The sequence below is a fragment of the Eleginops maclovinus genome, chromosome 1, assembly GCF_036324505.1.
Source record: "Eleginops maclovinus isolate JMC-PN-2008 ecotype Puerto Natales chromosome 1, JC_Emac_rtc_rv5, whole genome shotgun sequence".
NCBI classification, from domain to species: domain Eukaryota; kingdom Metazoa; phylum Chordata; class Actinopteri; order Perciformes; family Eleginopidae; genus Eleginops; species Eleginops maclovinus.
In genome coordinates, this window is record NC_086349.1 from 19751963 (window position 1) to 20040320 (window position 288358).

General features: G+C 40.7%; 1 protein-coding gene across 1 annotated transcript; it reads right to left on the reverse strand.

The window, feature by feature from the left end:
• Positions 1-13300: 13300 nt before the first annotated feature.
• LOC134867645 (cadherin-4-like) lies at positions 13301-216347 on the reverse strand. Its single transcript, XM_063888371.1, has 17 exons — positions 215958-216347; positions 214589-214700; positions 124309-124332; positions 77607-77833; positions 69828-70025; positions 49818-49973; positions 45541-45685; positions 43272-43444; positions 40207-40344; positions 34472-34657; positions 31005-31261; positions 26519-26661; positions 21271-21510; positions 20479-20715; positions 19209-19348; positions 18834-18998; positions 13301-17428 (listed from the first exon to the last, which is right to left on the reverse strand). The coding sequence occupies exons 1-17, from the start codon at positions 216186-216188 to the stop codon at positions 17222-17224; spliced, it is 2979 nt and encodes a 992-aa protein (XP_063744441.1). The 5' UTR covers positions 216189-216347; the 3' UTR covers positions 13301-17221.
• Between the last annotated feature and the right edge of the window lie 72011 nt (positions 216348-288358).

A 288358-nucleotide genomic window follows, 5' to 3' on the forward strand; every position in this document is an offset into this window, starting at 1 on the left:
GGTCCTCTGCATTTAACCCATCCTAGTAGTAGGAGCAGTAGGCAGCTATTGTGTAGCGCCCGGGGAACAATGGGGAGGGGGTATTGGAGGTGTCCGGTGCCTTGCTCAAGGGCACCACAGCAGGGCCTAGGAGGTGAACTGGGACTTCTCCAAGTAGCAGTCCACTTTGCATATTTCAAGTCTGTTCGGGGACTTGAACCGGCAACCCTACAATTCCCAGTCTAAGCCCCTACTGACTGAGCTACTGCTGGACAATTGATCAACCAAGGTGACAGCCACCCACCTGATCACCTGAATCTCCTCCTAAAGCACCATTGTGATTTTTAAAAACCAATCACTCCGCAGAGGGGCGTGGTCAGCAGCGGTTTGTTTGCAAAGTTACAGACACAGAATCAGCCCTTTTGAAACAGGACTGAAACAGAGGGGTTTATCGCATGCTGCAATGATCTGTCTGGTATTTTGAGCCAAACACTTCAGAGACATGTTTTGTATATTTCTCAGATCTATATTGTTGAAAAATAGCAGACCATTAAGCTAAAAAAGAAGTAAGAAATTCAGAGAACTTGTTATATTGCAAAACTAATATGCAAACTAATTGCAGTGAATAAGATCAATGTGTGGGACTTATAGTAACAGTTCGTCTTCATTAGAATTATACTTCACAGTAGGAGCCAAACAATCTCTCTTCATCCCTTACACAGTAAGTGCTCTTTCAGCACATAAATTCATGCAATGCCTCTTGGCTTTATACCTAGATGACAAAACGGGCCTAAATCATTGGGTCCTTTGTCTTATCTTGTTCACAAAAATGACTTAGCCTATTCTAGGCAGTAAAAATAATATTTATGAGTTCTGGGATGAGTAGATGAAGCTGTCCATGGTACAATAGTTACAGAAACCCATTGTCATTATTCACTGCTGCTGTGACATTTTATGGATATGAGATATTTTAAAGTGATCTACTGCGCAGTATGAAGGCCTTTTGAGCTCCTTGGCAATAGAGTTACATTGATGGGAAGATACTGTGCAGCACATATTCAATCAAGTTCCTTATAAAACAACGTGGACAGGATTTTCCAGGAGAGGAATACTTAAATACATTTACTCCAGTTACTGAAAGAAAGTATTTTTTAATTTGACTGATCAAAATGTCTGAGATCTGTCATTGAGGCCATAAAGGCTGAGTTGACTGACTATACTATGCTGTAAAGAGGAACAAGCAGAGACATTAAACCTGAAGCCAACTGAGGACACATTCCTGATGCGTAAGGCTCACACAGAGCCCACAGAGTTTTGCTTTGTTACCTGGGTTTTGTTTGTTTTTCTGGTTAACTCCAGTGAAGCTACACAAAGGCAGGCTGTTTTATATTTGTATATTTGATAATCATATGTGTGCATAGGCTGTCTATTTGGCAGGTCTCTGGTCAGTGGATTTTGTGTTCGTCTACCAAACGAGCAGAGCATAGGGGCTCCACAGGAGGGCACTGTTACCCCACCTTAGACCCAATCACATTCAATCTGACCGAACATGTGTCATCCATCATCAAAGCTTGAATGACCTGGGTGCAAACGTCGTATATCTTTTATCACCATATGCTAGATCTTGGAAAAGAACAGAATCCTGTTAATTAATGGTGTTATTCTCTTGAAACACTTTTCGTTACTTTCTCAGTGGAGCATCTGCTTCATGATTTTATGGTTTACATTTACTCTATGATATTCTTTCAGAGGATATTTTACACAAAACACACACTCCCAAACACCCACACACAGACAGATGGACATATCCTTTCAGGATCACACTAAATCACTTTCTCACATTTCTCCAGATTTGGTGGATTTGAGGCTTAGAGAGTTGTTTGTTCTGCTTCCTCTGCAGACAAGGTATCTCATGCCTGTAGATGCCCAAACCGTTGTCTTCGTTGTCGTGATATCCAGGCATAGGCAGACTTCTAAGTCTGCGCCAATAAGAGTTGTCAGGCTATATTTGCTTATGTTACTCTGGGACACTAAACTCAATTCCACTGTCTTGTTTGATTTTGCATAATGAGAAGCTGCTGGCTGCTCACAGGATAATGTCGTTGAGTGACAGCTATGAAGATGAGTGAATACATTTCATACATTTTAATGTATTGTAGTGCAGTACAGACCTGCCAAAACTTGACGAACCAGACTTCATTGAACCCTGATATCACTTGCATAGTCTTGCATGTGGTTTGAATATGGCGCTCCGGTGATTATAAACTAAGCATTTTTGGAGAAATAGGAACATTTGAAACATAAATTATTGTTTTTGACCATGAATAAAGGGAATGTTAGGCTACTCTCCTGCTACGAACAGATAATAAGCAACAGTAAAACTAATAAAATCTGTTTGTCATTTGGAAAGGTTCCATAATAGTCCCTCACTGACAGCCTAAGTTTAGAAAAGTATATTTATGTCATAAGCTACCGAAATAAGTGATGTCTCAAAGTAAAGCACAGCTGAAAGTGAAAGTTTAGAGTCATTGATTTATTTATTTAAAGTTATGGAACTTCAAATTGGAACTTGGCTTAAAAAAACATGAAATGTGTTTAATAAATAGAAATAAATCAGTCAAACAATGATTTGTGTGTAGAAATACAATATATAACCATGTCAGCAGAAGGAACCGATACATAGCATGTAATCATTATTTAATTCAAGCACATAAAGTAATCCTATCGCCACACATAACATACAATAATTGATGAGATATTTCAGTCAGGACTCAATTGGTGGACATACTAATCAAATACCAGACCAACGTTGTGTGCTTATTTAATAATTCTGGAAAACCAGTTGTTGATGTGTGTCATAAAATAAAGATAAAGATTATTGGGAAACGTTTAATAATAATAATTAGAAATGTAATATAAACATCTGAAAATAGAAGACAAAACAGAACTAAAAGAGTGACGATATAAAAATTGATTATGAAGATAAAAATATGTAAACTATCTGACAGACAAAACACTATTGAAGGGCTAAATTACAGCTAACACATATAACAGTGTGATTATTTACATTTAGTGTGCAAGAATGGAAATAAAAAATACAAGTTTCTGCCATTGGACCACTTCATCATCCTCAACCGAGTTTGTAGGCTATTATGATGTTTTCTTCCCTTCTCGCTGTGCTCTACTCAGCAGCGTTTTTACAGACCATAATCCAAAATAATATGCCAAACCCTGCTCCTCTGTTAAACTGTTGGCTGACAAACTAACCATGATAATCAGAAAAGATGGATTTATATCCCCAAAAACAGCCGTGCAGATAAAAAAACATGCTGTATACCTGTTGAGCAGAAACTCTGCATGAGATTAAACATTTCAGGTCCAAAGTCTGTGTTTGTTTTTCTTTCTTACATTTCTCTGTCAGAGGATTTCAGCTGGCGCACTGGAGGTTTTGGCCTTACATCGGTTAGACGCTCTGTATTTTGAACTTTGCTCCCATCTCTTGGGGGAAATGTTGCTGGTGGAGCCCTGACGGTTTATAAGCTATGGATGGAGCTCGAGTTATAGGAGAGGCTGATGATGATGTTGAAAGCAGAAAAATATAATGTATTTTGGTATGTTCTTGATCAAATGTTCTGTTCTTCATATTTAAATTCAACAATGTTTCTTTTAATTGTAAATACCAACATAAGAAATCATTAAGTGGACTAAACAGGATGTTGTCTTTCTTTACAATGGGAATGCACATGATCTTAAAAAGATGCTTTAGGTTCAAATTAAATTGGAATCATAATGAATTAATTTAAGCTCTTTTGTGTCCTTGCAGCGAATAAATGACTCATGGCCCCTAAAATGAGATGACATTGGACTGAGTTCATAGTAAAGAAAGGCCAGCAATTACTCAGTAAAATGTAACTTAATATGCATGCGATTAAGACTAACTGACAAGAAGACGAAAGTTTGATAATATCTAAAATAAAGTTTGGATGCTGATGCCCTGAAAATGAATAGATGGATGTCAAGATTAAATATTATCTCAGTACATCAGAAATGCCAGTTTAATTTCCAAGTTTATAAATTACTAGGAAAAAAAGTATGTCTCGGCACTCTGTAGCTGTCAGATCGGAAAGGTTTGGTCCACGATTATAATGACAAACATTCAAGCTTTTAAATACTTGCACAGTTTGCTACTTTTCACCCAGCAGTGTGTGTGTGTGTGTGTGTGTGTGTGTGTGTGTGTGTGTGTGTGTGTGTGTGTGTGTGTGTGTGTGTGTGTGTGTGTGTGTGTGTGTGTGAGAGGACTTCAAGCTAATTTATTTAGTTTTCTTGCGATCTGAAAAATGATCTAAGAAAACAGAGAGAAAGGTGAAATTGACAATAAGCATAATTACCAGCTTTGATTTGTGTATCTACTATATTTCCAATGCTGCAACAACAAATCATTCTTTACTGCATGAATTAAATCATTCTGTTAAGATTTTGTTGGTGTTGATGTATTTTTTCAGGGCAAGGTAGGTTGGAAACAGCTGGTTGTTTCCACAGATGATTGACTGGTTGGAATGGTTTTACTGGCTTGTAATTGCTAGACTGACAATTGCGCAGTGACTTGGCAGCCAGGCGGCAGGTTTTCAAATCGTATTTTTCTCTAAAAGGTCAGGGTAAGCCCATGCTGTAAAAGGAAAACTTCATGGCATTAAATCAATCTACGGCTAGACAGCCTCTCATCGCTAACAATAACATTATAATTCTGAGTGATCACCATCACCCCATAATGCAGTTTTCTTGTGTATTTCATGCCATTACTCCGCTCGTCGAGGCAGGCCTGGTTATCCAGTGGTTTCTGGAACATATCATATGATGCAGCAAGAAAATGTGTCCAATGATAACTTAAAATGATGCAGATGGCAGTAAATAGCAATGGCTTTGTCTTCTTTGAAGTATGCCACAGTAAACACGCTGGAGTTTTCTGTACTTTCACAGTGCTTTTTACTGTATGTTAGATATGTATTTCCATTACTCAGCTCATTCTGAATGCTGAGGCACAGGAGAGAGAAGGTCCCTGAGGGCTAAGAAGCAACCTCCGCCTACATCCTCTGTGCATAATTGAACAAATTAGCTATGAACAGCTGTTACCTGTTAAAATGACCTGCTTTCATTTTAACGCCACGGACAAGAGGTCTGATAGCATCTGCATGCTACAGCTGTCAGCCATTCTGATTAGCTCACTGATTCCTGCTTTCAATATATCATGACAAACATAATTACCTCCACATCTCTTTTTATGGATTCTACAAATGGCCAGGCACACAGAGCATGCCAAGTGTCCATCAATTACAGCCAGGGTATGCTCGTAGCGGTCCACTTGGCAGCCTGGACTACCTTCCTTTAAGAAAAAGAAGGTCTTTAATGTTACTGTAAGTGAAGGCCTAATGGTGTTTCACTTTAATAAAAATAAGAATGAAAAAAGATAATAGAGTGTGATCATTGTCGAAGTATATGAACCACGAGGCTTAACCTTGCAGCCTCTCTGCACGGTCTCATTGTTGTTTCAACCTCCTGCAGCCCTGTGAAGTGGAGAGGGAACGCTGGCTGTGACATTGTCTCTCCACTAATCAGACAGATTGAGTTTGAAAATAATGACCGAGGGAATAGTGACCATTAAAAAAAAGTTTTAGCATTCATATGCTAGATGTAAATGGGCAGTAAAAGAACAGTTTAACAGGCCTATTGCCATAAAAGTGACCATATAGAGCTGACCTGTTGAGCGATTTTCAACATAAGTACACCATGCGGGCGGACAGAGAAAAAATGGAAATAAAGGAAGAAATTTGAAGTATTTTGCCACGTCATAAATTGGCTTCTCTATTCAAGCATTATACAGTACCTGTTTTTTAAGATAGACAAACACAAAACTAACAATTGATATAATGACAAGAAGACAACATGTTTATGTTATAAATAGATCAAATGACGATGTGTTGCATGTTGTCACAAATCGAATTGAATTCCTTTATTGTACAGGTCCAACAAAATGAAAAAGCAATCCTGTCGGTGTATAACAAGCAATATATGTATCCATACAATTTAAGATGTATATAATACATACAATAAATGCAGTTCAAATCACAAAGTTTAAAAACAGTTAGTGAAGACTCTCAACACTTACCCTTCGCTTTACGTAGCCACATTCTTTTGAACTTCACTACCTCGGTTCACCTCCCTCATTAGCGTCAATTCCAGCCACAGTAGGCAGCTGTTTTCAGTGAAAAGACTTTAATAAACCCACTGTCCACTACCTGCCAGGGACTTAACTGCAGACACAAAGCAAAAGTAAAAGTAAAATGAGTGTGAATATGCTGTGTATCAGGTACCTATTTGGTATGAACTTATTGCCCTAAAATCTTATGACAACCTGTCCTTTTAGCACCGCCTAAACAGTTATTGTTAAATAAGTAAGAGATGCTTTTAGCAGTGATGTTCTGTTTAGGTTTGTAGTTTACTCATTAGCTGACAAAGATGTAGACACATATCTTTTGAACAAAACTAGCTGTTGATGTTTTAAACGTGTTTGAACTTGGTCGAGCAAATGTTATGTTTTCCACAGGTTTTATTATAAATTGCGTTGCTAAGAAACAGCAAACACTGCAACAGGAAATTCATTTGGCCACATTTAGAGAGCTGGAAATGAGGCTTCATACACATGACATAAGAAGGGAGTCAAGTAAGGGTTTTATTTTTTAACAAGTTGGTTTTTAGTTTTTTATATTCAAGCCCTCAGATTTAAGATTAGATTAATAACAAAACAAATCTTTGAATTTGGGGTTTAAACAGACTTGATGATGATGATTTAATTCTTAGACTATCTGTTGCAGCCACTGCACCATGCAGTGAATCACCACATGCTGCTTGTTAACAGGACAGCTTTTCCATTGACATTTTAGCTCTGTTGAAATCCTAATTTAGCAATGTTCTCTATAAAAACGGAATAAAACTAAAGGTAAAAAAGAAGCTCATTTAGAAATCAGTGCAATCAGTCCAGGCAGCAGGAGGAGCAGGATGATATGAACCTTACTCGTTCTCTTTCAGTACAGCAGGTCAATGAACCAGCAGTGGACTGCATCCCCTCCTCATTGATTGACCTGTCGGAGCACGTCTATGCACACTCAGACAGTATAAGCCCCGCTGTTACACACTGCTCACACATGAACTCACAATTTTCTCTTCTCAAACTACAAGAAAACTGAGGATAAAGGGAAACCTGGTCCTGCCCTCCCACCAGCCAGACCACAGGCTTGACAGGAGCAATCAGGATGGATTAACTCAGGTAACGGTCACATGATTATCAGTAATTGCCCCATGCTGAATCTTGAACCCTGTGTGTGATTACATGTTGGTAGTGTACATGTGATTCTGATCCACTCTTATTTTCCCAGCTTTAGGTTTTGTAGGTTGCCAGTTTTCCTGAATGCATTTTAAAATGTACTTACTGTTGCATATATAATGTAAGACTTGTCTAATATCTTGTCTTATATTAAGGGAACAGTTTGACAGTTGGGGAAAAATGCCTGTTTACTTTCTTGTCAAGAAATAGATGAGAAGATCAATACCATTTTCTTAACAGGGAGACACAAAAGTGGTCTCAATCTTCTTATCAAACTCTCAAGAAAGTGAATAATGATATTTCCCAAAGTCAAACTATTCTTTTCACAGACAAGAACTACAAATAGAACCGCTTCTCACGTGCACTCAATGAGACAACAAACAGAAGCCTGGATGACGATCATTAAACACACAAAGCATCGTCGCAAATTAAATCTCCCTCTGGTTGGATTTCATTTTGGCTACAGTGCTCAAGTTGTGATAATGCAGACCCCGAACACAAAACTAACACATAAACACACACAAACTGCACTCTGACTGTTGCCAGGAGAGGTAATATCATCATGTAATGCACTTGTGGGGGAGATGAAGAGCTGTGTCCCTTTGTGCACTTGACCAGAGCCCCCCATGATGTGAATGTCACTGACATCACCAGGCTCTGCATTTTGTAAAGGCTTATTATGTGTCTGCTGAAGGAACGGATCAGCATTTTACAAACCGTAGACTCTGTAAAAGCACTAATTAATCTTTCCTTTTCATGAAATTCAGTTTTTTTCTAAAAGCTATGTAGCCGGAAGTAATCTGAGTTCATTCATGTGTTCTTGTTCAGTAAATTGGCACAAACATTATTGGAAAAAAACAAATTCACTCCTCAGAAGTGAATGTTAATTACGTTGTATTCTTTGAAATATTTTGACTTGATAGATGGAACAAATTGCATGTAGAAAGAGATCAAACTTTCCCTGCGACACTGTTACATACAGTATGATGATGAGTTTATGAGACCATTTACTCTGCAAAAACAAGTCAAACTTCTCTGACTCATCTATTTATATGCACTTCATTTATCTCTGCTCTATCCATCAACTATTTAGTCTCTGATGATGTGCCTTTAATTGAAATTGATTCTAAAGTTGTTATTTATTGTAACACAAGAAAGACATACAATGTGTTTTTGTTGTTGTTGTGATATCTGCAATGGGGAGAGAAGTAGATCCTGTACATGGGTAAAGGTAACAGCAGTCAAAGGTACAATAACTCAATAACAAGGAGAATTTAAATGTAAGATTCAAGTAAAGAAAGCAAAATGTTCTTGAAGTAATTTAAATTAAAGAGTGCTCATTCTGCTGGAAAAGTGTTGTAGGTAGACTGAAATTTTAATCTGCAAATGTATGACGAGCTATACAATAAATAAAGTTAGATTTTGAGTCATGTTGAATAATGCAGTCACTTGTTTCATACTATACTCATGTATAGTAAACAGTACGACAGTTCTTAAGCTCTTATATGCCGACATGCATAAAACGTTTTTGGGTAATGTAATTGTCCTTTCCGTCTGTGTTGGCCCTGAAGAGATATGGAAAATCCATAGCTCTAATTGTGTGCTGAAATGTTTTCTAAAACGGTTAACATGGCAAAGATTGGGCGTTTTAATATAAAAAACATTGTTACTTTGAAGTTACAACCTTTATTTCTCCAACTCATCCGCCTCATATTAGCTTCAGGTTATCTACAATGCATTTAAAACAGGACAGGGAATGTAGATTTTGTCCGTTTCTTTCACTTGAGGGTTCAGTTTGTGGCCATTTTGGAGAAGAGAAAAATATTGCAGCCACCAATAACTCTATGCATGTGTGTGTATTGTTTCAATAAAGAGGAGCACGTAGAGTACAATACGTACAGTATATGAGGTAAATGTAGAAATGACATTTCAACAATGGATATCCATTTGCAGATGTTTCCATGAGCCTGGATAATAAACTATCTTTTATCACTGATTGGACATTGTACTGTATTTGGATAAGCTTGGTGGTTGTTCTCAGTGTGTAGCCTACCTCTTCTGATGTTGCGATATAACATTAGCCAGGTATAAATATATATACATTTCCCCTGAGGGAGCTCTGTAGACACAGTCAGACCAGTCATCCATCTATCCACACCATTTCCTCATATTCTCCATCAGTGACTTTCATTTCATCTATGATGGCCAGAGGGAATGGCCCAAGTCTGATTGGATATCTATCTAATGGCTGTGGACTGCAGGACCGCCTCTGGCCCAGACATAGCACATAGTGTGAAATAGCGATGGCAGGGGCGGTCTGTGTTCTGAGTCCTATTCAAGTAATGCATTTATGTTCTGAATGATCCAAAGTGCCCCGCTCTGTGTAATAAGAATAAACAAATAGCTGTACCGCATTGCCTTTATTGTCTAACATCAATGTTGATTTATTCCCAGTCGTAGTGGGCTATTGTATGCAGATTGCCTGATGCCCCTGAAGTGAACTCCTCATCTAATCCTCTCAGAGAGTAACTGCACTGTAAGGGGTGGGGGGGAGAGTTCTCAAGAGAAATGAGAGGAGGGTTCAAACAGTCATGAGGACCACAAAACCATGCAGGAAAACAATCCTGGAAGTTACACTTGGCTTTCCACAGGTCACATAAAAAAAAAAGATAAAAAAAGAGATTTGATTCACACAGAGCTTTCTAAGGAACCACGGTTTGGATGGCAGCGGAAGGTAGAAAGGGTGTTATGATATGATGAGAGTCGTTTCAAAGAGGCACAAAGGCATCTAAAAGCTGAGATTGGAAGCGATAATGTTTCCCCCCGGGTCAGTAAGACCACACCCCGGAGAGAACCGATGCAGCTGACCACATTATGGCTGGTGAGGGACAGAGATAAAGGAGTGAAGCTCTGGGCCCATAGTACTGCCTGAAATCAGATTTAGATTCCATTCTTACATCCAAATCATATTACGCTCCAGAGCTATTCGGAGAGTAGCTATCTATCACTCACATACACACACACTGTCAACATGATCCGACCATCTGTCAGTACTTACCTACACAAAGCTGCAAGACGCAGCCCTGACGGAGCTCCTGCATTAGCTGATGCTTTAACATCCTCTCTGGTGGAGAAAACAGATACTGAACTCTGAATTGTTGCATCAACACATTCAAATACAGTATATTAACAAGCATCTTTTACATTCTTCGGATAAAATCTTTTCATAATGCAACCCACATTCAGACGATTCATTTCATATTAAACGCCGGCCAAAAAGTGAACTGACATGTTTGATTTATGAGATCTGAGCGTGAGAGTAAACGTTTTGCTTTTATGACTAAAACCTGAAATATTAAACTGAAAATACAGCATTGGGAATTGGAGAAGTAAAATAAGCAGGCTGAGAAACCCCATGAAAGAAAGAAAAATGTTCCTATTGTTTTGCTGGGTGTGAAATGTCTTACATTCAAATCCCTTTTGTACCCTCTTGCTCGGTTCTATTTTCTTCATTTCCACACAAGATAAGGTCTCTAGAGTTTACAGTCTCCAGTTTGGGGACTAAATTAATGGAGTATCTATCTTCATTTGGCCTGTTTTATGATGCTACTAAGCTCTTTTAACTAAATTTCATGATGGTTTGTGTAATCACTGCAGCCTCTAAGTTTCCAAGTTGGAAATGTAAAACTGTTCTGTCCAAGAGATATCTATTCCAAATCTATGGTTTGTACAAATGAGACATCTGTTGATAACCAATCTTTTTCTACCTCACCCCCCCCCCCCCCCCCCTCTCTCTCTCTCTCTCTCTCTCTCTCTCTCTCTCTCTCTCTCTCTCTCTCTCTCTCTCTCTCTCTCTCTCTGACTGCTCAAGTTGTACATATGTACTGCTGTGTTTATGACTGTTAAAGGTCAATTGCTGATTGGTGCACTGCGCGACCACATAATCAGGGAGGATGATTTGAGATGCCTCAGAAATTAGACATCATTTGGCTTGCTGAATAATGTGCAGTATTTCATCGGGTGAAGCCGACTGCTGGGACTTTGTAATCATATTTCATAGAATAGTATGTCTAAAAAACAGTCATAGTTGGTCTAAATAAAAGTTATATGAAGTATGTCAAAAATGTAAAAAAAGTACAGTACCTTTTTCACAGTTTGGTATTCCATTAACAATGTAATTCTTAGGATCTCAGTTGTTGTATTTATAGTTTTCCAGTTGTGTTTTGAAATGCATCTTGTTTTGTCACTTTCTGTCTTTAGTTTCCCTCCTGTCTGATTGTCTGATCCTGCTCACCTGTTGCCCCTGTTTCACCTCCCCTTCCCAGCTGTGTCTTGTCTTGTGTTTACCCTCCTCTGTATTTAGTCTTGTCTTGCCTTTGTGTTCTTTGTCGCGTCGTCGTTGGTTGCTGTTTCCCCGTGATGTCTTGGATCTCCTTTTTTCAGCCCTCCCTTTTCCACCGGTTTGCCTTTGTTTTCATTTGATACTTTTCCTGTGTTCCTAGCTTTTGCATTTTTGTTATTAGCTTTTTATAAATAAAAGCACGCCCTTTGTTATACGTTTGTACCCCTGCCTCCTCTATTGCTTCTGCGCCTGGGTCCTTTCCCCCAATCCTGACAGTAATGTGTTAATACAGCTTTTCAAAAAGTCATAGTAGAGTACGTCATTAAAATGTAATCAAAAGTCATGGTTAAGTATACCTTAAAATGTCATTTAAAAAAAGCTTATACTTTAGTAAAACATGCTATAAAAAAGTAAAGAAAATAACAACCATAATATTGGGCTATTAAAACGTAAAAGTATAAGAAAGATCCTTGAACAGTATACCGAAAGTTGTGATACTATGGTATATCCTATAAAAGTCACACTGTGCTACACCATAACCATATCTTAATATAGGGAAAAATATCCCGGTATAGAATGTTTTAGTTAGTTAAATATCATACCTTAATGTTAAATAATACATTTTTAAATAATGGTAAAACATGAAATGATAATATCATATTATAGTAAGTAAAGAAACATCTATAAAGTGGGAAAAATAAATAAATAAAAAGCACATCTGTGTATTTTCATACACAGTGGTTTTCTCTGGGAAAGACTTCATTATTCCCCTTGGAAGACGGCCATGACAGGCACAGTTGACAAATGAACAGCCTTAAATGTGTTGATTATTTTTAGCTTATGTTTGTTCATGACTGGCGCTGAAAGTAATTTGGAATATGAAACTCAATTATCCACATACGTATTATAACGGCGCAAATAGAAGCTAATCAGAATTTTAAAATCTTTGAATATAACATTGTGAAAATGTTTCCTGGTCTTCATTACTGTGTCTGTGTATGCAGAGCAAGAAACACCACTTTATTCTTCAATAAGCACTCTGTCACATGACATGGGCATTAAGGAATTTGTCCTGATGAGAACAATGCCAGCTTCAAGTCAGCACAGCAGTGTGACGCTTTCTACATGCATATATGTACTTACGTCACTTTTGCTACTATTCAAGTCCAAACTTGAAGTACTGATCATGTTTACTTAAACTGTATGCAGCTTCATCCCTTTCTACCGTGAGTCTGGTCCTCAGCTGATGTGTTCTTATAGCTTAATCCAGTTAAAATATTCCCTTCAAAACAGCAACTGTTAATCTTTATACCATACAGGGCCTTTCATAATGCTCCAAGTAGGCTTAGGTTTCTGAAGACACAAGGAACACTTCCCAACCGTTTTCTTTATTTTGATGTTTTTGCATGAAACTTATGAATGGTAGATTAACCAAAACCAACAATATGTTTTTATGAAAAGTGAAATTATGATTTAACACAGGGCAAAGTTCTCCGACTGACAGGGACACTTGTGCAGTTCATTTCATAATCTCTGGTCAAAATAACCTCTTCCAGAATAATATGAGTGTTTGCGTTTGACACAAAGGACAGGAGGCAGTGTTCTTATAAGGAGGGGACATTTTATTTATAACACATGGTGCTGACAGGGGGTCTCCAGCTCAGCTTCTACTGTATATTACAAGGTTGATCTGCAAGGCTGCGCATTTACTGTACGGTATTTGGAAACCAAGATTGCAGTGGCACTATAAACACACGCTCAAAACAACAGACTCTTTCCCTATTTTTTTCTTTCTTTTTCATTTTCTTACAAAATGGTACAAACAACAATACAAAATATTTGTGCTGTTGACAATTTACAAAAAAAGTAGTTTAACTCGATAACTGTGCAATCATTTTTTCAGCTTTTTTTTTTCTCGATTTGAAACTCTGTGAGTATGGTACACCAGAATCCCTTCTGGGCTGCAGCCTCGGTCATGCGGGCTGCAACAGATTTTAAAATGTTGTATGGTTACTGTGATAGAACTCATCTGTCCATTATAAAAAGACACATGCAAAAAGCTCCAATTGTACAGGTACAGTTTGCCTAACTTGGTCTGTTTAGCTTGAAGCAAATACTACATTATGTACACTTGGACTTGAGCAGTATTGGGAGAACTCGTATGAAACACTGCTACCTGTCTGTATGTGTAGTTCTGGTTTGAGCAGAGCAGACGTCTTGCTTCTGCAGGAGCCTCCCTTCATGTGTCCTCGGTCAGGCAGTGTCCCAGTGAGAACAAGTGTCCTTTAACTAACCCCAGTCAGAGGCAGAAGAGCCAACATGGACACAGCCAGAAAACAGCAGTGCAATAGTTCTTCCGTCCACCTATCGTTTGCTAATTCCCCCGAAACTTAAGCAAAAGAACGTCAATAATACAAGAGGACCGAGTCTGTAACAAGTAATGATCAATCTTCCTTCATTTCTCCACATCAAACAGAGGTCAAATGTGACCGCCTGATGATTCACTGCCACTTGTCAATGGGAGTCTTTGATAACATTCAGCATCATAATGGCATTGTGTCACCTATGTTTGTATGTATGACACAGTTACAAAAGCTACCTTGTGTAAAGTGTGTGGGTGTGTGGGCCGCCTCCTGCTTCGTTGGCCCTGAACCCCATATTTACGTCCTTTAGAAAGCACGAGCATTTCATCAAGCCCGCCTTTATTCTGTGAACACTGGATGGCCTTCAGCAATGTTGGAGCTCTGAAACTGACTTATAACGTTGCTGAAAGAGCTCATGTAGTATTGAACACTCACATATATACAGTAAGGCCTAGAGGAGTGAGTGTGTGCTATTATAGCCTGTACAAGTTGGTCTGAAGTGGTGAAGCTAAACTGGAACAGCGATGCAGGTATGGCTGAAAGCTCATACAGAACCGCACAGATTCTCTTAAATGCACATGGCTTTTTGTGGTGAAGTATGCCAAGAATTCATTTAAAACAAAATTTGGAAATCAAATGCAAAGACAACAGATAAATCAGGTGACCAAATGTATAAAAATGTTCTGTATATACAACATTTATATGTCGGAAATAATCACAAATAGCAGAAAGTAACAGCTGTGTTTATTTTGTAGAGATATTCTATAGGCTGAGGAGCAATCGCAAAGATGAGCTTATCCAGCAGCAGGCTGTGGAAACCACTCTGTCTCTTGTGTCTTCTGTGTTTCCAGCTATCCTGAACACCGCCGCTGTTGATGTCTACACCTTAAGGTGCAATTTGAACCCATTTATGAATTCATCTAAATCAAGACATTTATACCCTGTTAATCTCTTTAATTACACTTTGACCTTTGTTCCCTTCTTCATAGTCAAATCTCATCCTTATTTAATTCTGGTGTGAACTCTAATGGTATTATGAATATTTGCATGAACATCTTGTCAAGGGAATTCCTTTCCACCTACCTTGAACATAAAGTAACATTTTGTTTTACCATTTGGGAAAGATTGTATTTATCTACAGCCATTCATAGGAGCCAGGAGCAGGTAACACATACAAATCAGCCTAAAGAGCCTCTTCTGAAGCACATCGTCATTACTGAGACTTCATTCAAGCGTTCATCAGATTCATAATTAATAGAAGACCCGGTCAATCAGCTGAAACACCTTTCATCGAACACTCACACGATAAGGAATGATTTAACCTTTCTATCATCAGCAGCATCTCCCTGGTCCGTTCTTCCGAATGTTTTGCATATTTAAATAATTTAATACAAAGACTAAAGTGCTTTCTTTTCAGTTCTCTGTATGCAATTCTGGGGGGTCTGAAATGGGATTACAAACGCCCATGGGTAGTGCTGCATTTTCAATTTTAAAGTCACAACCACACTGTCTTTTTGAGCTGTTACTGAAGCTTGAGTTTTGCGTGCATGCTTTCATAATATGCACAACTTCGTAACAGACTTTTCCTTCCTCTAACTTCTTTTGAAAACCTCTTGAACTTGGAGCCAAAAAATTCAAGAGAAAGTTTCCGATGAATGAAACGCTGCCTGAACGGATACAGATTGTGAGCGCTAATTCCCTGGCTGAGGCTCAATTTTCTCAGTTTCTGCGACATGGACCAACACCAAAGTCTGTATATTAAAAGTTTTCTGAAAAAACAACAGTGAATCAACAAAAGAGAAAAGAAATGAAAGAGAGAAAGGGATCTCAGAATGGGGCTCGTACAAGCTCACGATTCTTCATGTAATGCTTTCAGAGCTGTTTGGAGTCACATTGTTTGTCTTTTCCCCTCATGTTTGTACAGTTTAAATAGTTTTCTTTGACACATTTACCACACAACAACTGGTGCCATGTTAATTACCTTTGGGCAAAGGGACAAACATGCAAAACTTGAATGATCTTGAAGGCAAACTCTCTTTAAATAACCCTCATTCATATACAACAACATTAGAGAGGTAACACACGTGACATGTCAATCTTCAAAGTTCAGTTACAAGCCTTATCGAGTTTTGTGCAAATACTGAGCGCTCAAAACAAACACAGCTGCTATTGAAGCCACGATAAACAAAGACAAGCAATGCATTTCTTCTCTAAGACAGTCCCATGAAGTATTTCTGTGATTTCGGGAATCACATTCAAGTTGGCTTTGATCTAGGAGCACAGATATGCCTCACTTGAAGAGTTAATGAATCGTCCAAAAACTGACAGACACACTGTAGGCCTACGTGCAGCACGTCTACATAAAGCGCCCTCAGAGGCCTGTCAACTCTCCTCTGAAACTGACACTGACACCTCCTGCAGCTACCACAGCGCTGCAGGACGATGAGAATGACAAGGGAAGGTCCGCGTTAAAGGGTCAGGGGTCATATGGGGGCATGTGAGCCCAGAAAATGGCAACCAATCCTGAGTTAGCGGGAGTCTGCTAGAATATGCGCACCACTGAAGGCACTTTTTAAACAACAGTGCTTCTGTTCTAAGTAATTCAAGTTCAAGAAAGAATAAACCAGGACCCTCCGTGCACAAAGGACTTTCATATCTGTGTTCTTCTTTTTTCCCCCCTCAGACAAAGCACGCAGCTCAACCTAAAGCTTCTGCAGAGCGGCAGGCGGGGGCTGACTGAGGGAGAAGTGAAAACCCTCAGGAGTACAGAGCCGCCCGAATCAAAGGGGAGTGGGGACAAATAAAGCCGCACAAACTAAAGAGAAAACAAAATCTGACTACCCAAAACTAAAAATCTATATCTGGCACAAAACCTTTGAAGAAAAGAAAGCACAAGCATTTGAAAATACAAACTACGCAGATCCTGCAAGTCAGAGCTCCTGCTGCAGGCTGAGAGCAGGAGACGGTTTAGAAGAGCCCGGAAACTGAGTCCTGACACCGGTCCTCTGTGGTTGGTAATCTGGATTGGTTGGTTGGATGTCATTGTTAACTCGTGTTCAGTAAGGGTGTAATAGCTCCATGTGTTGTAGAGACAGAGCATGGCAGGCCAGCTGACGGGACGAGGGTGTGTGTGTGCGTGTGTGTTTGATATGTGACTTTTTAATCATCGTCGCCTCCTCCGTACATGTCGGCCAGCTTCTTGAAGCGAGGGCCCCAGTCGTTTAGGTAGTCATAGTCCTGGTCCCCCGTGCTGGAGGAGTTGAGGGAGCTGACGGAGCCGGCGGTGGAGCCGCTGCCCTCGTAGTCGAACACCAGCAGGGAGTCGTAGGGAGGAGCTGTGGGGTCGTTGTCCGCTGCTCGCAGACCCTACACATGAAGAAGAGGAGGGAGGGAAAGGGTCAATACTCACAGAAAATTATATAAAAAAGGTTGAAAAACATAATCAGTGATTTAGTATCAAAGTGATGAAGTAGACGCTGAGATATCCTGAAACCCCAGAGTGGGTCAAGCTGAGTATATAGTAGAGGTATAAAGTAACATGATATGGAAACACTGAAATACCTCATTCTATAAAATATGGACATGAAAACCCTTTGGAAACATAATATCAAAGCTGTATTTGTATTTCCTAGTGTACTTTTAGTACTTTAAATTAGTACTAAATCTCATCTTATCTCCCACCAGCGTGACCTTTCTGTCTCAATATTTTAATTCTCAAATAAAATATTCAACAAGATACTCCTCTTTAACTTTAGATAAATAGTTAAATCACAACAGGCTTCATAAGGGCAGGTCTCAGCTCAGAACACTTAAATTATTACAGCCTGTATTATATAAAGTATTCTCTTTGAGGTCAGGAATCTCTTTTTGAAGGCCTGGATACAGCAGAGGAAATAAAACAGATATGAGACACACAGCCACTCACATATGAGCATTAAAATAGCATCAGGAACAATCACAATAATCACGTTGAAAATTAATTCTGTACCACATGTAGGGTCTGTGTAATTTGGGTGTCGCAAGTATAGAAAAACATAAAGACCAGGATGCTTGTTCAAACCCAATTCAATTCAATAGGTTGTTCCTCTTTATGAATGCGATGTTAAGAGACCTGTTTTCTGTCGGTGCGCAAACCTCTTCATGTTTTTTGGGATGACAAATGAGAGTTATTGTCCTGAAGGTTAGGCAGGTGGACTTCATCCATTTCACAGAAATTCACAGAGATGCTGCGGCTGGAAACCTAAAAAGCATCAACCCCCAGGGGTACAGTGCGTGGCAGGAACACCATGTGTTTGCTGTGTTTGTGTTTTACCAGACTGCTGGAGCGAGATCAGGTGAGTACGTGTGTGAGCGGGAGGGAGAGAGAGAGAAATATATTTATAAATATATACAGAGTCAAGGCTGGATGGATCAAAGCTGAACAGCTGCCAACACCTCTCGAGTGTGAACGTGTTGTCACGAGTCTGTCAATCAGCATTTTCTCGCATCACTGTGCCAATGTTGCAGTAGTGTGTGTGTGTGTGTGTGTGTGTGTGTGTGCGTGTGTGTGTGTGTGAATAAAGCCTGTGCCATGAGAACAGCAGTAAAGTAAAACAAAACTCTAAAGCTGTCCCCGTCACCATACTGGAGTTTACATATTGAACGGCGTCCAGAAATGAGTAATCAAATTAAATGTCAGATCGATGGAAAGTGGAAGTGAGGGGCCAGCTCACTGTGGGAGAGCAAAATGCTGGTTGGGCTGTGTGTCTGTTGTGTGTGAGTGCGAATTCACCTCGTGGATGAAGTCCCCGATGTCTCCAGGGTGCGGCACGACAGGTCTGATTGGGTACTGGGACTCGGGGATGATGGGACGTTCATCCACCCTGCGGACGCCGGGCGGCTTGCTGATGATGTGCTCCAAGGAGTCAGGCTGCTGCAGCTGGCTCAGGTCATAGTCCTACACACACACACACACACACACACACACACACACACACACACACACACACACACACACACACACACACACACACACACACACACACACACACACACACACACACACACACACACACACACACACACACACACACACACAGATGTAGGTTTGCATGAAGGTCAACAAAGTAAGCTTGTGTGTATGGATGTGTGTCTCCAAGGATCTTACCTGGTCCTCCTCTCCTCCCCCCTCTTCATCGTATTTTAGGATGTTGTCCCTGACATCGTCTTCAGGGTCAATAAGCAGCTGCTTGGTGTGCCTCTCCTTCTCTCTGCGCTTGATCCACACCACAAACAACAGCACCATGCCTGCGACGACACACACACAAACATGATAAACCTTAAAGCTACACTGCAATACGAGAACACACTACCAGGAAACACTAAACGTCTCATAAATAAAATAAGAGTCTGCAGCGAAGAGTCTGTGAAGCTGGATCTAGGCGCAGTGGTCTGAGCTAAATGCGTGAGCAGGCTAACATGCTAACAATGACAATGCTAACATGCTGATCTTAGGCAGGTATAAAGTTCACCATGTTCAGCATTTTAATTTAGCATGTTCGCAATATATCCCAATTTAATATTTGTTGAGATATTTCTCTTAAAAAGTACAACATTTTGAGCCCCTGCATATAAAGTCCGACAGAAAATGTTGCTTCTTGTGGCTTGATAGGGAAATTCAGAGTATTACTTAGGTCAGAGTTGGGCAAGAAGACCTCTGTTAAAAACTATTTTCCCACTAACAGTCAATGTTGTTTCATTTGAACTGCTACAATGACCTTTCCATAATGAAATCTCACCTAAATTTAACATAACATCATCATTTCAAAACCATCTTAACGGTTTTGTTTTGGCTGACTATAACATTTCCTAGAATAATTAATGAAAAATCTCTTCCTTGAGACAAAAATGTAAAACTTGACTAAACTTTCAAATAAATAGATGTGAATCACTTCTAAAACTTAGTGGTAGTATAAATAATGAAGGACAGATCATTCACACTGTACGCAATATAACATCGACCACTTTAAATATGCTATAGAACCCTAAAGCAGCGGCTCAGTTTGTCAACAGGACTTGTCTTTATGTATGAATAGTTTAGCCCTTAGCATCAGAGTGTGCCAGCGGCATGAATCACTGCCATAACAGATAACATCAGATATTTGCCCAACCAGGAAAAGAAGACAGAAACCTGCTTTTCAGGAGACGCTGGAGAGGATTTCATCAGTGGAGGCATTAATCCATTATACAAACTACTGTTCAGGTACTGTATCGCAGCCTGCTGAATGTTTAATGGCTGAACCCTGGGACTGCACTTTTTTTGGCCGAATCAAATCACAAGCAGACTTAACTTTTTGCTTAGTGTATATGTGTGTGTGACATGTCTGGAAGTACTGAGGTGTCAGAGGGTGGATGGGATGTGAACAGCTGATACTCACTGAGCAGTATAATGATGCAGATAAGGATGGAGATGATGGCTCCCGTTCCCAGGCCAGCGGCCGCCACGGCACCAAGGGTGGTGCAGTCTCCGTGTTCATCACAGGGACACACCTTCACCTTGATGACCGACCGGTTGGACCGCGGAGGGTTCCCCGAGTCCGACACGATCACAGGGACCTCATACACCCCCGGCTCTAAATATATCTGGTACCGCAGGCCTAGACGGGCGTAGTCACCTGTGTAGCATGAAGAAGAAAGAGAAAACATACAAGATGTAACTAATCATCACATTTTATATTAGGAAACTACAAAATAACTATCAAATTCAAATAGTTACTTCTGATTACTATGTGTACCATCATTAAAAAGCTTAAACTGATATAAAACAAAACAAAAATGTTGATTTCAAATTGCAATTTCGTGTAAATCATCAATTTGGACAAGAGTACTATACAAAAAAATCAATTGTAATTTAATGTATATAATAATATATGAAACATGATCATAACACAATATGTTATATAAATAACTAAAAGTTGATCATATTGATTAATCGCCCATACTCTCACCATATTGAATCACTTTAATGTACAGTAAAAGTACACATGAGCAAGAAGGAGCTTTATAAGAGGCATCTGATGAGATTTTGGTAAAAATCAGTTTAAAAACTAATGGATAAAGATTAGTATTAAATGTTTGGACTAATTCTACACTAGGTTTTATACATTTGCACTGTAAAATTGATTATAAACATGTCCTCTACTGCCGGGTTCGACGCCCTGACTCCTTACCGCTGATCCGAGAAATGGTCCAGTTGCGTCGGATGCTGGCGGGGAAGTTGGGCAGCTCGAAGACAAAGGGTCCAGCGTTCGGTTCTGTGTCGGCGTCAGCAGCAGTGATGTTGACACCGTGGACGTTCTTGTTCACCCGCTCACAGATCTGAGACTCCCTGGGTATGAGTGCTGGGGGGTTGTCATTAATATCTATCAGATAGATCTGCAGAGTGCCCGTGCCGCTGGCTGCAGGAGAGCCTGGGAGCAGAGAAGAGAACATAGCATCAAGAGGGGAGGAGCAGAATACGAAAGAAGACGTGTGAAGTGAGAGGGATGTTTTAAAGGGTAGAGGGACAGGACATGAAGGAAGACAGAGGGGTGATAGGTAATGAAATAAAGAAAACGAGATAATGAAAGAAAGAGAAGAGGTGAAAGGAAATCTGTCTTTCCATAATGGTGAGGTTGGAGGGAGGGAAGCTGTAGACCTGGAGGACAATTTCTGCCCTTGACAGAACTACTTTTGACATTTGTGCTTTGCAGCTCCTCTTTTAGCTCCGGAGCAAAATCCAAACCATCAAAGTCGATCCAGAAGCAGGCACGGCACATCTACTCGCCTAGAGACTGCTTAGGTACAATAATGATGACTGTAACACAATCAAACAAGTGCTTGTCTGTGTGTATTTACACAAAACGAGGAGAGCCAGCTTAGATTCTGCAGATAAAAGCAGGCTGCCTGAAATATTTTACGTTGTATTTCTGAGAGGTGAAAAGGGCATTCTCATTGTGGTGCACGCAGTCACATCATTGCACACACTGTATGCCTATGAGCTAATGTGTGTGTCTCCATTGCATGATCACACACAAAAAATGAGTCCCTGCTTACACATAATAAATCACTCCTTAAAAAGATGTACTCAGTATGAACGCAGTTGCGCCTTTTCCACATTGCAGAGTATATCAGCCTATGTAGCCTATGCTATTTATTTAGCTACCATAGACAATACACATTTATTAACTCCATTATTCTGAGATGGTTTGTCAGATTTAGCCAAAGGGGATTTTACCTACTCTCCTTTAGGTCATTTAAAGGGTGTGAAGCCACTGTTTTATACCTGCAGGATATGGCCATTTTTATATGAATAGCTCAATTCAGAACCAAATATGTTCCAACGGAGATCTTGATCAGCCTGAAGGATGTTCTTTTCCCAATGATGACCAACTCGCTGTACATTATCCCGCTTATTAAATGGCCAGATACTAAACAAACTAACGACTGAACTCGCAATATTAATTGAAATTATTTTATTGACTCTTAAAAATGATCAGATTTCTTCCGCTAAGAACAGCGCACCAACGGCTGGAACTGGGACAACAACAACTTTACGGCAGCACTGATGGAGGTTTTCTGTAACTGTTCAAGTGTGTTTACAGTTTCTGATCCACTAACAAGTCCTTAAACGCGGCAGTGCCCATACCGTGTTCCTGTTAGTGTTTACTTCCTGCCTGTCTTCTACTGGTGATTTATCTGACGTCCAGCGCTCCGTCTTTCAACCTCTTTTCCTTTCGCTTTCTTGATCCTCCTTAACAACGGTCATTACAGTCCTTGACAGCGGTCTGTACTACTGGATTAACAACGTGTCACATGTTCTGAATTGACCAATCAAATCGAGTATTCAACTAAAGCGTGTAATAAATCTGCTCCACAAGTTTCACTATAATGTTGTTAAACATGCTGATGTGGCAGCTATTACCGCTGTGATGTTCTCTTTTATCATCTCATTTACACCAGTGTTGCACGTTCAATGTTGTGAGTCTGCGAACATTTTTTTAGACAATTGGAGTATTTTAGTCCGATGCTACTGCAGGCAGCCTTAGCAGGTGCTGCATTACTACAGCATTGTCAGCCTCGGACTGTAATAACATGCACTAACGCACACAGACACACACCTCATCTGCAGACACAATCCTCAAGCCCTTTGCATTGATTGAACAGAGCAACAGACCATCAACAACAAAATGTATAGAGAATTGGGGGTGAATAATAGACATTTGGAGAATCAGAGCGAGATGGGGATAAAAATGCATGAATGTGTGTGGGTGGTACGAAAATGTGCACAGAGAAACGTAAAGAAAAAAAGGGCTTAGCAGTATAAAGCTCAGAGCTGTTTATTGAGTGTGTGTCAGGGGGTGACGACCCTTAGCTGCCTCCAATTACGAGTCATTTCCCCGCCATGCCCCACTGGCTGAGCCATTGGATGGAATCAAGCGACCCAAGGGCCCATCTTTGGGAAGAGATAAGGGGCGATGTAATTTACAAAGATGTATGCAAAGCTGACAGATCTGCCAATTAAACATGGCAACAGAGCAAGACATTTGCCACAGGAGTGAGACACAGTTAAAGACGGGCCGTAAGTGAGACCGCCGGCAGTTTAAATTCCTTCTGACTCGTCATAAAACCAATATTATTGCAGATCACTACATCAAGTTCAACTGATTGAAGACATTTGGAGTAATCAGTAATTTACAGTATGTGGCATTGGAGCTCTAGCAGAGTTTCATTAATAATTTCAGCTGGTTTCCAGGAAAAAAAAACATTAGGAAAAAGCAGTCTACATCAACAGCCCACGGACCAGATGGTTTCAAGGTTTATAATCATAAATGTATAATATAATCATCTTATTTAAACTTATAGTTAGTTTTAAGCTGGACAATTCTCATAAAAAAGGTAATAGCAGCTGCCAAAGGATGTATAGCTATAGCACTTATCCAGAAGAAAGCACTCCTGGCACTTGCTTCACGGTAGCACTACACCTATTTGAGTTACAGTGTAATGTTAGGAGGAGGTGCTTGGCTAACCCTGGTTAAAATACTTCATATTTTTAATAACCTACCAAAAGTGCAGATTATATACTGAGGAAAACTATACGTTGCCAAAAATTTAAAAAAAATGCTGATTTACCCCTGCCCTATTACGGTTTTGTCCCAACCCTAGCAGATTTTTTTTTTTTAATTACCTTTGTTTAGTCTGCATATGTGCAAAAACAGCTGCACCGTGGTAGCATCTACAATAACACAATAAACACATATAGTTTGCTCAGACACACACACACACACACACACACACACACACACACACACACACACACACACACACACACACACACACACACACACACACACACACACACACACACACACACACACACACACACACACACACACACACACACACACACACACACAGGCTTTTTCCTTCAGCAGCTTTGTTAATCCCAGCCATGTATGGGGGACATGTGGAAGCAGCTTGCTACAGCTGATAGGAGAATTATGTGGGTTTTAACCAGCTAAATAAATAATTATGTTTGTGTAAATTCCTCAAAAGGATTTGTATTAACTCCTTTTTTTGATGGCGGCTCAGAGATGTGAGGGAGAGTGGAAAGACTTGTAGCCAGCCTACCATATATTCTTTGAAAAACACATAGACAATACCATAGCTATCTGAAAATGAAGAGTGTGTGGCAAAAGGGTGTGAGGAAGGCCTTATATGTCGGGGGTTGACATAAAAATATGGTTGCAAAGCAGCGTACTTCTCAACCTGATTTCATGTCGCGTCCTATCCTTAAACGTCTCATAGTTCTTCTTACCATAATCCCTCTCAGGCTATGACAGCTGGCACTCCAGCAACACCTACAAAGTAACACTGATGTGGCCTATACACACATACACAAACAAGCACACACAGGCTTGGTCTCCTGTTTTGGATTTATTTTATACCATTACATGTCATTTAGATGATGCTTTTATCCAAAATAACTTTATACATACACTTCAAAACCCTAAACAGGCCTATGGGACCTATTTGGAGTTCAAGATCTTGCCTAAGGACACTTGCTCATGTGGACTGCAGGGACTGGGGATTGAACCCCTGACCCTCTGATTGGTAGATGCCCATTTACCTCGTGAGTTGCACTCGACCACAGTTCCAATTTTAGCCAAACATATGCCGCTCTAAACTGTGCACTTTACAGAGGTCAAGTTGAGAAAAATCTTCTCTATGGAAATAGGTAACATTAAAATAAAAAGGGAGTCTAGGAAATAACAGGGAGAGAAATTAGATGTTTGTGAAGTTCAAACAGCAGGAGTGTGTCAACCTCTAATCCCGCTGCCTCTTCCTTCCCATCAACACTGCAGGTAACATGTCATGGCGTTGGAAATTGTCAATCACAGCCAAAAAAAAGCACAGGTACACACATGCAAACAAACACACACTAATGCTCACGTCAGTGTGTTGAGAGCATTCTTCACACATGCTCACACCTATAAATACAGCAATGTTTCAAAGCCAGCTCAACTTAAAGTAAACACCCCGGTGCCCTGCACGTCACTGATAAGGCAATTTGGAGAAGGGAGGAAAAAAAAGCTTTCCCTTCCAAGAACTCACTTCCACTAGAGAAAAAGGGAACTAATTGTGTTGCTGTGATGGAGTTTGTGCTCACTTAAACATGGGTTTAAACTTTGAGGCACAACAAATATATATGCCACAATGTGAAGCGAAAAGGATTGGGCAGTAATTGACAGAAAATAAGAAGGAGGAGCGAACCGGGAGTGTGACTGCTTTGTGTGAATTCTGGATTTCTTTAACAGTGGCTGCAGTGCACATGAATGCTGTTCATCTTCCACCTCTAAATCCACAAATGTCTTTATTTTCCAATAACAGTAAGCCATATTTTTTCATGTATGTATTATCAAGCTTTTAACTCCAGCTGCACTGGCAATAGCAGTAATTGCCTTTCTCAAGGTCGTTGAGTCCATTTTCACTTATTCCACCCTCATGTCTGCAGCTGGTTTTGTAGCTTCAATCGGTGACTTACCAGTCAGGAGCCCTGAGTCTATGACCCATACATAATAAAGTCAAAGTTAAAGTGCTTTAAAATGACTGAGAGCTCATTTCTAAGTGCTTTTTAGATGTTATTTACTCCATTTAGGTGTTAATTATACTTTCATTCCAGGCAATGCTTTTACGAATCGTAATGTTTTTGAAAATGACTAAGAATTGCCAGCTCTGTGATCCAGCACGCTAATACTAAATGTTGAAAACTAAACCAACCACAGAGAAATAATTGGTATTATATCTGCAGACTAGCAAAGGCAACATGATATAAATCAAAAACAGTAATCGCTGGAGTGTGTCAATATGTTTTTGCTTTTTTAGCAATGGGAATCAGAACAGCAGGAATAAAATGTGGGCATTACAAGAGGCTCTTACCATTGTCTGTTGCCAGGAATGTTGCTTCATATATGTTGTTATTCACATAGATAGACTCCCGGTCAAGCATGGCTGTGGTTACGACCTGACCGTTGGTTCTGTTGATGGACAACCAGTCAGCAGGGTCATTCAGCTTGGAATACCTACAGAAACACAAAGGACAATTAATGGAGAAGTAAGCGCTAGTGTTTACCAGCAGATTGAAAATGTTGTCTTGCGCCTGTGCATATAAAGATTGCCTGCACATAAGCACACTCAGAAAATCACAACAACCTGACCTTCACAGTTTAATTCTTCATTGACTTCTCCTCCCGAGCCTGCAGCCTACAGTCAATTTCACCTCATTTTTCACTCCTGTGTACCAGGCATTTAAGTCAATTACCTCCCTAGTTAAGCACCGCTGCCACCGCCTGTGTGTGTGAGGTGCATGTATATATTTTAGCAAATGTTTGCTTTTGCTGGGTAGGGCTTAACTGCATGGCAGGGTTACATACATGCATGTTTCAGTGTGTGTGTATGTTTGCAAATGTCAGTGTGTGTGTTTGGCGATGCTGTGCAGAGACAGGTGGAGATGAGACGATAGGGTCTTGGTGCTGATCGTGAGACAGTAAAGTGGATGTGGTAGCAGGTGGCGACATCCCCCAGGATAAAGGGCAAGGAAGAAACAGGGGATCATCTCCAGGATTGAACCCCAATCTCGCTCTGATCTAACTGTCCTTGTTTCTCAGGCGTTTGATGCTTCGGCTTGTTGTACACTTTCAATTCTATCAGATCTATCTCGGCCCACGCCGCCTCACCTCATCTTGCTTTGCTTTAGTATTCATACATTTTCTTATCCCTGTCTATATCTTCTCGTCCTTGTCTCATCTCCCTCTGTGATGCAGAGTTCATCATCTGCCACCTCTGTTGCCTGCAATCTCACTTTCCATGTGTGGAACATCGTTTGTGGACATGTGACACTATGGCCTTACAAAATAGGATTCTACCTGAATCAAATTTCATTTCACTGAATATCATGTTATGTGACCAACACTTCCAGCATTTAAATCCCTCCAAAATGAAATGGACTTGACCTTAACCTTGCCTTTTACATTTATTGAATTGTAGTGTGCTTACAGTCAGTGTGTAGCCCACTTGTTTATTCATGCTCGATTAAATACTGCATAAGCATTTCGACTTAGACAGAGGAGAGTGAGAGCCCATAGGATTGGGTGGTGGTAAAAAGGGGGGGGTGGACAGAGAGCATTATCTCTCTCCTGCAGTTAAGGATGTGGGATTTTCCCAGCAGGCCGTGGGCATGATCCCAGGCGTAGCGCAGTGCGGGGAAGGGGATCACAGAGATGACATTCCCACACTCTAGATGGATTCACACAGGCAAGCCAAACCCACCGCCACTAACTGGCGGACTGTGAAATCCCCACCAGGACAACAGTGAGTCCACCTCAGTGGGAGGTTAGGATGAGAGAGTGAGGAATGTGATCAGAAATGGGTAGGAAGGGAAAGAGAGAGAGGGGGGGGACATTCGGAAGTAGCAGCCTGTCTGTATGATCTGGTTTTAATGTCCTCATTAGGACTGACTTGATACCTACTGCTATTCTGTGTCCAAATGCATCTCTATTGGCTCTGCCATGCCAAACTGACTCTCTGTCTGGCCTGAAAATAAAATCTTTCTAATGCAGAGCAGACAAACTGTTGCAATTGTCACTGAGCGGAAATGTAAGTGACCAAACAACAAGAATTGTGTTGAAAAAATTATTTAAAGAATTTAATAGATTAACAGTTAGACATTTTGGTGAATTCACTTTCGTTCTAACAGTTCAATGATGAGATCATCGACTCACATATATTGTGCTAAACAAAAAGCCGAGTCAACTGACATTTAGCATAGGGTTTTGTTGCCAGGAAACCCCCCAGAATATTTTTTCCTGCATTTCCCAAAATGCATTACTATTCCTTTAAACACATTCACTGCATAGTCAACCCACTGCATTGTTAGTTTGTTCCTAAGGTAAACTCCAGAAGAGTTAAGGTCAGAAAGTCCTTTATTTACTTGCTAAGTTCTTTCTGGTAGCTCTCAGTAAACAATGGGGCTCCTCTGGTCATTAGAATGATGATAATGACAAAGTGTTTTTGTTTACATGTCTCAACTGTCAACAATTTCACTGTGGGCAATTGGCACTCCCCATCACTAACTTTTTTAATAAGGTGCTATGCCAATATTTTGTCTTCTTGGAAAGGAAAACAGTCCTTGTTTACTCTAGTGCTATTTTGGATTTAAAATCCGTTTTTAATGTTATATTTTGGGGAAAAGTTTAATCATCTTTTCCTGTGGCTTATTTCCAATGCTTTCCATAGCTTTCCCCTACCCGAAGGTTTCTCTCATTTGGGATTTGGTCGGTGTGTGTGTATAACGGGATGTGTGATTAGGCCTGGCAGGTTGGTGATCTTAGGAAGCAGCAGGGAGAGACATGACATTTATTTTTCAAACCCCCGACCCTGAGGATGAAAAATGCATGTCTGAAGCTTAGCCAAGGAGGTTTGGGTAATCATTTATGCCAGTGTCTCCAGTCCCACGTCCCGACCTTACTGGTGGGGTGTCTGACAGGTGATGCATGATGTGTCACTCTGCTTCTCCCTCCCCTGCGTCTGTCCACATCGCATCCAAACTAATCCCAACAGGATGCTGTCAGTCTGTCCCTCCTTTGATGAGCATCCCTCAAGTTCAAACCTTGACACGAAGTCAGCTCCCCATCCTCGGCTACTTTACGCCTCCTTCTCCTACTTTCAACTTGCCTCCTTTTAAATCTTCTCCTTCCATCTCCACCATCCATTACAAAGACATACAGCTCTTTGCCATATATGCAGAGTTGATGCCATTAATTAAAGGTAACACAAACTGCATAAAAGTCTCCCCCATGCAAGCAGACATGTCAGCTCACTCTTTGACTGATGGGGTTTTTGAGGTATGCACACGGAGAGAAGGGTGTTGAAGGGTGATGCAAACATTGTAGAGGGTTTTAGCTGATTGGCAAGAATGAGCCCCTGAATCTCCTTTTCTTCAGAATAATGAAAATTCAAGAGACGGAGGGAACAGCTTTCATTAGTGTCCTTACATAACAGTCTAGAGTAGATACCTATTATGGGACTGGTGTAAAGCGGGCGGATTGATAGTGATCCTATCCAGATGGATTCAAACGAATGAGGTGGTGGATTTGCCATCTCTACAGTGCTGCTTCCTCTCATGGAGCACAGAGCAGAGGAAAAGGGGTTTGTGTTAAAGAGACCGTGACTGACCACTACTTAACTTATTTCGATGATGCAGTTTTGTACGGGTCATGGAAAAACAGGGAGGAAACCAAAGAGAATTCAACAGGGAGAGAAAAGAGAGAGGGAGAGAGAGAGAGAGAGAGAGAGAGAGAAAAAGGGACCAGCTGGTGACTTTGGCGTCTCCCTCAATTATAATGTACACCCAATTTACTCTCATTTGCTGTGAAATTAACTGGGAAATTTGTTTAGATCTTTTCCCCAGAGAAAATGGGAAGGAAGAGGCTGCTGGAGTGTGAGGGTTGGACGGAGGAGGTATTCATGCCACAGCCGTGTTATTACTTCGATAGCTGCACTATACTGTTCCAGCTCCACCAACACACTCACTATAATCTACAAGGACATTCTTCATGTGACAATGAGAACAAACACAATTCATCTAAAGCCTTCTCTTTGCAACATCAATACAGAGCAAAGTGTACTTAATAGATTATCTGTAAGTTTGAAAGGCCGTAATGCAGTTAGTGCTACAGTCACGTTGACAGCAGGACTGAGGAGAGGCCTTCTGGTCATTTAGAGGTTGGTTTACATTTAAAATCCAGAGTGGCTTAGCGCAGAGAAAGAACACTGCAGGTGGACATAATGCTGTGTCAGGCGTTTGGGCTCGAGCCAGCTGCTCTCTTTATTCTCCTCCTTCCCTCCTCCCTCCCTCCCTCCCTACCTCCCTCTATCTCTCTTGCTGCTTCTGTGTGTGTGTGTGTGTGTGTATGTGTGCACCTGCATGTATGTGCTCAGGGAAATCTACAGAATGCACACACTTCTGATTACTCCAGAGGCTATTGCTCCCTATTAACCTCATCCTGCTTACTAAGAGTTCTCCAGTGGCTCATAAACTTCGCACAGTAAGACTTAGGGAGATGAGTGATGCCAAAATATAGTCCCATAGTTGAACTTTGACCCCTACCTACTGACCTGGAACCTATCCAAACTTCTTTTTAGCCTGCTGTTAGCGCATATGGTGGGATTTCTGCCAGGATTTTACTAACAATGCAGCAAACCAGACTTCACAGGCATTACTTTTCTGGGTCTAGAGACTCAGAAAAGTAAAATAACTAAATTACTTTTAACCAGAAGTCATTTAAGCTAACGGCCTACAATTAAAATGCCAGAATTAGCCCAATTACGACTACAATTGTATAGGTCTATTGTATTCAATCTGTACCTGATTGTCTGCTGCATCTGCAGTCGGTCGGGATCGGAGGCAGAGAAGGTGGTGAGGCTGGTGCCTGCAGGGACGCCCTCCTCGAAGCGGATGTGTTTTGGATTTGTGGGGAAGTAAGGGGGCTCGTTGACGTCCTGCACAGATATGGTGACCCCAGCTGTGGACTGGAGCGAGGACTGGATGCCACTGGCTAGGTGCGCCTGGTTGGACACCACCACCGTCAGCATGAAGGCACGGTTCATCTCAAAGTCTACTGGCTGCAGGAAGGAAGTAACGAGAAGACAATGTGTGAGCCAGAGAAAGTTGAACTGATTAATTACAAAACAGTTTTTTCTTGCTAAACAGGTAGTTTGTAGATAATGAAATCTTGTTTTGGGGATAAAATGAAACCCTGTGTATTTCAAATTGCCTTTAATCGGATAGGACAGTGGAGAGTGACAGGAAAGTGGGAGAGAGAGTCGGGGTGGGATCCCGAAAGGACCACGGGTCGGGAATCAAACCCGGATCGCCGGCGTACGGTGCAGGTGCCCCAGTCAGTTGCACCACGGCCGGGGCCACAAAGTTCTACTTTTAATACAATCCAGCAGAACCATGTGACTGGGTAGAGCCTCACAAGTTATTACTAAAGTTAATTGCCATTTTGAAAATCTAAATTACATCTTTACGGTAAGTATTGCACTGTTGATATTGTCCTGGTCTGTATTTATCATGTTCACTCCATTCATGTTCCTGTATATGGTTCTATCTTTATTTTTCAAAGGGGAAATGAGGAGTTGTGATTATTTAAAAATGAATATATTCACAGTTGAAACTGCCGTCTTCATGAATGATTCAGAGGTAAAGAAAAGAGGTTCAAAATCTCTTTCTCAGTCTGTGAATATGACTAACATTAGAGGTATCATTACCATTATTACTTTTTATGAGCAAACCATGTCAAGTATTCCAGCATATATTAAGCTCATTATAGAGTAAAAACCCTTGTCACCATTTCTCTTTTGTGGCTGGGAAAATTGCGTTGCACCTTGCTGATGATGAAGGACATAATAATAAATGAGCAGATGCCGTGTCAAGTGTTCCCATGATAAATTGGAGCCATATTCTCTCTAAACTACTCACCAAAACACACACACACACACACACACACCCTGCGAAGTGGCAGCAGGGCTTAGTCTATTCATAGGGTGCTGTCATGACTGCCTTTTGAGTGTGTGTGTGTGTGTGTGTGTGTGTGTGTGTGTGTGTGTGTGTGTGTGTGTGTCACACAGTGTGTATATGTGTACTCTACAGGGGTTTTACTGGCTGAGCCTAAACCAGAGTGACAGTTCCGTGCTCTCCTAATGAAGACAACACGATCAGGTTCAAATGACAACAACAACAACAAGCAAGGAAATAAAAAAGAGAACACATATCGAGCTTGTAGGTCCTGCTGGCACATTTTTAAATAGGCGGGTGATGATTACTGCCGCCAGGCTTGTGTCTGTGCTGTTTGATGGTGATGTTAATGATTTCGAGCACATCTGTATGTTGCATTGCCTGAGTGTTATCAGTGGACAGGTTGGCAGCACAGCTCTGGTATAAAAAGACAGTCTTAATCAGACAGCTTTGTTGACAAGTTCAGTGGAGTGGATGTGTGTGTGTGTGTGCTATTTTGTGTTACACTTTGTATGTATATGCAAGGATATATAAGTAAATGGAAGCACACAGGTGTGTATTTGTGTAAGGCCTTTGGTGCACTTGGAACCTATTAACAGGCACAGCACGTTCAAGGATCTTTGATCTACAACCAGTGGTATTCATAGCACAGGGTGGTCTAGAGTGTAGCTGTAGGCTAACTAAAACACGCATGCACACTCCGACACACACACCCTAAGGGAAGCCAGGGGGGTGAGAGGTCAATAACACGGCTTCCATCTTTTGCGCATGAGGCGTCACATCTTACATCTCCTCTGTATCGCTTCGCTCACTCCTGTCTTTCCCTCTTACTTAATTTGTTTCACCGGACTCCAACATCCAACCCCCTCGTCTGCTCACCTCTGCCCCCCTCCGACCCCCGTGATCTGTGCTCTCTGCATATCTCAATCTTCGGAAATCTGTCTTTGCCTCACTTCTCTCCTCCTCTCCACTTCCCCTCTCATCCCTCGTGTTTATCATAAGCTGCGATTTACATATCTTAATGAGTCATTCGAACCAAGCAGCTCTGTTTGTGTATTTTTGTGCGCGCTTGTTTGTCTAGTGGCTCTATTACAGTGCGCAAAAAATGAGAACGCGTCTCATAATATCCCCAGAGAGCAGTATAAATGTGTGACATGTTATGGCAAGGACCTCAGCCCTTGTTTACAGACAAGCCTCGTGGGATATTGCCACATACGTAGGTGTCAGTGATTCGATGCGTCTGTACTAGCAGCCGCAGATGGCTTTGAGAAATAGGAACACAGAGGTAGCGCCTTCTTACGGCTTCTTGACTTTACCGATATTGAGTCTGATGTGAACCATCGGCTCCCTTTTCACAGAGCAAACCAAAGCCCTTGTTTACTTGTTAAGACAGTCTATTTCTTCCCAGGGGGTGTCCTGTCTCTTATTTTATGATTTCCTGATAACCTCCCATGGGTGTCGATGGAAGCTCACGGCTACCCGGCTGCCTGCTGAATTTAACATCAGGGAGTGAGAGGAATGGATTATAAAAGGCAGTCATCTAGAGATAATGAAGAGAAGCAAAATGCCAATGCTCATTGCTCACGTTGCTGAGGGAATTACAAGGTGATGTTATTGCTTTTTTATAAACATTATTGTAGGAAGTGAGATGTGATTTGCAGGAGTCAGATGCACAAAGAGAATACCCCTGGGTCCTCAGGATCATGCGCATAAAATAATAAAAAGTATTTCTACAAAACATATGCAACATGATAAACACATTTACAGCAAACCACTCGTGGTTGAACAGAAATACTCATATTTAAAAATATTCAACAGGACGTACTGTACATGTAAACACAGAATATCAGCTGAATATCAAATGGATTTTCATGCCGTTGCTTATTTCCTATATCTTTTTATAAACGGGTTAAAACTTTCCAGACAACCTCCGTCTGAGAGGTCGAGCAGCAAATTGTTACAAGACATGGTTTTGTTGTCGCTGTCATTTACCACAGCAGCTAGAACATTATGAGTGTATAAAACCGTTGCCTTGTAATTGAGAAATCAATAGCTAATTTGCTACAGTGGTCTCGCTAGCCATTGTGTTTAAGTCTGTGTGTGAGTGTATGAAGGGCGCAGCAGCTTCTAATCCCTCGTATGGTCATAAGGGGGCACACTGTCTGAAAGGGAAGAGACTTCGGCCTGTCCCCATTTTACTCTGTAGTCCATTAGTATTGCCTTTGATTTAATCCATAGGGGAACTAAAAGTCAGCAGAGACAAAAAGACGACAACGTTTCGGAGAAGAGCATGCTGTTATAGGCTGGCGACTTACCTTCACCACGGTGACCATGCCGTCGTTGCTGACGGGGTCGGTGCGGATAGTGAAGTGCCCGTTTGGGTCTCCACTGATGATCCTGTAGATCGCGTTCCAGTTAGGGGAGTGCGGTTGGTCAGCATCTATCACCGTCAGATTAGCCACCACAAGATCCACTCGGTTCTCCGGGACCTCACCGGAAAACTACAGAAAGGAGAGTCAAATTATACCATGTTTTCTGTTGCTTTGAAATATCATTATTGTGACTGTAGGTCAGGTCCTTTGGGATCCATTGAGCCATTTGAGTGTGGCAATTTCTACTAAAGTGCTTATCTTTCATTTACATTTTTCATTTCCCTTTACAGTCCTTCTTTTAGGGTTTTCAGGTAGAGTAAGTTTAATGACCACGCTTTACCACAGCTTGAGTAGTAACCAGGCCGTAAACACAGTTTCACACCAGCAAGCACATGCACACAGGGGCGTTGTTCCAGTTTCTGCGTTTTCTGCATTCCCAGTGCCCATCCTTGACGAGCTATAATATTTCATTCCTTTGAAAGCCAGAGTGAAGAAGGAGAGAATAGATGAACAGAACGAAACCAGCAGTGGGGAGGGTTAAAACATCAGTTTGAGTGTATATGAGTGGCTTTTAGTTGTTTCTCTGCTGTACAAACACATGTGCTTTGTCCTGATAAGCCTGATGAGGAGTGAGCCGCTGTCTGTCATATGGCTGTTATGGTGGGGATTGATCAAAGCTGTACAGGCTCAGGGGATAAAGCCCACAAAGAAGAACAAACAACAGCAAATACTGCACCGTTACGCTGCAAAAAAACATCTCAACCGCAGCCACACCTACACAGACAACCCATCAACTCTTGAGCAATTAAGTGTGGTCAGCAGGTGAGCATGTTGACATGGTGTTCACCTCATCTGGAGGTAACGGGCGTGTAGCATCATGCAGTTGCCTTGTCACCGTGGGTAACAGGCGTGGAAGAGCCGCTGAGCAGCTTATGTGAGTGTAGGATATCAAAGAGCAAAGCCCCAGACCAAACACTCAAACAGACCATAATACCCTGCCTGGCAACCCTCGCATCACCCAGCGAACAGCCAACAACAGCGGGCAGATTAGGGGGCTGCGTCAGGAGAGCTGTTCAGAGACTCAATGACATTCTTAAGACAACAGACATGTCCGGGTGGTCGTGATGCAATGACTGCATTTGATAAGTAGGCATGCTGTCGTATGTATGTGCCACAGTGAGTGTGAGTGTGTGTTTGAGCGGTTTATTACCGTGGTTTGGTTCAGGGACTCCCTGATGCCAATTCAATAGAATAAAACTTCAGAGATGGCTCTTGAGCTCCTAAGGGCCCTTGAGCATCTTGTTTCTCAGCACACAGTAACAAGTGAGGACGAGAGTTAACCAGATCTGATGGAAGAATTTAAAGGGTCCACCACAGCTGTTAACATCAATACCCCAGTTCAAGATGTCTTCCCTCATTATCTCTTTATAGGGAGGGTGGTGCTCCTTTTAGGCATCTACAGCTACAGTAGTAAAAGTATTACTTATTTTTCCCTTAGGAAATCTTGTGTGTGAGGCATGGCAGTTTTTTAATCTCCCAGACATAAAATTATATTATCAGGACAATCACTTAGCAAATTAATTTCAGGCAGTTTGCTTTCAATGGCGAACCTTACAAGACTGTGTAAATACCCAGCTTTAGGAGGTATACGAAGTCAAGTGTGTCAAGTGCCCTCCAAACACTCAACATAAATCTGTGATTTACTTCCTTTCCAACATACCAGAAAAAATAAAAAAGGTTGTGAAAGGCAGTTGATGTAAACATTTTCAAGGAGACAATTTTATATCTCTACTGTGTTATTAGGGTGCATTTAAGAGTTAGCTTTCACATGAAAAATTAAAGTGAAAACACATTCAATAATAGGTTCTTCAACTCCTCCATTATGTTCACTTTGATTGAATGGTTGTTCTATTTCTTTAAGACTCCAGCTTTTCTGTTTATGACTCTGACCTCAGTTCGTGTTCTTGTCAATAAAGGTTTGTAATTAAGCATTTGTGATTTTGAACAGATTCTTATCCCTCTTCTAAAACCCTTTTGATTATTTAGTATCTGAAGATAATATTTTTTGTATTTATCTGTAGTGTGGTTTCTTTCAGCAGTAAGATGTGACATGTACAATAAGTATTTCATTACATACACAATACATTTCCTCTTATCAGGTATGTTTTTTGTAGATGACACTGTTTCTTGTCCCCAACAGCTGGACTACAGGAAGGTGGAGAAAGCTCTTTGATTGTGATTGGCACGGAGCACAGTTGGCTTTCTCACAGCACTTGACAAAATACCTCTTGCCAACACTCTCACCCGTCTGTCACTATTTTGGCAGTGGGGAAAGACTAAAGGACGCAAGGGGAGGGAAGGGGAGAGAAAGGAGAAGTGACAGGGGACTTCATCATAGGAACTTTGTGAGAATGGTAGAGGGTTACTGCAGTAAATCCAGCATATAGAGACACCCTGATACAAAAACCTCCTATACCATTTGAGATACAGCCGTCACAGTACTGTTTCAGTAAATAAACAAAAGAGATAAATATATATTCTGTCAATTCATAGCATCCATCTGCATCACAGGGATAATGCAACGCATGTATGCAGCTCAAAATAAGCATCCAAAACCTTCCCATCAGTACACATACACCACCCTTTGCCGCCTTGAAAAATAGGGCAGCCTCTGATAGGCGTGATAAAATATTAATCATCAACATTAAAGACGAATTCCCCAAACTTTGTATTTCTGGGACACGTTGGAAGATCTATGGGGTTTATTGCAAACACTAAATATTTGCATAATGGCCTGCATTCTCAACAAAATGGCTTTTATGTTATCCCCCCACTAAAATGTGTGATTTATGGAGGGAGTGGGTAAAAGTGCTCTGCTCATCACTGCTCCAGACCTCCACTAAAGTTTATCATCAATATCCATGATAGTATTAACTTCCCTCTGTGGCGATGATGGAAATGCACTTAAACACGGTGGAATACAGTTAGAGAATATCAATCTATAACTAGCCACTATCATCAATAAGCAGCCATCAGTGGAGAATGTTAAATCAGAGAGGGATGCCGAGTCAGGAAAGGACTTTGATTTACAACAGGGCATGTCTATGCTTTTTCACTGCCTCTGTAGAAAATAGCTCCTGTGACCGAATAATCCTTCATTCTTCCTCCTCTTCCCATCATTCTCTCATCACTTTTTCCTCTCTTCATTTTTCGTCAGTGTCTACAAGGTGGTCCGCTCATCAACCCCTCGTCCCTCTTTGTTCTCTTTTTGCTAACCATTTCCTTTGTGTGCCTTCCTCTGCCCTCTCTCTGTACATTTCCTGCTGTGTGTGATGTAGCAGCTCTGTGATGAGCTACACGGTTGACACATGCTTACCACCAGTGCTAACTCATCATCATAAGGGTTTTGATAGCCCCCAGGGCAAATGCTAATGCTAACTCCTCTGCTACCACCTCAAAGAGCAGAGACAACTGTAGTGCTGATACCCCCTGAGCAGCTACCCCTGCAGTTGCAGAGCTAAGCACCTTATCCACCCAGCATCCCCATGCTCTCATCACTACTGATAGCAAAGCACACACTCTGAATAATTCTGACCGCTTAAGCCAAACTGACACCTAGAAGAATTTTCCCTCATAACTTGGAACTTAAAGGCAGACACGCTGACTCCACTGTTGACCACATTTCTGAACAGATGCATGTCTCTGCCACCTCAAATAAAAATATGCCTCGAGAACTTCATTACATGGAAATAATTGCTAAAAATTTGAGAAAAAAAGCTACAACCGTGGCTGTTTCACATGCACATCTAAACACATGTCATCTCCGAATCTACCACAATTAAGATGTTTATAAGAGAGACTGCATAAAAAAGTCAACTTTTTAAAGACACCTAAATCTCCTGCTTCACTTGTTAACTTACTGATGATGTTGCTGAATGTTTCACCACATTGTACATTACTTCGGACTTTTAATTTTACTTGGCTCTCAATAATGACCTGCTGTAATGTAATCATCGTTTTAAATATCATATCAACAACCTTTAACGATTTGCCGGGTCTAATTTTTCTCGCTGATGAAAGTCAATAATATGGATTAGTTTTCCTTGAATGTGTGTGTGTGTGTGTGTGTGTGAGTTTGCATCCTCTACAAGGAAATAAGTTAAGTACCCTTTGCACTCCACAATCATCCTTCCTGGCCCTTGCGTGAAACTTCCTATGTAACAACATTACAGTGGTTAAGTTATTTCCTTTTTCTTTCCTTCATTCTGTCCCTCTCTCCTTTTCGTCCTCTCTTTTTCTTCAACATATGTCACTCTCTATCCTTAATTATATAGATATATTTCTATTAAAACGTTTTAACACTGGAGTTGTAACACTAACACTTTGATCTACTATCTTAATAGTGATTAGTAGATCAAACTGTATTTAAAGGTCCCCTCTTATGCAAAATGCACTTTTTGATGTCTTTTAGAAATGAATATGTGTCCCCGGCAGTGACGTGCGGTGAGGGGAGGCAGGTGAGGCCGTGCCTCACCTGTCATCATGAAAAGTAAAATGAAGAAATAAATGTAATGATCATATTTATCCAGTTGTTTGTATTATAAAGTTATTTTCCTTTTAATTTCACCAGTTTTACATTATTTTGATCCAAAATCGCTGAATTTTCATATTCACGTTCAAACACTGAGAACGGCTGCTCGGTGAGGCACCAACCTGCTGACATGCTATACAGTGAGACTGTAACTGCTGTCTGTATGTCGCTATTAAAATGTTCAAACACTCTGGCTATATTAACTAATTTCCATACTTTAGCTGGTGTATATAATATACAGTGTTTTTTGTCAACTGTATGTCTGTAACGTGTCTCTTGTGCTGAGCAAAACCGCTGCGAAGAGAGACTAGGTGAGGCACGCAGTTCTCCTGCTTCATGGCAGGGGGTGCTAGTGAGTCCAGTTCAAATCTGATTGTGATGACGTCAGTGCCTCACCAGCCATGAACTTCACCGCACGTCACTGGTCCTCGGAGTGTAAGGAGATTCACAAATTGTCAGAAAATACAACCCTCTCTCTTTTCCTCCATAGCCACATCTCTAAAAACGGGGGTACAAACGAGCTGTTCCAGATTTGCTGCCGATATGACATCATATCCGAAATGTGGGCTGGCTTTACATTGAACTCCTGGCAACGTCCCACCCACGTGTTGTTGTATATATAATACATATAATGTCACTGTTCTAGCGATAAACTCTGAGAAGTGTTTCAGAAATAATGCTTGATGTGGTTTGGAACATAATATGGGGTTTTAATCACGGCAGCGTTTACTGAGTATCTCCGTTAGAAGCTTCTCTGTTCAGACAGAGAGATCATGACGCTCCAAAGGGGCGTGGCCAGCTCAGCTCAGCTCATTATTGTTATAATTTTTCTGACATGTATATACTTCATCTGCACTACTTTTAGACTGGTCTAGCAACATAACCTGCACTATTTTACTCTAATTTATCCTACTCTGTTTAATTTTTGCAGTATTCTTTTATCAAAAGTTGTTATTTTGTCTTATGTCCTATTTATAATATGTTGCATTGCAGGAGGAGCTCAGGAGATATGATTTTCATTGTTATAACTACACTGTAGGTACTGTGCACATGATAATAAAAACCCTTGAACCTTGTAGAAACTCACAGTTCTTGAGGTCAGCATGGGAGGGTTGTCGTTGATGTCGGTGACAGTGATGATGGCAGTGGCTGTGTTGGAGAGGCCGAAGTTTAGATTTCCCTCCATGTCTGTGGCTTGCACGATGATGGTATACTGGGACACTTTCTGTAATAGACAGAAACAGATAAAGAATGCGCAGTTATTCATGTGAAAGAAATAAAACGTCATCGACTCTACAGCAACAACCACAGAGTGTGAATCCCTGAGGGAAAATAAGCTGCGCTTGTGTTCTGTTCTATAGTAGCGGTCCATGCTCTTATTTGAAACACAGAATCACAGTGGTGATGTCTTCCATTCGACTGCTTTAAAACTTCCACAGCGGAACGTATCCAGACTTCACACCATCTGAAGGCTGCACTGCGGAGCCTCCCCATGGGTATGTCATCAAAGACATTTCTTATCCAGTGCCACTGATGGACAGATGTGAAGACAATGATCCAACTGACAGAGATTAATAGACTATCTATAGAGCAATAATACAAGGGAATGATAAATGCCATTTCATCTTTTGAAATGACACTTGAAATATGGTTCTCGTATTTCCATTGGAGTACTCGGGTGAGCTGTCTCTCTATGCCAGCATCCTCTCTCTTCCTCTGTCCCACGGTGCAGTTAATGGGCTGCAGGAAGGATGGAGTCTGGGAGCAGACTGTCTGGATAACGTGTCTCGTCACCGAGATTCCCAATTACAATCCCAGTGTCTCTCTCACCTGCTAATTACCGAGTAAATATCCCAATTAGGCCAGGACGCCACATTAGGAGGATTAGACAGCTCCTCTCAGTTCCTCTCATCTTGATGCTAGACGAGATACTGAACTTCAACCTTGTACACACACTCTCATTAACACCCTTACGTACACACAAGCACACACAGAGACAGACACACACACACACACACACACACACACAGACACACATCTCTCTTTTTCCATATACTGTTCAGAGGCAGTGCTTGGCTGGCTGTCCCATCAGCCAGTGTACGACGTGTACACAACACTCTCACTAATTAGACAAGGGAGTAATTATGTAGAGCTCCTCTGAACCTCTCAGCATTGCAACAACACCGCAGCATACCCAGCTTCCCCTGGAGGACTGAGGTCTGTTACTGTCAACAAGCTCTTAAAAGTCCACTGCAGACCAGGGGAAACCTTTAGAAGAGCTACAGTGTGGGAGTTTATAAAGGAAGAAAACATTTCAAAAGTGAAGAACAGAGGAGGAGATAAGACACAGCAGGGGATGCAGCCAAGGCACAAGGGAGAGGGACGACCAAAAATAGATGCCTGTGTTTTTTCTTCTTCTTTTTTGAAGCACCTAACACCTCAAACACCCTAGCCCAAGAAAAAAAGGGAGATGCAGGAACTTTCAAAGTTTTAAAGGGCCAAAGTGCTGACTAAAAGAAGACCAGGAAAGCACTGCAGTATAGCATCTTTTTGTGATGGTGTACAATACATAAGCTCCATTTTTTTCTTCAAGGTTGGAGACTTCTTATCTCGTCTATAGAGAAAGATGTTGCAGGAAAACTGGAACATGTATTGTTATGCTACAGACCTCCTATTTAAGTGTGCAACAAGAATGTATTCATATAATGTATGTACAACTGTATGTGGGAGACCACGAAATGTAGAGAATCTGATGCATGTACCTATGATCGTCTGTGCACATACAGTACAGTAGGTTGTGTGGTTATGTGGGTCTGTGTGTGGACCCATTTGAATTTGAGAGAAATGCAGATAATCCTTGCATGTTTTTCAAAACAATTGATCAACTAATTTTTTAAAAACCAGTAAAATATATTTCTCCTTACCAGAATATAGATGCAAAATAACGCTTGTGTAAATGAGGTCTATATTTTGTTGGTAAAAGTGAATAGACAGTATTTGCTCCTTGTCGTTAAGCAAGGCCCTTTGCCCAAATGTTCTCCATTTGAGCCGCTCAAGTGCCAACATACAACACTGAAGTTGAACATTTCCAGGTGATCATCTGAGTAGGGTGTGATGAGGGTAATAAAAGTTAAGGGCTTGCGATGACTGATGTCTTTACAGGTCTTCACAAGTATAGTTGTATAAACATGTGTGATTGAGGTATGTGTGTGTGTTTTGTTGGGGCTAGGAGTTTAATCCCACATTAGGGGTGACTGGCTGGATTAGCATTATGATCGACAAACAGAGTAAAAATAAGCAGCTGAGACATTTTTACTCCATGTTCCGCCCGTACCTCTCCCTCCCTCTGGCACCCTCATGTCCCATCCTGCTTCTGCGTATCACCCTATTTCATTGCCAAATTCACACTGACATCCTCCCAACTCATTGTAATACCCCGTCTGCCCAACTCCGTTTTTGTTCCACGGCTCCCTTCAGTATTCTCCCCCCCCCCCCCCCTCAATTGCCTGTGTTTTATCGAGTGTAGATGTGATTATATGGGCTTTTGTGTTTGTCTGACAGGTGTCAAGGGCATTCTATCTCAGATATTTCCACTTTATCTTTACTACACAAAGAGATACACAGGGACAAACACACACACACACACACACACACACACATACACATACACCACAATGTGAGCAGCCCACTGCAGCGTGATGTGTTGTTAATAGGTCTGTCACCGGTGACAGTTTGGGAGGATGATTGTCTTGGAGATTTCTTTGCAGAGTTGTCACTGGCACATCCATGTCATGAGAATAAACACATTTGGAGCTTGTCACAACTTTTATAGCTCCATAAACAAGGTGACCGAAGAAGAAGGCAATTTACTGTAACAAAATAGATTTCAAAAAAGGTGTGTGATGACAAATGGCTAGTCAACATTTTAAAGTCACATCTCAGAGTGTCGCCAGAGTAAACAATGCTTTTAGGAACTGTGCTCCATACATAAAGATAAAGGTGTATCAGCTAGCCAGCTATAGATTATTCACACCGTGTTGACACTACTGGATTGTCATTATATGTTATGACTGCTTTGCAAGATCTGCATGATTTTATTCATGTGGTACATAAAAAATGAATTGAGAATACTGTGAGAATAAGGAAACCAACCTCTCGATCGAGGCCAGCTGCCACGGTCACGATATCTCCAGTCTCACTGTTGATAGTGAACATGTTCGGGATGGGGCTGTGCGGCGTCTGGGACAGGATTCGATAGCGCACCATTCCGTTAGCCGTGGTGTTGTCGTCATGGTCGAACGCTGACACGTGCATCACATACGTTCCTGATGAAGAAAAAAACATCCAACCATTCAGCGAGCAAGACGAATCAATACACCCAGGCTTTCTGCTGATGCGACCTTACTTATTAGTCTGGTGTGAACACTAGTGTCTTATGTTAGCTAACTTCAGACATTTTTGTGTGCCTTTATTAAATCAGTTTGCTGCCTTCTAGACTCATCACTTATGTCCTGTTCAGGTTCACAGGTAAACATTTCCTAATACACAAAGGGAAAATTAGCAACTGATAGTCACTAGTTGCCATAGTGGCTTCTGTTGTTTAATTTTGTGCTTTGATTGTATAGTTTAAAATAAAAAAAACTCTTCTGTGTACAAATTAATCAACCATCCAACAAACAGATGTTATGACAGATACAGTATTGGTTATAATCACACGCATATTGGTTCACAAATACACAAACATGGCGAAGAAACCACCTGGATGACACATAACAGTTTAATAACACTTGCTGTAATGTGAAAGCATCTTCACAGATTTATGTCAGGGGAGAAATGTTGCACACCTGTTCTATGAATAATAAAGACACTACAAGCACAAATATATAATATGCACATATATAATTATGACCTGTTTTTATGGCATCATATATCCTATATTGCATTGACTGGATACATTGAAAAGGTTACAAATATGTAAATACATATCATCTTTACTGACAAAAATGGATGGCACTCTGTCCTCAAAGTATATTTTGATGACAGATTTTGCTATTCACAATATTCCGTTACTATTCGCATAACATGTATAGTAAACACTTGCTTATTATTCACTGTGATTACAAGCACAGGTAAGCACAGAGGTATAGTATTCTGTGTCAGCGGAAAGAATGAGCCACTATCCGTCCATGAATGCACCACTTGTTTGCTGCCTCCACACACTCATAACTCTGTGGGATCTCAGCCTGTCACCCAATCTCTCCCGCTCCCTCTCTCTCGCAGCCGATTCTAATTGCCAGAGATAGTGATATCATGCCAGTGACAGCCCCTGTCCGAGGATAATTGTAACCGCAGCTCCCATTTCAAACTTCATTACATTTCAAAGCAACATTTGTCAATGACTCGGCCACAGGGAGCACTCTAAAGGCCTCTCAGCGAGACGAGAAAAAAAAAGCCAGCATGAACAGGGGGAGGGAGAGTGGAAGAGAGGAATAGAGGACAGACTCCATATTTGGTTTGATTCCAAGAGGAGTGACTCCAGCCCTCCACCCTTTGTTTTTTTTCTTCTAGAGATCGAGGGATAGAGAGAAAGAGATGAAGAATCACAATGTGTCACACATCGCTGGGGTAATTTCATTAAGCTGCACTCTTAGGGGGTTTAATGTGGACCCTTTGTTCGGGCGTCCTAAGCTGTGCCTGACAGGATTAGGTCCCCATAATGACTCTTTAATTTGCAAACTAATTCAAGTCTGTAATTGGCCTTGCATTGAAACCACTGGAGCTCTGAACTCTAAAACTCTCCTTTTTTATGATTATTGTTCAGCTGAATGTCATGCATGCCACAGAGACTTGTCTGCTGTGTGGGGCGAGGCTGAGATGAGGGAACAGCAGCAGTGATAAAAGAAAGAAAGACAAAGAAAAAGGAAATGAGAACCTGGACACCTCTTGAGATCACCTCTGGTGCAATAAACTCTGGCTCATCAGGCTCACACACACACGCACACACACTGAGAGCTCATCCCTGGGATTCTTCCGCTCTGAGGTGAGACATAAAATGACCCAGTGGTGCAACAGCGTGGTACATTTAATCCTCAATCTCCTCTCCAGCCTGAGCACCCTCTTTGGTTTATGGCCACTGCTGCAGATGGCTCAGTGTAAAGCCACTGTGGGGGAAAGATTCACTGTCAGTCTGCTAAATCAAGGTGTTTGGACAATTCTCTGTTGGGTCAAAGATTCACTGGAGTAGTCATTCTTTTAAATGCACACATCTCTCCAGACATACTCGTCGCTCTTCTCCAGTCAACCAGTATCCAAACACGTCACGCCTCCACACATTTCTTTAATCTTTTCTAATAAACACTTCTTGAGTTGGTCCTGCTTCATATTTTACTCATTATTTAATCTCTCACACATGCTTCATTACCTGGTTTAGAGCCTTCATCCACAGAGCCATTGTACACCTGGTTTTTGAACTCGGGTCTGTTGTCATTCATGTCGATGACGAAGATGTACAGATCGATGGGGTTCTCAACCTGGTTCCCATTCATGTCTACAGCATGGGCTCGCAGCTGGGAGACAGGAAGACACAGAAAATCAGAATGTATTAAAACCATTGTAGAATTGGGAAGTAATGAACTGATAAATAATGTATGAAGATGAGTGCTTGTGTAGTTTCATAAAGCAATACACTTGTGAAATGTAAACATTAATCATGGGATAACCAAGGGATTTATCCATCGAACAACATGTATTAATATCCTCTTACTCATTACACCATATTTTGGTTTCTGACACTTTTACAGTTCTAGTTTGTCAGGCCTGACATAGAATTCTGTTGGCATCACTCTTAGAGGAATAAATGCTCGGTCCATCACTTCTTGTGTTTAATGGAAAGAGATTACGAAAATGTTATCTTTTACACAAGAAATCATACATTTCTGCGATTAAAACGGTATGTTTTTAGAATACTTTAGTCTGGTTTAGTTAAGTTAAACTCTCTTTTGTAACCTTAACATCTATGGTTAGAATTGGTAATCCTCAAACTAAATCTTTGAATAGTTGTTTGCATGTTTGAATATCATTTTTTCATTTTGTTTACTTGTGGGATAGATGCTCTCTTCGCCTCAGTGTATTCCCAAATGTTTCTATTCAAAGGAATGGACAGGAGAAAGCGAAAAGCAAAATAAATACAACACAAACACACTTTAAAGTTTTCTTATGCTTCAAGGTGACTACTTTTCCAGAACCTCTAAAGCCGAATAAAAAAACACAATCACTGAATTTTGTATTCGACTCTACTAAAAAATACACAGTCAGAAGAGTTACTCTATACATGTTTCTTGCAAATAGGTAGCCTTTGCGATCATGTTCTTTCTCCACACTTCTTATCTCTTTTACATCTAGTCCCAGGAAGTGTTTTATCTTGGCACAAAACCAAACAAGAAACATCTTATTTTATTGGAAGTGAGCAATGCTATAAAGGCAAGGCTTCTGTTGTAGGATCACTGTGCATCCCAGGAAAACATTCTGTCAGGTTTTGTTTGAAAGAGAGCTCCACTTCCCACAATCCACAAACTCCGTCAGCCCATCTCAAATTCAACTCTTCTGTGTTTAGATCAATGGACTCGCTCAACTAGGATTTCTCACAAAGTTTGGACATGAGGTTATTACTGGAATCAATACATAGCATGAAATGTGTCTTGACTGCCTTCTCTGGAGGAAAGGAAAAGAACCAAATGGAAATGAGGGCAGAGAAAATAACTGAATTATCAGGGAAATGTTGAGTTTAAATAAATACTTGAGATTTGTCTTCTCACTTCGTACTTGAAGGTCAAACTAGCAGAGAGAAAATACCTTTCAGAATGGCTCTCTGTAAAGCTGTTTTGATTTAGTTTACCTTACCTGGGAATGTTTATATCCCTGACCATGACTTATTCAGTGATATTTCTGTCAGCTGCAAGCACCGGGGATGTTTAGTTTACATGATACAAGGGGGAGAAAAAACCTCATTCAGATACTATCTACATCCAGCTCCTAAAAACATAGGCTGGTAAATATGTATTCAGTAAAAATGTCAGCAATCAATTCCAGGCCCCTTCACCTGACCTTATGGTAGGGATAATCATCTAAAGGAAGGATAATAAGAATGGACAGAATTGGAAGCAGGTAGAAGTTAACTTAATTGTATAAATGTTGCATCATGTTTGGAGAATAATGGGAATGGTGCTCTTTGTGAAACCTGCTACCTGGCCATTGCATAAAGCACTAGAGCCAAATGAGTGAAATAGCCTCCTGGCTTGTTGTGGCAGAAAATAGAATAAACAGCACTCTCCACAGGCTCCTTCTCCTCAGAGAGGGGTGAAGATAGTCCCTACTGCCGCCCATCCTCTCCTCCATCTGCTTCCACTTTGCACTTCCACCAAAATGTCCTCTTAAGGTCTCTCTGAGGTTAATTTCACTCTACTATTTCCACTGCATTGTCTGATCTGTCTTGCACCCAATATCAGCATGCTGCCATCGCTCCCTGCATCTCTCTGTGCTGTAAGAGGCTACGCGCCTTATCTCCTCCCACCCTCATCCCTCCATCCCGCATGCACCTACACCCTAATTCAATAACAGCAAGAGTCAGAGATTACCGCCATGTTTAAAGAAGGCAAAATGCAATTCTGGGTCCACATTAAAGTTATTATCTTGAAAGGCAGGTGGAGAAAACAGACTGCACCAGGCAGTGCTTGGCATTGGGCAAAGAGGCAGCATACTGATAGAGATAACAGCGAACCCGGAAGCTCAAAGGTTTTCCCTTACAGTGCATATTGTTGCATGGCTGGATTTGAATTTCAACTGCTCTTGAAATAAAAAGAACTGGACCGTAACTTTATTCTGCCCTTGCATGAGATATGAGGTAAACAAAAGGAAAAGCACAAAGTCAAATATAACTTTGTGTGAGTTGCTCAGTAAATAAATTATTCCACATCTTTAAAGTTCTCTGAGGTTTGAGAATGTTCATGATTTATACAATAGTTTAATTGCTTTCTTGTAGCTTTAACAGCATCGAGTGTGAGAGGACTTTAATTAATTTAGAAGTGCAGTTCTGTTTACACGTACATCTTGTCTCATCTGGTTTCACCATGACATTTGTATGCAAAACCAACTAAAGCGTTTGCTCTACAACAAACGTGGAGTTTAACTTAAGCAGCCCTTAGCAAGCTTCTGTCTTTCTTAACAAATCACCTCATTGATTTGAGTTTGTCCTGAGTATAAATCTGCTCAGCTCCCACTAAAAGGGTGGGCTTGGCGGCTCACTAGGAGTGTTAGTCAGGACTAGGTTCCCATATGGATGGATAGCAGCAGGTTCCAATACATGCACAAAAAAAAAGGGACAAATTAAAAGTGATATTAAAAAGTGTGGTAGCTCACTACATCAAAGCTCTGTTTCCACCGCAGAAGAAGGAATGGCTTAGGCAGCAAAACAACAAGTTTATACTTTTATGAACTTTAAATGCACTTTGCCTGACTGTTTAATACTTACATGCCTTGAACAGCAAGCAAAGCACAAAGGTGAGAGGAGGTGTTGCTGGAAATTTAACTCAAATGAGGAAGCGCTAAGACAGGTGTCTTGTCCAATTTCTTTTTTGACCAGCACAGCAAAGATAGCCATCGAAGAGTGCTATCCATCTTCTCAAATAAGCAACAAAGCACATTTTCCTAAATGTCAAACTACTCCTTTAACAGAAAGGTGTTTCCTTTCATGTTGTTTTCAGATCTTGCCACTCGCTTATCTATTTTTATGCTTTATTTGCCTACGCTACTGGCACAGCTTTATAACACAGCTATGTTGTTGGCTTTAACAATGAATTAACACATACTCTAACTTTTACCACACAATTAAGAGTGAAAGTAATTCCATTTTTCTTCCAATCATTGCTGCGCACCTACATATTGATTGTTCTTGCAGTGATAAAAGAACAACAACAAACAAACAACTCGTTTTTAATTGCGATTGTGATTTCCTGCTTGATGTAATAATGTAAAGCAACATTGTTATGTATTCTTTATTGATTTTATTAAATCATTTCTAAAGCTCATTTGTTTTTCCTAATGTGATATGTTGAGCAAATTCATGTTGTAATCATGAATGAAAGATGACATTAAATCTAAAACACATTTTTGCCATCTCGTGCATATTTCATGTTGGAAGCTAACACTGCAATAATTACAATTCTACTCCGAGAGGGATTTTATATGCTTTATTTTATAAATATAGTCTTATATAAAAGACTCATCAGCACCAACTTATATTAAGTAAACTGATGTAGGATTATATTAGATTTATTTTCTATAGTATCTTATCTAGTTCTATCTCTTTGGTGTTTGGGTATTATTTTATCCGTATTTATTATTAGATTTTCTTTTCTAAGAATGCTTTTTAATAACATAGAAGTACACTGGTTCAGAGTTAAACCCCTGTGATGTTGGGATGGTTGATATTTTATGTGTTAAAGGAACAATTGGCTGTAAAATTATCTTTGTGGGTTTATTGTAAGGTCTCAGCTGAGACAAACACACACACAAACACACACACACACACACACACACACACACACACACACACACACACACACACACACACACACACACACACACACACACACACACACACACACACACACACACACACACACACACACACAAACTACTCACATGGTAAGAAGAGCGATGTTCTCGATCGAGGGGTTTGGTGACGAACATCTTTCCCAGCACGGGGTCGATATTGAACACCTCATTGGGTGGTTGATCTGCTCCCACCCCAGTGATGCTGTATCGGATGGATATGTCCTTGTCTTGATCTGAACGAATCTGCATCAGAACAAACAAAGAGGAACGGTCAATCAATCAATGGTTTAGCTGAGTCTTATACTGCGTTTCAGCTCCCTTACACAGAGGAAACTGAACTCAAACACACAGTTAGCACAGCCGGCCTCAACATATTGGACAAAAATGTGCTGAGGGGTGTTTATTATTCAAGCACCAGTTTGTGATATGCAGCTCGAGTTTAATAATTTTGTCCTTACACGACCTCAGAAATCTGATATTGCATATTTTTCACTGGAAACATGCTCAGGCCACACAGTCTCCTACTCGCACACACACAGTCATCACAGTTTGGCATTTCTAGGTTCCATATACTCAAGGATTCCATTAGTGCTGCCTCAGGGAGCGCTATGTATTCTGTTTGGCAGAATTGAACAGCTTCAAATAGAAATTAAAATTGCATTTTTTGGGGTAAGGAAAAATGAAATCAACATATATTAACTTTAACTGACAGTCAGGTGGTGATTTATTAAGATTTGCTCGAGCAAGGCTGGGATACAGACAGGTTGTGAACGATAATGGCAATCAGTGAGGAAAGTGCGATTGTAATTCTGTGGTAATTGGGGAAGCAACAACACGCTCCATAGCAATAAACACGTTATAAGAACACAAAAATGGGCAAGAAGTAAAAAATAATCTCAAATCCAAGGGTGCACATAAGAAGATGTTATTGAATAACCGCGGAGATGGTAAGCGCAATGTTCTTTAAGGAATACATTTGTTTACTTCGATTCAGCTTTTCCTTCCAGACAGACAGTGAATAAGTGCACTGTTAGGCCTGTGATTTGGGCTGTGTAATTGGAACTCATCTGGAAGAGTTTTTCAATTTACTGCCCAAATAGAGTCCAAACCTCTAAGCATCCCATCTCTGTCCATTAACTACATGACAGCCCACGAACATCAGCTGGGGTATCAGAGTGACTCAATCATAAACCTACTCCAGTATGCGGGCACATACCACACACACACACACACACACACACACACACACACACACACACACACACACACACACACACACACACACACACACACACACACACACACACACACACACACACACACACACACACACACACACACACACACACACACACACACACACACACACACACACACACACACACACACACACACACACACAGAGCAATGGGCAGCCTTTTTCTCTAATCAATCTCTATTTTACTGCGGAGTGCACCAGAAGAGTAAAGACTGTCCAAAGTCCTCTCCATCTTTCAGCACTCGAGCAACCAATTTAGCCCTACTTTTGACACACTTGGAATTTTGCCTTGTTGAGAAAATAGCTGAGGCAACTAACAAGGACACAGACACATGGTATTAGACAGGTGTCATGCTGACTCTTCCTGCAGGCGGAAGAAGAAAACTGTCATCATCACTACACTGCTATTATGGCTATTTCCCTTCTCCTTATCTTCGACATTATCATAAAATCTCCATTATAAAGATGTGGTTGAGGAGGTGTGTCTTCTTACTCAAACACATGTGATCAGTTATAGACACGTTCCCCCATATGAATGCAAAAGGAGCTGTCACAACATCCTACAAATGCTATTTGTGCATGTCTGTATGTGTGTTTCCTTTGGGGAATAGAAGGAGGAGAACGTCAGAATGCTCAGCACATATCTCAGCGAATTACTGTTGACAGCTATGATAATTAACGAGCTGCAGGCATCGACTGCAATTACTTCAAAGAAACGCTCCCCGTTAAACACAGACAAACTAACAAATATCAGTCAGCAGCTCAGCTGAACTCTCAATGTAGCGCCATTACCCTCCTCTACAGGCAATGCAGAGAGACTGCAACACACTGACTCCATCTACCTCTCCTGTCGCATAAGAAAATACAAGCAATTATTACACATCCCTCTGCCAAACTGTCTCCCCTCTTATTCATCCCCCTTTCTCTCCTCCCCTCTCCTTGTCTCTCCTTTCCTCTGCCCTCCCTTCTGCTTCTCTCTCATCTCCACTCCTCCCCTTTCCTCTCATCTCTCCCCTCCGCTGTTCCCTCTCATCACTCTCTCTCTCTTTCTTTGCTTCAGGTCTCCGTTGGGACAGAAGCCATGCATGAAAAATGAAATTACTTCAAACCGTTGGCCTTGGCAGTGGCTTATAAATCCTCACCAGTTAGGAAGTGATAGCTCTCCATAATTCCATTTGGGTTTTCCCCGCCCCCCTGATTTCCCACCCGTTTTCAAGACGTCCTGCTTGGGGGGGGGGGGGGGGAAGAGTTTCGGCTGCACGTTTTGAGAGTCATTCCAGCCAATTAGCTCTCCCTCCCACAATGTTCGCGTAAACGCTTTTAAAACTGGTGAGGGCCGTGCCAAAACCCTTCACCTCGTCTGTTTATGCCAAACTTAACATACAGTAACTTAACATATGCGGATCACATATTTACATAGGTATGCATTAGGATAATAGCTAGCTGTTGTTGGGTATCAGTCTTCTCTTGTTGTCACAGGATAATAAAATAGGCGATGGCAATTCAATAGTGAGCAGCTCTTGCTAACATTCTGTCATTTAAGCTTCAGAAACAGAGAGTACATGTTGAAAAAAATGAAGAGCTTCTCATAACTGTACTCACTTTTTTTTTTTCTATAATGACAAAGGGGGAACACTGCCTTCCAACACTGCCATCGTACACCTCACAAATTAGCACACAGTCACACAAAAAATGTCTCCATTGGATAATAAATAACAAAGAAATTCATTTTCAAGAGCGCCAATAATTATAAAAAAACGTTTTTCAGTTTTTCCTTTTTTTTTTTCCCCTTCTAATTTTTGGTGGTTTCGATTGTGTGCATGTGTCTTGACAGAGAGAAAGTGGAGAAGAAGCGCTTAAGCAAAAACAAGGATTGATAGTGAGAGAGAAAGAGAGAGAGTCATGACTGTATCATCCGGCATCAGAAACCAGACACTGTCTAAATGACCTATTTGTCGACGGATCAAAGCAATTCCCTTCATTACTGACAACTTGTCTGGTTCTTAAGGAGATCTTATCAGTGAGCTTAGCTCCCTTCTGCCAGGCAAAACTGAATCAAGTGAGAAATTATCATGGCACCGAGTCTTTGGGGAAAACAGAGAAGAGGAGATGAAAAAGGAAGGGAATGAATAACACAGAGGAGCCGTTCCACCACCAGTTACTGGGGTGCAGGGGAATTTATTCTCGCTTAAAAATGCATGTTAACTAATACTTTGAAATGCTTCAAACTACTAATACTTAGATATTTCACAGCAGAGCATGTTGTAGATATACAGAGCGTTTTAAGTTGTTATTAATATGTTGATATTTCAAAAAAATTCAGATATTAGGTGATTTAAAATGCGTGGTCACAAGCTAACTTGGTGCTGGATTTGTACAAAGATATAATGAGAGCTGTTACTGTACATTTAGTGACTTGAAATCAAAATCCCTGTAGAATATTATGCAATCCAATACCACAGAGGTAAATACTTTTAATATTCAATACATCCCGTGAGCATAGGACAGAGTAGAATACTAGCAACAATGCAAGGCTATAGAATCACCATCAATGATCTGTTTATGTTTCGACTCTACTGGCAAGTTTTTTTGAGTGAAACAAGAAACTATATGTTGAACATAGGGGATAATTTAACAGCTGAAAAGATACATCCAGAGTAGTTGGCAGGCACTAAAAGGGCATTAAGGGCATTAAGAAGAGTAAATATTGGAGGATTTACAAATAATCTTGTTTGCTACAAATAAACAAGATCTCTTTAATGTCTTTTTTGTTTAATGGCGCAATGTAACCAGTAAGAGCTCCTTTTTGCGGAGTTAATAAAAAAGTATCCTTTAAAAAGACTGCATCTACCCGCACTGCTTTAACATAACCTGAGATAGCTCGACCTCAGATAGCTCGACCTCAGTTATCCTGGCTGGTCTCGGCTCTATTTTTTTAAAGGTAATTTAGATTAAAACTGGGAAAATGATGGTTCTCTGTGTGTGATTCCTTCCTGAGCATAAGACCATTGCACTTTTTGCTTAACTCACACAAATCTCACAAAGGTACATTATGATACAAGGCACTACGTGTAAACAGAGGGGAGGAACATTGACAGGCTCTAGTGTACTCCGTTCAGAATATCATTTTTCTGTTTCACAGACAATGTCTCTGCCAGTATGCTTATTCTGTTTGCAGGTTTGCTCTCCTAGACCAGAGGATGAAGTCTCTGTTAAGTGATGGTTAACTACTAACCACCTCCTGGTCGTAGGCCAACCAGTCAATTTACAGCTTACATCCATATCTGTCATAATATGTAATGAAGACTATGAACGATTTATTTTTTATGCATTCTTTGGTGCGATAGAAGATCATTTTACCTGACATATTATGTCAATTATAGAGGGTTGTGTGACAAAGACAAATCACTTGAAGCACAATATCGGTAAATCCAACACGCTTGTGATGGTATGCCAGAGGAAAGAAAGCCCCCCCAGTCAGAGGAAGTGAGGAGGGTGGACTCATACAAGAACCTTGGGTTTCCAAATCAAAATATACAGTATACTGGACTGCAGATCTTCTATCAGTCTTTACTATCCGGGGCTGTGTTCTTCACAGTGGTGTGCTGGGTTGGAAGGATTTGAGGCTTGGAGCTCAACAAGCTGTTAAGGAAGTTCAGCTGAATGCTCAGGTTGGAACTGGAAAGCAAGGAGGGAGCGGACAGGAGGAAAAAGGACAAAATCAAAGCCATGGATAACCCTTTTCACCCTCTCTAAAACAAGCTGTGGCAGATTGGCAGGTCGTTGCAGAGAGAAAGATCAAGGACAATGTCAAAACCTGGGAGTTGTTACTCTACATAAGGGTCCAAGAATACAGGATGAAGTTTGCTGTGATGATTATAAAGACTCTTTTTTTAAAATGTGTGATATAGGAGTATTTATAATTGTATCCATGACAGAGAATTCTTACACCATGTATGTTGTTCAACCCAATCCATACAATCACTACAATTTCAAGGTGGACACCCAAGATTAATGTCAGCAATCCAGTACCTAATCGAATGTGAAATATGGTCACAATCCCCCTTCTGTTGCCAAGCTATAGCATTGATTATTGGCCCACAAAGTGTTTTTGTTGAAAGTTAACTATTGATTAATATATTCACATGCAGCTGTTGTAATAAAAGCTTTTTTAGTTGTATTAAATTGTGTATTTAAGAAATAAGATATTAGTGAATTTAAAAGCTGGTCAAGCTACTGGTGTGATTAATTAAAAGTATTAATGAGAGTGTATAACTTACTGTATTTCAGCATCTTGAAATCAAAATTGTAAATATTACAAACCATTACCACAAGGTAAAACTTAATATTCAATAAAATTGTAGCATGGACTAGGCAGTATGAAACTACAACAATGCAAGCTATAGAATCACATCAAGATCTGTTATGTTTGGACTTAGGCACGTTTTTAGTGAAACCACCAAATGATAAGTGACATAGGGATAATTTACATGAAAAGAGAATCCAGGTAGTATGGCAGGCATCTAAAGGCATAGGGCATATTAACAGAGAGTAAAATTGGAGGATTAAAAAATCTGTTTGCTACAATAATCAGATTCTTTAATGTCTTTTATGTTTAATGGACAATGTACCGGGTAAAAAGCTTTTGCGGGTAATAAAAAATCCTTAAAAGATCTGCTCTACCCGACTGCTTAACATAACCTGAGATAGTGATGTAGCTCGACCTGTTCCTGCTGGTCATCGGTCTATTTTATTAATGGTATTTTGATTAAAACTGTGAAAATGATGGTTTCTGTGTGTGAATTCCCCTGAGCATCAAGACCATTGCACTTTGCTTAACTCACACAATGGCACAAGGTACATTATGAACAAGGCATACGTGAAAAGGGTGAGAGAACATTGAAGGCTTAGTGTACTCCAGTAGAAATCATTTTCTGTTCATAGTAGCACTGGTCATCTGCAGTTGTTGATTGTTGCAGTTTGCTCTTAGACAGAGGATGAAGTACTCGTAAGTGATGCTTAACTATAACCCTCCTGGTTGTGGCCACAGCAATTACAGCTTACACCAATGTCAAAATGTATCACAAGACTCGACGATTGTAGCAAAAATTTCGTCGAAACACACGGTGTAGCCTGCATGAATGCAACTGCAGAGGGCTGGGACCAAAGTAACAATACATACATTAACACATAACGGTAAATCCAACACGTTTGACTGGTCACCCATGCTAAGCAGTACAGCCCAGCCCGTCAGAGTTTGCTAGGGGATGGGATGATCCAAGAACTTGGGTTGTCATATTAGATAACAAATAGGGAAACTTTTAGTCTTAAAACTAACCTTGTTCTCGTGTTGTGGGGTGAAGAATGCAGAGTTGATCCAAAACACATACTACGGAAGCATGGGTGAAACATATGCTTGGGCAGGTTTGATCTGCAAGAAGGGCCGGACGGACTGATCCGGGAAAAAGGAAAGAATAATGGGCCATGGTATCGTATTTGAGTGAAACCTCTTCCATACACAAGCTGAGATGAACGTGGCAGGGTCTTTCAGCATGACAAATGATCCCAAACACATCGCCAGCAAACAGGAGTGGCTTCGTAAGAAGAATTACAAGGCATGAGTTGCCTAGCAGTCTAATTAACCATTTATAAATTTGTGATAGGAGTTAAAGTTCCGACGGTTCACCAGTAGGACACCCCATAAAACATCACTCATTTAAGGGGACTCATGATGAATGGCCAAATACCTAATCGATGTGAAATTGTGACAGACTTACAGGAACGTTGGCATCTGTATTGGCCACAAAGGGTATTTACAGAAGTATGGATGAACTTTTGGGATATATTGCCAAATACATTTATTTTTACAAATCGTTTGATATAAATAAGCATTCAGTTTTAAAAATTAAATGTATTTCTGGTATTTTTTTTATCAGCATTCTTTCTATTGTTTGAAGATGCTAACCTTGATACAAACTTACAGGGCAACTCCATCATTTTAAGGGTGCAGTGAAACTTCAAATGTAGTACCTAATATTGTATGTCTTACACAAACAAAAACATACACACACAAACACACAGAGGCCTGTCACGAGAGTGCCAATTAGGTGCTATGTAGAGCGCTGCGGGTACGGAAACGACACTGGTTCACTGAGCAGTAGGACAGCAGAAACACTCACTAGCAGACAGCAAAGTCACAGCATCCCATAAAGAGCTGAAAGCTGGGCCTTTTCACACCTAAAGCCCAACAAAAAGGGATAGCGACTCCCGACCAAAAATGCCGACAGGAACCAACAGAGAGATACGTTTTCAACAGAACAGTAAGCCTAACAGGCAGGTGAGAAATGCAGGTAATGGCAAACAGGTCACAAACAACCTGGTTAACTCTTAAGAGAGAGAGCCTCTACAAGAGAAAGGTTTTTAGGTGCTGTTGCATATCACATGCACACTCCATCTGTGAAACGTACTTTGTGTCATGCACAGAGATAAAAAAGACACCCTGTGTGTTTTGCTGTGAGTCAGCAAAGTGTCTGCATTAAAAGCTTTCCTGTGGCCTTTTTAAAACAGAGGCTTTTGCTCAGGCTTTGATGTTGAGTATCGTATCTCTTCAAAAGGAAGCACAGGATTGATGTTGAGTAGTCGTTCTGAGGTTGGGATTTTCAAAAATTGCACTTACTAAGTTAAACATAAAACAGAAGCTGCGCATCATCTTGTATTTATTGCTGGTGAGGATTCATGAGTCTGCGTGAACAGACGTACGTAATGCATTAAATCCTTCCATATCTGTAAGAACAATGCACTTCCACCAGTATGTTTGATGTGATTGATGTGACTCTAGGGATGACAATGTTTGTCTTTTGGTCGGCCTACTTCGTTTAAGCGTTATTGTTTGCTATGAATCACCCACATTCACGGTCCCTACAGGAAAAATAGGCTGACATTTTCTCTAGAGTTACCACGAGGTGGACATTTGTGGTTGTGCGTAAACATGTCTTACGGCGTTTTGATGTATTAACATTAAGTTTGAATCAGTTTTCAACCAGTTCCTTCCTCTGAAAATAGTTTTTATTTGTCATGTTTTGTGTTTATTGGTAATTAGGAAATACGTGTATCCTTACAAAGATGACCTTATGTTAAACTAATTTAGTGAACATGGCAAACAGTATTTCTGCTGACCAGTAGCATGTTACTCTGCTGAGTCCTACCTGGTTAAATCTCACTTGTGTCTCAATCAGTTCTCTCCTGCTCTCCTCAACCGCCTCTTCTGTGTTTGGATACCCATGAACCCATGACTAACAACACTGGATCAATTGTATGGGAATGTTAAAGTGAATGATCAAAGAGCTGGTTAAAGGCAACTACAAAGCTGTTGTTTTAACTCTCCTGCCGCACAGCTTCGTGCCATGTATTGGCAACCTTATTTCATGGCTTTTCAAAGCAAATTCTACCTGTCTGCACAAACAAAAAAATGTAATTTCCAGATTAAGAAAGGGAAAGAGGGCAAAAAATATGGGTTTTCATTTTTATCTGGCTTGGTTCATGTGAGAGTGACAGAACGAAATGGAGAGATAGTGTGCTTTTGTGTCGTTTGAATGATAGCTAGAAATGTCGCAGGTGAGATTATTAAAATAACTTTCTCCATATTAGTGAAAATAACATGGAGTAATGGAAGTTAAGCAGTGAATGACTTTTCCAATTATTGCACTGTGAAAAGAGGTCTGGTCTTTAATAGTGCCGGCTTACGGCAAATTAGAGGTACTATTCTCCCTGGAGGTAACAATGGAACGACTCGCCCTCCTCATTCCCTTCTTCCAGGCAGTGAGAATGAAAATAAGGCAGCCATTGTAGAGGCAGACAAAGAGTGGCCTCACCCCTTAGCGTTGGATTAGCAGGGTTAAAGTGTGAAGGCTACAATCGCACTTTTACCCCTTCTCTCTCTCTGCGTCACTCTTTTTCATTAGGGGATTGATTAAATTGTGAAATCAGGAGTGTGATGGATGCATGAATGTCTTTTCTACTGGCCCCCCTATAGGCTTTGACAAGGACAATATCAAAGACCCCATGTTACACCCGTTCCCCCCACCCCCTCATCCCTTCATCCCTAGGAAACCCAATCTGGGTAATTAGAGGAAAAAGTGTTGGCGACTTGAAGGAGAGAGAGGGGTGACAGTGGCTTGAAATCTGCTGCTGATGCACTTTCCCCAGCCATTTACTCCAACACACACACACACACACACACACACATACACATAGACACACACACACACACACATAGACACACACACACACACACACACACACACACACACACACACACACACACACACACACACACACACACACACACACACACACACACACACACACACACACACACACACACACACACACACACACACACACACACACACACACACACACACACACACACACACACACACTTTTGTTGTACTGTCCACCTTTCAAACACTACTTTTCTACTTCTTTAGGCCACCCCTTTCTTTCTATTTTTTATTTCAAAATCCATCAGGCAGCATTGAAGGGGGAGAAATGCAGACCAGAGGGAAAATGGAGGGAAGAAAGAGTGAGGAGAGAGCGGGTAAGATGGGGAAAATGAAAGTGGCTGTGAATTGACTGCATCAGCAAAAACCCTGTGGCAGAGCATGAGCCCTTTTGGCTGGAAACCTGAAAACAGGAAGTTAAGACAAGTTGCCAGGACGTGTTTGACAGGACATCCGTTCAGCAGGACGGATCTATATTGTGAGAAAGCGGATAGGGTTTTCCCCCCTAGACCAGACATATGATTGTTGTTGGATACTATGCAACTGGAAATAAGAAAAAGTGCCCACATTGTCTTTTTCCATTTAGTCAGTTACATCATTGCATGGACATATTTCCAATGGAAACCGCTGTAGTGCAGTTTGGATGCAAAATCATATAGTGCACTCCTCCCAGCCAACAGGGGCAAAGACTCAGAGGTATCATGAGGTAAACAGATGTCTAAGGACCCATATGTGAGTGGGAAAGCAAAGGGGGAAAGATGTTCAGGTAGAGGCAGGCAGGAGCAGTATGCGCGTTTGATGTCGACTGGAAGCCTGACAAAATAGGCCGCTCCCTGCCAAGCACAGACTGCAGGAACTGAAGAGGGCCTGGACCTTGCCATGCGCTGCTGCTGCTGCTGCTGGGTGTTTTGAAAATCTGCACATTCGTGTGTACATGCACACAAACACAAACTGGCCTGCTCTTATACACACACACACACACACACACACACACACACACACACACACACACATGGGCGGCCGCACTGCAGCCTCTAAGAGTGTGTCAGAATGTTTCCCAGGATGTTCTGGCTCCTGGTAACCGAGCGAGGGATTATGCTTGGCAAACTGCACCTCAGCAAGAGTCCAGCTGTCATGTTGACAAATGAACCTTGGAAGAGTGAGAAGGTGTGTGTGTGTGTATGTTTGTGAAGCCATGCATCTGTGTCTGTGGATTCATGCCTGTGTATTTTTGCCTGAGCACCGGCACATGCAGGATGACGCACAGATGGCTGATGTACATGTTGTTGTTTTTTTTAAAGCAGATGGCCTGTCATTCCTTGATTGATATGGATCAGAATATGGATCAGTGCCGGTTGAGGTCATTTTCTTTGAATCTTTTTCTATTCTTGGAAGTCATCATGAAAACATTGCTGAAAATGTCCCACCAGCACAGACACTTGGTTTATGGAGGAATCCTCTGTAAAGTGACACTGACTACACAGCAACCACAAATCACCTTTTATAAAGAAGCAATATGCACAGCCTCAGATGAACCATAACGTTGCTCCTTGAATGATGCAGATACACACTTTTATGAAGTGTTGGATGTTCCAGCTTTTATTGAGCGTCAGGAAGACATTTTATTTTTTCTCCTGGAAATAAAGAGCAATACAAATGTGTTGAGCACCATCAGGGAGTATTGGCCAGAAATACCCATAATTGAGAAGAAATGAGAAACCTGCAAAGTTAAAGAATGAGTTATAAAATACCGGCAAGCTTTTATCTAGTGATAAACTGTTTAGCTTTGGAGCTGTTTCATCTTGAGACGTTGTAAAGCATTTCATTGTGCAGTGAGGAATTTTATAACACACATGCACGCTGGTGATATATGCTTGCTTGTACCAGATCTTAATGTGTGTTTGTGTGTGCTCCCTCATGTCTATGTTTGCGTCTGTGGTTATGGGATTTTACCGGAATACAAAAACACCATCACCCCATGACAGTATTTATTATACTTGCATGAAAACATTCTGAGGCCTTTCATTTTAAATTACAAAGTAAATAGGATCAGATTATTCTGGTGCAAGCCACGATTTTGATTCTACCTCCAGGAAAGAAAGAGCCAAAGAGGGGAAAATGGAAAAATACAAGCACATTAAGTGAGATTAGAATTTCACCTCACACGACTTCCATCCAAAAGCGCTTCAATACAATCTCAAGCTCAAAGATTTTTCCCCTTTTCTTGACTTTCATTTTCTCTAAATGCTGTTGCTTTGTGTTGAATCCGATTCATTCTGTCCGTCTTCAAGGCAGACATTACTAGGCAGAGGTGGGAGGAAATTATTACCTGACAGCACAACAGCCATCTTTCTTTTTCATGTCTTTCTGTTACTCGATGGGCATGTCTCCCTGCATGATTTGCCATGTGTCTACTTTCCCGTCCCTCTGTCTGTGTGACTGCCAAACCCTCCGTCAAGCTGTCCTTTCCATTTGACCGACCTTGTCTCGTATCACCAGCAATCACTGGCACCCTCATCACTGGTCCCCACATCCCCGAGTCCCTCTCCGAATATCTTTCCTCCTATTTCACTGCACATTATTTTTTCATGTCTTCAGAGGGAAAAAGAGATTCTTGGCTCTCCTTCATCCTTCTGATCCGCAGGGTCGCAGAGGCCACCCTCTAGGGGACCAGACAAAGGCTGTTTGTTAGTCTGTTATTTATCTCCTTCATAAAGTTCTCCTCATACCCTATTAAAGAGCCCAGAACTCTTGCCCTTGACTTACACATAACTCTTGTTTCTTTTAGTGAGATGATTTACTGTTTAATTTTACACCAACTGAACCCAGGAGGGAGCCCGCCTGGTGCTGCCTGATGTCATATCACAGAACAATGTGTTAGGGAGGATTTGTGAACATGTGTGTGATTATCTCCATGTGTGTGTGCATCTGTGCCTGTCTCGGGGACTAAGTCTGGATTCTTCTTTTTTGTGTGGTGTGCGCAACAAGCCCACAGCTAACAGGGCCATGTACTCTATGCCTGACGAACATGTTTACCGGGAATTTACGCCTCTAATTTAAAAATAATGAGATATTAAACTGTGAAAATTACATTACATTACATTTTAGTCTCACTTCCTTGAACACAAGAGGAAACAGAGGGCAAATGCTCTACAAATATATGAATGAAGTAGCAATCTGTTTAACACGTCAATACCAGGAGATTGTTGGAGACTCCATTTCCTTGGACTGATGAATGTAATTGCATTGATCTCACTAATTTCATTAGAGGAAAGGAAATGGAGTTCATAAGATATTTGTTAAATGTCAAGACAAGACTACAGTATAAATAATGGGGGGTATGGCTCTTAGGGTGGACAGTTTGGCAGAAAAAATGAATCAGATCTGAGCATACAGAAATTCAGCAGAATCCATAAAGCTAACCCTCCCTTCTATTTCATCATTGCCCCCCATCACATCCTTGCGTGAGCTACTAATGTGCACTCAGGTGTTCACCCCTTCTCTTAAAGAACCAAGTCTCACGCTATTCAGAAGATGGTCGAATTGCTTTTATGTTCAAATGTTTCATTAATGATTTGACTTGTCAAAAAAGACAGGAGTGAGCCTGTTCCTCCACCAGAAAGACTCCATTAGCAAGAGTAACAATGTAAAGCACCCTGAACTTCTTCTGCTGTTTAATACTTGCCATCAGCCAGGACTGCTACACAAATTCACCCTTGCTGTCACTTCTACTTCTGAGCAGAGGTCTTTCTTCATTTTTAAATAAATGAATACTCATATCCCAAATACTTTTATTTTACATGCACATGTGCCAAGGATGATGTATTTGAGCCAGAACAGAAAAACAGATATCTGGGATTTTTTAGATAAATGTGTTATTTCACTAGCCAGTGGTGATTTGAGCTCAAAGTAACACATCTCAGTTCAGCAGAGTACAATGAATACAATGTGATAAGCTCTGGGCGTATTCAGTCATAAACCAAAGCACTGAATACATTTGAATATTTTCCTGATGATGCAACAAAAGAGGTTTAAAGACAACCAAAGGATTTACATTACCTCCTGATGGTTCCATATATCAAAACACATGGCAATCCATCACATTTTTGTAGATAGATTAAACGAAGATCAACAAAAAGTCAAACTGCAAGTGGCAATTGCGCAAAAGTCTGGGGGATCAGCAAAGTCAGTAGGCTTCATCCTCCGAGAATCATGAATGGCTCTATTGAGTTACAGAGCAATCGATCTGAAAGTTGTTATATATATCTTTGTCTAGACCAAAATGGTGGACCGTCAAACCAACACTGCTATCCAATAAGCCGATGCACTACCATGGTTTCAAAAAAGAGGATCAGTAAGTATTAAATTGTACCTTGGGCTATACAGTTTGCAGATTGTTTGTGCTTGAAGAAAACTCCCAGCTGGGGTTAAGAAAGGAAATACCTTCTGTGTATTCTTCAAGAGGGGAAACCTAACAAATAGTCAAAAGTTTAATATACCCAAGATGTGCTACTGAGTCAAACAAAAAGCAAATGAGATGCTGACCCGACTGTTGGCACTCTTCCCCCAGAGTGGACCAAGGTTTCTCGCTCCTTTTCCCTTCCTCTCCAAACACAACAGGAGGTCCTCCCATATCTGAAAGCAGTTTATTGTTTCTTTCTTTTCTTCCCGGGCTTGGTAGGGTTTATGAAGTGTGTGTGTAAAGTGAGCCTATGGGTGTTGAAGTTGTACGCCTGCCAAGGAAAGGACCTTAGCAGTGCCCAAGAAAATCAAAAGAACACAAGACAAAACATTGCCCTGAACAAAATATGCTTGAATACATATACAGTAGTTCACATCCTGTACAGTTCATGTCTGACAGGCTTAGTGTTACCACACATTTCAGTGTTTTCACAGCCTGAACTTATTTTTCCCAGAAGAGGAATTCTGTGGATTTCAACATTAGTAAAGTGTTCCATATGGGCAGCAATGTGGTTTCTCAGTGACTGATCTTTGGATCGGACTGTGATCCTCAAATATTCACATCCCTGCTTTCCACCATCCTGCGGTTTCTGGGGCGAACTGGGTTAAAAAAACAACAAGATGGAGTCCTGTTTTTCTGGCATAGCTTTTTCATCTTTTTGTTAAGGGATAAAGAAAAAAAAGCAACCAAACAAAACCCCAAACAATGAACATATACAAAGGCAACAACGCAGCGCATGTGCCTTACTGATCCTTTGTTTGCTGCCTTGGTAGGACAATACATTTCTCTCTTCTTGCGTATGCATGTGTATGTGTGTTTGTGATTGAGTGTGTGTGTGCTTGTGAGTGAACATCTCAGCAGGAGGGAGAGAAAAAGGATGAAGTGGGCAGACTGGAGCAATGCAGTGCTGGTGTTGGCCGGGTGGTGTGTGACTTGAGGGAAAAGGCAGTGAACAGCAAGCAGTTCTTCGGGAAGTCTATCAGACCTAAACACAAACACAGATGTGCCTCTATCCCAGGTCTAGCCCTTTATTCCCGCTCGGTTTCTGTTGCTGTCTTGTCTTCTTTATCATAACCACCCGTCTTTGTCCTTCCTCAAATTCTGAAATGCAATCAGCTCCAGCTCACTTGTACAGTATGTTGCTCATTGTTCATCCTTTCCTTTCACATTTCTTTTCCTTTTTTGTCAGTCTTTGTGGTGTTTTTGTTGTTGCTGTGTCTGTCAGTGAAGCAGAGCAGTCATTAATCACTGGTAAACGTACGCAGAGGAGAAAACAGACACCTCGAGAGGGTAGGGGGGAGGGAATCTCTCATTCTGCTCATAAAACGCTTTTCGCTCCACAGAGAGAGATGCAAACAGTTGTAAACTGGAGCACAGGTGCTGCAGCGGGTACAGTAAACACAAGCAGATGCACTGCAACGCACAACAAATTAGATACAAATAACTGCATTTTGTGTACTGTTTAACATTCAGGCTAAATCTTTTATTAACAGATCCCACAAAAAACTGCTGGTAGAAATTACTTGGCGATAAAATTGCAGGGTATCAAATGAAACCTCTTTCTCTTCATATCAGTCAATAAAGGGCTTTATACAAGCACCCATTTATTTGGCGTATTGCTCTAGCAGCTGCTGTGTCCCTCTATGGACTTGCTGTCGATAAATTGTCATGTGATCATTGAAGGATGTAGCTTCACTTTATCGGAATTTCTGCCTTTCTCAGGCTCAAGGAAACTAGAAAAAGATGACAAAGAAATACATTTGTTGAATAAAACAGTTCTACCAAAGAAATATTATTCAATAAACCAGTTTCATATCCCCTTTTCAAGTCTTCCCTCTTAAATTAATCTCTGTTAGAAAAATATTAAATATTAGAACGGTTAAGAAGTGAAACCCCACAGGTTTCAGGAGCGAGGCTGAACCGACAGAAGGCTGAGGACAAGCCAGGTGATGTAATAGGTTAACAATTTGAAAAATATATATTGAGGATGAAAAGAGGCTAACGCTGAGAGAAATATTCTTTCACCTACTTTTTCTACATGTTAGCCAGTCCCGTGTGAGGAAAACATAACTAGCATTGCTTCAAGTCAAATATTATGCTTGTTAGCCTTAAAGGTATTGTTTGACATCCTGGGAAAGATGCTTATTTGCTGTCTTGTCAAGAGCTAGATGAGAAGATCACCACTGTCATATCTGTCGATTAAATATCAAGCTAAAACCAGGTGACGACTAGCCTAGCCTAGCCTAGCCTAGCTTTGCAAGAAAACAAAGAGAAACAGTTAGCTTGTCTCTGCCAAGGCGACACAGACTCAGCCTAGCTTTCCATATATTATTATTATATCTTATTTGTTTAGCTTTTAGCTGTTTTCAGTCCTAATGCTAGTCTTTGACTACAGCTACATACTTAATGGACAGATATGATAGTGGCATCATTTATCTTATCTAACTCCCAGTAGTTTAGTCAAGAAGCATATTCCCCAAATGTTGCCTTTGAATGATACATGCTAACCAATGTACAGTCTTATTTGTGTAAAAGTCGGATACAGTGTTAAAAAAAACTAATTTTTCTGGTAGTATGATCTTAACCGTGGCCAAAGCAATGTCCCTCCGTTTCTCTCTGCCTCTTTTTCTCTGATTGTCCCAAAATCTAGAATCGGAGAACAGAAGAATAAAACGGCCTTTTACTCGACAAACATTTATTCATACCCCGTCTATCTCTGTGGCTAAATTGTTGTTTGATCAGGGTTTTGTTCATTTTTCTGCTGATGGCTGTTCTAATGGAGGGTTAAGGGAGTTGGGGGGCGGGGGGGGGGTTATGTTGAGTCTTTATTTACCCGAGCAGAATAAAATCGATAACTCTCTGCCGCAGGAGAAGTGTGTGGATCAATGGAAGGTTTCAAAAAGCCTCTGTGAAAAATCAATGTCCCTTACATGCTATTGATGGCTGTTTGGCTGCAGAAGAATGAGAACGACAAAGAACACCTGTTTAACGGGAAGAATTACTCAGCCAATCCTCTGTTTTAGTCTATTTGGTGTTTCTGTTTCCTCAACATGGCTCTCTCTTAAGTTTTGTCTTTATGTAAAAAATATGCACTACTCATACTGTACCTATCTATTGTACAGGCAGAGATGTAAAGAAACATGAAATGTAATTCTTGTACTGCTGGAGTAGATTTAATGCAACATAGTTTTTACTCTAACATGAGTAGATAAAAAAAGAAAACAAATGTCTGTGTTATATTTGGATACATTCATGGTGCAACTCTGATTTATTGACTGTATACAGGCAGGTGGTGTGAGATTTTATTACAACCTGACCATAAATACTTTCATAATCTGTGGTTGAAATGATGTAATATCCACATACGGTATGAGAGGTTCAAAAAAGATAGCAATGTGCCAGTATTCAATCCTTTATCTTCGACTTATGAAGTGACTTGCTACTCAAGGTGGTTTGTCAGATGAGACCTTTGTACTCAAGTTGCTACTTTTCCTTATGGGTACTTTTTGGCTATACTTTCCACCTCTGTTTTAAAGGAAGGAAATCACTACTGCTGTCCAATAACTGAGAACACATAAGGAGAAAATGTTGTGACACTAATACCAGGCTACATTTAGTACAACTCTGCGACTCTAGAGGCTGATAGGGACTAATATAATGCCACAGACTTACATCAGGTGCACAACACAACTTGATGTACAGTGGCAGAGTGTATAGTGCTGGAATAATTAATTCAGTGCTTCTATTAATAAAAAGCAGTCAATAACATCCCATTGAGCTCTGACACAGTCTTGGCTCTAAAGAGAAATGGGGAGTACAGTCCTGCCAAGATTTTCCATATGCATTCAACAATTCCCTGGAGCCATGTCAGGCTGCAGGCTCAGAGGCCGGTCAGTAGGGCTTCTGTCCTGAAAACCCGCCCGATCCTGTGCTGGCCTGATGGAAGTGACAGTGCTGCAGACCTGCGGAGATACAGGTGAGGGCTGCTGTCACCCCGCATGTCCAACTCATGGCAACTTGGTCAGGGCAGGGAGGAAAGCGACGGGATGGAGGGAAAGACCGCTGCCTGCATGTCACTCAGTGCTGCGCTGGATGACAGAACAGCCCATTAGGAGAGGGACTGACTTCACAGGCCATTAGGGAAGGCATCACATAGACACAGCACACGGAGCACTGAGTAATGGCACAGTAGGAGAGCAGGAAGGGAGTTGAGAGACAGCGAGTTCTGTTTCAAAATGTTATGTTTAAAACTTTGCAATAATAACTTAAACATCAGAGAGTGTCAAAATTAAATATCTTTGATTGGATTGTGTTGTTGCTTTCAGCTTTGACTGAGAAATATTTAACAAAAGGCAACATTCTGAAATTCCAACAGAGGACTAAAGAGGTTACCAAAGTGGACTAAACGCATACAAATATAAACTCATTCCCATGCCTACCACCCCACAGAGCTGTCTTCTTGTTAAAATCTCCAGTTCTCAGTACGGCCCCACTTGTCCTCTAGTCATCATTAAAGAGAAAGACGGGAGCCCAACAGAGGCATCAACACGCATCACTTCTCCTCTGCTCTGAACGCTTCACCCTCAGCAATCCACCAGCCCCTGACGGACTTATTTACTGCACAAAGTGGGTTGTGTTTGGCTGCTCAGTATACTTCCACATGTTCCTTTGATAGCCTCTCTCTTTCTCCCTGGCCCATCCCCTCTGACTCTCTGGTTCTGACCAATTCATGGAAGTAACAGAACTGTCTGACCAGTTTATGGCTGGTGAAGCATTACTGAAGGACTCGGATAAAGAGGGTCAGGCTGATGTGACGTACTCTTACTCCAAAACAAAGACCTGCAAGCTCTCCCATCTCTGACTTTATCCTTTTGTTGTTGTGTAGAAATAAAAGGAACATAAAAAAGTTTCCTTCAAGCAGCTCCCCAGGCTTTTCCCTGGGGATTGGATAAAACCCGCAAGAAAAACAAAGAACAGAAACAAAGGGAGAAAAAAGTGCTTATTTTGCACAATTTAAGACCCAAAAGAGATAAACTGTGAGAGTTTTGTAAACAGCGAGGGAAGGCTGATGGTTAGATATCCCAGATAAAGACCGAAGGAGAGAATGAAGCAGTGGTCTTTGGAATGATGTTTTTTGATGAATTACAGCGCGCAGCAGCAGCAGAGTGAATTCGCTCTGAGAGAGACAAACTCCACATTCTGTTGTGACAGAATCTCTGAATTTTAAGCACTCTGCAGTTCCTGCTTTTGCAAAACAACACATTTACACAAACATTTATTTATTCATGTTTCTTTTTCTCAGGCCCGACCTCCAACCTCCAACATGTTGTGTTTATATTTTGTACTTATCAAAACTAGCAGTTTTGCAGAAATCTAATATGCAGTGATGGCAGTCAGTTGTTGTTGTTGCCACATTCATATCGTGAATGCTTAATGAGGAAAGGTTTATTAAATATGAACAAACAGCTGAGGTGTTGCTATTTGTATACTCCTAGTTCTTAGGATATGAAAGCAGTTTATTGTTAATATTGTTATGTCTGATTAATTTTTGTTGAAACCCTTCATTTCCTTGCTGGTGCTTATAGTATAAACTGCTGTCCTGCTCTTCTGGGCCTGGGAATAGCTTTTCATTATTTCTACTTGTATCTCACAGAAGACCCAGAGTTATGGAGTCAGTAAAGATTGTGTGACAAATTGTATTGTTATAAATGAGCTTTTAAAATAGTACTGAACTTCGGGCAACCTTTCTGAAATGGCCTGATAAAGGAAAGAAAAGGGGAGAAATAATCATTCTTTGAACCCAATGAGAGTTTAGCTGCTTAGGTGCTTCAGAGTCTTCCTCGCATCTAAAGGGAACACTTCTCAGGGCCTATCAGAGCTGCTTAAATTGTGTAAAGATTTTGTGGCTATAATTACACCCGTGGAACACAACATAATCATTTGTGAGGACGTGGAGAAGAAACCAGCTATGCTAATGTATTTCTTTTCTTTATCAACGTCCATCACACATCCCCAATCAGCGTTAGCTGTGAAGTGCCCTCAACAAGCTGCAAATTCAGAACAAATCAGTGATGCACATAAAATCTGTCACTTACGCTGACGAGCATCTGAGGGAACGGTCCTCGAGAATTTTCTGCCACGTTGATTGGTGGGATCACCCAGTCCCTCTTCTGTCTCCTTAGACCCTTGGAGCTGTTCCTGCCTGAGCCTGAGAACATGATGACAGGAGGTGGTGCTTGTGACGCCTCCTTCCTCTCTTTTCTCTCCGCAACTTTCCCCTCTTCCTTTATGACCTTTAAGAGAAAACAAGGCTTTATTTAGAAAGGTGAATGTGCTGTAAATATTAACAGGAACTGATGTGATGCCAAAGTCTTTTCCGTCTCAAACCAGAGGTTCTTTTGACAAGAGGAAACTGTGCGTGCATTATATGACTGACATGGACAATGGTTACCCTGTTTGAAGTTTTTAAACAACTTTTAAACTTCCATCTCACTGCCTTCAGAAGGACTTACTCTAAAATACAGGTTAATGTGTCATAGCAATTACTGGAGTGAAGAAAAAAGCAGTCCTCCTTTTATAATCATGGTGCTATCTTTCTTTATCCATATATTGGCTTTCATACATTCTGATGATAAACTCATAATAAATCCATGTCACAAAGATGCCTCAAATAATAACAAAAAAAAAAAAGGATGCTGTAACAAAAGCTGATTTTAAACAATGTATATAATTGAAAGACTGTTTATTGTGTGCAATCACGATGAAAAGGTGAATATCAAACTTGTCGAAGAGTTGAACAAAAGGCATGTATAATTTATGTTTTTAAAAATGTTGAATCTTTTCCAGCAATTATTAAATTCATTACAGAAATAAAATATAAACTACCTTGTAAATTACAAGCTTGATATGTTTGTCAAACATCTAAACTTATTAATTTGTCTCATCAGGCTGGAGCAACACAGAGCTCAGTTTGAATGTGCATGTCTATATGTGCACATATATGTAATAGACCATAAACAAGGGACTTTGTCATTTACACTGGATTTAAAAAGCCTATTAACTCATATTCCCCCATCTTACATTTCTCTTACAGGCTCCCTGCAGGCAGAGAGGAATGACCACCACAAATCTGTCTTTTTGAAAGATGCTCCAATAAGGAACTTGAAAGGAGCCTATTTTCAATCTCCTTGTGAACATTAACTCACCCGTGAGTCAGAAGAGCTACATCAAATGCTGAAGCTATCAGACATATCACCTATCTAAATTAATGTCCTCATGTTGAAATACTGCAAAACACATGACAGTGAACTGCAGACTTTCTGCTTCATTCCAAATGCTTGCAGGGTGGTTAGGCGCAAACACAAGTCATTGAAAATACAGTAAGAAACCTTTAATCGTGTACCTCAGGGCTAGTTAAAGCACCAGAGTGCACATAATAAGATATGTTGCTTCCTAATGCAAGGAAATTACACACATACACATGTCAAGGTTACATAGGCTCCACCGTCTCAAGGCCTACTTTTAACTACCACATTCCTAGTGTCCCGAGGGAAACAGTGGATGTGCTGTACTGTATGAAAGTTATATAAAGGTTATTTTAAATTGCCAATCTGGAGCTTAGTTCTACAGTAAGTTTACCAACATATCTCCGGGTTACAAGCCAGGGAGAACATGTCAAGAATTCAGTCACAGACATCACTGTGAAGCTCCGTATCAGTTGCGCTCTGTGTCTCAATCATGTTCCCCTGAGCTATCCCTTGCTCCTGCACTCCCCCTGCCCTTCTCTCGCAGTGTTAGTGTTGTCTCTGTCTCTCCTTCCAGTCAGTGGGTCTTGACAGCTTGTCTCAATAACAATGATTCCTCCAGCACTGAGCTGCGTTAGGCTGATGGTGCAGCAGCAGCAGGTAAAACAGCAGCGCAGAGCTTCACCTGAAAGAGACGCCTTCCAAAAGGCCCCCAATATATTTCTTTCATCAATTCAACCTTATTTTTTACAGGGTGGCCCAATAATAGGAGCTTACTCCTTTTAATGATTGTAATGAGTACCACGGTCTAATTATAATTAAATGTATCGAAAACTGCATGTTAAATACAACGGAAAAATGGTTTAAAAGGCATCAAAAACACATTATATGGAATGAGGAATTCAGCTATATAGTATATAACCTAACAGTAAGTTTTGTCTGTGTATTAATATGTGAATGTAGTGTTTTTCACTGCTATCTACGTGGGTGCCCGCAGGTAGAAACGCATGTATGTAAGGTGACCATATTAATGGATTTTAATTAACGGTTAGGGAGATGTTTAAGTCAATGTTTTAAATCATGGGTCTGGTTACAGTAACAGCTAGCCTGGAACCAATTAATAATTACAAATACCTGCAAGTAAACTACATTTCATTGTAGGTTTTTAATGAAATACTAGGGAAGTGGGCAAACTGAGGACTCTAGTAGCTGTGGTGTAAGTGTGCAGCCTGACAGCATTGTGCTACACAAAGATGAAATGTGGCGATGCAAGACAGGGTGTGGAGGAACAAAAACTAACAAAAACTAAACAATTGGAAACCTATACAGTATGTACTTGCTGCTGTCAATGGGGGGAGGGTTTCCAGGTAAGAATATAAGGAAAATCTGGGCTTGTGGATTCAGGAGCATAGGAGAAGGGAGTACAATCACCATACATTTACATAATAAGAGTGTTTTTAATACCGACTCCATTTCTTTCATTTCATATTACTCCTGTGCAATATGTAGCCTAACAGTTCTTCCCAAGCATTTGACATTTGAGAATAAAAATGAAAAACAACATAGCTACATTGCTGGAAGATGGCAATGGCTTCTGGCACACATTGAAAGTGTAGGGGTCCTGTACAATGCAGTCTATAAAAAGTGTTTTCTCTTTATCTCTTTCTGTTTGTTCTTGCCTGGTCAACGTCCCTCCGAGGGTTGGCTTGTATCTGCCAGCGGAAACAATGCTTTCAAGCATTGCTTTATTAGATGGACGCCCAGGAGAAAAGCTTTTAAGGCTGCTTTAAAGGAAAATGTGTCAAGCTACCAGGCATATGGTGTGTATGCATTTATGTCGGTGGGTAAGGGTGTGGGGTGTGGAGGGGCTTTAGCCAAGGTGTCATGTTCAGTTTCATCAACCAGGCGCTACATTTTAGACACCATGTACCGTGCAATTCAGGGCACTTTCAGTCTCTGTGCAGAAAGGGAGGTGGTTACACCGGGAAATGCATATGGTATGAAGATGAATGAACGACAGGATTGGCAGCTCCACCTGGACAATAGTGGAGGAAAATTCTAACGTCTAGACAATTTGGAGTCTTAAATGGCTGCATTTTGATCCGTCTAATGAGTTGCTCACATCATCTTTATTCTTTTTTTGTTGCTGTGTAAGTAGTGCACAGAGGGTTTATGTTACATAAACTGCGAGTCTGATCCAAAACAGTGAAGCTGCAGGTTGTATACCAGATTTAAATGCTCGGTAGCTGAGAGGAACTAAAGAGTGATACTTCTCTGTGAGGGTTTCATTACAAAACCACATATGCTAAGTCAGTTGATCCATTGTGAATTTAGAAATCTTGATTATAGCAGCTTTAAATACATTTAGTGAAATAATTTGGTAAAGAAAGTGCAGTAAAGTTGACAAATCAAACTCAAGAATATGCATTTTGGGGTGGCATTGTTTTGTACACTATTACAGAATAAAGTTTAACGCAGCGTACACACTGTTCCGTTGCGTTGATGCGTCTCTACAATTGGGGTTAACGCGACCAACAACCAATCACAATAATCTCCCGCCCCGGACACACATACATTTGGTTTGATTGGCTGTTATGCTACTGGGATATTTGCATACGCGGGATTTGATTGGCTGGCGCTTCCGTCGACGGTTGAAAAGGTGAATGGGAAGGCGCGTCCAGCGTCAACGCAACGGAACCGTGTGGACGGGCCGTAACACACACTTTCAGCCTCAATGATTAGGCTGAATGAAGTGCTCAGGAATACGATATTTTAAAATACATGGTAATAAAACTAAAATAATTCTGTAAAATGAAATAAAGGGCATTATGTGTTTTCATGCTGCTAACATAAAGAATGTTGAAATTGTTTCTTTCTTTTTGATTATGGGTTGAGGGTAAGCAGCAGATCCTCCTGTTAACAGAACAGAAATACTTCATAACAGTAAATAAAACAGTGCAGGAAGGATATACAGTGTAGCTACTTGCTGCTGTGAATGGGGGGGGGGGGACCATCTGGGCTTGTGGATTCAGGAGCATAGGAGAAGGAAGTACAATCACCATACATTTACATAATAGGAGGGTAGGATTTTTAATAGCACCTCCATTGCTTTCATTTCATATTACTTCTGTGCAATACACACTTCTGGCCACTGAGGGAGCTAAGACCCTGAAACAGAACCAAATGTGATCTCACTCATGACCCCGAGCAGCTTGTTCTCATGCTCACGGCCCACAAAGCACCAACACTATCCTCCACCTCCTCTTCTTCTACTCTGTTCACAATCTGTAGAAGAGACCCACTAGCCCTCCAAACACACATGTTACCATATTCCATGTTCACTGTACTGTGTGACAAGTCCACTGAAACATGCACATGATCCTCTGCCTTCAGTCCATATTCAGGAGACCAACCTCTGCCAAGCTCAACATGCCTGTGTGCACAAACTGGGTCTGTCAGCAGAGCGGGGTAAGACAGATGTGAGCCGGTTCTGGACAAATGTATTCTTTTTCTTCACAGAGAGGAAGGCTTAGTGGGGTTGACTGCAGGGGCTGGTTGCCCCACATCCTACCAGTGCAGTGCGGGGTGGCAGAGGTAGGGCCAGACGTGTTTGGGATGGAATGAAGAGGATGAGGAGAAGGGTTGTCAGAAGCAGATGTGGGCCCCCTACCCTCCCCTCACCTAAATAAGTCATGCTCCAAATCCTTTTATCTACACATGGTAACAGGTACTAGTGAGTTCCCAGAGGAGAGATGTAGAGCAAAAAAAACAGAGAAAGAGAATTGGAAAAAGGGCTGTGCACATCACAAAAGGCTTAAACAGGCTTTTTTCTAGCCAGGGTGTAATTCTGATTAAACTCTACAACTCTGATTTACTCGATCTTATTCACACTCACACAGAAAGAAAGAACGTACAGGAAGGTGACGAATTGATTTAAAAAACAAGTTACGCGGAGATGTCTTTGCACCTATTCAAACTGTTATGAAAGATAGAGGATGAGGAGCAAACTAGAGTGATATATCAGAAGGTTTAATGGTAGCTTCACAGGGATGTGTTATTCCCTTGATGCGAGGATGGCGTACACTCTCTGACATGCAACCCTGCACTTAGCTCAGATAAAACCTATATGCTCCAATCACAAGACACTTTATGCGTTCAAACAAAGACACAACCTCACACAGACCCTATAAAGCAATTAAAATGTTACGCAAAATTAGCATAATTCACACTCGATCCGACATAATCTCTTTCAAAAACCAAAAAAAAACCACAAACAAATAACGTTCCCCCCCACACACACGCTTACGCACACTAACGCTATGTGAACAGGAGTCAGTGAGTGTGAAATGGATGCAGCCCCCCAGCTCTGGTGCCATCGGCCTTAGCCAGCTGGCGGTGGTCCCGGCTCTTCCCCTCCACGCCACTGCCTCCCCAAAACCCTGCACGCTTTGATATCAGCCAGCCCCTGGCTACCCAGACATCTGGAAGTTATTATTCAACAGCGCACTCCAAAAAGCGCCATTTCCATAATGAAACATCACATTTTGTTTCTGCGCCCTGCTTTCTGCTCCTGCTCGCCCCGCCATTCATCTTTGTTACAATCCGTAGTGTATTTCTGACCTTTGGCCCTGCCGAGCTCTGTAATTATTTGAATAGCCTGTCATTTGACCTTTAACACATTGTGTTTTAATACTGAAGCTCACACCATACTAACCAGTGAGTCATCTGAAGCTGCAATAGGGTGAGAATGAAGGCCAACATCATCAGAGCCAGAACAACGCACTCGTATTTACACCCACTCACACCGATCCTTTGTTGTCCCATGTCCCATTCTGCAACAACATTTGCTGTTTTTATCATTTGATTGTATCACTGACTTGTGATATGTCTTCTTTGTGTCTTACCATGCACACGAGAAGGAAAATAAAGCTGATTTTAAACTGTTTTCCATAGCTGTCTCAAAATCTAAACAAAAAATATTCAACTATTGGATAAGTTGACACCTTCAATTAATCAAACTAACCTTGCTGATGTCAGTGGGGTTTAGTATTGATTTTCATCTTTTGCTTACACACACACACATCAAAAGTCGGGTTTATTATTGGTAATGATCCTCTCAAGACTCAAAGTGATGGAAGTGTAGCTCAGAATGTATTCTGAAATCCATCTATAATGTTGTCAAAATCTGATTTATTTAGTTAAAATATGATGTACAGTATCTGTGCAAGGGCGTTTGTCTATTTATATTAGCACAGAAATAAAGTGATGTCTTGTGAGAGGGACCTTCTGACCAAGTCAGTCTACGGTCTGCAGTAACTCATCAGCCTGAACTGAAATAAGTAGGTAAAAAAACAATTATTTTTCTTATTAAGTCCTACAACTTGCATCCTAACTTTCTGTAATGAATTTGTGAAAAATAGATTTTATTCAAGAGAGCATAGATTTTCTTGATTGATAAACTAAATGCTCCTTATTATAAACAATCTGAGGCTTCTGTTTTAAGGGATGAGCTGCAAACACTTCTTGTATGAATAAATGAAACCCTATAGAAAGCTGTGATATAGACATTATTCATTGCAATTTTTGGGAATACTTGACCTACATTTGATTGATTTTGCTAACCTATAACTTAACTAATGAGGCAATATACCTCACCCCTGAGTGGCCCAGCCCTGCGTATGTTTTTATTTATGTGGCCCTCAGTGAAAAAAGTGTGAATGTCCCTGTCGTATTTAGTGAACTTGGTACCAAACATTTGCCCATTTACACATCCAGCACCTAAACAGCAACAAAAGCCTGCATTTGGAGTTGTGTTTATGGCCCCCTGGTGAATATAAAAGCAGTAATCATTCTCCTTTATACTGTGTTTTGTATATTCACTGTGTTTCTCAGAGCCTTTTCACTGAAAACAGCTGCTGAAACAGTGATGATACTAAAAAATGATAGGTGCTTTGAGCTTTTTTTTCTAGAATGATGTCAATTGTTTTACACAGTTTTATGCATCAACTAAACTTTAGTATTTTTCTGTGGCCACTAAGTGACAGACGGTTCCTACCAAAAACCCAAACAAGACAGTCATAAGCTGCGTTTGATGTTTTCCGGAACTGACGGGCCCATCTCCTGCATGACATGTCTGTAATTACACTTTGTCAGTGAAAACAGGCTACTGATAATGTTTGTTTGTTTGTTTTTACTAAATGTGACCATCACTTTTTTAGATTTTAATGCTCAGATGTGACCTTGTGATTCTGTAGTCATGGGGACGGTTGAGCTCACACTGCTCAGTGTTCACCTGACCCCTGACAGCTTTTAAATAGAGGAGGAAGAGTTGAGGACCCCTGGGGTATCCAAGGCACAGGATGTTTTCCAAAAACAGCTTATAGCTGAGGGGAATCATGATCTCTCCCTGTGGCACTGTGATTCTATCACGTTCAGCCGTGTGCTTCTGCTACTTCTTATTGCTCCAGTCACACACTCCCTTCCTCCCTCCCTCTCTAAAACCCCAAGGAGTTGTGACCTGATTCTTGGCTGTTGCTATCACCAGACCATGTGAAACTCTGGGATGATAATTGAAATTTAAAGCATGATATTTGCGTGTCTGTGCTTGTGCTCAGTGAGAGTGTAACTCACCTCATTCTCATTTTGTTGAGGTAACGGTGGGTCAATTAGGGCCAGCTGGATCACTGTCTCCCACACATGTGTGGAGGGGCCCCCGGCTGTTAGTTTAAACTGGACTGGTTCGTCCAGGCTGGCTCCCTCTCCCTGTGCAAAGATGGATCCATCGGTCCACACGCCGAAGATTGGATCACTGCTCCGGAAAACCACAGCCTCATTCCCCATGCAGTCATCGAACTTCACTGTGGACAAGACAAATATAAAGATTTATTAAACTGATCATTAAAACATGTATTGTGTCGTAATTTAACAGTTAAATTGCTGTTTTCTCTTACAGACATGGAGCCACACACATACAGTTCACTTGTAGTACACACACACGTCAGAACAGGAAGTAGATTAGAGAGATTGTATCATTGTGTCTGGTTTGACTCTGGTGCATCTCACCATTAGTCTCCATTAGTTATAGGTCAAAACATCACAAGGATAAGACTCTTGAGGATTGTTCTCTAAAGCTGCTTGTGAAAAAAACGGCCATGTGATGTGGTGTGTGTTACTGTGGGGGGGTGAAACATTGATCTTGATAAAGCTTGAATCTGTTTGAAGGTGGACCAAGTGTTTGGGAATTAACTGTTACAATTACAGAGAGGATGATTACAATGATTTGTATTATTTGGCTTAATGATGGCTCAAATAGGATGATCATTTTAGTGTTCACTTCATATTGAATTGTTAATTGCATGAAATGATGAGATGTTTTGTTCATAGCCAATACTCATGCTAGTGCTAATGGGGACCCTAATAAACAATAAGAAGACCTGGTCATAAAACAAATAAAATGTGTCACTTTCTTAAAGAAATCCACAAGGTAAACTAGATAATAAACATAGGGAGTAACCAACAGAAGCATACCGGTAAAGTGATCAGCTTCCTCTGCAAATATATTACTTTAATTTTCATGACTAAAATGAAGAAACCTGTCAAAACTCAATGATTGTTCTTGTGTTGTGGCTTTTTACGATACTATGTTTTTTCATGAGTGACAAAAAATGATGCTTTTAGCTTTAAATCTGAAGGCAAAATGGCTCTATTTCTAGTCTTTTCTCTAGTTATCTCTGGCAGCGCGACTCAGCTCTTAGCCATGGGCTCATCTGAATTCACAGTGATCGCTGCACAGACTGTCCCATCCTGTTCTTTTCTACTCTTTTCGTTCGCACTGAGATAAACTGAAGACATATGAAAACCAAACACTTTGCCCATCACCTCTTCAACTTGCTGTAAAATATATTTTAGTGAGGAAAAAGGTCAGTTAATTGCACCCATTTTCTTTAAATTACAAATTCCACATAGCTGCCACACATTTTCTAAGCTTTCTTTCACACAACCATAGGTTTTCACATCAATGTACAGTTTATGCAAACCTGCCTGAGATACAGCAGATACTCTACCCTCACATTGGTGTAAAGGTTTGTTGTTGTTGTTCGGTAGCACTGTAGTTGAAATTGATTGATCTGAACAATGTGACTACTGTATCTTCATTCAGAATTTCACAGTTTTCTTTTACATCCTCACACCTAATGACCCAGATCCATTTCCATCCTCCTCATTGGCTCATTGTGCTTGTATGAGAACATGAAAAATGTTCAAACTAGAGTTTACACCTTCGTTGTTAGCACAGCCCATTTAATACAGTCTCACTAAACCAGTCACCGCCAATGTTTCTCTGCACCAATAGGGCGTGGCCTTTTTGTACATACAGTATCTGATCAGTATTTATTAAACAAGCCGAGTCAATCGTTTTTACAATACTGCAAAAAACATAAATCACACATTTACTGGAATGGGCTTGTCACTCTGCACAGCATGACAGAATAATATAAGCAGATTTGCTTCTCCAACAGGGTACACAGGTTTTTGTAGTACTTTTTCAATCACATTAAGATAGCACTGTATAGTTCAGTATGGAGCATTGTGCTTTGCCATGGCACTCGTGTGTCTGACCTCTTATGAGACTCTCACGGTGTTCATGAGAAGATGAGTCACAGACAAAGTGTAGCAGGCCATATACTGTTCTCCTTCCTCCCTCACAGCACCCGAAGCCTTTCCTCTCTGGGATTATAATGTCTAGACGACAAATCGTAGAAAACCCTGAGCTGAAGGCCGCATCTCACTGCCGTAACTACAGTTCCTCTCTTCCCACGTCTCCACAACAGCTGAGATAAGGCTTCTATTACAATAAGTAAACTGAGTGTAAATCTGGCTTTTTGTTCTCTCTGGATGTAAATATGCCTGTGATCTTGTCAGTACCCTTCTCTCTAAGGTTTGATGTCCAGACAGCCACACAGAGCTGAGTCAGAAGGGACAGCTCAGCAACACCAGCGCATATAGCAGGTGCTGCACAACTGTCCTGGTCTAGACAGGAAGAGACAGGATGTACGAGATGGATTACATCCAGCCAAAAGGCAGAAAACTCTCGGCTTTCTCTCTTTGTGTAGCTGAACAGTTATTCCCCAAACAAACACTCTCAGAAGCCTTTGTTGCGTCTTTGTGTTTGTCTCATTCTCTTGTATTTTGTCTAAGCTTATCCCATATCTTTTACCATTATTTTTTTGCGGTTTCTCCAAATTTCATTTGGAAGGTGGGGGGTGACAATAACAAACACACCAGTTGGCAAACATGTATCCATGCAAATAGATTTTTGGAAGGCTGCCTGATCATAAAATTAAGTCAAAATCTAATTCAAAGCATGCTTTATTTTATTTCTAAGTCCTCGAATATGTGAAACTGTCTAAGAGTGTGAAAAAACAAAAGCAGCAGGTGGTCTGTTGTCCTTCCTCTCACTGTCTTCAAATTATTTATTCGTCTCTCTCTGAGCTAGGCACGCAGCCACCAGTGTGTTGCTGCAGTCATGGCTGCTAGAGGCCTGTACGCTGAGCCGTCAAACTGAGGGGAACGGTTATGTTCAAACACATAAATAAAACAGTTGCTGCAGGGCTTCGGACATCATGACAGTAAGGTTCTGGGTTAAAAAATGTGTGTGAATAATTGTGTGTCCATGTGACGGCGCTCTGATGGACCCAAAATATGTGTCAGATATTGCATATAGCCAATTTTACATTTCAATTATTTACGTTTTTTGGACTCTTTAGGCATTATTGGTGAAGGCCAGAAATACTGTAGGATCGCCTCAAGCTAAGGTCTCTGTTGTGCTGATTTAATATGCTGCTTACTACTTGTTTGTTGGTAAAAGACAAGGAAAATAAAATCTTTAAGGGGAAATCGGTGAAGGACTAAATTGATGAACCAACAAACAATGAGGTAAGTAGTAGAGTATACTGTAGGTGTATAAGCGTATAATCAGTCCCTGTGTGTATATGTGTGTGTGTGTGTGTGTGTGTGTGTGTGTGTGTGTGTGTGTGTGTGTGTGTGTGTGTGTGTGTGTGTGTGTGTGTGTGTGTGTGTGTGTGTGTGTGGTGTGGTGTGTAGGCATTTATTCACCATGATTGGCTGGGTGTCTCAACAATGACAAGCTGAACTAACTGCACCAATACCCACACACAAATGGAGTGACAAGCTGCGCAAAGAGTACCCAGAGGGTCTTGTTCTTGCACCAATTAAAGAAAAAGAAAAAGACGATGCCAATTTTACTCCTCCATCGACATACACACACTCACAGACACACACACAAAAAATTCCAATAGCTCCTCTTACACTCAGTTGGGTCGATACTGCTATAAGAGAGATTATAAAATCGGCCAACAACAGAGCAATGAAGCCCAACGGCACAGAGCTGCACATTAACACGTCGTCTAAAGCAGTGGCCCAGGTTGTGCATTGATCGGGCAAATAACACAGACACCCCAGTGTGCCAAACAACCAGTCCAGCACTATTGTACTGTCTAGTCAATGTAGTGACACATCAGAAACGATACAAATACTGCCAAGCTATATGTCTCATAGGGAGGGAAAATGTCCATGCTTTCTTTAGGAATGCAGTGGCGCTATAATATCACAGCCCAAACAAAGCCTTTGCATATTCTTCACTTTTCTAATTAAAGTTCCCTTCTCACTAAAACAAGACAAGGACAAGGAGGATGTGAAAAGAGTTGTGACCTTCTTGAAGTGTTCTCTGGACAGCCTGACAGGAAGTAGGTGACAAGTGTTGAAAGGAAGGTGAGAAAGGGATACATTGAGGGGAGAGAGAGAGAGAGCTGAGGAGTGACAGGGAGAAGGTGAGAGAAGAGGGGAGGAAAATGGAAGGGCATGGAGGGAGAGAGATTGATGAAAGGATGGAGAGTGTGTAGAGGTGGCAATCAGAGAGACAGCAAAATGAATGAAAGACCATTAAAAAGGAGAAAGGGAAGAGGTAAAAAATTGGCAGATTGCAGTTGCTAAAGTGGAGATCTCTAGAGGCAGCAGAGTTTATAGCTGCAGTCGTTTAAATTGTTCAAAGTGTGGCAAGTTGAATGCATCAGATGTCACACTGCTCTGCGGAAACAGTAAAGAAAAGACACTCTTAACGGTGCCGATCTCTGCTACAATCAGGCCCATTGAGGACAAGAATGGAGGTAGTAGAATGAGGATGATGGAGATGAAGAGGAGAGGAGAGGAGAGAAATGGGAGTTGAGGTGGAGGAGGGCAGCGGACGGGGGCCTGGCACTGGGAACCTGGCTCGGTGAACTGGCTCTCTCTCACATAGCCACATTGGAATGGATGGGATGCTCAGATGGCTGTTTAAACAGGTTAATTGGGCTGGCCTCCCGAGAGATAGGGACAGATGGATAGAATGAAAGAGGAGGGAAAGAGAGAGCAAAAGAGCGACAAAGGGAGAGCGATGGAGCTCAGAGAGATGGAAACAGAGGGCGGGATGAAGCGATGGATGGTGAGGGACAAGTATGGCTGCTGATCAGAGGCACCATGGGGAGTGTGCAGTCTAATCAGAGTAAAGCGGAGCTCTACAGTGGGCTGGGCCCTCGTGACTTACTAAATGGAGCCAGGTCTACTGTTTACTACCCAACTACTACTATGATGGAGACACACTTGTGATGGAAGGATGTTTAAAGCACTGTTAGACACCACGCAGGGAGCTGGTTCTTTGAAGCCCATCTTTAGGACTGATTCATCCTGCCATGCTTTCCAAAAATGTTTAAAAAGGCATGATGACAGTGACCAGCTCACATTACAAACCCCTCCCCAGGAAAACATGCACGACACATAGCTGTTTCCATCTTTGTATCCTAAAAACAAGGGTTCCGAAGGTAATTCATCTACACAAATAAGCAAACATGCATCAAAGGAAAGCTTTTACGTACATTAGCACACCTTTTTAAACCAGTTTGCATTAATTATCTGACTTTTTTAAGATTTGTACGCATTTTATGTCAATATGCACATGGGACATTCGAAAAATGAACTGCTGTCATTTTTGATAACTACAAAGTCATGACAAATTATATTGTTGTTTTCCTAATGAGTTACCGTGCCTTTGCAATTGTTTGCTGTTGCACTGCTGTACTTCAGTGGAGAGAAAGAATGCAAGTCTTTGTTTGGTTGTGAGGAAATAGAGAATCTGCAAGGTGAAACGTTTGTTTGTATGCATAAGCTAAAAGGAAATTAGGGATTGATAAACATGTGCTATCTCATTTTACTCAGTGTTTTGTTTGATTGAACACGAATACTCTTTACTGCACTGCTCTGCTTTCTCTGGGTGAAAAAAATCCAAAGTGTCAGCATGAGATATTAGGCTGTACATGCAGCTTGGCATCTTTTAACCCCAAAACACCTTTCTGTTGTCTTTCTAGAAAAATCCTGTAATTACTTTTCTTCCACATTCAAATTTAACCAAATGAATGAGAGAAGGCTCAGATACAAGGAAGGGCTTGAGGCAAACACAAAGCTAATAATAGCAGTATGCCTGTGCATGCTTTGCAAATATGTATGCACTCCTGCAAGTGTGGAGGTCATCCGCCTTCTCGAAACGTCTGCGTTTATTCTAAAGATCTCTGTCAGCAACGGTTAAACACCAATTAAAAATATTGTGTGTGGGGAAACACAGTGCGGTTTAAAAACAGTTCATCCGACTTCTTTTTTATTATGGATTTGCTACAATATTTATACGTTGTGTTGCAAAGTCAAATGTTACTGGAAAATGTGTTAGGCATTTTTAATTTGCATGGAGTCAATACTGATATGTGTCCGCCAAAACATAACTTTATTCTGAAGAACCACAAATTGCCAATAAAATGAATTAATTAGCCTACCTGAGCATTTAGAGTGGCTATTCTGAAAGCTGAGGCGATGTTGGATGGCTAATCAAGAGGCTGCAGCTGTAACTGTGTATGAATAGTCTTGGAAGGGGGTCGACTAGTGCTAACAGGCTGGCTGATCTCAGAGCTGCTGGAGACTTGGCATTCACACCGTTGGCCAGAAACAGACTTAATTATTTTTGTCTGTTCACCTACTTTGAGTTCAGTGTGTGTCTGTTGTTCAAACTGCTCTGTAAAACTGACAAATCAACATCAGTACTCGTGTAGAGGAATAAGGCTTGAATGGTCAGCAGATTTTTGACATTTCTCAGGCTGCTAGAAGGTCATGGACACAGAGGGTTGGGTTTTTCTTTTTCTTCACAACAGTAGGAAGGAAGGAACTTTCTCTGAAATTCACTGAATTGACTTGAACACAGATTTCTCTACAGTTTGAACAGGTGCACCATTGAGAATACCCTGACCTTCAGTGTCTTCACCTTCAACTCTAAGGCTCTACAGATCATCAAGACGGGGTTTTCATCCATGGAGGACATCCAAACCCAGCAGTGCAAGAAGAGACCAACCGGATTGCCAGAGTCAATAACAGCTTCATCACACTGGATGAATTAGACAAAAAGAAACTTTTGACCTCATCACTATTTTATGTTTTTAAATTCCCATTGCTTACTTACATGATTGTCTTTCTTACATATGTTAAGTTTCTCTATCATAGTAGCAAACTCTTAAAATACACTCCCCAGCGATATGGAACAATGGTCTACTTTTTGTAGCTTTACACTGCAGGTAAAATCACTGCTGGAACATGTTCAATGTGACCATAAATCATAAAGAACTAAATCAATAGTATAATGTATGATGTAATGTTGCCAATGAGTGGTTTGAGCATACGAGTTAAAAGCTTGAACAAAGGCATGCACAGCAGTCTACAGGCTAATTGTTAGGGGAATGTATGGCTATTCATAATAATTCAAAAATATCTGGAGTAATTGTACGCCTCCCAGTTATTGCATGTACAGTACGGCAGAGTGTATATGCACCAGAAGGTTTTTCTCACAAATCAATAACGCACAAGGACACATGCACTTTCATGCACGTATTCACAGAGGCCAACCACAAAGACCACAAAGACATTGTTTTCGACTAATCAGCATCTCTCTAATCACTGATTAGTATTCCTCTAAACAAGCGCAGAAGTGCTTGATTGGCCTTCATGAATTCTCAGCCCTCTCTCCCAGTAAGGGGAAATGCTGCCTGAGCTGATGTGAGGACTCCAAATAATCAGTGTGCTTTTGCCTGTTTGGTTTAGAAAAGAGAAAAGGAAAATCATATAAGAACACACAACACCTACAAATTCCTCTGACAATGACCAAATGATATCCTCTTGAAACTAGACCAACATGAAAAAACATCAGCCTCACACAAAACTATAGAAATTATTGTAAATGTAAGACATCTCAATAGGTTTAGGATTTTCCAACCTCACTTCTTCTGGACTGCACTGTGTTTGTGGTGAGATATGAAAAATGGGAGACCATAAGACAGCGAGGCAGCAAGAAAAAGCAGAAAATCACAATTAGGAAAGACAATTAGGGCTGGCTTTAGTGGTGATTAGAAGAGAAGGCGGTGGAAGAGAGAGAGGGATCAGGCAGAATAAAGCCTCTCCCAGGAAGAGAAAAGCCCCTTTGTGGAAAAAAAAAGATGACGGAAAAACAGCAGTAAGAAAGTAAGCACAAACTTCCCAAACTTTCTTTACAGCATTGGTCTGTGATGCACAGCAAGTTCAGTTTCTCTAGAGCACACCCTCATCCAAGTAAACACAGACAAAAGCTATTTACACAGGAAACCACAGCACATACCCCTATGTTTTTCTCCTTCCCTCATAGCATTAATTTCGTCTTTAACTCTGCCATTCAGTGGTTGTATGGGAAAAACCTAGAACTTTAAAACTCTCTGGTGGTTGGGGTTTAGTGAGAGCTCTGGATTTATAGCCTTCAAATTCAACGAAGAATTTTAAGATTGAAACCAAGTGAAACACTGTATCTTTCTGAACTGTATCTATAACTTTTCTGCAATGCCTAAAGCCTTGCAATAACATATTGGTTATAGTCCGGTCAAAAGGACTTGTTCATTGAGCTTAGGTCAGCATCTGTGTGTTTGTGTTACACGATGTGGCATCTGCAGGACTGCTCATGGCTCTTGAAGCCGAGAGACAATGCTGGAAGTGGTGTTGATACAGGCTGTAGTAAGGCTGAGGAGGGGTGAGTGCCCATGTGTCTTTGAGAATGTACAGTTTACTCTGAGAGGGACTGCTGTCGTCAGTAATTTGCATCAAGTCAAGCTCTGCAGGATTTGGCTTTGCTTTCATGAATTCTAATGTGCTTACCTGATGCCACCCCTTTTTGTCTGCTCAGCCCACCCCACCTAGATTCAGGAGCTTCTTCTTTAGGACAGCAATCTCTCTTACTTAAATCAACTTCTTCTAGACAGGCTCACAGTCACCACCCAGTCTCTATCTTAACAACTGCATCATTTAAAATTATTTGTCACACTTAAAAATATGAGGAAAATATCAGATGCACTTGTATAAAAAAACCCATCCTAGTAAAGGCCATAAAAACTTGATTTCAGTGTTTGCCTGCAAGCATCAAATATGTTTGTTGTAAAGAAAAAGAAATCATTTTCATATTGTTTTCTCAAGCTTCCCCAAGGAAGCAAACCACACAAAATTGCTTTCCCCAACTGCTGGAGGAAATACAGGCTGTATTTCTCAAATCTAATCAGCGTCTCTCCATCAAAACTTTAAGAAAGGGTTCTGTTTTTCCAATTGCAAGGGGTCAAAGCATAAACCACAGAACTCCCTCTAGACTTGAAACCGAGCAAAAACATACATGTAATTACACAGATCTGTGTGGAGGATAAGGAACAGGTTTTTTCAGAAGTTGGAGGTTATATCATTTCTTTCCCTTAAAAGATAGCCATCAGTCTGTGATTCCTGAAATCCCCAGGCTGATGGGGGACTATAAAGGCTGAACCGTGCAATTAGCGGGTCTAAAGTTTCACAGAGATAGGAACTGAGCTCAAAGTTCAACAAACGGACAAATCAGTGACATGACTCCTGGAAAGAGCAGGAACACCAAACAGAACAGTACTTTTCAATGGAGCTGCAACACTTTGAAGTTATTGATTCACTTTGAAGTTATTGATGTAAAGACTTGAATATGTTTTACTTTGTATTTAAACTTGAAATATTTGTGTATTGTTTTCACACAAAAAAAAAACGTATATTTTGACGCAAGACCAGTAAAGAAGGGTTGGGCAATAACGGAAAATGTTCCAACTCACCACTACACAATGTTTTTCCATTGCTGGCAGATCATTAGATTAAAACTTTTAATTGCCAAATATCACCCCAAAAGTTTATTTATGATATATCTGTTCAAATCCCCAACCCTGCTGTTAACAAACTCTGATGTGTAAAATCTTCGGAGTGATTTGAGATCCTGATACGAATAGACTCTAATTTTGTTGAGACATGATTTTAAAACAGGCGTACATGTTTGTCTTAACTGCCAAGCTTGAGTATAGTGTCGTCAAGCAAGCAAAGAGAGAACATTAGTCACTGATGATTACTAACAAAATCTTCCTGAGGGCATGTGTGTCATTATGTGCTGTGAACATGATGTTTTTCTATTATGGGGCAGATCTGAAACTTCTCGTGGGCTGAACGAGTTGGCCATAACAGAGAAGTGACAGATGGGTCTTAAAACTGTCAGCTAAATGTGTCTTAGGGCTTACAGACAATAACAGGGCATAGCCCGAAGAACGACAGAGCTGAGTGGTTTCAGTGTGTTAGTGTGTCCGCACTGATGTGTGGTTGTGTGTATGGTGTGTGTTTTTGTGCACACACACACATTGAATGGTCCAAATATCTCTCTCGTGGGTGAAAGTGTGAAATACAGGTATGCTTTGCTGCAACTGTTGATAAGGTGCCCACTGATATGACGAGCCTGTCAGGTAACACTGGCAAACACCCTTAAAGCCTCTCTCTGTCAAACACACACAGACACACAGTGTGGTGAGAGGATCCCAGAAGGAGGCTGGCAGAGAAGGGCTCCCAGAGGTACAAACACAGACAGCAGGATAACAGCCCACCCTCGCCCCTACCTCCCAAAAACAAATCCTCCACCAGTCACAAACAAACACATATGGTTTGCGAACAAATGCACTGAATCATTTGTCAGACTGTCTGATCGGCATTAACCTTCATTGTTGCTAATTGTTTTGCACTCAAGCAGGAGAAGGCCCTGAAGCACTTTTGGAGAGGCCATGTGTGTCTCCGTGTCGGCTTCTATGAGGGGGCTGCAAGTGTGCATTTGTATTTGTGTGAGGAGTATATGCATAAATAAGCATGTGCATCAGTGATTATGTGTGCCTGTGGTCAGCTTATGGTATGTTTTGTGTGTATGGGGGAAATAAATTAGTAGTGCTTGCAGGTTGCTCTGACAAGTCCTGTTAATGAGAACATCCTCTAGAGCCTTTTGGGCCGGTGAGAGAGGCCATGATCATCTGTTCAGCCTGGAAGATGGCATGGAGAGAGGGAGGCTTCAGAACAGCAAAAAGCCTGCACAATTAGGCCACACCATCTGCAGGAGAGGTGCTAATGTGAGGTTTAAACTGTGAGCTGAGGCAACGTAACTTTCCTTCAGAAAAAAGAATACCCGCAGGTGATGGAATAAAGTTTTACGGAAACGGCTGGATGTTAACTAAACTGGAACAGCCTTTCACGTTTAGACTGGAAATCTGCAAACTCCGCACTCATAATACAAAAAAAATAAAAACATATGAAACTAAGGAGTTGGAAAGCCCCTCTAGGCAAACATGCTTTAGTGATGTACAGAATTGTAGCAATGTCAAAAATTGCCAAAGGCAAGTTGTCCCAATAGGATGTTTGACAGCTCCATTTGACTGAAACAGAGTCAAAGACATTGTTGCAAATCTTTATTGTTGTATTACAAATGTGTGAAAAATACAACACTTTGAACTTCCGTCTGTCAAAGTACTGTATCAGGTGATTTATGTATTGTGCATTGTATATCTGTGTCAATTGTAGTTAGGGCTAGGTGATACAATGTGGAATTATATCGTAACGTAAGAATATATTGATATCTTGAAACCTTGAACTGATATCTTGGTACAAGATTACATTGTTTTAGTTGATTATTAAAAACACACCATCTCCACTTCCTTAGAAAATCTCATGTGAAATATTTAGAGGAAATATAGAAGATCGTTTTTAGGTTTTATTTAACTCAAATTGGCAAACCTGTAGACTCCATTAACCCAGAATACAATAGCACAGGACAGAATAATGGTGGATAATATTGAATCCAATTGTTAAGTGTTTTTAAACAGAAGTGTGTAGAGTTTTCTTCATGAATCTATTCTATTATTGTTCGACCGTTGCATGCAACAATAATTGTGCATATGGAAATACCGCACTGTACTTCAAACTAACTATGTATTAATCTGATGATTCTGCATGTGTGTATGCATAATTCAGCTTTTTATTTTGTCTATTTTAAATAACGTTTTGAACTAGATGACAAAATATGCAGTACTTTATTTTGTCAATTATTTAATTGACACAGACAACAAAAGTAAAGAAAATTAGGTTTAGCATGTGGATATTTAATAATGACTGTATTTGGTAAATTACCAGAAAACATGCAATATATCAAGTTGTATCTTTTTCGAGATATGACATGACCTATATCACGATTTCACTTGTATCGTTCAGACCTTTCTGTACTGACATGGTTTGAGGTATGTGTGTGATGTGTTTGTGTGCAGACAGTGTGTTCAAACAAACACACAGTCATGACAACTTGCCAATTTGGCTGCAGTTGACTCACCTGCACCTGGCTTAGTGAGGCAAAGCCAACTGGCTCCTTGTGAGTTTTGGAAAATCGCAAACCAAGTAGAGGGGTTTAGAAATGCATGAGGCGCTTCGCTGTGTAGCATTACCATGATTCATCTTCACAAAACTGCAAAAGCTTGTGATAATCGCTTTAGCTAATCCTTGCACGCTTCAGGCAAACATGCATGGAGAGAGTGAAGGGGTGGTTTCTTTAACCCTCGGGGGGAGGACTGCACCGGGTGATGGGGCTGGTGTTGGTGAACATAGTCAGAGTAAGGGGAGTGTGTGTTTCTAATTTACTGTGTGTGTGGGTGTTTGTGTGTGTGTGTGTGTGTGTGTGTGTGTGTGTGTGTGTGTGTGTGTGTGTGTGTGTGTGTGTGTGTGTGTGTGTGTGTGTGTGTGTGTCATAGCATGACACCTATAGCCTCTATATGTACATCCAATCTACAGTATTATACATTTAAAGCATGGAATTGAAATGAAACACGCATTGCATATGTGAAGTAAAGGAAATGAAATGAAATATTGCCACAGGTGCTACGGGTTTGGTGCAATCAGTTTCAGTTCCACAACCACTTCTTTCCCATTGTGTTTGTGTGCTTGAAAAAGGCAAACCTACTGTACAGTATATGTGTAATTGTCTTGGCTCAATATGTGCACGCTAGCATATCTCCAGGCATATCCATCATTATCTATGACTTCTTTGACACTAACATCGCCTCTCATTCTTAGCTCTGCCGGGTTGCAGAGCCTCACCTGTGCTGCTTCTATTCCTAGACTTTGGATGCCTTCAGTGGAGCGGAATCAAAAAAGGTTTACACCCGTACTGACACTTTTCTGAGATTTGGCCTATAGACATGGCCACAGGATCACCTCATTAGCATCAGAAGGGGCTCTGCTCCCTGACAAGTGAGACTTCACTGCACTGCTCTCACAAAATAATGAGAAAATATAACATCTAATGGCTAAATATAGGTAACTATGGTCTCAAGAGACTTGGAGCAGAAACCATGCGATGCAAGAGGTGTCTCGGGCCTTCGGAAGTTTCATTGCAGTGTGGGCGTGAAGAGTGCACAAAGTAAACAAAAGACTTTAAGAGGAGGAAGTGATACTTGAACAGTGTTTGATGAGTGCTCTTAGCCTGTAGCTATAGCGCATTAGGCACAGATGAGCCACAGCCAGCTCCCACACTGCTAATGTGTAACACATTACAACTGCACAATGAGTTATGATTGCCATTAAATAGCAAATGATTCAGACTTCACCGCTGGATTTAAAGGGCTGCGCCTGCTGTGCCCTGTCCTTTCTCATTCCTGCCCACGCTTACTCCTGTGACACTCTGGTGACAATCACTCCACTGGCTCGCTTCACTGACTGTGTCCACTCACAATTGGCAAGCATACCATTTTCGCAAATGCAGATAAAAGACAGTGTGAATCTTTGGAAGTTTCTGTCTATAGACCATCGTTATCTGCGTATGGGAGAAACCTTATGCAGCAAAATTGTATTGAATATGTGAACACAATAAATAGCTGACACGTGACATTAGTTTGACAAACGAGTACATCTCACACACACTCAAACAATCTCTCTTTTGACTTTGCTACTAGGTAAGCTTAACCTCCTTTCTCTCTTGTAACATCCCAATTCATTTTCTATCTCTGTGTCTTTCAGTGCTAGCGGGAGTCCTAATAATGGCATCATGCATTTTGGTAAACCATAAGGGAGCAGTAAATGTGGACTAGTGGGGAGAGAAGGGGAACAAGTGGGGAAGGGTAGAATCAAAGATAAAGAGACCTATCTTTCGATTACGGCTGTTTCTCACCCACATCCATCTCTCCCTCTGGGGCTAGGAGGCTAGCTGTGAAATGAATGAGAAGCAGAGCGTGGGCACACGCTAACGCTAAGATAATGACGCCGTTTTGTCAGCCCTGGCCTAAAGCTCCGTCTCTTGGCAAATAGAAAAGGAGCGAGATGGCAGAACAGTATGATAGAAGAGAGGCTATGGGGGGGGTAAACCAACAGGACTGAGCATGCGTTTCAAGGCGTACGCCGTACACAGGTCAGGAAAGCATTTGATACAGACGTTTGATTCCTACAAACGCAGCCAACAGGCTAACCGAGCTCTCACACTGTCAAGATTGTCATTGGTCAGAAACCTCAACCGCTTCTCTCCATCTACACCACTGCTCAGCAAAGCTGTGAGCAATTACAGTGGAGAAAAGTTTCCTTGTAATGAGAAGTATTTGAGCTACGAGTCAATTCTTGCTAGCCTGAGTGAGCCAGCCTTGACCACTGTGGAGAAAATAAAGAGGAGAAACCTGCATTTGATTATTAGGTTGTGCTAAGAGCTGTGAAAAGTTAACCAAATGACACCATCAACGCAACGATTGGTACTAATTATCACTGCTGTTAAACATCAGACAAACAAACAAACAAACACACTGCAAGCGCTAAATGTGTTCTCCACGGGTTAGATTGAGCCTCATTTATTTGAAGTCCTGCTGGAACTTGATTTGTGGCTGTGAACGGCCATGCTGTGCATCAGATACGCGGCAGATGCTTAGTTACGACCAAACCAGTAAAGACAACACTTAATGGTACAGTCACGCAACCGGGAGGAAGGGGGTTCTAGAAAAAAGATAAGCTGTGAGAAAAATCATAAAGTGCAAAGCTTTGAAAAAAGATAATTAGATCTGTGACAACAGAGCACAATAACAGTGTCAGCAGGGATGGAAATGCCTTCATTGCATGAGACAACAGCACAATGCGCCTGTCTGAACAATTCTTATACATATCACATCCACGACTGAGTCTGATTGCATCACACGAGCTGCTAATGTGAGTAACGATGCAGAGATAGAGAAAAGTTTATCATTTAAATAATCAGTTTTTGGCCAGTTTTCCCTGAGTCCTTGGCCCTATTTCATTTGTCACAACCGATCACTGGATGAACAACAGCACAGTAAGAGACAAAAGTCCTGTCACTGCCTAATTAGGCTGCTCATTAGGAAGCTGGCTGTATAGTCAAACATTCTCCACGCCTGACCATTTGAGTCAAGGCTAAGTCATCTCTCTTGCTCTCGCATGCAAGGCTGAGGGCTGGAGGTCAGTAGGATCCGTCATTATTAGTTCCGTTACATTTTCTCTGACTGGTTTTGATGTAACAACCCAATCCCGGGGTCAGACAGCCTTAATCCCTGTCTGCACGTCTAATCTCCCCTCCTCTAAAGCACAACTCTGCTTTGTCTTGATGCTGTGTAGGACCCTAGCCTGCAGGCTCCTGACATTATAATTAGAAGTGAACCGTGCACTCCGATCATTACACTGAGAGCGCACGTTTTGTGTTGAAAATCAGACATCATTACAAGATACTTTACTTTAAGACATAACGACAATGTCTTTAATGACAGGTGCATCAGGTCTGACGTGAGACAGTGTTTAGGTCATGTCATAGAGGCTCCAGTATTGGCTGCGGTTAAGAAAGGATATGTGGAGGAGGTGGCACTGTCTGCTTCTGCCGGAAGAAGTTTTCTACACTAGCATTTGGCACCTGCCAGCCTGGCAGCCATCTGAATCTCACATAAGCAGCCATCCACATTTCTGCCTTAATAATCAGTATTCCGCTGTACATGAAACCCTTACTCATTATACAAGTCACCTCTTACTTCTTTTTTTTCATCACTCACATTTAACATGTTTTTTTGCAGATCTCTTTTGGTTTCTTGAAAACAGAGTCACTACATTGTCTTTTTAAAACATTTGTATCTCTGGTTCTGCTATAGTACATGACTTGTGCCCTTTATGGATGCATCTACATCTGCTATGCTTCTCCACTGACTTTTTTTAGGGTTTTACTTCAATTTGTCACCGGATTACAGAAAAAAGAAAACAAACAATGAAACAAATTATTAGAAGATCAGGATTGTTTGGACATTGGGAAAAGACAAGGCTCCTAACTATGAGGCAAATAGTAAATACTCAAAGTCTATTTGTTTGTTTTCATCCATTTCCCATCAGAACAAACAAGAGAACTAAAAATAAAAAAATGGCAGACAAGTTTAAATGTAAATACTAACATCATATCTAGTCGAAAAAACTTGCTGAATAGAAAAGTTGTTTGTAAAGGGAGTGAGGAATAAATGAAAACCAAAGCACAAAGAAAACAGTGTGGGCAACTCAAATCCAAAGAATGATTCATTTGGTAGATATCATCTCCTATAGATTCCGAGGAAACTTGGGGCATGTAGGGGAAGCATTTGAGGAGAAAGGTGAGGAAAAACAGCAGGAGGCATGAGTCGAACAGGAGGTGCGGATGCAATTAAAAGGCGGGGTCAGAGGTTAGGGAGGAGTGTTGGTGATTAATACCCAAGACACCACCGACAAGCCCTTAACACACACAGTAACACACAGAAAAATACTCCTTTTCATTGTTTTTTCTTCCCCCTTTTTCCACATTTCAAAGTATTTCTTGTATATCTTGTGCTGCAGTGTTGTGAACTAAATAGTGAGGCTTTTCCTTAGGAAGAAAAATAAATGAATGCTTCTTAAACATATCGATTTAACACTGGGCTCCATTCAGTGCTTGACTGTGGCTTCAAACCACTGTGGTAAGTTATTAGAACATAGCAATATAAGTTAACAATCTATTTCCCACCACAGGCCATTATACATCAAATTACATTAGATAACCAAGTCCCAAGTCGTATTAAATTGGGTTCCACACTTAAATGGTGATATTGAGTAAGAGAATAAAGAACTGTAGAAGCGTAATTTGTGTTTTGCTTGCTTAATCTGTACACTGGAGTTGAGCAGTGGCGGACACTTACAGAGACATAATGAATGTATCTTTGTGCCGTAATAACTGGTGCGAAACAAACTGTCGATACAGAAGAAAGGGTGAGACGTATAGAGAAAATACACACACTTGGGCACGCACAAACAAACTGGGCGCAGAAAGTATAAATGACTTTTAGAAGATCATTGATCTCTCCATTCAGGTGCTTCAAAGCCGGACAGAAGATGGAAACAGCACCTTTGTTCAGGTTGCCGTTAAATGAGGAAGAGAAGTGGGGGAAGAGAGGGACACAGATATTAGCCAAGTAAGCTACTTCCTGTTATAGTCCAGTACATTTGTGTTAGATAGGAGACGATTAGTCCTTGACTTTTTTTCTGTGAAAGTGCTTGAGGGATAAAGAGGTGAGAAGCACCAAATCCAATTGATATGGCTCAAAAGAGGATCAGTGACTGGCCGAATTACCAAAAGAAGATGAGTGATTTGTTCTTAGAGAAAGAAGGTGTGCGTGTGTTTGGCTGAGGATGTTTTTTTATTATGGCCTGTGGGCATTCTATATTTAGTATACAGTGCAGTCACCTCTTGGACCATTCATCCACTCTGCCTCACCAAGTGAAGGAGGATTCTTTCATATAAAGCTGGGAAAAACTATTTGGAACAAAGGGTTCACCTGATCCCAGCACAGTGTAGGCTTCAGAAAAGAAAAAAAAAGAAAATAGGTTTGAAATGTCTTAAAATGATAAAAACAAAATGAAAATAATAACAACACACTGGGCTGGTTAAACACAGGAAGCAGTGACAAAATGTACTTCATGTTAATAGCCTTAACCACAAAAACGTCCTTTTTCCTTGTCCTTTAACATAACGCCAGACATCATAATGAAAATAACACATCAATTAAAAATCAGTTTTCAGGTTGCTACAAATGAGGGTGACTAAGTAAAATGTATTTGTCAGTGCTATCCTACACATAAAAGTGTAATCCCATGGCTGAGCCAACATAGGCTGCCTCCCAATTAATGTTGCTTAGCAGCACTCCAATCTTACGTACCTATTACCACTGAAAAACTTGAAGACAGTCCCAGCGGAGCTCTTTTCTTCGAGTGGAAACACACCTCTTCCCACAAACACAAAGTGTGCTCTATGAATTTCCTGCTGAAAATACTTTGATCATTTTTTTTTTTTTTGCCCAAAGATGATCCTGTTACAGAGAAAGGCAAGACATGACAGCGTTATTTTATCTATATTATTATGGAAAGTGGTCCATTATAGTCAAGTCAACTTTGAAATGGACCGAGAAAACAAGCAAAGGAAGGGTTGGAGAGAAAGGGAAATACAAACATGGAGTAAGTGGAGTGCTGCAGTGGAGGGGGAGATATGTGGTCTGTCAGTGGGTCACTGTGTGGGGATTATAATCATAGGGGGGGAGTGGTGCATCATTATTCAGAGTGTGAAGTCGGCAGAGAGATGCTGAGAGGTAAACCAGATGATGGAGGAGCCTATGATTCCTCTACTCCCCTCTATCGCTGCCCCCAAGTCCACCCCTGTTAAACCCTGAATGTGGAGCTGAGAAACGAGGAGTGCGCAGCAGCAGGCGCAGTGCTACCCATCACTATCGCAACAGGGAACACCGGGGCCACATTTACTTTTAAATCAAATCATGGCAGGGGGTTGAGTGAGCTCATTGGCTTGTGTGTAAGTATCTGTTTGTGTACAGTCAGTGCGCAGGCAACATGGGTGTATGAAATACTATCTATCTATGATTATATATATCTTTTATGAACTATAAAATCATTTAGCCTATAAAATGTAATAAAATAGAAAAAAGCGTTAAGTCCAAGGTGCTGTCTACAAATTGATTTTTTTCCCCTGTATAAACCATGACAAACCTCTATTTTAACCTATAGGGACACATTCAATAAAGCAGTGAAATGCAATATGTTGTCCTAATTGACAAGCTGGAATCATTTTGCATGACAAACTTTGATTCATCATAACACAATACTGATTAATCAATTCATTAATACACTTGGGGCCAGCCATACATATATGTAAGTACATTGCCCTCCTTTTTATCAAGAGGATTGCATGTAAATGTATATTATCTTAACTCTATAGCATATCTACTTTAATATCTTGAAACACAAATGCATATCTGTGATCTAATTCAAGATGTACAACAGATATCTGCTATTTTCTTTCCATTTTCAAAATGATATATAAAGCAGCTTCATATCTTGAAGATGGGGCAACTATCGGCTTTCTATCTTCAAAGGTAAGCAGACGGGCGTTAAGTGAATCAGTCTGTTCTCCTCCATCTATATGATGAGAATAGAGATTAATTGAAGAGATGATGCTCCCATTCATACTTGAATTGTCCTTGCAACAGATCTTAGGAGTCTTAAGGATTACAGGCTACACCAGAACAATTAAGTCTGCCTCCTATCCAGATGCTATCAGAGCTGCACAAAGTAAACAGGAGCAGATAGGACCGGGCCCCAGGAACTGAAATGAATCACAGCCAGTGTGATACAGAGGCTCCTCTCTCTCACAGATAAAACACCACTGCTTCCTCACGCTTACATTCAGCCAGAGAGCTTAATCTCTCCATTTTCAATTGGCTACATGTTTTCTTAAATGGAAAGATCTCCAGGAGATGTAAACTCTGATGAGTTTGGCAGCTCCTGTATGTATTAGAGTGTGCACTATATGTGCAAGCAAGTTTCTGAACTGCTGCTGTGTGCATCCATGCCTGGGTGTGTTTGCATTAGTAAGCATGTGCAAAAAATAAATGGAAATGGGAGATTGTGGGCATGTGTGCTTGAATATCTGCTCCCATCAGTGTGTGTCCTGCTGTCAGTGCGAGTCGGTGTATATGTATGTGAGCTTTTACAGTGTACCCAACTAAGCTATACAAAAGTAGAAAAGGGGAGATTGAGATGACACATGGGCAAACAGACAGAGCTGAGATAGGCTCTGTCAGCCCAGAGGTGGCTATCTGCCGCCTCACAAGCACCTCTCAGCTTTTCCCAGCAGATTAACTGTCTGGCATCCTCAGCGCAGCTCTGAAACTGACAAATGTCACTCCGAATACTATTTTGACTTGTGATTGATTTGTGAGAACTCATCTAGCCTACAAAAGAGAGACTGAAATACAATAACATCAACAATTGTTTCACTTTTAACCGTTTCATTGCAGACTCAGTGCTTTGAAGCATTTGAGAGTTTTACAGGGAGAGAGAAAGAGCGAGCAAGCGAACGAACGAGCGAGCGAGAGACAGCGAGAGAGAGAGAGAGTTTAAGGGATGCAGCTGACAGAGGTCAAATAGGTCAGAGCATTACTGATGTTGTTAGTCAGAATAGGCCACGACACAAGCATTACATATGTTTTATATTTATTCACACATATACATACTAGCCAGATGAGTATTTTGTTAGCCATTATTTTTTGGGGTAGATTTCTTGCATTGAAATATTGCCATCTTTGAGGGAATACGACGGAGTTTCCATCCTAATACACGCGTGATAAATGAGGTAAGGTTGGTATATGATGCAGTTCAGCCTCATTCTGACTCTATTCATACATATCTTTGTCTCCCAACCAGTTTGTATGTGTTTTTCATTTGTAAAGCTAGCTAAACAACAATTCCTGTCGATAATACAATGTCTTTCATAAAGAAGTTCCTGTTTGAGAAGAATACAATATTTTCAAACTAAGATTACAAACACATTGACAGAATCGAAATGTGAGAATATTGGGGAAGAACATTTAAAAGAACAGTTCACATTCTCCCCACAGACATCCGGCTTTAACACAGTTTGAAACGCATCACAATATTGCCCTTGATATCAGCAGCACACAAACCACCGCTTCATGAATAGAGTAATGTTTCATCGCTGTTGTGAAGAGGCACTCTGTGTTATACATGAAGCTGCTGCCTACAGTTGTACAGGGAACAGGATGCAGTTGTAGACCTGTGAACTCTGTCATCCTTTATTGAAGATGACATGTACTTTTAGCACACATCGCTCCCAGGCTTTCTCCCCTGCGCTGTCGGTTTTAAACACACTACTGGGAGCGCTGACTGAAAAACAGAGAGCAGTGCAGCACACATAAAACACATAGGAGTGCATAAAGTAGACTTTGATTCTGGGATATACAACACACTTAGATAGAAATACTGTACTTTCTGTGCACAGAGACAAGCATACGCGCTGATTTAAGTGTCCCCTGGGTCATCCTTTTCTGTACAATAACCCTTGTTAGAGATGCAAAGGCGTTGTAATGACAGCCATAACCATTGGGAAGCAGTTAGTCTTCGTACAACCTCAGCCTCCGAATCTGCTGGGAAGGCCACTTCACACACTCTTTTATTGCCTTCATGACCATTAGTGTCTCCATTTTATCGCTGTCATCGTAACTATTTACCTGACAAACGCAGCCTGAGCATGATTTCTCTTCCCTCCCTTTCTCTCTCTCTCATATGTATGTGCACACACAGATTAAAACTTCCCCCACAGTGACTGTTTGTGTATTGATTACGCTGCTTGTGTTCACACTGATAAGCAAAAATCACCAGCATATTTATGATATTTTGATTAATATTTGGATCAAAGTCATCATCGGGTCCTCAGCTTGCATTACAAATGTTACATTATTGGTTAAAAGGCAATCAAATAAAGGAAAAAAAAAAAGTCTGGGATGCAACCGTTTGAGTAAATGTGATTCCTTCTGATCTCTGTCCTCATGCACAGATTAACTTTCATATTTCTGGAAAAAGCATAGAGCACGCAGTTCACAAGACGTTCAGTACATATAACCCGGAGGAAAGTGTTGCAAACATGTTGCATCAAGGATGCCGTCTCAACACATTTCTATTGCTGTAGCTTTTCCAGCACAGTGTTGATTGAAGATAGTGTGCAGAAGTACAGTTTGGGTCGTATACTGCTGAAATCAATACTGACTGATCCTACTGTGCTGACAGGCCACCGCACATTTCTCTGTGGACTCTTATGCCTGGCCCCTGTCCTGATAAATGCTGAATTCCAGAAACATGACACTGCTGTGATGGACAAGCGTTTGTGTGAGTGTGTATGTGCGAGGGAAGATAGATGTGGAAAGAAGGATCTTCAGGGCTTCTCACATTCATCGAGGGATTGCTCTGTTGGTGTATGGTGGTTAAGTCCAGTCTGGCTGTGTGTCTCGGATATCCAGGATATACCCCCTCTATAGCTCCTTCCCTTCATCGGACCAGATATTACTCCTAGAGACAGCACGCACATCATAATCCACAAAACACCTCTGTTCCCGCCGCTCTTAAGGCACTGGGATTTTCTCTGATGGGGTGCTGTGACTTGTGTGTGTTTGTTTGTGTGTGTAGTTCCAAAATGCAATTACAGAGAGATTAGAGCAGATTATGTGCTGGAAGGAAGTGACAGGTAGACACATCTTGAGGGGCAGGAGAGTGTCTCTTTTGGTATTGAGGTGCAGTAGTGTGATAATATATGTATTTTTAAGATCCTAACAGTTGTTTGTGTCCATCTACTTCCGTTCCTCAATCAATCCATCACTGCATGCCCTTTACTCCATGTCTGTCATAATCATCTATCAGTCTCTTCCCTACAGTTTCCTGTTAAAACCCTTCAACTCTCTATGGAAAAGGGATTCACAATTAAATGACACACATCAGATAATTTAAACACAATCACAAATTGTCAATATTTGTATTTATTATTTTCTGTGATAACTACAGTTGCGACCTGTTAAACCAAACAATCAGAAAGATGCTGAAATGCTCTGTAAAGCTGAGTGAAACCAAAGAACTAAGTGAAATGTCTCGAGCTGCAGGAACCCCTTTCATATTTCATCATAATTTGTACAACTGATGACAAACAAATAATGATTTGTGCAGCTTAGATTTGATACAGCTAATAGTCTTGTGTTTGTTTTCCTTTCATCACAGCAGAGAGGGATACAGCCGGCCCCTCTGCTGTGTACTATCTGCTAACATGGGATGAATAATAAGTGGACTGTCCTAAAGAAGATATAGTGTGTGAAATCCTAATCTGAGAACAGTAAAGACACTGCTCATTGGATGTTCGTAGAAATAAATAGTGTTGAATCGGATTGTTTATGGATTCAGGAGCTGTGTCCTTCAGATTTCACAGCAGCTGACAGCTATATAATGCACTATGCTGTACCGCATACTGTATGCAATTTTTCATGTATACACTCCTTCTCGATTTAAGTCTCCAAGCAAAGTTCTTTGAAATCCTATAGAATCAAATGGCTTTTTCCAGTCCACTCCAGCAAAAAATAAATAAAAAATGTGCACTAATGAGCAACTTGCTGCTGCCTGCCTTTAGTTAGACTGGAGATGTATGCTAATAGGAGGAACCATGCTGCATTTAAAATAATAGATTCCCCATGTCAAAGGTGAGTGTTCTGCTGCAGGCCATCCTCTGCTCTCTCCCAGCAGAAGGATCACCGCTATTTGTTCTTAGAGTGTGAAAGCCTGGGAAATTAAATGATAAACTGTCTTCTGACAAGTTAGCTCTGTATCTAATTTCTGTATCTTACAAGCAACCTTTTGATCTCTACTATAATAAGTGTATGATTTCACAAAAATGTGGTCATCAATGTATCAACTCTGCATGCAAATATTCACGAGAAAAGTGAGAACATGATGTGTTTTCTTTAACCAGACAGACTGATGTGTCACATTACAGCAAATTAAATATTTTTTAAAGCAAGAGTATGGATGCAGTTTGAGAAAATATGTTTAAATATATAATACAATACTATAATGATCGCCTTTTTTAATCAGTGTTTACATTTTTTGGTTATGTATGCACCATAAACACCGGGACACATTCTTCATGTGTGTTAACCTACTTGGCAAAAAACCTGTTCCTGATTCTGATTGATGTTTGGATGCCTCGGATATCCAGTCAAGTTGAAGATGTTTTACGTCATTTTTGTTAATCGTTTTTAGCCATTAATGTTAAATGGTCATAATTATATCCAACAACACTTTGTATTACTTTGGCCACCTAATCAATTCATCTTAGATTTCACATTGGGTGTCGGTGCCAAATGTGACAAAGAATCCCTACCAGCTTTACGAGATATCACGTTCACTAGAATAGGATTGACTTAAGAAAACCCCGAAAAACCTAATAATAAAAACAATACTTTATTTGTTATGATTTGTTTTCGGTTATAAACTATCCCACTGAGGAAAATAATATACATGGGTCGATAGCATCAATGTAATCATTCTTTCTCTTTGCTGCATTTAATCTTGAATATCTGAATCTACACATTTTTAATATAACACTGAAACTGTAATATATAAAGCTCTGAAAACAACCTCACACATTTGTTTCTAGAATATGTATGAAATCTGGTCTACTACAGCCTTTAGTTTTAAAAAAAATATATTGCAATAATCTTACTCACTTTACTCTGCATCTCCCCAACTCAACTTCACAAGATTTTCCTCTGTCAGTAATGGGATTCACTGAGATATCACATCTTCCTTTTTCATTATTTCTTGGGTTTGGTGTTATAAGTTTTCTTTCTATTACATCAATCTGTACGTCATATTTGCACATCTATAATGAAAAGCAAAAATAATGTATACAGAACAACATCTTGTATAGAATGAATAAAGCTTCCTCAGAAGTGATTTAAGAAGAGCTCACTTAAAAGGGATCTTAACTTAAAGGTCACCTATAAGGCAACATCCACTTCTTCATGTCTATTATACATAAATATGTGTCCCCTCTGTGTTCAGAGAATTGGGAAGTTTCTCTTTTTGTCCTGATCCATCAATATAAAAACCTGTCTGAAAATTGGCTGATCAGATTTTGGCCACTTTGTGATGTCACAATGTTTTCTTTGGGTTGTGCAAACATAAGCCAATAACCCAACCATGGTTACGCCCACCCACCTTATAACTGCAGAGGGGGGCGTGGCCAGTAGAAGCTCATTAGCATTTAAAGCTAAAGACACAGAATCAGCACTTTTGGAGCAGGGCTGAAACCGAGGGGTTTATGGCATGGCTTCAAAGAATGATCTGTTTGGTGTGTCGGGTCAAACAATTCAGAAAGATGAGACATGTTTTGTATATATCTGAGACGTTTTGTATATTGTTGAAAAAAAGTATAATAGGGGACCTTTAAATTAAAGCAAAACTAGGACATTTTTAATTCGTAAAAGTGAAAGTAATTATACAACCTTTTAAATTGTGCCTTGCAGAATCAATCAACTCTTTGAGAAAATGCTTCTTTATTCATTTGATAAAGGCATGAGCATAATGTATTTAAATGTCTGCAATTGAAATGAAGCCATTCCAAGCACAATTGTCTGTCCACGGCGTAGCGGTTTGGACAGGCGAAACACTCATTTCCTGTTCGGCTCAGAAAAAGTTGGACAGAGGGCAGATTGAGCAAAGAACCTGTGAACATGATTTTCTCCTATACGTGCTGAAGCACTGTTGATAAAAACTGTCAAGTCTCGAGGAAGAGGTAAAATTAACGAACACAACTCACTTCTCCTCATTCCTCATGCCATGTCTTTGAAGAGAAGGCTTTGTTCAGCTGTGTTATTACATTATTAGCCGACAGACAATTTGTTTGACAGTGCTTCTGGAGAGAACTGTGATGTGCAGTACACATCGCCTCTTTTCCTTTTCCCTGGTTTCAATTAACAGTTTTCTGCTCTCCAAAACAGTCAGTTCAATTTTTTTTCATCTATTTTTTCAGTAAGTCAAGGACAGGCTATTAGGAATCCGCAGAGGCGGCACGTTCACTCACACGTTAATTGCTTGGAAGAGGAAAAAGTATGAAATGTAAGAAATAGTAGAAAAAGCAAGTACTCAAATCCCTATGAATTTTAACAGGGTTAACAGCTTGGAAAAATACTGTGTGTTGGAGGAGAGTTGACTCATGATATTTTGAAGAGAACAACCCACTCATCAATATCATGTTCTGTCAATTTGGTAACAACAGGGAGCAAACTCTGCACACCAATGCTGTGCTGGCATGGCTGCTATCATCAGCTCTATGTGATGTCTTTTTCTAGTGGGTATTTGTGAGGATTACTGTGTCAATGTGGAAATACAGCATGCTACATGTGATTTGGTAGGAACTCAAATCTATTTTGACCAGGTGACTCCTAATTAAGCTTAAAGAATGTCAGACATTGTGGTTGACCTACTCCCTCTCACATTGTCAGTGTAGCAGGAAGACATCCATTATAGATATTTCACATGACAGGTATGTCAGGAGAAAGTCAGAGGAAGGCACATTCAGCATTACTTCTACCTCTACTCTCGTGGCTTCCTCGCAAATGGATTTCTTTTTGAGATGAAAATCTTGCAGTGGTGCCATAAGACTTGTGCGGTACTTCATTAAAATTCCTCGCTGGATAAAACTGCTGTGTTAACACATCAGAGGTCTCGCCAATCCTTCTTTTAGTTGTGCAAGGGTAGAAACATACACACTAAGAGAAAAATAGCATACCAACACATTGGCTGTACGCTCTGAATGACAAGAGTTATACAGGCTTTGCATAAGAATACAGATAATGCAGTCAGATAGCAATGTCAAACAGACAAGCCTTCGAAACGAGGCACTGAGCCTCCCTCAACCCTCGGTGAACTGACAGCCTTTGGCCTGAGATTCAGGCAGCGTCAGGGTGTCAAACTCCTCGGTTTTGACACCTTTTGCTGTCCCAAGCAGAAAGAAAGAGGCATAACAGCAGCGAAGGCTTTTGTAAACACAAAATTCACAGTCCATTCGTGATTTAGTTCCTATTGAATGCACAGACTTCACAATGAGGACACACACAAACATACACACATTTGAGAGGAATGAGCTTTATGCAAGTCTTTTTCATAAATTCACAGGGATCAGAGAAAACTGTCATATATGTTGGTATTTTGTTTATTACTGAGTTTTCAGTTAAAGGTGGTCAAGCATTCTGCTAACCTATAACATATACTGTGCCTGCTGGCTCAGGTATACACTAATGCAGTAACATTGCCAGCAAAATCTTATGATGCTCTTACTGAGATGTTTCGCATGGACGTAGAGGATGTTAAAGCTCAGTGCTAAGTGCTTAGCTCAAAACAGTCCAGTCTTTTAGACAACATGCAACTTTTCCAAAATACACACCGATATGTGTTAAAGAAATTAATTTGTTTACCACATGAATTGATCCCGAAATTTTGCACACCTCATGACTGAAGGCTGCTTGATTGAAAGAAGAAGAAAGAGTGAGGGACTGAGAGCAAATCTATTACTGATAGTGATTTGGAACTTGCTGCAGAGGATGGGGAACAGAGGGGTCCATTCATGGGGCTCTTGTCCCAATTGAAGAGATAAGAGAGTAGTGGAGCTCAACTAACTCTGTAATTACACTGCACACAAGTCAGCAGTTTTTTATCACGGTGGTAAGAGCTCCGTATAAAATGTTCCAACAGATACGGCAAAGGTTAAAGGCAATCCAACCAAATCTCAAATACACCATATCACCTCTCCAATCTGCAAATCCTGTCAGTATATCATTTGGGTGTCCAGAAGGATTGATATGTATGGTCCACCAGCAAATCCGTCCTTTGGCCCCAGCAGTCTTTGGGAGAATTTGTCTCCACTAGCTTCCCAGAATGGTCTCCGTACAACCCTTTCTTCCCGTTGGCTGTCACTGGTGCTCTGACAGGAGGCAATTTTGTGATGTTATTTGGGGGATTTTATTTGCTCAGTAGGGCACGATGCCCCCGACCACCACTGACACATTTCTCGTTTTTCACAGTCTCCCCGGTGTAAAGCCCACCTGAGACATGGTAAAATCAGAGTAATGAAGTACGCAGCACACTGGCAAAGGCATCAATCAGATGACAGCAGGAGGACAGACAACAAGGGAAAGAGAGGGGCGGGAGCAGCACAGGAAAAAGAGAATGGAATAGAAATAAAAGCTGAATCCCCCAAACCGAGGGGATGGAATTGTAATACAAAGCAACATGGGATGAAGAACTCATGCGCAGCTATGAAATATTATAAAGCCATACATTAAGAAAAAGAGGGAGAGAAAGATGAATAAAAATGGGTCTGGAAAAGAAGAACAAGGGCAATAATTTGAGACCGGATATACCCTTTATGGACAGTGTCTGCCTGGGTTCCCCTCTCTGACAGCTTATTAAAGTTTCATGCTAAAATGAGTCAATATTAGATATGACATTGTCAGGGTGAACTAGTGTGGGGCGGATGTGGGAATAGGGTAAGGTTCTCGATGGGGGTGCGGCGGGAAAAAAACATGCCCAAGGTCTGCCATGTCACCAAATGAATACTGCCTTAATGCAGCTAAAGAAGATGCAATTAGAAGAAGAGCATAATCGAGCACTAAAGCTTCTAGAAATGTGAAGGTATAAAGACCACTTTTTGCTTTGTCATTTACTCTCTTTGGAAAACAGTTTTGATAATATTCAGTATTTCACATCTTATTGAAATTCCTGTTATTATAAAAAGAAATACTCCACATATTTCCTAGCTCTATAATACAGAGCAACTTACACACATGCACAACCAGACACTCATTGATAAGAAGCCATAGCACACAATTTGAAATACAAAGCTTTTATGCTGCATTCTTTCACTACTCTCCTTCCTCCTTACATTCTTAACCTCAGTTTGCCGTATCTGTGCCTCATCACTTCCCTTTTTTTGTTATTCTCATTTTTCGAGATGTCTTGAACATGGAGCACAAAGACGAACAGTGACTGGGATCAATCTGTTCTTTGCTCACCCCCCAATGTGAAGGGAAATCAGTCGTAAAAAATGTTGTAGAAAAGATTCCTGGGTATTTCCTTTTCTTTGAGAAATGGGGAAGAAAGGGGCGACTACAGTTGAAGATGAAAAGTGTTTGAAACACAGTCAGAAACATACTTATAACTTGGTCGATTGTTTGAAGATGTTCAAGGGGAAAACAAGCCATCAGGAGACAGGGCATCTCAGAAAACAGTCAAATGTGCAAAAATGGCACTGCTTAACTTTGATGAGAGGCAAATGTCATCCTCTGCTCTTTAATCCGTGTCTCTTGCTCTTCCTGTCGAACCTTTAAAGAGGTCCTTTGACAGGCCTAAAGCAGGCCAAACCAGAACCAAGACGCTAACAATCACAGCTGCTAACCTTTCATTTCCTGGCTTCAAGTAGGAAATCAAAGGCATCGAACAAATGATTGGGAGAGGAGGGGTTGATGAAGACAAGGGAAAAGTTGAAAGGTGGGGAGAATTGTGAGAGTCGTGATTGACAGTAAAAGATAGAGGTGACAGACTCAGCAAGAGTGCTCTTTTTTTCACCGAGAGTAAAAGGGCTCGTGGTGAAACAGGAGAGAAGCAGCGGGAAGTCAGAAGAATTGGCAGACCAATTAGATGAAATGGTTTAAAGTTCAAAATCCTTTTTCTATTCACATGCTTGGCTTTCATGAGCTTTCTGATCTTGTGAAAGAGCACAGACACACACATTCCTCCACACCTTGCGCACCATTGCACACATCCTCACAAACTTGTTAAGTTTGTGCAAAAGCGACTCTAAATAAGATTGGGTTGATTAAACCAAGAAGTCGTAATTTCAAGATGAGCATATTTGCATGCGGTGTCTTTCATGTGGCATTATGACTAAACACAAATTAAACACGCCACATGCAAATTAATGCAAATTGTGACTTAAGGTGGGATCTCGTTGGAGCCGTTAGCAAATATGTCCACATTGAGCAGGCTCATCTTATTTCCCTCTTAACATACTATACACTTAGCGTGCTTTGATCTGCCAATATCAATCTACGTGGCTGCTCACGAGGGCACGGCCGTGGATCAAATCAGACTTCTTACATACTTTCTCATCTCCTCTTGTTCAATCAGTTTATATTTGGGGAAGTTTCTGAATGAGAGTGATTCAGTACTCTATTGCATTAGCTGCTGCCCTGATTTCAAGTTGAAGAGGAGGAGATAGTGTTAGGTTGTAATTTCACACCTTAACTTGCAATTCTCACCGTTCACTCCTACTGCAGTCGGGGAGCAAATATAAGGAAATGTTTAATTTTTTTTCTTTTTCTGAGGAATTGGCAAATGTGGACACAGAATTACATTCTCACCGAAGGGGGAAAAAAATCCCATTTTGATTAGTGTGTGTGTATGAATATATGTTAGTGTGTGTGCACTGTATACAGTCTCTTGTGTGTATCTACAAGGGGAACTGAGATGCTGGGACTTGGCATCTCTCCTCTTTAATGAGTATCTCTGGAGATGGCAGGTGCATGTTCAGCCGTTCTTTTACAAGCTCAGCAACAAACAGGCCAGTCCTCTCTCTCCCAATGCAATTACCACTGTCATTAGCAGAATCCCATTATCAACAACACCAAACAAGCGATATTGCTACTAAACCCACACAAAACACCTCTGAAGTACTGGCATCAGCATATACACCTAGATCTATCACGGCGATTTAAAAAAAGAAATACAGATATTAAATAACAATTGTCAAAGACATTTTCGTGATGTGTTTTGATCAAGGGATTATTAAGCCTTTTGCCAACAGCGAGTTTCTGTTTTTGGAATGACACTCCTAATGAATTCAGTCTGCTTCAGCTTCATCTTTAAAAGCAAATTTTGAAAAACAAACATTTACGTAATTATCTTTAGTTAATAGTCCTTGAACGGCCTTTTCATGTTTAATCTTAATGAAGACTATTTTGGCTAAGATGCCATTACATTGTTTGCATTTTTCTTGTTAATTTAATCTTTTGTTATTATCATTTAGTGACTTAATGTGCTTAGAAAATGTCTAAGCCAATAATGATAATGCTGATTATTCATGGTAGTTGTAGTAACGATGTCATTAGCACTGGTTTGATGGGAGACTTCATTTTTATGTCAGCCTTGCCCTCACTGTGGCGATGGTTAAAAAAAGGCTGATATATAGTAATACTGAGATAAACTGGGCCCCCAAAAGCCCAGACACCAATAGGTGAGCACCATCATTATGTTTACGCTTTAAAGCCAGAGTAGTAGCAGGGGAAATCATCTACTCCTTTCGTTCGCTGCCAATTACTTTCTTTCCGTGTGTTCCCTCTCTGGCTTTACTTTGTTTCTTGGCCTATAGATAACAAATACCTCCTGTGAGCTGCAGGGAGGCATTTAAAAAACAAGTAATGCAAACATTCGGGAAAAAAAGCTCCAAAGGCGACAAATCTCTGGAATAATGAGGAGGACCTTCATCAGCTATTTTAAAGTTTCCATTCTGAGGTGAGTTTGTAGCCCTTTAGAAGAACCACCGGGCGTAATAATTACTTGCACCCTGGGGAGGTGTGTGTGTGTGTGTGTGTGTGTGTGTGTGTGTGTGTGTGTGTGTGTGTGTGTGTGTGTGGCAGGCAATTCTGTCTGCATAGATAAATAGTAATCAGTCAGGGGCAGCAGGTGAGAGATGAAGAAAAAGTCACCTGACATTTTGGTGGATTGATCTCTGATTAAGTTGAAGTCTTTTTATAGCATTTACCCGAGCGACCGCGTACAGTGTCCGCTTCACTGAGTTAAGAGTAACATGAAAGCTGTCGGAAAATAAAGCAAGGTTGTCATGCCATAGATGCTGTGTAAAGAGTGGTTAACAGCTGGAGATGCAGAAAGCAGTGGGACAATTAGCCTCACTGGGTGGTCACTTGTAGATGGAAGATCACACACTCCTCACAAACACACACACACACACAGCCAATACACACCTCCCACTCGCTCCAATGGGTTCTGCGACTCAACCAAGCAGGAGTGGAAGGGAGGTGAAGGTTAGTGGCTGTTCATCCCTTTGAATTCCAGGAGCAACTGTAGTTGAAGTTAGTTCTGTGTTTCTCCCGCCTGGGGCTGCAGGGACCTTTATCTAAAAGGGCGGCAGAGAACCCTAATTGCTTCACGGCCTCCTTGAGCTGCGTGATGCGTTCACTCTGAACAAGGATGTGTCACAGAGAGAAATTAAGAGGCAGTGGCAGGGAACATTGCCCACGTCCACTTTTCCAGACAACCTCCGATGCACGCATACAAAGAGCAATGCAAGGGTACAAAAACAAAGACTCACTACAAAGTCTCCGTAGCCTTACAGTAATAGAGCTGAAGCACAGTACGCAACACTTACACTTTAACAGTAAGCACAGCTAGATAACACTCAAGAACACCATGCCTTTTAATGCATCATGTTATAATGAGGAAGCCATTTCGGAAATCTCATCTTTGCTACACGATGTTCGGTGAAACTAAAAGACTGCGCAGCACATTATGCCCATCCACTCTCCCTCCTCAGATACTGCATAAACCCTGGTTTAATCAAGTCTAATTGTGGAGATTATGAGGACTTGTGTATGTTAATGCCTCGACAAACACCAGAACTGGAATATGTATTGTCCCTTAGGAGGGTTTACACATTTTCTTCTGCTATTAGTGCATGATAAGCCGCAAGTCAGCTGAAGACAAATATGATAATAGCTAGTGGATTAAAATGAGCGCTTCCACATAAAAAGTCATCTGGCTTTATTCATGACTGCCAACATCAGACTCTGGGTAAAAGTTAGGACTCTCAATTTTTGCATGAGCGTGTTATTAGGGCTGAATAATTAAGACATGTTGACGTGTTATGAGCTAATTGGGGAATCACTTCTGAATATTAAGTTCAGCACTGGTCTGCACTACGGATATACTGGCATCTTGACAATTACCTATACACTTGCAAATTTCATTATAGCTAAAACTTTATTTTGCAGCCACTTCACTTTTGAAAACTCTCATCCAAACAGATAAGAACAGCATCTGACAGCCTAATTAATAATGAAAGCTTCCCTTCACCCTGGAATTCTATTCCCCCAATAGGATTTCTATTAATGTTGATTGACCGTGGCTCACTCAGTGCCACTCTGGCACATCTCACAGCTCCTCTGTGCCTTCTTAGGTGCCAGGGCAGGTTAGCTGATACATGAATAATTCCCAGTGGACATTAGCAGTAAGAAGTAGGGCAGAGGATTCAGTGGTGTTCTCCTCTTCCCACCCTCGCTCTCAATCCCCTCATCAGCAGGCTGTTAATATTTAATTATACAAGCTTCATTTCATAGTCTCCAGCTGAAACTGTGAGGTGGAGATGGAGGTGCAGGGGACCACTCTGAGGGAAGTGATGAAATAGAATACTGGGGGTTGATCGAGGATACAAGGAATAAAAGAAAAGAATAAGTGAAGCATGCTGCAGTGAGATGCAAAGGCCATTATGCTTAAAAGTGTAACCAGGCAAGGCAAATAAAAAAAAAATGATGTGAGGATGTGCAGACACAAGAGGCAACGGACTAATGAATCCTGACTGACAGCAGCAGAAGCCATCAAAGATGTGTAAAAAAAAGAAACAAGACAAGGCAAGTTTACACAACACACAATTTACACTATAATGCATTTTATCAACATATTATTAACTGTTTTTAATCTGCACAATATTCACCGACCAGCGGTTTTGCTTATATTTTACCCAATAATTAAAATATTTGTGAGAAATTTAAGAAATTGTTATTTTGTTTGTTTTGGTTTTTGACAAATTTCTCACATTTTTTAAATAATCAATATATTAAATCCTTCTTTCACTATATAGACGCATTTCCAACTGCTGGTGGTTGTGTTTTCCCACTTAAAGAACATTTTTTAAAGTAGAAACTTCAAAGTACAGATAACTCAGTGTCAGAAAGTTTCTAATCTTTTAACCATAATTAACTTCAATAGCAGCAGATAGCTGGATCTGCACATTTCGAAAAATGTTTCTAAGTTCATATTTGTCTTCTTTTTTTCAGAAGATAAGTGCTAGGGCTTTACACATCACACATTATCTGACAGAGGAAAGGACTTTAATGATACAAACACACAAATTAGGCTGCTGTGCACATTAGGATTCCTCTCTGTCACCCTGTTTACATTTTAAACCTGAGCAATTTAAATTAGAGTTATTCTGTCAGGGTTCCACAAGCTAATGATCAGTAGGTTAATGGCGCTGTTTAAACCTTTTAGCAATGTGGAGATGACGTGTGCAGTTTCTACAGAATTGTTCAAGAAATATGGAACTTGCATGTAGAGTGTTTAATGTTGAAAATCCATCCTAATATTAGACCTTTGGGCTATTTCCTTTTTAACAAATCTTGTAGGAGCGAGATCTTGCGGATGAAGTGGTAGAGCATTAATAATGTATGTCTGAGGCTTTTTATAGAGCACAGCCCTTGAGATTCATAACTCTATTCACATTAGGTCCCGGGAAAAAAGTTTAAGTTTTAATAAATAGGTATTAAAACTTTAACTGATATTAATAGCACCAATTAAAGGGCATACTGTGGAGTTATGCATCATTTCTGTACTAGTAGAGTGGAAAACCCACTCGGCAGAACCTCCCTTGGCTCTGCGTTTCTCGCACTTTATCTTTCTATTCTTTAATTCTCACACCCACATTTTTGATCTCACTTCATCACTGTCTCCTTTCCAAATAAAGAGATAGTGCACTGAATTGACACTCCATTGTAGGGACTGTGTAGAAACATTAACATCTGTGCAAACCTTTCATAGCCATCATAAATTTTAAAGAATTGTTCACTCTGCTATAAATGGGTGAGACGCAGCATTTTACTCCACCTCATCATTCCATAACCAATTCACTGAACATTACTGCTACAAGATGAGAGCGCCTGACCATCCGTGGTCGTGATTGATGAGCAATTTTCCTTGTCTCCCACATCATCGTTTCCTCTAGTGTGCCAGGTCAAATGGTGTATGTTAGTCAGCCAATAGTCATTCATTTCAGTTTATGAAGTGGAACCAGTGCTGGATGGTCATGCCATTAAAAGACATTAGCATGCACGTCTTGGCGACAGGTACCGAGTGCTTGCATGTCGGGTAGTTTCAACCAAAGCTCTATTTCACAGGTGACTGAAAGAGCCTGCATGCATGTTACTGCAGCTCGTCTCCACTGGCTCCCCAGTACAAGTGTAGCAGGCCCTTCACCATGGCCAACTTTAGCTAGTAGCACTACAGGGAAAATCTCTGTTGGATTTCTTTTCTCTCTCCCTTTCTTTAGTGCTCTGATGCACTACTGTGCCCACAGGGATATGGTGAAAAGGAGAAATGAGAGTGTGTTTCCTTTATTCTTCAGTTCTGTACATGAGATGATATTTTTTTATACTGGAGTCTATAGAAGGGTTTGACTTAGATAATAGCTACTGTGTTCTTATTTGTATAGGGATGCATCCTGCTGCTTGGCTAGAGTAATGCAAACACAGCCTGTGAGCTGATCAGTAAAAACATTTAGAGAGAAATTAGATAGAAGGGTGGGGAAATGAAGACAGAGAGAACACGAGGGCACCAGAGAGAGTGAGAGAAGGGAAGAAAGAGGAGCTAAAAGAGAGGAAAGGGTTCTGCTTATTTGCTCCGGTGATTCCCAGATGAAATTGATTCTCAAACCTCCAGAGATCTCCCACTGTCCCCTCTCCCCCCTTCGTTCCGCCTCTATTACATACCTGTCCAGAGGATGAATGATCTACACATTACCCATGAGTACCGCTGACCGGTACACGCATCAACGACTTCCAGTGCTTCGGGAGAGAGGAGATGGCAAAGGATGGAGAGAGGGAAGAGAACGCCGTTGATGGAGTTGAACATGGGAAAGACACAGTCATAGCGAGTGAAGGGGAAACCACCAAAGTGACGGCGGAGAAAAGAGTGGAGGTGGGATTAAAGGACAGGATGGATCGGTGCAGGTGAAGAGTATAATAGAGGCAATGAGTTAGTGTATTAAGACGGAAGCATGGGAATTAAGGTTAAAAAAATGGAAATGAAGATCAGATGGAGACTGAGGCTCAGGAATCTGGTGTGTAGAGGTTAGGCTTTTCCAAATAGCTCGGAGGGAGGCAATCAGGGCTGTGCCTGTAGCTCAAACCTTGTAGTTCTCCACACTCTCCTGGGGTACAGGTGTCACTTGTGTGGAGAAATAGAGCAGCCACTTTAATGAATGGAGCTCTTTATCTGAGCCTGAGCGGCGAGTTATTGCCTACTGAGTACACACTATAGAGCGGTTCTTTTTCCACGGTACTGATCCCCAGGGCAGGGGGGAGAGCGTGAGGGAGAGGGGAGAGACGAGTGGAGAAAGGGAAAGGAAGTTCCTATTTGGTGCCTTATTTTGTAACAGGGTATGACATCTCTGGCCTCCACACTATAACAAATCCCCGAAGCATGGCAGAGCATCGCTGATGAGAGGAGCATTAGTGTGGAAGGCTGCAAGAAAACTGCACAATAATAACACCCACTGGGAAGACCTCAAACTGTGTTGAATCTCTGCTGCTTTTACTACAGAGATGGGATTGTTTTAAAAGTATTCAAACCAACATCCTCATAGCACAGAAAAACTTCACATTTTTAATCACAAATCTCTGTCTAATGAAATAAGGTCATACAAAAAGGAGGGTTTGGAGTTGCCAAAGTAGGGCATGATGTTGTTCCTATGAACACTGGGAACAAGTTAAATCCAAATGCATTCTCCGCTGGGTCGATTCATAGCAGAGAAATCTCAGTAATGTTCTTTAATAGACTGACGTGACCTTCTGCTATTGAATGATGCAACCGAGCCTTCTGGGATGATGATAATAATTGATCTAATATCTCTAGGTGTAAAAGCACATAAATGCAAGGAGGTGAGATGAAAACATAAAATAGGAAAAACACTTATTCACCTACATTCCTCTTTCATTTATACCTGGAATTGTCCCTGAATCTGCCTATACTGCCATTCTGCAGGCACAGCAGAGCTGATGGAGGAGGATAAAGCCGGTCTAAAGCTCTGTTCTCCAGCTCTGCGGGCTCTGAGAGCAGCGCAGCTCCCACAACACTGCCTGATGGCTTTAATTGGTCTCCTTTGGCTGGGAGCTGAGCACAGGAATCCCTACGCACTAATGGAGTGAGCTGCAACAAGAGTGATAACTCTCATACACTGGAACGTGCACATACACTCACACAGATAGACCAATATGTGCACACTCACCTGTACGCACATTCATACACACTTACTACGCACAGTTACAAACATGTACAAAGTAAGCATTTAATACACCCGGGAAACCCGCCAACACTTTCTATCTCCCTCCTCTCTGCATTCAGACATAAATCCATATGCCTGGAAACCTGCCACAAAAATCTGATCCTATGTGAATATGCTTTTCCTTCACATGCGAGGCTGGAGAGCTGAGTTGCACCCTGCGGCTGTTTGATTTCTACCTGTTAGATGTTAGTGTTCAGGGACTATTTTCAACATCCAAGCAAGGGTTAAAGTAAAGGAAAGAGTGCTTCACATTCTTAAGCTAGAAAAAAAAAACTATTTCCCTGTTTAGGGCTTTTATATAAAATGGAAATACTCACGGTTCATCTCATCATGAAACTCCATCTGCCGGACCAAAATGCTAGGCTTTAACAGATGTAGCGAGGAGAAGAAATAAGTTATGTAGAAGTATCATGCAGGAGCTAATATAACATTGTGGTCATTACTGACTTAAAACTGAAGCATTTAGAGAAAATACAGTGTGTGGTGTCTATAAATCATGTATCAGACATTTTGAGAAGCAAAGTCTTCTACAGTTGTCTCTCTGGGGAACGATTATAGATGTTATTATTCTCATAACATGACAGATGCTGTTTGTACTGAGAAGACCATCTACAGAGCAAGATAAAATTACAGCAAAAAAAAGAAAATTATACGGACAAGCAAACTGAATGTAATGCCAATGGTGGAAATACAGTATATGAACCACCTCTTAATCTAATGCGCATTAAAGCAAGAGAGAGGCCACTCCCTATGTTGTATTGCTCACGTGGGAATTAAGGTGCTGAGTATGGGGAATAGCAAAACACAACATAAACATACCGCACACCCAGCAGCCCCACAAAGCCTCAATTTCACAAACAGGCTTTGGAAAAGTACATGAAAGTTGAACAAGTAAAAAATGACTAAGGGTAAGCAGGAGAGGAACTCAATGAGCAAAGGATACCGGAAAAGCAAAGAGAAAATGTACGCTACTGTGTGAGCATGATCTCTTTTAGCATTTAGGCTACGAGCATATTACTGACTGAACGAGGACGCAAGTTTCCCATGTGTCTGAAGTGCATAGAAACAAAACTGACAGAGAAGATCAATCCACAGAGCTCAACACATCCCAGCACCAGCTGTCACTCTAATTGCCTCTCTTTACTGTCATCTTTAGCATCACTTCGATGCTAAAGCTGCAGCGGGTTAGGCTGGTTATGGGTCTGCAAAGGTTCTACTTCCTCTAATGAGCATTGGATTTCCATAAAGAGCGCAAGCATTCTTTTTCTGTAGTGGCCACATACCCTCTGTACTGTATGTGCTGTTATGTTTGGTACAGGATTTGTGACTTTATGGCATTGTGCCGATCTGGATTCTAAATGGGCTAAGCTGTGTTTACTTTTCAAGGACTTTCACATGAATTATTGATGGATGTGATGATGATGGTGCTTGGAATTAGCCTAGAATAATCCATCTGGGCCTATCTTGCTTTCTAGGTGCCGTTTCTCTCTCCAGGGTAAACAGGCTAAGTGGAAACTTAGGTAACTTTTGCTCATAATGTGTTTCCCGATTCCTGAGTGTAAAATGGTTACGTAAAGTAGCACTTAGACCTAACCTTAAGAGGGTGGACTATTTGAGCAAAATTGTGTTGTTGGATACACAACACATGCATGGGTGATGTTAAAAGAATAAATTAACACATTATGGTTATTCTTATTAATCCCAGTTTGAACCGATGGAGTAGAATAGCACTTATCATTTTGCAAATATGTTTCATTATCATTTGCCAACAACTAATTCCTCAGGGCATCAGGGGAGCATGGCAATATTTCCAAAGAGACCTAATGATCCTCCTCTCCTCTCACGCTAATCCACTTGTTAACTCATTATAATGTCATTTAATGAGTGGTTCTTCCTTTCTCTTTCTACATCTTTAACCTTTTACAGTCATCTACCTGCAAGGCATCAGTTCCTTCTTTGGGTCATGATAACTGTTTATTCACTGTGGTTCTTTTCTCCTATGCCTACTATGCTCTCTAAATGAAACCACCTCAGGAGCTTTTCTTTGTTTGATTTCAAAGCATCGAGGGAACTTTGGGAGTTCTCCGGTGTTGGGAGAAGGGAATGTGTGGCCTGAATACCTGATGCAGCAAATTCACCTCACAATGTGATACTTTATTATCCCCCTCTTTCGCTCTTCTCTTTGCTCCCTAATAGAACAAAATCTTATTACATGAGCCCGAAGGGAACACTGCAGTAAGATAATGATTTGCTTTAAATGTGCCTGTGCATTGGATTGTACTGTAAAATGTATACTCAACACAATGCCCTGTGTGCGTGTCAGTGAAGAACAAATGCAATATTTATCAGAGGTAATCTGAACGATGCTGAAGGAAAGCTAAAGGAAGACAAAGCTTCTACATTTCAGAATTTCTTCCTACTGCGCTTGTGTGAGTGATGCCAATTTGTCCAGAGCCCGATTCCTTTTCTTGGCCCTCTTTGGTGTCAGAAAACGAAAAGGCTTTGCATCTGAAGTTTGGTAATAAACTCTTGGATTAGATCCATCCCTTAGACAGAAAAAAAGTCTGAGAAAAGAATAAAGAGTCGTTTCCTCAGCAGTCTGTCAGAGGCAACTGGCTCTGCATTCTTGTTTGTGGGTTACTTAGTTATGAATTTTTTTGGCACGAGAATATCCATCTGCCATAACTGTGGTGACATGGTTTTGAGCAGTGGACAAAGTTTGAAAGCTAAGCACTGAGGAAGGGGAAAACTTGCTTAATTAGTGTGACTGTGGAGTCAGGAGATGTGTTTATCTCATTATGGCCATCTGAATGAATATTCACATGTCTTTGCTGAGAAATGTAAAGCTGCAGTGCAACACAAAAAGAAGAAATCAGAAAGTGTGAAAAAGGGCTAAACTCTTTCAAAAGTAATGGGGAATCTAAATGTCTTTTGTGGCTCTGGGCTTTCAGGAAATGGAAGATGTCTGGGTAGCTTTATGTTGACTTGTGTATGCGGTGATTTCTCTCAGGTTTGAAAGTGTCCATGTATGAAGCAGAGATTGATGTACCGTCTTTCAATCTCTGGCGGCCCCTCCCTGTTAGTATCCCTCTGATTCACCCTGCTGAGATAATCCAAGCTGGCCAAATCCTTCTGCCGAGCAGGCCCACATAGGGGCTGTCCTGCTGGGTGCAATATGCCACCCGCTTCCCCAGCAATGCCAGGCCCGTAGGGCTTCGAGCCCAACTATGGTGTCTTGTCAGTAAACAGACAAAGATGTATGAATCATCTAAGTGACTCGGGGCAGGTAGTCCTGTGACAATAACATGTTGTCGAAACATGACAAAGAGTTATTTGCTCCATGGGATTACTGCAGCTCTGTTCCCTGGTGACGCCACACTGTAACCACACTCTAATCTTCCAGATACTTGCTACACTTCATCAGATACAGAGCTGATGCACCTTTTAAATGGAACTGCTCCACCAAAGAGAAAACCGTTATGATAAGCTGCGGTCTATCTCTACCAAGTCAATTACATTTAGCCTGTTTGGATGGCCTGAAAACTCCATCCACCAGAGCAATCAGTGTTGCACCCCGCTGAGCAGACCACAGAATATCAAATTAAGTTCATCCGTCAAGGGAACATGCTGCTCTCATATCTAATTGGCAGTTGAGGCTTAAGAACAGGATCTCTGAGAGAGCGGTGATCAGTTTACTTCCTTCTCCATTATTTTCGTTGTACATGCCTCTGCTTATATCTGCTCTCTGTCTTTGCCTCAGAAACGTTTCAACGCACAGACAGCCCTAATGAGTGTAAGATGGGGGTCTGCTGAGGTTTTGTCTTTATCTTTATCACTGGGAAATACTCAATTGGACATGTTGCAGGGGTTAGCCTGGCAAACACTATGCATTATCGGCCTCTTATGAGCAATAGCAAAAAGCCTTTCATATTGCTTTGAAGAAATGAAGCTACTCTATGCCTCATATACAGGTGACACCATTCACAACCTACAGTATGTCTTTCTAACCCAGTCTTGTCGCACAGATTTTAATTATGCTCATTTAGGGGGTCTGCTGTAATCCTACAGTGTCTTCTGTTGGGATTTAAATCCCATATATCACGCACTTTATTAGTTGGCCTAAGGGATTCAATATGCAAGATTGTGTATATAACAAACTCTCTTCCCTGCAGAATACACACAGCCACAGTTAAATAAATAACTAAATAAAAGGTCAAAGTAATCATGGTTTATGTCGTAGGGATTCAGAGTTGCATGAGCAGGACGCAGCAGAAAACAAACCATGCATGTTGGCACATACTCATTCAATCATTACTGCTACAGAGGAAGCTTGAAAACAACTTCTGTTATTGCGGTACGAACCGGGCTTTGGGCAGTTCCACTTCATTGAAGAATTATGTGGGAGTTAGTTGATGGTAGTTGAAATATATTCAATTAGATTAAAATGGTAGTTTTTTCTTTGTGTTGGCAGTCTTGGATGACCACAGCATCATTTTTCAGAAGGAATTAAAATTACAATTCAAAAGCTAGCTTGATGATTGTATTCATGTGGCTGAGGATCCAGCCTACACTGAGAGGTACTATCAGTAGTCAAAATGGAACAACTGCTACCAGAACCAAGAGTGAATACAGTTGAGGAGAGCTGTACCTTTAAATGGACACGGAATTAAACTGTACAGCAACGCTGGAAGTTCTGTATGTCTATTCTTAAAGCACTGTCATACAGTTTTGTACAGATGTGTCAGAGATACGTGCTGACATCATGAACATCATTATGACCTATGCTTATATTGCCAACATGCTATGCTATGCTATTGTTAATTGAGCCAAATGTGCCATATTAATGACAATTTATTGTAACACTTGGGAAAACGTATGATTCCAAGTAAATCAAAGCGCCACCTGTACAACAATATGACAGATACATGATTAACAAAGCTCTTTAGATTCACACTGCAAAGAACGCAGATGTCTGAATAATTAAGAAGTTAACTGTGGCTGATATTTGCTTTAACATCATGTCTTCACAAGAAGAAGCAGTTTAGTTTGAAAGGCAACACATATTTTCTATTTTTTATAACTGTCCATTTTGCTCTAATTACCAGGCTTATAATTTATTGCTTGGTTTAATAACATTTTCTCCATGCAATTAATGTCAACAAATTAAGTCAACAAACACGGGAATTAAACAATCAATTCACTAAAATATGTTCATTACACATCTACTGTTTCAAACAACGGGGGCATCCGACACAATTAAAAAATAACCGTTGTAAAGATAATAGATTAGTCTAATCACATACAGCATACTCAAAGTTGTGAAGTCACAGAAAATATCTTAAATGAATAAAAAAACACACATCTTACCCATTTATACCGTAAACACAGAGTTTTTTCATTATTCATTGCATTTCAGAGCTCTGTCAGTTTTTATCAGTATACTAAAATATTTGATATAAATTAAATATTAATGTCATTTTATCTCATTTCATGTACGGCTTAAACTGGGGCTGTGTCAGTGGTGAAAGAAATGAAAGGTCAACATGTAACTGTGGTAAAGAACATCAGAGGTAAAAGCTTCATTCTGTGATGGCCATTTTCAGGTAATGATCTTCCTGAATAAAGAAAAGTCAAACTCGGAAAAGGTGGTCAGAACAGAAGCAGTGGAGCCTGGTGAGCTTTTAATTGCATTCCTTTTTTTTAATGAGCCCTGATAAGGTCTCTCACACATCATTACTTACACCCTAGCTACAACTCAACGTAATGTTTATTATCGTGTCTCTGAGCATTAATGCAAAATCACCACCCTCTGGTGTGCCTAGGTGTTTGGTGGAGGCTTTTTTGGAGTTTGATTTACGCAGTTAATAGCTGAGAGGATCACATGAGGATTAGTGCATTGTGATTATCAGGTACCAAATATTGACAGTAAGCTGTGGGCATTTCTAATTGCTATGTTAAACAGTTGTGTGTTCTTTGGAATAAACCAGAGGCCTAGTTTTTGCACTCAAAGTTCCTGTATTTTGGTTAAAGAAATCCTCAACGCTTACTTTCTAAGTGGCGTAAATAGCCTACACTAATATTGGGTTTGTCTATTTAAACAGACAAACTGAAGCCAAAAGAACCAGCCACCAATTTTCTTACCAATGTTTGAATGATCCTTACAACAGATACTATTTTTAAGTGTATATGTTTTATATTAGTGGTTTTAAGGAGGCTGCGCAAACCCACATTTCTTCTACTGAAACTAAACATGTTATTTCATGTGAGGCGGAGGAATTTCTAGTGTGAAGATTTAAAATGTCTCCACTTAACAGAGGAATGAAGATTTTGAACAGCTGTAAATTGAGAGGTATATAAACATGTGTGGCAAATGGGGCAAAACATCTCTTGCAGGCCCACTTTGATTCTGACATACATGCATCTTGTCGACCAAACCATTAGTCAAGCTTTTAGCATTGAAGAATATCTCAAAGAATTCAATTTGGGCGATGAATCTTGAAATGAACGAGAAAGTATAGATGTGTTGTCCCTGTGAGTGTTCTTCTATCATGCCTTTTTAACATAGTTGAAAAGCAGTGAGAAATCATGGATCACAGCATGCATCCTGAATAGAGTGTGTGGAGTTGTTTACTATCTACTCATCAAATCGAGGGGTAAATTGCTTGCATGCAGCCTATTTTTTTCTCCACTTTCCTGCACATGACAGGAATCAATAGCCAGATTGCTCGTTCTCTAAATCTTTGTCATTCGCTTTTTTCTTCCAATCACTTTGTGGTGTTTACCCCTTGATGCCATGTTTGAGTCATAAATCAACACCATGGCAAAGTGGGAAGATTGGGAGTGTATGTGTGCATGTACTGTATGTCCCTGTGTAGCGAGTACGTGCACATGCATAAATGTTTGTGGATCTGCGGAAGAGAAACCACAGTTGGGTATTACCACCTATCAGTGTGCCTGTCTTCTCCGAGCGGGAATGTTTCATCTAATCATTAAACGCTGACAGGCTTCACAGAGTAGCGCCACTGATCCCCGTCAGAGGAATACGGGGCCTGACTTCATTAGCCCTGTTAGTACTAAGCTGCTTTACCCTCACTCAAGTCTGGCTTAACCTACACAGTGATACATGCTAAGAGGAGAAGAAAAAGATCGGCTGAGGAAAAGAGGAGTGAGACAAAAAGGAAGCAGGGACAAAGGCATTTAAAGAAGTCAGGTACAGAGGATGAGGAAGTGAGAGATGTGAGGGGAATGGGAGGGCACAGAGCGTGTGAACCTGGAGTTTATAGGCATGGGAGGGGGATGAAGCTCAAAGTGATGTTTGAACTGAAAGGGATTTACAAATGCAAAAACGAGTCAAACAATCAATTAACTTGTGTTGCAATTAATCAATTATTACGCTTGCATATTGACAGCCAAGTTCTCAACTGAGATTCCATTGTGAGGCTCCTATGTGTTGAAGACTTAGCCACGACCTCTGAGCACACATATGCATCCACACTCACGCACAAGCTTATTCATGCTTGCGCATACCAATCTTAGCACATAGAGATATGCATGCACATCTTTGTTCTCAGTGCATTTCTCCAGTACATTCATTTGGTTTCCCTCCTACAAGCACACCCGCCCCTCCCCTCTCAACACTCATTCTTTTTCTCCTGCCAGCAGAGGTTTTTGGCTGGCTTAAGTACGCCCACAGGCCCCTGAGGGACAGCCCATGACGGATGGCACTGCGTGTGACTCGGATTCGATTCAGCCCATTTGATAAATTTATAGCTGGCATTTTGAAAATGAAATTAGAGAGACGTCTCCTGGAGACTGTTTTTCCAGCACAGGTGCAATAAATATACTTCATTTGGCAGAGGAGAGGGAGGAGGAGTGAAAATGGGTGGAGCGGTGTTGGATAGGGGATGACATGGTAAGGGGGCGGATAGTGGGGATGTTCCAAAAGTGGAGAACCAAAGAATAAGGTCACATTATAATGAGGTCCTGATTTAATCACGATATTGGTGATGAAAATAATTAAAGGTTATACAACCACGGCGTGAAGAATACATCGACCTGTTACTATGTGCTGGCCTTGACACTAACACATGTACTGTAGAATGTACATAATAAGCAGATGGGAGACCCATCCCATCTTTCGTGTTGAATATGCACACAGTCTATTAAGAGACAAAATGCATGCTTTATGTACACAGTATTTGCCTCAAGGTGGCATGGCTCTTCGGTACGAATAGCACTGTCACAGCCGCCAAACCATCTATAACTCACAGTGTATGAATGAATATGGCAGGCTATTCATCCTTGTGGCCCTCTCATTGTGCGGGACAGAGAGACAGGGAATGTTTTTGTTGACGCTCTTGACTAAACTGATTTGAATAGGACATATTTGATGGTCAAGAAAAGAAAGACATACAATCGCAGACATGGACCCGCACAGGCTAAGAGAGTGAGCATTCATTCACTGTCGGGGCTGTGTGGCCTTATTTATCTCACTCTCTTTCAGGAGCGTATGCGAGCGCGGCTGTGGGGGGAGGATGTACGCCACGCCAGCCTCTGCTCCCGTTCAACATTTATCAGAGAGTGAGGCTGGGGCAACCCACATCACTTACCTTTATAGGCCCACCTGACAGCATCTTACACCTCATAGTCATCACATACACAGACCTCTCTACGGTATGTGTGTGTGTCTGTTTGTGGGCATACTAAGTGTACCCTGTCACACAGAAGTACTATATCAACTGCGCATGATATCTAAAAGCGTCTTTAACAGATCTGAAGCTTTGAAAGGTGTAACATGTCACCATGTTCCCAAAGACACACTCCTGCTGTTGAGATTGTGGCGCGCTTTATATCAGATCCAAGTTACAATACAAATATTTCCACCTGCGTTTTCTGCTGTGGTGTGAGCAACACCTATGTGCTTACAAGTACAGCAGGGGACCAAAGAAAAGTTTCAACAAAGTCAGCAGGGTTTTCTCCTGAGTGATAGGCTGCTCCTGCTTTGCAATCACAGAGTGAGACACACACTCCGCCATCAATGTACCTCCACTATTAAGAGTAGAGTGCTGGGACTGCTCCGTGCATACGCCTGCAGGCTGTCGCTCAGAACTACACCCCTGGAGCTGTTTAGGCAGTTTGACTGCGTGGCCCCTTCGTCTAACAAAATCAAAACAGCCTACAGGTAAGTTCCTACAAACATCCCCCCCTCCTCTCGCGTTGAAGATCCACCGTGCAGAACAATCACCTCCCCCAAACTCACATTAGCATACACGTGGAAGTGTGGAGGAGTTTAAACGGAACAGTGATTAGTCTAAACATAAGATTTACAGAAAGCAATAGAGAACACAGACTGAGGGCTCTCTATCATCGCGGGATAGCGGGATAATTTAGTCTACGTGTCAGTGGGTGTGAGTGATTGACTTCGTAATCAAACAGATTGTTCTGCAGCAGAAACGATTGAATTTCAAATCAACGTCAACAGCACCATCAAATGTTTTTCATCTCATTAGCAATGAAAATAAGAACGAAACACGGAGTGACACAGCCGTGCGCTACACTTCTGAAAATTAGGTGACTGATGGAGTGCTGTCTTACCTTTTTGTGACGACACCGGGGTATCTGTAGATAAAAGAGAGGAGACACACAGAGGAATGTGTTAGTAGCTGATAGGATGCCGTATAGCGGACACATAAAATTCAAGAGATGACAGTCACGGTGGTGGTTTGCTGTGAGGGGGACGAGCCACCCAAGAGGACAAACAGATAAGGGGACAGGTTGGCACAACCAGGGGGGCAAAAGAATATCCACATTACACTCATGCATGCTTAGTTTAGCCTGAATGCAAAAACCCAGGGACACATACAGTAGGTGTGTGTGGAGTAACACACATAGCAGCTTTTTCCCCTCCACAAAGAGAGACCAGGTGGAGAAAAAAAAAAAATTATCTGAGCAAACATGTTGAAGAGAGCCCTCAAGTAGAAAGATGAGAGTCTCCAGACCCCTGGAAACCCTTGAACTCGTACACAATGTATCCTGAAGGAGCGTTCTAATAAGTAAAAAGAATGCCTTTGAGGTGCAGCGAGACACAGCAATTCAAATCCTTTCAGTAAGCATTTTAGGTTCTTACTCAGAGGCCACTAGAGACACTCCTGGCCGACAAGGCGTGGATCAAAACATGGACTGCTTAGAGAGAAGGATGTACTGCAACACGTTTTTTATACAGCACTGAACATTCACCAAAATGGAGGCGTGTTTGTGGAGAAAAATGCAATAAATGTATTTCATTCTTTTCATTAAATATTTACCAGGAGAGTGTCTGTTAACTCCCACGGTTGTTTTCTTATTTAATAGACTTGTCAAACTTGCAGCGATGTAAGTTTGACAAGTCAATTTTTTTACAACGTTGTCCTTTCATCAGTTGAAATTCTTGAGAACATTTCACTACTGGCCTTTTCCCCCAAAAGCCCAAATAGCCACAGACATGGGAGGGGAATAATTGAATCCGGATGGATTTGTGGTGTGCTGGGCTGAGGAAATGATAATCCAAAGCTCTGCCTAATTGCCAGAGTAAAGATGGCGCCCATTGTGGGGGTGGCTTTGGTGTTTATCAAGGCAGCGTGGCGTGGAATTGGACTGAGCATTAGGGCTTTACACACTTTTGTTTTGTGAGGTGTTACAGTGGATTTGAGCAAATATTGGCCCTCTGGTTATTACATGGTCTGATTGTCTGTTATGCGACTGTCCACGAGCTTTGCATGTCTAGCCTAATCTGAGAAGAGGCTTCAAATAATTAGTTAGTGAAGCACTCTCACAGCCCAGCGCAGCCTTCTTATCTTTTAAAGCAAATCCTTGGTCCATTTGCTCCTCACCAAAAAAGGCTTACACTCTCACCACTGTCCAAACCTTCAGGACAGCTGTAAAGACAATACAATATTACCCATCACAATCACTGGTCCATATCCTACTCTTTTTGTTGTTTGTTATGTAAAAGAAACACTACAGTTTGTAAAACATCACACAACTGGAGGAGTGAAACCATTACAAGGAATACTAAACGTGTGGTTAGTGCTTTGAGCTCAGCATTTAACATTTGTGAACTAACTCTTTTTATTTCATTAGGTACTGATGTTAAAGCTATCTTAAAGAAGTATCAACAATCTATCAAATATTATGGTTAACTTGTCTTTGTGTTAATCTGCTGACAGTTAGATAATCCAGTATAAAGTCTGCAAAGCTAATCAGGCAAACATACCCAGATATAGACCAATTCTAAATTCTGAAATGTTTCAAAATGAATATGTAATGCTATTGCATAATCCCATTGGATACATCAATGGAGTTGAACATAAAGAGCTTGCAAAGACCTCACAGAAATGATAATGAAGATGAAAACACAAGTCTGAGTGACTAAGACAGCAGCAGTGACAGGTTACATGAATCATGTCGTCAGACAGGCTTTTCATTTGCTCGAGCACCTCTCATGATTTATAGCACTTAAATAAGGACTTTTGAAGCACATTATGAGATCAGAAAAAAAAACTGCTGCTTTGTTCATTTAGTTAAATTCATTTTTAAATTGTACTCTTGGGAAACAGTTGATAAATACATTGAATACATTAAAAGACAAGTTATATTAAAAGGTATAATCCAAATTATGAAATATTAAATGGTCCATATACACAGAATTTCAGAGCGGTGTCACTTTTTCTGTGCACACTAATGCAATATATTGGGGAGGGGAGATAGCTGAAGTAAAAAAAAAGAACCAATGTGAAATCCTGGTGATGATACATAATCAAAATAAGGCTCTTTTTTCCTAAGGCTGGGTCTGATTAGAGATACCATGCTGCTCGGTGTCTGCACACTTAAATAACTTAGCGGTTTAGGACGGTAAAGAAAACCTCCGTCATTGATTACTGCATTCGTTCCCAGCTATCTGTGGCTTATATGGATTTGGAGACTAATTTGCAGTGAATATGTGAGCTGTGTTTTGATGTGCCCATGCACCCACAGCAACATTCCTGAGGGTTTGAGTATTAGGGTATTAGGTAAAGTAGGCTGTATGTCAATAGAGGTTTCCCATTGCAATGCATGTATGCAAGCCTGACAAAACTAAGACTGCCCAAAAGCATGCCAGAGGAAAATAAATGTAGATTTTGTAGACACATCTACATAATAAGCAGTGGTGGTTCTACATGGAATTACAACATCGGGCGAGATCCCCCTTTTTTTTTTTAAGTGCTCGCTCGAGCCACCCCCCACGAAATGCCGTCCCGGGCGGCTGCCCGCTTCGCCCATGCCCAAAACCGCTACTGATAATAGGGATATAAACATCTCCAAACTGCTTTGCTTTACCTATCAGAGCTTTTACTTTTCAGGAATTTAGCCTCTCACTGTCAGAGATGATGAAAGAGAGAGGTAGGAAAAAGAGAGCAATGGAGGGGAGGACTGAGACTAAGACAATTAGGTATTAAAGTAAACATGTCACCTCTTACTATTAGACTTTAACGTAATGTGATGTTCGTGTGGAAACAAGTCAAGAGGCAAACATAGACAAAAGCGCATTTTAACAGCTTAACAACCACGGTTACAGAATATTCATGTTGACTTTTCAAATAGGTCACATGAAATCTAATTAGCTTATGACTCCTTTTTTTTATCCAATACATTTAAAGCCAATAAACAGAAGTAGAACATCAAGACATGGAAAACTGTAAACTTAAAGGAAATTATATCTCTTATTTATTTGTTTACCACCAAATCAGATTCCCTAACTCCACACAGAAACAGATGAATAAGACACAAAACCAAACCAACAAACTAAATGCATGAACACTGTTTCTAGACCTAAAAACAGAGTGCTAAAACGAGTGCTGCAGTCCCTTTTTTCTTTGTAAAATATGGGTTTATGGTTGAAGATGTGTCATGTTATTCATACTCAAACACTTGTGAAATTAACTCCTCCATTGTTTTCCTCAGTGTGGTTCCTGTGGTTACCATGGATATGCTAAGTGACAAGCTAAAACATTTGAACCACTGCAAAGTGCTATCCATTCTCATTCTTCTAGCTACTTAGTCCTGCCTCAGCGGGAGGACTATTGTTTTTAAAATAATGGGAGGCAGCAGTCATTACTACCGGCTACTTGAAGGAACCATTGCAGCTCTCACACCATCATCAGTTGCATCGTTATTCTGGCATGTTCTTGCACAACAAATTACACAAGGAGTTTCCAAACTTCGCAAAAAGTGCTAAGTAGGAAAAACTGACAAACATGTTGTACAACAGATTATTGTCAGCATCAGTTTGTTGTCAGCATTTTTTCTGCACAGTTTGGCACATTTTGTGCCATCTGTCACTTGTAAGCATCAACATATAGAACATAATATGCAAGGAAAACTTCAACTTGATTGAGAATGCTTCTTCTCTTTTGTGACCAATGAGCTGCTTCTTTCTAGAGGCTTACCACACGTCTATATGACGGATTGGCACACCAGCAAAAACACTGGATTGAAGCCATACATATCGTGTGATGGATACAACTTCAGTTAATGATGAGAGTGAGAAAAAGTGTTTCTCCACTAAAGGTGCATATTCCTTAGAGTTGTTCTTTCAGCCTTGCGTACTTTCAAAAACACTGTTACATTGTGGACAGCTGGATTACCCACACATTGTGTTGAGCAGCTCTTTTTATGGGTGGATTGAATAATTAATACAGTAAAACCCTTGAAAATCCCCATTTGAGGATTAAGGAAAACAGTTTATTATCTGATTGCTGCTCTTGATTGCTAAAGTTTATACAGTCGAATTTCAGAGTTACTTCATGCTCTTGGGTCATTAAACTCAGCATACAGAAGATAATGTGAACACAGAAAGAAGTATAATTTATAATTAGCATTAGAAAATCCCACTTAAACCAAGGTTTTAAAGACATTTCTAGGTAATATCAACCCACGGCAGTCACTGACATCCTGTTTGTTTTTCTAAATAATGCTAAGTAGCCACCGCCTTTGAGGAAAAACCATGGTGCGTAGGTTAGGTGACTTTTCTGGTGGAGAAAGCTTACATTGCCTCTCTGGTATGTTAAAAGTATACTCAGTGTTCGTTAGTGTTGAAGAACTCTACCTGTGATCCTAACATACCCTATACATCCCTTACTGATTGAATTAGACTCCTATTGGAAACCTGTCTTCTATTGACCCCTTAAAGTTGTGGCCTTCCAGTGGTCCACTCTGGGAATAGTTTTAATTACAGCTAGAAATTGGGTTCGATTTTATCCCCATCATGAAGTGAGGAACCCTGGCAGCTCATCATCGCTTCATCAAGACAAATAAAAACCGTGTTACCACTGAAAGGTGTTTCAAGTGTGCATGTATTACTATGCCATTAGTGGGAATGCATATGGGATTCAATTCTCAAATGAAGCTTCACGTGAGCAGTGTATGGAATATAATATGCTGCCTGCAGAGGGAACAAATGTGGCTGTCTGCAGATGATTAACCACTATTGATATATAATCTCTATAATGTAATTAGGATAAATTCCAACACTGTAGCTGTTCATCTCTTAATCACACTCACTAGTGGACAGTGGCAGCTCATCAGTTACAGTTATGAACTAAAGGAGCTACTACATGATGGATGGTGACACCAGTCCATTGTGACCGTTGACCTGGATGCTAATGATTCGATGAGGACTCAGTGACGGTAAATAAATCAGATGAAATCATACATGATAAGTGACATAATTAATGCAGCATGATTCCTGTTTAAACAAATGTTCCTACGACAATGTGCATGAGTTGTGTTCAATTTCCTGGCATTTTCGAGAGGTGAACTTCCACTGCTGGGGATAAACTCGTAGTTGATGATTTTTCTGCAGCTCTCTTGAGAGACAGAAAAGAGTCAGAAGCACAGTTTTTCCAGCAGTGACAACAGGTTATTGAAGGAAACAGGAGGATGTCACCTTCTGGCAGGAAGCTCCAAATTATAGTCCAGATGAAAAGTCACTGACAGCCAAAGACCCTCGTCCAGAGAGACACAGACAGCGTGTCACTGCCTTTAATCATGATGTTTAAACTTCTGTGTGCATTGATGGGAGATGGTATTCTACAAATGGACCTCTAGACATAAAACGTGTAGAATTAAGCTTCATTTTCCATTCAAATATATAATTCACAGGCACTTTGTTGTCATTAAAAGTTTGCAAACCTCAATAGCATAATGATGTGGTGCTATACAGACATAATCATAAACGGCAGTGGCTTTGAGTACAGTATTGTGTCTTCTCCCAGGTATGTTAAACACTTTACATACCATAATACATTCAACTGTTTTCAAAACTCATGTCTGTGCTCTTTCCATAGAAGCAAACAATAAGACAGAACACAATTGTAGCGTTTTAATTAGCAAAGTGTAGCGCATGCTCCTCTGCTGCGTGCGGCACAGGGAGAGCGGGGAGCGCTGCCTTCTTGCTCATTATGCACTAATGAGTTGTCTATTAATGAAAATGGAAAGCATTTATTTTGTGAGCACAAAGGGTTCAGCTGGATTAATTACTGCACTACAGCAACAAAATGAAAACAGAAAGTGTAGCATCGCTCTTGTGTGGCACATTACCCATTAACCAACTGTTATCGAGGCCTGGCGCATGGTGCTGCACGACGCACAGTGGGAATAGCCAAAAAACAGTTCGTACAGGCCATTAACGCTTAATGGGAACTGCACTTTGGCCATTTTCTTGCATACTTTCTGCGATGCCTTTAAGCTTATTCTCATGCATGTCGACTCGTAAAACATTGTGTCACTGTAACATGAACACTTCACTAGACCATAAGAACTGGAACTCACCACTAGGCATGGATTTATAATTCTTCTTCCATGCTAAATGTATTCTTGTAAAGTGCAAAGTGTGGTTATGCTTTACGTCACAAGAAACAGATGAAATAGATATGTTTGAGAAAAGCAACCTCAAAAGAAAATATTTACAAAAAGGAAATCCAATACTGTCAAGAGGAACACCATTTTACGGGCCGAGTGGCAGAGGAGAAACACATTAAAATGGCAGATCATGAAATCATCATGGAGGAGACTAAGTAAGGGTGACTCATCGGTGGGAAGTGGGATAGCCAAAAAAGGAACATGGCTCAATAAATAAAGTTAACAATTAGCATTTAAGTGCCCCCTATGTTATGATTGTCATGCTGCTTTGCTTTAGATGGTGATCATTTCTAATTGCCCTCTAATAGCTTGATTTCCCATCGGGCTGTCCTCGGAGGGGTCTGGTGTAGGGGTGTGTGGGTTCTGGCAGCCTCAGCAGATGGTTCTTGATCAGATATTAGAGTCTGGGCAGCGAGGTCGTTTGGCCGGGAGAATTGGGCCCTGCCTGGGGGATAACAGCCTCATCTGAACGTCCGTCTCTAGCTCTGGATCCAGAGCCAGGCAAAAAGCTCTGAATCCCAGCCAGACTGCGGGGACGTTGGAGCAGAGATGGACCACTGTCCTCCTGCCTTGTGACAATCTGGGCAAACCCAACTCAGAAACACGCTGTCTGCTGTACTTTGTTTTCTTCCAGGAATTTGTCTCACCATTTTCGGCTGTACACGATTAGATGACAAATGTTTATGTAATTGCTACCACTGTCTGTTCTCGCTCTTATAAAAAAGAATCACAATAACCAAAATCATTCTTAGCCGGATTTGAAGAAAAGCGTTCTTTTTATTTCCATCACTAACCATCCACATGTAGGAATGTCTGGAGGCAATGGTAATCATTAAATACCAGGAAAGCTTTTAAAAAATCAGCAATTTGAAACACCAGCTATGTTGTATCAAACTGAGGGACACAATAACAAGGAGTCTTTGTTGTTAAAATGAATATTAACAAGAGGATCTCGTGTGTCAATGTCTTGGAAAAAAAACTAGGTGTAATAGGAAACATCCTAGACAACTCCTAAGTATGTATTGAGATGAATATTTTCCATTTTCTTGCTACTACATCGTCTGTCTGTTTCTCCGTACTCCATCGACAGAGCCACAGCGAAGGCAAGGTGAATAAACACGACAACCCAAGCTTTATTTATCCTTTCCCCTGCAACAGTGGCAGTCTAAATGGCAGAGCCTCGGATATGACCTTCAGTTTGAGTGGTTCTCCATCAGTCATCACTGCCACCCACAGATCAGACAGTGGATGAGAAGTAGTGGCACCCTCCGTCCTCCTCCCCATCTCCTCTCCCTTTTTTATCCTCCCCCACAGCTGTCCACATGAGATTTCTGTCTTTTTTTTAACTTTCCTGTCCCCCATTTTCATTTTTCCCTCTTTCCTTATCCCCCGTTTGACCTATCTTCATTTGCCTCTTTCTTGAAGCTTTTCTCTTTATCACGTGATAAAGAGAAAAGCTTCAAGAAAGAGGCAAAGAGGCTTCCATTTGTTTCCTCTCTGCATGAAGTCTTTACAGATATCTGGCAAAAGTGCTGGACTCACAAGAGCATTAATAATGGATAAATGGTCTGAAAATACTACACTTCACTTGAAGAGTGGAAATAAAAGAGGGAATAGAGGTAAGGGGAAGGAAATGATTAAAAGAATAAAAGGACATCCTCACTTATGTGCTTGTCAACACAGTTTTTAAGGCCACAAAAGAAAGGTCTCATTATGTTACACTACAGGACACCAACTCAATTTTCACAATTTGTGTTATTGGCTTTATTTCTATGAAGCGGCCATAATGAGCAGCTAAGCTTTGGCCACTCTGATTGCAGTATTGAAAAAGACCCAGTAGTTAGCAGTTTTCAGTATATTTATGATCCCCCTCGTGCCACAACTCTATTTACTCAATCAAGGACATTGTTTGTGAGAAATATGGACTCTACTGTGTACTTAATAACACATATTCTTCAGTTGACACTTACTGAAAACAACTGCTTAATATCGATGGGGAAATAGAATATTGGCATGTGTTTCATAATCAGTACAAACACTCACAAAGATGGACACACAAGACAACAAACACGAGGCGCATACTGACAGAGAGCTTCAATATCAAAGCTAAGAAAGCAGCAACAACAAAATGTTTTCATTTACTTTTGGTATTGCAGCAAACAAAATGTTGCCTTCTTCTTTTTATAACCTTGTTGTTTTAACAAGGTCTATTTTTATGTAGCAAAAATACAATGCTTTAAATCATTGTATTTAGATGAAAGGTAAAACCAGATGCTACTCAAGCGGTAGTTGCTCGTAATTAAGTGAGACATGCTCATGCTGGTATGCTGGAGTGAAATCATTTTTAAAAAGTGGACAGAGTTACAGAGCTAGTATCACACTAAGACATACTAACTACCCGAGGTTAAAACAGCTGTAGCACATTGTTTAGGCATCTTGCAACAAATGATTCCATAAAATAATATCCAATGCGATTATCTCTGTCTGAAGCGTTTACCACAAAATAGCTCTTTGGAAAATGTGTTGGTGGATTGTTACCTTTTTTAAATTCTTGCTTCTCACTTTTCATATTCACAAAGACACACATATTCATAACAAATGTTCTTATTTTCACCTCTGGCGCACTTCTCTATACTGTAAAACATTAATAATAAACACAAGGTTTGAGCAGACGGAAATTACACAGGCCTCAGGCTAGATGGTGCGTCTCCAACCTATTCCTTCAGTCAGGGCACACGGTTTATATCTGCAGAACACACTGAGCTTATCCATATTCGGAACAGTTTGGAATTTAATATAATGCTAATATTACGCATAATAGTGCCTTATGCTGGTGACTGTTAACATAGGAGCTAATTACAGACTACTGTACATGCTGGTGGTGTGTGAAGGTCAATGCTTTTAGTTTAACAGAATAACAGGCAGCATGCACTCATGAACAATTGTAGGGATACAAATACAATAAACAGGATGTGTACCAAAGTAAATTGGACACTAACAGCAGAGTATGTCATAGCAAAGTGTGCTGCTATCAACAGGCATGAAGACATTTCATTTGTGAATGTCAAATAGCATACAAAGGTTTGTTATTTTATTTATGAGATTAGACATAGCATGTTCAGGAGGTCTAAGTACCACATCCTACTGCCAGTCTCTTTCTCTCTAGAAATTCACCTTTGCTCCTTTGCACATTATGCTAACCGCATACAGAAACACTCAATGGCTGCTACCAACTTTTATGTACATGTGTTTGTATGTATAAATAAGCGTTTAAACACTATAAATTGGAGTTGCTTGCTGTGCTGAAAATATATTAAACATATCACTTTTTTTAACACCATCCATTGTTTTATATAAAAAAACAATATGGTGGCTAAAAGTAGTTTGCCCTTACTCTCAAGGTGTTTCCACTGTGAGGGCAACTTTTGATTTATATACTTATGCATGGCTATTTTGGTTTTCCAGGATGTTGAAGGATGCTGAGGACTCTTTTGGAACTTTTTGAGCCAGACTACCACACCTACTTCTGTGATGAGACACCTTGCATTTCTGTTAAATGTTAAGAGTTTAATCAGACTTGCAACATCTAAACTTCCTTGTGTTTTACTACTCATTACCAAAGACAGGTCAACTCAAATTTAACACATTGAACATGTTCTTTGAAAATGTTTGTATATTTTTATTAAAACAAAAATGAGTGTCAAAACTCCCTGTATTGCTACAGAAGTATGGTGAGTTCATGTGAAATCACAAATACCGGAGAAGTTGATTGTGTTGTTGAATAGTGCCTTCTTCTATATAAAGCTCCAACATCCTCCATTCCCTCATAGGGATGCACACCACTAATACATAATCTTCCTGTGGGAACGACGCTGTAAGAAGGGCTTTTTCCCACACAAAGCTGCAGCATTGGTGGTTTTTATTTTATTTTTTTGTTATATCCAGATACAATGACAGACTCTGAATAAGAAGTGTCAAGAGTGCGTTCTTAAAGTCAGAAAATAGTAGATAACAACAGATTGTCTGTCAGTGTGAAGTCCGGTGAGACGTTTCAACAATCCGTCTATCAGAATGTGACAAAGTGCAGTAAATTCTTGTGACAGAGTTTATATAAAAACACTTGTGGATGCACTGTAGCAGAACATGAAAAAACAGACACACAACAGCCTCAAGGCCAGCAGAAGAGCGACCTGCTACCTGAATGTGTAATTCAGAGCCGAGGACAGCTCCCGGGCTTCAGGAGGGTGAGGACGCTAAAGGAAGATACTATCCCCTCTGAGTGCTGCAGACTTTTGGCAGTTAAAGCCAGATTTACTCTCTAAGGTTTCCAAGCCATCCCACCGTAGAAGCACATGCCGAAGGATTGTATTTATAGTTGAGCGTAGGATTTATCATGATAGCAAGTCATACCATCACTGTCTCACTTTAATATAGACCAAAATAAGGCATTTATTTATGGATCAAGAAACGTGTGGTTTGTAGCTGTGTGTACTAAAAATACAACTCTTGTAATGTCATTAGAAATACCTTCAGACATCCAGAGGTTCTTTCTTTACTGCACTTACTTTTTTTGTCAACCTCAGCCATCCTGCTGTTGCAAGGCTGCTCGGATCTATAGTACAAATATTTTGCTCAATGACCTCAAGTCATGCATTTGTCTGGCATAACTGAGCCCTTCATGTGGGAATTCCATTCTTGCATTTCTTTAGAATTGCTTGTCAGATCTGAAGGTAGTTTCAGGAGCATTTGCAACACCATGATTATGGCCCAGAAAAATAAATCTGGCTTTAGAACTGGAATCATCTGAGCCCCATAAGTTATCAATGAAGTCTTAAAATTGCCCAGTGTTTGGAGGGAATTGTTAGTTTGATACAAAGAAAGAGCCTGGCATACAACAGCTCAATAAACAGCTCAAATGAATGAGTCCTATTGAAGCTCAACCTGGCAATATTGGAAATGTGGCGGTTCTCCTGATGTTTTTCTCGGCTCTGACAAACTAATATTACACTTTTACTGTCACTATCCACCCTTACTTAGGTACAAAATCAGTTTTCAAGGTCGAAGAGGGGAAAACAATCCTATCTCAGCTGTTCTTTAAGGGCTATCTGCTTTCTCTGCTGTCCTCTGCAGGGAGAACTCCAGCACTCCCATGATGACAAGGAAAGAGGGAGAGGGATTAGACAGAGATGTTGGTGTGGCTAATAGCGATAAAACACTTTGAGGACAACAAAAAGACAGGAAGTTGAGGCAACCAAGACATATTTGCCCAGTGGAATGAAGAGTAAGATAAATAGAGTTGGAGATCTAGGGAGTGAAGTGAGGAGAAATATGGTGATGCAGGGCCAGCGGATGGATCAGCACACTCTGTCACACTGTCACACCCAACAGGCACCGCTGTCAATCACACACAACAACGCACACCCTCTCAAAAACACATACAACTTTTCTGATATAAACCCAACAGATATCACCGTCAATATCAAGCATAAAGAAAAATACTGCGTTGGAAGCTTTCAAGGTTTCTTTATAGTTCTCTTATGCACATCTCAAAGTGTGTCATGTCTTTACTGTATCTCAGCGGGTCGAAAAGGTGAAATTAAGTTGTATATCAGCTGAGCGAGTATCAAGAGTAAAAGCTATTTCTTTCATCTAATATGAAGGAAAAACAGAATGAGGAAACACGTAGGAGAGAGGTGAAAACATGAGCTCCATCTGTCAATACCATCTCGGATTTGTGAAAGAGGAGACAGAAAACTAAGAATTCATGTTCACATTAGATTACTTTTAAAAATGTTTTTTAAGAAGCTGATGGACATATCCGTGGACTATTATTCAGGAACTATTACAATCAACAATACCTACAAAAGTTTTCTATTTTCATGGTAAATTATATTCATGTGCAGTCACTGCATTGCTTCAGAAATGAGATGTTAATACATAAACACAAACCTTCTCTAATGGACCTCTGGTACTTTCATTTATGTTTTCATTCCCAGAAGTATAATTTCCATTGACAAACAATAGTGGCACCTGCACACTAACCAAAGCCAAAACACACTTGAAAAATCTGCCCCACTGGAGTCTTGTGGAAAGTCATTTTATTCAGAGCATTAATCCTGTTATCACATGCACATATTAAACCACGCCAGCTTGTCCAGAAGTAAAAAGGCAAAGCTTTTAAGCAAATGGCAGTTGTGTAAACTAAAATTGCAGTGTTGAAAGTCAATTCAATAATAGCTAAAAGCCATTACAACATTGTCATTAACAAGGTTTCTGGAAATGCAATTAGCCCCCTCACACTGCTCAAGGCAAAAAGCAGGGAGACTTTCCATAAAAAAAACACAGAATAAATGACAGAGGGACCTTACAGGCTGTTCAACGAAAATACAGTACACTAAGACAAGATAATAAAAAGGCTGGACTCAATTTAGAGTTGTTAAGGAGTCCAGAAGTGAGAACTGAGGTTTGACAGAGGATATAGTCTGCTATTTTCTCAATATTTATTTACTTTACTCAAGTGCCGCTTAAGCTAAATCCCCTTGCCCCTAAACCCGAACACACAAACCTTGTTGATAAGCCCCAACAACATAACCTCATCCACGTCCTGAGCTACAACAATCAATTTGGAGTGTGCAGTTTGATCAAACTTTTTTTTTTTTAATGAAGCAGCTAAAGGCTACAGTGCAATGAAAGAGGAAGACAGAAACAAACAATTACACAAACAATGAGTTCAATTTCAGATTTTCTGGGGCTATGAACATCCTTTGACTTTCACACTGTTGTAAATATATTTAGGAATTGAACACCCTTTTTTCTCCCCAAAGGGGGATTTACTTTGAGCATTTGGGTTGAGATGTTTGTGAAGGAGGATGAGGTCATTGCTAAATGAGTGATAGGCATCACTGTCGCACAGCAGACTTCCAGCAGGTCTCCTTAGAGATATGAACCAGCTGTCTATCCCCCAACACTGTAGTCAAGGTCACTTCTCTGCTTATTATGGAACAGCTCGTCACAGCTAATTCTAGAAAATGATCGCAATGGCAGAAGTAATGACTTTGTTTTTGTGTCATCAACAGAAACTAACATCTCATTTTTAAAAACAAACAATGAATCATATCCGCTACCTCCATACATGACAACATTTGTGTTTATAAGCAATACCAAAGTGATTTAATGGGTGCCGTTTTTAGACATAATTCAGAACCAATGACACAGTATTTCTAAGTTAATGTATCAAGGGAATTCTGTTAACATTGTAAAGCTCTCAGAAATGGCACCAGTTCACAGGCAGCTTTTATGGTGTATAGCATTTGAAGGAGGGTTGTTCTTGTGTGAGGGTGGGGAAGTGCAGTTGGCTGCCGTTGATATCCCAGCGCAACACTACGGCAGCAGACGGGAGGGTAATGAGGAGGCAAATATGATTAAAACCATCTCCTCAGGCTGCCTTGGACCTGCCATTAAACCAGCGGACACACCTCATGCGTAATCCATCACACTGCTTAGCTCCCACAGAGAGCACGGAGAGAGACGACTGTTTGTTACAACACCCTCAAAGCTTCAATCTTGCCTCCCTGAAACATAACTAACACTCCAGGAGGCTCACTCTTTATTAAAGATCTGCCACTGAAGCCCTGGGCAGGGGTCTGGGGACGTTCAGGGTGAAAACTGTGAAATCCTACCTACAAAGCTATGTGGGGAGTAAAAAGCCTGTCTCAAACAACTTTACAATACCAAGCTGCTGTACCTTAGATCTCAATCATAACAATCCCTAAGCGAAATGTTGCCACAACGCAAAAATACTACACTAAAGACAACATGTTGTAGGAATCAAAGGCCTGTGTAACATACAGTAGTTGGTGGCTCCAACCACAAACATCAGTGAAATAAAGTCTCTTATTCTGCTTGGATAATAAAGCGAGACACATTTTCCCAATGACAGAGACTCTCTGCCAAACACCTCGGTGTGCACAACAGTGTGCCAGAAACAATAAATTACACAGAGAATTTGCATGAGATAACAGATCGAGATCTTCTCATCAGCCCCCCCGTGGACTGTATCTACTACCAGATAAACACACTGGGATATCAGCATAATGTATTACTTCAATCGATGACTTGTCTCTCATTAAACAAAGCTGAAATGGTGAAAGACACTTCTAGTACACCAGGCTTTTGTGCTATGTTTAAGTCTAATGTTGATGAGAATTTACAAAGAAACCGACTATTTTGGAAATTGGGAATCAACATGAAATAGATGTGGCTAAACCCATGTATTTTTTCTCCACAGCCATCTTTTAAAGCGCCCTCTACACCAGCCACTCCAGCAGTCAGATAGTGAAACACCACCGTATAATCCCCTAAAGACACAAGAATCACGGATTACAGCTGGAGAGGATCCACAGGCGGCTCACTGTTGAGCACAATATGTTGGATTGTTGTGGAAAGCCTGCAGGATAATTATCAGCAGGAAGCATAGCCTGTGGAGAAATAAGGCATTGTGTGCCCGGGGCCCTTTAAATGAGCCCTGCAGACCAGCTGAAAGATGTTGATGCCTCTCTTTATTGAGGAAGCGAGAGGCTGTTCCATTAAACCAATGAGGACTCCAGATTTCCACAATCTGAATGCAGCACTAGGTGATAGAGTGCTACATTAATACGGCTGCAAATGGAAGCAACCATAAAGGATGATCCTGGACTTGTGTCAATAGACAGCAGCTAAAGATAGAGGATCTACAGTTTATGTACAGGATTCATATATGGATCAACAACCTTACAGCATCAATAAACAATAGCATTTCATTTGTTGAATATAAAGTATTGATATATAGAGTTTAATAATGTCCAGTGCCTTCAAAAGAATACTGAGTGCATTTTGCAGCTGTAGATGCAGCTCAGGCTGTAACATCTAGTACAGGTAATGATCAGATCTAAGGAGAGCACATCACTTAAGGCCCAAACACACGTAAAAAGGTTTGATTCTCTCAGCAAACCTTTTATTTTCACTGCTGAGTCTGAATTAAAAGCGTCTGTTTTCACACCGTTACACCATCCCTATTCTCACTTTCAAAATACAGTGAAGATTACTTAAATATCTAAACACTATCAAGTTCGTCTTATCAGGACTAACGTTACCATATAGAAGAAGTATTCGGATAATTTGACTGTCATGAGTGGGTGGCTTTTTCTACATTCATTCATGATTCAAGTCTTTCGGCTATCCCACAGGATTTTTATCTGGAGTAAGATAACAAGACAACATTTTACAGGAAGAGCGCCTGAGCTAGTGATCTGTGTGTTTGCTTTGTTGTCACTGTCATTAATTATGTGCGACAGTACAGTCCGTCAGCTGTCACATCATTATCTCTCTGCCTTCATGGGCACTAAACAATCAAGGGGTTGTGGGAGATAATGGTAAAGATTGACCACTCGTAGCTACAGGAATTGGGACTTTCTTTGTACACACTGTCCTGGAATGTTCTCAAAACGAAGCTTCTGAAATCCAAACGTGGATCAATGTTTGATGAGGGGGTAAGGATTTTAGGACAATGGAAGGGTTTGGTTTTTAGAGCGAATAGATGTGATCTGGTCATCCATGTGTGGTTCATAATTCAGTTTTTACTGCCTAATGGTGACAAGCCAAGTATGTCACCTTTGTCAGAGTTCATATTGTGCCAACACCGGGCCAAGTTTCCAACCGAAAACATTTAGCAGGTTGAGCATGTGTGTTGCGTTTGGGCTCCCCCAGGGGTAAGTCAGTTTAGCTGGGACACAGCGAGATGAGAGCCAGACAAGTCCAAGACCTTAATGTTTTATGACACCAAAGGAAGCTTTCATCTCCTCGACAATGACACACAAAATGTAAACACACACACACCAAAACATATGTGCTTGTACACACACACTTGCACACACACACACAAACTTCAGCCACCAGTTACAATTTAATCATTTCAGTCAAGCGTGGCATTGCTCGTCCAACCAAGCATATCTTTCCATCTCTTTTTCTATTTATTTTCTTCAGTTGGGAGAAATTTCAATTTTATGTGTGCTCTCGCCACTACTCTGTCTACTTTGGGGTAGCACTGTCTGTACTTCCTGATTCTGTTTCCATAGTGACTGCGACAGAACATTTCCTCTGCAGTGATGGATTCTAAACTAACGTAGCAGCCGCGATGACACGCAGATCAACTCTGCTGACAGCAGTGATAACTTTCTCCTCCTGAGCCTCCAACTCCCTCTCCCTGTACCCATTTTCTCATTCCACACAGCCAGTCATTTACATGTAAACCCTTCGAGCACTGACGGATATGCATCTTAAATACTGCACTGCGTGTCAGCCACTGGTAAAATATCTAGTTACAGGCGAGAGTATAATCATCAGGCTTTCTGGTGTGCCATCAAAACTGGAGATGACAGGCAAATGGAGTCTAGTCATGAGTCAAAAAAATACAACATGCACAGCAATAAATAATTCTAATCCGTAGCTTTTGCAAGGGAAGCAATAACTCCCAGGAAGGATTTTTCACATACACCTGCTGGAATAGATTTACAGCTCAATACAGTGAATGCTATAACACATATTGACATTTACATACGGCACCTTTCTTCACCTACACCAAAAGACCCCTGGGTGACCTATATCCTATTTGTTGCCAGCCTAATGAATTTGCCATTATTCATTATTTCTTGAGAGTCGGAACAGGTACAGCATAACGGCATGCTGCAGGGCACTAATGGGAAGACTCCACTCCGCTTCCATGTGCCTGTTCCTTTTGAAGTGGTAATTGGCTTAAGGTGCGTGTAATTTCCTGCCGATAGCGGATGTAGGCGAGGGCCACACCTGGGCGCGCAGGATAAGGAAGTGGGACTCTGGGCTCTCCTAGCGGCACCGCTCACCGTCCCTGCTATCGTGTGGCTGATAAAGGAGCAGGTGTGGCACTGGAGTAGGATACTGATAATACCTGCAGAAGCGGTGTCCTTTAAACCATGACAAGATGAACTGCTCCAACACTGTGGTGAGGTAACAGCCGCTCGGTTGATTAGAGCCACCAGGGACCGGAGCTCAATGTGGGACGCGACTGGGATCTTATGATGGAAAGTTAAGAGGTTAAGTTCAAAAGTATGTCGCAAAAAGCTAACTCATGATTATTTTTTCAATGCATAGGGAAAGGGATGATAGCTTAAATAGAGTGCACTGCAAAGTAAAGCCATTTAAGGAAGCATATAAATGCATTTGAGAGTCTGACACACCAAATGGTAGATTCACAAACTAATTTTAAGGTCATGTTCTGCGTAATAATAACCTTCAAAAAAAGTAAATTGCATTAAATCTAAGATCTACCAGGATGCTACAGTGTTTCGGTTGACCAAAAACACACCTCCCCGAGCACGGTAGAAATGCAGTTTTCTCTACAGAGTGTGCAGTGGAGGTTTAGGGGTATGTAGGTGGCCCGGACGATGGATGGCATCAGCCTCTGTGTCCTCTAAAGCCTCCTGCACCAGGCCAGAGCTGAGTTCACCTTCATGTATCAGCAGCATCGTTGTGACCACTATAACTCATCTTCACCTACACAACGAGAAATGGAGGGTGAATGTGGAGGGAACGGACTGAAAGAGGAAAAATGTAAGGAAAAATAGTAGACCGGAGGATCACTGGTGCCCCCGCTTGATTACTGCCAATGCATGCATTTGTGGGAAATAGGTTTTAATGTGGAAATCACACTTGTTATTGGAGCATATGAAAAAAATAAAAGCAACATACAGATGCACACACACACACACACGACCACAGAGTCAGAGGCTGGCTCTATTGGATTACATGAGGACACACTGCAGAGGTCCTTGTCGATTAAAGTTGCTGATAAATTGATTATGCCTCAAGGCCACCTGCTGGGCGCCGTCTGGCCACAATCAGGCTCAATAGCAAATCAATATTGCATAAACTGGTTATCATAGCCCATATTGACCTTATCAAACTATATGAAGATAAACATCAGAGCCCGAAATATGGTCAACAAAAAAAGGAACTGAGTGAATCATGTCTGACCTGGCCCCTTGTAAAGGGCTTTGAATTCAATGTGATTGTCTCTTGGCTTTAAGTGTCAGTGAGTCAAGGTTTGCTTGATAGGGAGAAGACAGCGATATATTGGGTTAATCCTGCATGCATATGTGTGAGACTTTTTGTCCGAGCAGGTGTTCCCCATCTCCTGAGGAGTGTTCTACATACAGTCACCTTGGGCTGTGTCTGTCCTGCAAACAGAGCACCGGGACGACCCGACTGGCTTACTGGGGGATTCATGCTTATTTTCAGCGACAATGATGCAGGAAGACATAGCGAGAGACAACGTCAGACATGGGGAGAAAGACTGTTAGGGAAAACAACTTGTGAGAGGTAGAAGAAGTAAAGAAAGACTGATAGGGAAGAGCCTTGAAGAGGACAGAGGGGTGAACACAAAAACTTTACTTCCAGACTACCTGCCTTTGTTAATTAGTATAGCTTGTTTGCACCACGTGTAATAGTGGCCATGCTGAATTAACAAACTGTGGAACCAAAACATGGAGGGAAAAAAAGGAAAATGAGGACAAAGTTGACAGACAGAAGGTTTGAAGGGTCTCTGTCCCCGTCTCCAACTTTCACCCTGCTCAGCAGATACTGTCAGATGAGAGCAGGGAGCCGGGCCGTGACTGAGCGAGGTTAGTGGAGCAGAAAGATGAACAGAGGAAGTGAGAGAGAGAGAAAGCATCGCAAAATAATAAAAAGGTCCACCTTAACGGCTCATTTATTCTCACATACATTTTTAAATCTGTCGTAAATCCTATTTCAATTAAGAGGAGCAAAACCTTCCTGGCAAATGGGCTGTGATAATTCCACCTGCAATCAATGCAGTTTCACTTTGTTTTCGTAAAAACAAGCATCAATACCTCCAGGACAATTTAAACACGTATTTATAAAATATCTTTCTTTTCTTTTTTGATGCTGTATTGACACCATAAGGTGTTTGTCTGTGTAATCTCTTCAAACTGAAAATAGTCTACTCTACATAAATTAAAACATGTGTTAGAGTTTGTAATGAGCTCTGAATTAAAGAAAAGGTGGCTTGGATAAAGAGAACACTTGGATAGATTGAGACAGAGGGGCTAATCGAAACAGAAGAAAAAAAGGCAAAGCATAGCACAGCAGAGGGGAATCGTGAAAGAGAAGCAAGCGAGGAGGGATTAGGGGCATGACACCAATCCAGACAAAGCTAAAGACTGGAAAAGGGAGTAAATGGAGCACAAACGGAAAGGCGAGTTGGTGTCACACACTCATATACAGACACAGACATCAGCCACTTTGAAAGACACACACTAGTGGCTTTGGGTCAAGAGAATTAGGGGATGCATCCTTTTATACTTATCGGTCATATGTGGTTTCAGCACTGAGCAGTTATAAAGCTATTAACAGAAGTGGATATAACTTAACATAGATTTGCTCTTTTTCTTTGTTATACAATAAACAAAATGTAAAAGACTGTTGCTATTCATGCAATAAAGCAGATTATTAGGGTTATTAGGGTCAAGCAGAATCTCAGCTCAAGAGTCCTGCTGGGGGTTTGGTCCAATCAGACTTCATGTACCACCCACAGTAGACTGGTTCCATTTGACACCTTATTGACAGGAAAATATTATTGTTTTTTAGCATTAAATATACATTATATGCCTGCATTTTCATTAATTATTTGTTTACTTTTAAGGGAAGTTGGTTACTAATAAAGCCTTATCATGGCTTGTGCAAAAACATAAAAGTATGCAACAGCCGTCTCCTTCCCCTTTTGTCTTGTGATTGGCTCTTTGAGGCTGTGAAGATGAGTGATGAAACGATAAGGTTGGCCCGAGTTATCTTCTCTCAAAGAAGAGGGTGCTTCTAAAGATGCAAAGAAACAGCAGTCGTCCAAAGAGAGAGCGGAGACATGTGTGTGGAGATAACGTGCGTACAGAGGAGCTCCATCCCTTATCATGATTCAGAAGGGTGAGAGATGAGAGCTTGTGTCTTTGTTATAAGATCTATCTGTACAATAGCATCTGTGAAGACTGACACACCTGTCCAGTGTCGACTTCGCTATTCTTGATCTTTCACTTCCAAGAGTTTCTGTGGTGTTCTTCGCTGTCTATGCAAGAAAAGATATGGGACCACTTCAACATTTTATCTGACTGCTTCGACAACCAGTAGTGTCATCTCACAGGCGCTATGTTGCGTTTTTAAAATATGTTTCAAGTCAACAGCAGAGCCTGTATTATTGGATCGGTCTACCGAAGCTAAATCTTTTATGTATTTCTGTTTTCCTTTTCCACGACACTTTAACCTCCCTCCCCATTTCTACATTATTTAGTGCGCCTCAGAAAACAGTCTAACTTTCGCTCTCCACTCTGAAATGACAGCTATAAAAGCAATGTCCTTTGCCTAGGGCAGAGTTTAATGCTACATACCATACGAGGCACTAGTAAATGGTTGAGTTGTGCCATCTATAGCAGAAACACCTTCACTGGGATGCAATTCGAGAAAACGTGCTTTTTGTTATTCCATTCCCATTTCCATTAAAAGTGACATTTCATCTAAACTGAACCCTCCGGGAGAAACTAAGAGCTGGGGAAGAGAGGAAGCAATAAAGATCTATGTGTGGGTATGTGTGTGTGTCCTTGCGTGTCCATGTAGATTTGTGAGTCTGTGTTCTGCATGCATGCCAGTGTGTATTTCGTCTGTATCTGGGCTAGATGGGAGAAAATGATGACCTGAATGTGAAGGCAAATGTTGTGCCGAGTACTTCAGATATAATGTTTTTAAAAAGGCATCATGAGCTCGAGTCTAAGCGCATGCAAGAGTCTGCATGTGTGCCCTCGAGCCTCACAATCCATCCTGTTTTTCCCCTGGATCAAGAGAAATGTCACTATTTGTAGCTGTGAGAAATCAATGCAATTATGTTTGGAGTTTCCACTCTGCTCTTGCCTATAATGTATAATTTGCAAAGTCATAAACGTCATTAACACATGCTCCCACCAGAGCTCTACCCTCTTAACCCCTTGATGGTGTGATTTTCTTTGATAGCAAATTAATTATTCCGTTTGCTGCAGAGGCTTGTGGGCTTTTTATGCTTTTTCTCCAGTGAGATAGAGACCAGGGATGTGACACTATGACAGTATTGGTTGAGGCATTGGTTCCATTGCATCTACCATTGGAGAATGAGTGACAGGGGAGGAAATCCAACAAATATACCTCATACTCAAATATGCACATACAATCAGACACACAAACAACAGCAGAATGTGGAACACGTTGGGGATGAGTGGCATTGTAACACGACGGACACTGGTAGCTTCAAGCAAGCAAAACTCAATCTGCAGTTAATCCTGAAAAACACCCTGATATGTGTTGGGGGCAACCGCGTAGACACACGATAGAGACATGCCCCCTCTGTTTACCAGAGGATGGGATCAGCGGAGGCTAATTTTAAAATAATGGAAGGATTTAAATAAAGCCTGTATGGTAGTGGCCAAGCTCTGACTTCCAATAGTTTTACAGCACGCTCAAACAGTAATTAATCATGAAGAACATAACAATCAACAAGTTGTGCATATAAATCGTTGTTTAATTTAAATTAGTCCTTATTCCACACACTTATTAGTTCAAGCCGTGTTTCAAACCGAAAAGAATAAACTGCACTGGATTTATTAAATGGTGAACACATGTTGAATGTGATGACATTGCCCATCATTGATTTAATACATAAAACAATGTTCAAATTCTGGCTACAGTAATATACTGTTGCCTTTCTTTTTTTGTTGAATTAAACATATCAATTCTGAAGTGACAATGTGAACTGGAGAAGTTGCTTGTTTACTGTGAAAACGGAGGTGTGGACACAGTATGCATGATATTGAAGCTCTGCAATTGACATAAACTGAGGACTTTCACAGTTCAGCCAGCAGAGAAAACATATATTTTTAGTTTCAAAACCATTTTGCTCCATCCCTCATGATTAAAACTGAATATGTTGTGTAGAAAAGAGATACGTTTTTTGTTTGTTTCCAGATTCAAGATTCCAGGCTTTATTTATCATGTGCACAGTAGCTACAGTGCAGGTGTGGCAATGAAAAATGTGCAACATTAATATACATACAGGACATAAAACAAATAAAACCAATATAGATAGTCATGGAAATAACACGATAGAAAATACATAGTGCAAGAGAACATGTGTTCTTGCTGCTGTTGTTGTTGTTTTTTTAGCAGAATGCAAAATGTACAATTAGAAAACTGAGGCAGTGATTGGTGCAAAAACAAAATGTATGCTGCCAGGCAAAGTCAACAATAATACATGGTATATAACTTACATACTTTTCCAGAACACAACATGGAAATGTAAAGCAAGAATCCCTGAGTAAGAACTATTAATGATGCTGATTCAAAAGACAAAAGCATTATCCATAAAACATTAGTAGTTGCAGTACTTACAAGGTAAAACAAATATAGTTATTCACTGGCATACAGTATCTGACATAAATAATTAATAATTTAACTTAAAGTGATTTTGACAGCAATTTCACAAGCAATGCAACAATTGTGTCATTTTCAAGTACCCCATGCAGTCCATCAAAACTACATTGATAAAACAAATGTGACAGAGACTCATAAAAGTGAACAGCTGAGTGCTTTGACATGGCACACCCTTCAAGTATGCACACAGCATACAGAATGTTTGTTTTATTTATTGGCAAACAGTTCTTCCACTTTCCCAAAAAGTGTCCGTATGAGGGTCCAGCTCCTTGACATGAAGTCAGAACGTTTCCCCAAACCAGAGTCTTGAGACGGTGACAATGAGCAGGCAGACACTTCAAGATCTGTCCACCTGTCTGCGTCTATAGAAAAATCACCTCGCTCTGGCTCTCCATTCTCACTGAAGTACGAACAGACCAGTATTTGTACTTGTTCTTGTTACCGTTAAAGGGCAACACATGTATTGCTAAGCTAACTATAGCCTCACTTTCATACACTGTTCATAGTTTAGATTGCTCTGATCAATATGTATTCCCTATGTTCAATAAAGCATGACATCATTTCCCCTTTCTGTGGCAGTGCAGTGAAATGTCTTTGAATGAAAACAAACACTGTGTTCCATTACCAATACTGCCATGCTGTTAAGTATGCAAGGAAAACATTTCTCCTGTCCCAAAATATATGTCAAATGCAGTATGCGAAAAATATGAAGATGCCCTACTTCGTCAAGTCACGTTTTGCAGTACGCTAGTCAGCATGCTTTTCTGGCTACTCTGACCCAAAATCATTTGCACAAATATATGAGCAAGAGGGTCTAAGTGCGAGGCACCATGTCGAAACAAAATAGGGTGTCCCAGTTATCGCATACTGCATGCAACAGTAAGGTCTTTGTAAGGACAGCTGTAGTAGGTACTAGAAGTAAAACCAATATACTATTGCGCAACCTTAATGTAAAATAAACACTGCACACTACAGATGCAGTTTATTGTAATAGTGAGAGTGCTGATAGGTAATATGTTATCCTATGTGCAAGGGGAACCACAGTAAGCATCTGAATCTGTCAATTATCATGTCTCGAGTCTTCTTCCTGAACAGCAAATAACATGGTTTGTAAAGTGAAAATGAACAGTCAACAATCTGGCCGTTCTTCATGCCAATGGGCTTCAAAGAGGCGACTACCCTGCAATTAATGTCTGTCTTTTGTATGAGACCACAGACAATAGATAAAACCTGCTCCACAAATTGAGAAAGAGAAAACACTTGGTCAAATTCAGATTAACAAGAGGCTGAGAGAATGAGCGCTCAATAGGAGTAGTCAGAACAGGAGCCTCCATCACTGTTATGATGTAGGGAAAGTGTCTTTTATCACAAAACAGAGAGGGGGGCCAGCTACTTCTGCAAAGTCTTTGTTCTTCAGCAACAGTTGGGATGAAGACCGAACAGCTGGACAACCGGCAGCGGGTGTTAACTAACCCCGGCTCCAGCTTCCTCCAACTCCTCAACATTTGAGCTGCAGCCGGGATGAAAGCTCCAAGAAGCGTCGCCACACAGCTGGGCACCGTGTAGCTGTTGTTGTGTCTTTGTGTTTCAGGACAACTGCATCAGGCCACACTGTACAGACTCTCATAGTGGACAGGGCCACGACGTGACATCTAATTGTAGCGACATCTCATGTGGGAATGCGCGTCTGTCTCACCATATGGGCTGCTAAATCAAGATTTTGGCAGCCTAGATATAGGAATATCTTTTGCAGCAAAAAGCTCAAATGTCTCCACGTACAGAACATGGGGATTATATCCAGAAGGTGCCATCACCCTTTTTAAACGACACATATTTTTAGATTAGCTTTTCATAAGGAACACCCACCTTTAAATAGTCTTTTAGTCTTTATTTATTTGATTGGTCTTAAAGGGTTTCATATTTATTCAACAGTTGTAATAGCCACATTTCGTTTTAAGTTGGTCTTTTAATATTTTTACCCTTTATTATAATTATAATGGTTTTATTACTACCATCCTTTTACATTTTATTGTACACATGATTGCCTTTATTGTATAGGGTTTATTATCTGTGCATTGATTTACTTAGTCTTGTGTCTTAGTTCTCCGAGAGGAATTTTTCCTGTTAAAATGTTATATAGTGTTGCTATGCTGCATGTCTGATTATGTCTCAACATCTGATCTGAGGGGAATTTCTTTTAACTTGTGATGTGTACCATTTCATAAAGCACTTTGAGCTGCATGTGCTGTATGAAAAGTGCTATACAAATAAAGCGTTATTATTATTATTGCTATTTTGTAAGTTACCCTGCATGAGGAAAGAGAGGTATCACATGGTGGGCTGAGGGAGAAGGGGTTGGGCAAGTACTATTACCGCTTGAACGAAGACGGATGAGATGCTGTATCTGTCAACAGCAATAGGTACGCAGAAAATACAGGCTGCTCCTTCATTTGACATTCCCTGCTAGGATAGGACAAAGTTTGGGTTGCAACCAATAAAAGAGAAATGTTTTTGGACGAAGCTCAACATCGCAGAAGATTTCAAATCAATTTCACCTTATATGAATAGGAGCCATACTTCTGCATTTTCAAAAACATCTTTTTGATTATGGGCTGCCCTAACATGTGACACATCTCAAACAGCTCAATCAAAAAGCTGTCATGGACGATCATTTTGGACATGTTTCCTTTTCTATGTTCTCATCTCATTCACATGGTGTTTTTGAGGTACATCCAGTCCCTGTGTGGAAGCTCTTATCCACAAATGCCACACTGGGGAAGCTTTCTCCGTGTGTAGTTAAGGGGACAGACTGGTAAAGGTACATACAGATCCTCAGAAAATGTACGAAAAAATATGTAAAATTCTTGAAAATTAATGAATGAATTGAAGAATGTGTCAAACAAAATATTATTCTATTTTCCGAGGTAACTGAATACTTGAAGACATCTAAGAAACCCCTTTAAATCATGGCCATCTGTCATTATGTGTTTGTCTTTTGAGTGCAGTTCATACACATGTGTGTTATGCACGACAAAAGCAAACCTGTGTCAGCAGCTTGTTATCTACACTAAAGGCCCCGGACAGCCATCTAATTTATTCATGTGTATACAAATGCTTCATAATGCATAACCACAAGCTCCTTTATGGAATCAAAATGAGAGCGCGTGTTTACAGTTCTACAGTAAACCTTCAGGCTTGATCACGGATATAGATGTTGGACCGATATTAAAGAATGAACACAGTCTGGGAATTTTAAATGTAGATCTAAAACTATTTTATTTTCTATTGTTGTTTCAATATACCAGAAGTATCTACAGTGGTGAATGGTCAGGTAATTATGTAATGCAGGGATGTCCAAACTACTATTTTTCATTTTGTTATTGTCCCTCAGACAATTCTAAAGTATATTGGAATATGGGCACATGAACTTGTGCGTGTCTTATAATGTACTTCTTAAATACATAAAGTATGTAAAAAAATAAACACAGCCATATTCCTTGTTAATAAGCTGACTTTTCAAATAAAATCAATCAATTAAAGTTAAAAACATATTCTAACCAAATTGCCTAACAACCTAAAAATACAGCCTTCCTATTTCCCCTTATTATAAGCAATCTGAGGCTTCTGTTTTAAGGGGTGAGCTGCAACACTTTTTGTAATACAAATAAAAAAGCATATTCAAGTATCAAGAATAATTTGATTGATTTTGCTAATTTATAAGGCAATATACCTCACCTCTAGGAAGGGGCCGAGCCCTTTGTATATTTTTCTGTATGTGGCCCTCAGTGAACAAAGTTTGAACGCCCCTGATGTTGTCCAATGCAAAATAAATGCTTGGGAATAAAGTTGAGTACACCTTCGTTCACATTGAAACAAAGGAAATTACAATTAGCTTCTTCGGCAGGGTGATGTGTATATTGTGATGATCCTGTAGAGAATCATGACCTCAATATGCAGCTCCCTCGCCATTACAGAGCTTAGTTAACATTGTTAGCTGTCAGGGTTGCAACTTTACCTCTTTGTTATCTACCTACCATCTCACCTGTTGTCCTCCCCTCAGATTAACCTTCTTCTACTCCCACCACTAATATCCTTTGATATTAATACATTAAAATCTCATTCCAACTGTTGTTGCAAATGTTTGTCGTTAAGTCTACACTATAAATGTTGTACAAATATTTCACAATAATTAAAAAAGGATCCAGACTCATAAGTATAAGACTTGCAAGTGAAATTAACATCGAGCGCTCGCTTATCCTCCCATTAAAATGATCTGTATTGTTCTGCTTCATTAGATTGTGATGGCTTTTACTCACGCTGTTTTTCACAGAGGAAACAAAAACAAAATGGAAGACGGAGGATAAACAAGAGCGGGGTAAAACTGTAGACTGACAGAGAGCATGACGTAGAAGAGGGGGATGCACAGACGGCTTACGAGGGAGGTCACTGCAGGTTGAACTCTTAATGGAGGGGAAATGAGTGGACTGAGGGGTCAGCTAATTAAGAGTGAATCAGACCAGCATTATTCTACCTTAATAATTCAACCTTTCTTTTTGTCAATTATTTATTAAGAACCTGCATGCACCCAGTCCCCTTTAGTGAGGCCATGGCAAAGACACACACGCACACACACATACACCCCAGCTAGTACTATAAAACAAGTATTATAAAAAGAAAAAACCGAACCAACAAAGTAAAGGTTTTCCATTTCCTTTAGTCTCATTCTTGAAGGTCACTCGGTTGGAAATAAATAATATGATTTCTGCTTGCATATTATTAAAGAGCTTTTATATCTTTTGAATAGTAAAGTCAACTCCTTGACCTTTTGTCTTCTTAATCAATAAAGCAATTCATTTATCTTGTGCAATAGGAAACATCAAACGGGGCTTTTATGTTTACCTTACATTTAAATGTAAACTTCATTCAGCTTCACAATTCACTGCAAACAGAATCAACCAACAAAAGACTAAATTGAAACCTTTGAAGAACACTTTTCTGTTCAAATGAGAAGTATATTTCATGGCGTTGGAATTCTGCTTTATTCAGTGATACATGGAAGGCCACTGGCTGAGGAAGATGTAACTCTTTACGTCCACATTTAGATTTATTTGTGCAGATTTTTTCCAAATGCTTTCATGTTTAGTACCTATCACTGAGCGTTTTGTGATGCAGCAGCAGCTTTATCATTTTCTATTATAAATAAATGTATGCCCTCTGAGTGTAGTCTGGTTTGATCATAGACATTTTCGGGGGATGTAACAAACCCAGTGAGAAGTGCATGACACAGTATTCAAAAAGGAATGAAGTGCTTGAACCACACTGACTTCAAACAGTACCACAAACGCACATGATGGTGATGGTATACAATTGCTCTTTCACCCAGATCATCCTCAGAACAACATCTGATAGATACCTCAAAACTGTTGAAGAGAAAACAAGACAAACTATTTAAAATGCAACCCTCATTGCATGCATAACATAGTATAAACGGCATCCGTAGCTGCACTTTTTAGACAGCAGTGGCAAAGCAAAGCCTCCATGTCTCCCCTCACTTTCACTCTCTCCTTCTCATTTCCCACAACATGTGGCCTCAGATAAGTAATGTAATCTTGGAAAAGGTTACGTCTCTAAAACAAGGCAATCATATTAAAAGCTAATGGATACATAAAATCAAGAGCTCATAGGCGATGATTAATCAACTGCTGAAATGCACTGTGTTTAAATCAGTTTAGACTGAATTAATCCCCAACCAGCCATTGTTCCTGTCCTCTGGGCAATTTAGTGCGAAAATACAATTACGGCCTATAAGTTACACCTCACTGGTTCATCTCACCTCTGTGTTACTCCACTCTTCCAAAGCGTGCCTTTATGACTCAGATTGCACCTGCCACACTCCCAGCTCAGCAGTGACAAGATAAAAAATATATATTTATATACAGTATGTATCCAATCACGTGCTGAAACCTTTGAAGCTATGCATGTGTAGTGTGGTGAGTGTCCAAATTGAACGGATTAAGCTGAAAATGATTGTATTTTTATTTTTTTCTAACTATTACTTTCATGTCCATATCTTCTCACTCAGGTTATGACAGAAATAATTGAAGCTATACTTTGGAAGCATTTAAAAGACAAGAACTCTGGCCCAGTGCTCTGGGCTCTCTTCTTGGTTCTTTTTTTTTTTTGCATATACAGCATAGTTTGAGAGCCGAGGAAATTCTCAGAGTTTTTTCTAATCTGAGTTGAACAAACTCTGGAAATATAAAGCCACGTTTCACCCTTACTTTCTCATTACCCGCTCAGCCAGAGCACCAGAGATGTGCTCCGGGCCTGACTGCATGTGCAGAGCTCCGCCCCGGGACAGGCTTTGTGTATCTTTGATCACACCCATTTGTGACTGTGTGTGTGTGTGTGTGTGTGTGTGTGTGTACACTTTCAGTAAAGTTACAGGGCTATATAAGTGCATTGAGTTGCCCAGGGAGAAGAGGCATTCTACATAAATCCTAAACTATAAATCCTCACAGCAGCCTCAAAGTGGCTGACCGTGGCAGATGCCTACATCAGTACAGTCAGTGGCCATTGCAAATTATGTGTCTGAAGTGCTGTAAATTCAACTTCAATTTGTAATAAATAGGATTTCAGCTCCACAACAGTTAATCTTTTTTTATCAATGCAAGTTTTTGAGCTGTCTTTGAGAACCAATCACCAACCATGGTTTAAAGAAATGTATTATAGCAGTTGGAAAATGATATGAAAGTTATTAAGAAAAGTCATTTATTTCAACCTGAAAGAACAAATAAAATACCAAATGACTGGAAAAAGAATAAAGGGGTAACTGAAGAGGGAATCGGAGAGCACACTACTCTGTCAAGGTTGGAAATCCTCTAAATGTGCGCTATGATAATATCTAATCATAACCTTGATACACAGAGACAGACTTTTTGGACAATACCTAAAGTCTAATCATCAGCTTTTATACAAATGAACAGCAGGGAATGAGTACAGCCACTGTGGTTTTGTCCTTTAAATATATCAACACCTTAATACAAATTTGACTAAACTACACATCTTCCCATGTGTAGTAATTAATAGACCGTAATTCAACAGTTAAGTGTCTTAACAATACGTCCTGATGTGGAAAGTCTGCTGCTTTTATATTGTATTTTATGTGAAGTAAAAAAGGTCCTTATTCTACAAGGCTAAAATCTGAGCCAAAATAAAGTCTGAAAATTAATGAGTATAACTTACTCCCTCTTGAAGCCGTGGATGGTTTTAATGTTTTCCCGGGGATGATTTGTTAAAGAATGAATGGCAGCCAGACAGTCTGGCATTCACAGTATCACAAATGCTTAAATTCTGAAATTTAAATGAACGTCTCCACTTCAATGAATCACCTCTCCGCTCCCTCTGCATATTTCTTTGCATGTCTTTCTCGAGCACACTCCTTTCATCGCGCTAAAAACTACATGATGTGTCATACCAGTTTTCATCTGAGGAATTTCAGAGCTGGATAGGGCAGTGTGGTGCGCCTGAAGTAAGACTGTGTGTGTTTTTGTGTGGGTTTGTGTGTTTGTTGGTTGCTACTTCTCTGTAGATGTGTTTCTGGAAGAGTGTGTGTTGTTTTGTTTGTTTTTTTTACCAATCTTTTTATCGCAAACAAGTCATAATCCAGACAATGACACAAAGTAAGAACAGTAATAGTCAATACAAAAAGGTACGGGTGTATACAAATTAGAAAATTAAGACAATGGGGAATAAAAATGATTAAAAAAAAGGAGTGAATCATTTCAAAGGACCTCCTTGAAAATAAAATAAGAAAGATGTTATGCTCCATAATCAAAGAGTGTGTGTTTGAATGTGTACTCATTCTGTCATTCCAGTTCCTGTTCTCTCAGAAGGCCAATGAGTGAAGCAATACCACTCAGAGAAACAAATAGTCCTTCTGATCTGAGTGTGAAGTGGTCATAACGAGAGGGTCCAAGGGAAAAATAAACAGAAGAAAGAGAAAGAAGGAGGGAAAGAAAAGATAGAAAGAGAAAGTACAGATTGCACACAGTGTTTAAAGTGTACCTACCTACATCTCCTATTCTCTCTTCCCATGATCTATGTATCCTTGCTTTAATATTCTTCACCTGAACAGTTTCCCCCTTTTGCCTTTACCTCCTGCCCTCATTTGCATGCCTGTTCATGGAAAAACATGCCAAAGTTTGACAGTGGAAATTAATTTCAGTATCACTGAATATACTGCTGAAGTCTACAGTAGTTTGCTGAGGAAGGATCTTGCTTTGGAGTCCATTTATTTTTAAGAAAACCCAATAACTCAGCACCAGCCTGCTTTGAAACACACGGATAATAGCATGCAATGTTGAGTTAGGAGGTTTCTGCCTCGGCTTACGGTTTAGCCCCGCTGCTGTTATTACTGTGGTCACTCCCTTTGTACAGGGATCTATATTCAAATATTGGGGATTTATGGGTATTGATGTTTTTAACCCCGTTCTGCTGACATGTTAGAATTCAAAATAGCATTCCTGGGTAATGGCGAAGCAGTGATGCGGAATCAGAGTTTATGGATACTGTTTGAATGTCAAACAAAGAAAACCACAAGCGCAGCACAAGAGACTCGAACACAACTGCAGAGCGAGGGGCGGAAGCCGACGTCATACAGTGGGAACGGGAGTCAGCGAGAAAGGAAGTAAAGACACAGAGACAGACAAAAAGAAAGATTGAGCCGATTAAGGGAACATTGTTGTGTCTGAGCTTCATAGGCATATAAGCCTGACTCATGCAAATCAATGTGGTTGTCAGCGTCTAAGACACTGCCACAATGGCCCTTTTATGCTGGCTAAAGCTCAGCACCCGTCTTGATCGCTACAGGGCAATAATTATTGAGCATATCCAGCCAATACGCCGTGTCTCTGGTTACAGAAACTGTCAACCCAACAATAAAATGACAGTGGCTCGATAATACTTGGATATCACATAAAAATGTAGCTTTGCCTCATCTTTGTGCGCACTACTCCCCCTCTCTCATTTAGAGCTCTTTGAATTCTGTCAGCTCTCCGAGCATGGCTAAACAGCAGCAAATGAATTCAGTAGGTGGTGATGTGTGGCGGGTACTGCATGTAATAATCCATATTAAAATTCCATAATTGGAGTCTAATTAGAGAGGTAATAAAGTCTGCTCAAACTGTAATGCAGTCGTCTCTGAGTAAAGTAAGCAGAAGTTGAACTTTTTTCCCATGAGGCTCTTGAAAATAGAAGAGAAGGTGCTTTCACCATGCTGCCATGGCATCAACAGCTCAGCTCAGCTCTTAGAACAAGTTTTACTTTGAATGTTTCAGATCTAGAGGTGAGTTCTCAGTTTTAAGAAGACTTTCAGCTTTGTTCGGTTTCATGAAGGGAGACTGTGCCATCAAGAGCCGTGCCGATGACTGATGTAGGATGACCCTGGGTTACAGCGATCTGTCTATCTGCCATCACTTCAGTGTCGCAGGACTATCAAAAAGTAAGGAACAAAATAAAATAAAAAAGACTTGACAACTATATTATATTTAAAGGTGTAATAATCAGTCATAAAAGCTAGGGATGATCACAGATCATCGAGGTGTTTGTGAGAAAGTGTTTTCTTCGCCTTTTAAATGCATCATTAGCACAAGGCTTCACAGTAACACCATGCACACAGGTGCCACATCCTACTTGGGAAAAGATTTTCTTTCCAAAATAAATGTGAAACTAATGGAGTGACGCTGGCAGGGTTCTGGCCGTGCACGGACTGTTCACCTCATATACCACGCAGCACTGTTTCATCCTGTCAGCAGTAACACGCTAAACACCTTTTGCACCGTGTCCCAGATTTGGACCATTTGCATAAACTGCCATCTTAAATTATTCACAGCTGCTGTCTTTGCTTTTCTGACTAATTATATGTTGAGCTGTGTTTTCTTTTCACCATTTACACAAGGAGAATCCCAATTCAAGCACACACACCTCAGGCACATGGCACTTATATGAATTTGATGTGTATGCATCTTCAGCACCACCTCGACAAACAATGGTCTTCGTGGCAACTCAATATTTTTCCCATGACATTTTTCCCATAAACATTGCGAGCGTTCCTTAATTGACTTCCACTCAATTTTTAATTCTTCTGGTTAGGATGTTGATTGTCGCAGGTTCAATCCTACATATTATGAATAAATCAACCTATTAACTTTATTTAAAAAACATATCAATGTTGATTCTTTCAACAAATATAATGACTGAAACATGTCAAAAAACACCACCATAAGGGGAAGTTTCATAATCCTGAAAGGCCACAACTTCTGACAAACCTAGAGACAAGGTTTCAAACTCAATTTCTCAGTTTCTGTGTAGATAAGAGCATTAAAGCAGAGCATGACTGCATTTCTAAATATCTGTGGCTTCTACCAACATGTAAAGCTCACCACCAGAGAACCTGCTGTTTTTCTTGTGTAAATATTCCAGCCCCAGGTCTTAATTAACAATAGTGCATTTAAAGCAACTCCGCCATGGCTTTGCCCATTTGCATCTTAACACCTCACTAAATTAAAAACATGCGGCTAGCGTACGTTTGTGACGCTGAAGGTAATTTGCAGTAAGCTTAGTAAATCAACCCGGGAGTGTTGAGTGAATACAAACACAGACGCACATCTCATGCCTCTGAAAGCTCACAGAAACAGAAAAGCAAACTGGTGAAAACATGCCTTTTTTTTGGGTTATCCTAAACATGGCTTGTAAATATTTATTCCACTTTTCTGACAGAATATGGTGGTCCATCGACGTGGTGTTAAATTGTTGAAGTAGACAGAACTTTACATTTCCTTAATTACTATTAGGTCCTCCTCTTTCCTCAGAGCAAATACTGATTTATACCTCTTAAAAATCATTAGTTACCTCGTCCTTCCTACCCTCCTTCCTTCCTACTTTCCTATTTCTTTCCTGTCCATGTCCCTTGAGCCTGTGTGTAATTGAGTATGTTTGCATGCGTTATCGATTTTTTATATTATATTCCGTAATATGCATATAGTGATGTGTCAGCGACAAATGTAATGCTGAAGGGCATTCTTCCTCATCTCCTGGAAGGCACAGATAAGTGCTGCCAAGAACATAATCACACTGTTGTTTCAGAGGCCACACACGGCACACGCACACACACACACACACACACACACACACACACACACACACACACACACACACACACACACACACACACACACACACACACACACACACACACACACACACACACACACACACACACACACACACACACACACACACACACACACACACACAGTAGCGTGCATGCCTGTTGGAAGGTTTGTATATTTTAGCGCACCACCGGAAAGCCTTAATCTAAATCATGGGTGGGCGCCTCTGATCAACAACTGAAATTGTGAGATTCCCATCCGGAGAAAGCAGCTTTTAATATTTCTCCATTAACTGCCAATATCCATTTTCTCCCCTGCTTTCTCTTCACAATCATACATTTATACACGCAGATATTTGTGAGAGGCTATTCTGGTCTTTCTCAAACAACTCATTTCTTCATCAATACCAAGGATTCCATGTTGTTATTAGTCAACAACTTGTATTTACAAAAGTTATGTTAAGTTTCTATATGCTTTTTCCGACATAGAGCGAGCCCCCTCCTTTCACCTCTTTTCCTCTACTTTACTCAGTCTCTCTATCCATGTTACCTAGGGAGCAGTTTTGCTGAATACCTATTTCCACATTAACATATTCTATTGCCCGCTTACCTGCTTTTTTATGCAGGAGCAAAGCACAGGTATTAAATATTAAACTTAAATGCCACAGAGAGAAGATATGTCACCTTTCTAAGTGTATATACGCCAGTAAAAAAATATTAAAATGGTCCTTTTTTTCAAGGCGCTTTCAATCTATATAATATAACAGCAGAATAGGGGGCAGTTACAAGATGTGAGTGAAAGCAGGGCGTGAAATCACCTCCATAAATCATACTGTTTACTATTGAATGACATATCTCATTCATCAGTCTGAAACCATCAGTTGATATAAAATATGTCTGGGCCTGATGATGGAGCTGCTGATGTCTGAGGCAACAATAACCTTGTGTGACGGAGTATGAGTGAGTGTGTAATGTGTTTGGACAGGCCTGTGGGCCCTGATGGTTACAGTGGATGGCAGGTTGGCTGTTCCTTTCCAAATTGCATCTTGGTTTGGAACACAATGTACATTTCTTCAAAAGAGACTAAAAATGACACCAAACAAAAAGACACCTTTTCTTTGAGGCATTTTCTAAACTTGTGCACAACTTATTGATTTTACTTACTTGGAGTTTTTGTTTTCCAATGATGCTTTGCAAAGGGATGTGGCCTTGAGGTTTGACCAGCAGAACCTTCTATTACAGACAGACTCTGTGGGCATACTGTCACATGGTTACACTGCAAAGATCTTTTTACTCCGCAATATGTTGCCAACTCCTCCATCCCCTCTGTTGTCCTTGTGCTTTGGTGAGAAATATGCTGTATATGTGGAAGGCTCAGGACATCTGCTGTGACTGCCAAACAAGCAGACTGAAAACGAGTGTAGCACGCGATGACAAACCATCAGGCCTTCTGTACAGTCACATGATCATACTTAATAATCATAGTCAATTAGCCTCAGGGAAGATTGTAACCAACAGTTCTAGGACTATGTTCGGTATTCTCAGTTGTGACTGACAGCTTTGCAAGACAGCTGATGCTGCGGCTTGTCATTGTTTGCTTTGAGTGTTAGCTGGAGCAAAGCCCTTGAGACTGCCGGTTATCACTCTTGGACACTCACACACATTCAAGGAAAGAGGGGCTTTCAGTTTGAAACATGACAGTAAAGACATCACAGTCTAGGTTCAATTTAAAAGCATTCACCCACCTTGTTTCAAACAGTGGACAAGTGTTACATATGAGGTTTTTTTTAATAAATCATCTATATTGCAAATATCAACACTATCAAAACAAACAGATTTATTGGTGTATTTTTGAATCATTTCATTGTACACTTCCAACAAAAAAATGATGTGCTCCCTTCTTACACTTAGTAATATTAATGGTCTCCTTCATTTGTAGATCATCTGATTGTTACTGTGGGCTCGGCTTTCAAGTTCATAGATTCATATTTTACATCAAATTGCCACTGCAGACTTTGTGATCAGAGCGCCGCTGATAATCATTTTATCGTCTTCATTTTCACCAAGCCATGATTCTGATGCAAATATTCTCATTCAATTCCCATCTTGGCAGGTTCTTTGTTTTTCCTCTTTTTGAGCAATTCAAAGTCCAGTTAGATTTCCTTTCGAAATTCCCTGATCTCTATCAATATTTCATCAATACCCACAAGTCTGCCATATTTTCAACAGCTTGATTGTTTTTTTTCCGATTGAATTCTTCAGCAGAGCTGTTTGTTTTGCAGAATTGCTTTGCCTCAGTTTTGACAAGCTTCTCTTTACCCAACCACTTTCTTATTTAGGTTTCCCTTGGTTGAATCATCTTGTTTAACCATTATTTCAAATCAGTAGCACTTCGTTAACAGCTAATATGTTATTTGGAACGCGGCGTATCACAATCCCCGTTAAACAAGCGTCATCTTTCAATGTTTTATGCAAAATCAAAGCGTGTCAAATGCATTTTTTAGGCCATATATTAAAACAATAATTCATTAAAGAAATAAGAGCCAGAATAAAAGCTGACTTTTAGCGCAAACATGGCTTAAATCGCTGAATCTCAGCAGCCATTTCCACAGTCAGCATGCAGTGCTGCGTACAGTGCAGAGAATGTAAAAGAGTGATTACAAATTGAAAATAAAACCTAAATTGTTAATACCCCTTGTCCCTGAGCTAATGACCATGCTGAATGTGGTTACTCCGGGGGAGTCTTTTTAACCTTTACTCCTTCCTAAGTAATAGCTCCAACGCCAGCTAGTTCCAACTCCGTAATCTAAATGTAATTGGAGGGGGAGCACCACTTCCTTAGCAGGGAATATTAGTCTCTATAGCTAGTATCTTCAAATTAAACCCTCTGCATATCTGATCAGTACTGCTTCGACTGCAGCTTGGGCTCAGGAGGCTGTAAAAGTATGCGTGGGATCTGTTTGGCATTTTACTTTCACCTGCACTAATATACATCTTGGTGTGGAGGATTACATTTGCAACTGATTAAATTGCATCAGTCCAAGAGCCGGCAAACTGAGATTTATCTTTTCCTTACACTAATGGAGATTTGTGCAACAATTTCCCTCGTAATATAAACTTCCTGCAACCATTGTTTTGTGTTTCTTTAGTCCTAGGATCTGATCTTAATGAAATATTGTATTAAGTTTCAGATACATAGCATCAGAGAATAAGCAGAATTTTTAACAATGCATTTAATGACCTTCAACCGGTTTCCAAATGAATTAAAATAACGGAAATAAGAAGTGCAAAATAGCTGACATAACTGCCTTTTTGTTGGTAAAAAAAAACTGTCAACATCAACCTGTGCGCCCCTGCATTTACCATGAAATAAAGATGAGTCTGGTGCCGACACATCGAGGTCGGAAGAGGTGATGAAGAACTGAACTCTGGCAGACACGGATGCGGATGAGAGGCCGTTTAAAGCGTTTTGCTTTTATCAGAAAACAACAGCCTGACATTTTTAGCATCCTAAATAAAGATTCTGCGAAACCGTTGTCATAGCACCACAGCTACAAATATGTGAGCCCTTGTGACTCTCTTAAAGCAGGTGCTCAGATCTTCCTGCAGTGGGGAGGTTGGTAGGAGCTGGAGATAAAAGCGAGGGGGAACGCGATGGGTGAATACCAAATAGTTCGGAAATGCAAACTCAGGCTGGGTGCGGCTCTGTTGCTCCCACCGATAAAAGACCTTCCAGATCACAACAGTGTGGATGCTGCTGCAATTTCATGAGAAGCACGGCTGTTTGCTGTGATTCACACACACACACATGCAAAGACACACCTAGTGTATGAAGGATGCCACACATTTGGGTACTTTTGACAATGTCACCACAACAGGGGATATAGAGGGAATGGGATTTTCAGTAGCTATTAATTACTGCTTACACGCTGTTGGTGTGTATTTTCAGAAAGTACATCCATCCCTTATGGCTACTAACACATAGATACTGGGCCTGTCAAAGCAAGCCACAACAAAGCCTTGAAATCTGCTTGACTCAGCCGATGAAGCACCTAACAACCTAAGCTACGATTTCCCTCAACAAGTTCTCTCCCCGGTCCAAAATCAATGGCTGTCATGACTTTACACTGTAGTTAGCATTGACATTTCTTGGCACTTAGTTCGCCATTTCCCCCTAGGGAGCTTAATGACATAGGAGACAGAAAAAGCAAAGACAGAAGAGAAGGGCAGCGAAGGAGGATGGGAGATCAGGCCTATAGATTTAAATGAGTACAGAATACTTGTAATCTTACCTGTTTTCCAGAAAGTCAACCAGATGGAGGAGGACATGTAAAAGAAAAGAGTTTCTGTTAGGAATACATCACATATTACAACAATTTAGTACGCATTCACATTCAATTCATTATAAATATGGGCATGCTAAGGCATTTCTCTTCTCTACTGGCAGCTGAAAGTTGGCAGCATCAATAGTTCAAGTCCTGTGCTTTCACTTTTCTTGTTGCTCACCCTCACTAACTTTCTTTCTTTCTCTTTCAAACACAGATATGCACACACACAAAGATATGTAAGTGGGAATGGTTTCACACCTCTGTAATATTCTTTAACGGGAAACACTCCACAAAGGCTTTCCTCCAACAAAACATCTCCACATCTCTTGGCACAAAAAGCCATGCACCAAAAGAGCATTAAGTACTGGTGTGAATAATTTATCATCTGTGATTGTAAAACTCCAGCATAGTGGGTGTATTGTTTCTTTCTATCATGACAGATTTTTGGGTTGCCCCATTAGCTGGCAGTGGACAGACTGTGATTTACATTGTGCAGCCAAGCAGCACTATTCTCAAGCCTGGACAGAGGGCTAATGGAGGCACACACGCAGCTTTTATTAGCTGTGAAATCCAATGGCATCAAATATTAAACACTTCATTATGGAGCACTGCTTGTCTTGTTCCACCAAACAGCCACTTAAACCCACAACAGCCAGGAGAAAATAAAGAGAAGGGGGAATATGCGATGACAGCAGTAATTACTGGAAATCTATTTTATAAGATAGGTTTGTCACGGGAAATTGAAATGTGTGTGTTTGCGTATTTGCGTTGCGTGCGTGTGTGTATGTGTGTGTGTGTGTGTGTGTGTTTGTGTGTCTGTGCCAATTTGTCTGCTTGTACTCATCAGCGTGTCAGCTTGCAACAAGCATAACATTTTTTGTTAATAATTAATCCCTATATGTGAAAACAACAATGGTTTTCTCAGTGGACAGAGTGTGTTTAATAAAATGGCCCCATTACATCTGACATCATAGCCTGTTAAAGCCGGACTCAGCAGCTTACGCCAAGCGCAGTGGGCAGTGTTAGGGAGGGGTGACAAGATGGTGAAAGGGCCAAAACAAAAAGGAGAGAGACTGGAAAAGGCAGACAAAGAGAGAAGATATAGTAGAGAGAAAAGAATGGAAAGACAGCAAGGGAACGAGACAGGGAATTGGAGAAGTACCAGACAGACAGTCGACAGTGTGACAGCATCACCGCTGACCCTCTGAATGATTTATCTCTGGACATGCTTTTGTCTATCAGAGCATCAGAGGACATTACCATCAGAGGACACAGTGAGTGTGGACAGAGTGGAGCCTTGGCTCATCCTTCTTTACTTAAAAGTTGACCCCCAGGATGATATTTTTTCTGCCAAAGCCCTGCTGTCCTTTAATATGAAGACATTCCTCCAAAGAAAATGTACTGATTTAAAAGGCTTCCCCATTTTTATTTCATTGTTTAAATAAAACTATCAAACCTATGCTGAGTAGAACTTAAATCATTGTAATGTGGCTTCATTGACCATTGTATCCCTGATCCTGTTGAGCCGGATTTCACTTTGAATCTAGAGTGATTTATATTCATAGAGGGATTTTTCAAGCGGCTCTTATTGTTGTGCTACAGCAGGGGTTAAAGCCCTGTTTGAAAAAAGTCTGCAAAGAAGTACAAAGAGTTTCAACTTTGCCCACACTGAAAGGGAGCTTGCAATTACCGTAGTTGTTTTATTCATTATTGTACTTTATTCTATTGAAAATGATTTTTACTTCAGTAAGCGCTATGGCCTTTAGGCCCAGAAAAACTGCAGCAAGCTGTGCCAAGATTGAGATCGCAACCCTAACAGCTTTGGAACAGAGCGCTAAAACCCACTTTTCTGTAAATGTACAAAATGAAGAAAAGCACTGAGTGATAGTCGTGCTGACATCTGTTTATGTCGGTCTCAGCTTTGAAAAAGAAACGCACTAATGGTTATGCTCATACATTTTCATCAACCAAATTCAGTGCTAACGGACCATTAAAACAGTAATAGGATAACAGCAATTAAGCCCAGGGCCGTGGGAGAGACAGAACCACTAGAGATAAAAAGTGATGAAAGGAGGAGTACGGACGGGGGGCAAAGGAGAGAGACAAATAAATAGAGAGTGAAAAAACCTCAGAGTAATAATAACAAAGTTAAATGCATAATGTGGTGCTCTTAGAAGCCTAGATCTAACCCATCCCCGCAGCAAAGGTGGGAGACTCCGGGGCGTTGGGAATGAAAGACGGGGATAAGCAGAAGGAGGAAGTGTTTAGGATTCAATTAGCCTTGCCTCTCCTCGTTAGAGAGGGCCATGGCTGACAGCTGGAGGGGAGACAGGGGAGGCACATACATCCTCTCTCTGCCGCGGCAGATGACGCCTCAGCCTCTTGCAGCATTATCAGGTGAGAGAATGTAGACAATATCTACCGAGGCTTGTTTACAACTATCAGCATCAGCAATTGAATAACTCTCTGTCGAAATGAATGCACCTCTCTGCCTCTGAATGCAACATGCTGACAGAGCAACTAGGCACATAGAAATGATCTCAGTGAAAAGCATGCCAACTTATTATCTCTCCAGTCATGGCCTTGAATCATAGGATTAACTCTAAAATGTACGGACTCAAACTGGTTTTTTATCACCGTTCACCAGCTGAATCAAAATGTTACATTCCTGCTTAGTGAGGTGCAACTTTGATCACTTGAGCTTGGCTATCGTGTGAGGAAGAAGACCTTGAAGCCATGAATAGACCAAGAGATGCTGTCAGAATGTAAACAGCGCACCGTTAGTAGTTAGATAGTACAGAGAACTATGGACAGTAAGACCTGACCTAAAGAGGCAGTGGATTATGATCCTAAACCTCAATGAATAATTCCGACACAGGTGATAATGAAGTAATAAACAGTGTCCATCCCCTGCCCTAAAATCAGTCAGGAGCAGGCAGAGATGGGACCATTGATTTTCTCCATGGCCCTGGATGTCCTGTGGATCTCCTCTGCAGACTGCCAACTATGTGCATCAATACAGACGTGCCTGGCTTAACCGATGGCACCCTTCAAAAGGCAAAAGGGGGAAGAGGAGGGGAGCCTGTTTGTGTCCAGGGGTCATCTTAGAAGATGTTACTTGCACCGGTTTGGAGTCGATGAAAAACTCATGTGTCTTCAGGCTGATAAGGACAAGTGTGTGAGCATGTGTATTTGAAAAAAAAGTGAGAAGGTCTGACAGAGATAACATGTTCAAGAGCCGATGTGAGACTTGTATTAGAATAGAAGGAGTGGAAAGTAATAAAGTATATTCCCTCAAGTACGTGTCTTAGGCACAACTTTGAGGTGTTTAAATTATGCTACAATATTGTACTTTTGACTGTTTATCATTTATTTGACAGCTTAAGTTATTCATTTCTTTACTGCTTCAGAAGATTTGCTAATACATCATATATTTCAACTGATTTAAAACAAATACTGGCATATAGGGCTGCAACAACGAATCGATAAAAATCAATTACTAAAATAGTTGTTCTATGTTGCTACTCTCTGTTTGCGGAGCTGGCTATGTCACTCCAAAAAAGAAAACATTCGAAAAATGGCGGAGGCGGAGAGAAGCACGGTCCGACCGGAGCCTATCTACTGTATACGGCTCTGGGTCCGACTAAAATCATCAACAGCGCGGGAGCACTTCACCTTACACAACATTGGTTGTTTGCTCAATATTGCATGACAAGTAAGGGATAATGTGCAGCGAAGCGGTCATTGAAAAAAAAAAAAACCCGATCTAGATCCCTCCGCTTGGCGTCGGTCTCTGTGATAATGCTGTTGGTGTTTTTTTCCAACAATGACCGGCCAGCTGCACATTATCCGGCTTATTAAACGGCCATATTCTAAACAAACTAACGACTAACTTGACTTATTTTAACTTATTTAAACTATGCCAATTTATTGATTCAGCTATTTCAAAGTGTTTGCAAATTTGCAGAAAGTAGGTTGGGTTGAGACACTGTGTGCTGTATTTAAGGAGGGAACTAGGACAAATTGAATAGTTTTTAGCAAATCTGAACATCGCCTACATTTAGGTTGTCTTGTGTGTTGATTTTGTCAATCTGGAAATACAGTTTTCTGAATAAAGTAATGGAAAACATTTTTGGGGCGCATTTTTTTATCCGATTAATCGTAGAAATAATCGAGCGATTAATCAATTATCAAAATAGTCATTAGTTGCACCGCTAATGGCATACAATTGTAGGTTTTCGAGATCCAGCAGCTGTATACCATTACCAGCTGTGATTAATGCATCAATAATCACAACCCAGTCATTTAAAATATGTGATTCTGAAATGGGCATACTGGATACTTTTGGTAAAGTCCGATGCCAATCCGTTTGTTCTTTGACTTTGGTAAACATTTTGAAGCAGGACTTATAACAAAGTATTTAGCAGTAGCCTTTAGAACGTTTACACTGCTACTTTTAAAAGATCAGAGTACTTCATCCACCAAAATTGGAAAAAAAATACGGCCAAGTTTGGCTATATAATTTTTCATGTCTTTATTTAAACACCGTATATAAAGTGATAACTGACGGTTCACACATTTAACGTTATCATTTCAAGGAAGGAACGAACACACACACACACACACACACACACACACACACACACACACACACACACACACACACACACACACACACACACACACACACACACACACACACACACACACACACACACACACACACACACACACACACACACACACACACACACACACACACACACACACACACACACACACACACACACACACACACACACACACACACACACACACACACACACCTCTAGAGGCTCCTTAGCTGTGCCAATGAGAGGGTGGACATCTTCCATTAGATCTTCTAATAAAGCCCAACCAGGTAGGAGCGTTCAGCCTAATCAACCCTGTCACGCACACATCACCACCCCTGTTTGTGTTTTCAATTAGGCCTCTCACTCGCCTGATGCTTTGCGTGTGTTTGTGTGTGTCTGGATCAATCACTTGTACAGGTTGCTGTGCACGACACTCAGCGGGTAATCATGGGACTGTCAGTGACATGCCATCTCTGATGGGCAAACCACCATTAATATTTATGACGCTCTGAATCAGCCACACACTGAGCACTGTGACAGCAATCACCCCTGTTTTTTTATATCCTCATCCAGATCAATTGTGATTAGCATTTCAAGCGCATGGTGGAGCCACGCAGTCTGCTGAACTTTACCTTGTTCTCAGAGATAAAAAGAGACGGAGACAGGGAAATGCAGCTGACACCAAGTCAAACCAAAAATGAAATGTTTGCTATCAAACAACCAAAGTGGAGGGACAGTGATGTCTTGTTCTTAAAAAGAAAAAATGGAACTATCAGGCCTGGGATTTTGAATATGAATAAAGAACTCCAGCAAACAATGAAAAGTTATTCAGCCAGTGATGCAGTCACATGTGGAGTCATCTGGCAGCAGGAGACGCAGATGTGAAACCCTGGCTTAAATACCTGAGTTAGAATTTGCATTTCTTTATTGTTGATATGGGAAGTGACATTTCCTGGCATTAGAGGTAGGCTTCGGAGGCTCCTGTGAGCTTGGTGTCTTCTTTATCACTGCAGTGGTGCCATCTTATAAACCTTTGTGCGGACTGGGCTCCTTTTGTCTTCTCCAAAAGACAAACCAATCTGCTTATCTCAAAATCCAGAGGGAGCGAAGGCGTTGGTTTCTGCGGATCGAAATAATACGCAGGAGAGGAAAGTAACCTTCTGAACAACTGCATCAGTGGGAGGAGGAGGATTTTATGTCAATGTGTGTTTCTCTGGATGTGTGTTAGAGTGTGTTTATGTGTAAGAGAAAGACTCTGCTGGCCTTAAGGCGCCCCCACAGATGTTTATTTGTAGTGACAGCAATGTTTGTTCTCTCTGTGCTCCTATTTATCACACGGAGCTGATTGTTTGGCTGCAGCCAGATCCCACAGAGAGGACACAATCACCGCCACGGCAGATATGCATGAGTAAGCAACACAGCTCTATGAATTTACAGACATTATCTATCAGCTTGGATCAGCAGTCCTCACCGGGAAAAATGAATATAAGCAATGAGGGGCCGCAGACAATGCACTGAAAATGGAATGCTAATTTGGGACTTATGTTTTATTTATAATAGGGATACACTGAAAGGTTTGAGGTAAATCTTACAGAGCTCCAAGTGCGGAAAAGTCACGTGAAAAGCAAACAATTGAGAGACACTTGCTGGATTTTGGGGAAAAAAGGAATGGAGAAGAACTGCCAGGATGGAGTGGGTAGGAGCGACTCCTTTGGGGAACAAAATGCTCTTTGCGGCTTTAGTGAAAATAATGACTCACCAAATGGAGCACTTTAAGGAAATTCACACTCAACTCTCCTGGCTGTCGTCCTTTCCCATTTTCTCTCTACTCTCGCGTCTCGCTTCACTGTTACATTGTCTTCCTGCATCTCATGAGGGATATCACAAAGTTCCCCCAAAAAATGCACATAAAAGCACTCTCATCTGTCTCGGGCACGCGCACACATACACACACACACACACACACACACACACACACACACACCTGCAGATCCCCAGTGTGAATTCTGACCTTTTCACATAAGTCATGTTTCCCATAAATATCTTCCTTTGTGTGCTTGCTTTTCTATGTGTCTATATGTGTGCTCGTCGCCATCCATTCGTGTGTGTGCGTGTGTGTCTTTATCGTGTGTGTGTCTATCTCTGTGTTTCACTGCAGAGTTGACCTTTCCATCCCTGCTTTGTCCCAGATTAAAACTGACACCGCCCTCTGCTACAGACCAAACTGATACACATACTGACACCACAACACACAGAGACAAACATGCAACACACACAAACAAACACACACTTACAGGAAAAAACACACGCATGCAGACACATTTGGGCACGCACTGTTGACAGGTGAAAACTTTTGAACTCCTATAGGCCTATAGAAGCAAGACCAAAAATTACTTTTGACATTATTTAAACAAATCCTGAAAGGAAAGTGAGATTGGAGCGTTTTCTCAACTCACCGAAGCATTAAATGGTTCAACTTTATCCAACAAGACTAAAAGTCCACAGCCACTACCTAGAAGATTTGGCATGCTAACTTGCTAACAAAAAACAGATTGGCTGGTGTATTATTCAACATGTTGATCACCTTACTTTAGCATGCCACTGTTTGCTTAATACAATAACAGCTTACACATGACGCTAAAGTGAGGCATTTGGTAAGAAACCAAAGTACTTGCTCAACCTCATGAGGGAGCTAAATCAGAAATCAAAAGCAATGTCTGCAACACATTTTATGGCAATCCATCCAAAATGAATAGTTGATACAAAAAGTAGAGGACTGACAAATGTAATGATACGTGGTTTTCACTGGGAAGCAACAATGTGGACAATCTACTGAGGCAGAAAGTCAAGGTTATGAGAAAAAATGCAGATGCGATGGAATAAAAGCCACACTTCAAATGCTGGAAAATACAAAGTGCTAAAGCTCCAAAACTTACTGCAGAGTTATCTGAATCAACTGGACTTCCTCAGCCATGAGTAAGAGGATCTGTGAGGTGTTGGTGGTGGTCGTGGCTCTGTCTCAGTGGGAGAGAGACCACAGAATAAAGCTCAGACGGAGCGGAGCAACACTCCATTTCACCGATCGCTGAGCAGCCTCTCCGCCACTGCCGATGGGGATAGGCTCACTTACCTGACCCAAATGTGTGTTTCTGTCTGTGTGTATGTGAAAGCACATATCCATCCATCTCGATCTATCTGTGGAGTGTGTGATACTGTTTCCAGATTTCCATCAGTGTGAATAAACAAATTAGTGTGTGTCAGACGGGTGAATTCAACAAGCTAATGGCAAGGTTTCTTTCCGCGGCAACAGTTACCGAGTGAGTAGCTGGTGGTACAATGGGTTTTCAGCCTCGTCATTTAACCGGAGCACTGACCCTCATCGCTCACTGCTCCAGTGACAGGAGGGAGGACAAAGAAGTCAAAACCTCTGGATTGCACAAGGTTCAGGGCACAGCCTGGCCTGTGTGTGTTTTTGGGGTGGAAAAAAAAAATGGACAGACAGAGAATAATGATGAAGAGGCAATTGTAGGAGAGTTCTTGCTTGCATAAACACACCTGTGTCCCTGTCCCCTCGCAGACACACGAGCTGGACAATGTACGACTGACCTTCTTTGCACGCTTCAAAAATATCTTCCAGCTCTAGTCATTAAAAGCTTCAAAGCAGACAAAAAATGACTAAATATATGAAGTAGTTTAAAAATACAGTATATAGAGTACTACAAAATTAAATGCCGCAAATTAATCAGTATATTCTTTCTTGTTTTACTGAGTAGGACATTTTACAGACTTAAAATGGTTTTGTTGGTTAGGGTTTTTGTATTCTTGTTTTCCTCTCAAATACACTCATGCTGACGTTTCTGCTAACACCAATCGGCTAATTTATATTGGTCTAGCTGTAGCTATTTATCAGCTTGTATGCCGGCATGCACTCGGTGAAAAGCAAGAAAACACCATGGAGAGATGCACTGTAAAAACAAAGAAACTGAAGCAACCGCAGCACAGGGATGTAACCCCAGGACCTCCTCATTGAAATGTGATATCATCTTTTTTAAACTGGAATCCCACAGGGTCAAATAAACAACAAGGAAGAAGAAGCACACAACTACATTTATTTGGCATGTCTCCAATCCACACATTAAAGTCGCAGATGCCATTGGCTGAACATCAGGACATTATCTGCGGAGAGAAAATAGAAAAACGTGGAGCCAAGGGAGGAAATGGATAAGAGCAGTTAATATGTGATATGCATGGAAAATGGCCAAACAGCATGGATCACAATAGAGATGGATCATGTCTTGGAAGAAGGACAAAAAAAGATCAGGGGGCGTAGAGCAAAGGCCTCAAGAGGTAATATTTCAGTAAATCGTATTGTTAGTGTGAGCCGATGCTAAGAATAAATAGGGTCTTTGTGAATATCTTAGGAAAGATCCATATGGGAGTAATATTAAGACACAGCCTCCAGAGCCTGGTTAGACAAAAGCAAGAGGGGATGAAAAAAGTGACTCAGTTCATTTCTGCCTTAAGATAAGGTTAAGGAATGATGCTGAATAAATCCAAAAGGCGAGAAGGTTTTACTGAGACAAATATAGGGACTTTTACAGCTTCTTATTTTAACGTTGCCGTGTGCACACTACGCCTCTATTTCTTATTTTAGCATGATATTAAAAGTATGATATCACTTCCACTTAAATCGCCTGACAATGTATTGAGTTCAGCTAATGACTGTTTAGTATCACTGTGTCAGGACACCGTGGAGACAGAAAGCAAAGATTAAAAAAGAACGGAAGGAAGAAAACAGTGTGACTGATGAGGAGCTCTTATAAACATGCTGATTCATTCATCTGCAAGCGCAGTGAAGCACTTCCTTTGGGAAAGCCGGGGTCAAACACATTAGCTCCCTGGATTGAGCGAGTGCAGTGCTTTTAGAGAACTACTAGTGCTCGCCTGCCAGTGATGCGCCACCTCTGCCTCCCCCCCGGCGTCTTTCAGGACAAAGCGACAAAACTCCAGGGAGTTGATAAAAATGCTAAAGTTTACTTCAGGTTTATTAAAAAACTAAAAGTAATTATACACTTGCATTTAAGTTCCGCATGGCAACAATGTGCCATCACAGCACATGTAGTGTAATAAGTAAACAAAGAAAACAATAATAAAAGAAAGTAAAATAAAACTGTTTCCACAGGGACGTAAAAGTGTTTTTAATTATTACTTTGCGACCACATGTGTGCTTGGCACTGGGTTTTCTGGAGTTAATAAACTCTTCGTATTACTTTTATGTTTCATGCATTTTTTAGAAATCCCTGCAGCACTATTTTAAAAGCCTTGAGGTCTTACTAATCAAAACCTCACTTTTTTATGAACACATCAATATTAATACAAAAACAGAAGCGTGGATTAACACAACTTTAATGCCTGCTGATACAAGTTATTCAGTGGTCTGGTATAATTAATGGAAATGATTGTAGTTTATATTGCATGTTAACATTCCCCTTAGGAGTCTGCATGAGTCACAGAGTCAATGAAGAGTTCTTGGGGCTAGTAACATGGTGTAATTAAGTCCAAACACTTACACACATGCAGATCAACACACACACACCAAATACTATGTTACACTTAACACACTTTAAAGTGCTATGAATCCAGCAATTTAATATTTGGTAAATAACCCAAAATAGCATGTATATGATGGATGCAAGAGGAGACAGCAAAAGACTCAGTAAAATCGCTGATCAAACATAAAACATCGACATTAATTACACAAAGATTTGTCTCTGAGTAATTTATGGTGAAAAAGATCATTTTTTTCTCACTGATAATAACATTTTAGATAATGTCCCATGAAACCATCCAGAATGTAGCTTAGAAAAGCAGCACTATCAGAATCAGAAATACTTTATTTATCCCAAATTGGGAAATGTGTTCATTACCGCAGCCAAATACAATACGAAGCATACTAAAATACTAAAACTAAAAGTAAGAAACATACAGATAGTAAATAATGCAATGGAATGGAATATTAACTGAACATATAATATAAATGTTCAATGTAAAGTGTAAGTGTAAAGTGTCCAATTGTATTTAAGCCATAAATACTGTTCTTTATGCTGTTGCACAATGAGTAAAACGTTGTAATAGTTAAAATAAATGTATATTACGAGCTGTTTGAGATAATGCATATAAAACCTGCATTTTTCTGACACGCTTCACTATGAGAAAGCCTTGAAGGTAGTTCCCTGTATTATTCCTACTGTTGCACATTGAGAAAAATTTAGATTTCATTTCTTGGCTTTAACGCAAGCCTTATTGGCTACAACCCACTCTCAGGGTGTTTGAATTATTCTTATGATTATATTTTACAGGAGGTAAACTATCCCCACAACCCCCATTTCGCTGACAGTCAAACAAGCCCACAGCCAGGAAAGCACTTGAGTCAGGAGGAGGCATTGCGTGAAACGCACACTTCAGTGGCATGCCTCAGCGCTGAGGCCCCAAGCAGGAAAGTGTGTCATTGGTGAAAACCATCCCTTTACCACGGCCAAGTGAGACGAGGTCTCCAGAGTAAATATAGATCTCATTTATTACATCTTATTCAAATGTGTCATTATGCGCAATGGGCAGCTCTAGCTGTACTGTCTGCTGCTGGAATAGTACATAAATTCACCGGGTAGATTGGATATTACTTTCCGAATGGCTCTCTAGAGGGGTGTTAAAGCCGTTCTTGGTGCAGAGGATTGAGTGGATAAGCACATCTGTTTCTCCTTCTTTGTTTTTAGTTACACCTCTAGCTGTTAGTGTGTATGTGTGTTTTTATAAGATGTGTGTGGACATTTGGATAAAGGGCATTAGACATATTTAGACTAATTAATATTTTGACCACAGCATCACCTTAATAGAGATGAAGTCACGGTGCTAAATTATGTGTCACTTCCCATTTTCTGGGTTACATATCTTTAGGCAAAGTTATCACGAGGGCTTTACAAAGCAAACCGGCTTTCATTATCAGCTGCAGCCATTCTTTTTGAATTGCCTTTTAATATTTGAATTATTCCATTAAATCCTGATACAAATATATCACGCGCACTATATGAAAGATGCTTGTGATTCTCCGTCCTTCTCTTCTGGTTGGAGTCGTCCCAACCCCCTTCCAAATGTCAGCCTCCAAAAAATAGTGTGCGTGTGAAATTTATTGGATGCGTTGACACCCTGTGCCTTGACTGAGTGGGTGGCTAAATGAAAAGGTATGAAATTAAACAAATTAATTCTGCTCTTTGACTGGCTGACAGCTTTGGTGCCTGTCACTGCCGCTTAGTGTGATGCTAAGTGGGGGGAGACGAGGATGAGAGGGGGGCCTTTGGTGGAGAAGCCAAGCCTGGGCGTCAACGGTCACGACACTCAGCTAGCCTGAGGGAGATCAGCGGTGCAAAGACAGTAAGGAAATAGACAGGAAAGGAGAGCAACAAGGCAAGAAGGAAAAGACTGAGGGGGATGAAGACAGAAATTAAAACAAAGGGAGTAAGGGAAAGAGAGAATATAGCCGGAAGGAACTAAAAATAAGATGGAGAAGGCTTGGGGGGATGCCAGTGGTTGGGGGTCGCCCTGGAAGTGTTGAAGCAGTTGAAATTTATTGCAAATAACTGCTCCTGATGCTCCGCCGTTTCAATTTCACACAACACAATTCCACAGCTCTAGAGCAAATGTGTCCTTGTCAGCATCACTTAGACTTCCCCTGCTCTGTGCCTCACACCTCAGTCTCCCCTTCCTTCTGTTTTACTCCTTCTCTCTCTCTCTCTCTCCCCCCTCTCCTTATCCCAACCATCTCGTTTCAATGTTCTTTTTAAATGGTAAGGCCACTGCAGACGGACAGAGATAGAGAGGTGGGAAAACGCAAAGGGAATAAGCGAGGTGAAAGACAATAGACGATATAAAAAAAAGGGGAAAGAATGAGAGACAAAGGGGGGAGTTAAACAAAAAGTAAACTTGCATAAAACTGTTCTGAAATGACCTTTATTGTAAGTCAGAGAGAGGAAAAAGACAAAAGCAAAATGAGGAGGGGGTGGGGGGTTTCTTGATTGTAACAGCCAGGATTCAAACCAATGTTGAAGCACAAATTAGATGTGCAGAAACCAGAGAAAGCCTATTAAATCTTTGGTGATAAAACATTCACTGTTCATTAGCGGGCTGACACCAAATTGTCCTTTATTTAAGGTTCTGGCACAGGAAACTCCACTCAGTCAACTTCCTACAACCTCACCACAGTGGGTGAGGCAGGTTGGATGGATAAAGGGATACAACGAGGGTTAAAAGAACGTTATTCATTTGGGCCACGATGTGAATTATTTAACTCACGCATGAGGAGCAGCTTCGGATCCATAATGAGGCGGACAACGCTGTTTGGAAGACTTTCATCTTCCACAATCTAAAGACTTCACTGAAAGACTTCACAATAACTTTAATGGACTGAATAAAAAAACTGTTTCTACATATGCAAGCACATTTTCTGTGACAGCAAAATGAAACAGGGGCATGAGAGTCAGCTGTGTTTGTGGGTACACCACAGCTGGATTAGCACTGTATGCTCCAGCAGCAGCAGCAGCAGCCTGTGAGTGGCAGGAAGAATCAGTAGGGAATCAGCCTGAGAGACGAGTGCCAAGGCAGTGAGAAAGGAGCAAAGACAAGCAGGCAGAGAAGTAAGGAAGAACGAAAGACAGAGCTCCACTCAGTCTGCAGTGGTTTGATAAGAGTTATTATTTCATTATCTCTCCCTGGGCCTAGTCTTGAGCTGGCATACACAGGCACATGTACGAGCACACACACATATACATATATACACAGAAGAGAGAGGGGGAGAGGCAAAGACGCAGAGAATGCAGATTAAGGATATTTTAATGAGGTGGGGATAGGGAAAACAGGCCACAGAGCACTTATTACAAGTTAGCTCTGAAACTGCAAGGGAAACAATCGTTCCACCTTTTACTTGTAGCCCGTTTATTTGACTTTTGATCTGTTACACACAACCAAGCAATTTGGAGCTTCATTTGTATTATGTCCCTTTAATGTGGATATTATGAGCTGATCATGCGTCATACCAGTTTTCTGATTAAAAAAAAAGGCTACTATGAAGTTAATCTTTGAAAAGCAGAAGTTTAGTTTCATGGGTTGATTACCCATCGCAGTTAGCACTGTAAGCTAATTCCATTTTCCACTCCTGTCAAGAGCTTCGTCGACGTGTTCAGGAAAACCTGGATTCAATTCAAAGAGTGGTGGGCTGTTTGATGTTCGCACCACATCCTCAGTGGGATGTTTGTCCCCATTAGAGATTTATTTGTCCCACTGTCTGGCAAAGAGCCAAGCAGAAGCGGCAGGCTTTTTTTCTTAAAGCTTCAAACTAACACCACTCTGAGGCTTAGAAAAATGCACTTCTACAAAAAAATGTAAACACTGAACGACTGTGAGTGCAAACGATATGAGGTGTATGGGAGGTTAATCTCAACACTGTTGACCGCACATTAGTGCACTTGCATTAAATAAAGGACCCAGTGTTTTTAGATTACTGCACAAGTGTGTGCACTGCAAAAAAACAAGAATCAAACCAAATTTTGGAATCTGTTTTCCAAAGGGAGAGTCGTGGGTCAAAACAGGGACACATTAGGATCATGGCAGTCACCTACAGGAGACAGCGCAGTGACAGGTGAGGGCCACTCTGACATGTTCAGGGCATGTCACAACAAAGCCATTACAACAGATGTGCATTCGCTGATGCATATTAACAACATGAACTGACAGGTATTGTGCAATACATGCCCACTGAAGTACACGCAATCAGGCGCACACACACAGGGACACGTTTGGCACTACCAACAGTGAGCATCTTAAATGCAAATGCCCGTAGCTTTTTCCATACTGGACATGAGTCGTCAGATGACTAACACAGCGAATACAGCTTCTGTTTCTCTTCAAAGTGTGTTTTCTCGTAACTATTTCTTCCACTATCTAAGTCTTGAGGAGAAACACGTATTTGTAAAATAAAAAGCATATATATTTTTTCATTTTTTTTAAATGAGATACACTTTACTGCTCAAGCTTCTCATTTGACCAGTAACTGATGAAGTTGCAAAGTTGGATGCAGAGTCAATGATTGTGTTTTCACAAATTAGATTAGATTCATGTTGTTGTCATTGCAAGAGAGAACAACAAAATGCAGTTCACATCCAACCAGAAAGTGCAAAGACTAGTACATGAGGTTTCAATGCATTCACATAACAGAACAATGCTGTAGCAGGGATAGTCTGAGCCATGTAACAGGAGCACTGCGCCCTCTTACTGTCGGTGTACGCCCTCATACCAAAATGCCAATTTTCCCCGTAAAATGTTAAAGTGATGCCAGAAAAACAACTTTTCTGTTCTTCAAAAACTGTATAATTACTTAATAAATATGGAAATTGTCTCAAATACACAAACAGACGGCAGAGAGCTTCTTTTTTATAACGGGGCAACGCATATATAGGGGATCGATGTCCGGTCGGTCTGCAGGCAGGCAGCAGGCTTCGGTCCAACTGTGTTTTCTGAATGAGACAGTTTCTTTTACTGTCTTTTTTTCTGTAGCATAAATAAAGAAACCATAACTATGGATTTATTTGTTGTTTGAGGTGCGATATATGACTCAGCAGCTTTAAGACATGAAGAAACGCATTTGCAGTATCGCTCTAATTCACTATTTCCGCCGGAAAATGGGCGGGCCGTAATTTGGACCGGACGTGACATTAGCGCCCTCATGGTATATACTGAGTGAGAGAGCCTAGTTACCACTATTATGTTTTTCAGTCCTGAAAAGAGGAAGCCCTTAGGATACTCATGACATTCACCAGAAGAATTTGATTTGATTTGATTTGATTTGATTCAGTGACGGAGATTGTCTATACCCGCTTTAACATACAATGTATAGTCTTGCTCAAACCTCCTCCGGACAGCTGCCTCACCTTTTGCTCAATCATCCTTTCTAGTGGTAGATCTGATCATTTCTGAAGAATGGCTTATGTGAAGCATCAACAGAGGAAGTGCGGCTATTTAAAGAAGCTCACTTCCTGCTTAAGAGGTGAGCTTACATTAATAGAGTTGAAAGGGGTTAAAGAAGAGGGTAGGCAGAGTGGAGGCTGGACTCGACAAACTAATTGCGCTTGAAAGACAAGGTGACAATGTGGTCGTGCCACACACACACGTTAAGATTTGAAAGCACAAAGCGCGTGGGCACTTATGAAGACGGGCATGTTTAAATAACAGGAAAAGAGCACAGCTGGGCGAGTGATACGGTAATAGCTTTGACATTTTTGCAAGGCATTTTTTTGTAGCTCTATAAAGTGCAAGGTACGAAGAGGTGAGACGCTGAGAAGAGAGTGGAATAAACTTTAAATTCTCCAGCTGGATGGAAAACCGCTCTGTAATTATAATAAAGTGCTCAAAAGAGGAGGAGTAATTGTTCAAATAGTTTTTTGTCTTTTTTAATTCAGCTTGAGCTTTACAGTCCTCCCTCTCTGTGTCCCTAGGGCAGGTGGAGCATGGGGGGAGGGGGGCTGCTGGTGCTTGGCAGGAACCATGCGGCCATGCTCAGCCCTTCATACTCCATTAGCATCTCCAGTTTGTTCCCTACGCTTTTTCTCCATCCCCTACCATTCCAACGCCTTCCCAAGCTCATTTACTGCCACAGTCTTCAGAGGAATTGGCTCTCCCTCATCATGTCCAACACAGGAAAATGTGGTTGTGTGTAAGGTTAAGGGGAAAGGTGTGAAATTGTGTGTTTTTGCGCTTTAACAATGCGCCAGAGCAATACAGCAGTACTGCAGGCTATTCGAATTGATTCCAATGAGAACAGAGCGCATGCCGTCGGAGGCAGCCACCTCCAGAAAAGGCGCAGCGCCGAACATCTTTGTTCCAAGCGCTCCGGGTTGAAAATATTTCAACTTTTCAGAAATGAGCCGGTGACCTCACTGTAGAAATCAGATGAAAAGCTCATTTTTGGCCGTGTCTGTCAGAAAAAAATGTTTCATAACAAAGACATAACAGTTTGTTGGAACAGATTGGAAGGATGTTGCTGCCGGTGAGTGTGTGACTATTATTGTCCCCCCCCATCGTTAAATGGCTTTCAACCTCAGCAGAGAAAAGCTCATGAGTGTGAGAGCAATAAACTTCCAGTTGGTGCATATAGTAAAAAAATATATAAAGTAGCATAAGATGATAAAATCCATGCTAGTCTGTCTAACAACGGCACGGTTATTGAAATATCACTGACATAGAAATATACAAAGCAGTGGGAGCGATTGTTGATGAAATGCGCCTTTACTGCTTGAAAGGGGCATTATGTGGACACGGGTCCTTGAGCGTTTGTCTTCCAGTTGCAGAAAACCTCAAGGCAGAGGTAGTCAGGGACGTTTGAACCTGCTCGATCAACCAACTAACACCACGGCCTCCACGTCACAAAGAGGAGGACGTTGTGCTATTGTAAAACATTCGTACACATTCAGACTTATATTAGAACCGGAATGCACCTGGAAACTTCTCTTAAGGTTTGGATGTGAATTCAACCATGGCATGATGAAAGCAGCAGGTGCACACACACATCATGAATAAGTGATTGTACATTGCAGACCTAACACTGTGAACCTTTTAGCACCCGTTTATCCCCCTTTTCACCTGCATTCCCTCAGTCTCTCATTGTATTTATTCAACAACCTTGTTCCTCACTCAGGCTTGACAGAAAGCCCTTGACTAACCACACTTGTGTGTTTTGAGTGTGTGTTTGTGTATTGGTAGCAAGCGAGGTTCCACAGCTGAAGCAGTGGCAGCTTGTAATATGGCCCTTGGAGTAATTGTAAAAAGTAATCTACATTAACCCATTTAAGCCGGGAAAGCGTTGCCGCATTTCTACCATTAAAACCGGGGGCGCTGTTGCGTCATTCTACCATTGAAGCCGGGAAAGCGGATATGTCATTTTCTGGTACAAGAACTCTGTGGTAATCTTTTGCATTAATTATTGGCCTCTTAGCCAATGAAATGCATCAGAATATACACGTGGCATTGATTAGATTTTTTTCGAGCAATCATGGCAGACTTAGACTACTGCGGAGTCAAGTTAGTGAAGGTAGTGATGTTGACGATCTGCACAGCGCTGATGACATTATTGCTGACGACTTTGAACCCGAAGTCGATTTACCTGCAGAGGCCACTCATGAAAGCCACAGCTGTAAGCTCTCAAATACTTTTTGAATTTTGCTACAGAGGCTGAGAAATCAATTATTTAGTAGGCGTTGACACAATTGTTGAATTTCCAGAAAAACTTCAGGTTTTAGGGGGTTCTTCTAAAATCGCCCATAGGTTTTACAGGCATTTTTCCAGGTGTTTTAGGCCTAAATGGGTTAAAATATTGTTGTTCCACAGTTAATTTCTTCTATAAACCAGTTCTTAAGGGTACATAAACATTTGTAGCTATCTGCTTTAGAAGAAATTGCATGTATACCAGCAAATTCTCCAACTGATAAGACCTACTGTAACAATATTGCATTAAATGGCTGACATTTGATTTAGTTTACCTACGTCCCTCTCTGCACAGGAAATGATGGGAAATATGTTCTCACAAAGACATTCCCACAGCATTTACAAGACATATCTGCATTTCCACATTTTATGGTACTAAATTAGAATGAGAATACTTCATGTAGTTTCTGACCACAACTTTCTCAGAGCTACTAACCATGGGAAAAAGGTTAAAGACGCTAAGAGTTAAAGAGCAGAAAATAATCCAACCACTTGTCCCTGTGCCCCAGGAGAAGGTGGTCACGTTGGCTGAACCACGTTGTGCAAAACATTACCCTGGGTCTCTCCAGGAAAACTGAACACACACAATGTAATTACATCGGGGTGAAGGCATGGTCAAAAAGTGAATGTGTACTTGCCATGTTCGGCGGCTGTCACCAGGGATGGATTATGCTGGCCAGGACTATGAAACGGAAAGAATTTATTTAATACGTCGGGCTGCTTTCAACAGCTAGTACCTACACTGTGAGCCTCCAGCCAAGGTCTCGTCACTGAGACAGATCTGTACTTACTTTATGAAGAAGAAGGAGGCTGGGCCCACCAGAAACAAAAGCAGACATGGTAGGAGGGAGATCAAGGATGAGAGCAGTAATGGAGAGGGGGGAGAGAGCTGAGAGTGAGGGGCCAACGGGAAGCCGAACAGATTGAAAGTGTCAGCGCCCCACTTTATAGCAGATGGGGATTTCACCATGCACAGTTCTCCTCTCATTCTCTATTTACTATTTTCCCACTTAGGCTTAGCGAGAAGCAACTCTTGAGTGAGACTGTCATGGCTCTTGTCTAAACACATTCATAACGAGTGCAACACAATTCAGTTCAGTTATATGAATTTGTCAGCGGAAATATACGCTTAATTGTGTATAAAAGAACAAATACGAGTATTCGCACAGGCGCTCTTTTTCATGCAAAAGAACCCAGAGGCATTGCAGTGTGACACACACACATGGCTGTCTCCATCCTCAAGGACTGCTGTGGGTTCAGGCGTAGAGCGCCCAGCTTGGTAATGAGGGAGAAAACTAATATTTGGAGTGCATTAATATTGTTGATCTGAGATGGCGCTGAGATAACGCACACCAGCCGATGCTTGTTTGTGAAATATGCTGGTGTTTGTGTATGGGAAGTGCAGTGGCGGCCAAGCGGAGAGCATCACTCAGCCATACGCCGGGCAGCTGAATCCTGCAGATTCCCTCTCACACACCAAACAGAAATCCATCTTTAACCCTCTATTCCTCAAACTATGAGCACCGATGCATGAGTGTAGCAATTACAATCACACAAGGAAAACCATATACTTATTCACAGACTAGAAATAAGAAACTGGAAGTGTTTACATGGTTTGTTTCTGCACTGAAACAGCCTTCACATTGACTTCTTCTCTCTCTCTTTTTGACAATAATTCAATTAAGCCTTTTGAGCAACTATGTCATAATTACTTCATTAGAAAACACCATTTTAAAAGAACTGTTATGTTTTTTTGGGGTGAAAAAAAACTGAAATTTCCATTTATTTCAGGTAATAAGATCATGTTTGATTATTTTTTCAGATTAATATTTGTAGTTGAAACCTTCTGAAGTTTTATTTTTTTAATCCACCAAGGAGGAAATGTTTTTTGGTCTGCCAGCATGATTACCAAAAAAGGTCTGACCCGGTTTTTTGGTGAGATGTCGTAGTGTGGGAAGAACTAATTACATTTTGGAACAGATCTGAATTAGGGGTCGCTTAACAATTAATGTTTCCCTTTGGTTAACATTACCAGATAGGGCATTTCTGCTGATTTTATATGGTGTCGGAATAATTGGCAAAAAGCTTTCAAACGAGCTGAATTCTATTTAACGCCCCCTCAAGTCAAAACAACATCTCTGAAACAAGTGTGAACAGATTGTTTTACACAACATATCTGTGTAGTCAATGCTGTTACCCACATTATGACTTAAAGCTCATGAACACAAGTCAGAAGAACGACTTCCCAACATTTGAAATGGAACCTCTGAGCAGCACATGGATGCCCCACAGGCTCGGCAAAATGGTATTTTCTCTCTGCGTGCTTTTCTAGTTCTTTCTAGATCTTTAAATTTGAAACCAAATGATAATATGAAACCTGGATTTGAACTGCATAGGCTTTCTGTGCTGTTTTAAACAACAGAGAGATTTTGGAGAAGCTTTCAAGTACATTTGTTTTCCTGCTGTGACAGGAAACAGAGCAGTGGAGGTGCTGTATAGGGAATTTGGCCTGAGGTCACACAGAAGGATACATGGGGTGTCACTTCCATTTATTCCTAGCTCCAACAGTCTGGTATACAGTGTTATGGTGAATCTACTGAGCAGAGGGTGGGGAGGAAAAAGGAGGGAGAGGTAGTGTATTTGAAATGTTGAGCCAAATATACAACTCCTTCGATGAGTGCATTTGTGACACGTTTGAGACACAATTCCTAATGATGAACACACTTTCTAATGATGCCTTCTCTTCTAACGGCAGCCCGTTAATGACCTGCTGATTACTTTGTCTGGTTTTCTCAATCACTGGTGTGTCAGGGAGGCCAGTGCCAGGTCACGGACACACACATTTGTCTTGTGCCTGCGCCAAAGCAAAGGTGACAGGGATGACACCATAACAAGGATGACTCACCCTTTCAAGCTGGGCATAAAAACATCAGCCATTTGCATTTGCCAGCCCTTGTTAATTTGTTTTGACTGGAGAAGAAAAAAAAAGAAGTTTGCCTCCGTTTAGTCCCTGCTGTAGGATACACAGATACTTGTGGACAGTATGTGTCTCTATTAATGAATGTTATTCTAGATTTCTTACCTCATTGGACTGCCTGATTAAAAATGAAATTAAAACTCTAATGAAGCTGCTATCTCTCTGGCCACTAAAATTTCCCCAGTGTGCTAACAAGGCCAAATTGGTGTCCCATTCCCTAACTTCCTTCAAGCCCCCACCCGGCACGCGCACACCCACACACACACACACACACGAGAGTCCAATACCTCACAATCTCACAGAGTCGTTCTGGCCACCACAGCATCCGTGCAGATTGGATCTCCAGCGTTGCAGTGTCATGGCAGCCTGCTGCAGACATTAGCGCATGTGGCTAACCAGAGAGGCTGCAGATTGAATTACTGCTCTGCCTCATGTGGGCAGAGTGAGCAAAAACATGTGTGGCTGTCGCTGATTAAATGAGCACATTAAGCACATCAGCACACTCTTTCTCTTTTTTTTTTCTGAGGAGACGTCAGTTTAAGGTCAACACCTCTGGAAAAGATCAGCACTGGGTGGTTGTTTTGGGAAAAGCATTTATTCCGTCCACACTTTCCTCAGATGGCAAGCAGTTTAGTAAATCACATTTTGAGCCTCCTACCATAGCCAGAAAGTTGAAGTAAAGACACATCTTATTTTCCTTTACTTTAGCCAGCTTACTCTGGAAATAGCCATAACATAGGACCAAAATACTACCTAGTGTTTGCAAATGTCCTGTGCACAGGAAAATGATGTGAGAGATTAGATTAGATGGCATTTGAAATTCTAAACTTGCCCCCATTATCAATTTTTCCAAACAAACTCAAACTGAACTTCATGTCAGGTCTGACACAAAGTGAATGCTACACAACAACAACCGGGACATGAAACAAAGGGAGCATTTAGCAAAACAGCATCTTAGCTAGTGAGCTTCAGTTTGCCCAAATCAATAGTGATTTACTCCCTCCAACTGGCTGGGGACAGAAATAAGAGAAAGACAAAGAGAGAGGGGATATGTGTGAGAGTAGAAAGATGCTGAGTACCAAGGCAATCCATTTTTGTTGGACAAAAAGTCCAATGCTGCTAGGAAATTAGAAAACATCTGAACTAAAAAGCAACTAATAATTGTCAAACCATGTGTTCGTATATAATCACTCCATCCATCTTGCTCCACATGCTGCATATTCTGTATGGTATGTGTGAGCAGCCTGGTGGAAACCAATCGCGTAAAACAGTGTCTCCGGACCAGGGTGATGCTGCCCGTTAATAGGCTGCCTCTCAGAAAAAATGTGTTATTCTCTAGAGAAAAGATTGGGAAGATGAACTGGGAAGATAGATCATCTGAAAGGTATGTGGGTATTAACATGTGTGTGCTTCAATGTGCATGTGAGTGATTGTATCAGTTTAGTGTGGGGAGAAGTGTGGTGGAGAGGTGAAGAGTTGTACAAATGAGGGACTGTATTGGCAAGCCTGGACTGAGAGGGACTGAGATGTTGAGGGCAGGGAGATAAGAGAGCCACAGCAAACAGCACCTCTGACAAACTAATGGAAAAAGGAGGGGAGAGACTGAGAGTGGTTCGGGGTGGGCATGAACACCGAGAAATTTTGAGTGGAAAAGAAAACCGTCTAGCGCTGATTTAAAATCCAACGGCTTTGAACCAGTGTTCCTCTGTCTTGGTTGGCTGTAAAGGCTCAGACAGAAACAGCAAACAGACATTAGAGGTCACATCCCATCTTATAACAGCAGCCCTGTAATTGAATCTAAATTAAAGCCAGTGCTCAAATAATCCATCCCACAGATCATCGCTGAGTATGTTACAACCAAAGCCGGAGCTCTGTACCGTACAGTACATTAAAATCCTTCATTACTACGAATAAATCGTCTAACAAGATATGAGTGCCACTCCACATTGGATTCTCCTCTATACAAGGAGAGCCCGGTGTACCCTGGGATATGGAGGGAGAGGGGGAAGAAAGGGGGGAGGGAAAGAGAAAGAAGCAAGATAGTCCAATCACTGTCAGCGACCATGAATTATACATGAGTCGTAGTTTTAACACTGTCTACTCACTCCCCCGCTTTGTCACTATTAAATATTCACACCAACATCTTTGTAGGCCCTTGTTAATTACTCATCACAACAACAAAAGGTCTCCAACGGAAATTGCCAATGCCAGCCTCCATTAGTATGTGCATGCAGCGTACAGATGGCAATATCAGACTAGATGGGCGGCGGCACGTCTTCCGTTTGTCTTTGCAGACGCCGTCTTGGATTTGTGCAACTAAGTGTGTTGTTGGTACACATGGTACCCTTGTTTAAGTAGCACTCTGGTAAACTGGCTGAGGTAAACTTCAAGTCAAACTTTTTCTGCACACCCTGACGGCTGAGCCTTAAGACAGAAAGGTGTAACGGTGAGAACATGAGTAAACCGGTTTATTTGGCATGTTTGGCAAAAAAATTGTTTGGAAGAACGTTTGTAAGATGCTTAAGGCTCGAATATCCTTGTTCATGTGTTATCTCAACATAGTTGCCAAACTAGTGACATGCAGCACACGTGTTAAGATTCAAGGAACAGGTCCCAAACGCAAGTCACAAAAAAATAGTGCAGATCATTTTATTTTCTAAATTACTTAACCATTTATTTACAAATGTGTCTATAAATATGCTGTCAGCAAGGCCCTTATTATTCTCTATTATCAATATTTTCCAAATAATAAATGTATAATGTCAGTTTGGTGTCTTGATTGATATATTTTAAGCTCTGATTGTTATTTAATGTATGTTCCCAGTTATAAGATACATTTCACAGTACAGCATCCTCATACCGATAGCTCCACAGACTGGTCAAACTAAATAATCAAGATGTATAGATGTTATAATGCACCCTTGCATTGATTTATCCTATAAACAAGGATATACTGTAACAACCATAGACCTTCAATATGTTCATCTAACTATTGGCAAAGGTAAAATCTTCATTTAGTTTGTCTTGAACTTGCTATTCATCACATATAAACATCCTTTATTTGTTTCAACCAACATCAGATGGGAGACAAAGCAAAACAGCAGTTCTAACAACCACCCTTTGAAAAGACATATTTCTCACCGAGGGAGAGAACAAAGTGACAGGGCAACAATAGTTTTGGCCCCAGAAGCTGAAATGTACACACTTTAATCCTGAGCTAAGCACCAACACGGGGACCTTGAGTTGTGGCTTTACTCTGCTGGCCTGGCTAACAAGGCTGCAGGGACATTCTGGAAAGTCACAAAGCAGAAAGTGCAGAGATTCAATTGAAGATTACAACCTATATTTTTTTCATGCTGAGTGCAGCAAGTGTATCAACACTAAAATTTGGATTTGTACCAGTGCATGATAATGTTTAATAGCGCCCTAGTGGAGGTCCATTTCTCCAGTCAGCCATTGACAAAGGGAGAGGAATTGTGTGAGTGTGCATGTCAGTATTGAGGGTGGTGGCATTGGGGGCGTGGATGGTGTAAACACACAGGCCTACATGGATTGGGCTAATATCCAGTTTGTTCCCTCTCGCCTCAGCTCCACGGTGGCTGCAACGCAATTTCTTCCAATTGACCTCCCTGCCACCGGCACAATCACTCTCCACCGGAGACACAACGGCCGCAGAATACGGAGCAGCCAGCAGCGCTCGCCTGCCTGTGGAGGAGCCCACACCGAAAAGGGGTGGGGATTGAACCAACCATGAGGCGGAAATTAGATGAATTAGAAATCGGGAGGTAGGAGGCTCAGGGAGGTGAGAGAGTACATTTATTCTGGGGTATAGTGGCAGTGACAAAGCACAAACATTTAGAGATCAGCTAAGGAGGAAATTAGAAGCATTATAGCCGGCCCTGGTTGCTTCCCAGCTCCCTGTCTGACTTTTAGTTGTTTTTGCCAGAATGGCGTTAATGAAACTGTAGAATTGTAAGGCAGCTGAGAAGGAGAAAACATAAAAAGGCTGACCTCAGCTGGAAACTTGCAGCTGAATGTACGAGCATTATGACAATTATAAGAATTTAATTCTGTCAGTATATAAATGTCTATAAGTAACATTGCAATAATACAAACATGAGGGAATTGCCCAAAGGCCAGGAACTAGATTTATGAGAGCAATAGCCCAGCCAAAGGCTAAAAGGCTTTATAACGGCAAAGGATTTCCAATAAAAGTGAGGTTGGAGCCCTCTAAGAGCAGCACTCTCGAGTAATAGGATTAGCAAAAGTCAAGAGCACAGCCATCTTAACTCTTTATGTTGCAGAAATCGCTGAGAAGCATCTCTGCAGAAGCCAATACAGCTGTGCTGATGGGGCAAGAAAAACCCTGAACCTGCTCCAGGATACCGGTCTCGCCCTTTGAACTCAAACATGCTTGTGTTGATTGCTACAGTGCTGAAGAGCAGGAAACAACTGTCAGTGTGATCTGAAACGCGGCTCTGGATCACGCATGTTCATGCAGGGAGAGACCGTGGAGCAACGGATGGATGAGAGTTCAAGAGATGTAAAACGATGGATGAAAACGTGGAGTAACGAATTGATGGCTCCCGGCTTATCTCTCATTCTTACTCCATTCAACACAAACTGCTGACTTCACCATTTTCCCCCCCCCCAGCTCCTTTCCCTCCCCCTCTTCCACCTCGCCCCATGGCAACTCTTGCGTTTTTCTCATTTCTTTAAATGTTAAATGAAATTAGCGCACTGCATCATTGAGTTCATTTTTCCCACTGAAAATCACTCGGTAATCTGCTCTGCACATGAAAGGAAGGCGCCAGGGCACCTGAAGGTCAGCGACAGCTCCACGCTCACCATGCACTTCCCTTTTTCAAACAGGAGTAAAATCATGGATTTTTTTTTGTCCACCTCCCTCTCAATACCCCCCCGCCCCACCCCACACATACTACCTGCAGACTTATTCATGTCTTCTTACTCGATCTACCCTGCTGTCTCTATGCTCAGCTGAATTTGTACAAAGGCGATGTGTTTGGCTCTCCATTAAACACAGTGAGCAGATGAGCACCTAGTACTGCTCCTAGTACTACGATGGGTTAAATGCAGAGGACTAATTTCACTGTGTGTGCTCTGCTGTGTGCATGTATGTGACTAATAAAGAGGGTTTCATCCTCCGATTCTATTCTATCTATCATTCACCATGCCAGTGTTGCTGTAAATCTGTGTGAGGAAGTATATTGAAATGTGTGCACAGACTGTAGTTATGTATGTGCGCAAAGGTATGTTTGCACACACGTATACCAAGAAATGACGCATGCTGCCATTTTCCTCTCGTTTCTATTTTGTATCTTAAAGTGCAGCCGGATTCTTTGCCCACAATGCCTAGTCGGCAAATTTTTTGCAGCCTTCCCACACTCCCTAATGGCTTGATGGGTCCTAGATCAACTCACCACGCCAGAGACCCTGTGTACCAGTGCAAAAAGAGAGCCCCCCCTTAGCTTTCTGGGAGCATTCACAATGCTGACGGCTCTCTGTTTCGTTCCCCCACAGAGACAAACTCTGCTGCGGAAGTGGTAACTGCCACAGGGAATTGAGCTGCAGGAGGGGAGAGCGGTGGAGAGCAGTGAGTGGTGGAATTGTGCAGCGATTTAATTCACCTCTGAGGAGATGCGGAGCTTAATGTATATAAATGGAGAAGAATGAGGGGAGAAAGGCAGCTGCTGCACGGGGGGATCATCATCGCTATCTCCAAGCTAAAGAGTAGAGACATAATAGGAGATAATTCAATATATTACGACCCTAGTATAAATGTACAGCCCTAAAGCATGAGATGGCACGCTCTGGCTGTTTGTTTGCTGCTGCTGCTGCTGCTGCGGGGTTCATAAAGAGCTGATCACTTGTGACAGCAGGAGAGCAGATGAAAACAAAAAAACATTCATTTTTGTTTCTTTGTTAAAGCTTGACGAAACCAAAACAAATACCTGAAAACAAACCATCTGTTGTATTAGTTTAAGAATACAGAGAGCAAGTTTAACATTCATTTGGACTTCATGGCTTGATCGTATACTTTCAAATGATCTTTGAAGTGTTTGCTTTGTGTAAGATGGATATAAAAAAAGGCCAGAAGTCCAAGCAGTTTTAAAGAATGATTTTTCCCTGCAGAGTAGATGACACTCAGGCAGGGGGGGGGGGGGCTTTCTGTTTGTCCGCCCAGTCAGTTTGCCACATGATACCCAGACAGTGCTCATGTCTACCCTTACCACCTACTGTCCCTCACATCCCTATTGGCTTTCTCCTCATGAGGCCTATTCTACAGGGTTTGGGTTGTGTCCACATCATGCAGACAGCTAGCCACTGTCCTCGGCTCCAGGCTGCAGAGTGTCAGATCTGGGGCATGCTATGACACTCTGGGCAGGCTTTCATTCCGCCCTCACACACTGACACTTTGTTCACTGTCACACTCCGCCAGGACGTGCTAAGAAAAACAAAACTATGCCTGTCCAGTCAGCGCTCACGCAATGTGCAAACACACACACATATGGAGTCCCAAATACATACACACAAACACACACACACAGAAGTACCCCTCCTACTGTAAACTACTCGGCTGGAAGAACACTGTGTCAGCTCTTGCACGGTGGGGAGAGGGAAGCAAAAAAGATAGCCGGAGACAGAAAATAAGCCGAGATAAAGAATTGAATATGTAGGAGAGAATTCATGAGGAAGGCAGCATGAAAGATGCACGGCGACATGGAGGAATATAAAGAACGAGAATAGAGTGAGAGCTCGGAAATAGACGGAGCAACAGACAAGCAGGAAAAGAAGAAAGAGAAAGATGGACAAAAAAAGCTAAAGTATCATTCTTCGCATTTGGCATTCTTCTCTCTGTGTCCAGCTATTCAAAGCCTCTCACATGGCCTTCCACATTGGGCTTTAAAGATTGATTTCTCTTCCCCCCCCTTCATCTCTCTCTCCTTGTATCTCAGTCAACAAACCCCCAACTGGCAGCTTAGCTTCTAAGTGTCCGACATCACTTTGGCACGGGTGAAAGTTTCTGAATATGATTTCTCTCACATTGAATATTTTTCCTCACCTGTACACCCAAGTTAGGAAGTCCACTACTCTAAAAAGTTGGGTTACAAGGTAGTGCTAAAATGTCTAATACCAGTGACTTCACTATAAATGCTAATCATGATGCATATTCATGCAGTCCCGTCCACGCAGGATCCCTTAATCCCTTTATAACCCCATCCAACAACACACATACTGGTAATGAAGAAGGGAAAGAACACTCCTGCGTTATAAAAGGCATGGGGTGAGTTTAATTAAACAATGCTAATGAGCAACTAATTAAAAGCTTTCCGATCAAAACAAGCCACTAATTACCTGGAGCAGAGATGGATAATGAGCAGACTACAATCACTGGCAGACAGGCAAACCCAGGGAGACCCGAGTAGATCAATTCCCTTACTATTAATGACCACTCTTGTTTTCTCTGTCTTCCTCTCCTCTATGTATTTCTCTGCTCAAAGCTTTTGCTAAGTCAGACTGCAGAGAGCATGAGCAAAGACATGAAGGCCAGAAAGAAGCTCTTGAGGAAATACCGTAGCGTATGTGTTGACAGAAACATCAAATATGCTTCTTATGCCAATGTCACTCACTCAATATCTCCTTCTCTCTCTGACACTCTTCTATCTATTGATTCTAATCTCATCGTCTTCTTCTCTAGTCATTTAAGATTTTTGTTTAAATTGATAATAAGCTGTGTGGAGGACACATCCTCGGACTGCTTCTCTGCGGTGACACAATGGTCTTCACTTTCTGGCCTCATTGACAGGTAGTCATCCATGGCCAGAGACTGTTTTTGGTTCTCATGGAAAATCCATGACTTGGCTGACAGGGTCACTGCCACAGAGACAGGAGGTGTCACATCTAAACCACTGTGATGCAATGGGATATACTGTAGCTGTGGCACTCCTAATACTGTATTCATCCAGGCCAGCTTCAGAATGAATGGCAGGTGAGAGGAGAGAAGGATAGATGATGGAGAATAGATTCTACTGATAGACAAAGAAACCAGAGGCCTGTTAAGATAAGACAGGAAGACAAAAGATGGTGTAGCAAAGAAGAAAAGGAGCGAGATGGGAAGACAAAAGAGCAGGAAAGCGATCAAAATGCTGTTGGACACAGAAATATGATAAATGGCCAGAAAGAATAAAGGAAGAACACGGGGGATACGCAAAGATGGATCCAGCGACGGGGAAGAAAGAGAGATAAATAGATGGATAGATAGCAAGGCCCTCTTGGCATTTTCTTCCTTTTGATCCTCTTTTCGCAACTGAAAAGATTATCAGTTTCTCAGAAACGCCTCAGTCAACAGGAGCAGTCAGCGTCATGTTTCTCTTTGTCTTTTATTCTCTCAAGCACCTCTACAGAAGGACTATGTAAATATCCATATATATAATAAATTAAAAGTATTCTTAATGGAAACACTGTGGATCGTCTGCAAATTGAAGTTCAGACTAATGTTGGTACAAATTAGAAATTGAATACTCCTGAGGCCTTGATGTATTTAATGCAATTAGCCCTGACCTGTGCACTGCAAGACGTACACTCAGAGAGAGTCTGGGGTTTATTGCTCCATCCTGCTTGGACCCCTCACCCTGGATGTGTGAATCATTTAACCAGGTGGGTAGATCAAAACAGCATCTGCTCTGGGCTATAACTGCAGCTCCACCAATTCCCATTACACACTTATTCCACCATATATTTCAGCTGAAATAGCAACTGTGTGGATGAAACCAAGGTCCATTCTTAATCATTAGTGAGATGATCAATTCAAAACAACAGATGCAGTTAATTTCAGGGAGGACATCATTTTCTCATTTGTTCGAATGAATCAGTCAGACTGCGTGAATGGCATGCAAATCAGGCGGCTAGTTCCGAGAGCCTCAGAAGCTTGATGAGTCCCGCTGAAGATGATGGAATCATATGGTGTGGCATATATGGGACTGCTATGCCTTTCAATGCAATGTGAGACAAAAGGAAAAGAAGGGGAGAGGTGAGTTTTAAAAAAAAGATATATAATTATTTCTTCCAGAGCTGAATAAAATGTTCCTGGCATCAGAGTATCTCAATAGAGGGAAAATGTCAAACTGTTGGAGCTCTACGCCTGCAGCTGGTACTAAAACTTAATCTCAGTCAAACCGAAAGAGGTGTGAAGAGACAAGGTCACTTTCAGCCGTCTATTTGAATGTCACATCCAAAATAAAGAATGTGTAATTTAGTGAGTTTTGTCAAAGCAGTGCACACAACCCTAAGCCAGTTATACTCGCATGGTACCAAGTATTGTTTTAATACTGTACAGAACATGTCTTGGGGTTGATGATCTTTAACAAAGCCCAAATTCATCATAGACAAACATGTAAACGGAGAATGGATTAGTCTCATTCCATGTTAATACTATCAAAGTAAGCAAGCATACACATTGGTCTGCCCATCCTCAACGGCCTGCAGTAGTTTTTCAACCAGTGTTACTGTTGCAATGTCTGTGTTAGCTTGAAGCAAAAAGGACAAATTTTCTATTCTGAGCTTGTTACATAGTGGGTCATAGAGTACACTCTCACTCAAACGCACTCCACACATTTTAAATTAAACAAAGATTCATCGCCTTTCCTTAAACCATCCCTCCACATAGATGCATTAGCAATATATTAAATAAATAATTTCACAAACTATTTAACGAGAGGCTGTGACAGATGTTCATTTGAGCTGGTGTGTATGACCCTTCCCCTCCAACATTGCATTGTGTCTCCTCAGACTGTCCAAATTAAGACTGTGAGAAATAAACCAATTTAAAATTAGTACAAATGGTGGCCAGTGAGGTTATGAATAAGTAGCTCAGAAAAACATGTTCTATAGAGAACATTTTATTGTCCTTAAATTGGCCATAGAAAGCATCTATCTGGTATTTTAAATTATTCTCTGATGTCTACAAAGAAGGTATATAACTTTAGTTGATCCAAAAAATGTCCAGATGTGGTTTTACAGGCCACTTTGCAACCCTATGATTTGGTCAGAGAATGAAACAAGCTGAATTGTGTTATTTGGTGGCTCATTTAAATAATGATGACGAGCTCTGCTCTGATGGGCTGATTTACAAGAAGCAACCCATGGCTGCCTCAGAGCCCACAGAAGTAAGTGAAAGATGAACCATGGAGGCTATTGGCATCCAACCTTACATGTTTGAGCCTTTATCGGAGGAGGAAACCGATGAATTTGAAGAACAGCCAGTTGGTCGGAGATTGGAGAGCAACGTTACGGAGTGGTAAGTGTTAGCGTTAGTGTTTCCAGCAGCTGGTGTATGCAACTGTTGGGGCTGGACTACCGCGTGTGACGTAACACACAGGGATTGTTGGAATTTGCCCGTTTTACCTCTGTGATATGCATATTCATGATTTGCACGTGAAGGAGGAAACAATGGTGTTTGTGGTTCACGGTATGTCAGTTCAATGTACGGAACTCTCCTTATTCAACTATGCCAAGGTATCTACAGTTTTCCCTTCTATGGCACCTTTAAAATTATGAAAATAGAAGAATATCACCACTTACTTTTTGATTGTACGAGGTAAGTTGATTTGTGAACGTGTCAGATGGAGATCCAGGGTACATCTCTGTTTTATACTGTATATACTGTATATTGGTGAACTGGAGGTTTTCGATCACACTACATGTTACCTACCTGCTCCCTCGACCACTCTCATCTCCTGTACTCTCTTTTCCACTTGTGTCCTCTTCTGCGAGGAAGGGGGGAGGAAAGACAAATAAGGCTGCTACCTCAGAAATTACCCATCACAGTTTGGAAATGTCTTCAGCAGTGCTGTCTGAGAAACGCTGAATTGGTCAATCCAGTTCATCTGAAAGGAATATGTGAGCTCAATTTTAGCTGGCGTTTTAAGATGAGTGAAGGTGAATGAATATCAGAGTGCACACAGCGTAGCTAAAATGTGAAACAAATCATGCTCTGTAGCTTTTATTCAAATTTGTTTATAGCAAGATTAACCCAGACTGAAGGTCTACAGAACCAATGCTAAGAAGACATTCATCCCCAGCAGCAAAGCAGCATGTCTTCCCCCTCAGCTACACACTACAGAGGATAAATGACTGCTACAATAGCTCTCTGCAGTGGTGCCATGAGAAGCAATCATAAATTATATCAAAACAGCATGGCAAGACCCAGCGCACTGTTATTATCAAATCAGCAGATATAAAGCAGAGTAATTGTAAGTAAAGTGTAACCATTACTTCCAGACTGCATGGAGTATGGTTACTTATTATCTCACTCTAGGAGAGGTGTTTTTTTGATGGGGTTGCGGAGGATGTATCCCAGTTATCCACTTGAACCATAGACCACTGTAAGCTAATGCTACTCCCTTAAGCCCAAACATAGATGGAGAAACGCTCTGTCTCAGTATCCATCCAATATTTATTTCAAGTGGACCTCGGGGCCCCTCATTCACAAAGGCAATTTCCATGATGTTCAGATGCTCGAGTCACTCTCCTATCCAGCATAGCCATTACTTTGGTTGACTAAGTGTTTATAAGAAACGTCTGCCTGCTCCACTCTGTCTCAGTGTATGCCTGGGAGAGATGTAGCGCTGCTGTGTTGCGTTGATGTTTTATGCTCTATCTGGGACGCATCTCTGAGTAACATGGCACAGCCTAACTGGATCACAGATGAAGTGATCCGATTGGAACAGATGGTTCTAGGTTCACTCGCTACCAAACAGGCATCCTGTAGAGGCCTGAAATAGAACAGGAGGTCTGAAATGACGAGGAACGCAAATGGTGACAATTGCTGAGGTGTATGTAGAAATGTTTCAACTCAGCAAACACAAGTCTTCTCAAAGCAGTGGGACAGCAATTGATGTTTGAAGCAAGGTTTGGGCTGGTAGGAATCAATCTCTTTATTATACTCATTACTGTCAAACACCTTTACTCTGTACAACATAACTGACTGGGAGTTTAGTTTGTTTCACTTTGTAACTCAAGCACGACATGAAAACGTAGATGTGCTGCTCCTGGGGTGGACAGACTGGCTAATGTAACATCTGATACTACAGGACTGATTGGGCCACCTGGGAAAAGGGCTATGCTGTACACATTGCCCCTCTCCAATCAAGACGACATTACTCTCATCACACGAGTGAAATACGATTCTCCATTATTACCTGCCAGGATCCTAAATGTCAGGCCTTGTAAATGATATGCTACTCTTAATTACACTGATATTTCCAAGAGCAAAACAAACCTTTCTCGTTCACTATCCGCCTCTACCGAACTTCTTTTTCCTTCTACTTAAAATGTTACTTGCTTTTTAGGGAGAAGAGCAATTCCATTAGCACTGAGAACACTTAAATCTAACATTTAACAACGCTACTGTACCAGGTGTCCTTTCACATACTAATGCCATGAAGGTTAGAACAGCAGTCTATAAGAGAGCCACAAACTCAAATCCCCAGATTTCGAGGGAGGCGGTGGAAATGAACGGGTAAAACCCACCACTCAACTGCTCTGATGGAGCTGCCAAATGTTCGCCTATACTGTAGACATTAACAGACAGCAGCGGCACAGGAAACTGACAGGTTTAAGTGCTTGATAAATATATGATTCAAACAATAATGCTGAACTTTTGTATTGTGTTGGATTTGCTTGGCAATCTCACAAGCTTTTCCATTGTAATGTGTGTGTGTGTGTGTGTGCGTGTAAACTTTGGCCAGCATATCCATTACCTTAAAGTGTCAAAATGTCTGTAGCAGAAACATATTAAAGTGCTTTTTATAATAGAGTATTATGTGGATGTACAATGGTGATGTATGAGTTTTCTGCAGGGGTTAAGATAGCCTTTGAGCTATGTTAAATGAGTCTTCTGGCTCCAATAGGCAGCTTTGGCCCTGAGGGTCAAAGAATAGGTCACGCTAAGACATCTCAGGGGAGATGAAAGATCGTTTCAACATCTTAACCCACTGGGTATTACTATCATCATTAGAGATGTTTTTCACAACATAGCCTTGGGATGGAATAAATGAGCCTTTAGACAGAATAAATGACCAGTCTGAGGAAGGCCTTGCCTCACTACTGTAAGGGCATAGCTCCATGAGTCCCTGGCCTCCATTAGATGAGAGACAATGAGATTCTCTTCTGTGGCCTCCCCACGGCCCTTTCTCAGTGTGAGATGAGTTGAGTCTTCAGCCACCAGAGAGACATACAGACAGCCATACTGACTTCAGCGACTACCATCTAGACGGGGAGAGTGAATGAAAAAGTTTCACGTTTGAAAGCGGCTGCGACTACAGTGAGAGCGCATTAAGGCTCCAGACGGTCTGGTAGAGGAGCTTGGGCTAGTCAGTCCTGATCTGAGAACCCCAACAAAGAGCCAGGGCAGGACAGACTCCGGCATCCCATTAGCCTTTGAGTCTAAATGTCAGTGTCTCCACTGGCCTAGTTCAGCTGCAATTCCTTCTCCCCCCTGAGACCCACAGTGCAAAAATACAAACGGAAAAATAAATCAAATGTCATGTGAGACGATCACAATGAAGTACAATCTTTGTCTCACTTAAGCCACTGCTTTTGGAAAAGAAGATCACTGGTAGAGAATTGCTTCACAACGGATATAACCAAGTAGGAATACATGAGAAGGAAACGTTTTCTATGACGGCAACATGAATGTTATTTGTAACCTCTTCAAACTCCAACAAGCATTGTTCCACCTAAGTTTTATGGTAGACTTTGTGTACATTGCATCACACAAACTCTGTCCTTGTAGTTCGCTATTATTGTCTGTGTATGCATGTGTGTATAAGTGCATATGTGTGGGTGTTTTTAGCATTTGTGCACTGGGTTCATCTAGGTTGATGCAGCCTGCGGCCCTGCCCTGAGAGTGGCCCTTGATGCCTGAGTGCTTTGTGTGACATTTCTGAGTAAAAGGCCATAGTAAACAAAAGCATATCCGCATGGAGAACCACACAAATTCTCTACCTTCCTCAGTGAGATAATAACCCCATCCTAATCTTTCCCTTACAAATCTATTTTTACAGCAAAAGAAAATGTCTCCATCCTTCTGCCAATTTTCCAGGCTAAAGGGTCGAGAGAAGTGTAAAGAGTCTCGGTCTCCCATTACTTTTCCTGTAAGCTCTATTCTCAGTATTATTAGCTGGTAAAGGGCCGTCCAGGGCGTTATGCATACTTGAGGTTAAATAGACCGCTTAAAAAGGGGAAACCTCTTTTGACTTAGCTTTAAGTAAACCTCTGCAAAGCAAGCTATTTCAGATAGATGCCACAGTTGGCCTATTAGGAGCCTTAACAATGAAAATAAATGGACACTGAGGAGGACAGTTTGTGAGCCAACACAACTTGCAGACCAATTTATATACTCTAAACATGGCAACAGAAGCTAACTGGTGCCGAAAGACTCGCGCGGCACGCGGCTGGCATGCAAAGCACTTTCTCCCTTTCTGCACTAATTGCATGCGCGCTGTTTTAGTGGGCTTAAGTATGCTCTCGTCAATTTCTTGGACAATAGAATTGCATTAACAACATCTGCATTGTACTAGCTGATCCAATCCATACCCTGCTCCCTTCCACTGTAACTCTGCGTTTCTTTCCATCATTACTAGTAGCACGCATTGCGTTCACTATTGGTTTAAAAGTGATGAAGTATTAATTGCCTTAAATACCCTCACCTTCCTTCCTCCTTACCTCTCTCATACATTCTGATTTGTTATTTAACTGAATATTTTAATAGAAAAGAAGGTAGGAGAAATGAATGACTAGTCATGACTTGTGTTCTTGTATGGCAACATATCGCATGCTAGGGCATAATCAGTTGGAGACAATTTCCATCCGAGTGCTCGGAGGCCATCCATTGCTTCCCATCTTATCTCCTCCAATCCCAAACAGCAATTAGCTAACCCAAGCCACCACGATCTAAATAACATCCAGCAGCATATATGGCTTTGGTTCACCATCCCATTATCAAATTCCATGCAACTAACCTCTTTTTTATGAGACACAGTCCACCCCCTCTCCCTTCCCCCTCCTCTCACATAGTCCGATGAGGTTGGCTTCGTTTGAGGCTAACCTATTCACCATTGAATGTGCTCTGCAGTGTAGTGTGAAGGTTAAACATGATCAAAGGGAGTATTGGATTGAAGACAACTGACAATGTCCCATTAAGTTGCCGGTGTAGTCACAGTGGTTTCAGTTTCAGCACAGTTAACCGTCACATTTCCTCTCCAATTCAGCAGCAACAGGACACAGTTACCGTAAACACAGCCAAAGGGAGGCACAGATTATTCCTTTTTTTTTAAAGATATAAACAGACACAAACTTGGCTGCTGGCAATTCAAGTCTGCAAAGAAATATCACAAAAAGTTCTAAATGCACTTGGAAAAAAACATCACACTGCTTCTAGCTATTGTCTGGAAAGAAGATAAAGATGCTGTTAGCAACTTTAAATAGACTGCATGATTCAAATTAAATACAGAAGTACATACATGGAAATTAAATAACAACACTCTTAAGCTCAATTACCCCTGGTAGGACTCAATGGGATGTGGAAACAATAATCACACAAACAAACACAAAAAGAGACAGCGGCAGAGAGAAAGAGGGAGGGAGAGACAAAAGGACAAACTGAGACACATGGAGATTTATAAAAAATGCAGGAAGCTGGTTTAGCAGTGGCTGCGATGTCGCTGGGGAATTGACACAATTGTTGACTTCCATGTAGAGAGAGACAATGAGTTCAGCTTCATTGACTTCTACAGAGGCAGTGAAGCACAGTAATTACCACGGCACAGACAGAGGAGGCGCTGCTACCACAAACACTCAGCACTGTGGAGGAACACACACACAAAAAAAGCTGATACGCATGTTAACCTTAACTACGTTTTTAACTAATTATACAGCATTAGAGCAGAGATTATTCTTCAGCACCAGCAAACAGAAGAACAATAGAAATGCTTGTGACTTCAAGACATAGACGTGGAAATAGGATATCAGAAAGGTAGGAATGTGGTACAGAACAGGAACACAGAAGTATGAAAATATGAGGAATGAGAATCCAAAAACAATCTAATCTGTCCTTGAGTGCCCTCCTACTGCAGCATTGTTCTGTCAGAGCCAGATACGTTGGGAGGCGCTGCAGTGAGTGAACAGAGGGGAGGAGAGGAAAGAGAAAATCAATGATAAGAATCTCCACTTGCCACAGTAAAGGACTGAGGTGGAGGGGAAGAGTAGGGTGTAGTAGGGGCAGACTAAAGGGGACATCGCGAAAAAGGAGAAGGGTGTGTTGTTGTGTTTGACTTGCATTAATTCTGTTGTGTATCGGCAAGTATTCACCTCTGCTCATGATCATGATGTAATGTTGTAAACACTTGTTATTACTTTAAATTAAAATGTTAGTTCCAGGGCAAGTTTTCTCTGTGGCCCAGTAATAGGTGACAAATAGAAAAAAGGAGCCCTATCCTCCAAGTCCAAGATAAGCAAATCCCTTTCCCCCTGATGATGGCATGAGAATACGTTATGCTTAATGTGCAGACGTTCCATCAGATAGGTGTAATATATACAACCTCTTTGTCTTCCACCTCAGGTCACACATCCAGGGCCTGTTTAATTCATTAAGCGCTATCTTAAGTGGCTGAACTGATGGACTTCCATTATTGAAAAAGTTTCACAGCAAGTCCGCCAACACAATTACCTCTGTGCTCGGGAATATAAATTAGGTTAAATATTTAGAAAATGTTCCCTAAAGCTGCTACACTGACAGAGCTAGATGTCTTATGTGTTCATTTCCAAGATAAACCTGACAGCAAACAGATGAAGAAAAAAAAAAGATTTGCTAGAAGTCTGTTCTGAGTTTCCTGAGTGCTGTGGCGTTCGCTGTCCAAACATTCAGTGGTTAGGAAAGAAAGCAGGCTTGTGCATGTTCTTATTCAAAAGCAGACACACATCTCAGACCTGATGGTGAATTCTTAACAGGGCAGAATCCTGTTACCATTTCAGGAGAAAATATGAGGGTTATCCAAGAATTTGGCTCCAGAAGGACTGGACTAAAAACAGTTACAGTATCAGAAGGTAGCGCTAATGCTGTATGAACACGCTGGAGAAAAGGCTAGCTGTTTCTGGGTAGAATTTAAACGCTCTAGTCATATAAGCAGTGAAAAGGATGCGAGAAGAACTCACAGGGAGCTGAACACAATTACTCATCGCCTCATTCCATAAATAATGCTACTAGTAATCCAGTGAAGTTAGCTAGGCGGTTGTTGTCCTGTCGCACAGTGAGTCCACAGTTTTGGCTTTGTTTATTGTGTCATTGCCATGCTCGGACACTGGCATTTCTTATGTGTTTTTGATCTCTAGTCAAAATTATTTAGTGAGAAAATATTTGTATTGCACTTTCACATTTACAAAATAAAACTGTTGTACTTCACTCCTGCTAATCGAAAAGGGCTGCAAAAAAAATAAACGTAATCCTGCAGACTGTCAATGTGTGGACCAAATTAACTCCATACAATCCCAAAAACTGTGATTTCTATAATATTTGCGGGTGTTTTCTAGCTGTCCAGGCTGCACCATTTGGTTATTCCTGCTCACTTGTCATGTTAGCATGGCGATGTAAGCATTAAGCATTTAGAACAAAAACAGCAGCACTGCAACTCTGTTCAGCCTCACAGAGACGCTAGCGTAGCTGTAGAAGCCGTTTAAACTATTAACTCAATTCTATCCATCTTGATCAATTTCTCTTAAACACATTCACGCACACATACATACATACACACATGCATGCACAGCTAAATGTTCTGTAAAGCGGAAGGAGTTCTTTGTTTTTTGGCATAGATTAGTGTTGCAATGCTGGGGTAAGGACAGCCCAATTTGTCAAGAGAGTGCATGAAGCTAATCACATCAAAGGAACTGCTACCCGGGCTAATATCAGACCACGAGCAGGAGGCCTCATTCATTAGTCTGCATCTGCAGGACAAATCACTTCTATGCTGACATACAAAAGCAGCACACACGCAAGCGAGATCATGTCTTGTGAAACTTGCAGCGGGCTATTGATATTAGATAAACAACGCTGTAAATATTCTGTTTGATGGATTGAATGTGACATCAGATTTAACTTGTGAATTATGTTTGTGCAACAGCTACCTCTGTAAATCTGCACATGGTAAAGTGTTCCGGCCATGTACACTGCAGCAATCATGTGTATGCAAATGTGTGTGTGCTTCAAAGAAAAAATGCCTTTTTCGCTATGGCACAGTTCCATTTAGAGCGCCTCAGCCTCTCCTTTGCTTGAGAGGAAATGTGGATCAAATGGATGTTTCCATGTATACACTACAAGAATGAAAGGCGCCTGAATAATATTCTACCTTCTTAGCTATAATAGAGCAGAGCCGTGCCCTTCAATGCAGTATCGTTTGTCTCTATTTTCTCAGTCCAGCGGATATCACATCCAACTCATTTTCACATCCGACTCATTTTTACACAGCGTCGTCTGAGAGGAAAAGCACTCCTCTTGGTCTTTTCTGGACGATATTGCAGTTTAGGTAGAAGACCACAGCTATTTAAGCTTCTGGACCAAAATGTACCCAGTTGCTCGGTAGAAACCAAACCACTCATATGGTTATTCACTTAACAGAGTCATTACACTGCAGCATGTCCACCACAAGTACTTCATAGTCAAAGCAAACATCTGCCAGCAAGGAGCTATTGAAGTATTTTCATTTGAGCAGCTCACATCTTTACCAGTCAACTCAAAATCGGTCTAGATTGAAAAGAAAATGCCAACAATGCCTCTACCGTGGCTGAGTGGGAGTATAGTTTACATTCAACTTTGAATGTACATTGTTACATTATATACCTAATCATTTGGCAATCAGTAGTAAAGATGAGAATGTGTGAAGCTATATAAAGTCGCTTTGAATGGGAGCTAGTTCATGCTCATACATGTTGCCTGTCACATGGCTGAGATGCTGTTGTTACGCACAGCTTCTGTTCCATAAATCCTTTTCATCACGGATACCGACAATGTTGTTGTTGTGTGTAGCATAAGGACGGCAAGTCTTTTATCACCATCCCAATGAATGTCTTTATTCTGCTTTTCAACCTCCTAAGAAGAGAAAAACAACTTTCACGCTCTCGGTCTTCACCAACCGGCACCTCCGGTTTCACACAAGCAGACATACGGGTACTGTGATGTGTAAAGACACAAACAAAGGAAAAATAACCATTCCAAACCTATGTTCCTAAAACACAACAGGAACTGTCATATTGTTGTCAAACGTATTTGATTCACCAAACCATGAATAATGTGTGCATAAATTAAGCAAAGGGATAATGAGAAGTGATTATGTGATGAGAGGAAACGGCAATAGCCAATCAACTGATGAAGATTTGAAACAACCACTCCGGACAAAGAAACATGCAAGGATGTAAAACCTGACTGCTGAAGCAAAAAGCTTTTCTTGGCTCTGGTGTCGGGTCAGGGGCTTCTGTGTGGACATTGGGGGATGCGCCACCAAAGATAAGACACAGCACTGTAGCCAACACACAGTGGGTAACATGGCCCGGCCTGTCTTTTGGAACAGGCAGGCTATGCTAATGTAAATTCATTAAAAAAAGATCTTGGTTCTGATGTGACAGTTAAGTATTATCTGGCTGCTATGCAAGGCATGGCAGATTTCCAGATTAGCTCTGCCACAGCCATCTAAAGCTTATGCATTTAAACAGCAATCAAACGTTTCAATACAGGCTTCGCTGATGTTTTTTACACCGTGTCTTAATATTTACCGTAAAAAAACCACTTTCAAATACTTTATCGCCTGGAAAGCATTGGCCACATGCTAAAAGTTCAACACTGCTGAGAGTTCAGTGGATCCAGTTTTTGTTTGATGATGAAGGTTTGTCAAAAATGGTTATAAATGTACCAAGTGACACACACGCAATATAGCAATAATCCTTCTTCTGGCTACCATGCACTCCTTTAGTTTCCCAATGTTGCTTTCTTCCCCCGCCTACAGCCCGGGGGTGTCTGCCTGGGAGGCACGTCAGCGTGTGACTCCCTAAGGTCTGTCTCTCTTCCACCGTGGCAAATCAATTCTTAATAAACCATCTGAAAGCTTCCTCTGCTATACCTTTCATTTCCTCTCCTCAAAGCTGCAGGGCAAATTAGCCTGCCAAGAGGATGAGAGAGAGCAAGCGGCAGAAGAAAGCAGGGGGGGGGGTGAAAAAAACGACCCACCACCTACAATTAAATTAACAAATCACTGTGCTTAATTAATCTGGGAATTACAAGCAGAACTGTGGGTTTGAGACGTGACTGACATGGCTATGGCTCCGTGCATCTGCTTTTGTTAGTGCTGCTGGGGTGGGGAAGCAGAGGTAGGTGAAAGAGGAGAGGAAAGACAGATGAAAGCTTAATAAAAACTCACCGCAGAGCCCCCTGAGCAGAATAGCTAGGCTGTTATCTCCTCCTCCCCTTCTTTTTTCAGTTCCTTCTGCCCCCAACTCTCTTATATCCTTGTCATTCCTTCCTTCCATCTCCAGCCATCTCTCCCCCTCGCGTATTTCCCCCTGATCCACCCCATGCCCCTCTCCTCCTTCATTTCCTTTCCCTGGCTGTGAAACCCATGTTTGCTAATGAGGTGTGATTGACAGCTGGATTACACCATCGCTTTGTAATCCTTTCATTTCTGTGCTCAGGATAATCACCCCCCAGACCAGGGCCCTGCCTCACGCCTCGGGAGAGAGTCAACAGTGTATGTGCGTGTGCGTGTGCACGTATGAAAGTGTATGCATGTGCAATATTTAATTGTGTGTGACTAACTTCTCCCAAAGCCCAGTTCATAGGAGGGCAATAAAACATTAATTATCTCCGCTGTGCACTGAGACCAACAATAAGCCAATCATCATGCAAGACCACCAACACTCTGCTACATAGTTCATAAACCGTCCAATGGGCAGAGTGGACCTGTGGAGAAGTCCTAGCTTGGAGAAGAGAAAACAGCTCTGCTTGCCAATCTGTCTGCAGTTTCTCTTCCCTTTCTACCCCAGAGATGAGCAAACCCTCTTCACTTCTGAGTATGGCTGCTCCCCTAGTCTGTCTCCTCCTCCTCTTCTTCCTCCGTCTCCCCCTTCCCTTCCTCCCTCACAGGAGCTTGTTCCCTCGGCGGCCACAGGATTCACTTTGTTTTTGATCATTCTCAGATTCAGTGCTAGACAACTTATCTGCTTCTCTACATTCTCCCAGGCCCAGAGGAGGAAAGCAGGGCTTTTTTAATACCCTCGCTCTTTGCCTCTTCCTCTGATGCGTTGAAAAAGACAATAGACTGATAGCGAGAAGGAGAAGAAAGGAATTCTGGCCAGTGTGCTTTAAAAAGCGTGTTGGTCCCGAGGCTTGACTGGCTCTGTAGTCTACATTTAATCATGGAGTTTGACCAATAGTATTACTGTACAATGCCTTTTTTGCTTTACAGACAGAGAAATGCTACAGTGTCAATCTACAGCATTCAACTCCATGCTCAGTGTTGTATGGAATATTATTTCTTCACAGTAGTCACCAACTGTTTTATGGAAAGAGAACGGAGCGCTGATATTGAAATTAATAACAGGATATCTTAGGAATATAAGATAAGATAAAATGTACTTTATTGATCCCAAATTGAGAAATTGTTATGTTTATATCCATTCCTCTGTTTCTTCAGGTTCTTACAAGAAGCAAGCCTTATAAATGCTGAGGCTGGAAGTTCAATGGCAAACAATACTGCTAACATTCTTCATGAAAAAATCTGGAACCTGCTAAGTCATTTTACATTTTATCAGCATACTTTGAATTGACTACATTGCGGCAGCTACTGCAGTTGAAATCCGAAAAAGACTCAATACAGCACCGTGGATTACTGTGCAACAATAATTAGTCATCATCAATTTATAAGTGCATACTGCCCTATGCCAAAGCTATGATTACATGTTGATGACAATGTATTTTATCTTATTGGGAAAGAGGGACCTCACTGAGTTTCTAACATCAAATATGTGGTTTCTTTTGAACAAAAGAAAACATAGGCCTTCCATCAACACATCACCCGTTATGAGCAACATGAGTCTATAAATCTAAAACGATAGACGATAGGTCGTTTGCCAATCATTCCCAAAGAGACATATGAACATTGAACCACCTGAACACCTACCAGAGACAGGTGCCCAAAGCACATTTTACATTTGAAACCAGAGGAAGTGATTACATTATAGCAACTTAACTACCCAGGTAAAGTTTAGTCCAATATAATGGTGTAGGTCAATAAAAGTATGTAGGTTAGAAGACCTTACAATGAGTGAAAATGTAGGTTGTAATAAGCTGCTACAGATGGCCTTTACTGCATTCTTGTTGGTGAAGAGGGTCCAATACAAAGAACAATAGTAATATATACAATATAATATCATGTTCTATTTGTTTTAGTTGCTTTCCATATGCATTGCTTTTCTGGCAATGTACCAGCATGCCTTACAAGAAATCATGTAAATATATAGATGCCCACATAGCTTATTGCTGCCAACACGTACAGACTCACACATGGAGCCCTTTTTTTCCCTATTAATAACAATATCTAATATTATAAGCAATGAATGAGCTGTAGATCAGAGATCAAAGATCAGAGCATTGTATTCTAATCTTCTGAACAGTGCTAATTTCTCTGCTGCCATTACACCAAACAATGCAACACACACAGAGGTAGTGAAATTACATTCAGCAATATCACATGTATCAAACAGATACTTTTTATATGATGTGTCGCATTAAAATGACCAGTCAACATATCAAATGTATGATCATTTATTAATCTTTGAGATAATATCAAGGTAAGTATTCAGTAGTTCAAGCTTCTTAAATATCAGGCATTGTAACGGTTTATGTTTTATTCCTGGGTAACTTAAAGACATCAGTTTGTGCTCTCAAAATAGTGGCAGTAACTTGGTCCGACATTTTATGATTGTTAAAATTGTAATTGAAAAAATTGGCGGACACATTCTTGGATCATATTTAGTGTTAGTTGCAGCTCTAAATCAATGACCGCACATCGTCCAAACCAAAAATCTCCTTGAGCACCAATTCATCCCCAACCTCAAAAGGATTGCTGACTATCAAGCTACCCCAAACTAAGGGAGAAATAAGGATTCCCCTTTGGGGCATTCAATTGAAACTTTCCTACAAAGAAAAAGGCTATCTCAATCTTGACATGAATCATCAGACACTGTTTGCAAAGACCAACGCTCCTCTGGTAGCACTTTTGTTAGCCCCTTATTAGCTTTTAGCCTGTTGAATAGTTTTGGCCCAGACACCCTGGGACCCATCATTGTCTTATGATTAATTAGCTTTACCGACACTCTGTTTGTCGACCCACAACTCCTCTAGCCCTTTTCTCCCTCTGGCCTTTGTGTTCCTTCATGGCTTCCTTGTTCCGAGGTGATGATTCGACTGTGTTCTGAACTTAAGAATTTAATGGGGAACATTCACAGGGAGTTCAGGACACAATTAGTGATTACCAGAGAGCCAAGTCTTCTGAAGGCTTCCATCCCTCGTTTCATCCTCCCTTAACAAAGACGAGGGATCTTGAGGCAAAAAGAATACCATATGAGGCTTTAATGCACTTGGATTTTTCTTGCCCACATTCTCGGAGAGATCTTACACTGCTGATTGATAGAAAGTGTGAGAAATGGACAGAAGTCTCTTTAATTAACAATAACGATCTGTTCTCAGTTTGGGGAAACTAGGAAACAGGGAGGAGAGATAATTGAGGCCTGGGTGAGAGGTGAGAATGCTGGATTTCTTTTTTATATGACCATTCTGAGGAGCTTGCATAACAAAGGCTGTAAATGACCTTTTATTTCACTTCTCTTTAATTATGTTTTGTTATAAGAAACTGCAGTACAAAGATTTTTGCAAAGTGAACTCATGCATGTTTTATTTGCTAAGATAGAATAATCTTTAGCTGCAAAATGATGTCACCAATGTCTCTGCCACTTATACTGCCTCCATCGCAGCGACACCTATAATATAAAAAGTGACGACGCTGAATCATTGCTTTATTGGTTGTATTCACAGTGGCTTCATTTTCTAACATAATCAATTAGGCTGTAATTAAAATGCTGCCATAGGCAAACAGAGGCAGTGGAGAAGTGAGTGGGCAGGAAGAGTACACCAGTGTTTGGGTGCAGGCCAAACATATACTGGAGTAGTGGGCGGCCTGGAGTCAAGATCCCATTTGTTTTATGGTCCCATAATGGGTTTCTGTGTTTTTTTGTGCAGGTATGTGCAATCATCAGAATCAGGAATCCTTTACACATCCCACAGCAGAGAGAGTTAGATTGTTACAGCAAAAGGTTAGTAGAGTAAAATAAGAGGAAAATTACAAGTTAATTAAAAAAAACAGTCGAATAAAAACAGTGAGGAGCACTATATCTGATGACTGATGGAGAGGAAGGTGTTATCTGACTCTAACTTAACTCTATTTTACCCTCCCTCTGACAGTAGCCTAGCTGAAGGGCATGGTCAGTGTGACTGTTGTGCAAAGAGAAAACAGCCTGTTAGGTTTATCGCCATCCTACTGTTGTTATCCCTGTCCACCACACTAAAGCAAAATGAACAGCCATGGGAGCGCCTTGCATCGCTCGTGATGAACTATTTCACCAAAGACAGCAGGGACCCCTGACAACAGTCACTCTGGAGTCCTAATCGGGCACAAAAAACCTCCTAATTTCAGACAACTTGTGCACGTATGTGTGTGTTTAGGGGAGAGAGAGGAGCGAGAGAGAGTAAGAGAAAGTGTCCCCTTGTCATCTCACAGCCCATGCAGACCATCTGTGCATTAAAGAGCTGGAGTCCAAGCAAAGTATTTAAATGGGTTTAATATCTTCAGGAGGGCCATAACCTTGGTCCTGTAGGACCCCAGAAGGCCCATCATGCCAAGGCGGAAGGTCTCTTAATGTACCAAGCAGATGACAAGGATGCAGAGTTCACACACACACACACACACACACACACACACACACACACACACACACACACACACACACACACACACACACACACACACACACACACACACACACACACACACACACACACACAAGAGTAACTCAATCTGCAGGAAGTCTCACACATTTGTTCATCCACTCTTTTCTTCCCTCCCTCCCTGACTCCTTCGTCCCTACTCTCAAAACAAAGCGAGGAGATGTCAAAAATCTCATTAAAAAAATAATGGCCTCCACCTGCTTTCTTTCCCTTCTCATTCTCTCCTGCTTGCCTTTCTAATGACCAGCTTGGAAAAAACCTGCCATATTCCCGCTATGCACAGAGCGCTGGACAACTACCTCTGTGCACACAGCGCATTCAACCAGAAAACGCACACACTGGACACACAAACACACATAACTGTTCCACAGCATGGCTTCCCAGGACTAACAATATTAATCAACAGGAACTCCTGCAGGTGCAACGCCTTCCCCCCCTTGCTGATCTCATAAACCACTCATGTCTAGACTTTAACAGGGGAAGAAACGCTCAACCACGTGGGTAAATCATTTATATGAGCCTCTCTGGAAAATACACACACCATTCTTTAAATCTATTGGACACATACATCAGGCCTGAGGTTACATGCTAAGTAAATATGTGTCAACTGGCTTTTTGTCAACATTTCCCTGAGGTCAGATTAGCCTTTGGCCTGAAGAGCATAAAGCAGCACCTTGGCGTGTCCGTGGTGTCTGCGCCACTTTACAACACATCCAACAAATGTCTGCCTCATGCGTCTCTCTAATTAATAACCATGGAAAATGGATGTGTCTGTGCCTGTCTCCGTGACTGAATATCCACACAAAAATTAGCCATAAACCATGTAATAGTTCAAACAGATGGCAGAGAGAGAAAAAGGATTTGTGTTGTTATTTTGCATTATAACAGGAAGTGAGATGGTGGAGGAGAGAAGACATGAACGATACGGAACGGAAGAAAAAGAGAGCGAGATAGGACTTTGTGAAAGATTAGAATAAAGTGAGACACCTACATCCAAAACTAATAATGAGAGGAAACAATGGGAGTGGTATAGGCAGGAACAGAGAGAAACAAAAAGGGAGGCTGTATTCCAATAAAGGTCTAATCTCCATGAGGACGCCTGTCTGCTATCGACCCAGATAACACTGCGGGCTGTGTATCATGAGATTTGGGGCTAAAGGTAAACAGCAACTCAAAACAATCTAATTCAGTTTGAGGGTGAAGGGGGAGAGAAAATTGATGCATTGTCCATCCCTGTGGAGTGTGTGAAAAGAAATGGCATCTTTTATTCAGCTTCCAATGAGTCACTCCATGGAAGCGGACGTCTGTCCCACAGCACCAGCACTCGGAACCACTAAAGGGTGTGTGTGAGCTCAGATTTTGAACAGAGGAGAAGTTTATTTTAATCTAGTTCTTGGTGTATTATTAACATCTAAACCAGAGGATCCTGTAAGGTTGTTTGGGAAAAGGTAGTCATTTTTCCTTATGAAAATAGTTATTTGCAAGAAAATTGATACCTATACCGCATTTCAAATTCTGCGCTTTAAAATGCAAAATGGTGTTCAGAATAAAGTCCAAAACGCACAGTCACCTAACAGGCCGGAAATTGGATTTTGAGAAATCACCTAAATCCTAAATAGGAAAGCTTCACTAACCGAGGCAAGGGAGACTCCCCACCAAGGGCATTCTGGGTGCCCGCTGGAAGAGATTTTAGAAAATATTATCCTGAAGAAAAAAAAAGAAAAAAGAAATCACAGCTCTGAACAATTAGTTTTATTCAGAATGCAAAGCTCTCTCAGCCATTTCTCTTGGATTCTGTTTATCCTCCTAGTGGGCAACCATGCTATGAATATGACAGAAACAAGGTGCCACTGAAGGGAGAGAGAGAAGGGATCTGGGTCAGACAGGGAAGGCATAGATTTAAATGCCAAGAGCTGCAATGTGAATCTCTACTGAATGGCAGTGTATAAAGACAGTTTAAAAGACTGTAAGGGTATGCGTGTAAGAGGATGAGAGAGCGTATATGTGTGTATGTAAGGATGAGAGAGAGCGAAAGAGTGCTTACAGTGCATCTGCAAATGTATTTATGAGTACAATAGCAATCCTGAGGCTGGCCAGGAGGGTTAAGGACAGATATGGCCAGCTTGATTCAGACATTCAGGCCATTCATTCTGGCTGATGAGCTAAGGAGGGGATCTAATTTTCAAAATGGAGCCAAGCACCAGTGGAGTTTCCAAAAAAAGCGATGACTGCAGAGAAATTCTCCCATTCCATGTGAGAAGTCAGCATTGTCATGGCTCAGGTATGTCCAAAAGAAGCACTTAACACATTCAAATTGAACATGTCTTTCAAACGCGCTTACACCTTCTTTCTCACATACACACACAAACCACAGTCACACAGCTACAGTCACATATACAGAAAGTGAGAGCTGCCCAAAACCACAAGTAACCCAAACAAAGTCCAAGGTCAGCAGAGCGAGCCCACTGAGCTGAAACCGCCGGCCCTGGCTTTCATTACCAGGAAGAGAATCAGCACAGGGAGGAAGGGACACATGGGATGAGGTTACGTTCGCTGGCTCTGTTTATCTGAGGGAGTCTGGCCGGGGCCCAACTCCTACTCTCTCGTCTGCGAGATACAAAACACTCCAAACATCATGACAGCATCCATTGTTGATTTGAAATATCAAACGTTCACATTTTCTTTCGACAACCCGCAAGACAGACTGAAAAAACAAACTTTGTTATACAGATTTTACAGCAGCTTTCTTTTTTTGAGTACAAGTTGTGTGTGTGTGTGTGTGTGTATAAGTCATTTAGTGTGTAACGTTAACCAGGCCTGGCAGAGCTCGGGCTCTAATGGTGCCTGTGAGTGGTAAAGAAGCAGTCATAGCTCCAATGAAAGCCAGGCATAAAAGACAGTGGGCGTCCTCAGCAGCGAATGTGTCATATGTACAGTGCATGTACATGCGGTTAGTTATAATGTGCGTATGGACACACGCAAGCAGCCACCCACTCAAGCTAAATGAGACCCCTCAGCCCTTGAATTCATTTTCTCACATCCTAAACCCCTACTGTTCCTCTGCTGTTCATATAGAGGCAGAAATCTATTTGCTGCTGAAATGTAAATAAAAACACCATCTGACCTTCTAAACTGCTCCGTGACAAGTGCAGATAACATTTTGAAATAACCATTAAATGTCCAGTTAACAACCTTATAGTCTTCCAGCACAAACTAAGCAGTGTCCTGTTTTTATGTGCGTCTCAGCCATTAACCCTGGCAACTGGCAGGGGTTTTCCAGATGAATAAAGAGCAAATCAATTCACTCAGCAGGAACAATGCAGGGTGTAAAATGTACTCCTGGAAATGTTTATTGGACACACTTTGTTTATCAATAAAAATCCCTAGTTGGCCAAAACGCCAGGATTTTTCAGGAGGTGATGTAAATGAGCATCACTGCTGATTCAAATGAGATTAATCAAACACAAAGTTGTGGAAAGCTGAAAATAACTCGAGTGACGACTGAAAATGGAAATGAGTAAAAAATTGAGATGATGGAGAAACAATGAAAAAGGGAGGAGCGGTTTAGTAACAAGGTTGCAATTCAAAAATCCATTTGATACAATTTGCATTTAATAAAGTACCATCTTGGATGCATTGTCCAATGTGGCAAAGACTTAGCCTTGGTTTTGATCATTGCTTTGGCTTTGTCATTATATCTGCTGTGGCTGTTTCAATAACTACCCTAGTCTGTTACATTAATGGTAATGTGGTACTTCAGTGTGATTCAAAATGACAAAATGTGAAATGCAACACCCTCCACCACCAAGCCGACCTCCTGTCTAGACCCTCACATCTTCCCCATCATGGCCAAGGTCCTAGTTCTGTCCTTCCCATTATTTCCCCAAGGGGCTAACACGAAAGAATGTATATGTTTGTGTGTGTGTGTGTGTGTGAGATTGTGTGGGAGTGTGAGTGGGTGACTATGTGCGTGAGTGGGTGTCATTACTCCTGCCCCCATCTGACGGTTTTGGGTTAAACAATGTTATTATTAAAGCCTTTCCAGAGTAGCTTCCTGCCTCCCTCCAGCGACACCCTTACCAACTATAAATCAACTGCCTGAGCCCTGTAAATCACAAACGATGTGTGTGTGTGTGTGTGTGTGTGTGTGTGTGTGTGTGTGTGTGTGTGTGTGTGTGCCTGGTGGCCACTGCAGCTGTGCTCTCAGACGCACATGAAGATGACATTGCAGCTGTGAGCGTGTCACAGCATAGATGAGCCCATGTTACTCTAGTTAGAGTCTTTTAAAAACACAGAGGAAACAAATGATGAATGTGGAATAAAAACATATGCTCTGAATATGAATTTAATGGGAATACTGAAAATGAATTACAAGCCTGTATGTTTAATGTATGTTTGTTTTTTGGTCTGATAACTCAGCCATGTTTGAAGCTGACATTCGTGGATATGTGGATAATGTTGTCCACTAAACATATTTTGTCAAATTGGCAAATTGAATTCCTCATACAGAAAGCATCCCTGTTGGACCTCAAAAGATTAGTTTATGTCTGAACCGAAACACAGAGACAATTTCATCTCTTTGAGACCAAACCGGATAAATAACGCTCTCTGAAATGCACGGCTCCTGTGCAGCAATGATGGCTCATTCTGTGATTGCTTGTGATTGTGTTGACACCCCCTGCTGGGCTGAAGACATCACTACCACACGGAGAGCAAGCTCACTGCCAGCGACAATGTCCCATATCCAATCCCACCTCCAGCCAGGGTAAAATATACTGGAGGTAATGAAGCACTGAAATCAAGCTGATACCTTCTTCCAGCCTCATATCACTCCAAACACAAATATATACAAACAAGAGGAAAAACAACCCCAAAACAATGAAATGAAACCTATTGTATATCCTTAATCTAACTGACTGTGTTAAACTATACGTATATGTATACTCAAGAGTAGTGTCGGGTCTAGACAAACGTATCCCCGACAGAATGAGAAATACATATTGTGCAGCTGCCGAAACCACTGCCGACCCACAAAAGAGCTATTGTGTGCCCACAGCAAAACAATAGAGCTTAGCTGAGCTATGAGAAAAAAAACATTTGGATCAATAGAGAATTGCAATTAGCCCACATTGGCAGGAGCAGTGCCAGATTAGACACAGGATGTCGATCCCATTTCCTGCACTATCGGGCCCCCAAAGTTGGGTGGCTCACTTCGTAATTGGAGCAACACACACACACACACACACACACACACACACACACACACACACACACACACACACACACACACACACACACACACACACACACACACACACACACACACACACACACACACACACACACACACACACTCACTCACTCACTCACTCACAGGTGATGGTACGTGAGGTTATGGTGATGAAGATAGGCTTGATAATAATAATAATGTTAAGAAGGTTAAGCAAAGTAGAAAAACAAGAATAAAGCATAGCATCTGAAGCGTGATAGAAAGCAAGAATTGCATCCACATTTATTTGTGCTTTAAAATGTTGAAAAGGTGATTCTTTGTTGAAGCACAGCCTTACAACAGCAGACCAATATACTGACTTAAACGCACCATCTCATTTATGATATTCACAGATTCTTTTTTTTTTTTTTTTTTTACAATGTCACCCATAACTTAAAAAATGCATGAATTCACATAATTCAACATTTTCAATCAGTGGTTCCAAAGCATAAATGCGACTTCCATATCAAGAAAAGGACAGGGCCTTGCATTGAAAGCACACACACATCAACACATGTTTCTTTTCACTGCCATTAAAGCTGACAGCTCTCATTGTAAGGTCTCACAATGTACATGTTCCAGACTAAACTGAATATAACTGACACGCAAATGAAAGGTTTTACCTTTGAGTATGCCCTGGCCTTGAAGTACATCCCTTGAAATCAGCACAGAGTAGAAGCTTTGTGAGAAGCCAGGTCGGCAGGGACCTTTGGTAGCTTGCTCCCCATTATTCCTCTGGAAAGAAGAGAATATAAAGCAAGACATTGATAAACATGGATTCCATTGATTTCTGTCTTCTCTGTGGCCCTGAGCCTTGGAGAAAGTCAGCAAATTGTACAGCAGTTAGCAGAAATATATTCAACAAGTTTATCAACTATATGCTGCTGGGCACACTGCTGATTAAATACCCACGCTCAGGCAATATCTGTTCTGTATAACTAGCTCCATAACGGAAAACAGGCAATGAATAAATGGGGGTGTTATTTTAAGAATTGTGGTCAGGGTTAAGTGAGATACACAGCATACACCCGCACACACACACACACACACACAGAGAAAACGCGATGAATGATGTTTTCATCCTGACCCTAGGTTATACACTAGCAGAGGGGAGCAGAGAACTGAGGAGAAACTGAGCAGTGCATGCCTGTGAAAACTTTGCACTAAGCATTGAGAGCTCAGTGTTGGTTAAATTGAACGATCTGACCCACACTGCAGCCTCCACACAAGTCAATGTCTGCGCGCACAAAGACACATGGTGCCAAGGCAGGCTGGAGCCTGAATGTGGAGGAGACATAACGCAATAAATGTTCCCCTCTTGGGAAGGAATACCGCAGGATAAAATATCTCAGTCATTTTCCTAAATTTATATGGCATAAGAAATGGCTTTAGAGACAAAAGCTGCGGAGGAAAAGATTTAGCAGAGTTCCTTGGTGCACCGTTAGGAGAAGCCCACCGGCGCCGACTTAATTTAGCTTTTATTGATTAAATGACGAGAAACGGTTGAAAAGCACCTTACAACTTCAAAGGTTAACTTATTGCAGGCGGATGCTGCATGGTCATGGACGCCTTTTAGAGGAAGATTCCCCTTAAAATAAGCGGGATGACTCAAATTGTTTGATAAAGAATAAAATCATCCCGAGTGATAAAAAGCTGCTGCAGTTTTAACTTGTGGAGGATATTGCAGTGATGAATCCGCAGCGTTCCAGAGAATATCTGGCGAGGTTCAGATCGGACAGTGCTGGGCTGTTCACTCTTACTTTCTTCATTATATAATCTGGGAAACATCCTCATTCATTAGGGAACCAATTTGCGTACTTGTACAGAAATAACGAGCAGCGCTGCAGCACACTGGACTGACACTGGACTCCATGACTTTATTCAAGCTTGTGCGCTATGGCTGTGAAACCGTTCACCCTGAGTCATGCACCCCGCACTCTCACAACTCCTCTACACAAAATAATCGGTTATAAAACAAAAGCGAAAGCTCACCCCGAGTGTGTCAAAAAGAAGGGCTGCTGTCAGGACCAGAGCGAAGTCAGTTCTCATCGTGGCGAGCGAGCGAGCCAGGGCTGCCTGGACGAGGAACCAGAAAGAGGATAGATTCGCGAATCTTCTCCAGTAATTGTGTAAATCCCCCTTCTTGCTCAGTATCTTCGTTAGGTCCCTCCTCGCTCCGTGAGTGTGCTGCAGCTCTGGCCCGAGTTTCCCCGGCTCTCTCATCTGCAGGTGAGCGCTCCGCTCAGCACCAAGGCGCAGCCAGCGTCACTCTCCAACCCCTCCTTTCACCCGGTGCAGGAAAACTCCACACATGCACTTAAAGAAACACTCTGTCTGAGCTTCGGATCAAACAACCGCACCACAGACGCCTTCCCGAGGTCCCCGGCATTTTAATCCCTCTCCTGAGGAGACCTAAAGGGCTTCGCAGTTTTATGGTTGAAAATAAAATAGGTCGGTAAACCATGATTGAAGTCTCTTTGCCGAAGTGTATGGAAAAGTCATTAACCACTAGCCGTGAAAGTTCCAAGCGTATAACATCTGACATGTACATTATTAGATTTAGACAGTAAACTAATCTGGCAGACGTGAGCAGCATACAAATATTGTATTATATCATTTTAAACTGATTGAAATCTCCAGGTTCGGGTTTTGACAGACTGAGCAAACAAAGGGGAAGATGCACATCACAGGTGCAGCAGGTAGAGACCTTTCACGTGACCAGCACAGGTGAAAAAACAACCCCACCCCTCCTCTATGCTCCGAATTCATCACTGAAACATGTTAAAAGCATATATCATCACATTGATAACACTACATATTTCCTCATTAGCAAATAGTTATATGACATGATTAATATATCATGATCCATACCTTTAATAGTTTCCATTTTCTCTCTTACTCAACATTTGTGATGAATTACTTTGAATTATTTAATACTTATTGGGAATTTGTGGGACACATATTGAAACCCAGATTTGTTTTATCAGATTAGTATTCTGAGTCTACCACACGTTTTTTGATTTTGTGCAAGGGACCATTGACGGTCGCGGACGCATTGTATGATAAAGCACATTTCACAAACCATCTATTTGATAGGCAATAATGGGTAATCATTATATGCAACTAAAGCCAGGAATCATTTTGACAAAGCGGAGTGTGTGGGTGAAATTGAAATGCTTATATGAATGCAGTCCTTGATGTTGACCCTCAGTCAGCATTGGTGGGAACTTTTGTATCGTTTGAAAGGCTTTGCGTGTGGTATTTGATCTCTTTATTGAAACGTAAACCAAGTAATGAAGCTATGCTCAACACCAGAATTCTGTTTGTAGATATGTAATTATTAGTGTTGGATTTGGATTATCACACTGGCTTGCCATGCTTAGCTGACAGACTCGCCAAATACTCAGCATACCTTTTGAACAAATTCAAACACTGTCCCTGACTTTTAGACTATAAAAGAGAAATTACCATGAGAAGACAAGTTGAACATGAGTCAATTCAAAAGGTTTACAATGTGAATCCCAATGTCCTACAAAAAAAACAGAACTTTGCACTCTTTGAACTGAGTTTCCGTTTCCAAATTAAGGCCTTCTGACTGAACAAAGGGTTGAAAAGACCTTTCTATAGTATTACCTTGCATCTGTTCCCATGCAGTTCAAAAAGATCTCTTACCATTAGCGGTTTGTCTGCCTTAACAGTATCTCATGGATAAATAAAACCTTTCCATGAACAAAAAACTGCTAACTGGTCTATGTGATTAAAAAGCCAATTGGCTCTAATCCTTTCAAAAAGAGAATGACTGCATCAGTGGGCGGGTGCTCAGCAGAATTTCTCTCTGTGACATGCAGGCATTTTTCTACCCCTCACATCTCAATCCCTTTGTCCTAAGGACGAGCTTCTATGGTGTCCTCCGTTTGGCTGATGGGCTCTGTGACATGGATATGGTGGTTTTCTCATAAATGCTGCTATTGGCAGGTATTTTGTCTTCTCCTTGCTTTGTGTGTAGAGGTCAATATGTGGTAATGTCACTACTCAGAACATTGATCCTGGACAATTCTGCAAAATTCTCAATTGCATTACACCTTAATCACATTTTTGAATCTTGCAATTTTAGGTTCAGCAACTAAAATGTGGTTGGAGATGGTTTGCAAACAGTGCAGTGAAAACGTTTCTAACCTCACTAAATACATAAACACAAAACTGTTTTCTGTTTTTTTGTCATTGCCCATGAATAGCAGGAAATGATCATTTATTGTATTGGCTGAAAAATTACAATATTGTGTATCCCTGGTAAATAGCGTTATAAAACGGACTTCTTAAAGTACTATAAAGACTGAAACTAAACACAGGCTACACGATCTAAGAGCTGCACAAAGTGAGGCTTGCTTCTCACTTAGTATGACAAAATAAAATTAGGGTTTAACAATGAACATGGAGAAACTACATTTTGGTCTCAGCCGGGAAAAGTCAGACTTACTTCATGACCATCCACCCAACCTGACCTACACTAGCTTACTGTAGTCACAGGGTTTCAGTTCACAAGTGCACTCACTCAGTTGCTGGCTTTAATTGTTCAGTGGAGGCATAAACAAGCACTGTTTTACAAGGTTGATAGCTCAGCAGTCACTTGTATGCAAGTTATCACTTCAAGATCTGTGGCTTTTCGGCCTTTTAGAAAGCTTTTTACCATGTAGTAAATACAGTTTGCCACATCTTGTGTTAAGGTTGAACTACACATGAACTGAGCCCCCCTATAAGGGAAAAACTCACCCTAATATGCATTTAATCGTACTGCTACAAAGGTAATGTAAGGTGAACTGGTCAGGTAATTAAAACATATCTGCACCCAGATAATGTTTTTAGACCTTGAATTTAATAACTAAATACATTTTTAATGGATCCGCAGTTCTCAGCATTGTCAGTATGTTGGCTAAATACTAAACATAAAACAAAAACAGGGCCTCACTTACTCAGTAGTCAGCGGTTCTCTTGTGTCTGTTGTGCCTTTGTTGTGTCCCTCTGCTTATCTTTTATGACAGATTTATTCACTGTAGGGGACCCATTCCAAACTACCTCTGCTTTTACCTGCAGCAGAATGGAAAATCTACCCATGGTGAACGTTTGCAACAAGATTCTGTGACTCTCTTTGTCTCGACGTAGCAGGAAAGCAAAGGAAGAACTAAAATCATTAACGAGGTTTCAACTCCATGTATGTCATATGCCATACTAATGAATCGGAGGATGAAACCTATAATCGGAGGATGAAACCCTCTTTATTAGTCACATACTGTACATGCACACAGCAGAGCATACACAGTGAAATGTCCTCTGCATTTAACCCATCCTAGTACTAGGAGCAGTGGGCAGCTACTGTGCAGCGCCCGGGTAGCAATGGGGAGGGGGGATTGGAAGTGTCTGGTGCCTTGCTCAAGGGCACCACAGCAGGGCCTAGGAGGTGAACTGGGACCTCTCCAAGTAGCAGTCCACTTTCCATATTTCATGTCTGTTTGGGGACTTGAACGGGCAACCCTACGATTCCCAGTCCAAGCCCCTACTGACTGAGCCACTGCTGGACAGGGACTGGAGGGACTGAGCAGAACACACATTATCAGGGTCCAAGTTAATGGAACTTAAATTAAATTATGAATTCGAATAATAATTCCAAATCTGCTGTCCGTGCATCACACGTTTGCCATAAAAAAAGCTATATTCAGCCAAGAGTGTCTCCTTATTCCATACTAGGCTAATTATATTAAACTAAATTTGAGTCTTTAGTTTGTTCACAACAAAAAAGCATTACTAATTTACAGTATACACCAAAGTGATTGTAGCTCTGAGATGTATAAAAATAGTGCTGTTGATGTACACAATTGTCCCACAATGCAATGCAGAAACAAAATGGAGGTATTCCTGGCAACTATGAAAAAAAACATTAAGATTAATCACAAAAAGTGATGAGATATTGTCAGACAGAACTAGGAAAAAGTTCCTTTTAAGTGTTGAATCCTGAGCAAGAATGATAGTTTTTTTTTTTCTAGTTTAGTAATATACTTCTTGCAATTAAATTACAGTATAAAAATAAGTAAATAGTATACAATCACAATTTAGTATACCATTAGGATGCAGAATTATTTGCTAATAATAGGTCTTTAAAAAACAGCAAAAGAAAAGGGAAGGCTCGTACACACTTCCCAGGGTGTCTTGCTGCAACGTTCACCATCTCCTGCCAGTGATGTTAAGTAGTGGCTATTTTTCAGCAAGTCTTTGGCACAGTTTCAGACACACACACTGCTCACTGTTAAGACTGCTAATGGAGCGTTAGCCAAACAACTATTACCCAGCTATAACACTGAAAATCATTAGCGTTTTTTCTTCTTACCAGACTATTTGTATTGCACTTTAACAACAACTGAGAAAAAACCTGGCATGTTCTAGGAATCCTTTCCTCTAAATGATGCAGGGTGTCTAGCGGCTTTCCTGCTCCAAAATCTAGACACCATTGACAATAATAACAGGTCAGATAAATCAGGATTTATACAACACGATTTATTGTTAGCTCAGCAGTTTATTGTCTGAATAAATCGTATTTACAGTATATAGATAACACAACTGATCCTTTATACAAAAAAACTCATCTCTTGAGTAGCCATTTTTAAAGCAGGACCTGCCCCCCACGCAAACACATGGACTGCAGTTTTCAAAATCTGTCAGCAGAAGTTTAAGGGGGTGGGAGCAATGTGAGCCTAGGAGCAGTCTCTATCTGCCAAACTCCCATTGAGGCTTGCCACTGTAATGTGTACAGGGAGCTTCATTATGTCATCTCATATTACTGTATTCAAAATAGACAAATAAACTCAAGCCCAGGGAGTAGGAAATAGCCAGACAGCGTGGGTCTAATGGCAGTTAAAGAAAGTAGGGGGGACAGGCGGGATTGCTTTAAGCTGTCTGTAAGCATATTCTTATGGGCCCAGTCATCTTGCTCCACTGATAATGATGCTTTCATTAGCCATTGGGATGCCAGGCATGTCCCAACCGCTAGAGTTATTAAGGATCTCTCTGTGTCTGTCTTTCTCTCTCTCTCTGTATATCTCTGTGTCTCCCTGTAAATTATACTGAGAAAACTATGAGAATAAAAGCGCAAAGGGTAAAAAAAAAAGTATACCCACTCATAGTGTTAATCTTTTTTAAAGCTATTAGATTTTTATGTTCATGCTAACAGGAACCTTCCCTATTCTGAAGTCACTCAGAAGCACAGATCCTCTTGTCACACTCATATTGGAAATAAGATTCTTACATGGGACGCGGATATGATCCCATCCATTCATTCTGGGTGATGTGTCTGCTGGTGTTTCCTCATCCTGGCCCCAGTATCCTGTGGTACTGCCCATGGTTTACTCAGGAGGCAAGGCCTTGAAAGGTTGATGATGGATTCAAAGACTTGGTGACAGCTCTGGAACAATGGCCCGGGCAAGGATCTGGGAAATTGTGGGCCTGGAGCAATACAGAATAGTATTGTTTGATTTCCCATCTTTGATGGAGACACAGTGGGAAAAAAATATGCAGCTGGATATCCCCAGTGACAGAGCAGTGGCATGAAGCCTTATGATATTCAGACATCACAAAGCCAGCTGCAAAGTGGTCAGTGGAACAATGTGGAGCAGCGGCTCCCACAGCCTGTGAAATTCACATGGCAAGTGACTAAAAAGGGTCAGGGGAATGTGGCTTTGTGCCATTAAAATGCATTCATCTCAGTTGTGCAAATCCTATGGTGTATTAGAGAGCTTTAAAGTCTTAACTTTTTTATATTGTGAGAGGAACCATTTATTTGGAATGGTACATTCAAGCTACATTATAGTTTTAACCCAAATACTTTGAAACGCCAGCAAGACTACTATCCCACATGAATGGTGGGCTGAGACGAGTAATCTGATATGAATGGTACTGTCTTATCTACAATGGTTTAGCATTGGCTTTCATGAGCAGCTGTCAATCACATTCCTACCTTCAGTTGAGCTGGACTATGAGAACAGGACAATCCACCAACTGAAAATCATTTCCCTTTCTCTTTCATAAACAAAAGCGCCATCCCATATTGTTGCCAGTGTGGACACCCTAGAATCATTTTCTGGTGCTTTCATGTGCAGAAGGCATGATGTGTGAGCTGTGGCCTATGAATGCACCAACATGTTAGAGCTATTTGAGAAGAGGTGCTAAAATGATTCTTAGGCAGGGGGAATTTTTAGCAGCTATGGGACGCACTCAGTGGAGATGCCCCCAAGGCTGATAGGACGCTTTGATCAGAGATGGAGGGACGCGCCTGTTAAAAACCAGCAGCCGCCCGATCCCCTCTACCTCTTTGTATTCCTCTCTTTCTCTATCCCTCTTTCTCCCTCTCCATCTCGCTCTTTATACCTCCACTGTTTATATCCTTCCCTCTCTCATTTTTCATACCTTCTCTCTACCTTTCCTGTCTCTTCTCCTCCATCGCTCTTTCTTTCCAACGTTCTTTCTCTCTCTTATGTAAACATATACTTACCAAAGGGTCAGGGCGGCCGTCTTGTTCTCACCGTGCTCCAACTCTCCAGGTGTTTGCTTAGTCATGCCCTCAAGAGGGAAGAACACTGGACAGATGGCGTGTAGAGCTCCCATCATATCTATAAAACAGATAGCGTTAATAAGCACGTAGCACACACCAAGGCATCCACATATGAGAATAAACAAACACTAATAAATCACACAAATCCAATCTAGGTACAGTAAATGAACAAAAGAAAATACAGGGCCTCAGCTATAGACTGATTGCACCCAGGTTTCTGTGCCTGTTCTGTGCGTTCAATATGATATTTCAATTGCTTTGATTTCAAGACAACATATTTATCTCTGGAAACACTTTCCCAGTGTTCTGGTTTAGTGGTTCACTTTATGTCTTTTCCAGGGTTGTGCAGTGTGGGATTCTTTGACACTGAGCAACAGTAGTGAGTAAATTATTCCATTCAATTATCTGAACATTTGCTCAATATAAATACCATCTGGGTGCTTGAAATAGATTAGTTTAAGGCCATACTAAATTATTAAACTATTCCCAGCGAACGAGTCCCCATTCCCCTTTAAATGAGGCAGACTTATGGGGTTCATACCGAGACTCCGGTCGTCTGATACACTTAAATCGTCTCTGCCTGGAACACAGTCAAAGGATTCCCAACAGGAACATTGAAACAGCGTCCACCATCACTTGACCCCCTCACTTCTTTTCTGCTGCCCAAACAGTTTCAAACATTACCCAGACAAAAAGGCCTGGCCGAACTAGCGTTAGGACAGAAATAGAAAGAAGCTTGCTTGTGCTAGGTCTAACTCTCTAACTAAGGGTGGGATGACATATTAGCTCTTTGATTTATGACGGTAGACCATAATGTATGTGGCAGGGGAAGTTCTCCACCACATTAGTACAGTACATACTTCAACATGACCTCACTCACTCTTTTCTCTCTCACGCACAGATTCAGCTCTGTCAGACAACCGACCTACAGCAAAGTACCTCTCATTTATTTGGCAAACCCCCTCTGGAGGCCCAAATCAAAATGTGAGCATATGGCTGCACTGTGCAGACACTACTACCCTCTAGAGCGCCAATCTCAGGGCTTCAGGGGACTGAACGCCTTGACAGTACACACAGCTACACACATACGGTATTGTACTTGACATCTCGAATGCTTTCAGCTCTGTGCTGGGGGAGTTTTAATCATTTAATGACCTACAAAGCATCTATAAAATATCCTTGCCAGATTTGTAAACCAGTGGCTAGATTTCTCGATAACTACATTAATAAGAGCCTTTAAACCACTTCAAAGGACTTGAAGAGTAGTGAGTAAAACTTTTTTTTTTTTCTGAGTGAAAATGGGAAATACGTTGCGTCTAAATACTGCATGGATTACTGGACGACAGTGAAACAGTTTGAAAACTCTAAAATGAATGGAATCAGCAGGATAGGTGTTGCATTGGAATGCAGTGTTAATATAAAATCATTGTCAATAAAACTTGTGTCCCCATCCTCTTCACAATCCAAGACTTTGCTTGCACTTGCCTACAAATGCAGAAATTAAAACCAGATACATTTTTCAAAGCACTGATTTACTTTAAATTATAGATGAAATGTATGTTTGTTTTCTGTGGGGAATTTGATGAATCAGTATCAACAACCTCATCTTCCCTGCAAGTACTTTGGTAGAAGCACACCTTTTCTCTGCTGCACACAAATACGATCTAGATGATAAGTGATCCCCTAGTGTGGGTTGAAATAGGGGCTGGAGCTTGGATCAAGATGTGTTCTGTTGGATGCTTTTTCATAGATGTAATCTGACAGAAGAAAGCTCTCAATGTAATGAATCAATTATGTGCAACTTCTGATTATATTCAGGAGCCACAAAGTTTTTTTTACATGTCTTTTTAAGAGAAAATTGCATGAATAAATATCCTCACTCAGTCAAACTTCTTTCTGTTTAGTTGCGGTACATTTCTGTAACCCTGGTTCAAATAGTTAGCCGGTGCCTTGAACAACCAGTCTGGATCTTTATGTTTGCTATACAGAAGGTTTGTCAGCATGCACAGTCTGTTCATTGCTCTTCTTTTTGCCTATCATGGAGATCAGGTGTCCCTGAGCCAAACCTTTTTCACCAAGAAATGCTTCATTCATCCCCTCCACCTAGCATGGAGACGGAACACAAAAAACAAAGCACTGTTACCAGCAGTTTGGAAACAAGGGCACAGATACTCCATCAGGGAGCACATCATCATACACACTTTGAAAGAAAAATAACTTCCTCTATCTTACAGCAGATCGTGAGAACCATTTTTCAAAGACCAAGTATAATGGAAATTATGAAAAGGCAATTTCACCCTTGGGTAGAATTGGGGCGATTGAGTGCAATGCTGGCACTGTGCTTTATAATGTCGGGTTGTAAACACTGAGATGCAGGCCTGAAAGTTGTCGACATGTCTTCTTGCTGATGGAAATGTTGGCCATAGCAGCCAAATGTCCACAGTTCAGAAAATAGAGTCAGAGGGACAGGGGACCGTTTGTCCCACAGTTTCTTTAAATCTATATGTGCATAACTATTAGACCAAGTGAGATACGTTTCTTTGTGGTTGCCTTATTGTATTATCCCAACACCATTGCAAGCAAGTCATCACAATAGAAGATTTAAAAGTTACTTTTAGAACTAAGTGAAAAAACATGTTTTAATTGGTGTAATCTGCACAGCATTGTTGTTTTGATGAAAGAGAAGTATCATGAGATGGTGCCCTGCATTTCTCACTTTGATTACAACTATTTTGCAGAAATGTTTACGATTCAGAAACTGTATAGTATTTTATACAGCAGCCATATTTTATTCATAACTCTAACTTCCTGTAGGTGTAACATTTGCAAATTGGTCAAAACATTGTTCTAAAGAAACATTTCTAGTTGGGAATCTGATTTTATTTTCCTAATCTGGTACTATTCTATTAAAAATGGACTTGTTTGTTTAGCTTTGTGTAAAAAAGTTATTTTAAAAATAGTTTGAGCAAAGAGGAGAAAGGGCTGTGGTAAGAAGTCATTTGAAAAACCCACCAGGGTATTTACAATTTTTGATTGCTCTCAAATGTATCCCTAATTGTGAGAAAGTTTTGGTTTTATTTGCAGTATTGGTGATGTTCTACAGACCCAAGCCCTATCTCAGTTTTCCGCTCATCGACTCGCGTCTTAGTCCTGCCCACAGGAGATGCGAACGGAGGAGTCGAGGAGGGGAACTGGGGCGAGAAGAGGGCATTTAGAGAAATGAGAAATCCTCTCCTCTGAGCCGTCATTCTAGAGAGACGTCCATTAATGATGACAGGAGGCACAGCAGCACTGTGTTCGTGACAATTTATATATTTACTTTTAATTCATTCACAATGTGGTATAATGAGACAATAGCAGGCTACTGATGCGGACAGCAGCGAGGATGATTTTACTGAGGGCTAAATATTTACTTTTTTTTTTTTTTCAAACTTTGTTTTACTTCAGATTTTCTTTTCAAACTTCAGATTTTTTTTTTATTTCCGACCATTTCTTCAAAATTCTCACTTTTTTTAAATTTAATTTCTTTTCAAAATTATTTAGATTGATTGTTTTGAAACTGTACACCAGAACGTTCTGATAATATCCGAGTGGCTAGTTGGAGTGGCCTGCAACCCCGCTAAAGTGGGTCTTTGATTACGGACCGTTTTATTTTTATTTTAGACCGGTTATAGCTCCTACAGAGAGCCTCCTCGATGCTCGATGCTCGATGCTCGATGCTCGATGCTCGATGCTCGATGTGCATTTAGAGAAATGAGATGTCCTTCAACATAAATTTCCGGGTTACGACTAGAGGACCGAGGAGTCGAAGAGGCAAAACATTGAGAAATGAGAAAGGGCTCTAATGTTATGATTTGATGATATCATGCAGTGTTTGGACCAATGATTTCAGATATTAATAAAGTTATTTTCTTTTGGCCAAGGGGTATAAGATGATCATCAGCAAGAGGAACTTCCACACTCCCTTCAGGTACTCACAAGTGTGGATATTACTTGCGTAATTATATTTGAAATAACACAAAGCTTCATAAACCACATTTTCTTTAAGTCTCAACAGAGAAGTTACGTCAGTGAACGTTGTAATTATCATGTCATCTGTAAAGCAAAATGTACCGGCTGACTGAAACTGTAGCAGTAACATCACAGTGTGTGTCTAATTTCATTGGCGCAGCTCTCCAACTCAAAGTTAACATGTTTCAACTTACCGCTTTTATCCCCGGATCTCCTGCTGGGGCTGTTGGATTTGTTTATAAGCTGAGCCATCAAAGTGTCTGCGGTTTGGAGACTGGTGTAGCATTTATGTCAATCCATGTTCCACAGTAGGAATATACTGCAGAAGTATTAGAGTTATTTTATTTTACAAAATCACTTCAACTGTTACGGAAATGCTATTAACACAGGAACAGTTATCCTATGTATTGCCCCTATTGTTCATTTGAAGTTCAAATTAAGCTTATCAAATGTTTGAGGTTTTTTTTTCCTAAGATGGGAACACACTTCAGCTCACATATGCAGCTAGATAGTATGCTAAAGTTCCTTCTCTTCAACTAATACTAACTTTAGCTTTATCATGTTTTAAAACACATTAGGTAGTCATTCCTTGACAATTAGGATTTATTGTAATATGTAAAGGAGAACATTCAATAAAACATGAGGCAATCATCAACCAGATAATTCAATGTAACATATAAGGCCATAATATCACATCGAAATCTGAATATTGTCATTATTATTCTGTCTCTGAGTTGTTATTTCAGCCCCTAAGCCTTGCATAAAAACTGCATGTATACCAGACAGAATACCACAGAATTGTACGCCAATGCTGACGACAAATACCATACCGTATGGCAGTACTACACAAACATCTGTATGAGATAACATTCTAAAGAAAGACGGTTTATTTATTTTCTTGTATTATTTCTGCCGGTCTTAATTTTCCCAGAGAAAACCTGGATTATATATTTTCTGCAGTATTGCCACCGTGAGGTGAGATTCTGCTCTTCCCTCTCACCTTAGGCTGATAACACACCGGTCTGGAATTAAAGAGGAACTTCACCCCAGCCCTGGGTTGGATTTAATATATCCTACATAAGCTCCCTCTGCTTACATCCGTGTGCAGAAACGTATTTACACATATTGCAGATCCATTCCTATGAATTATGCATATGGCTGTGGTCTTTTAGGGCACTGTCAGTGATGCTGCACTTTATGGGATAGCTAAGAGAAGTTAAGCATCTTGACCGCGCTGCTTTTCCAGTCAACGCTGTCTCACACTTCTGCATCTGAAAATGGGAAATATATAATAAAAAAACAGATGCATTGTACCACAGGTCGCGGTGCAGAGGTAAACTTAGCTGACTTATAGAAAAAATATTATTTTCCATGGCAAACTGCAACAAGACAAACTAAAGCACCTTTTACCTTGCTACTGTATAATCACCATTAAGCATAAGTAGTTATGCTAATGAGCGATAAGTAATTACAATACTTAATGCCTCAATTAGCAAACACTTCTTTGTAAACATACTTGTGTTCCAACAACATGTCGGCAATATTAATATGCAGACATATAGGCTAAATACAAAGATGGGTTATAGGTGTCTTTTCATAAATATGCAAAAAACTGCAGCAAACAGAATCCAAACAGATCATTCACAGCTGTGTAAAAAATAGGTGTTTAAGAATTGTCCCTACACACACACAAACTGAAATGACACCATGGCGTATTTGGTGGGGGTGACATTAAATGCATTTATGGCAGCTCTAGAAGTCATTGATGTTTTTAGTGCAGCGTGACAGCAGAAAGGCCAGGTGTGCATTAGGTCAATCACATGTCCCTTTGTTGTGCTTGTGCTGTGATTAACCTGTCTGGCATCTGTAACTCAGGTCAGTGACACTGTTGGCAGGGATTGTTAACCCAGCTGATGTCTGTGACTCCATCTACATTACGCTTGAACTTGGATGGGTTCGACTTATTAGTGCATGGCAGCCCACCTGGGAAGCTGAACTTAGGTCAGTTGGATAGTTAATGGCAGACTAAGACCCGTTTCCTCTTTGTGCTGTCATGTAGCCCTGGCAGCGAGTCTGACCTCAGACAGGGAGTAATACGAGTAGACTCACTGTTTCTTCGTGTTTAATTCTCAGTTTGCACACGGCACAGTTTGAGACCTGGAGACAGGCTGGACTCATGTTGAACTGACATAAAAACACTCTGTAACTCTACAAATCATCTTGTATGTACAGAGATACGGCGAGATGGCTACTGGCAAGGTAAATAATCATAAAGGAAACATTTATGAAGTCATATAGATGCTCGCATTAGTACTGCATGTGTTTAAGTATAAATCACATTAAAACTGAAGGAGTCTTTAAGTATGTATGTTTGTATGTCCTGCATGACTTCTACTTCAGCCTTGGCTGAAGATCAGAGGAAGCACAGTATCGAATGTAAAGCTGTTAGGATGTGAAGAACCGGAGGCCAGTCCATCCGTCTGTTCCCAACAAGCGTGTTTTTTTTGACAGTCACTGCACTACTACATAAATTCAATCGATACACTCTTTCCGTAGAAGGATCTCCTCTGAGTTTACCCTTACTTGTTTTAATAAATCAGGGCGTAAATGTTAAGTAGCATATCAAATATAACATTGGTATTAGCTTATTGCTTTTTAATATGTCCTTACCTTATGAATAAAACATGAGTCATCCATAGAATAATGTTGCTTCATAATGATATATTTATGTATTCATGCATATCGTACAAGCCACACTAGTGCACTACAACAAGGACACAGTGTTACAGATGCAGAGCAGAACTCGTACATATCGTGTGGCGTCCTCCCGCTTTTTGCGCGGCTTTGTTGTGAAGACAGAGGCAACAGTCTCATGTTTTTAAATGAAAGCAGGCCTCTGATTCACATCTCTTTGTTTGACACCCGTGGCTACTGTACATCAGGTCACAGAGTTAATATTTTCTAAAAGAGATTGAAAGGCTTGCTCATGGTTGTAGTTTTCAGCTCTTTGTTTTGCATCACTACTCTAAATGCTTTTAAACCAGGTACCTCTATTTCCAGCTGACATACACCCCTGTGCCTGGTGGTGTGGCATAGAATGCTGAAGGGCTGATGAAGACGATGGTGTACCAAACTTTGCAAAACTCTAGCAAATGACATCATACTACAATAAAACCCATCTGATGCATGTATGGTATGTTAATTAGTCATTTTATGTCTAACATATTTAAATGCTTTAATGTTCAAAAAGTGTTGTTGCTGCAGCACCTCTTTCACACCTCTGTCTAAAACCCGAGCCCAGTCTGCCCTGATTGGTTAGCTCTGTTGTGCTGGTCAACCAATTATCACCTACAATGTGTTGCAGCGCAAGCCAATAGAGGAGCACGTGTTCCGTAGTGATGTCACTAAGGAGTCCATGGGGGTGTTTCAGGGGGGGATTTTAGCCTTTGTGGACGATTCACATGCACAAACCTATACAACACACTTCAGGAAAGGGAACACCTCATAAAAGGCATAATAGGACCCCTTTAAGGCATTATACGTTTCAGTGTAATAGCGTTCAAAAGCCTCAGTACATTTGGCTGGGTGCAGTAATGTATCAAAAGAACAAAAGGATGGATTTATCTACAGTACGGGACACAAAAATACAAATGTATGCACATGAAAGTTACTTCTTCTGATTTAACCTGTTAGTTATTCAATTGCGCTTTTCTACATTTTTCTACCACTTCTTCTCTAAGAATTGGTTATCAATGTATTACAAGAATTTGACATGAATTACTTTTCACTTATATTCCGTTTAAATAGTGTCATGCTTTAAGCTCTGTAATATACTTCATTTGAAACAGTGTACTTCACAGTTCTGTGGTGTTTTAGAGTTGAATCATGCTAACATGTTTCCTCTATAGAGTCGAATAATTAAAATCTTAAATGCAGCATAAAAATCACTTAACTCATCAGTAGGGCAACAAACCCTAATTACACATTTCAACAACTATAAAAACTACCTGCTCAGTGTTATTTATGGAGAACATGAGCAACTACTCACTCATTAAAAACACTCATGTCAATTAATGATCCCACACAGATTTTAAGTTGGAGAGACAGGACATCTAAAAAGGACAAAAAAGAACGAAAAAAACATGTCCAACTAAAAAGCCAACGCAAACATGCAATCAAAAATTGAATTATGCATACTAAAACTACTTATAAATGGTAATACTAATCAATGTTTCGTCTAATTTGGGTTACAAGAGTGCCAAAATGTAGATTTCGCCCGTAAAATGTTAAAAGTGATGCCAGAAAAATATTTCTGTTCGTCAAAAACTGTATTATTATTCAGAAAGCTTTGCTTTTACAGAGCTCCGAATAAATAGGGGATCGATGAATCTATTATTTTCCGCGACGCTTTTAAAAGGTGCCATAGAAAGCATCTATCTGGTATTTCAAATTGTTCTCTGACGTCTACAAAGAAGGTATATAACTTTAGTTGATCCAAAAAATATCCAGATGCAGTTTTACAGGCCCATTTATAACACTGATTTGGTCCTAGAATGATACAAGCTGAATTGCCTTATTTGGGGGCTCATTTAAATAATGATGACGAGCTCTGCTCTGATTGGCTGGTTTACAAGAAGCAATCCATGGCTGCCTCAGAGCCCACAGAAGTAAGTGAAGTTTGCGAAACTGTGAGAGATGAACCATGGAGGCTATTGGCGTCCAACCTTACATGTTTGAGCCTTTATCGGAGGAGGAAACCGATGAATTTGAAGAACAGCCAGTTGGTCGGAGATTTGAGAGCAACGTTACGGAGTGCTTAGTGTCAGCGTTAGTGTTTTCAGTAGCTGCTGTATGCAAATGTTGGGGCTGGACTACCGTGTGTTACATAACACAGGGATTTTTGTAATTCGCCGGTTAACCCTGCTAATAATAAATAATATCCAACAATAAAGATTAGTCTTTAGAAGACTGTAGCTTTTACAAACTGTGGTCCGACACCACACAGTCTCAGTGCAGTCTTAGCTACAGCTCTCCCTCCCTTCTTCCTAAGGATGAGAAAGAGCACGTTAAAATCGAAATAAATATACAAAGTAAATGAGTAACAAACTGCTTTGCACCATACTTTAAGGTTATGCTTTTGAAATCTATTGGAAAATCCTGGAGTTACATGTGAAAAACAGCTGCATGCCTAACAAATCCAGCAGCTGCTCACAGTCCTCAGACACTGTACAGGGTAATGTATGTAAGCATTTATCATGAAGTACCTGTTCAAAGTTGACTTCTTACCTGAAGTGTTATGCTGTGACAAAGAGTCGCACCTTACCCTGCACTTCCTGTACATCCTGATAAGACGTCTACCATCTGTTTGTGCAACATAAACTCTCTAAAAGGTTAAATGTTTGGTTCTCTTTAGCAAAGAAACTGAGGAATACTATATCCTTTGATATTGTACAGAAGTTGGACCTTGATTTACAAGATGTCTATTACTCTTATAAAGAAAAGTTTTATATATTGTCACATTTTTGGCTTTGACATTATAACGAACCATGTATGCGTGACAATGTATATGAATGTATGTATATGGTGAGACAAACAACTTTCATACAATTATTTGCAAGGTCTTCTTTGTCAGAATACAATTACTTAAACCTACTTTTAAACTGACGTATAGCCTCCTTTGATATATAACTCAACACAGTAGGAAGAGGACAGAACATCAGAGAGAAATACAAAACCCAATTGCTCAATTAGCTTCACATGCAGAGAGATGCAAAGGCCGTTTAGGTGAACAAAAAGGCCACAGAACAAAAACTGTGCACATCAAGCAGGAAAATGTATAATAAAGGCTTTTTATTTGATCGAGCAAATTTGGTTGAACCACAGAGAGATTTTGATGTCTCAGGGTCTTCACAGCTTTATTTGAATAAGGCTCCTGTGAGATGGTTAAGGGTGGCTGAAGTGCCTATCAGAAATTGAGACCATGAGAAAAAGGCAAACTTAAAATGATAACAGTGACATTGTTATTGTGCACAGGGTTAGCAAACTCCACAACAGGAATAAAGGCTGCTCAGCTGCATAGAGTAGAAGAACTATATTCAAGTAGGAAAAAAAAAAACACAATTTGGATTATCCATCCAAAAAACACAGCCGGACGTTGCCAACACTTTTCCAATAAAAGCTGCCAGCGATCTGGCAAAAAAAGTCTCAAAGTTAGCGTACTGACGGCTCTTTTCTTTCAAACATAACTCCAAAGCCACTCCTCCAAATGATCATTAAGAAGCACACACAGTGATTATGAGTATGTGTAGTACTACAAGCTGTCAAACTAGTGGAAAATGGTGACGGGTCATAAGTGAACAGTCCAGCAGCAGGACGGATAACCCATTTCTTTGTTTGTGTCAGAATTAGATTCATTGATTGGATCAGGAAGAGTTTTTCACCAAATATAACGTTCTAAAACACAACACTCCAGCTTTAAAAAGGGGAGAGCTATACAATTGTAGATCACATTCCAAATAACAAATTGTGAATAAAAATCTTGACCCATGTTCTATCCATCCCCAATTCACCACTGGCTTCAGTAACATCGTTATTCATGTCCAACTTCAAGTTAAGACGTTTGCTCTTCGAATTTCTTTTTTATAAAGACACAGGAAAAAAGTGCAGTGAGTGTGGGAGACATGTGGGTGGGTGAAGGTGCTTTGATGTGAGGATTACATCTTTGAAGCCTGTTAGCTTTGTAATGTGCTATAAACGGGTCCACACAGCAGCAGAATATCTGCTACCCGTGCCCCAACTCGGATGTCCGAAACAAATTCCCAAAAGTCGTTTGATGACCTTAAGACAGCAACAACACGCTGACAGAGTTATATCTTCACATTGGTGTTGTGTAGGAGTTAATTTTCTACCAAACTGTGAGCTACCATGTCCTTAAACTCCACGCTGCTGTCATTTCAGATCTCTTCTTCTTCCAGTCCCAGACACCAAGGGTAAAAAACGAGGTGCTTTGTTTTTGACACATTTTCAACTGAAAAGCATCACAACAGACAGCAGTGTCTGTGCCGCTTCCTGTCACCTCCCCTCCCTGTGACCTGAACAAAATACGGTGTCACACCTGAGGCACAGGGACCATAAAGAGCACTAATCGACAGATGCCAGGGTTTTCTGCACAAAGTGCTCCGGTATGACAGTCCGTTCCCCTTGTAATTACTGCATTTTGGTTGGCATCATTAAAGATTTATCCTGCATCGGCTGGGAGCTGCTCCAGTGGCAGCTCTCTTCACACAGAGACCTCTAATGCAACCTTAACTTTAGTTTGCCTGTTCTGTTATTCACATCTTCACTTTAAACATTGCATAAGAGTTTCACAACTTTCACTTCATATTCATGTTTAAAGGATGTTCCCTAATGCAGTGAGATGTATTGGGACCCAATTCATTAGATTTCAGGAGATATGTAGAATTTCTGTTCTGTTCTCATGTGCTAATGCAATTGTTTCAGGCAGGCATATAGGGGAGATAGTAAGGATGTGAACTCGAACAAACGTCAGGGCAGCTCTCCTCCGTGAATTTCACAGCAACACAATGTGAGAGGGAGTTTAAAAACCACTACTATCCCACTGGATTAATTCCGAGTATTACTAAGGCACGGGTACCATTTTGGTTAAATCTGTGAGAGGGAGGTACATTTAATATGAGAGATGGGTCAATTCAATATACTCAGCTGTATTAGTCCTATGTGTCTTTAAAAAAATAGACCAAACGCCTACAGTAAGCCAGGGGACAGATGGAAGTTAAGGTCAGAGTGGTATTTACTCATTTTAGAAAATTGCAAATTCTACTGCCAACACATTTCCAAATCCATTGATATTCAACAGGGAAGGAGTTATGGAAAATATCATACCTTTCATTTGTAAACTAACTGATGATCCTATGATAAAGAAAATAAATATCAAGTAGCTACCTCAATTCCACTTGTTTATTGGCATTGAAATCTAGTATAAATGAACATGTACTGTATTAATTATGGACAATGCTGTACATATGTGCTACATGCATCTCACTAAGGTGTTAAAACATAAGTGATAACACAATATCGTGTACCACCAAGTGTTAATTACTTTGTAATGAGACCAAGGTGTGAGAGCTTATCTTTGACACTTTGAACACTCATTTGATATTTATATTTGATATGTATTTATAAAGCCTACAAGGACTGGTCATGCCTACTCAAGGCCTCAACAATGACCCATACAACAATGATTCTAACAGATTGTTTAGTAATACGTCTGATGAGAAAGTATATAAATAATAGCTGAGAAAAAAATGTGGTGGAATACGATCATTTACTCTCGGTAAATACCCAGTATTTGGAGACCTTTAACACCAGTATGTTTACGAGAAGCTATTTTATAACTTTTGAAAGTTGCTGAATGGACGATCTTTTGCACTCGTTAAAATCAAGTTTCTAGCTTGATACCATCATTCAGATGTTACATTTCAAAATGTGGTGGTTGACTTTGACACATAATTTGGAGTCTGTTTTGGGCCCATTAGTAGTGGGGGCCATGAATGTGGTGGTCAGCATGTTTGGGTGGCTGCCTGCTCCATTTGTGGTTCACAAAATATCCCGACAACCACTAGCCACATCGTCACACAATTTTGTAGGGGTAATTACATTCTTCCCTTTTTCAGAATTCTTTATAAAATCACATATTCTGGAAACCTCGTCATTACATTTGCGAAAAACATTCATGCTCCCGAGGGCATTAACGGTTTTCTGTTGATAAACCATGAATACGGCAAGTAGTCTATTGCTACCTCCAGAACCAACTTTTCCCAACTCAATTCGAACCAAATCATTAGAAAATAAAACAAAGAGATGTCTGTTTTTACCTGAATGCCAGACAGGCCTGGATTACTCTAGAATGGCTACCGTTGAGTAACTGGATATTATACAACCTACTTAGAACAATCATTTGAAAGCCAACAAAAAAAACACAATGTTTTTTGCTAAGCACCAACCTTTAATGAGAAAAAAATCACAAAGGACAACGTTTTGAATGTCAATACAGTACATCGAAACACCAAACTGGGACTATGGTCCACCTGAAATGTTGACACATAACCAAGACTGCAAACTCGATTTTTGGTGATGCAACTGTCCTTGCAAATTCTTTTTTTTTTCCCTCGAATATTCTTTGTTAAGTTCTTTGCCAGCACCACAGAGAGGAAATCAAAAGAATGTAGGCCTGAATGGGATGGCTGAACAACACAACTTAAGATTTTTTTTATTAGGTTTACTTAAAGACCTTGGCTACATAATGGATTTATTCATATGTATCAAACATTTCTAATTCAATATCACCACAAGTGCGTCAGTGGCCTACGTCTAATCACAACAAGCTCAACCCAGCTGCACTGACAGAGGTCTAAAAAGGGCACAACACGCACATCGCAGGACATCTGACAAACACAAACAAGTGTTAACCCTTCTCTGAGACTGGCCTGAGCTGAAGGTCAGCCTTGATAAGCACTGCATGTTTTTGATCTATTTTAAAAGCGAACGCATCATTCTACCATACCCAAATCAAACCAATACCACAGTTTTTACGTGTTAAATACTGATATGTGACATGCAGGTGGTGGAAGCTTTGACACAGCTTGGCTGTAAGTAATGTCAGGAGTAAGGGGACTCGTTTTCTTTCTCTTCCTAATAAGTATGTATGAGTAACGAGTTACCACCCAACACTGTGGCTGACATCTTGAAACATTTGCAGCCCCCGATATTCATATCTTTTCATGACATGTGAATCTTCATCTGCGCCACTGACAGACATCACACAGATAACATGCAAAAGCTTGTCTGCTTCTGTACATAGATATATTTATATACATGTTGGATTTACATATATATATATATATATATATATACACACACATGTATATATATACATATATATATATATACACACCCACGTATATATATACACATATATATACATATATATACACATATACACACCCCCACACCCACACACACACACAAATCCAACATGTATATAAACGATGACAAGCGTTCCTTTTGGTTAACATGATACATACACAGACACATTATTTTACTAGATTGAGTGTACGTCATCTTGTTAAAATGAGTGATTGTTAATTGTATGTTCTGTTAATCTAAGTATTGTCAGTTTCTTGCAGCTCACCTTGCTCCTGTGAAAAGGCTGTGCTGATGAACAGCACCTGCCTATGTAGATGAGCCTGGCTAATTGGAATGTGCCATTCCTCTAAAATCCCGAAGGGTGTTTAAATAGGCCACTTTATCTAAGCCACCCATCTATAGAGTATTGTCTCCCCTTTCACTCAACAATGGACTGGCCAGCATTGGTATACATTCCTGCAGTGTGGAGAGGAAGCCGGTTGCTCTTGGGAAGAAAAGCACTCAGCATGTCACCCATGTTGATTAGTTAATGCTAGATTCTAGTTTGTATCTGCTTCCAGTATAAAAAATTCAACTTGTGTTCATCATAATTGATTTTTATTACCCATCCATAAAACTGTGTATATATTTTTGATTGAATAAAATCCCTTTTTTTCAACCTTTACCTGCATTCCTAGTTTTTCCGTACCCTGGTCCTTCACATTATAGACGTTACATTCTGCCTAATCTTACATGCAAACCACTGTAAGCATTCCTGATTGCAAGTTTCCTTCAACTTATAATTTGCATATTTAGTTTAATACAATTATAGTCACTCAGTCATGCCTTTAGTGATAGATTCAGTCTAACTTCAAATTGAGATTTCACGTGTCTAACCTCAAACACAGCTTTCATACCTGGGAACACAGGCTTGGTGTCACCTTGACATTATTCAAATCCTCCTCCTCCTCCCATTTTCATAAATTTCCACAGTAAAAAACGGCTGTGCCCTACACCTTCAATGAAGTTTGTCCACAGGTACACCTTAGAGGCTCTTTTTCAGTTCAGGTAAATGTGAAGCTTTTGCGTATTACCTCTGTTGATTGCTCAAAGTCAGATGATCCCAGTAAGAAAATAGCTCTATTTATGCGTTTTTCTCAACATATCAAATGTATTATGGTATACTAATGCAAAGCTAAAGTGTTTCTACTGATTTCTATTTGATTAATGCAACTAAATAAACATGTAGTAAAATAATCCTTGCTGTGTGTGTAGATGAGTCTATGGCTGCTGGGAGATGAGCAGAAAGCAAGAGACTGCAGCAGCGTTCAGTGAGCAGCTCTCTGAGGAGGAACTGCTCTGCGGGTTGTAATAAATTGGCTGTTTATTACGTTACAGGAAATTAAACCGTGTCCCAGGAAAAGCAGCACGTTCAAGTTAAACTACAGAAAAAAAGGAAGATGTTTAAAGAACCATGCATTCACTCCACTATTCCTTAAGGAGGAGCGTGAGACGCTTCAGAAAAGGTGTTTGTCTTGCTGATTGCCTTAGCTCCTTTTTATTTATTTTAATGTCAAATATTCTCTCTTATCTTAATCCTCATTAATGGTTTTCTCCCACTCAGGTCGGATCTCTAACGACAAAAGGAGCCAAATGAAACACTTAGACTAGTTAAGTGTTTAGTTGAGCCAACCATTCATCGCTCCCTTTGAGAACTAAATGTCAAGGAGAACAAACAGTGTTCATTAATATGATGACACCCTCACACTTTACAGCACCCGTGGTACTCCTGCTGTAGTGGAATTGCATCTCCTTTGTTGTCAAGCACACACAAATAAAAATAATGTCACCGTTATAAAATACTAGACACACTGCGAGTAGGCTAAAATGAAATGAAAGCTTCACGGTAAATGAGATGGAAATGTTTTGTTAAAGCGCAGGGGGAAAGTAACCGTAAGTTGTCCGATTAGAAATTGCATGTGCATTATCGCAATTAACCGCCAACCAGGGAACAAAAATACCTTTTCTTGTCCAACAGCCAAATGGCTTGTGAAAGTTCAATTGTACCAGCCAATCAGAAGAGCAACATTGTTTTTGTTGGCTAGTGAGTGATGCAAATTTACCATCTCAACACTTGCATATTTTACCAGCGTTCGGCAGCATTTATTCCCCCTACTGTCCGTCCTTCTACTCCTCAGCTTTATTCAAGAATAAGATTAGAGAAAAAAAGAGGCTAGTTAAAAAAAACAGAGGCTCAACAAAAAAATGTTATGACGCAGGGCGGTAGTAAACTTAGTTGTCAAATGTATCTGTGTCCATGTCAGTGAGAAAATCTGATCACCTTGACTGGTTTAAATCACAATTACTCGGAGATACAGAGGCAAGGAAGGAGAGGCTATGAGTCAGAACGAAACAAAAGCCGGGGGCTGGATATTGTCACGTCAACACTCTAGGTCCAAAGTTGTTTTGGTGAAGGACAGCAGCAGTCAGGCTTTCATCTCTGTAAGCTTGTGTCTGCTTCATCAGCCACTGACTAGTTTGGACGCAGTACAGCGTGGACGAGGCTCTTCAGTAAACAAACCGGGTGTGTGTCTGTGTGTACGTATGTGTGTGGATTAGTGTGTTCAGGTGAGGCTGAGGCGGTTATGTCTGACTAACCAAGCAATAGAAACAGTGCAGCACAAAGCCTCACAGTATGGAAGAGTCATGCACACATTCAGAATACATAAGCTCTTCATATATTTTACATGTAGGCCCACTATCAACTTGTTATACACATAGATTATTCTCAGTTTTTACCTTTAAAAAACAAATTTGTGCTACAGATGCAGATGATGTTGTTTACCCTATAATCATACGGGGAAACAAGGACTGTAGTTGTGTTTCAGTGTGTTGTACTAATCATCCTGAGTGCAGGGCTTCACCAGGCCACACAGCAGTTTTGTATTACATTATTCAAGCCCCCTCTCACACACTCTCCAACCTCTGTGCAAATGTCCAGGACAAAATAAATAGACCAAACTAGAATGTGAGAAAGTAACCAGCTCAGGATGAATCACCGCAGAATGCAGATTGGCTGAATAACCTGGTAATACACACCCCGATGTTAGAGGCCTAATCATAGTTTACCAATCATTTTGTGATTATGTTACAAGTTCACTCCTACAGAGAAAAATAATGAATTGAATGTAGCGGATAGAATACAGTATGGTGGGATTTTGCCTGCATTTGGTATTGGTCACAAAAATCCACAAATGTTATTTTAAAGTTAAAAAGTAATGGAATTAAATATTGCTTTAATAATTGCCTTCATGAACAACCCAGAACGCTACCCCCTGTGGTACTAAGCTACTTTATGTATTGTGTATTAGTCAGCTGGCAATGCTACAGAGATTAAATAAAAAATACAACCTAGTGCATTTACATTACATACATATTTCTTTCTGATGATATTATTCACTTTATCTATGATCCAGAGGCATCTTTTTCCTCCCATCCTTCTATTTTCTGTTAATATTCTCTCCAATTTGGTGTATTTTTCAATTTCCCATCTTTCCTTCCTTCATTCTCTCCTGCAATGACGGCAAAATGATTGCCTATCCACAGAGAAGATCATCATCTACTTTATTACATGGGAGGAAAAAAATGCAGGTTATTTCATTACTGGTTTCTCTCAGGGACCAAACCAAAAAATAATGATGATTTTGATACTTTTTATGAGAAAATAACATAAAGCCATTCAGTAATAATCTGTAACTGTACGTCAGAGTGGTCTGTACATGCAGAGCCTCACTGGAGCAATGAAGAACTGAAAAGCTGGTCATGAATAAATATGACACCACATTTTTCCCTCTCCTTATCGAGGTTGCCCAGAGAGAGGTGGAAAAAGGAAGCGCACTGATTACTGCAAACCCGGCTGACTCTCTGACAGCAGATGTGTTGTTGATGATAGGGCACATAACTACATAAAGGCAACATACAAATCTGTTGAGAGTTGGCATAAAAAGCTCATAGCAGTTTGGGTATAAACCCCCCATCTAGGCCTATGATTCTACTTAAGTGCAGCCATAATGTTCAGCGTCTCATTGATACCTAGAACCCTTCTCCGGATTTTGGAATGCTGCTTGTGTATTTGCTGTGTGTAAGTTGTTGCGGGTTAAGTATGCATGCTGTATCCCGTCAGAGTATATGGTAAGATGCACTACTGGAAGCTTTCTTGTTCAACTCAGTTGACATAGTCTTTTTTATTTTTTTCCACAGATGTCAGCAACAGACAGATTTTCCAAACAGCCACCTTACGAAACAATGCATCCCGATAATACTCTTGTGCATCTGGCCATTGCCATGATGATCTCCTGCTGTGTCCGAGAGGCTTAACGGGAACTAACTGTACTTTGTGGAATTGAACGAATAAAAAAACAGAGGTAGAGAAAACAAATGAGAGGTAGACATATGGAGATAGGCTGCCACCACTGGGTGAATAGTTTGAAATAATAATAGTGATTAATGCTGAGGCAGGTCAGGTTAGTGGGGGGGTGGGGTAATATAAGCTTTGTCGGGCTTTGCAGTGTTCCTCTGAGGGCTATTCTGCACACACCGACATGCCCATCAGCTCTTTCTACCTCTGCACACACACAGAGGCGCACACATACATACACTCCCACACAACCAGCTCATGAATTCTCTTGCTTTGTTTGTGTTTTCTGTTACCCTTTTCTCTCTCCCCAATCTCTCCCAGGTGATTGAACAAAAGATTACAGATTGCTGTCTTTAGCGGGTGGGGTGTGGGGGGGGGGGGGGGGGGGAGCAAAGGGAGAGTTATGCAGCAGTCACCGCAGCATAAAGAGACTGTGGTCCAACAGCCAGTGCAGACTACAAAATGCTAGTCATTTTTTATATGGTGCAGGGAACTCAGTCAAAGTAAGTGATGTGAGCTGGAAAGTGTTTCCTGCTAGCGATCATGTAGACACCCAAAGTGAGGTGCAGCGTGGCTTTCACCTTTTTTTGAGTGATGTTAAGCAATTGGATAACATACTGTCTGGAAGAGAGACTGCATGAATACCAAACAGATGAGCTGACATCTCACTTAAATCAGTGTCTTTCTGATTGACACACCTGGATGGTGAGGAGCATCACTCTTGTATATTTGTACTGAATGTACCGCAGAAAAATGTCACAGTGATTGACCTCATCTGCAAAAAAATCTGCAGTTCCCCAGGAGATCATAAATAAAAAGGGAGTGTGTATTTTAACCCTCGACCAGGATCCTGCTTTTGTTGCCACTCAGGAAGAGTGGCCTCTTTCTTTTTTCTCCCATACCCACACACACACAATTTCTTACTCTGAGATGTGTTGTGTACTCCAGGCTGCTCATGATTATCTAAACACTCCATCTTTATTCCCGGTCATATAGCCGAGCCTCCGACTTGAATGGCGTCTGTCTCTCACGAGTAGGAAATGAAGGGGAATAAATAAAAGTCAAAGTTGTTTAGATTTATCAAGATTATCGAAGAAAAACACAACATAGAAATTGACCTTCATCCTGGTCGTGGAATCGTCCTGGCCGTGGAACGACGGACCAGCTTTTTACTCTCGCAAGGATCCTGCAGGGGGCATGGGAGTACGCTCATCCGGTCTACATGTGCTTTGTGGATTTGGAGAAGGCCTATGACCGGGTTCCCAGGGAGATACTGTTGGAGGTGCTGTGGGAGTATGGGGTGAGGGGTTCTCTACTCAGGGCCATCCAATCTCTGTACTCCCAAAGCGAGAGCTGTGTCCGGGTCCTCGGTAGCACGTCGGACCGATTTCCGGTAAGGGTTGGTCTCCGCCAGGGCTGCGCTTTGTCACCAAGCTGTTTGTGATATTCATGGACAGGATTTTGAGGCGTAGTCGTGGGGGAAGGGGGTCTGCAGTTCGGTGGGCTAAGGATTGCACAACTGCTTTTCGCAGATGATGCGGTCCTAATGGCTTCATCGGTCTGTGACCTTCAGCACTCACTGGATCGGTTCGCGGCCGAGTGTGAAGCAGCTGGGATGAGGAGTAGCACCTCCAAATCTGAGGCCCTGTTTCTCAGCAGGAAACTGATGGACTGTCCACTCCAGGTATGGAATGAGGCCTTACCACAAGTGAAGGAGTTCAAGTATCTCGGGGTCTTGTTCTCGAGTGAGGGAACAATGGAGCGTGAGATGTGCCGGAGAATCGGAGCAGCGGGAGCGGTACTGCAGTCGCTTTACCGCACCGTTGTGACGAAAAGAGAGCTGAGCCAGAAGGCAAAGCTCTCTGTCTATCGGGCCATTTTCGTTCCGAGATCGCGGATACAAGCGGCCGAAATGGGATTTCTCCGCAGGCTGGCTGGCATCTCCCTTAGGGATAAGGTGAGAAGTTCAGTCATCCGGGAGGGACTCGGAGTAGAACCGCTGCTTCTTTGCGTTGAAAGGAGCCAGTTGAGGTGTTTCGGGCACCTAGTGAGGATGCCACCTGGGCGCCTCCCTAGGGAGGTGTTCCAGGCACGTCCAGCTGGGAAGAGACCGAGGGGTAGACCTAGGACCAGGTGGAGGGATTATATCTCTTCGCTGGCCTGGGAGCGCCTTGGAATCCCCAGTCAGAGCTGGCTGATGTGGCCAGGGAAAGAGAAGTTTGGGGCTCTCTGCTGGAGCTGTTACCTCTGCGATCCTGACGGATAAGCGGGAGAAGATGAATGAATGGATGGAAAAATTGACCTTGGTTGATATGGTGAATGTGTTAGCAAATGATGTCTGAACATTCAGTAGATAAAGGAGTTGTGTTGGCTGCGTTCACAATAAGCCTGGACATGTGTTGATCACCAAGGCTGCTGCTGGTGTAATGATATCAAGCTGAGAGGCAACCATTTCTTTAGATTTTCTTCAAATTCTCATCTCAACATGAAATGGAAATCTATGAATCAGTGCTCCTAATCCTTGTTCCCAACACCAATGAAGAGGGCAGGTAGGCTTTATCTCTGATCCTAGCAAGCAAACTCAAAGGATAGACTTAATCATTAGTCTGCTAGCGAGATTAATACCGCTGTGGAGTATTAGCATCCTGGAACTCTGATGAGAGTCAGAAGATGGTTCCCGTAATGAGGCATCCATCTAAGAGCACCTGTTATGTCTGTTTTATCTGCGGACAGGAAGAGAACAGAGGAGCTAGTCTCTCATGTCTGATGTGAATATACCTGGTAAGACTTGTTGGATACGTGTCTGCCTCTGCCACGTTAATGGGCTCACTCCCAATTAGGGAAACTGAATCTAATCAAAAGGTATAGGAATACACTGGAGCTCAATTCCCCTAAAGCTCCCCCTTTCCTTCTGTATCTTCCTCCTTTTGTTGGCCTTTTTATAGACAAAGTAACAACCAGCAACATCTGTTTAAAATGCCACAGTTGTGTCAGAGTGATACTTTTCTTTACAATGTATTGTCAAGTGTCAGCGTTATTTGGATTTGGCTGAGTACCCAAGGCTGAAACAGTCACTGTGGAGAACTCTGTCACTGAGCACTTCTGGATAAGATACGTTTGGCTGGATAAGTCCCCTTAAGATTGAGTGTATCAACCATGTCTTCGCTGTTGTTTTTCTTACTGGAGCCTGATGTACTCTTGAACATAATTATTTAAAGGATTCTTTTGGGGGAAACTAATACTATTTGTAATTGACACCTAATTTATAAAAATGTGTAGGGTTTATTGGACGAAAGCACGCTCTATAACCTCAGCACACTTTAATTGATTTAATGATTATTTTCGGTACTGCAGCAATCTGGAGCGGTTGTTTCTTTAGCTGTAATGATGCAATATTTGTATTAGAATTAGAATCGGAGGATGAAACCCTCTTTATTGGTCACACACATGCACACAGCAGAGCACACACAGTGAAATGTGTCCTCATTTAACCCATCCTAATACTAGGGGCAGTGGGCAGCTACTGTGCAGCACCCGGGAGCAATGGGGAGGGGGGATTGAAGGTGTCCAGTGCCTTGCTCAAAGGCACCACAGCAGGGCCCAGGAGGTGAACTGGGACCTCTCCAAGTAGCAGTCCACTTTGCATATTTCAAGTTTGTTGGGGAATTTGACTGTTTTATAGTTAACTAATATAAGATTCTTGATCGGCTAATAAAAAACGTCATGAACATTATCCAAGCCCTGGTGTGGTGAGTGGTTTATCACAGCAAAAGGCAGGGAGATTCTGAAGTCATTTGTATTGAGAAGCCTATGATTATCTTATGCTAATGTACAGCATAACCATTTCAAACAGCATGTAAAAAATACAATGAATTAGGTACCAGGAAAATGATGTTTTCCACTTACTAACTTTAATTAGCGTTATTGGTCATACTAATAATCCTCGCATATTGCTGCCAACTAAATCTTGCAAAGGAGGTTCCAGCTTCGTACCACCTCTTAAACCCAACAATCCATTGCTACACAAAATTCTGTCCTAAAGTGTGAGAAAAGAAAAGCTCTCTCCCTTCGACCTGACCTCCTACTCCCAAATTGGACTTGATTTTCCCGCAGTGTACAAGTCCATTTAACATTTCCTCTTGAGTTCTGCAGCCACTCACAGCTAATGTAATTACAGCCAGGGGAGAAAAAAGAAAACGGAAGAAACAGGATGGAGGACTTCAATGCTACAAGACTACCAGAAAAGGCCATCTCGTACTGGGTGTGAGAGGCCTAGTGTTGAGATCCCATCAGAAAAACTTCTGATAGCGTCTTTTATTTGTTGACTTTGTTGTTAAGTAGCAGTTTCACTCCTTGCTCTTGTATCAGTATCACTGGATATTATTTGAACAGAGCAGAAGCCATCAGCAGCGTCTGGGAAAACGGGATGAGATTACGAAAGGCTGTGTGACTTGAACAACCCTTGTCCTAAGGCTCCTTCAAACTGATTTGAACTGCACAATATTTTGGAGAGATTGGGCTACAGAGATACTTTTTTGTTGGTCAAAAGTCTTTGTGTTGTTCATATCAAAACAGTGGGGAAAGAAATAGTTTGTGAGAATGAGTTTAGTGCTTTTGTTGCGAAACGAAACATTGGTTTTATAAGCCTAAAGCGAACAAATGGCCATCAGACAGACATACATGCTGGAGGAAAGACAACAAAAAACACTGAGTGTAGGAGATACTCTAAAAGTAGCTTTCCAGTCAGTCCTTTTTGGGGGGAATATGCTGTCGATGTGTACAGTATGTTAATGAAAATTAATCATTCTAATCAGGGCTAAAGAGAGGATCTTAGCACAGCCCAGAGGGAGACTTATCAATATCCCGGGTTCAAAGGAGAGGGCTAAGAGCGTGGGCCTGAGAAACGTCTTCAAATTACTGCAGTTGTATCAAAGAATCTAGGAGTAGCCGTTCTAATGAAGGAGCGAGGCATAATTATAGGGTAAATAATAAAACTGACCGACATCAAATAAGCCTGAAATGGATTTTTCAACCCTGGCAAGATTTCTGGCATTTATCCTATATCAGAATATAGTGTGCGATGCTCAACTAGAAAATGTGTTTGGCCTTGTCAATATTATCAAGTGATTTTCTTAAGAGAGCTAAGAATGCCATAAAGCAGTTTTGAAGAAATAAAATATAGTGCATTACATATGCTCGAGCCAGGTTCCTTTGACTGCTCACGTACACAGTTAAATGGAGATCTGAGGATAGCTTAATTGAGCATACTTGAGTATAAAGCAACATACTTGAACTCCAATTATTCCTCTTTTTGTTCTGTCTGCTTCAACTTTTAATATCTCAAGCTTATTGTTCAATATGAGCACAGGTTCAGCTTTCAGTTTAATGCAATGAGTTTAAACTTCTCACATAAGTAAATTCACTTTGAAGCCATGCTCCTATCTGTTAGCAAGTAATCTTTTTGAATTCCACACTTACATATTTGGCAGAGCTCGCAAGATGAAAGGTAAGGTAGCAGCTTGTCAAAAGCTATTAATGTGGGAGTAAAAGTAATTATATTGGCATCTCTTTGAAAATCAGACACATTGTCGTGAAGTGCTTCCTGTCGATGCATTTACCCGTTTGTACTTGTAAGCTGTTGCATTTGGTTGAAAAGTTAAGAAGAAGCCGGGCAATGAGCTTTAAAAAAGAGTGAGCGGAAGGTTAAATAGCTGTGAGTTGGCTACAGAAAACAAGATAAGTAAGGGATCATTTACTTTTTTTTATTGAAAATGGTGTAGTTTAAAATACAAACACAGTGCTTGCAGCCATACTGAATGTCCTGTTGGATATCTTTTCTCACAATGCATGAGCAAACAGCCGAATCAGGTCAGGCCGGCTTTCAATCAATATTTATCGGTTATTCTTAGAGAATGGAGTGTGCTGAATTGTGTGTCTAGTAAATCATTGTTTTAATTCCAGGTAACCATGTTTTCAGCACATTGGTGTAGTTGCCCACTTATTAAAGCCCATTGTGCCATGGCGAAATGGGAATCACAATTTATTGGAAAATATATAAAAATGTTTCCAGTTGCAAACACACTAGGAAGGATGACTACAGACGATGAAACTTCAAAAAGTAAAAGTGAGATCCAAAAACTCGGAAGAAATGATTCAAATATGTGTAAAAAGACATAAAGCATGACATTTTAAATCAGGAAATGCTCCTTGGTACTGATTATTTCGGTTTGAGCAATTGTTTATTCAAAACATAACAGTTTTGCAAACCCCTTATGTGAAAGTTCTGTTTAAAGAGAACTTTCTACCATCTAAAAGCATTCTGAAAGACCATCCAGAAATAAAGAGAACTCTCAGCTATCCAAATCATGCTTTTATGAAAGGTAATGCCAACTTTTGAGATTAAAAAGAAATGACTCATCTCACTTTAATAAGGTATTTCAGAGAAAATGGGGAACATTTTTTTTCTAAGTATTGGTAAATAGACGTGTTCACTTTTCTACAAAGAGTTAGATGACAAGATTGACACCATATTAGTCAGCTAAATACGAGCCAGCAAACAGTTAGCTTCGCTTGGATTATGTCATGATCCTTGTTTTGTGTCTGTTGTTTCCTGTTATAATTTGAAATGTTTTCCCCTCTTGTGTCATGTTTAGTTTCACTTCCTGTCTGCATTTCCCTCCTGTGCCTGATTGTGTCATTGTCTTCACCTGTTGCCCCTGTGTTTCTCCTCCCCTCTCCAGCTGTGTCTTGTCTTGTGATTACCATTATGTATTTAGTCTATGTTGCCCTTTTGTCTCTTGTTCTGTTGTTGTCGTTTCCCACCTGGTCTAGTCCATGTTACCTGCCTGTTCCTGTCCGTCCGTCTGTCTGCTCCTGTTGTCCCTGTGTCCCCTGGTTATTGTAGCTGAGGTTTTTCTTTGGTTGAAAGTACGGCTTTGAATTGAATAAAGCTCGCCTTTTGTTTGAACCCATACCTGCCTCCCTTTCTTTTACTGCACTTAGGTCCTATTTCCCCAACCCTGACAGATTAAAGACTTACAACTGGGAAAAACAGCAAGCCTGACTCTGTCCAAAGGCTAGACAAGCACCTCTAAAGTTCACTATAACAAATATCACAAATTATGGTTTCCAAAGGGGGTTCTGGACCATTTTTCTGACATTTTTTTAGCCTGGAGTAGTTACAGGACTGTGAGAAGTCACTGTTAGAGAGGCTAAGCTTATTGTCGCTTATTATTTAACTATGAGAATATCATGTTTTATAACTTCAGCAAGAGAGCAGATACAAGTATTTTCAAAAAATTCCCAACCTTGTCTTTCAATGTTTAAGATCATAGATTAAAAGCATAATGTATTTGTACACAATACATTATGTAATGCCCCTGATGTGCATCAATCTGATGGACCAGAAACTCTGACATGGCCACTGAAGATTATGGAGACGTATTCATTGTTAGTGAGGTCACACAGACACACAGCGGAGTACCTGTCTGATTGGTTACTTATCACAATGACATAAAGAATTTCCAGTGGACAAGACTGCTGTCAAGTTGAGTCTGTCCAAGTTGACATTGTACAATGAGGGACGTCTGGTGCTAAACAATCAGAGGAGGAGCGTCGGCTGATGCCCAGAGAAATAATACCGTTTGAGGTTGTTTTTCATTCTATGATCATGGAGCGTGTCTCCTCTGATATTCCCTTCACTCATTCACTGATGTGTTCATTTATTTATGGATCTGGCTAAGCAACCAACAGAGAATTCACATCAGCCTTCCTCCAGAGGAGCCCTGTCACATCTACATATTTTTAATAGCTCATAACTCAAACGGTCCTGGCTTGACAGGTCCCATCAAAAAGATGCAACACTTCGTCTGACATTTAACTTTTTCTCCTAAAACCATTGGATGTGTGTCCCATTAACCCTTTACTTTTTCCTGTCCACATGTTTGCAACCTCGAAATACAGAACAATGACCTTCAAGTGCATATGCAGCCAATAATAGCCAAATACTTATTTTAATCCATAGCTTGGCCTGTTGTGAACTAAAATGAACGCAAAAACGACTATTTCCCTTACTGTTCCCTATTGTTATGGATTAATAATTGTTTTTACAGGTTTGGCTTGGACAGAAAATAGCCACATACTGTTAAATCAGAGCTCTAGTAAATGGATTTCAGTATATGTCCATATCTATCCACCAAAGCTGGCCGGTTGCCATATACTTATATTCCTCCTCCTCTGGTCTGAAGGATAAAACGGTTTTAACAGCCAAATGAATCAGGGATGCAACAGCTTCCTGCCAGCTTTGATTTCAAGTCAATATTTACACCGAAGATTAAAGAAACTGAAAAGCAGCAGCAGCTATTAAACAGATTTAGCATCTGCACTTAAGACACACTCAATTCTTTGAGAAAAATAGTTGTGACAACGAAAAAGCTGAATATGCAAAATGTCACACACCCAAAATTTAAACCAGTAACATAAATCACTTCAGCAGAAGCAGCTACAGGAAGTGCAATGTTATTCTCAACTCGCTGCACAATTGTTCATCAAAAATGCATTTAGAAAACAAAGATTGTTTTTGTCATCATTTTTAATTTTTGCAAAGGAATACTGGAACAAGAAGGAGCCACCCCAATAAGCAGTTAGATTAAGAGCTGTCCCTCTCTTACTTCTTAGCAAGGTAATACATTTTCCAAGAAAGCTTTGGCAAAAGTACTTCTCTCAGACTTTGCCTTTCATTGGATACATTTGAGTTGTTTCTTCCTGTTCTCCCAATTAGTCACATTGTCAAAGCCCCTATATTCAGACCTCTGACATTTCTAACCAAGTATCTTACCCCGCATCCAGTCAGTTGTTGGAGGCTCTTCTTTAAGTATAACGGCAGTTCTGTCTGTCTTTAAAACATTCCGTTCACCACCTTCCCATAATTATCCTTCAGGGTGTTCCATGAACCACCTGCTGACTTTACTCCACCATCACCAATGTCTCGACTCCAGAGGATCCTGTTTTAGTTCTCACCTTTATATTTGCTTGTGATAAATTGAGAAACTTCACAAAGTATTTTTCCTCTTTGAAATGTGTTTTAATGGAATGTTATCCTTAACGCTAATTATTGCTATAAGAACGAAGTATGCAGTTGTCCTACCACCAAGCTACAGATAAATGTACTGTGGTATAAATAGCTAGGTTGACTGGTGGATAGTCGTTATTTTATTTAATGAAAGTACAACTGCTTGAGAATTTCCTTTAACACGGTCAGGCAACTAAACTGGTGTAGCTAAGCAATGACTACAACTGAACTAAGTGGTCTGAAAGCCACTTCAGACATTAGGTGTGGGATAATGGGGGAAAAAACGATATACTGTAGGAGAAGTGTGATCTAGCTTAACAAAGATGGTCGATTAAAAATGATTGCTCTAATAAGTAGACATTTATGTGAGATTTTGAAACTTGTACAATTCTGCAAAAGAACGTCATAATATTAAATGTCACCAAACACTCATCCCTTACAACTATAATACTATCACACAATATTTGGTAAAAATGTATTTATTTGTAGGTGTTGTGAAGTCCTGGCTTACAATGATTTTTCTATAGATTGTATTAAATAAAATACACATTCATGCATCCTCTTGAAAACAGAAACCATGATAATTTCAATGTATTTTTTCTAAATCATGCAGCCCAATTCATTACTATAATGTAATCAACAAGGCTAACCGAGGAGGACATTAACTATGGTGTCATCAGCCTAGTGTTCATAAGTGGGGATCATTTATTAAACATAATGGACATCCAAGAACTATGAAAGGGTTAGAACCTGGGAATCTTGTGCAGTTGAGATTTATACCCACAACGATGGAGAAGCTGAAGGTGTGCGAGGTGTAGAATAGTCATACGTCAACACCTATCTCCCTTTCTGCTAATCTAATCAGATGTATGCTCTGTGTAGCTGCTATTTATTGAAACACGAGTGTAATCTGTAGTATGACTTACCAGCAGACAAACATTTATTTTCACACTGAGCCGTCTTGACATGGCACCTCACGTTGTGATTTCATGTCAGTGCAAACGCTTCATCACGTCTTACTCAAAGAGCCGCCTTATGCGAGTCTGACGGGAGTGAGTTATGATGCTATGATTTTAATCCATTGCAACCACACCAACATTGTCTGACCTTAATTTGTGTGCTTATAATGCTCAGTGGAACAAGGTATTAAGAGAAGATCCTTGTGTTGTTCTTTCGGCTCTCTCCCTTTCTCTCTCTCTGTCTCTTTAACCCACTGCCTATCATCTGTCTTGTCAAAAGCCCGGGTAGACATGTAAATGGAGGCATGCTGGTGGGTGGGTGTGTTTGTCCGCATGATAGCTAGAATTGTACTTAGATAGTCTCTGACCTGTTCCTAACAGCGACTTGTGTGAACCTATTATCCAGGTAATATCCATCCAACATTCAGCATGCAAGTACTGTATATTTATCAGATGAAACCATGTATCCTCCCAAATCCTTCTGAGCTTCTGCTCTGTTCAAATCCTCCCGAAAAACTGAAAGTTAACAAGCCAGTCATTTTTTGTGGGCCGCCTCGGTCAGAACACATGGGATTTACCAATCCATTCAGATTCCCCTTTTTAGTTCACATGCAGGCTTATTAGAATAAACCACCCCCCACCACCTTAGTATATGCCCCAACAGCTTCGGAAATACCTTTGCATTTTTGTTTTGCCAGCCACTAAGAGCAGACCGGGGGTTTTCAAGAGGTCCTTAAGAGACAGGCTTTAAAGCAGAGCGTTTCCGAAAGAGGGGAAAAAATTAAAATACCCACAGCTGGTATGTGAAAAGCAAATTGAGCACCGGGATGTCAGTTTTATACTTAATTATAATTAAAAAAACTCAAATGACAGTGTTAAAAAACACACCTGAAGAACAATATTGTAACATAAGGCTAACAACAACAACCATTAGCAGAGGTGTAATGATGATAATAAAAGATTAACTTCAGTATGTTCTGTAGCGTCTCCATCACTGATGTCAAATATGTTTTCCGCTGCGGGTGATTTTTGTCAGACATTGATTGTCCTTGTGGTAAATAGCTGCTAAAAGCACGACTAAATGTTTTCATCATTTGAAGTTTGCTTCACGGACGACTTGTCATCCATTTTTATCCAAGCAACAGTCAACCATTTAAAAAATCCCATACTCTTGTCCTCCTGCATGAATGAAGTTATCACCCTACTGGGTAATTTCAACTGTGTTTGTGAAAAGTGATTATTGAAAAACTGCAGGAGTGTCATTAGAAAATACCTGTCTGTCATAGAAAAGAGGTAAAGTAAAGCAACAGGTCTTTACTTAACAGAATATAATATTTTGATACAACAAAAATAATAACCCAAACTGTATGCTGAAATGATGAAAGCTTTACACAGTCCGTAAGTGTTAAGTGAAACATGCAATTACAACAGCCCTCGGCTTGTTTTCCGTCACAGAAGAGAGTTAAAAAATCAACAAATCCTTGGCAGTGGGTAGAGATTCCTCTAGACTTTACGATTACTCTAAAAACAAAGTGTGATCAAATATGACAACACATCTCAGGATATAAAAAAGAGCCCTTCCTTACAAGTAGTTTGTTTACACACTAATGATGTTTTTAACTGACACCGGATATGTAAGAACTTTATTGCACTGCGACTGTGGTTTCATTATTACTCAAATACGGTTTGAAGTATTAACAATATATTGATTGTTGCAGGATTCCAGTTTAACATCTGCTTTTTTACCATCTCTTTTTTAATCAACTTCCAGCGTTAGTGTTATATTGAAGGTTTTAACCTGCAACAATCTGTGGCACAAAAGCAATTTGTATATCCCCATGCAAAGACTGACAATTCATTCTGTTAGTTCGGAAATGAACATCAATGTGATGTTAATCATTGAAGTCACTTGTTTCCTTCAAACCACGGAGCCAGCTGGAGGCTGCAGCAATAACAGCACTGTGATCCCCCTCTCCATAGCCCCTCACTCAGGATATTAATTGCCCAGCTATGTCCTCCTGTTATCAATCTCTACCAATCACACTTTATTAAATAAAGACACAATTGCCTTCTGGCACGCATTCACGCACAACAGCAGGCTTTATCATTATGTATCTAGAGTCGACGACTGCAGCTCCGGACACATTAAGATGATCAGCTCAAGACTGATGTTCCACTATCAACACTAAACACATCGGCCAGACTTTCCAATTAAAATCCCTTTTGAGTGCTTCTTTCCACGTCCATTTGGTGTGTTTAAGTGTATGTGTTTAGTCACATATGGTCCTGCATGATAACGCTGAATTTCTAAGCTTGTATGCCTTAAATACTGTTCAATACTTAATGCTGTACGGAGCAGTTGCATACCTACTCGGTTGTACCCCACTATTTGTTGTGTGTGCCTCCCACATGCAGTGACTCAGTGGCATGTGGGTGTTTAGGTTGGAATTATGATCCTTTTTAGCTAATCAGATCTGCTGTACAACCCACATAAAATGTGTCCAATATTGCATAAACCCTTCTTTATGTTTGTTACATAATATGGGGGAAAACAACCTTGGTTTAGAGTTGATTGTCAATTTCATGCAATTTTTGAGTTGCTGGAAATGTTTTTAGTTTCAGGCTGCTAATTGAAAAGTGCTCCAAGGTCCTTTCTGCAAAGAGAATAATATAAATAATTTGGGAAGGAATAATTAAAGCACATAGCTTTAGTTTTTGAAGGCATTTTTCAGAAAACCACCACACACAATTGCTATGGCAGTTGTCACAGTATTATTTAGGGTTTTTTTCATTTCAACCACAAACCAACACGATGAACATCACAGTGGCTAAGGATAGCAGTGCAACAGACAACAAAGGAGTAACATCAAAAGTTAACTGCAGCCTCAGTGTCCTCTGGGTCTCCCACAAATCATACAGGGGATTTCTTGGATGCAAGTAACGACTGCACATCCAGATGGCTTCACTTTTGTCTCACATCAGGGCTCATGCAAATGTTAGTATGTAGTGCACTGAAGGCTTAGACATATAAAGTTAAATATAGAAAATAAAAGTTGTTGTTCCATTTGTCAACTCTTCTGACTGAAGGCTAAAAGAAAGAGGAACAGAAACATGTCAACAAAAAGGTGAGGATGTTCACATCATTAGCCGTTAAATTATTTCCCTCAATGTTTTATGGAGCCTTTCAGCAGAGACACAATTGAATGCTGGGTTCAAATTAATTGCCTTTGTGCTCTTATCATCCTCCCACAGAATTGCTTTTATCTGAATCATTATCTAATGGCTAAAAATTAAAGCTCGTACAGCAAGCAACAACTCACTCGTATTCTCTTTCATACAAGGCTTAAATGACCCACATCCATTTTCCTCCCACACCCTGGCCTTCCTCACTGCCACCACAGTTAGCATAATGCTGCAGCACATTACCCAACAGAAGCAGAGCCGCGCAGGGAGAAAAGGAGCAGAATTGTACCTAATAGCAAAGTCAAGGTTCATTTGTCATTATGCTGACCCACCCACTCACCTTGTGTCTATGGATGACCCCATGTCAATCATTGAGCAGATGCATTATTACCCACTGCAGCCAATCACAACCCAGCTTTTAAATCACCGCCAATCTGCCCTGCCTTTGAACCTAGCAATAAGGTCATTTAATGCGTAACATAATTCTAAAATGTGAATAAATCTGACCTCATCGTACCCTAATGTAACTACTGGATTGATTCAAATGTTTTTGCTGAGCGTGAGTGTAGTATGGCTTTTCAGTGATGTTGCGCATTTAAAAAAAAAAAGTATGTTCAAAATAAAATATAGAGGTAAATTATCCAGCCTTTGTTTTTATAGTGACAGCATAAAAACTCTCACTCCAAATACTATGCGTACAGTAGACGGCAGAGTGTAAGGGCAAGCGCAGCAGTGTGTGGGTCGTGACCACAGGTTAGCGTTATTACTGGTTCTTAGCGAGTGTAAGAGCAGGGAGCTTGCTGAGGGCACAGGGCATTTATGATTGTGATACACCTGAATTGATGTATCGTAAAATGATAAAAAGAGAGTCTTATAAATATAAAAGGTAACCGATAAGAGACTTTTCTGTTTGCCTGGAGAGACAGTCATCACTCAATGCTTTCTCAACATTGGGAGGTGCAGGTTGTGTAGCACATTCCGGTGGAGGGAAAGATACAGTCCATACAGCTTTTGATACATTGGACGAAAGTTGTCATATTCAATAGCACACAAAGGTTAAAACTACTGTGTGAGTCTGATATTGGTAGCAGAATTGTAATTTTCTAACAAAGAAAGTTATCTTGGGAGCTAACTTTTTGTAATCCCCTTGGTTACGGTTGCTTGCTACAGCACCGCATGTTCCAAATTAAAACACTGAATCCATGAGTTCTAGTTAGAAACTGTAAATGTACAGTATACTGTACATTCATAAACATTACACTGAAAGGTGCCATAGAATGAAAAGGTGTATTTACCTTGGCATAGTTGAATAAGGAGAGTTTGGTACATTGAACTGACATACCGTGAACCTAAAACACCATTGTTTCCTCCTTCACGTGCAAATCATGAACATGCATATCACTGCGGTAAAACGGGAGAATTGAAACAATCCCTGTGTGTGACGTAACACACGGTAGTCCAGCCCCAACAGTTGCATAAACCAGCTGCTGGAAACGGTTTCCTCCTCCGATAAAGGCTCAAACATGTAAGGTTGGATGCCAATAGCCTCCATGGTTCATCTCTCACAGTTTTGCAAACTTCACTTACTTCTGTGGGCTCTGAGGCAGCCATGGATTGCTTCTTGTAAACCAGCCAATCAGAGCAGAGCTCGTCATCATTATTTAAATGAGCCACCAAATAAGGCAATTCAGCTTGTTTCATTCTAGGACCAAATCATAGGGTTGCAAAGGGTTCTGTAAAACCGCATCTGGACATTTTTTGGATCCACCAAAGTGATATACCTTCTTTGTAGACATCAGAGAACAATTTCAAATACCAGATAGATGCTTTCTATGGCCACTTTAAAGAAGTGTAATTGTAAATCCTCTCAGAAACAATGGAGTTACCAAAACGACTGTTTCTATGCAGCTATAGAAAGTAAAAATGTATTGAAAAAAAAATACCAACCATAGCAACTTGGTAAACAAAAAGATGTCTTGGGTTGTACCACAACCAGAAATCAGAAGCTTGACAGGCCTGCCATGCTTAGATACAGTCCGAATGGCAGGATTGGACAGTTTGAGCCTGGGTTTAATTTCGGGACAATAGTGGGAATAACAAAACAATTCTAATGCAACACTACGAGCCAAGTGTTAAGAACAATGCTATATGTCTACGATTATACTTTCTGCTGCAAAGGAAAGCTGGATCAGACAGATTTAGGATAGTGACCGGTGAGAACTCCTATTATTATTATTATTATTAAGTGGACTCATTATTCACTTAGACTTATGACCATTGGGATTGAAAACTGAATAAAGGTTCATAGTCAGAAACTCAACTCTAAGCTATTATCATAGTAATGGCCAAAACCCCTGCTTTCAAAAGTCACCAGAAATAAAAGCTTAAAGGCAGCTTTCAAAAAAATGCATCCCACAGGAATATGCCAAGTGAAAAGAGAAGGAGGCGAGGTAAAGAGAAAAACAGACACTTTTGGTGTGGATTTTCTCAGCAACGTTAACCTGGGCTGTCTCCCTTCCCGTCTCTGACTGCGAGAGACAATGGGACGTTAGGCATGCTTCTGCCGGTGTCATTGGAAGACTAATGAGATGGCACCAGGCCCATGAATGGCTCATTGGCCTGATGCACATTACTGTCTGTAAGTGTTTCTTCATCCCGTTATGGCTGGCCATGCAGCAGATCTTCTACCTGTACCTGAGAAAGTGATGAATAGAAAAATGCACAGCATGTTGGCCCACAGTGTACCACCATAATGACCAAATGTTAGGCCTGGAAGCCATTCTTCCGACACCCACCAGGTGTATTCAACTGTAACAATTTGCCTTTCCGATCACACTGATTAAATGAAAAGACACCTCGGTAACAGGAAGGGGTGGTCTCGAGTTAAAACTCACTGCTACAAGCAAAGTAACCCATTTCAAGAAAATAAATGAATAACAGAGCAGGCTACAGTTCCAATTTTTCCTTCAGTTTTAGATCTCTTGATGCAACTTTGACTGAATAGGATAAAACTGTCATGACTTTTATAATCTAGTCGATCTCACTCTAACCTCCTTCAGTGCCATATATGTTGAAATGAAGTGGGAAAACGCTCCATAAAATGTACAAGTTGCTTATTCAGTGTTTATATATCCTCCACTCTTCAACAATACATCTGCCTTTAGGTTTCATAGAGAAGGCGCCAGCAACAGAGGTTTGCTTGTTGGGTTAAAGCTTAATGTACTCAAAGGATGTGGCATATAATAAAGATCCTTCACTGAGTTCATTTAATATATACCGGGTCATTCATTTATTGTAAACGCAGTGCTAATATTCAGCTATTTAAGTTCCTGATGGCTGTAACTGTTTGTTAATTTCTATTTTATCAGCTGAAGTCATATCTCTAGCCAAATCAACACTTAGGTTCTCTTTTATACATAATGAATGATCTTCCTGCTTCAGCAAACCCTAGGAGATCCTTTACCTCTCTTCGATAATGTAATGCTTTTATACTTAATATTCCCCTTCTAGTTTATCACATGGAAGAAAGATTGATATTCCCGAATAACGCACCAGGCATGATTCTCAAAAGAAAAAGTAAGTATATATATATAAAATGAATAAAAGGACCATATATATCCAAGACATTTCAAAACGGATGTTGCCCAGTCCCCTGAGGCTCATCTCCAGGCTAGATCTGCTCCTTGGCATAGAAAGGAGGGCAATGAGAGAGCAGAGCGAAGCAAAAAAGAAATGAGAACACAGCATTGGGTGGTATTTCGGCATGGGATGCCCAGTCAGACTTGAGGGAGGTAATTAATTAACAACAACAACAAAAATGTCCAAGCTGAGACCTCCGGGGGAACCCTATGCTCCTCTGATCTCTGTCCAGGAAATGGAAGGCTGGGCTGGGGCTGGTATATGTAGAGGAGCTCTATGCAGAATAGGAATGTACTGTTAACTGTTTTCCCGAAAATATATAAAAGAATGCTATTTGTTTTAATTGAATAATCATTGAAACTGTGTTTGATTCGATGGTTTCCAATGGGCTAAAGTTGACCTTCTGCAGGATTAAAAACGACCAGCTCCATTGCCGTTTTTGGTGTACGTTTTTCACAAATACTGGCTCAAGAATTGTATTACATGAAATCATGAACATGTTCACGGAGAACGACTCAATCCAGGTCAATAAATTGATTGTGAAATTGTGCAACTATTCATTATCAAATTAAAGGGATTGACTTTATGTGCACAAATATGTTAAAATACAAAGATGAGCCTCATGACATGCATCCCCTCCACAAAGTCAATAACTGTTCAAGTCTGCCAGTGCAACAGGTTATGATGAGATTATAGACCACACGGGCAGGAAATGCTCCATCTTTCTTTTTTATATATACATAATTCAATGTAAATAGTTCTGATTATTGATACCATCAAATTGGAACTAGTATATTCCCTTAAAGTATGTACATTGAGCAGAATCTCTTTCTTCTTCAGAGTGGTGAAGCGGCAGTACGGACATTAGTCGGGCTTATAAAATACTCCTGTCACATATGAAACGGAGAGTAAGGAGTAAAGAGAAAGACTGATGAGGTCTATCTGACACAAAAGGAGACAGAGTGCAATCACTGATAGAGCCTTAGCTTGTGGCGTCCTTTGATGCCTGAGCGGCTCTGCAAAATAACAAAAAGTCTCAGGCTGCACACTACTAACCTGACAACTACTATGCATCTCATAGACTCTAATAACACATTTAGAAGATGGAGAGTTCTTTTTGATAAAACAAATGATTGAAATAGTGGCAGCAACATTTGTGAAAGCAGTAAGTGAGTTATCATGAAAGCATGCCTCCTCTCCGTTATGTATGATTTAAACAAAACCCTTTTTTCATATATATGGTGCCCTTTGTGTAATAGGAACAAATGGATCACTTAAAAAAAGTTTTAAATATTGAGAGTCAAATGGGTAGTAGGCCTTAAAGAGAATTTGGTTTGGCCAATGGTTTGGTCCTTGATGTTGCTGCTTGCAATTTTCTTAAAAACCCCTCTTCCCGACAACTTCACACTCAACACTGTACTTCCTTTGGTCTGTCGATTGGATGAAAAGTTGTTTAACAAACTCGTAATAAATGAGTCCCATAGATGTCCAGTTTTTTCAGATTGTCTTTCTTCCATTCTTGAATATACTGTGGATTATTTCCTGTGTTTAAGAGCGATCGACTGAGAGCCAGCTTCAGGACTTTGAGATGTAACAGTTCACAGGGGGCCAGCGTGGGCCAGCGGGTACATAACCTACCACAAATAAATATGAAATATGTGCTACAGATCTCAAGAGCTTGCACTTGAAACTTCACCTTCTTTGGTCCAAAACAATACACCCCAAATGTTAAAGTTAATTGGAGGAAATGGAAGGACACAAGACATATAATAATAATATATAATAATAATATTTGTATGGCCCCTTTCATGCACAAAGCAGCCCAAAAGTGCTTTACAGAACAAGGAGAAAACATAACGACAATATTAAAATAAATAGAGAACAATCTAACACACCAACAGTGATCCAAATGAAATTCCTTTGAAGTGAAGCTGACAAGAAATTAAAATGGGTTCAAATAAAACAGTTTAAAAAAGAAAATTTAAAATGTAAAATAAAAGCAAAACTGAAAAAAATACAGTAAACATGGACAATGACACCAGTGAGAAGTGAAAGTCAACCCAAATGAAAAGCCATATTAAAAAGATAGGATTTTTAATTTACTTTTAAACATTTCAAAGGTGTTTGCTGTATAAACAGAAAGAGGGACAGAGTTATGAAACACTGCCTGGGACCATACCCGGGCTCCAATAAACATAGATTAATTTACTGAAAGCAATGCAAAACATGAGTCACAATGCTGATGAAGAGCCTCATCAATCTACTAGCATGTTTTTCCATCACGCATGCATTGTATGCTAAGAGGACACGGTGCTGGATGAGGGTGCTACGGCTGTTTTATTAGCTTCCTCAAACTCAATTTCCATTTAATTTGAGAGCTGGCTTCCCCAAGTCTGCGCCTGGCAGCTAAAGGTATAAATCTGGCCTTATCTGGCCCCGGCATGCACAGTTCATATCCACAAACCCTGTGCCAACAACAGATCTATAATTCATGGCCAAGCACACCCACGTTATTGGCTGCCCATGTATTAGAAAATACAACACAGGAAAAAGAATTCAATGTAGTGTCATCCCAACAGTTCAGGAGGCGAGAGGGTATGATTTCTCTCCCCGGGGAAAAACCATGTGACAAACTTTCTCTGTAGTGCTATTACACATAAAAGACAGGAATGTACTGCATCAAACTTTTTTCATTTGTATTCTGCTGGGAGGCTTCTTGAGTCGTTATGCGAAGGTGAGGGTTAACATCAATGTGACCCCACGGGTGAAAGAGTGCTGTGTTTGACAGATGGGGAATTATTCCTCCAATTAGGCTAATTGGATGCGACAGGTGAGGGCATATGAGCTGTTGAAGGAGGTAGAACAAACAGAAGGGATGGAGGTACATTATCATGAGGGAAAGCTCTGCAAGGACCAAATCAGGCCACTGTTTCTTTGAAAATCTATTGTGGAGGGGGAAAAATACAGCGGCTGGCTGAGCAGTTGTCCGCTTTTGATGAGTTCTGCTAAAAGCTCCATCCATGGATCATTATCCAATCATGCTCACAAACTCGCCTGTGTCTCTCTCTCATTGCTTGGCTGACAAACGTCAAAAACTGCCCACATCAGTAGTGAAAAGTATTAATGAAGTTTCAAACTTTTGTCAAAGGACTGACCGACTCATCAGTCATGGACACGTACAGTTTTTCATTTTTTTTAGAGGAGGAATGTAAAAGAAGAGGACATTAAAGAATCCTAAAATGAGGAGGACTTTGTAAAAGAACAGAAAGCACTTAGATGGGGGGGCAAAAGGTTTCAATTTAGCACATGTTAATACCTCAGCAGGAAGTGAGATAGTGTCAATCAGCGTCTAACACTAGCCTTAAGAGCAAGGGGTTCAGGGTTGCAGTGTGTGGGCAGGCGGTGGTGGAGGGAATATGTGGATTTTATTTAAAATAGCAACTCTTCGCTGGTTCGTGTGAAAGTGAGAGGGGATATGTAGGGCAGAATGTGAGGATTGAGGGCCTGTCCCTCTGGTGTCCTCGCTAATGAGCATTACCTTGCCAGCAGAGGAGGAGGAAGGCTTCATCTCAGCAGCACGGCATCATGGTCAGCACGGCGCTACGATAACTTCCTCAAGCCATCAGCTCAGTGTATCTGGGAACAGACAGCGAGATGAGAGAGACATCACACACTAGGTAATTAGGACCACTCGAGGAAAGAGGTGGAGAGGGATACCGCAGCTAAACACCTCATCCTCTCTTATTCTTTTCTTCCCAGATTCCTTGGGGTCATGCTTGTTTTCGCCTTGATATCTCTGTTAATGAATGAGCGCAGCGTCTATTGCCCAGAGGGGACCCATGTTTGTGTCTGAAATGGGAGGCAGGGGGGGAGGCGGGCAGGGTTTGGAGCCCACACAACGTTTTGTTTGTGTTGTTCCAGAGCAGCTGGAGGCAATGACGGGGAACACAATAACAATTTTTATGCAGTGAGTGAATGCATAAGCACCCACTCATCACAAAATCATAGGCATACAAACACAACTGTAAACGAAACACCTGCTGGGATGTAGAACATGTGAAATAATTTGATTTACAGCAGCAGGTGTACGTGGTCAGGTAGGATTCAGACAACTTGACAATGTAAAATAAAACCATGAAAAAAGAGTTTTGCTAGACTAATTAATATAACGATTTAAATTATGAGGTATAATCCAAACATCACAAAACATTAAGCAAAGTTTTGTGTTCAGCTCCCTTCATTGAAGCTAAAACTGTTTATGCATGAAAGTTTTACCAGATTCAAAACCATTTTAATCTAATTTGTTGTTATATTTTTAATCCTTGTTGCTAGCCTGAATTATCACTGGAAGAAATACAGTAATTCATTAAAATACTTAGCATATCTAGATGTTTTGTTGGTTTATTTTGGGAATTATTATTCTTAAATTTCAATGAAGCTGCTGCTGCTGAGGATTTTGAGTATAAACTCCAAAAAGTAATTTGGCATCCACAAAAGCATCTGTCCACCAAAGCATCTGTCCTGCAATTGAAAAACCAGCAAAGATAAATTACCTCAGCTCCTGAACGTAAAAACATCTGACTCAGAAGTGGGTTGAAGAAACATTAAGCATCTTTTTCCAATACTGAAGTCTCTGGGGCCAGATAACATGTGAAAACAAAAAAACCTATATCCTGAAAACTAGCTTCCCATCTACTTGTTCATCCATAAAATCAATCTTATACGGATCCAACAGATCTTTCCTTTATAGCTAAATCAAGTAAAACCTTCCAGATCAATTAATCACCCAACACATGTCTCATTGATGAAAAGGTGTTTCAATTAATCATCCGTTGGTAACCACTCAGACTGATTCTCAGTCAGTGTGCCTCACACAAATTTAAACACGTACAGTATATGCGTGTGTGATGAACTGGCAAATGCAGATAGCATTATGCCGTTACTGTCACTGGGTGAAGTGCTCCAGACTTTGACAACATATTCGTAGTTGCAAAACTTCGGGTACTACAACTTCAATATCAGTCCGTGACGTCGCCCGGCCCAGAAAGACTTTTTCCCATTGACTAAAATTGGGAAAGAGATGTCTGTTAATTGGTGGATATTTTTAGATTAGATAAACTACCGAGTATGAACACTTTTATAGCCCTATTAAAAACATTAGGTCCTTAAAGTTGTAAAATGCGCTCAAAGCTTAATCCAGATTTATTTTCTCTCTCCATTCATTCTACTGAGCTGAAGTGGGAGATTGGGGGCGGGGCTTAAGAAACTCAACTGCGCATGCTCTATTGCTCTCGACAGCCAGGCATGATGAGTCATTTGTGACATTTTGCTCTGGAGAATCTCAGGCAATTTTGTCTTCATGAGCCAATGAGCAGCTCTCATACGAATGAGCGAGGTCCCGCCTCCAACGCTGTATCCAGTTCTCATTATACATCCATGGGGCCAGTGGGCAGCAGCATTTTTCCAGACATTTTTAAAGAATATGTTGCCGTTACAAGTCACCAGGTCACTTAAGGTGGGCTGGCTTTAGAGGTAAGCTGTGTTTGTCAGTTTGGGTTTGGAGGAAAAGATGGACCTTTGTCTGTTTGATTTCAGTGGTACATTTTCCCTCAGTCTGCCTCACAGTTCCCCATGTCCTGTATTTATTCACCTCTCCAAGCTCTCCACCCAACTGTCCAGATGTTCATGTACCTGCTGAAATATTCACACCTGGCCTCCTCCTGCTTGGAGCCACCCAGTCCCCTCCGCAGATGTGTCCTGTCAGTCTAGATAAAGAGGAACATGGCTAGTTAATCGCCATGCTGCTGTTTCATAGAATGCCAATGGTCTGAGGCTTTCTACAGAGAGATTGCTTTCATTTTTCATCCTTTCCATGACCTCTCTTCTGCAGCATTAGGAAATGTATCAATGCAGTGTGTCAGTAGGTTACAAACAAGCACAATACCGGAGGATGTAATTGCATCATAAAATGTGTTTATAGATTTGATGTTTGTGGAGATCATCTGAAATGTGAAAGCTGTTGTACTGTTTAGCAGATTGTGCTATAAACACTATCGTGTTGGAGTCAAGGGGAAAATGAGGGGAGGGTTTTAAAAGCACCTGTGGGGACCATAATGTGCTGTACTGTAAATCATTATACTGCCGTTTGCAAAGCACTGTAAACAACATGATTAATATTTCATGTTCTGAACATTGCTTTAATGGATATTGGACTATAAACAAGGATGGAAATGAGTGTTTAAACTGAGTCATCACATTAGATTTATTGGCATGTCAGTTATCTAAGATGATGGCATCAGTTATTACATTACTAACTGGACTTGGGCTATCACAGAATCTCTTCATAACAAGAACATGAACTTCAAAAAATAAAAAGCTCAAGGATATGAAGGATCAATTCAATCCATTTATTCTTCGATCATTTGAAACTTTCAGCATCGTGTTAAGATGATGGCTATCAACCTCAAAAAAACAGTTTAGGTGTGTTTAGTCTGATGTCCTCTGAAACAGGAGCTCTCTTCAGGGCTCACTTGATCTTTAGATGATATGAAATGGCTAACAAATAAGTATAAGTGCACGGATTAGTATACCCATAATTCACAGGTGCCCATAGTGCCTCGATCCTTCAAACATAAGAGAGGATATAAAGTTTAGAAAAGCAGCACAGTATGAGTGGAGAGGGAGTGGAACAATGACCATATGTCGAGCTTGGTGCAGCCGCAGGGGGATCCATGGGTGAATATTTCATTAGAGATTGAGCTAAATTCTTTCCAAATGAAAACATACATCTTTCCCTGAAGGTGGGCCTCTACCATATGTCCATGTTTATTTATAAAGCAGCCCGGCTTTTGGACATAGGTTGATCGATATAGGTAATTACTTTTTTTTTCCCCCTAATCCCACTACCTGCTGCAGGTTAATTGTGGCAAACTCAAGCTAAATTAATGCATTCCACACTAGTGTGAGGTCTTTTGTATTCTCCATAAAGAAAGTACACGAAAATAGAAAGTAGGGGAACAAATGAATCCACGTTTTCTGTGAAATGTTGGACTTCACTGGAAGCTTGGTGACAGTGACTACTCGCAGGGTTAGTGAGTAGACTGCTTTGTCAAGATAAGTCATTGCTAACACAATCACCAGTTAGCAATCCAAGCTTCTCTCCATTTCATCTGTACTGGGCCGTGTATCTCTACAGAGGAATTTAGTTGTTAGGATTGTGCATCATATTATTGAATGAACAGTCAACAGGGGAACAGGGAAAAGGCTTACTTCTGACTGTCGGTTACCAAACTCAGTCGCTTAGCTCAGTTATTAACAACACAATTTAGTCAACAGCCGTATACATCCCATCCACTCGTGCAAAGCATTGGTCTTTAGTGGGGCAGTTTATATTAAGACAAAGAATGGATGGATAAAAACTGTAAAATGCTAATACAGCTTCTTCATTTTGGACTCTTTGACTCTGTGTTCTTCAAAGGTCAGCACTGACAACATAGTTTGCTTTTGATCAATGGTAAACAAACAAAAGGTGGACCTCGATGCTAAAGACTGTGCGTGGACCCACCACAGAAATGTTGCCGTTTCATGACCTGGTATGACGTGGGGCCTCATTTATAAACGTGGCGTACGCCCAAAATATTACTTGGTGTGAAATGGGTTCTTTTAGCTGTTCTGTCAGCACTTCCTGGGATCGTCATCAGGCAGTCAATGAATATTCATACGGTGCGTTTCTTTTACTATTTATAGGCAAATATGGGCTTTATGTGAAGTCCGCAAAAGCTGCGCCGCATTTCCAGTTGATTGTGATTTATAAAGGGAAACCGGCGTAGGACGAGCGTGCGCAGTGTTTCATAATTGGAATATTTATGTGCGTATTTACTTGCTTTGTCCTACGTACGCCACCTTCCCACGTGAATCCTACGCAAAACTTTATAAATGCGGCCGCTGGTCTTCAAGCTCATTTCATAATTAGATGTTTAATTTTAGATGTATTACGTTGTTTAGATAAAAACGAGAGACACCGACTGCAACATTTGCATATGAAATGTGTTGAAAATGCACGGAAGCGGTGTCAGGCAGGTGCCAAGTTGTTGATGACACTGGTGTCATGGCTGGAGGGGTTTATTGCAGGTTTGCTATGGCACATTTCTCTGATGTGATAACAGACAATTAATAATTTCCAGCACTCATCTCCTTCTAAAAAAACAACTGAAAGAAATGGAATAAAAGAAAAAGGAAGAAGGGGCAACAGGGCGATAAACCCCATCAGTTTTTCCCGTCTGATCCCTCTAACTGTCCTCCTCCGAACCATTATATATTCATCAGTGTCTTGGCTCTGCAATGTCTTTCCTCTTCTTCTTCTGTAATTATCTTTGCTTTGTTTCCAACTTGTTTAAACCTTCCACTCTCTATAAACTGTTGTCCTCCCTCTTTACTTTTTCTTCCCTGTCTGGCACTCCATCTCCTCCTTCCAGAGTACAACTTCATCTATCTGCATTAGGGATTGTGTAATTGGATATTGTAGAAACACAGGCTGAGCTTTAAAAGACTCTACAGAGCTAGTTCAGTTGCACATACCCTGTAATCATTTACAGTACACAAATGACTTTGTAGTTTTACCCTGTAACACATCATACGCTGTAATCTGGAACAGTAGTGTTTTTTTTTTTATTCATCTAATCAAGTACGCCAAGCTTTTATTTCAGAGCTGATAACTCATATTTACATTTTAATATAGCCCGGGCAATATAGTTTCATTAGATTTCTTCACATTTAGCTCACACTGAATATATTAACTTCTTTGTTGTGGCCTTTTTCCATATTGAGCATTTTCAATATCCATCATTGTATTCTCATTATTCTGAAAGGTTAACTTCGGTTTGTTAAATTAAAGGCACCTCCAGATATCTGAATAAATATTCTGTATTTCTATCAGCGTGTCATGACAGGGACGTTGACTCATTTGCAGGTATTACAGATACTGAGCAGCGAGGACATTAAGCTAGTTAAGCCTAACTATATTTTAAAAGCACGTACAGTAAAGTGACCTCTCCTCTCTGACACCGCCTGCTGCCGAGGAGAAATACGTGCATTTGACATTCATGGCCACTTAAGTTTAATAATACATTATAAATAGCATACATGCACTATGGCCTTAAAGAAAATGAATAATAATGTGGCATTACCCTACAATGAAATTGTTCGATAGATGGTTCATGTAATGGAGAAATAAAAGTATTTCCAAATGCTCTACTAGTACTGATGGAATATCTCCTTGGTATCTCACATCAATCTTTCTCATTTGGAATTTTTAAAACGTAGACCCTCCATCCCAACATAAATCTTTAATTGTATTATATTCTGTCCTTCACCTTACACCTTGATTAGTGTACATTCCCTCATAATGATCTGGACATGAGTTGTGTTGTTCCACATCTTATCACCCAAAGCAGACGTTTGCTACCAGAAATCATAAAACCCTACTGACATTAGCAACGATTTATTAAACCTCTATATAGCCTACTTGAGAGGAGGGCAAAATGGCCACAATCTACTACCATAGTATATATCATTTTGTTATCGCATTATGTATCACAAAACAGAAATAGCTCCTTTCAAAATGGATGCTTTACAGTTAAGGCAAGTGTTACAGGTTTCAAGGTTACCGGCCTGACTTTATTCAGTGCAATATGAAGCATTATAAAAAGAATCACAGAAATGTTTACTTTAGAGCAGCAAAAAATTACGGAATAAATGACAACTTTCATTTTGAAGGCTGGATTTTCTAATGCTGCGCTTGAGTAGCGGTTTGTCTGGAAATGCCAGAAACGGTTTTGAACTGCTGTCACATAGTGAGCTTCACAATCAAACATCTTTGGTGATGCTGTTCGAGTCTTCTGGCCAATCAGAATCAAAATAACGGTTTGGTGTTATTGCGGTAAGAAGCCAGGGTGAATAACTTTGCAGGTAGAACTACATCCATTGGTACAACTTCAAATAGAAATGCATGGCGCTAACAATGTTGAGGATGTGGGTTTGTTCCAATGGACTCCATATACTGAAAATTCACTTCACTTATTGCAATCACTTCTGCACTAAAAGCTACTCCAATAATAAACTATGTTGTCTTGATTTGTAAAGATTACCGGTTCATTGTGTCGATGCCCTGACAATTGTAATTTACGTTTTTGAGTTATTCTTCAAAAATGAGGCAACATGGTTTTAATCAAGTCATACTGCAACCGCCAACATCGTTTGGAAGTACCACACTAAGTCTATTTGGTCAAAATTAAATAATTCATTGTATATGCAAACAAACTGGAAACAAATTAAAACAAAAAAGATGGGATGTGGGTTCGTTTCAACAGTTTGAGTTGCTCAGAGTCTGCGTGGTGTTTTACTAATAATAGTAGTGCTGTGAAATGTACATGATGTTTAATTCAGCAGGACGTTTTTGTTTGCTTTTTTTATGTTATTTACCCAGACTGTTAGCAACAGATCTGATCACGCCCCAGCTATTTATATCATTTCTGGATAAATATATGATATAAAATCGTTTTATATCCCTAGAAGAAGCTGTTAACTTTAGCATTAAAAAGAGAAAAGAGAGAAATGCAGAGCAAGTCAAACGGGTCCGTGTTGAGGGGAAAAAAACTCTTCTGCACATCACAGCAACTTAAGCTGTTTATGTGTAAGTCAGTTGGCAGAGATAGCAGTGTGTGTGTGTGTGTGTGTGTGTGTGTGTGTGTGTGTGTGTGTGTGTGTGTGTGTGTGTGTGTGTGTGTGTGTGTGTGTGTGTGTGTGTGTGTGTGTGTGTGTGTGTGTGTGTGTGTGTGTGTGTGTGTGTGTGTGTTGCTGACAGGTAAGAGGAAAGCAGTTTTATATCACCACTAACCCTCACACCTCGCTGACAGTCAGAGAGGAACAGTCTACCCCCCCTCCCTATGATCAGCCTCATCAGCTGTCTGCATAGCCCCCCATTCATCTCTTTCATTTTTATTTACCTCCACTTTGTGCATACATATTCCACAGGGAGCTCATCCTCTGAGCATTTAAGCAGGGCCCCTGCTAAAGTGCCTGAGCAGAGGAACTTCTACACACAATTTGTGCATGAAAATCAAGTCAGCTTTGAGATTAACTATGACATATCCTTTTTTCATTTGACAGAAATTATTTTAAAGGAATGGAGAAAGCTAATTGAAAGTAATGTTAGCTTGATAGATGTTATCTTGAAATATCTCCAGACAGCTCATTCATAAAGAATAATCATGCTAATGGTAGGCCAATTAGAGGCACAAAATGACAGCGGATTTGTTCGCGCTATTATTGATTTTGTACAAACCAAACCAAATCGACAGTCAATAGACAGTCTGGCTCTTGTCTTCGCCTGTACAGCAACAACAGATAAAGGCAGTCTTAGGAAATCGCTTGGACTAAATACATTTAAATACGCTAACATAGCCAGGAACTGTAAACTGTTGTTTTACAGTTTAAAGCCCAACATTTAATTATCAGGTATTTTATTGTAAAGCTGTAAAGCATTGCCCTTTGTCTTTGTAAACCCAAAATATATTTTCTCAGAGGGTGTTTCAGCAAGAAAACTATAATTTAATGATGTTTGGAAGTGGAATGAGCTAATCATCATACATTCAAATCCAGTTCAGCTGCTGTGAAAAAGTTAAAAAGGGACATTTCTATTATAAATGTGCCTACATTGTATTATATCCAAGTGTTCAAACATGATCTCTGACCAACAACCACAACTTACATCAGATATGATGGATCTGAAAGCCTCTGGTTGTTTCAGGTCAGGAGACTTTTGGGCCGTCAAAGTATCGATGGAAACATCAAGTCAGTTACCTATAAGATTTATCCATCAATATGTCTCATTCTTTATACCATGCTGTGTTCTATAATATATCAGCTCACATAAACAAAAGCAGATGAAGAACGAGTATCAAGGACATGTTTCATAACACTAGAAAAAAAAAACACTCATTGCTTTTAGCATCAGTGGGGTAGTTACACTAAATATAGATTAATTTCATCACATTAAGCCACTACTCTTATCTTACTTGCAAGGCAAGTGCCAGGCAAGTTTCAGGCCACCATTAGTCTCGCAAGGCCAGACCTTGATTTACCTCTGCCGTGACAACATCTGAGGGGAGTCGGCTTGAAAATAGCATTGCAGTGCCGTGTTGTGTAAAATATCAAGTCAAGTAGACCGCCTGTTCTGTGGGAGAATTACACAGAGTAAGTCAAAATGAAAAAGGTCAAAATATGAGCTCTTGGAATCTCACACCACAAAGATTAGCGCTATTACAACCACCGCAGAGGTCGAAAGTTATGTTGGCTTAAGATCACTAGGGACGACATTCTCATACAACAAGGACCTCTTAACACTTCGTGGGCAGGGTGAAAATTGGACAGTGAGAGAAAAACAAGTCTAGCTGTAACATTATCCAAGAACCACAGCCGATGAGTTGTGTTTACATTATAAAGAAAACAACCAAAGCAGAACGAAACAACTGGACACTAACATGTAAGAAATACTCATCATGCTTGTGGATGAAGAACAGATCCTTATTTAAAAATAAAAGTATTCATTGCACAAGCATTGTTAAAGATTAGCAATAATTAGCATTCAGTGTGTGTGGGTTGAGAGGCATGGACAAAATAAGTCGTAGGGAAACTGATCAAAACACTGTTGATTTTCGTGGAATTTGTTGACATTAAAAAAATATCTTCTGATGGAAATATATGTCCTTATAATTAGTTTAACAATCCCCAAATGTTCATACAGTCAAGAGAATCTCAGGTGTGGAATGAATATTATTATTAACAATCACAGTATTTGATGCTGAAGTAAATAAAACAAGACTATTTTAACTATTTGTTCAGCCTTCTTCTACCTTGTATGAATTAAAGTGAATTGAATTGAATGTCTTTTATTGTCACTATACACATGTACAATGAGATTAAAAGCAACTCTTTTGGCCCCGGCCGTGGCGCAACTGGCTGGGGCTACTGCACCATACGCCGGCGACCCGGGTTCGATTCCCGACCCGTGGTCCTTTCCGGATCCCACCCAGACTCTCTCTCCCACTTTCCTGTCACTCTCCTATCTGATTAAATGCAAAAAGCCCCAAAAATTAAAAAAATAAAATAAAAAAGCAATCTTTTCGCAGTGCAAACATGTACATAAAATATAACAATATAAGACATACAACACTTAGTGCAAAAAAGGGGGTAAGGGGTTAAGGTGCACAGAGACGCCGTGTACCTTTACAAAAAATGAATATAACTATGGTGCTATATACAGTGTAGTGTGGGTTATTGCACATTATGAAATATCGCACAGTAGTGGAATTCCACAGTATTATCGATAATATTGAATCGTTGATATTAAATATTGCACAGTAGTGGGTAAAAGAAGATGGACCAATATAATCAGAACAGACCCATAACCGCATGATAGAAAACTTTGATTCAAATGAAAATAGCAGCATATTGTTGCACTGTGGAGCAGAAGACAACTCAATGGATCAATACATAGCGGAAGAGGAGCACTTTGAATCTGCAACACGCAACAATTGTTTACAAGTAAATGCATGTGACCATATTGATTATACTCAGGAAGCAGAGACACAGCTCGCCACCGATCAAAAAGACACGTGTAACTGTTGATGAAGACAAACAGACCCCCAGACACTTGCACCAATGACTTCACGTCTCGGTGGTCAATGAAACATGGATCCTGGAAGATAAGGCACCACGCTTCAGATCACACATGAATAAGTCAGCGTAGTGACACGGCGGCGGCACTGTACAGAGGTTAGGGGAGGAAAAGAAGGACACTCCGATAGTTCCAATCAAACCGCACGTTTTGATTGATGGTGTGCAGCACTCGTATCGTTTTTCCTGACCTTGGGTCTGGCTAAACCCCTAGCAAGTCAAAGTTAGAATGAAACTCCACCATTTATCTGAAGGGATCCAGACATTGTTGTTAAATCGATCAAAGAGCCAATGAAACCAGTGTCTTTAAGAGTGACCGAGTGCCTGATCGATAGCCTGCCTCCGGGAGGAAATGTTCTTAATGTGCAAAGTCCAAAATGTTCTTACTGAATGGATTATCAAAATGTTGATCGAAAGCACAATCGACAAAGCATGACTTACTTGTTGTTTAACCGATTAATGGTTATGTGTAGGCCACAAGGGAGCATTAGGTTAAAGGAATAGTTATAAAAAGGATTTTAGATTTATAGCCGGGGGGTTACGTAAGATCAATACTATAAACAAATGAAAGTTATTACGATGAGAAGATTCTGCCCAATGGACATCTTCTCAACTTCTTTATTTTGCTGTTCGAAGACTTTCTTGACTGCATAAAAAAGTATTTAATGATTATATTTAAATCATTTGTTTATAGAAACTGATATGTGATCAAAAAAAAGGGGTGGGAATCACCACGGTCCCCACGATACGATACCATCGCGATAATTAAGCAACTTTACGATACTATTTTGATTCTACGATATGCTAAGTAATCCGATACCATATATTGCGATATGGCGCATTCATGATTTCTTTCTCCGCTGACTCCATCTTTGTTTTGACTAACTTCCTGTCAATCAAATATATATATATATATATTGAACAGTTTAAATAATAAAATATCGATACTTAGCATCCTTGTATCGATACAATATTGCCATGCAAAGTATTGCGATACTATGCTGTATCGATTTTCCCTACCCCTATCAAATAATGTACCAGTTATAGAAATATTTACCACCACAAGTAAAATAAAATGAATGTCTGCTTCAAACATACAGTAAATGCACCTTTTCTGGCTTCCCTCATTTAATAATGTGTATTTGCAGTGTTAGCAGAATTGGTATGCTGTGTAATTCAATATGTCATCGTAAAATAATGACAGTGATCGGTAAATAAACAGCGGTTATGACTGCAGAGAGCATTGCGAAAGGCATATAGATCACACGGGCTGACTGTTGATAGAATCCTACACGCCTGACGAATAATCTCCCTCAGGGCTGTTTACAGAATGCCTAACAAGTGTTAAATTTGCACCACTAATCGGGGAAACTGTGAAACCACGGTATTGTGTACGGTGCAGTAATCCATTATGGAATTCCATCATTGTTATTCAGCTCCAATCTCATTACCTCAATTCAACATTTAAGTACGAAGAAGATGAAGACTGGCATTGTTGTACAATCAGAAAGCGTTTCAAACACAAGAGGGGTGGAGGGGGGCTGGGAAGTAACACTGCATCGCTTTGCATTTCTAAGATTACTTCTCCCATCACACTCTGGTATATATGTGATGTATGAATAATACAGTACAAAGAAACATTGTTAAGGCATTTCATATTCATAACACCAACAATGTAAGCACCTGAAGATTTCCTGCCTCTAAAATTACAACTTCCAGAGGTTTTTCCTCTCCATGTAGACAATAAAATATGTTCACTGAATGTTTCATCATGTCTCCGTCAGAGACATTATAAAGAAATTACAGTGCCGGCAATGAGTCAGGAAGCACTATGACAGTGGCCTGAGTAGAATCCAGGGGAGATGTATTATGATATTTTCTTGGAGGAATCTGGAATTGAATTCTGATTCAGTGGAATATGATTTTAAGGCGAGGTTATGCTATCCCCTGATAGATGATACACAGGCAACAGTCACGCTACACAGAGCATCGCAATAGATACAGCGAGTACATAGCTGGCCATGCACAACGCCAGCGGGCTGCATACAGATGAGCTCTGAAGGAATGGGATCACTGGGGCATAAACATAACAAGGATTTAATGGAGGGTTTACTACCCAAACTCTTTTAATCCACTTAAACTAAACTGAGACTGTTCCGAACACTTTCAAAGAGATAGTGATTTATAATATGAATTACAGAATCAAGCTGATGAAAGGAAATTCATTAAAAGTGTAAAACAACACAGTTTGGATAATGTACTGTAAAACTGTGATATTTGGCTTTTTGGTTTAAAGCTCAGCATTTCTAAAAGAAAGAAATGTGTGTAGAATCTTTGTTGTGTGTATTCAAATGCATCCCATTGGTGAGTAAGGGTAGCTTACTTTTTAGAAAGCATTTTGGTCTATCATAAAATGCAAAAATAGAAAAGGGCAGTGTGACCTAAGCAGCCATTGTAATAAATCAGGATTGCAACATCACTGAGACTTGAAAGTTAAATAACTTATTAAAAATAAAAAAGGCGTCAAAAATGTTCCCTTTAAAAGAGGAAAGAGACCCCAAACACCATGGAACGTTTCCCGGGAAGCCTTTGTGATGAGACTGCAGTTGTACGATCATTAGAAAACGTGTATTGTATCCTGGTCAATGGATTTCTAAATGGAATAGTACAGTCTGGGCAGGTCATTTTAAGGATAAGAAATATGCCTGGTTACAACGTTGGATCCATTCTGTGTAAGTGGTTGCACCATGGGATCACATCAGTCCTCCAGGGGCAGATTCAGCTCTGATAAATGACTCCACAGAGTTGAGATAGCACTGAACGGCTCCTTGCATTTCTCCTGTTCATACAAATATATCTAATCCAATCTTATTTACTTTTTTATCTCTTACAAACACGGACTACTCCATCTGAGTTCTCCAAACATAATAATAATGGCGTCACCATCAGCAGAGCTTTATGTTGCTTAGGCCTGAGAAAAGTGGTTGATGGAGGATTTCATCAGGTTAAAAAGCGGCTATTTATGGCTCACCTGAACAGTTCATCATGACCAGTGATTCAGCTGGTGGTGAATGAGAGGAGAGCTGCAGGTGATGAATCTGTGCTCGGTATCCTGGGAGGTCATTCACATGACACAAAGAGCGATTAGGGGCCTTGTCCCCAATCTATCAGGGGACAATCGGTGTATTTCATCATCACATCTTGCCCCTTTTTTTACCGTTATCCCTCCCCCATGGGAAACCGCTCATCAGAAACACGGCCATTTAAGTGTGCGGTCATGGACAAGGTCACAGCCCAACTGTCTGTATATACACTTTCTGTGGGTATTTTTATCTACTCATGTATTCACCACAAAGACAAAAAGGGAGACAAGGAGCTGCTCAGCCATCTCTTGTCCCTGAGGAGTCATCCATCAGCGCTGGATCTGACCCTGGAGGACGGATGTGGTCCTGTGGAGCACGCACTCACCCTGGATGGACCAAGACTCTGCTGCTGGGCTGTGGCAGCTGGAGGAGCGGCAGGATTCATCAGGCATACTGTAAGGCTGACTGAAGTGAGGGGACTCTGTGGTTTGGACCCTAAGTCTTGAACAGGTAACATTTTAACTTCCGTTTTGAACTGGGGCCTTTTAAACTATGTCACTGTTCTGAAATAACTGATGCTTTAATCAAATGAAACTTCATTTATATAGCACTTTTCATACATTAAGGTAGCTCAAGGTGTTTCACAAACCAAATGCGTACACAATTTCCAAAGAAAAAAACAATACTAGCTCCCCCTTCCAAGGTAATAACCAACATGTCGTTTTGTGATTATAAAGAACACTAAATACCAATGCTGGACTGAATGAAACAAGAATTAAATAATAATAAATAAAATAAAAACAATAAAAAAGGAATAAAATAATAATAATAATAATACCAAATAATAATAAATCAAATAAAAACAATAAAAAAGGAATAAAATAATAATAATAATAATACCAAATAATAATAAATCAAATAAAAACAATAAAAAAGGAATAAAATAATAATAATAATAATAATAATACCAAATAATAATAAATAAAATAAAAACAATAAAAAAGGAATAAAATAATAATAATAATACTAAATAATAATAAATCTAATAAAATAATAATAAATACAATAAAAAACAATTCAGTTAAATGCCTAATTGAACAAGTGGGTCTGGAGTTTAAGAGAATTTGTGCAGTTGGTCAAGTGATTTCCGTCAAAAGCAGAATTTTTACTACATTTTGTATCTATGACAACTCAGTGAAGAATTCATTTAGACTGTATGGATTGATTTTTTTCAAACAACAAATTGGACCTTTGAAATCGCTTGGAAATCCACGCACGCGCACGCGCAAACACACACACACGCACACACACACACACACACACACAGGTATGTACACATAATCCCCACATAATCCTACCTGGGAAAAACACAATTTAAATTCAAGGTAAGGGCAGCTAAATTATTAATACAGCTGACCCGAATGCTTTGAAGCTTCTATCGTTTCCATGGTTTGACGTCAAATTCAACATTGGAATAATTTCACAAAGTCCAAGTGTGAGGGGATTATATGAAACTTGACATATACTCCAAACAAAAACCTCTGATAATTCTGTGCTGAACACATTTATTTTTATTATCGACTTCAAATATGTAGATTAAAAGCCCCCATTATTTGTAAAAGCTTTTATTGTGTAGAAGCAAAAATCAGGAAATACTTGGTTTTCATCAGCAGTAACTTGAGACATACTGCTGAAAGCAGCCATGTAAAGGTAACACAGCAGGTTTCTGAAATGACAAACAGGAGAGAAACTAACAGGTATGCGTTTGTTCCGCGTTCAGTGTTAAATCTCTGCAGGGAAGACTCAGACACAGAGCTTAAATGAAACAAGTGCAGATTACAGAGGAAAATAAATTGTACAGTAAACTATTTGTTTGTGAATAAATGCCACAACCCAGGGCAAGTTCCTGTGTCTTGCTTGTCAGCTGCTGATTAAAGAGAAAGGCGTTGGCCCTGAAGTCAAGTGCAACTTCGGCACACGCTAACCTAAATTGGACTGACCTTTAAGGGGGATCAGTTACACACATTTTAATGAAAAGCCGCTGCTCTGCGTTACGCATTTTGCCCAACCTCATAATGATATGTGCTTTGTTATATTCTGCTGGTTCTTTAACAAGAGATGATTAAAAAAAATGTTTGGGACTCAACAAAATACCAAATGACACCGTGGCTTTGAAAGTTACTGAAGCCTGTTCTGAAAAATTTGATTTAACCATTGTGTCTAGAACCGGTCCATATAGTGATATGGCATCAACATAATGCAATAAGGTGCTGTGCAGAGGTTGATTTGCATGCTAAAAAAGATGGAGAATGAAGACCTGGACACATCAGAGAGAGGAAAAACATACTGCGTCAGCATTTCTTTTTTAAAAGTGCAGTTCTAATAGCTTGATGAGGAAGGGACGACTCGTAGGGCTACTACTGATGCTGTTGAGCTAACTGCTAGCTAGCCAGAACTGCACTTATCTTTCACAACAGCTCTAAAGGCCTTTTTTCTGTGTAGTGGAATGTTTATTTCACCCTTGGCCTAGGGTGTCACAAGCAGCAATTTCAGAAACAAATCAAAAGCCCAAACCTGAAAAAGTCACGGTAGTTATGTTGTATTCTGTGAGGAAAACTGGTTGCCATTGATCCAATTTGCACGTCAGAGTAACAAAAGATGAAGATGACCTTCTTTCCTTTTTGATTTAAGACACTGATCATTTCAAGTGGCTTTTAAAGTGGATGTGGCCTTTAGTTATAATGGCTGACCATTTTTAAAATAAAAAAATGACATTCTTTCCAGATTGAAAAATAAAATAAAAAACACCACATTTTTCTATCACTTTTTTCCTTTTGTGATCTTTTTTTCAGGAGAAATGCTCTCCAGGGTTTAACAGCATTACCAGACCTCTCTATGCACTCTGTGTTTTTCTTTCCTCCCTTCCACAAACTGAGGATCAGCATGTACAGCTCATGGCTATTGAAGCAGTTGACCAACAGTGGAAAAAAAACAAGGCTCTACATTTTGTGAGGTCTCTCTCCCTTTTGTTCTTTACAGTTCTTTCTCTCACTCTTGTTCTCCTGTAACCCAAATGAATGCTACTCTGCCTGTGTTTCTCTCCCTCTCCCTCTCCCTCACTCCATCCTTGCCTTCACAGTATCCATCCCTGAGGGCCGATCGATAGACTGCAACAGCCTTTCAATGAAATCTCCCCTGTGCTACTGGAGAAAAGAAACGTTGTTCAATCGAACCGATAACTCTCTCCCTCTGTTCCTTTTGATCGCTCCCTCTCCCTTTCTATTTATACACAATCTCCCTTCCTCTCTGTTTGGTGCTTGCTGCGAGGAGGATGATAGGGAGGTAGCATAGGCAGCGGTCAGAGGCCACGGCTGGAGGCTTGTTTGATGATCAGTGGGGACGGGTACTAAGGAACCATTACGCCACAGGCATTGTAAATTACCTCTGAGAACTGCAAAGGAGATAAAGCAGACAGTGAGGGGGGGGGGGGGGGGGGGGGGGGGACAGGTTGGCACATTTCGTCTTGTGGTCAGTGTGGTAAAATTGCAGCGAAAGGCAATAGCTGTCAAATGAAACAGGAAACTGTCGATATCACAAGCCGTCTTATGATTTAACACCGATTCTGACACTGCTGCAACATGTGTGGCTGTGCAGTAATGTGTGCCTGCATGACTGACAAGCACACAGCTGAAGAACAGGTTGCTGAAATATAAGGTGTTCGGCATTACTGCAAATGTCAGCATGTTTTGGGATTTTTCCTTTCATAGTGAACATCCTATACTCCCAGTGGGACTTCCGAGTTTAACAAAAGCTCATAAAATCAGATTTAATTCCAGGTAAATGGGCAGCGTGAGATCCAACTGTGAAACGTGCATCGTCCACGCTAAGCCCAAAGCACAATGATTTGTCAATCACGGATAATTGTGATGAATCAGCGAAGGAACAGGACAAAGTATTTGTTGATTAAGCTACTGACTTGTTATCTTGTAAAGCGCATGTTTAGTAGGTTAGTATCACAATTGAGTTAAAGGGAAAGGTGAAAGAAGAAGCACCAGCCAATCAAATCCCGCGTATACAAATATGCCAGTACAAGCGCTAGCCAATCAAACCGCGTGTATGTGTGTCCGGGGCAGGAGATTAATGTGATTGGTTGTTGGTCGCGTTAAACCCAAGCGCCAGACACGCCCACCGGCAAGTGTCAACGCAACGGAACCGTGTGTACGCTGCGTTATTGTGTTAATTATTGTTTAGCAATTTTGACAGACTGTACTGACTGTGATACACTTTATACAGCTCCGGAAAAAGTTAAGAGACCACACCATATTTTTCTTAAATCTCCATCTCTACATGTATTGCAGCCATTCGAGTGTCTGCTGAATTTCAACACAGAGAAAAATTGTCAATAGTTTGTAGAATACAAATAAAAAATTGACAAAGTAATTCAACTCAAAGACATACCTATAAATAATAAAACAAGCGAAAATGATAATGCTGAAGTGTTCTGTTGATTAAAACAAATACAACCACAAAAAGCTAGACGACAACAGCTAAAAAAAGAAATAGCATCAAGTTAAAATGCCTTGAGCCGATCCACTGACAATAAATATAACACTCCTCGATTTCCCTTCACAGTGGTGAACGCTTGGACTGTGGACCGTCAACATTGAAGCCGCTGTTAGTTGCACTCGGGTGTTTTCCCACTTTTGCAAGCTAGAAATTTGAGACGACCTATCATGAACTGGGTGGACAGGCTCGGTGAAGGACGTTTCAGTAACACTAACAATTCAGTAGCAACCATAGTACAATTTTGTTGTCAAGAATCAACAGGATTCAAACAAATGCATTTGCCACTGGCGGGCTGCCAGGGGCACACTTTGGGGAACGAAAAGAAAGAATGTTTTAGGGCACAGAGAGCTTTAAAAAGTCTCGGTAACACGTCTGGGATTATGGATAGTTATAATGTCAGCTTCAGAGTCAGAAATCCTTTATTGATTCCACAGCGGGGAAATGTACAGAGCTGCTGAGCTGTTTCTAGCACAGCCCCGGAAGGAGTGATCATAATAGGAAAATAAGCCAGCAGTGGGAGGTATGGATCAACTTTTTTATCACGGTATACATGATTTTGTTTCACTATAATGTATCATCATACTGTACAATCAGTTTTATTTAAATGTGATGAATAAATGGTTTAAAACAACCATAACATACTTAATTCACATTTAGTTAATGTTTTATAACATGAGACAAGATAAACTGAAAATAAAAAAGAAACACTCCACAGAAAAAGAATGCCAAGGTTAACACGGTTGGAAATAAATACCAACTCAATAGCATTCAGCGCAATATAAAGCTAAATAAAAACAAACATATTGCACTTTGGAGCGTATCAAAAGAACTTTCCCTGCAGGTTTTGCTCATCTTCATTTCACAAAGCTGAGATACTGTGGAAATGTCTTGCAATCAAATAACCAGAGTTCCCCTCATCCATTTGTCCAAATCAGGTTACCTTGCTAAGGAGCTGCATATGCGAGGACACATTTCTACAGTTGCACAGTATATAATGTATTTTGCCCAACCCTAATATATGCTAATGTTCTGTGTATTATAAGAGCAAGGCACTAAACTCAAATTTACTTCATACTGTAAATCTTTGTTATTTGGGGACTTTTTGACATCAAGATGTATAGAAATGCCTTCATCTATGCAGCTTGTGTTTGTCAAAGAGGGACGACCACATGGCAGAATGTAAAAGGATTTCCCAAACACAATCTGACAGTGTTTTCCATCAACTACAGTGGCAACTGACCAACTTACACTGCTTCTTCTTTAGCGGAAAGCATGAAGCATGACTGAGGGGGACAGAATCTGTTTTTAAGGACAACCAGCCAAACTATATTTTTTCATTTGCTCGATTTGAGGTTTTAAGGTTCAACATAAAATCCCATCTATGCTTCTTTCCCTTTCGGGAATCATATCTTATCTCCTCCCATAGGTGGCATTTCCATTACATCTCCTCCCATAAATCTGAAAGAGCTAACATGATGTTTGTGTCTGGCTACTGAAGATTTAGCATCATTATTTCTAATTGCAATTTTATGTTCACTTATGCTGATCTTTAACTCCCTGTTGAGTTTACTATCATATCCACATTGATATTAAAAAAGGAAATTACCTTAATATTGTGCATCACACATAATGGTGCCATTAGGACACATTTCCTGTCTGTGTGTGGATGAGAGAAATAGCCTGATAGTACTTCACTGCAATCCATACTCTGGTGACATATAATTAAGGCCTAAGAGACATACACTCAGTGGGAAGCTCTTTAATGATGCTCTTTACACCCCACCATAGTTCTTTATCTTTTAGGTGGATTCAGGTTATCTCTGGTAACCGAGAGGGTCTGGATTTTGGATTGTGCAGATATTGTTTTTACCTACCTGTCGACTTATTCAAACAACTGCCATTCAAGCTTTAATTCTATATTGTTATCTGCCATCTCAGCAAAATGATCCTTCATGTCCAAGGCTCTATATAAATGGACTAATCCTTTTCACAAGCTTGTCAACTCTCTCCGGATGACAAACTGTCCAACCTGGCTTTGATGTTCTGCAAATCCTTTCAGTTAAAAATAACACGGCGCACATTTCATGCATACATTTGTGTCAATGACGTGATTAGCCGCGTCACAAACCACCATGATAGATTGCGAGTCAGATAAAGTGTCGAGCTCCATTTTGGAAATCATCACAATCCTCAAAGACAAATCGAATTTTAGTTTGAAAGAACGTGTTAAGTCAAAATGTAAAAAAGGCTGCAAACTGTCTGTGTTACAATAATAAAGCACAGAACAAAATAGCAACAAGAACAATAGTCATAGCAGGGCCGCAGTGCTCCAACCAACACAAAATAAGCAAGTCAGTTTTCTGTTCTGGGGAAGAGACCTCCGAGGAACACTCCCTGATGTGTAATCTCCTCCCTGCCTTAAATGTAGGAAGCTGTATATCCATCTGTTGTTATTCAGCACCACTTCAGCACAAGAGTATAGTGAGGTTCTATAGAGGATCCCCTTCAGACTGGCCTCTTCATCATAAAGCAGCTTCAGCATGCTTGTAGAGTGCACAGCTTTAAAAGGAAAGGAAATCAATTGAGTTGATTAGTCATGATTACAATACAAGGATGTTCAACCGGTACCAAACAAATACAAAACTAAAAGGAGTGGCCGTTGTATCAGAATATGTTTTTATGCACTGTATTTTGCAGGTAGTCAAAGATGAGATTAGCATGTTTTGTCAATTCTGGCTTTTTCTACATTTATTGGGAAACTGTTTTCATTTAATGATAGTTTCTTAATCTTGTTGTTTTTGCAACTCCCGCCTCCATCCAAATTGTAGCTCAGACATGGTCATGCTGGGTCAGAGCCCAATTATTGAGTGTGAACTTCTCTGCGTCTGCTGCACACATAGGAGTCAGGAGGTGTGGGGAAGCATTGCTCGCCTTAAGGGGCTCTCATAATGCAGGAGCTGAACTCTCGGCGCCTGATCAGCAGAACGATGACATTGATGCTCAGGCTTGCCTTCCCTTCTACCCCGGCTCTTCCTGCATTATAACATGTCCAGATAGCATCTTTAATTCTACTTCCTTTAAACAAGGTTGATGTGAGGGTCATTAAACCTCCATTCATGACGTTAATTACCTGATAAGGCTTTCTGAGGTAAGATGGACAGAGAGGCTTTCAGCAGAGGAGTGAATAAACCACCAGATTTTTTTTCTTCTTTCCTTTCCTCTTCAGTTAGAAGCTATAGACATTATTTGCCAGCATAATCGCATGTATTATACTCCCCTTTTTGAAAAAAATGCTAATGGAAGGCCATTTAGTTAGTGTCTCTGGGTATTCAGAGCAAACGCTATGAATCAAATTTGTGCATTTGACTATTGCATACAGCGGGTAATTTAAACCTTTCATGGCTGTGACTGTATTTTTAGGGCCCAATATCTTAATAACACCACAATGAGACTGTTATTAAATAAGTATAAGTAACATGTATGAATTATAATCACATGCATTCAGCGGGTTGGCTCATGATTAAATCTTATTTTGTATAGCAAGGATAGAGGTCAGCTTTATTGTGAAGAAAACGATTTGCCTGCTTGTGATCGACTCTTTAAAACAGTCATTAAGACCGCTTGATTTTTCTATTTGCGATAATGTATAAATACAGCTCTCTGGACAGAATTTAAAGAACACTTCAGTATTATCAGTTTCTCCAGTTTTATTATTTATAGATATGTCTTTGAGTTACTTGATTTTTTGGGGGATTTTCTATTATTGTGTTCTTTAAACTACTGACAACATTTATCTGTGCTGGAATTCAAGAAAAAAATGAAATGGCTTCCATGCAAGTAGAGATTAAGACTTGAGAAAAATGTGCATTGGTCTCTTAAGTTTTTCCAGAGCTGTATGTTTTTCATATGCAAATATAACCAAAAGTAACCCTAACACTGAAGTACTTATGAATGCATTTCACCACTTCCGGTTCCCTCGTCTCAGAGTCAATGGGATTTCTCCGTAGGATTTGGGAAAATAGCTCGAAATAAGGTCTGTGGTTGACACAAATGTAAGAGACGGATCACGTTTTGTTCTGATATTAAATACATCAGCAGTGACCCCCCCATTGTCAATACATTTTGAATGGCTTTTGCAGGAAAACACTGACCATAAATATTATAAAAGTGAGCTTTGATGGAATGAAAATCCATTCAATGAAGTTTTAAAATATTCTGCTCTCCTCTACCGTCACCAGAACACCCAAAGGGTTGACTCACTGGCCTGCAGTAAACGTTGAGGTAACATAAAGCTAATTTACTTAAAATTCCATCAACCCTTTTCCCCGGTGGCTTGTAACTCTGCAGCACAGCGTGCATTAGTAAGGCTTCCTTGCATGTAAATAGTCAGCCATCTGCTCTGGCTGCTGCAGCAGACAAGGGGCCCAACAGAGAAGTTCCCCCATAGGAGACCTCATTTGGATGAACGTGAAACAGAAAAGAAGCTCAGCGATGGTGGAATCCTCTCTGCACCCAGTCTCCGGTGAGCCGATCCCTCTCTATAGAGAATGCATGGCCGTCTTTTCAGCTCTGAGTGGAACCTGGAGTCGACCTGCCTGTGAACCAGCTCTCTGGAGAGGGAAGCATCATAAGAAACCTGTTTCAGGGGAGACTGTAATTCACTGCAGGCATATCTGCTGTAAATATAGAGCCAAACCAATTAGGGATTTGTTCGGTTGTGTTCGCGACGATTTTCTGAGACAATCAGACACAAATCCATCACACGCCACAAATTCCACCTACAATGCCAAGACAAAATCCACAATCACTTTTTACTACTTTCTCTCCATCATTTGTTCACACCCACATTGGTCCACAGACAGACGAACACACACACACACACACACACACACACACACACACACACACACACACACACACACACACACACACACACACACACACACACACACACACACACACACACACACACACACACACACACACACACACACCTCAGTGCAGTATGCAAGTGGAGTAGAATGGAAATAGTTCAGGTTGAAAAGGGGCTACAGTGCAATCAGTGGAAACGCAGGGGGGGATTCAATTAAATGTGTCTCCACGGAGGAAATGCCATACACACGATATAACCTTCTCTGTTCAGATTCCATTATGTTGACACCAACCATGAATCACAGTGCAAACCGCTTCACAACATCTTCCATTTTCCTGAAATGTTGAGCATCAATTATTTGTCTTACCCATGGCTATGTTTTAATTATGTAAGCATTTGCTTTGAATCATCTTCCCACCGAGAAATCATCACGTTTAAAGATGAAGGGGAAGAAAATTTAATTCATAATTGTATGAATTTCAAATGAGTTTTGCAAACATGTTTTTCATGATTCAAAAGTACCTTTATTGTAATTTACATATTGAAATTCCCAAAGAAATTATCATCTACTTGTTTTTTTTACAGGCACATTATTTTCATCTCAGGAGTCTCAGCCCTGTGCTTTCACTTACTCAACAATGTCACCAATTCTGATAGAAGGTGTTTGTGTCTGAAGATATATTGCTAAGTGAGGAGACAATATGAGAAAAATATTTCAAACCCAATGCGTAAGGTCCCTGAGGACCATCAGTCAGAAGACTGCAGCACTTAGGAACTAAAATAGAGCCGGGCAGGGAGCATAACTAGGCATTTTAAGTGCTTTACATAATATAGTCCGTCATAATGAAGGCCCTGTGGGATCCGGAGGCTGGGCGGCTATTGTCACTCTGCCGCAGGAGTAGCATTTATAAGACTGGAGAAAGAGATGGAGGGATAAGTGGAAATGAAAAGGTGCAAATAATGCATATAAAAAAGCTATAATTACAAAACATAAAAGTGAAATAGGGAAATTGAGTTAACTTGATTAACATACACTTCCACTACCCTGTCAATACAAGAGCCTAAATCAATTATTTACATTTTTTAACTGCCTCCTAGAGTGCAGAGGCGCATCAAGACAACATGATCAATACAAAATGGGATTTTGTAAAATATATAACATGGCAATATGTGACGAAGAGTGTCTCCTGTCTCTCTTTCCACCTTGCTCTGTTATTCTTTGATGAAGGAACCACTTGATGTTGACAGCAGATTGATACAGCCTCTTAATGAATAATGTTTTATTAATGGTCCCATAATCAGATTACCTGCAGGCGGACAGGTTCCATCCATCTTTCCTAACAGGTTTAACTATGAAAGAAGAATAACACATCTGGAGGAAGAGAGACAGCGGTCCACATTTACTCTTAATCAGGGACCGGAGCTCCGCCTGCACTTACAGTACAGCCGATGCAGGAGACAAGCATGAAATGCAAGTCTTTAATAATCATAATCAGGAACACTATTGTTGCTGAATGATAAAAAGTTCCACAAGCAAGCAGTCTTTTTTTAGTTTTAGGGGGGGGTTTTGATTCACAAAATTGGCTGACAGCAGTGGTGGACAGTCTGATGCTTTCTGGTGGACTGTCCAAATAAGAATTCATGTTCCATACCACATTGCAATCCTGTTAGACTTTATTATAAATCCCAGCTAAAGAAAAACACATTTAAACTGGAGCTGTGCAAAATACCTCTTTCTTCCTTCCATCCAAACATTCATAAAAAATGTAAGACTACTACTCCTGCTATTCTTCTGGAATGGCAAGAGGAAAGGTAAAAAGGTTATTTATTCATGATTCTGCATATGCATGGATTCCTTTAGTATATATGCAGGGGAATCATTATTCAACAGTGTACACAGCTCAAAAAAAATCACAAGACAGAGTTTAGAAGTATGGTGGCCCTGAGAGCTAAACAAAACACATGCAAAGAGAACAAAATGCTTCAAATGCTCCCTGTGTCCTCAGCATTTTGTATTTTTGAAAGCTCTCAAGGCCACTGAAGAAGAGCAGACTTAATTATTATGCTTTTTTAATTTTTTGTAAATGGAATGAGGATGATGTATTTTTGTAGGCCGACCCTGAAGCAAGCTGCGCATGGGTTTCATCGACAAAAAAGCAATGCAATTTCTCCATAGGATTTTTAAATATTGTAAAAAAATAAGATCTGTGGAAGACGAAACCGTTTGGTGAATGCACGTTCAGTTCAGCCGGATAACCTCCGCATGTCTACCCTACTTTTATCATCTTCAAAATCACAAATCTAATCGCCAGAAGCAAAATGCTAACATTATGCTATAAAGTAACTACAGATGAGTCCAGCAGGGTCGCACGACTTCAATGTCACGCCAACTTAAGATCTTTTCAACTGACTTTCGCACGCTTGCATATTTTAACAGAGCTTTTCTTTTAGCCACACAGCATTTACTAAGTCAAGGCTCTAGAACAGGGGCAAACAAACATAGCGGGAGTGTTTACGTGTTCGGCGTAATGACGTACAATGTCCACGACAACTTCTGTGGTCTTATTCAACCATCGTTTTTCAGACACGTAAACTCGTAAACAAAAATCACCAGTTGGGGGGGGGGGGGGTCACTGCTGGTTTATTTAATGTCGTAGAACAAAACGTGATCCGTCTCTTAAAATTTGTGTCAACCACAGACCTTATTTCGAGGTATTTTCCAAAATCCTACAGCGAAATCCCATTGACTGAGATGAGCGAACCGGAAGTGGTGAAATGCTAACTCACTCATTCCTGCATCACTCTATTAGAGGCTGAGCTAAATATAGGGGTATGGAAAAGTTACTGCAAAATACTACTAGAACACCAATGTGTAGCTTTATCAGCAGATTTTTTAACTGTTACTTTTACAGTTGCAACTCACAATCACATTATCAATTCATCTATTTGACATAATCTTTTCATAGACGGTTTGCCTGGTTGCATGACACAGCAGCTTCCCTCATAAGCTTGATTTCATCCCATCAGGTGTTCAATGGATACATCCTTTACACGCCTTCACCAAGAGGAAAGGACCCTCAACGCTGGGGATATTTTTCCCTGATTATTAAATCCCCCGACCCTGTCTCAACAAATAATTCAAATAATGTGGCTTTTGCCCACCCCCCTCACTCAAGGTAAACGGCAAGGACTGTGAATCAACACAGTAACTAATGGACAGAGCCATGAAAACTGACAGGGGGAGGGGACGCTTGCAGGTTTAAAAGTTTAAACCCAAGGTGGAACTTGATTATCTGGCTGAGTCTATTAGGAGAAATCTGGGGAAAGAACATGCTGCTCACTTAATGTCGTTAAACTTTGTTCTCACCCGCAGGAGAAGTGGTACCTGGGTGTAAGCCTACAGGAGTTTGATAATGAGAGACACAGTGTTCACTCCGTTCTGTCTTGCAGCCGGTTTTAGTTTAGCGAACATCAGATGTGAACTTTTTTTAGTGTGATTTATTGAGCTGCTATGATTGAGGCGTTAGGATTTATGACCCGCAGCGCTGACAGCAATTACTCCCCAAACACTAATGCAATGGAAAACTTCCTTTTGATAAATCTGGTTATTAATGCAAGTACACAGGTATGCAGCCACTGAGGGCTCCCCGGAAAGGTTAGATTTATCATGGTGACATTTTTCTTGTATTATGCACCCACATTGAAGGCCAAGGGACAGGTAAAGGAGGTGGAAGGTGATGCCCTCCAACAGCACACCCCCCCACACACATAGTTAAGTACAAGAGAGCCCACTGCATTACTAACTCAGTCGTATAGATTTGCTATGGCAAGGTCGGCTCCAAAAAAAAACATGTGTCTTATAATTCTTACAGCAGAGAAACTATTGATGTTACCGTCAGGTGAGGTTAAGGGAGATTTGCAACATAGTTTTTCTCCATTTCTATGATAAATAAAAGGTGTACTGAAAGAAAGTTGTTATTCAAAAGACAGAAGAGAGTCCAAATGTTCTCAGTGAGTCATCTTGAAGGGGTGTTAGGAAAAAGTCTGCATGGAATAATCACTTTTATGTAATATATTTAAATGCTGTTTAAAATTAAATCTCGCCAGTTTCCACCTCAGGACATCAGAGTGCTGTCATGTTACTTGTCATATTATTTATACACACTGACAAACATGAGTGTGTGTGTAAGCATGTGTGTTAGTATCATGCATCTAGAGAGAGGCCGTACAACAACAATTTTAGGCAACATAACTATTAAGTTCAAAGGAACTATTAATGTTTCCAGAAAAGTCTGACATAAAATAACAATTTATCTGAAGTCTGCTCAGAGGGATTCC

Coding starts and splice junctions, on each gene's coding strand:
- LOC134867645 (XM_063888371.1), bottom strand. CDS start 216,188: ATGAGAGAGCCGGGGAAACTCGGGCCAGAGCTGCAGCACACTCACGGA. Junction 124,333..214,588: donor AGGCCAGGGCATACTCAAAG/GTAAAACCTTTC, acceptor TTTTATCTACAG/ATACCCCGGTGTCGTCACAA. Junction 18,999..19,208: donor GGGGAGGAGAGGAGGACCAG/GTAAGATCCTTG, acceptor GTGTGTGTGTAG/GACTATGACCTGAGCCAGCT.